A 288,358-nucleotide genomic window follows, 5' to 3' on the forward strand; every position below is an offset into this window, starting at 1 on the left:
CATCAAGCCTGCCTCACACTCATGATGGCCGGAGCATCCTGACTAGACACTTCCCACACATCCCATCACCTCAGCAGCCATGTAATCTCCTGGGAGAGGCCAAAAACCCCAGGGCCAATAAGGGAAAAACAAATCTGGAAAATTCCTCTCCGACCCCCTGAGGCCAGTCCAGGAGATCACATGGACCATGCGTACGCTAACTGTTAAACCACTTACCATTTATGTACTTTTGATGCTTAATGTTGCATCATTATAAATATAATCTGAAGTTTAGTCATTCAACTACTCCTACACTTCAGTAAGATACTGAGAGGTGCTGTCCTTTAAATTTGTCATTTATTGTAAGTGAAACATTCAGCGATAATATATGAGGGACTATGTAAAAACAAGTCTTTTTCTCAAGTTGGGAGATGAGTGTTTCGCAGTCCAATCTTTAACAATTAGCAATAATTGTTGTGATCTGGAATGCACTGCCTGAAAGGGTGGTGGAAGCAGATTCAATAGTAACTTTCAAAAGGGAATTGGATAAATACTTGAAAAGGAAAAATTTGCAGGGCTACAGGGAAAGATCAGGGGGAGTGGGGCTAATTGGATAGCTCTTTCAACAAGCTAGCACAGGCATGATGGGCCTGATCGCCTCATTCTGTGCTGTAAGATTCTGTGATTCTATGATTAGCAGTCAAGACGCAAATATTTGGATAGCAATCAATTATCGAAGGAGAAAGCCTCCGAAAGCTGTTGGACTATAACCTGGTATTGTGAGACTCCTTACAAAGATCGTGCATGACATTGTCAGTGACTATAATTGTGCTGCATTATTCCTCTTGGTCCTCTTGAACCAATCTGCAGCATTTACATAGAATGTACAGCACAGAAACAGGCCATTCAGCTCAACAGGTCTAAGCCGGTGTTTATGCTCCACATGAGCCTCCTCCCTCCCTACTTCATGTCACCCTATCAGCATAACCCTCCATTCCTTTCTCCCTCATGTGTTTATCTACCTTCCCCTTAAATGCATCTATACCATTCGCCTCAACCACTCCTTGTGGTAGCGAGTTCCACATTCTCACCACTCTCTGGGTAAAGAAGTTTCTTGTGAATTCCTTACTGGATTTATTAGTGACTATCTTATATTTATGGCCCCTCGTTTTGGTCTCCCCCACAAGTGGAAGCATCTTCTCTACGTCTACCCTATCAAACCCTTTTATTATCTTAAAGGCCTCTATCAGGTCACCCCTCAGTCTTCTCTTTTCTAGAAAAAAGAGCCCCAGCCTGTTCAATCTTTCCTGATAGTTATGACCTCTCAGTTTCCGGTATCATCCTAGTAAATCTTTTTTGCACCTTCTCCAGTTGCTTTATATGCTTTTTATAGTATGGAGACCAGAACTGTGCACAGTACACCAAGTGCGGTCATGCTAACATTCTCCAACCCCTTCTCCTTGTCATTCAGCCCTGTAGCGCATCTCTTGCGATTGCTTTTCTTCCTTTTCCTGTAATGTCACCTCCCCAGGCTCCCCAGAGCTACTTTTAATCTGTATGATTCCCCTCGGCCACATCATCTGGTTACAGTCAGATTGACTGAGTGGTGTCACCCTTGTCTCTGTGTCAGAAAGTTGTGGGAACATAGGAACAGGAGTGGGCCATTCAGCCCCTCCGAGCCTGTTCCACCATTCATTGAGATCAAAGCTCATCTGTGCCTCAACCCCATTTACCCACCTTAGCTCCGTCTCCCTTGATACACTTACCCAACAAAAATCTATTGACCTCAGTCTTCAAAACTCCAATTGTCCCCCAGCATCCACAGCCTTTTGGGGAGAGAGTTCCAGATTTCCATTCCCCTTTGTGTGAAGAAACCCCACTACTGGAATTTAGCATGTCATCTAAGCTGACACTTGACTGCAGCACTGAAAGAGGTGCTGCCCTTTGGATGAGATGCTCAACTGAGGCTCTGTCTACCTCTTCGGATGGATATTAAAGCTCCCATGGCACTATTTGAAGCAGGGAGTTCTCCTGGTGTCTTGACCAACATTCGTCCCTCAACCAAATCAGATTAGCTGGTCATTTATCTCATTTTCTGTTACTTGGGATCCTGCTGTGCACAAAATTGTCTGCCGTATTTGCCTACAAAACAACAATGACTACACTTCGTAAAGAAATTCTGGGCTGCGACTTACTTTGGGACATTCTGAGGATGGGTGAGATGTGATATAAATGCCAGTTCGGTCTTTAAAAGTTGTGTAGACTTCAGGTATTTTAACATCCTCAGTTTAAGTAGGGTAGCAAAAGAAACAGGGAGTCCTGGATTTTAAACGCACTATATATGTTTGACTGCTGACGGCATTAACTTTCTTCTCTTGATGGGAACAATCTCCAGAAGAGAAATGGCTGGGAACAGAGACACAGGGTCTGGTTTAATCCCCATCCATCGCGGCTAATGATACACTGCCAAGAGCTACCGGCCATAGATTAACAGCGTGGGGACGATAGACAGAATGTGGGAAAAGGTGAACAGGTTTGATTTATTATTTGCTCCTTCATTCTTAACTTTACTTTTCAGATTTACTCACCAGTACACAAGCTGTCGATTTCTTAACCTGCTTTTACTTTCACTATTCGTTTCCAACAATGTTGCCAGGACTGGAGAATTTTAGCTATGATGATAGATTGGATAGGCTGGGGTTGTTTCCCTTGGAACAGAGGGGGCTGAGGGGTGATTTTATTGAGGTGTACAAAATTATGAGGGGACTAGATAGAGTGAATAGGAAGGACCTATTTCCCTTAGCGGAGGGGTCAATAACCAGGGGGCATGGATTTAAAGTGATTGGTAGAAGGATTAGAACGGAAATGAGGAAATATTTTTCACCCAGATGGTGGTGGGGGTCTGGAACTCACTGCCTGAGAGGGTGGTAGAGGCAGAAACCCTCAACTCATTTAAAAAAATACCTGGATGTGCACCTGAAGAGCCGTGACCTGCAGGGCTACGGACCAAATGCGGGAAAGTGGGATTAGGCTGGGTGGCTCGTTTCTCAGCCGGCGTGGGCACGATGGGCCGAATGGCCTCCTTCTGTGCCGTGGATTTTCTATGATTCTATGAATTGCTGCGCTTATTTGCTTTCGAACACTCCACTGACAGTAATGGTCTTTCTTGTGACCACAGGTGCGTCTAAATTTACTCGCCTGGTGCTGAAAGAACGTTACCTGAGGTGAACTTAGTTACGTCATGTAGCCAGTTAGTCCTCTGTTCTTGAGACGCTGAACCTCAGTTATTGTAACTGTCGTGATTGTTATTTTGATATTATCTTTGCGTGCGCAGAGTTAGGAAAATAAATTATTGTGTGAGGTACAACCTTGTGTTGCCATTCATTTCTTCATCTCTGGCACGTCAAGAATTACATGGTTTTCAACGTGGACAGAATTGTGGTTTTATAGCACGTTATCATATCTCTGAGCACGTCAGACAAATTACTCCTGAAGTGCTATGACTGTTGGAATTCCCTCACCAAACCTCTCCGACTCTCTCTGCTCCTTCAAGACGCTCCTTAAAACCCATCTCTTTGACCAAGCATCTGGTCACTTGTCCTAATATCTCCTTATGTGGCTCGTTCTCAATTTTTTTTGCCTGACTACGCTCCTGTGAAGCGCCTTGGGACGTCTTGCTATGTTATAGGTGCTATATAAATGCAACTTGTTGTTGTCGTTATGCAGGCAAACGCAGCAGCCAACTTGCGCAAAGCGAAGCCCCACAAACAAACGTGCTGAGTTAATCTATTTTGAGAGTGTTTTTTTTGGGGGGGATTGAATACTGGCCCGGACACCTCTCTGCTCCTCTTCAAATAGTGGCCATGGGACTTATCTTTTACATCCACCTGGACTTGGAAAGAGCGAGCTGGCTTCAGCTTCATACAACCTGTAATACAGCCTCACATTCTTAGCAGCCGTGGGAGGGGGAGGTGGGGGGGGGGTGGAGGTGGTGGGGGTGGGGGGAATGGAAATTTGCCTGGGCCTATTTTCGAGCCGAGACCAAGAGGCCCGAGGCCGGCCTGAAATTGGGCCTCGGGCCTCATTCAGACTTTATGTGTGAGGTGCTGCCAAACGAGGAGCGCAGTGTCGGGCCAATATAAGGGACCTAACGCCTGCTTTAGGTGGCTGCCAGGAACGCCTGAAAAAAGGACCTGACCTGATTTTGGGCCGGACACTTTTCAGGTGTCCTTGGAGCACAGGACGTTGGTCCCCAAAACTGGGCCTCGTTGCGGCCGCTGTGCAGGCGTAGAGTGGGCATGGTGAGATCCAATTTCAACCCTTGGATCTTCTGCTGCTGCTGCATTGGGTCACATTTCATACTAGGGGAGGGAAAATTTCCCTCTGCCATGGAGATGTGCCGCCCTGACTCTGGGCAATTATCTGACCTCATTTAAATATAGGAAGTGAGCTCAGCATGTGGGTGACTCTGGAAAGGCTGACATACATTGCAGTGGATAGATCTGTCCATCCATCCCTCCCTCCATCCCTCCTTCCCTTCATCCAACCATCCCTCCATCCATCCCTCCCTCCAATCCTTCATCCATCCATCCCTCCCTCTATCCCTCCTTTGCTCCCTCCATCCGTCCCTCCATCCATCAGTACATCCCTCCATCCCGCCATCCATCCATTCATCCCTCCCTCCCTCCCTCCATCTATCCCTCCATCCCTCCCTCCATCCATCCTTCCATTCCTCCCTCCCTCCCTCCATCCGTCCCTCCCTCCATTCCTCCATCCCTCCATTCATCCCTCTATCCCTCCATCCGTCCCTCCCTCCATTCCTCCATCCCTCCATTCGTCCCTCTATCCCTCCATCCATCCCTCCCTCCATCCATGCCTCCCTCTATCCATCCATCCCTCCCTCCATCACTCCCATCCTCCATCCCACCCTCCATCACTCCTTCTATCCCTTCCTCCATCCATCCCTCCATCCCTCCCTCCATCCCACCTCCATCCCTCCATCCATCCCCATCCCTTCCTCCCTCCATTACACCCTCCATACCTTCCTCCATCATCCCTCCATCCCTCCCTCCCTCCATCTCTGCCTCCATCCATCCCTCCCTCCATTCCTCCCTTGCTCCATCCATCCCTCTATCCCTCCCTCCATCCATCCCTCCCTCCATCCATCCCTCCACCCTTCCCTCCATCCATCCCACCATCCCTCCCTCCATCCATCCATCCCTCCCTCCATCCATCCCTCCATCCCTTCCTCCATCCATCCCTCCATCCCTCCCTAACTCCATCCATCCTTCCATTCATCCCTCCCTCCCTCCCTCCATCCATCCCTCCATCCCTCCCTCCATCCCACTATCCCTCCCTCCATCGCTCCCTCCACTCCCCCAACCCTCCTTCCATATCTCCCTCCATCCTTCCATCCATCCCACCAACTCACCCTCCCTCCGTCCATCCCTCCATCCATCCATCCATCCCTCCATCCATCCATTCCTCCCTCCATCCATCCCTCTATCCCTCTCTCCTGGGGTGGCAGGACAGACGTATGAGGAGAGATTGGGTCGACTAGGCCTATATTCACTCGAGTTTAGAAGAATGAGAGGTGATCTCATCAAAACATATAAAATTCTAACAGGACTAGACAGACTAGATGCAGGGAGGATGTTCCTGATGGCTGGGGAGTCCAGAACCAGGGGTCACAGTCTCAGGATACAGGGTGTGCCATTTAGAACCGAGATGAGGAGAAATTTCTTCACTCAGGGTGGTGAACCTGTGGAATTCTCTACCACAGAAGGCAGTGGAGGCCAAGTCATTAAATATATTCAAGAAGGAAATAGATATATTTCTTAATGCTAAAGTGATCAAGGGATTTTGGGAAAAAGCAGTAACAGGGTACTGAGTTAGACGATCAGCCATGATCATTTTGAATGGCAGAGCAGGCCCGAAGGGCTGCAAAGCCTACTCTTGCTCCTATTTTCAACGTTTCTATATGTTTCTATATGTTTCCATCCATCCCTCCATCCCTCCCTCCATCCATTCCACCGTCCCGCTATCCCTTCCTCCATCCATCCATCCCTCCATCCATCCCTCCATTCCTCCCTCCGTCCATCCCTCCCTCTATCCTTCCATTCCTCCCTCCCTCCATTCCTCCCTCCATCCATCCCTCCCTCCATCCTTCCATTCCTCCTCCCTCCATTGATCCCTCCCTCCCTTTATCCCTCCCTTGATACATCCATCCCTCCCTCCATCCATCCCTCTATCCCTCCCTCCATCCATTCCTCCCATCCCTCTGTCCTTCCATCCCACCATCCCTCTATCCCTCCCTCCATTCATCCATCCCTCCCTCCATCCCTTCCACCCTCCCTCCATCTCTCCACCAATCCCTTCCTCCTTCTATCCCTCCATCTCTCCCTCCATACCTCCCTCCATCCATCTCTCCCTCTATCCCTTTCTCCATCCATTCCTCCCTCCATTTCTCCCTCTCTCCATTCCGCCCTCCATACATCCATCCATCCCTCTATCCCTCCCTCCATCCATTCCTCCCTCCATACATCCATCCCTCCCTCCATCCCTCCCTCCCTCCATCCATCTCTCCCTCCATCCATCGCTCCCTCCATCCCTCCATTCCTCTATCCCGCTATTCATCCCTCCATCCCTCCCTCCTTCCATTCCTCCCTTCATCCCTCTATCCCTCCTTCCATTCATCCATCCCTCCCTCCCTCCATCCCTCCCTCCATCTCTCGAACCGTCCCTTCCTCCTTCTATCCCTCCAACTCTCCCTCTATACTTTCCTCCATCCCTCCATCTGTCTCTCCCTCCATCCCTTCCTCCATCCATCCCTCCCTCCATTCTTCCCTCCCTCCATTCCTCCCTCCATCCGTCCATTCCCTCCCTCCATCCCCCCATCGATTCCTCCCTTCCTCCATCCCTCCATTCTTCTCTCCCGCTATTCATCCCTCCATCCATCCCTCCCTCCTTCCATCCCTCTATCTCTCCCTCCCTTCCTTTCTTTCTTTCTCCCATGTAACCAGATTCATCACAACTTGCCACAAAGTCTGGGTTCATAATCCAGCACTGTAACCATTATACGGCTGTACCCATTCTCTTCACCTGTGCACTGGGTGACTTCTTCAAATTAATATACCCAGGTACGACCCATTCAATGAGGCATCCTTGACCCATTTTGTAAAGGAACTGCACGTTCGGAGAGTAATACCACCATTTTGGCCGTCTCTTTAGCCATGTTTAACTGATTATGAGAGCACATTCCAAATGTCATTAGACAATAATATTTAGACCTCATGAGCCTCCAGCAGAAGGCAATAAAGTTAATCCCAATATTAAATGACTTCACGTCAATTCTTGCTTAATTCCCTTAAGAGCCAGATGTCTGACTTTGTCTGACGTGGTGTCCTACTGGTAAAGAATCGAGGAAGAATGGTAAGCCAAACAAAATAAAGTAAAAGTAATTACGGCATATCTGTATCTTAGAAAAGTCAACATCCTGCGAAGCATCTTACCAGAGAGTTGAGTTCCCAGCGACAAATCACTCGAGCTTTGCTTTTTTATTCTGTGATGCCACCATAACCTCTTGAGGTATCATTGCATTGTAACATATTTCCAGACTGGGGGGGGGGGGTGAATTTCCCCGGGGGGGAAGGGAACGAGGTTTCTCAAGCCTTGTCTGCGTAACTTCCGATGAAAATCTGTGGGGTCCCTGAAAAATAAACGGTGCAAATTCACCCTCCGCCTCCATGTAATTGTTTGTGTTCTCTTACTCTCTATATACTGCTATAGGCTCAGTCAGTCATACTCTCACTCTGAGTCACAAAGTTGTAGGTTCAAAGCCCACTTCAGAGACTTGAGACTAGGCTGACACCCCAGTGCAGTACTGAGGGAGTGCTGCACTATCGGAGGTGCCGTCTATTGGATGAGACGTTAAACCAAGACCCCGTCTGCCCTCTCAGACTTGCATTTATATAGCGCCTATTCAGGACGTCCCAAAGCACTATGCAGCCAATGAAGTATTTTTTTCTGAAGTGTAGTCACTGTTGTAGCAAATTTGCGCACAGCAAGCTCCCACAAACAGCAACGAGACAACGACCAGATAATCTGTTTTAGTAGTATTGGTTGAAGTATACATGATGGCCAGGACACCGGGGGGATCTCTCCTGCATTTCTTCGAAACAGTGCCGTGGGAACTTTTACGTCCACCTGAAAGGGCAGACGGGGCCTGGGTTTAACGTCTCATTCGAGAGACGGCGTCTCCGACAGTGCAGCACTCCCTCAGTACTGCATTGGAGTGTCAGTGGGAACCCTGGACGATTCATCACTTCTCTAACAACAATGGTAGCAAGCCCACCACCTCCCCAACTGGGGTCAGCTCACGTTCCTTCTTTCAAAGGAGTCCGTCGGCAAATTTCCCGTTGTGGAGTCTCACTCGACAGGAGCGAGGATCGGAGAATCAGGAGCGGAGAATCGAGAAGGGCACGAGTCGGTCGCCCTGACCTCCGTGCCCGGTTCTCAAACCCGCTCTCCCATTGAGCGGGGCAATGCGCTGGGAGAGGATTGTCTGAAAGTTTGGCCCTTTATGCAGCAAGGCCTCTTACTTTCAAAATGGTAGCTCCCGCCCTATCCGTCTTTGATTTTCCCTGTGTACAGGTTTCGCGAGAGAAATAAAAAAGGTTTTGCTGCCTCAGATAATTGACTTAAAAGTAAATGACAGCGAAAATGATGGAGCTGCCCGTCTCTGGCATGTTTTGATAGGAGCTGACTGTCAAAGCTCTGAGCTGCGTCGGGAAGGGGGTTGGTGCAGTGGGCGATAGCACTGAGGTGGCAGAAATGAAATGCCAAGCAACAAGGGTTGCAATTTCTTCATACAATTGTTCCCATGAAAAAAAATTGAATTCTATGATATTAGTAAACGTTTTTTTTAGGAATCCATAAATCAAGGCTCCTGCCCACTCATGAATTTTTACGGTTCTCACAGCAGGAAGCTGCTTGTTAGCTCCATGGCTGTCACAATCCCTTTTGAGTTGCTGAGAAGCTGTAGACGGTGATTCAGGAGAAGAAAAGGGAACCTCTGTGGCCTTGTGAGAAGGGGCGAGGTCAGTGCTGCGCCATTACGTCTAATTACATGGTTTACCTCATAGCTTAGTGTCGTAAATCACTTAGTCAAATCCATCTGGTTTGAAAGTACCTTCGTCCATTCAGATTAAAATATATAAAATGACGCCCAATTGGGCTCACTCGCTGGCTGTCCGATGTGCAACTGAACCAAAGAAAGAAGAACGAACTTGCATTTATATAGCGCCTTTCACGACCTCAGGACGTCCCAAAGCGCTTCACAGCCGATGAAGTACTTTCTTGCAGAGTAGTGAGTGTTGCAATGTAGAAGGATCGGAGAGTGCCACACATTCCATCCCTGGTCTCTGCTGCTTTAGCCGATCTCAGCCAGGGTTCCACGTTCCTCATCTCAATACAGTGACTGCCGCTGGGAAACGAGCAGGTGCGGCAGTCCGCCGAGGGGCAGAGCTGGGCTCAGCTGCGATGCCTCCTGTGGTTGAGTAGCCTGCTGCTGTCCACTGTCCAAGCTCTTCCCGTTGAGGTAGCTGAAGGGGCGAGGGGTGGGGGTGTGGGTGGGTGATCTGTACACAGAGCAAAGTGGATGCCACCTATTGCACCTTCCACCTTGGGAAAGCCAACAGCCCTCCAACGCTGCTGCCTTGCTGTGATGCCAAAGGCGGTGAATCCGCCAGCTCTCCTGTAAAGGGCGTCAGTGACCCGACAAATGCAGGCCCGTACTGCAGCCTGGCTGATATCGCAGACATGACCCGTGGCTGCCTGAAGTGAGCCTGTGCCATCAAAGTCGAGTGCAGTGGTCACCTTTACACCACAGAGAGAGCAGTACCGGCTGATAGCCACGGCTCAGTGGGTAGCACTCTTGCCTCTAAGCTAGACAGGTCGTTGGTTCAAGTCTCAGTCCAGAGGCCCGAACGCAGATTCTAGGCCGACACTCCCAGCGCAGTACTGAGGGAGTGCTGTACTGTCGGAGGTGCCGTCTTTTGGATGAGACATTAAACCGAGGCCCCGGTTTGCCCTCTCAGTTGGACGTAAAAGATCCAATGGCACTATTTCAAAGAAGAGCAGGTATCCTGGGCCAATATTTATCCCTCAACCAACATCACTAAAACAGATTATCTGGTCATTTATCTCATTTCTGTTTGTGGGATCTTGCTCTGCGCAAATTGGCTGCCGTGTTTCCTACATTACAACAGTCACTACACTTCAAAAGTACTTCATTGATTGTAAAGCGCTTTGGGACATCCTGAGATTGTGAAAGGTGCTATATAAATGCCAGTCTTTCTTTCTTTCTGTCTACAGGTCCTCGTGCACTAAGTGACAGAGCTGCCCTATGGCCTCTTTGATGAAGCACACTCTTATTTTATACATCTCCTAAGTAAGATCGTCCTATGAGCTGTGGTGCCTGTATACTCTACGGGGTGGGGGTATAATATCTGGTGGGCTACATCCTCCTTAAATGCTGCCTGACTTTCCTTTACTCCATCCTGTGCTTCTCCTCCTCCACCTCCTCTATGATTCTGGCCTACAGGAGCCCGTCCACAAGGAGTATCATACCAGCTCCTGAGAAGCCCGCACTGTGGATAGGGGGGGGACATGAGGGCCGGAAATCTGGCATGACAGTGAGAAGCAAGTGCATGCCTGTGTAGACAGACTGACAACAAAACATTTAAATCATTGCACAAAGTGTTGCCCAGGCTGCAGAAATCCCTAGTCAATTCTCCAGACCTTTCAGGCTCTGAAACACCTCATTTCCGCCTGGATCAGCTGATACAGGCAGCGGCCCTCACTCAGTTTCAAGAGCTACAAAAGTTGCTTCTTGCTTCTTTTACACACCCGCTGACAGGGACACGAATGCCGAGGAAATTCAGCCTCTGCTTTTCTCTCCTACTTTAAGATGCAGCTCTCCCGAATGCTTCGTGCTGAGCCACAACCAGTTAATTGTGACGAGGACAGGTAATCAGCTCTGCAATATGACATTTGCTTTTTAGCTTCAAAAGGTTAGAATAATTACTGATGGTGATGCATCTCCCTGGAGGACCCACAGCTCAATGTAAAATCTCAACCCTCCTTGGACAATTAAAGGATACTCAAAGGGTGCCTGATTCCATTTGCAAAGGTTTTTCAAACCGTATAAAGAAATACCCAGCAAACTACGGCATACTTAAGAAAAGACATACTTGCTCTCGAGGCAGTACAAAGAAGGTTCACTCGGCTAATCCCGGGGATGAGGGGGCGGACATATGAGGAGAGGTTGAGTAGATTGGGACTCTACTCATTGGAGTTCAGAAGAATGAGAGGCGATCTTATTGAAACATATAAGATTGTGAAGGGGCTTGATCGGGTGGATGCGGTAAGGATGTTCCCAAGGATGGGTGAAACTAGAACTAGGGGGCATAATCTTAGAATAAGGGGCTGCTCTTTCAAAACTGAGATGAGGAGAAACTTCTTCACTCAGAGGGTAGTAGGTCTGTGGAATTTGCTGCCCCAGGAAGCTGTGGAAGCTACATCATTAAATAAATTTAAAACAGAAATAGACAGTTTCCTAGAAGTAAAGGGAATTAGGGGTTACGGGGAGCGGGCAGGAAATTGGACATGAATTTAGATTTGAGGTTAGGATCAGATCAGCCATGATCTTATTGAATGGCGGAGCAGGCTCGAGGGGCCGACTGGCCTACTCCTGCTCCTATTTCTTATGTTCTTATGTTCTTAAGGTGATTAACAACAGCGTTAAGAATTGACTTCCATTATTGGAACACCAATGAATTGTGTCCAATTCTGGGCACCACACTTTAGAAAGGACATCAAGGCCTTAGAGAGGGTGCGAAGGAGATTTACTAGACTGGTACCCGGGATGAGGGGCTTCAGTTGTGTGGAGAGACTGGAGAAGCTGGGATTGTTCTCCTTAAAACAGAGAAGGTTAAGGGGAGATTTGATAGAAGTGTTCAAAATTCTGAGGGGTTTTGATAGAGTAGAGAGGCAGAAACTGTTTCCACTGGCAGGAGGATCGGTAACCAGAAGGCACAGATTTAAAATAAATGGCAAAAAAGCCAGAGCAGAGATGTGGAGAATGTTTTTTTTACTCAGTGAGTTGTAATGATCTGGAATGCACTGCCTGAAAGGGTGATGGAAGCAAATTCAATAGTAACTTTCAAAAGAGAATTGGATAAATATTTAAAAAGGAAAAATTTGCAGGGCTATGAGGAAAGAGTGGGGGAGTGGGACTAATTGGATAGTTCTTTCAGAGAGCCGGCACAGGCACGATGGGCCGAATGGCCTCCTGCTGTACAGTATGATTCTATGGTTCTAATTGTCATCATCCCACACTTTTTGTTGGTAGGAGTGGTGCAAGGTGATGCTTTAGATGATTTTTATTTATGACGTTTGCTGCCAAGAGAATGTCTTTCAGGTTTTAATTTTATTCCCCAATTTTCCTCCTTTAAATGTTTGATTGAAATAGAACTGAACTCACTAAATCGAGAAACCTGGGTGAAGGACTAAGGTCCATGGGGCACAGAGCAAGATTTTCACTGAGGGTGAAAACAGGAGATCTGGTGGGTTGGCCGGTAACTAGAGAAAATATATTTAAGCTAATCGACAAAAGAACCGGGGTGGGGGGAGATGAGGAGAATATTTTTTTTAATGCAGCGATTCTTTATGTTCATCTCTAGGGAGCAACTGGGGGGGTCAGTTGGGGTCAGGGGCAAGGGTAATAAATTAAATGGAACATTTTTCCCGGTATTCGATTGTGTTAGCGTGGATTTGTGTGTAATCAAGATTTATGATGTAAAAGCTACTGAAATCTGTATTTCAAAGGTATAAAAAAGCATGACAACCATTTTAAAGTTGAGAAGGTATATGCGTACATTGCGGAATGTCCAGTCTTCTCCCAAAGCTTTGTCCAATAAACTGCATGTTGAATCTTTAAGTCTGACTCCGAGTGGTGATTTTTCCCACAACAATTGGAAGAAGTTACGGTTCACCCATGACTTGACGTCTGACAACACTGAGGTTGTCACGGGAGCTGAAGCAGGTGTTGGAGAGGTGGAGCAAGGCATCGTCAACTTACGTATGGAACTGACCGCATGCCCGCGGATAATGTCAATGGGGACAACTTGCGAACGAGGAAAAGGAGGCGGAACAAAGGTGGAGCCTTGAGGCACTCTGATGGTGACCGTGCTGAGCGGGAGGAGATGGGCTGGTCAGATTGGGGCAAGTAAGAATGGAATGGTGTGAAGGAGGTGGGCCGTGGAGGGGAGGCGGTGGAGGAAAGTGGAGCGTTCGACCATGTCAAACACCACAGAGAGATCAAGGAGGGGAAGGAGGACTAAAGCACCAAAACTGCAGTCACAGAAGATGCTAATTGGTGACGTCGAACAGGGCAATCTCAGTGCTGAGGGCATGGCGGAAGCCAGATCGTAGGGACTCAGGCAGAGAATTACGGCAGAGGTGAGCATAAAGCTGGGAAGCAACAAAGCATTTCAGGGCCTTGTAGGGGAAAGCTGGTCAGTGGTAGAGTAGCATTTGGAGAGGGCAGAGCAGTCAACGGTGGGCTTTATTGAGGAGGCCATTTTGAAGGTCAAGGAGAAGGATGCCAGCACAAAGGGAACCATTAACGATGTCAGCACTCACTGGGGCAAGGAAAGGTGGCCGGGTGGTCAGGAGTTGGGTCTCAAGCAGGAGATGAGCTTGGTGGAGAGCAGGAGGTGGGGAGTGCGAAGCTACAGAACGATAAAGGGGCCAGGACTCGCGTTGAGCAGCGGGGCAAAGCTCGCCGCAGCTCCTGCGAATTAAATGAACAAATGTACTCACTGCGGGCTCTGTTATGTCGACTTGCTTGATTTTGAACTTATAAAAAATCGTGTGCTATCAATCCAGCCTCCGAGCAGCGGACGGTCATGCGCATGGGACAGTCTATGAGACCAGAAGACACGCCCACAAAATCTGTCAGGAAGAGAAGTCACGCCCACAAACAGGCGAGCAGACTTCATTCATTTAAAGTCAGTATTCTGAAAGTCATTGTAAATAAAAATTTTACTTTTTTTTAATAAAAAGCCAAAGAAATAATTTAATTAAATTAAAGAGACAGGAGGGAAAAGTAAAATTTTTTGAATTTTTTTTTAATGACCAAAAACTATTAAAATAAGGAGAAATATGAGAGAATATTATATAAGGAGAATATTAGACTGAGACTTTTTTACCTGGAGAGTAGGAGGTTAAGGGGTGATCTTATAGAAGTCTATAAAATAATGAGGGGCATAGATAAGGTAGATAGTCAAAATCTTTTCCCAAAGGTAGGGGAGTCTATAACGAGGGGGCATAGATTTAAGGTGAGAGGGGAGAGATACAAAAGGGTCCAGAGGGGCAATTTTTTCACTCAAAGGGTGGTGAGTGTCTGGAACGAGCTGCCAGAGGCAGTAGTAGAGGCGGGTACAATTTTGTCTTTTAAAAAGCATTTGGACAGTTACATGGGTAAGATGGGTATAGAGGGATATGGGCCAAGTGCAGGCAATTGGGACTAGCTTAGTGGTATAAACTGGGCGACATGGACATGTTGGGCCGAAGGGCCTGTTTCCATGTTGTAAACTTCTATGATTCTATGATTCCACATTTTTAAAGTTAATTTTTAATTGTTTGGAAGTCATTAAGACTATCCGTGCTGTTAAAACTTAGTTTAGACCTGTATTTTTAAGTGTACCTGTTTGGTGACGTAATTAGTTACTTTCCAGCTGGGCAGATAAGCAAGTTGGTGCTTTTTCAATCATTTCCCTGATTGCAGCGTGCGATGGCCCTTTAATTCGAAGCTGTCATATCGCCAGCGAACCACTAGGAGAAAACTCTGGATTTCCGCGTTTCACTGCGCGTGTGCGAACGCGGGAACTTGCTCCTTCAATACGCCACTAAAAACGGAGAGCGCTGATGAGCTCCTCTGTTATTTTTTGAGCGATTTCTGGCTCAAGAAGTTGGGGCTGGGGGTGAGGGGTCGTTCCAGTGAAGTTGGGAGCTGGGGAGGAGAAGATAGTGGTAGAGACATCCACGAGGTTAGCCTCAACCTGCGGGACGAAGAATCCGTACGCTCATCACAGTTGGGCAGAGGTGAGGAAGGAGGGGCCAGGGGAAGTAGCTCTTGACCTTCTAACAAAGTTTCGAGCTATTGGTTGCCCTGTAAACAAGCCTATTCTCACCAGACAACGATGGTTACCCGTAGAGAGCAAACACTATTTGTTGCTGGTCATGTTTGGTTTGTGGCCTCCCCCTTGGCATCTTTATTTGCACAGAGTTAAATGAGTTATGTCAATCCCAATGGTGTGCAGGAGTAATCTGATATGCCATCTGCATTCAAAGCAAACAAAATACCACAATTCCTTTACCGCTGATGTGTGCTCATAGCCGTCTGTTTACTGGAAGCCAATACCACGGGCTTTGCATTATTGTTTCCACCTTGCCTTATGCGACAAAATTACAAAGGCTCTTTTGTAAGTAATTCTGTTGACCTTCTAAGATGGGTGTAAACTCCAGTTACTCGTTGCGTGCGAAAGTTCAATTGCTAGTTCGATTTATCGCACTGTCACTCCAATTGGTGACCTTGTTGCCTTTTATGTGCAGCTCTGAAACCCTCCTCTTGAGCGCTCTAGTGATCCCCTTACCTTTCCAATTACCACCCTATTGCACCAGGACTGCCTAAAGGTATGAGAGCTGCTGTTAATTCTCAAATTATCCATCGTCTTCAGAGCTCAGGGCTCAATCCATGATCGGCCATGTGGTTTGTGGCATGGCCGCCCCACTGTGTTATGCTGTTCAGCACTTCTGGAATTCTGACTACTTTGGTGATTCATCTACCATCACCTTGGACACCAAAGCCTTTGGCAGCATCTGGGACTATTCACTTCCAAACAAGTCCCACTTCGGAGACTTGAGCACGTAATCCAGGCTGACACTTCAGTGCCGTACTGAGGGAGTGCTGCACTGTCGGTGGTGCCGTCTTTTTGGATGAGACGTTAAACCGAAGCCCTGTCTTCCCTTTCCGTTGGCGCTAGTCGAATAAGAGCAGGGGAGTTCTCCTGGGTGTTCTGGCCAACGTTTATCCTGCAACCAACATCACTAAAACAGAGTGGGCGCTAAATTGGGCCGTGTAGCGCCCATTGTTTTGGCGCTACACGGCCTCTCTGACATCCAAGATGGCGTCTTGGATGCGCATGCACGTTTCCAGCGTGACGTGCACTGGACGCCATTTTGGTATAGGAGTTAGCGCATGCGCAAATACCGAACGTCGGAAGCATGTAAAGGAGGGAGAAAATGCATGCAATCAGTGTGCAACGCTGATTTAAAGTGATAGGCACCATTTTGGGCCTTAACACTCAACTCAATGCACAGTCTTAACCCCGACCATCTGAATATGTCTTACAGTGCCTGAAGGACCCCCCACCAGCGCTATTTAAAGGAGCCATGCAGGTGTTGCCGGTTAGTTGCTGGATTATTGCTTCTGGCTGCTGGTGGAGTAGGAAGTGTTTTTTGAAGCTCCCTGTACTTACTGAGAATTCCTGGACTACATTTGAGAGTGGTTTGGCAGGTACCGCCTTTCGTTTCAGAAAGTTACAACCGTGGTTGAACAACATTCCTGCCAACCATGGGCGGTCTGCTAGGGCTCCCGCTGCGCATTGAGCACGACTGGGAGCATGCAGAGAGGCCACGTATAACAGGTCAAGCTGCGAGGAGGCGGAGGACGATGAGGCTCAGGGCACTGAGCAGGAGGCCCTACCCAATGAGGGCCTTCAGGGATCAATTCTCTTATCTCAATATGACTGAGGAGGAATGCATCCGATGCCTGAGGTTCACCAAGGAAGCCGTGACCAAGATCTGTCAACTGGTGCAGCCACAACTGCAGCCTCAGAGCAGGGCGAGGACAGCATTGCCTGTGGCTGTGAAGGTCACTGTGGTGCTGAATTTCTACGGCTCAGGATCATTTCAGGCCTCTGCTGGCGACATGCACAACATCTCGCACTATGCAGTGCACTGCTGCATAAGGGAGGTCACGGACGCACTGTACCAGATGAGGAACAGGTTCATCACCTTCCCTCGCCACAGAGACAATCAACAAGAGTTCGCTTGCATTGCTGGCTTCCCCATGGTGCAGGGTGCCATTGACTGCAAGCACATTGTCCTGCATGCCCCGCACATTAACTCAGCCATCTTCGTCAACCGAGGGGCTTCCACTCCCTGAACATGCAGCTGGTGTGTGACCACATGCATCGAATCATGGAGGTCGATGCCCGTTACCCTGGGAGCAGTGACGACGCCTTCGTCATGCAGCAGTCCAACATGCCAGTTATCTTTCACCCGGCTCAGCAAGTCAAAGGCTGGCTACTGGGCGACAAGGGGTATCCCCTCACGGCTCATGCCACCGGTCAGGAACCCACGCACATGTGCACAGCAGGCCTATAATGAGAGCCATGCTGCCAAACAACATCGTGGAGTACACCATAGGCCTCCTCAAACAACGCTTCTGCTGCCTGGACCGGTCTGGAGGAGCCCTGCAGTACTCCTCTGAGCGGGTGGGCAGATTCATGGTGGTCTGCTGCATGCTGCACAACCTCGCTATCATGAGGGACCAGCCTTTGCCACCAATGATTGGAGAAGATCCTGAGCCAGAGGTGGAGGAGGAGGAGGCTGAGGAGGAAGAGGAGGAGGAGGGGGTGGAACTGGAAGAGGAAGTGGAGGTAGACGCAAGGGTGCAACAGGGACCAAACGCCTTGTCTTCAAGGGCTCTGTGTGCTCGCCTGATCCGTGCCGGCTATCAATAATGTGAACCACATCCCCCAACTCACCAACAGTCCTACACTCCCCACCTTTCCGCTCCCACAAGACAATCAAATCGCCCTCCATCAGATTGCATATTGGTTTCCCTCTCGGCTCATTGCATAAATAAAAACCACCACCAAATGCAAAGTCGAAGTCTCATTTATCAATGAATAAATGAAAATATGCAAACATAACAGAACTATTCACCCCTGTGCATTCCCTTAGTGCCAGTTGTCCGTGTGCCTTTACCTATCCTAGTGCTCCTACGAGGTGCTTCCCCAGTGGCTGGAGCATGGGTGGTGGAAGGCTGCTGGCTTTCAATAGAGGAGCGTGCAGATGGCCTTGGAGGACGACCTCGAGCAGCTCTGGAGGGCCCGGCTTCAGACTGCACCATCTCAGCATGGGCTGCAGCAGTCTGGCCTGGCTGGCCGAGAGGCAACAACAGGGGCACTGGCGGAATGGCAGGGGTGAGAGCAGGAAGGCTGTCATCCTGAGAGAGGACAGCAGGTCTGACTGCCATGGTGTCACTGCCACTCTCCCGGGGCGGCGCCTCAGCAATCCTGGTGATCAGCTAGAGAACGGATTGCTGGAGCGCTGTGATGCCCTGGAAGACCCGTTCCACAGTGGTCACCAGACCCACGATAGCAGCAGCCTGAGCTTCCAAGGCAGCAGTCAGACCTTGGATGGCAGATGTTTGTGCTGTAATGGAAGCTGTGACATCAGTGATCAGACGCTGCATCATGGTGGGTTCCACAGGTGCTCTGATGGAGGTGACCACCCGTTCCATGTTGGAAAGGATGGGCTCCAAGCTCTGCGCAAAGCCCTGTGCCAAGTTGGAGCTGGACTCCTCCATGCCCCTTCTCATTGTGCGCAGGCTTTCTGGCAGGCTTTCCAGTGCCCCGAGCATTTGTTGGTGTACGCCCATCAGCCGTCTTCTGTAGCCTGGCCCATCGAAGTCCTCATCTGACTCCTCTGCAGCAGAACTAGTGAGCGACCTCGCCCTCCAGCGAGTTGGCACCTGTGATATCCGTTCCCTCCGCCCCGGCTCCTGCGCACTTGTGCTCGGTGTCTCACCACATGCAGATCCCTCCTCTAACCTAACCTCTAAAGGACGCGCAGTGTCGGTCTCTGAGCTGGTGGAAGCAAGTGTCAGATCGAGTGACGGTGTGGCTACAGTGTCCCCCTCCTCCTCCTCCTCCTCCACCTCCTCCTCGGACAGTGCCGCCACGTGTTCTTGGGTATCTGCAATGACAAAGGGAAACAGGTTGAGTTGTGGAGTGGGGAGAGGAGCAAATAAGAGGTGCGTGCTGGCAGCGTGTGCAGCACGTGAGTCAGAAAAGATTATAGGAGGAGGGAGATGTGGAAAAGGAGAAGGAGTATTAGATATGCAGAGACCCCCTTCATCGGGACCTCCAGCACGGCATATTGTAACGGCTGCAGTGATGGCCCACCCAATGATCCGAAGCACTGTCTCCACTGGAGGGGGGTGGGGGGGTGAGGATGTGTAAGTGTCCCCGTCCACCCTCAGGTCTCTCCTGCTGCTGGCTGTTATGCGCCACCTTCTCCTGCAAGACAGAGGACAGTGGGGGTGATTTTAGGAGGCAAATGCGGGTGCGTTGGGGGCGGGGCGTTCCGAAAATCGAGCAAATCCCGTTCGGGTTTGGAAGCCGGCTCCAAACCACCGACTTCCGAATCCAAACAGGATTTGCGCGATTGCGGGCGACCCGAAACCAAAAGTCCCGCTGGCAATTAAAGCCGGCGGGATGACAGTTAAAGAGCCAAATGAGGTAATTAAGGCGCTTTACCTGTGACAGAATAAGTGATTAGAGAGATTTTTAACTTAACTGGGCGACTTGCCCACTGCTTCTGATTCACACCAGACGTGAAGGGCCGGATCAGGGAGAAAGAAACTAAATAAATTAAATAAAAAAACATGCAATGAAGTGAAAACACTAAATGCACCTACCTTTGAAACCTGCTCTGATGTCCGATGTCTCCCGCCCCGATCTTCCCATGATGTCCCCCTCTTCACCCTTCTGATCTTCCCATGATGTCCCCCTCTTCACCCTCCCGATATCCCCCAATCTTCCCCTCTCCCCCAGATCTTTCCTGATCTCCCCCAGATCTTCCCCTGATCTCCCCCCAGATCTCCCCCCAATCTCCCCCCAATCTTCCCCTCTCTCCCCCCCCCCGATCTTCCCCTTTCCCCGCCGATCTTCCCCTTTCCACCCCAACCTTCCACTCTCCTCCCCCCGGTCTTGCAGTCCAGCGGCAGATAACGTCTGGCTCTCTCTCCTTCCCGGCCCCCCACCCCTCACATTGCAGCTTCTGATGGCAGTCAGCCTGTCAATCAGCCTAGCTGCCAGGCGTGAAACCCGGAGAGGACGTTAACCACTATCAGTCAATGTGCGATCGATTTGGAAACGGTAAGTTTGTTCATCGGGTTTGCCACGCGCCCAATCGCCCCCCCGCTGCCAACCCGCCTCCCTGCTAATATCGGGGCCAGTGTGTCAGTGAGTATCCTGCAAGGTGTGTGGGTGATGTCCCTGTTGTGGTCGAATAGGTGCCAGTTTGTGTGACCTGTGAGTGGATGGTTATGTGGCCTGTAAGTGTGGTACTATGTGCGGGTGAGATGCAGCATGCCGAGTGCAGCGTTGCGTGCGGATGGGCAGTGTTTGTTGGTGGGTGGGTGACGGGGAGTGTGATGCATGAAGCAGTGGTGCGGTCGGTTGGATGTGCCACTTGACACTTGTATTCACTCACCTTGACCACTCGTGTCAAATCATTGAACTTCTTTTGGCACTGCACCCACTTGCATGGTGCAATGCTCCTGGCGTTGACTTCCTGCGCCACAGCCTGCCAATGCCTGCAGAGCTACAGTCTGGAGGGTCTCTGGCCACCCTGCGGGTACATGTTGGCACTCCTTTCATCCACCCTTTCCACCAGGGCCTCCAGAGCATCATCAGAGAAGCGTGGAGCCCTCTCTCATGCCGGTCCTGCTATCCTCGTGGCCATCTTTCCCTTCTTCGAGTAAGCTGTGTACCTGCCATTTGAAATGCGCACCTGCAACTTTAAGAGGTGCAGGCTGCTGACGACGTGCGCTGTGCACGCCCCATTTCCAACGTCCTCATTCTTCGAGCAGCAACGCGGGCAGCGCTGGCTGCACGGAGACATCATGATAATTGGCAGGCAGCACAAAGTTCACGTGCTGCCTGCGTAGGGGCCATCGGGCGCGGGGTACGAGCGCATCATGTTACCCCCGCCCGAAAACGGCCCTTATCGAATTTTTCCCCCATTGTCTGGTCATTTATCACATTGCTGTTTGTGGGATCTACGGTGTGCAAATTGGCTGCTATATTTCCTACATTACAACACTGACTACACTTCAAAAAGTACTTCATTGACGGTAAAGCGCTTTGGGGCATCCTGTGGTCATGAAAGACGCTATATAAATCCAAATTCTTTCTTTCCTCCTCCCTCCTCCCTCATTGTTTTCAAATCGAGACTAGGCACTCTGTCGCCTACTTTAATTCTAAGTTCGAAGGCGCCTTTGACATATTCGCCCAATGGCTCCAAAGCCTTTCTGAATTTTATTTTTCAGCCAAGGGTACATTGCTGCAAACAGCAGAATTATTTTTAAGACACACAGAGGGCTGTCAGTTGGATTGATGTTTTCGAAGGAAACAATTAGCGAGATAATGCTGACATGGGAACTTTCAGGCTAGCGTCAGAAGCAAGTATTCACAATAGATTCATGACAAAGGGACAATGTTATTTCTGACGAGCCGAACACTTTCCCAAGCTGAACCTAAAAATTCCAATAATTCCAGTGGTAGCAAGTGCTGTCAACCTCCTTTTTGTAGCAAAAAACTGAGATTTACCAGTTCACTGCAGTACTCTTCCTCCTGTATCTTCCCCCAGATCGCAGAAGTACATTACCTTGCTAACCTTTCCCCTTTCAGAGACACTCTTCCCCTCTATCCTTCCCTTCAGTTCTGAGGTCCCCTTCTTCTATATTCTTCTCCAGTTCACCCAGGACTGTGAGTTTGATATGGCAGATAGGGAGGGACTTCAGTTTTGTGGAGAGGTTAGAAAAACCTGGACTTGTTCTCCTTCGAGCAGAGAAGGTCAAAGGGAGATTTGATAGAGGTGTTCAAAATCATGAAGGGTTTTGATAGAGTAAATAAGAACATAAGAAATAGGAGCAGGAGTAGGCCAATCGGCCCCTCGAGCCTGCTCCGCCATTCAATAAGATCATGGCTGATCTGAAAGGAGAATCTGTTTCCAGTGGCAGAAGGGTCGACAACCAGAGGACACAGATTTAAGGTGACTGGCAAAAGAACCAGAGGCGCGATGAGGAGACATTTTTTTAATGCATTGAGTTAATATGATCTGGAATGCACTGCCTGAAAGGGCGGTGGAAGCAGATTCAATCGTAACCTTCAAAAGGGAATTGGATAAATACTTGATGGGGAGAAAATTACAAGACTATGGGGAAAGAGCAGAGGAGTGGGACTAATTGGATATGGCGGGATTTATTGTAAGAAAACAGAGAGTAGGAACAAATGGGTCTTTTTCAGGGTGGCAGGCGGTGACTAGTGGGGGACCGCAGGGATCAGTGCTTGGGCCCCAGCTATTCACAATATATATCAATGATTTGGATGAGGGAACCAAATGTAATATTTCCAATTTTGCTGACGACACAAAACCAAGTGGGATTGTGAGTTGTGAGGAGGATGCAAAGAGGCTTCAAGGTGATTTAGACAAGTTGAGTGAGTGGGCAAATACATGGCAGATGCAGTATAATGTGAATAATTGTGAAGTTATCCACTTTGGAAGAAAAAACAGAAAGGCAGAGTATTATTTAAATGGTGATAGATTGGGAAATGTTGATGTTCAAAGGGACCTGGGTGTCCTTGTACACCAGTCACTGAAAGCAAACATGCAGCTGCAGCAAGCAGTTAGGAAGGCAAATGGTATGTTGGCCTTCATTGCAAGAGGATTTGAGTACAGGAGGAAGGATGTCTTACTGCAGTTATACAGGGCCTTGGTGAGACCACACCTGGAGTACTGTGTGCAGTTTTGGTCTCCTTACCTAAGAAAGGATATACTTGCCATAGAGGGAGTGCAGCGAAGGTTCACCAGACTGATTCCTGGGATGGCAGGACTGTCGTATGAGGAGAGATTGGGTCGACTCGGCCTGTATTCACTCGAGTTTAGAAGAATGAGAGGGGATCTCATTGAAACATATAAAATTCTGACAGGGCTAGACAGACTGGCTGGGGGGCGGGGGTCTAGAACGAAGGGCCACAGTCTTGGGATATGGGGTAGGACATTTAGGACTGAGATGAGGAGAAATTTCTTCACTCAGAGGGTGGTGAACTTGTGGAATTCCCTACCACAGAAGGCTGTGGAGGCCAAGTCACTGAATATATTTAAGAAGGTGACAGATAGATTTCTAGACACAGAAGGCATCAAGGAGTATGGGGAGAGAGCGGGAATATGGTATTGAGATAGAGGATCAGCCATGATCATATTGAATGGCGGAGCAGGCTCGAAGGGCCGAATGGCCTATTCCTGCTCCTATTTTCTATGTTTCTAAAAGAGTCTGGGGCTACATTTCAGACAAGATAGAATCATAGAATCATAGAAGTTTACAACATGGAAACAGGCCCTTCGGCCCAACATGTCCATGTCGCCCAGTTTATACCACTAAGCTAGTCCCAATTGCCTGCACTTGGCCCATATCCCTCTATACCCATCTTACCCATGTAACTGTCCAAATGCTTTTTAAAAGACAAAATTGTACCCGCCTCTACTACTGCCTCTGGCAGCTCGCTCCAGACACTCACCACCCTTTGAGTGAAAAAATTGCCCCTCTGGACCCTTTTGTATCTCTCCCCTCTCACCTTAAATCTATGCCCCCTCGTTATAGACTCCCCTACCTTTGGGAAAAGATTTTGACTATCTACCTTATCTATGCCCCTCATTATTTTATAGACTTCTATAAGATCACCCCTGAACCTCCTACTCTCCAGGGAAAAAAAGTCTCAGTCTATCCAACCAATGAGAAATGAATCCGGCTGCTCCGCAATCTACGCTAATTAAATCCATTTATCACCAGATTGCCGCGCTGTTTCTGTGGGACTGGGTGGATTGCTGTGACTGGACCGCACACTGCGTGTCCACATCGTGCAGACTCACAACACACAGCAGAGAATGTTAACGCCCCGTGGGGGTTACAGAACCACTCGGCATTGGCCCCCCCAGAGAGAGCATGATCTTTTGGAGATTCAAGTGGTGTTCAATTAACATTTGAGGGTTTCTTTTCTTTCCTGTCGTCACGCTGATATTAAGGAGTTATTCAGACTGTTTGTGAATTCATTGATAGAGCAGCTGTGTCGTATCGAGTCAAAAGGAATCAATGCACCATTGAATTCGAGGGAATAGTGTGCATTTTGGCTTGTGAATGAAGAAAGGTTTTTTTTTGCAGATTCTGTCAATTTAATAGCAAGGGAGGAAAATATATTTTTTCAGTAGTTCGATGTCATATTATCATTGTAGGAACAGCACAGAAGGAGGCCATTCGGTCCATTGTGCCTCTGCTGGCTCTTTGGAAGAGCTGTCCAATTAATCCCATTCCCCTGCTATGTCGACCTACTATTATAATGTATTGGGCCCAAAAATCCTTGGAGCCACTCCTGACCCTGTGGGAGTACTCAGGGGTCAGCTGATCAGCAAGAGTCTACACCAGTATGGGCTGCACCTTGGGGTGCCTGTGAGAGGAAGGGCGGTGGGATCTGAGGTGCCCGATGGCCGCTTAGCAGATGGAGTAGTGCTGGTGGTCTCCTTCCCCCACCCCCCACCCCGGCCATCTCTCCCCAAAGGTTCAGGCTCCCGAGTTGATCAGATCCCCTTCGTAAGAGCGGCCAATCTGAAAGTTTGTACGGGAGACTTTTCCAGTGTCCTTTACAGGCTGGGTCCCCGCCCTGGTGACCCGGGTGGGCCCCCCCGCCCCCGCCCCCATACTTCCTCTCCTACGCTGATCTACACGCCAGGATATTCCCGAACATCCGGATGATTGAGTACAATGGAGGTGGGAGTTGAGAGGATCCCCAGCATGGGAAAGCTCCCCCCACTTCCTGGCCGCTCCCTCCCCTGATTTGGTGCGGATGGAAGGCCCCATCGGAAACTGCCAGCCTATCTGAACTCGGGCATGAGCGGCTCCTGCCTAAATTTCTTCGCCCTATGCTACGCTCCCGTTCAACTGACATGGGAACAGGAGTAGGCCATTCAGCCCCTCGAGCTTGTTGCGTCATTTAATTACATAGTGGCTGATCTGTTTCTTTAACTCCATCTACTGCCTTGGTTCCATATCCCTTAATACCCTCGCCTAACGAAAATCTATTAATCCCAGTTTTGACATTTTCAATTGACCCCCAGCCTCAACAGTTTTTTGGGGGAGAGAGTTCCAGATTTCCACTCCCCTTTGTGTGAAGAAGTGCTTCCTGACATCACCCCTGAACGGCCCAGCTCTAATTTTAAGGTTATGCCCCCTTGTTCTGGACTCCTCCACCCCAGAGGAAATAGTTTCTCTCTATCTACCCTGTCATATCCTTTCATAGAATCATAGAAAGTTTCGGCACAGAAGGAGGCCATTTGGCCCATCGCGTCAATGCCGGCGAAATCGGGTTTCAATCATCTTAAACGTTTGGCCCATCGTGTCCGTGCCGGCAAATGCCGGTTTTTGATCGTCTTAAACACCTCAATTAGATCACCCCTTAATCTTCCATACTGAAGGGAATACAAACCTATCCCTGTAACCGGTCCTCATAATTTAACCCTTTAAGCCCTGCACCTCACACTAGGGAGTGGTTGAAATTCAGCGTTTTTATCTGATTGTCTCTGTACCCTCCTGAATGGTTTGACTCTGACTGGGATACGAACCCACAGGTAGTTTCAAACACGTGGCCTAGTGTTGATGAGCTATTCAACTGGGCCGGCATCACAGCCAAGCCTGAACTCCCTCCTCACCTGACATCTACTCCTGCGTGCTTTCAGCTGCGGTCGCTTGACCGCGATCAGGAGCAGGAACCTGGCTGATTTCCCAACCCCCCTCCCCCCCCACGCCCACCCCAGAGACACTGAGGCCAATTGGATAGGTACTTGAAAGGAAAAAAATTGCAGGGCTACGGGGATAGGGTGGGGGAGTGGGTCTAGCTGGATTGCTCTTGCATAGAGCTGGCACAGACTCGATGGGCCCAATGGCCTCCTTCCGTGCTGTAACCATTCTATGATTCCATGATTCTATGAATTGCAATGGATCAACTGCTGCAGAGGTTAGGGGATTGAAACTGGGATGCCCTGAAATCTATGGCTCGGTGCTACACAGGACAGTAGGGGAAGTTCAACTACTTTTTATAATTAAAATATAGAATCATAGAATCATACAGCACAGAAGGAGGCCATTCAGCCCATCGTGCCAGCTCTTTGAAAGAGCTATCCAATTAGTCCCACTCCCCCCGCTTTTTCCCCAGAGCCCTGCAAATGTTTCCGTTGAGTATTTATCCAATTCCCTTTTGAAAGTTACTATTGAATCTGCTTCCACCGCCCTTTCAGGCAGCGTATTCCCGATCATAACAACTCGCTGCGTTAAAAAAACTCCTCATCTCGCCCTTGGCTCTTTTGTCAATTACCTTAAATCTGTGTCCTCTGGTTACCGACTCTTCTGCCACTGGAAACACAACACTCAAGAAGCTCGACACCATTCAGGACAAAGCAGCCCGCTTGATTGGCACCCAATCCACCACCCTAAACATTCACTCCCTTCACCACCGGCGCACAGTGGCTGCAGTGTGTACCATCCACAGCAGCAACTTGCCAAGGCTTCTTCGACAGCACCTCCCAAATCCGCGACCTCTACCACCTAGAAGGACAAGGGCAGCAGGCGCATGGGAACAACACCACCTGCACGTTCCCCTCCAAGTCACACACCATCCCGACTTGGAAATATATCGCCGTTCCTTCATCGTCGCTGGGTCAAAATCCTGGAACTCCCTTCCTAACAGCACTGTGGGAGAACCTTCACCACATGGACTGCAGCGGTTCAAGAAGGCGGCTCACCACCACCTTCTCAAGGGCAATTAGGGATGGGCAATAAATGCTGGCCTTGCCAGCGACGCCCACATCCCATGAATGAATAAAAAAAAAACTCAATTAAAACACTTCAGAATTTTGGACACCTCTAGTAAATCTCCCCTTAACTTTCTCTGCTCTAAGGAGAACAACCCCAGCTTCTCCAGTCTCTCCACATAACTGAAGTCCCTCATCCTTGATACCATTCTAGTGAATCTTCTGTGCACCCTCTCCAAGGCCATGACATCCTTCCTAGAGTATGGTGTCCAGAATTGAACACAATACTCCAGCTGAGGCCTAACCAGTGTTTTATAAAGGTTTAGCATAACTTCCTTGCTTCTGTACTCTATGCCTCTATTAATAAAGCCCAGGATCCCAAATGCTTTTTTAACAGCTTTCTCAACTTGTCAAGCCACCTTCAAAGATTTTTTTATGTACACCCCCAGGTCTCTCTGTTCCTGCACCCCCTTTAAAATTGTACCATTTAGTTTATATTGCCTCTCCTCATTCTTCCTCCAAAAATCACTTCACGTTTCTGTATCTTCTGTATTTAAAACAAAAATATGTTGCACAATCTGTAACATTTATGGGCAGCCTGTGCAAAGTGTGTTGGGGTTCTGATAACCATGTGAGGAAGGTTAAGAATTCAATGTGACTCCTCTGCTGCCTGGATTCCTGATCTCAGCCATTCCATCATGGACAGACCCTGTTTGTCAGGAATTACATAAAATGTGCAGCACAGAAACAGGCCATTCAGCCCAACTGGTCCATGCTGGTGTTTATGCTCCACACAAGCCTCCTCCCTCCCTACTTCATCAAACCCTAACAGCATCTTGTATTCTTTTCTCCCTCATGAGTTTATCCAGCTTCCCCTTAACTGTGTCTATGCTAGTCACCTCAATTATTCCAGGTGGAGCATAAACACCAGCATGGACCAGTTGGGCCGAATGGCCCATTTCTGTGCTGTAAATTTTATGCAATTCTATGAAACCATCATTTATTTCTTGAGAATGAGCTAAGATGGGCCGATCGGTTTTCCTCATCCCTATTCATCTACGATTCTTTGATGAGAAAAGTAGAATTGATTGGAGTTCAACTATGCCAACGGGGTTTCAAGTCCATTAAAATTAATAGACGTAACATCCCATGGGTTATCTCCACGCCCGTATCCCACTATGCGCATGAAGGTCCTTGTCAGGGACACAAGTCGATGAAATCTTCTACCCTTATAACTGTAGATAGTGTCCTTGGACCAGACAGGGAATCATGCCTAGATGAGAAATTCAGTACCGCAGAGCAACAGAACTATTGAACGTCAACATTTGGTTGAGTTTTATGTTTGCCTGGACTCCAGTCCTTAAGTTAAGGCCTTTATTTCTTTTTATTGTTCCAATTTCTTTGTTCTGCTGCTTTCTCTTTGTCATCTTCATTCACAGTTTCTCTTTGATCTGATCTTCCCCTCTCCCCTTAACTTCTTTCTTCTGGCACTCTGTGTGCTGTTGCTTGTGTAAGAGCCCATGCAATTATTACCATTTCAGGGGGTTTCACTGTGACTTGGCGAGTAGATACTTTGTGCTGTGCTTCCATCTGTGATGGGTCAACATGAGATGCTCGAGAATAATCACTTTTCCTTTAGAAGCTTATCTACTGCAGCACATTCCCTCATATCTTTATAGAAAATGGGGTCATGTTTGATGTGTACTGTTTTGAGTTGAATAAGCAGTTCTGTTGTTTAGAATGCATTGCACAATCTGCTGTCTGTATGTAAGGTTCTCATGCAGTTGGTTTGATCTTTATGACAACTCATACCGAGGGGCGAAATCAAAAATCAAACACCTCCAAGGACTAATGGGGAACCATCTGACCTGCTGTTCTGACAGGTCAATAGGGGCATCAAAGTCCTAGCAGCCTGCTGGGAGAGAGAGGACATCCCGCCACCCTCCCCCACCCTGCAAGAATGAAACACTGATATTCATATTGTGCCTTATCACATCTTTCAGAAATGTCCCGAAGCACTTCACTGTTCACGGGTGATTCCCAGCTCGAAGGGAGTGCATTTTGGAAAGTTCATGATCTTCCATCAAGTGTCACAAGCCGCGCAGCCACAACCCTCTGGGGGCCGCACTCCCTGCGTCAGCCCATTGCCTGACAGTGATCGCCTGGCCGCAGAGCTACCCTACGATGGATTACTTTGCTGTGAGGTAGGCAACAGCAGCAACCATTTGGCTCACAGCAAGATCCCAGTAAGCAGTAAATGAGGCGAGTGACCGGCTAATGTTTGAGGGAGAACTCCCTACTTTTTCAGTAGTGGCACTGGGGGACCTTTAACATCCACCTGAATAGGGACCTTGGTTTAACACCTTATCAAAGCACTGAACCGTGGTAGTTCGGGGGGAGGAGTTTATGATCCATGAATTCAGTCTTAGATAGCCTACTGGGGAGAGTTTGACATGGTGCTATGTTGATGGTGATAGGCGTGCAGGCCAAGCAAGCCAAAATAGTGGCATTTCTTACTCATGATATATACCATGTTATTCTATTTGTTGTATAACACTCCAGAGACTTGAGCACAAAACCTAGGCTGACACTCCAGTGCAGTACTAAAGAAGTGCTGCACTGTCAGAGGCGCCGTTTTTCAATTGAGACACTAAACAAAAGACCCCATGCCCTCTCAAAAGCAATATTTTGAAGATTAGGGGTGTTCTCCCCAGTGTCCTGGCTAATATTTATCCCTCACCCAATATCCCTAATAAAAAAGCAGATTATCTGGTCACTATCACGCTGCTGTTTGTGGGATCTTGCTGTGCGCAAATTGGCTGCTGCGTTTCCTACATTACAACAGTGACTACACTCCAAAAGTACGTAATTGGCTGTGAAGCGCTTTGGGACGCCCTGAGGTCGTGAAAGGCGCTATATAAATGCAAGTCTTTCTTTCTTTATTTCTTTATAATGTGAGCATGATTCGATATGTAGTATATACTGAGAAACATCCAATTGCTACCTTTCTACAGTACCTGTTCCCTGTCAGATCAATCAGCAACCACCTACTATTTCCTTGTTATAAACCATATCATTTCTGCAAACAAAAATCCTCTTTTGTATGCAATGTCACCAGAGGCACTTACAAAAGGAGCTAGCTAATATCTGCAACTGGGCAAATCAGTGGCCGATGAAACTCAATTAAGAGAAAAGCACATTGGCAGGAAAAGTGGATGGCATCAGTATACCACGGATGGTGTAGAAATAATTAAAGGAGAAGCAGGCAGGATCGGTAGCCGTGATTTTGGCACTTAACATGTCAAATTATTCTGGGACAGCTCTACATGAAGAAAATAGAATGCTAAAATATATAGAAAGACACAGACTTGCATTTACATGGCGCCTTTTATGACCTCAGGATGTCCCAAAACGCTTCTCATTTTTGTACACGGCAGTCGATTTGCGCACAGCAAGATTCCACAAACAGCAACGTGATAAAGACCAGATAATCTGTTTTTCTTGGTGATGTTGGTTGAGGGATAAATATTGGCCAGGACACCGGGGAGAACTCCCCTGCTCTTCTTCGAATAGTGCCATGGGATCTCTTACGCCAAGATGAGAGGGCAGACGGGGCCTCAGTTTAACGTCCCGATCCGAAAGACGGCACCTCCGACAGTGCAGCACACCTTGAGTGCTGTGTTCAGTCTTGCTCACCGAGGCAGAAGAGAAACAGTCAAATCACGGGGGCAGTGCAAATATGAGCCACGCATTGATCCCTGGTGTCAAAGGGTTGAAAGGAGGAGAGTCTGGAGAAACTGGGGCTCTTTACCCTTGGAAGAAGGTGACAGAGGGAAGGGACCTTGTAGAAGTATACAAGTTATTAAATGATATATATAAACCTAAGGTATGCCTGGATACAAAAAGAAGGGGGTATGGGTTAGAATTGGTGCAAGGCAAGTTTAGGACAGGGGTGAGGAAGGGCGATCAACAACTGAAATGATCTCCCAGGAGGGTAATTGGGAATGAAAAGTGACCGTTAGATGACGTGGTGGGGGGAAATGTAGATCATTTATTCGCCGAAATGGGCCGAAAAGCCTTGTGAAAAAGATGTAGCAAGGATCCAGCACAATACCCGAATGTTTTGGGAGTATTTTGTTAACAATTTTGCGGAGATGGCTTCTATTAGTGGAAGGATATTGGACGCCCGTTCTTCCCTTCAGTATCTTCACTTCCGAGGATTAAATTGGATTTCTCCTTTCATGGCTAGGTTTTTATATGTATATGATGCCCAAATTGATTTGCTTCAGACTGCCAGATAACCTAGCCTGAAGATACGGATTATTGACTGACCTAAATAAGTCAAAAGTAGGACTAGAGTCCGGCTCAGAAATACAACTTAACTCTTACTGGCCAGAGACACCAAGGCCAAAGTGGACACAGAGATGTATTACTAATACTACCATATATGGCCAATGTCACTATAAGGTTAGATATCAGTGATTATAGTAAGGTAAGTTGATTCTTCACAAGCATCAACAGAGCCTAAATCATCACAAGTATAGCAGTAACTGCAGCTGTAAACTTTACAACATCTCAGCAATAGCTGGGTTCCTCTTATAACAGTGTCACAAAATGTTGTTTCACGGCCAAGGTTGCAGTACAACTTCAGAGAGTTTAGTTTCAAGGTCTCTATTCAGGGTTTTGCTGGTAGAGTGTCAGAACTGACGCAGTCTCTTGGTGACATGAGTAGAAAAGCATAAGAGCCTCCCCCTGGGTAGCAGGCCGGTGATAACATTTGGACAGTGCTGCTCATCTCGGGGGTGGTCTGGAGCCGCCTCAGAGATGTCTTGACAGAGAACTATAATGAACTCAAAAGCACTTGCTGACTTCTATTGCGCTCCATACTACTATTTAATTGTAGATAAATAAATATATTTGTTCTTTATGCTGAAAAGCCTCCAGTTCATGTGTGACGTGCACAACAACAACAACAACAACTCGCATTTATACAGTGCCTTTATCGTGGCAAAACGTCCCAAGGCGCTTCACAGCAGCGTTATCAGACAAAATTTGACACCGAGCCACACAGAGAGATATTGGGACAGGTTGGTCAAAGACGCAGGCTTTAAGGAGCTACCTAAAGGAGGAGAGAGAGGCGGAGAGGGAATTCAGGAGCTTAGGGCCCAGGCAGCTGAAGGCACGGCCGCCAATGGTGGAGCGATTAAAATTAAGCAAGAGGCAAGAATTGGAGGTGCGCAGAGATCTCGGAGGGTTGCAGGGCTTCGATAAAGTCCCGCACAGGAGACTGGTCAAGAAGGTACGAGCCCATGGAATCCAGGGTGCCTTGGCACTTTGGATACAAAACTGGCTTAGTGGCAGAAGGCAGAGGGTGATGGTCGAAGGTTGTTTTTGTGACTGGAAGCCTGTGGCCAGTGGGGTACCACAGGGATCGGTGCTGGGTCCCTTGCTGTTTGTGGTCTACATTAATGACTTGGATATGAATGTAAAAGGTATGATCAGTAAGTTCACTGATGATACAAAAATTGGTAGGGTGGTAAATAGCGAGGAGGATAGCCTCAGTCTGCAGGACGATATAGATGGGTTGGTCAGATGGGCGGAACAGTGGCAAATGGAATTTAACCCGCAAAAGTGCGAGGTGATGCACTTTGGAGGGACTAACAAGGCAAGGGAATACACAATGAATGGGAGGACCCTAGGCAAGACAGAGGGTCAGAGGGATCTTGGTGTGCAAGTTCACAGATCCCTGAAGGCGGCGGAACAGGTAGATAAGGTGGTAAAGAAGGCATATGGGATACTTGCCTTTATTAGCCGAGGCATAGAATATAAGAGCAAGGAGGTTATGATGGAGCTGTATAAAACACTGGTTAGGCCACAGCTGGAGTATTGTGTGCAGTTCTGGTCGCCACACTACAGGAAGGATGTGATCGCTTTGGAGAGGGTGCAGAGGAGATTCACCAGGATGTTACCAGGGCTGGAGCGCTTCAGCTATGAAGAGAGACTGGGAAGATTGGGTTTGTTTTCCTTGGAGCAGAGGAGGCTGAGGGGGGACATGATTGAGGTGTACAAAATTATGAGGGGCACAGATAGGATGGATACTAAGGAGCTTTTACCCTTCATTGAGGGTTCTATAACAAGGGGGCATAGATTCAAGGTAAAAGGCGGGAGGTTTAGAGGGGATTTGAGAAAGAACTTTTTCACCCAGAGGGTGGTTGGAGTCTGGAACTCACTGCCTGAGAGGGTTGTGGAGGCAGGAACCCTCACAACATTCAAGAAGCATTTGGATGAGCACTTGAAATGCCATAGCATACAAGGCTGCGGACCAAATGCTGGAATATGGGATTAGAGTAGACAGGGCTTCTTGGACGGTGCGGACACGATGGGCCGAAGGGCCTCTATCCGTGCTGTATAACTCTATGACTCTATGACTCTATGAGTGGGGGGTGCCAAGGATAAATTCTTAGTACCAGTTCGAACTGAGTGTGTGGGGCAGCACCAGGTTCCGTTTACTCCAGCGAGCAGACCACCGCAGGCAGGGTAATTATTCATCTCTTCAAGCCGGGATTATTAAAAAAGATAGAACTTTCCAGATGAGAGGGGGGGAATGTTGAAAGAGAAAATAGTTGTGCAAGAACCTGAAGTTACTGGCCGCTAAATTGGGCCGTGCAGCGCCCGTTGTTTCGGCGCTACACGGCCTCTCCGACATCCAAGATGGCGTCTTGGATGCGCACGCACGTTTCCTGCGTGATGTGCACCAAACGCCATCTTGGTATAGGAGTTAGAGCAGGTGCTAATAACGAACACTGGAATCATGTAAAGTAGGGAGAAAATGGCTTCAATCAGTGTGCAACGCTGATTTAAAGTGATAGACACCAATTTTGGGACTTAACGCTCAACTCAATGCATTGACTTAACCCCGACCATCTGAACGTGTCTTAGAGTGCCTGGAGGACACCACACCAGTGCTACTTAAAGGGCCATGATGTGGAGATGCCGGTGATGGACTGGGGTGGACAAATGTAAGGAATCTTACAACACCAGGTTTTAGTCCAACAGTTTTATTTGAAAATCACAAGCTTTCAGAGGCTTTCTCCTTCGTCACTCACCTGACGAAGGCGAAAGCCTCCGAAAGCTTGTGATTTTCAAATAAAACTGTTGGACTATAACCTGGTGTTGTAAGATTCCTTACATCCATTTAAAGGGACCATACAGGATTTACAGGTTAGTGACTGGATTATTGCTTCTGGCTGCCAAGGCATTTATAACTGTTTTTGGAGGTCTCCTATACTTGAATACTAGGACGCGGGGACATTGCCTAACATTTAGAACCAGGACGTGCAGGAGTGAAGTTAGGAAATGCTTCTACACGCAAAGGGTGGGAGATGTTTGGAACGCTCTTCTGTAGACAGCAGTTGATGCTAGCTCAATTGGAATGTTAAATCTGAGATTGATAGATTTCTGTGAACCAAGGGTATTGTGGGATATGGGGCTCAGGCGGGTATATGGAGTTAGGTCACAGGTCCACCATGATCTCATTGAATGGCGGAACAGGCTCGAGGGACTAAATGCCACGGTCACTTGCTACCTCTTGATATGCGTCACCTTCTCCTGCAAGAAAGTGGGATGTGTCTCTGGGTGATGTGCCTGTCATGGTTGAATAGCTGCCAGTGTGTGTGGCCTGTGAGTTGTGGGTGGGTGGCTTGCAACAGTGGTAATGTGTAAGGGTGAGAGGAAGCATCTGATTGGGAGAGTTGAGTACTGATGGAAAGAGTTTATTGGTATGTGGGTGATGGCGGGTGTAGTGTGTGGAGCAGTTGGTGGGAGACGCCACTTGACAGTTGACCTCACTCACCTTGACCACTCATGTCAAAGCATCGAACTTCTTCCTGCACTGCATCCATGTTCATGATGCTGTGCTCCTGGCATTGATTTCATCCCCCGCTGCCTCCCACTGCCTTTTGAGTATATGTCTGGAGGGCCTCTTGCCCCCCCCCACCGCCCACTGCGGATATAGGATGTCCCTCCTTCTGTCCACCTCTTGCACCAAGGTCTCTAGTGCATCAGCAGAGAACCTTGGTGCATGCACTCTCACAGGCCCGGTACAAACTCAGATCGGCAGATTGGTGAGGTCTGGCGTGCAGATTGGAGGATTTAGTAGTGCGCAACCTTTATTCAATGCTTTAACATAACTCATCAGTGTGTAAACATTGGGATGGGACCTGCATCTGTGTTTTACGTGTGCAATGTCTAATCTCCATTCAGACTCCGTGCAGACAGTAGACTGTTATTTTCAGCAAATAACAGGTACCAGCTACCTTTAAGAGATTTCTAAGAAACATCCTCCCTTTAAGAGATTGAGCTCCCACTGGTGGTGGAAAGTGCGAATTGCATTGATTCCATGTGCAAGGCCTGGAAAGGAACACTGATTGCAGGTAAGTCCTGGGGTGGGACGAAACTTGCGTCCTGCCTGCGCAGGGTCCATTGGGCGGGGGGTACTAGCGCATCACACTACCCGCGTCCAAAAGCGGCCCCTATCGAATTTATCCCCCATAATGCTTGGTATCACTGAAACATTATCTCTTGATGTCCTCAGCATGGGGCTCCGCCTTGTACTTAGGTTTCTCCAGTATGATTCTCCGACTTCCAGAGAGGAGGGACAAATTAGGACGGGGGAGGGCGGTGCGGGAGGGGAGCAGAGAGACATTTGCAGAGGAAATCAAATAAGAACATGGAACAGGTCTAGCGGAGATGTTACATTTATTTATCATAACTTTTCTTAGCCGTTATCTTCCTCTTCAATGATAGCTGTTTGAAATTCTCAGATGTAAAATCCCTCCATGGCCTCGCCACTCCCTATCTCTGTAACCTCCTCCAGCCCTACAACACTCCGAGATCTCTGAGTTCCTCCAACTCTGGCCTCATGGCCATCCCCCACTTCCTTCGCCCCACCAGTGGCGGCCGTGCCTTCAGCTGCCTAGTCCCTAAGCTCCGGAATTCCCTGTGGAAACCTATCCGCCTCTCCACCTCTCTCTCTCTTCCTTTAAGACCCTCCTTAAAACCTAACTCTGAAACCAAGCTTGTCCTGATAGCTCCTTAAGTGGCTCGGTGTCAAATTTTGTCTGAGGATGTTCCCGTGAAGCGCCTTGGGACGTTTTACGAGTTAAAGGCGTGATATAAATGCAAGCTGTTGTTGTTTAGCGTTGAATGTTACTGTCTGGGAGAGAGGGAAACGGAACACAGCTTGAATTCTTGCAGAACTAGTGACAGTTGTTACGACGCTCACACAATTTACGGTCCTTCTGTGCTCCAATGTGATCTTTTCGTTTCTTACACAAATCTGCACTTAAATGGTCTGTCTTAATGAGAATGTACAATTAGGAGCTTTGATTCATTAACTGTTTCTAAGTACAGTCAGGTGGAGTAGGCCTTGGTTCAGTGGTAGCATTCCCACCTCCGAGTTGGAAGGGTTCGAGGCCCAGTCCAGGCGAGAGTTCTGGTCTCTCAATACTGGGTTGACATCCAGCGGGGTATCGCCGTCTGATAGGAGTGGAGTGTCCCGCCCACCCATCCATCGTTCCCGTTGCATCTACAGTGAAACCTGTAAATTACGGACACCTTAGAGACCGGCATCAGCTGTCCTTTTGTTGCAGGTGTCCATATTTTCAAAATGGTCATTGTACGGTTTTCAGTAGAATGGGGAGCTCTTTTCCCAGCATCCATAGAGGCAGAGAAACCGCTCTATCCCTGGGATGGTTTCTCTGCCGCTATGGACGCTGGGTAAAGAGCTCCCCATTCCACAGCAGCTGTTTCGTTCACAAAACCCGCTGCCGCCTCGCGCTGACTTGCCTGTCCCGTGTTTTAAGTTGTGAAAGGGCTTGGTGCACCGAAGGCTGTCCGTAGTTCGTAATTTGTCAGAGTCCCTGGTTTCAGTGTGCATCTTGTATATTTGACCATGCAAGCTATTTGGGTCTCTCAATAAGTGTCCGCTTTTTGTAGGCACCCGTTTTTTTTTGGGAGTGTCCGTTTATACAGGTTTCACTGTAGTTTGTTCCACTGGTAGGGAGATGTGAGTCAGACGAATAACTTAGCAATGAAAAAAAAAGACTTCATTTACCGGAACCATCCAGAGGACGATCTGTTGGACGTAAAGCAGTGGAAGAAATGGGTTGCCCCATGTGCTGCTAAAAGGCAGTGAGATCGGTGCTCAAAATGACCCCTGAACCTAGCTTTGGTCTCCATTTTTGCCTTTGGGTGCCCCACGCCTCTTGTCAGTTTGATACATTCACTCTTTGAGTTTGAAAACTCCGAGTGAGTCACGAAGAAGTTCTGACATTTCACAGAACAGAAGTGTCTCCAGGAAAAAAACTGAGAACCAAATGAAGTTTCGTCCATCAAAATCCTTTCATCTGTCTGACTCATTTGGTTTTTTTGGAATCTCTTTGAGAGCGATTTGCTGCATCGACTTCAAGATGTAAAGGGCAAGATCAGTAACTCTGACAGATCACTCTGCCCAAAGAACTTCTCACAACAAAAATTAATTTCAAGCAATGTGGGCAAGGACCGAGTATTATTGTCACCGTCTCCCTGTCTGGACAATAGCAACTGAAACTAATGAGTGACCAAAATGTCACATTTAATCGAGAGACTATCTGACAATTGCAAACATACAAAATCAATTGATGAAGTTTACATTTTGATCAAGTGGAACATCAGAAAGTTTCATTTTAAAGATGTTACAAAATGGTTAGAGTAAAATTCCAAGCTTTAATGCAAGTACTTCTATCTACTTCTATTTAAAATACAGGTACCGCTAATTAATTCTATTTAATATGTAGGAACCTGTATCTACTTCTATATAATATACAGGTACCTCGATCTACTTCTATTTAATATGCAGGAACCTGTATCTATTTCAATTTAATATGCAGGTACCTCTATCTACATCTATTTAATATGCAGGTACCTCTATCTATTTCAATTTAATATGCAGGTACCTCTATCTACTTCTATTTAATATGCAGGTACCTCTATCTACTTCTATATAATATACAGGTACCTCTATCTACTTCTATTTAATATGCAGGTACCTCTATCTACTTCTATTTAATATGCAGGTACCTCTATCTACTTCTATATAATATGCAGGTACCTCTATCTACTTTATTTAATATGCAGGTACCTCTATCTACTTCTATATAATATACAGGTACCTCTATCTACTTCTATTTAATATGCAGGTACCTCTATCTACTTCTATTTAATATGCAGGTACCTCTATCTACTTCTATTTAATATGCAGGTACCTCTATCTACTTCTATTTAATATGCAGGTACCTCTATCTACTTCTATATAATATACAGGTACCTCTATCTACTTCTATATAATATACAGGTACCTCTATCTACTTCTATATAATACACAGGTACCTCTATCTACTTCTATATAATATACAGGTACCTCTATCTACTTCTATTTAATATGCAGGTACCTTTATCTACTTCTATTTAATATGCAGGTACCTCGATCTACTTCTATTTAATATACAGGTACCTCGATCTACTTCTATATAATATGCAGGTACCTCTATCTACTTCTATTTAATATGCAGGTACCTCTATCTACTTCTATTTAATATACAGGTACCTCGATCTACTTCTATTTAATATACAGGTACCTCTATCTACTTCTATATAATATACAGGTACCTTTATCTACTTCTATATAATATACAGGTACCTTTATCTACTTCTATATAATATACAGGTACCTCTATCTACTTCTATATAATATACAGGTACCTCTATCTACTTCTATATAATATACAGGTACCTTTATCTACTTCTATATAATATACAGGTACCTCGATCTACTTCTATTTAATATGCAGGTACCTCCATCTAGTTCTATTTAATATGCAGGTACCTCTATCTACTTCTATTTAATTTGCAGGTACCTCTATCTACTTCTATTTAATATGCAGGTACCTCTATCTACTTCTATATAATATGCAGGTACCTCCATCTAGTTCTATTTAATATGCAGGTACCTCCATCTACTTCTATTTAATATGCAGGTACCTCAATCTAGTTCTATTTAATATGCAGGTACCTCTATCTACTTCTATTTAATTTGCAGGTACCTCCATCTAGTTCTATTTAATATGCAGGTACCTCCATCTACTTCTATTTAATATGCAGGTACCTCCATCTAGTTCTATTTAATATGCAGGTACCTCTATCTACTTCTATTTAATTTGCAGGTACCTCTATCTACTTCTATATAATATGCAGGTACCTCTATCTACTTCTATATAATATGCAGGTACCTCCATCTAGTTCTATTTAATATGCAGGTACCTCCATCTAGTTCTATTTAATATGCAGGTACCTCCATCTAGTTCTATTTAATTTGCAGGTACCTCCATCTAGTTCTATTTAATTTGCAGGTACCTCCATCTAGTTCTATTTAATTTGCAGGTACCTCCATCTAGTTCTATTTAATTTGCAGGTACCTCCATCTAGTTCTATTTAATTTGCAGGTACCTCCATCTAGTTCTATTTAATTTGCAGGTACCTCCATCTAGTTCTATTTAATTTGCAGGTACCTCCATCTAGTTCTATTTAATTTGCAGGTACCTCCATCTAGTTCTATATAATATGCAGGTACCTCCATCTAGTTCTATTTAATTTGCAGGTACCTCCATCTAGTTCTATTTAATTTGCAGGTACCTCCATCTAGTTCTATTTAATTTGCAGGTACCTCCATCTAGTTCTATTTAATTTGCAGGTACCTCCATCTAGTTCTATTTAATTTGCAGGTACCTCCATCTAGTTCTATTTAATTTGCAGGTACCTCCATCTAGTTCTATTTAATTTGCAGGTACCTCCATCTAGTTCTATTTAATTTGCAGGTACCTCCATCTAGTTCTATTTAATTTGCAGGTACCTCCATCTAGTTCTATTTAATTTGCAGGTACCTCCATCTAGTTCTATTTAATATGCAGGTACCTCCATCTAGTTCTATTTAATTTGCAGGTACCTCCATCTAGTTCTATTTAATTTGCAGGTACCTCCATCTAGTTCTATTTAATATGCAGGTACCTCTATCTATTTCAATTTAATATGCAGGTACCCTGATCTACCTCAATTAAAAATGCAGGTACATGTATCCACTTCTATCTAATATGCAGGAACCTCTATCTACTTTTATTTAATATGAAGGTACCTCTATCTACTTCTATTTTTTTTATTCGTTCATGAGATGTGGGCGTCGCTGGCGAGGCCAGAATTTATTGCCCATCCCTAATTGCCCTTGAGAAGGTGGTGGTGAGCCGCCTTCTTGAACCGCTGCAGTCCGTGTGGTGACGGTTCTCCCACAGTGCTGTTAGGAAGGGAGTTCCAGGATTTTGACCCAGCGACGATGAAGGAACGGCGATATATTTCCAAGTCGGGATGGTGTGTGACTTGGAGGGAACTTGCAGGTGGTGTTGTTCCCATGTGCCTGCTGCTCTTGTCCTTCTAGATGGTAGAGGTCGCGGGTTTGGGAGGTGCTGTCGAAGAAGCCTTGGTGAGTTGCTGCAGTGCATCCTGTGGAAGGTACACACTGCAGCCACAGTGCGCCGGTGGTGAAGGGAGTGAATGTTTAGGGTGGTGGATGGGGTGCCAATCAAGCAGGCTGCTTTATCTTGGATGGTGTCGAGCTTCTTGAGTGTTGTTGGAGCTGCACTCATCCAGGCAAGTGGAGAGTATTCCATCACACTCCTGACTTGTAAACAATTTTACAACACCAAGTTATAGTCCAACGATTTTATTTTTAATCCCACAAGCTTTCGGGGGCTTTCCCCTTCCTCAGGCAGTGTGGAAAAGACAATTTCGAATCCTTTGCATTTTAAGATCACAGAACAATGCCTGGTGATTACTGCCTGTTGCCAAGGCAATCACAGTGAGCAGACAGAAAGGTGTCATCTAAAAGGCCACTGAATATACAACCCCCCAAAAAAAGAGAGAGAGAGATAAGGAAGACAGTCAATGACCCGTTATATTAAAAACAGATAACATTTGTTCGCTGGTGGGGTTACGTGTAGTGTGACATGAACCCAAGATCCCGGTTGAGGCCGTCCTCATGGGTGCGGAACTTGGCTATTAATTTCTGCTCGACGATTTTGCGTTGTCGTGTGTCTCGAAGGCCGCCTTGGAGTACGCTTACCCGAAGGTCGGTGGCTGAATGTCCATGACTGCTGAAGTGTTCCCCGACAGGGAGAGAACCCTCCTGTTTGGCGATTGTTGCGCGGTGTCCGTTCATCCGTTGTCGCAGCGTCTGCATGGTCTCGCCAATGTACCATGCTCTGGGGCATCCTTTCCTGCAACGTATGAGGTAGACAACGTTGGCCGAGTCACAGGAGTATGAACCGTGCACCTGGTGGGTGGTGTCCTCTCGTGTGATGGTGGTATCTGTGTCGATGATCTGGCATGTCTTGCAGAGGTTACCGTGGCAGGGTTGTGTGGTGTCGTGGACGCTGTTCTCTTGAAGGCTGGGTAATTTGCTGCGAATGATGGTTTGTTTGAGGTTGGGTGGCTGTTTAAAGGCGAGTAGTGGAGGTGTGGGGATGGCCATAGCGAGGTGTTCGTCATCATTGATGACATGTTGAAGGCTGCGGAGAACATGGCGTAGTTTCTCCGCTCCGGGGAAGTACTGGACGACGAAGGGTACTCTGTTGGTTGCGTCCCGTGTTAGTCTCCTGAGGAGGTCTACGCGATTTTTCGCTGTGGCCCGTCGGAACTGTCGATCGATGAGTCGAGCATCATATCCCGTTCTTACTAGGGCGTCTTTCAGCGTCTGTAGGTGTCCATCGCGTTCCTCCTCGTCTGAGCAGACCCTGTGTATTCGCAGGGCCTGTCCATAGGGGATGGCCTCTTTGACGTGGTTAGGGTGGAAGCTGGAAAAGTGGAGCATTGTGAGATTGTCCGTGGGCTTGCGGTAGAGTGAGGTGCTGAGGTGCCCGTCTTTGATGGAGATTCGTGTGTCCAAGAAAGAAACTGATTCTGAGGAGTAGTCCATGGTGAGCTTGATGGTGGGATGAAACTTGTTGATGTTATCGTGTAGTCTCTTCAGTGATTCTTCGCCGTGGGTCCATAGAAAGAAAATGTCGTAGATGTATCTGGTGTATAGAGTTGGTTGGAGGTCCTGTGCAGTGAAGAAGTCCTGCTCGAACTTGTGCATGAAAATGTTGGCGTATTGGGGTGCGAATTTGGTCCCCATGGCTGTTCCGTGTGTTTGGGTAAAGAACTGGTTATTGAAGGTGAAGACATTGTGATCCAGGATGAAGCGGTTGAGTTGTAGGATGGCGTCTGGAGATTGGCTGTTGTCACCCGAGCACAACGCAACGCCATCAAAGCTCTCAAGACCAACCGCAACATCGTCATCAAACCAGCGGACAAAGGAGGAGCCATCGTCATACAGAACAGAACGGACTACTGCAAAGAAGCATACCGACAACTGGACAACCAGGAACACTACAGACGGGTACCCGCAGACCCGACCAAAGAACACACCCATCAGCTCAACAAACTGATCAAGACCTTCGATCCAGACCTTCAAAACATCCTACGCACTCTCATCCCACGTACTCCCCGCATGGGAGACTTCTACTGCCTCCCAAAGATACACAAAGCCAACACACCCGGACGTCCTATCGTATCAGGCAATGGAACCCTGTGTGAGAACCTCTCTGGATACATCGAGGGCATCCTGAAACCGATCGTGCAGGGAACCCCCAGCTTCTGTCGCGACACTACAGACTTTCTACAAAAACTCAGTACCCACGGACCTGTTGAACCAGGAACACTTCTCACCACGATGGATGTCTCGGCACTATACACCAGTATCCCCCATGATGACGGCATCGCTGCGACAGCATCAATACTCAACACCAACAACAGCCAATCTCCAGACGCCATCCTACAACTCATCCGCTTCATCCTGGATCACAATGTCTTCACCTTCAATAACCAGTTCTTTACCCAAACACACGGAACAGCCATGGGGACCAAATTCGCACCCCAATACGCCAACATTTTCATGCACAAGTTCGAGCAGGACTTCTTCACTGCACAGGACCTCCAACCAACACTATACACCAGATACATCGACGACATTTTCTTTCTATGGACCCACGGTGAGGAATCACTAAAGAGACTACACGATAACATCAACAAGTTTCATCCCACCATCAAGCTCACCATGGACTACTCCTCAGAATCAGTTTCTTTCTTGGACACACGAATCTCCATCAAAGACGGGCACCTCAGCACCTCACTCTACCGCAAGCCCACGGACAATCTCACGATGCTCCACTTTTCCAGCTTCCACCCTAACCACGTCAAAGAGGCCATCCCCTATGGACAGGCCCTGCGAATACACAGGGTCTGCTCAGACGAGGAGGAACGCGATGGACACCTACAGACGCTGAAAGATGCCCTAGTAAGAACGGGATATGATGCTCGACTCATCGATCGACAGTTCCGACGGGCCACAGCGAAAAATCGCGTAGACCTCCTCAGGAGACTAACACGGGACGCAACCAACAGAGTACCCTTCGTCGTCCAGTACTTCCCCAGAGCGGAGAAACTACGCCATGTTCTCCGCAGCCTTCAACATGTCATCAATGATGACGAACACCTCGCTATGGCCATCCCCACACCTCCACTACTCGCCTTTAAACAGCCACCCAACCTCAAACAAACCATCATTCGCAGCAAATTACCCAGCCTTCAAGAGAACAGCGTCCACGACACCACACAACCCTGCCACGGTAACCTCTGCAAGACATGCCAGATCATCGACACAGATACCACCATCACACGAGAGGACACCACCCACCAGGTGCACGGTTCATACTCCTGTGACTCGGCCAACGTTGTCTACCTCATACGTTGCAGGAAAGGATGCCCCAGAGCATGGTACATTGGCGAGACCATGCAGACGCTGCGACAACGGATGAACGGACACCACGCAACAATCGCCAAACAGGAGGGTTCTCTCCCTGTCGGGGAACACTTCAGCAGTCATGGACATTCAGCCACCGACCTTCGGGTAAGCGTACTCAAAGGCGGCCTTCGAGACACACGACAATGCAAAATCGTCGAGCAGAAATTAATAGCCAAGTTCCGCACCCATGAGGACGGCCTCAACCGGGATCTTGGGTTCATGTCACACTACACGTAACCTCACCAGCGAACAAATGTTATCTGTTTTTAATATAACGGGTCATTGACTGTCTTCCTTATCTCTCTCTCTCTTTTTTTGGGGGGTTGTATATTCAGTGGCCTTTTAGATGACACCTCTCTGTCTGCTCACTGTGATTGCCTTGGCAACAGGCAGTAATCACCAGGCATTGTTCGGTGATTTTAAAATGCAAAGGATTCGAAATTGTCTTTTCCACACTGCCTGAGGAAGGGGAAAGCCCCCGAAAGCTTGTGGGATTAAAAATAAAATCGTTGGACTATAACTTGGTGTTGTAAAATTGTTTACAATTGTTAACCCCAGTCCATCACCGGCATCTCCACATCATGACTCCTGACTTGTGCCTTGTAGATGGTGGAAAGGCTTTGGGGAGACAGGAGGTGAGTCACTCGTCGTAGAATACCCAGCCTCTGACCTGCTCTCGTAGCCACGGTATTTATATGGATGGTCCAGTTAAGTTTCTGGTCAATGATGACTCCCAGGATGTTGATGGTGGGGGATTCGGCGATGGTAATGCCGTTGAATGTCAAGGGGAGGTGGTTAGACTCTCTCTTGTTGGAGATGGTCATTGCCTGGCACTTATCTGGCGCGAATGTTACTTGCCACTTGTCAGCCCAAGCCTGGATGTTGTCCAGGTCTTGCTGCATGTGGGCTCGGACTGCTTCATTATTTGAGGGGGTTGCGAATGGAACTGAACACTGTGCAATCATCAGCGAACATCCCCATTTCTGACCTTATGATGGAGGGGAGGTCATTGATGAAGCAGCTGAAGATGGTTGGGCCTCGGACACTGCCTTGAGGAACTCCTGCAGCAATGTCCTGGGGCTGAGATAATTGGCCTTCAACAACCACTACCATCTTCCTTTGCGCTTGGTATGACTCCAGCCACTAGAGAGTTTTTCCCCTGATTCCCATTGTCTTCAATTTTACTAGGGCTCCTTGGTGCCACACTCGGTCAAATGCTGCCTTGATGTCAAGGGCAGTCACTCTCACCTCACCTCTGGAATTCAGCTCTTTTGTCAATGTTTGGACCAAGGCTGTAATGAGGTCTGGAGCCGAGTGGTCCTGGCGGAACCCAAACTGAGCATCGGTGAGCAGGTTATTGGTGAGTAAGTGCCGCTTGATAGCACTGTCGACGACACCTTCCATCACTTTGTTGATGATTGAGAGTAGACTGATGGTAATTGGCCGGATTGGATTTGTCCTGCTTTTTGTGGACAGGACATACCTGGGCAATTTTCCACATTGTTGGGTAGATGCCAGTGTTGTAGCTGTACTGGAACAGCTTGGCTAGAGGCGCAGCTAGTTCTGGAGCACAAGTCTTCAGCACTACAGCTGGGATGTTGTCGGGGCCCATAGCCTTTGCTGTATCCAGTGCACTCAGCCGTTTCTTGATATCACGTGGAGTGAATCGAATTGGCTGAAGACTGGCTTCTGTGATGGTGGGGATATCGGGAGGAGGCCGAGATGGATCATCCACTCGGCACTTCTGGCTGAAGATGGTTGCAATCGCTTCAGCCTTGTCTTTTGCACTCATGTGCTGGACTCCGCCATCATTGAGGATGAGGATGTTTGCAGAGCCTCCTCCTCCCGTTAGTTGTTTAATTGTCCACCACCATGTGGCAGGACTGCAGAGCTTTGATCTGATCCGTTGGTTGTGGAATCGCTTAGTTTTGTCTATAGCATGTTGCTTCCGCTGTTTAGCACGAGGTTATGATGGAGCTGTATAAAACACTGGTTAGGCCACAGCTGGAGTACTGTGTGCAGTTCTGGTCGCCACACTACAGGAAGGATGTGATCGCTTTGGAGAGGGTGCAGAGGAGATTCACCAGGATGTTACCAGGGCTGGAGCGCTTCAGCTATGAAGAGAGACTGGGAAGATTGGGTTTGTTTTCCTTGGAGCAGAGGAGGCTGAGGGGGGACATGATTGAGGTGTACAAAATTATGAGGGGCACAGATAGGATGGATACTAAGGAGCTTTTTCCCTTCATTGAGGGTTCTATAACAAGGGGGCATAGATTCAAGGTAAAAGGCGGGAGGTTTAGAGGGGATTTGAGAAAGAACTTTTTCACCCAGAGGGTGGTTGGAGTCTGGAACTCACTGCCTGAAAGAGTTGTGGAGGCAGGAACCCTCACAACATTCAAGAAGCATTTGGATGAGCACTTGAAATGCCATAGCATACAAGGCTACGGACCAAATGCTGGAATATGGCATTAGATTAGACAGGGCTTGATGGCCGGCGCGGACACGATGGGCCGAAGGGCCTCTCTCCGTGCTGTATAACTCTTTGACTCTATGTATGTAGTCCTGAGTTGTTGCTTCGCCAGGTTGGCACCTCATTTTTAGGTATGCCTGGTGCTGCTCCTGGCATGCTCTTCTACACTCCTCGTTGAACCAGGGTTGATCTCCTGGCTTGTTGGTAATGGTAGAGTGAGGAATATGCCGGGCCATGAGGTTACAGATTGTGCTGGAATACAATTCTGCTGCTGCTGATGGCCCACAGCGCCTCTTGGATGCCCAGTTTTGAGCTGCTAGATCTGTTCTGAATCTATCCCATTTAGCACAGTGGTAGTGCCACACAACACGTTGGATGGTGTCCTCAGTGCGAAGACGAGACTTTGTCTCCATGAGGACTGTGCGGTGGTCACTCCTACCAATACTGTCATGGACAGATGCATTTGCGACAGGTAGATTGGTGAGGACGAGGTCAAGTAGGTTTTTCCCTCGTGTTGGTTCGCTCACCTCCTGCCGCAGACCCAGTCTGGCAGGTATGTCCTTCAGGACTCGGCCAGCTCGGTCAGTTTAATATGCAGGTACTTCTATCTACTTCTATTTAACATGCAGGAACCTGTATCTCCCTCAATTTAATATGCAGGTACCTCGATCTACTTCTATTTAAAATGCTGGTCCATGTATCCACTTCAATTTAATATGCAGGAACCTGTATCTACTTCTGTTTAATATGCAGGTACCTCTATCTACTTTATTTAATATGCAGGTACCTGTATCTACTTCTATATAATATACAGGTACCTCTATCTACTTCTATTTAATACACAGGTACCCCGATCTGCTTCTATTTAATATGCAGGTACTTCGATCTCGTGTTTTAAAGAAGAAGAACTTACATTCTGGGCACTGCACTTTAGAAAGGATGCCATAGCCTTAGAGAGGATGCAGAAGAGATTACTAGAATGGTACCAAGGATGAGGGACTTCAGTTGCATGGAGATTAAGGGGAGATTTGATAGAGGTGTCCAAAATCATGAACAATTTTGATAAAGTGAATGAGAAGGAACTGTTTCCAATGGCAGAAGGTTCGATAACTGAAGGACACAGTTTTTCGTGATTGGCGACATGAGGAAACATTTTTTTACACAGTGAGTTGTTATGATCTGGAATGCGCTGCCTGAAAGGGCGGTGGAAGCAGATTCAATTGTAACTTTCAAAAGAGAATTGGATAAATAATTGAAGGGAAAAAAATTACATGGTTGTGGGGAAAGAGCAGAGGAATGGGACCAATTTGATAGCTCTTTCAAAGAGGCACCTTGGGCCGAATGGCCCCCTCCTGTGCTGTACGTACTATGATGCTTTGATACATTGTATAACGCTTTTTACACCTTCAGGACATCCCAAAGCGCGCTTTATAGCCAATTAAGTACCTTTGAAGTGTAATCACTGTTGTAATGTAGGAAACGCAGCAGCTAATTGGCACACAGCAATAAGGTAATCTGTTTTTAGGTGTTGGTTGAGGGTAAATATTGGCCAGGACACCAGGGAGAATGCCCCTGCTCTTCTTCGAAATAGTGCTATGGGATTTTTTACCTCCACCTGAGGGAGCAGACGGGGGCCTCAGTTTAACATCTCATCCGAAAGACGGCTCCTCCAACAGGGTCGCATTTCACTGAAGTGTCTACCTGGATTTGGTGGTCCAGTCTCATGGAATGGGACGATGAACCTACGACCTTCTAACTTGGAGGCAACCATGCTACCACTGAGACACTTCTATTTAACATGGAGGGCGCTGCCATCTACCAATTATCCACTTCTAACCTGGCACTCATTCACTTTAATCGTCTCATCTACAGCAAAAGAGCAGTTTTCACTGGATATTTTCCATTAGCTGTTTTAAGGAGATTTGTCTCTCCCCACTTCCCACTTCCACCCCATCTGTCCTGAAGTCACTCGGGCCAACCTTTCCTTTGGGGCCTCCCAGTGGAGCTCTGCAGGTGCACTGTGCCTGCGAGCTTAATGTGCTGACTTTAAATGGGTTAGACACCAGCGTTATTGAAAAATTTAGGCTACTTTGTCAGAATTTTTTTCCTATTCATTCTCAGGATGTGTGTGTTGCTGGCAAAGCTGGCATTTATTGCCCTTGTGAAGGTGGTAGTGGGCCTTCTTCTTGAACTACTGCAGTCTGTGTGGTGAAGGACTATTGGCCAAGCAAGTCACTTGGTTGCATCAAGCAGCTAGCGGTTGAAGTAGAAGGTCCACCACCAGAAACGGGCTCCATAAGTTGTCTTTTCCTTTTTTTTGGAAATGGTTTTATCACTTCTAGGAAGTTCGTCCATTGGGGTAAATTGGCTGCTGTTCGAATACTTGGTTTAGCATTAAACCCTGCCTAACATTCGTCAGTTCCCTCTTATTGGGAGCTTTTTGGCAGTGTCAGTCGTGGCTCAGTGGGTAGCAGTTTTGCCTCTGAGTCAGAAGGTTCTGGGTTCAAGTCCCACTCCAGAGACCTGAGCACAAAATCTGGGCCGACGCTCTAGTACAGCACTGTCAGAGGTGTTGGATGAGATGTTAAAGCGAGGCCCCGTCTTCCCTTGCATGGTGGAGATAAAAGATCCCACAGCATTATTTTGAAGAAGAGCTTCTTGTCCAGAGGAGTTCTGGGCAATATTTATCCTTCAACCAACATCGCTAAAACAGGTCATTATCACATTGCTGTTTGTGGGACCTTGCTGTGCGCAAATTGGCTGCAGCGTTTCTTAAATTACAACAGTGACTGGCTGTACACGACTGGCTGTGAACGCTTTGGGATGTCCTACGGTCGTGAAAGGTGCTATATAAATGCAAGTTCTTGCTTTTTTTATTAGGCTGGATTAACAACCCAAATATGATACAAGCTGAAATCAAAGATAATTCAAAGGTTTCACTGGGGATCATCTAATCTGAAGAGATCCAACTCACGAGCCATGTCTTGTGTTGTCAGTCTGCTGCCAGATGCAATAGATCGGAAAATTGTTCGGGGGTGGGGTGTCAAAGTCCAAGTCTGTAAATGAACCAGTCTGATCTTCCTCCGCTGGGAATGCATTGATAGGAGTGTGGATATTTGGTCCCATTAACAGTGCGGGTTGTGTGGGGGCAGACGTCCATGATGCATAATTAAAGTGGACTCTGGATAGAAAGAGGCTTTCTCGCCTTGGATTTTCTTATGCTCTTATGATAAGACGGAGAACTTTTATTCCAAATATCTGCACCAAAAATGTACAGTTTTCAGAAGATTTAACGGGGGGAGAAAAGAATACCCCAGGGAACTGTGTCGAGATCTGGAACTCGGACTGGAGCACCAATTCCTGCCGAATTCCGCAGTAAAAGCTTTAAGGGCCGATTGTAACCCTGCCCGGCAGATGGAAACCGGGCAGGCGAGCGGTTAAAATGGCTGGTGCGACTTAGCCGCACCGATACTGCTGGGCAACGCGGTCCTCCTTTAAATATGCAAATCGAACGCCAATGACATCATCGGCGCCTGACTGCAATTTTAACCTGACGGCAAGAGGAGCCAGCCGCAGAAGAGGCCCGGGAGAGTAAGCGGATTTTATATCTTTTTTTAGTTTCCCCGCAGGCCAGAAGGAACAGGGGTGCTCCTTCTGGGCCCCACAAAGAAACCTTGGGCCTCCCCTGTCCCGGGCCTCCTCCCCCTTCCCCCTTTCCAAGAGGCCTCATCCCAACCACAACCCCTCCACTCCCAACCAATTTGCTGAGCGTCAAGGGGAACCGTTCCTTTGGGTCTCCCTGCTGGTGGCGATCTGCTGAAGCCCGAACTCCGGCTTGCTCCCACCAGCCAAACACCGCTTCTCGCTGGGTTTGGACAGGAGACTGACGCCGAACTGGACAGGGAGTTGAAATTTCCCCGGGCTTCACGTTTCGGAGGGCATTGACGGTTTAGCCGTCCAGCCTCGGCCCCCCCCCCACCGCCCTCACGATGCCCCCCCACCAACCAGGTGTTAAATTGGGCCCTTTAGTGTTTCCTATCCCCCCCCCCCACCGCCAACCATCGATGGTAAGTGCGCGGCCTAGTTTGGAACGGAGCCATTCTGAGCAGGAAAGTCCCTGCTCTGTCCGGAGATAGGTGTTCTCAGCTGAGATGGTGACGGAGGCACTGGAGTCGGCCTCAGCAACCAGGGCGAGAGAGCGGAAACATTAGCCTGTTCCTGATCAAAGTGCACTGACTCCAGGTGGGAAATGGACGTGTGAACATTGGGTGAGGACGGGAAAGGTCTTGGCTGTGAGGCCTACTCTGGAGAAGAGCCTGATGAAACTTATCGACCAGGTTCATACATGAAAAATAGTCACTTGCGTTGAGGCACTGGACGTCAGCAAGGTAGTGTAGTGGTTATGTTAGTAGACCAGTAATCCAGAGGCCTGAATTAATAATCCTAGTAGTGAATATGAGTTCAAATCTCACACTGTGGCAGGCTGAGAATTGGAATTCAACTTTTAAAAATCTGGAAAAAAAAAGTGCTGTTATCAGTGAAAGTAAACTGGTTCACTAACGTCCGTCATTGAAGGAAACCTGCCGTCTGTACCTGGACCAATATGTGACTCCAATCCCACACCAACATGATTGACTCTTTACCGCCCTCTGAAATGGCCAAACAAGCCACTCATTTGCATCAAACTGCTAACTGTTCAAGAAGAAGGCCCACTACCACCTTCTCAGGGCAACTAGGGATGGGCAGTAAATGCCGGCCTGGCCAGCAACGCCCACATCCCGAGAATGGAAAAAAAAAGGGAAAGCTGTAGCCCAGAAGGACACCAGGGTAGAAATTGGAAGGGAATATGTTAGTTACAGGAAACATCAATCCCGTATTCCTGGCAGGAGCGTTCCCTTAACTTCAATACAAAAGATAAATCTTCAGTCTTCCTCACTCACATGCACAAAGACAGCTCTTGTATCGTTGAGTGGAATCTGGAGGAGTCTTAATTCCAAATGCAGGTTTGAATTTTACCCTTTGGGCGTCGAGCCAAGCAGAGCCATGTGAACAGGGCGACAGGTTTGTAAAGCTTTGCCTAAGACACAAGATTGAAAGGTTTCCTAACCTTTGTCTTTGCCCTTCTCTTGTTTCTCATTCGGGCATCAGAAAACATTGTGCAACGATCCACGTTGTCGAATCACTTTACGTTTTCTGGTGTTATAAAAGGGAACAATGAATTTTAACGTTTTTGCACCAGACAGGACGTTTGACTGCCTCACCATAAAAGAAAGGACAGGCTGTCCGCCAACATATACTATAAGCCAACCGCCTCCCACACGCCTCCCACAGCTACCATGATTACACTTCCTCCCACCCTGCTTCCTGTAAGGACTCTATTCCATTCTCCCAGTTTATCCGTCTCCTTCACATCTGAAGATGCCACCTCCCACACCAGTGCTTCCGATGTGTCTTCCCTTTTCCTCAACCGAGGATTCCCCTCCTCTGAGGTTGACAGGGCCCTCGACCGTGTCCATCCCATTTCCCGCACTTCTGTCCTCACCCCTTCCCTTCCCTCCCAGAACCACGATAAGGGTCCCCCTTGTCCTCACCTTCCAACCCACCAGCCTCCACATTCAACGTATCATCCTCTGCCATTTCCAACACCTCCAGTGCGATGCCACCACCAAACACATCTTCACGTCCCCTCCCCTTTTAGCATTCCGAAGGGACCGTTCGCTCCGCGACACCCTGGTCCACTCTTTCATCACCCCCAACACCCACTCCCCTTCCCGCGGCACCTTCCTGTGCGAGCACAGGAGATGGTACACCTGCCCCTTTCACCTCCTCCCTTCCCACCGTCCAGGGCCCCAAACACTCCTTCCAGGTGAAACAGTGATTTACTTGTACTTCTTTCAATTTAGTACACTGTATTCACTGCTCACAGTGCGGTCTCCTCTACACTGGGGAGACCAAACGCAGGCTGGGTGATCGCTTTGCTGAACATCTCCGCTCTGTCCGCAAGTGTGACCCTGACCTGCCGATCACTTGCCATTTTAATTCCCCGTCCCACTCCCACTCTGACCTCTCTGTCCTCGGCCTCTTACACTGTTCCAATGAAGCTCAACGGAAGCTCGAGGAACAGCACCTCATCTTTCGATTAGGCACTTTACAACCTTCCGGACTCAACATTGATTTCAATAACTTCAGATCATAACCACTGCTCCCATTTTTTCAGACAACAAGTGCTGGTAATGGTTCTGATGTTGCCATTTGCAGCTCCTCTAGACCCATCTTGTTTCCCATTACCACCTTCCTTGCCTTGCACCATCATCCCTTTTGTCATTTAATCGCTCCTGTCCTCCAGCCTATCACAGACCTTCTCTTTTGTTCTTTCCTCTCCTTCCCTTTATTATCTGAATAGTGATAGATTGGGAAAAGGGGAGGTGCAACGAGACCTGGGTGTCCTGGTACACCAGTCGCTGAAAGCGAGCATTCAGGTGCAGCAAGCAGTTAGGAAGGCGAATGGTATGTTGGCCTTCATTGCAAGAGGATTTGAGTACAGGAGCAGGGATGTCTTACTGCAGTTATACAGGGCCTTGGTGAGACCACATCTGGAGTATTGTGTGCAGTTTTGGTCTCCTTATCTGAGGAAGGATGTCCTTGCCATGGAGGGAGTGCAACGAAGGTTTACCAGATTGATTTCTGGGATGATAGGACAGGCGTATGAGGAGAGATTGGGTCGAATAGGCCTATATTCACTAGAGTTTAGAAGAATGAGAGGTGATCTCATCAAAACATATAAAATTCTAACAGGACTAGACAGACTAGATGCAGGGAGGATGTTCCCGATGGCTGGGGAGTCCAGAACCAGGGGTCACAGTCTCAGGATACGGGGTATGCCATTTAGAAACGAGATGAGGAGAAATTTCTTCACTCAGAGGGTGGTGAACCTGTAGAATTCTCTCCCACAGAAGGTAGTGGAGGCCAAGTCATTAGATGTATTCAAGAAGGAGATAGATATATTTCTTAATGCTAAAGGGATCAAGGGATATGGGGAAAAAGCGGGAACAGGGTACTGAGTTAGACGATCAGCCATGATCATTTTGAATGGTGGAGCAGGCCCGACGGGCCGAATGGCCTACTCTTGCTCCTATTTTCTGTCTATGTTTCTATGTTTCCCCCCTTTCCCTGATTCCGTACTTGCTTATAAACTGTTAAATCTCCAACTTCTTCCCATTCTGATGAAAGGTCCTCGACCTGAAATGTTCACTCTGTTTCTCTCTCCACAGATGGAAGGTGTCGCCGACAGTGCTATCAAGCGGCACTTACTCACCAATAACCTGCTCACCGATGCTCAGTTTGGGTTCCGCCAGGAACGCTCGGCTCCAGACCTCATTACAGCCTTGGTCCAAACATGGACAAAAGAGCTGAATTCCAGAGGTGAGGTGAGAGTGACTGCCCTTGACATCAAGGCAGCATTTGACCGAGTGTGGCACCAAGGAGCCCTAGTAAAATTGAAGTCAATGGGAATCAGGGGGAAAACTCTTCTGTTTTTATTTCAGATTTCCAGCATTTGCAGTATTTTGCTTTTGCATTTATACAACACCTTTCATGACCTCAGGATGTCCCAAATTGCATTACAGCCAATGAAGTACTTCTGAACTACAGTCACTGTTGTAATGTAGGAAACGCGGCAGCCAATTTGCGCAAAGCAAGGTCCCACAAACAGCAGTGAGATAAATGACCAGATAATCTGTTTTTAGTGATGTTGGTTGAGGGGTAAATATTGGCCAGGTCACCAGGAAGAACTCCCCTGCTCTTCTTCTAAATAGTACCATGGGATCTTTAACGTCCACCAGAGAAGGCAGACGGGGGCTTGGTTTAACGGCTCATCTGAATGACGGCACCTCCGACAGTGCAGCACTCCCTCAGTACTGCACTGGAGTGTCAGCCTAGATTACGTGCTCAAGTCTCTGGAATGGGAATTGAACTGGCATCAACCAATAACATGGCTCATTAACCACAATAACTACATCAGTGAGTTCAAAAGACAAGGCTGAAGCGATTGCAACCATCTTCAGCCAGAAGTGCCAAGTGGATGATCCATCTCAGCCTCCTCTCAAGATCCCCACCATCACAGAAGCCAGTCTTCAGCCAATTCGATTCACTCCACGTGATATCAAGGAACGGCTGAGCGCACTGGATACAGCAAAGGCTGTGGGCCCCGACAACATCCCGGCTGTAGTGCTGAAGACTTGTGCTCCAGAACTAGCTGCGCCTCTAGCCAAACTGTTCCAGTACAGCTACAACACTGGCATCTACCCGACAATGTGGAAAATTGCCCAGGTATGTCCTGTCCACAAAAAGCAGGACAAATCCAATCCGGCCAATTACTGCCCTAACAGTCTACTCTCAATCATCAGCAAAGTGAAGGAAGGTGTCGTCGACAGTGCTATCAAGCGGCACTTACTCACCAATAACCTGCTCACCGATGCTCAGTTTGGGTTCCGCCAGGACCTCTCGGCTCCAGACCTCATTACAGCCTTGGTCCAAACATGGACAAAAGAGCTGAATTCCAGAGGTGAGGTGAGAGTGACTGCCCTTGACATCAAGGCAGCATTTGACCGAGTGTGGCACCAAGGAGCCCTAGTAAAATTGAAGTCAATGGGAATCAGGGGGAAAACTCTCCAGTGGCTGCAGTCATACCTAGCACAAAGGAAGATGGTAGTGATTGTTGAAGGCCAATCATCTCAGCCCCAGGACATTGCTGCAGGAGTTCCTCAGGGCAGTGTCGTAGGCCCAACCATCTTCAGCTGCTTCATCAATGACCTTCCCTCCATCATAAGGTCAGAAATGGGGATGTTCGCTGATGATTGCACAGTGTTCAGTTCCATTCGCAACCCCCTCAAATAATGAAGCAGTCCGTGCCCGCATGCAGCAAGACATGGACAACATCCAGGCTTGGGCTGACAAGTGGCAAGTAACATTCGCGCCAGACAAGTGCCAGGCAATGACCATCTCCAAAAAGAGAGAGTCTAACCACCTCCCCTTGACATTGAATGGTGTTACCATCATCGAATCCCCACCGTCAACATCCTGGGGGTCACCAATGACCAGAAACTTAACTGGACCATCCATATAAATACTGTGGCTACAAGAGCAGGTCAGAGGCTGGGTATTCTGCGGCGAGTGACTCACCTCCTGACTCCCCAAAGCCTTTCCACCATCTACAAGGCACAAGTCAGGAGTGTGATGGAATACTCTCCACTTGCCTGGATGAGTGCAGCTCCAACAACACTCAAGAAGCTCAACACCATCCAGGACAAAGCAGCCTGCTTGATTGGCACCCCATCCACCACCCTAAACATTCACTCCCTTCACCACCGGCGCACTGTGGCTGCAGTGTTTACCATGCACAGGATGCAATGCAGCAACTCGCCAAGGCTTCTTCGACAGCACCTCCCAAACCCGCGACCTCTACCACCTAGAAGGACAAGAGCAGCAGGCACATAGGAACGACACCACCTGCACGTTCCCCTCCAAGTCACGCACCATCCCAACTTGGAAATATATCGCCGTTCCTTCATCGCCGCTGGGTCAACATCCTGGAACTCCCTTCCTAACAGCACTGTGGGAGAACCGTCACCACACGGACTGCAGCGGTTCAAGGCGGCGGCTCACCACCACCTTCTCAAGGGCAATTAGGGATGGGCAATAAATGCAGGTTTCGCCAGCGACGTCCACATCCCATGAATGAATAAAAAAACAACAACTTGCATTTATATAGCACCTCTAAACGTCCCAAGGCGCATTAGCACACAAAATTTGACACTGAGCCACCTAAGGAGATATTAGGACACGTGTCCAAAAGCTTGATCAAAGAGTTAGGTTTTTAGGAGGAGAGAGAGGTAGAGAGGCGGAGAGGTTTAGGGAGGGAATTCCAGAGCTTGGGGACTAGGCAGCTGAAGGCAAGGCTGCCAATGGTGGAGCGATTAAAATTGGGGATGCGCAAGAGCAGGAGTGTAGAGACCTTGGAGGGTTGTCTTGCTGGAGGAGATTACAGAGATAGGGAGGGGGCGAGGCCATGGTGGGATTTGAACATGAGGGTGAGAATTTTAAATATGAGGCATGGCCGGACTGTGAGCCAATGAAGGTCAGCGAGGACAGGGGTGATGGGTGAATGAGACTTGGTGCAAGTTATGAACCTCTATCACTTGACAAGATGGGAACGGGAGGTCCCTGGTGAACAGTGGAAATGGATGGACAATCAAGAGCTCCCAAATTGCACTACCACATGAATGACGCAGCAATATGCTTGGGTGATGGGGGATCGGAGATAAGCACAACACAAATGAAAAAAAGAAACATCGTGTAGCTTTAATCTCCATCAGAAAACACAAAACAACAAAAGGAGCAGCATCTCGCACCAGGCTTTGTGCTGGCAAACCTCAGCCAGATAATCGAGGCGATGGACCATGTCCTGGATTTTCCGATCGGTGCTACTGTGACACTGGCGCTGACCTATTTAAAATAACAGCCATAATGCCCAGCCTTAACAAAGCAGAGATCCGAAAATCCAGGCTGAACTGTCACTGAAATCCTATTCCAACGGGCCCCAGATGCTGAGTCCCCAACCTTGGCTGTGCACTTGCATCTATTTCCTTTCCAAAGCGATTATCATCAGCCAAAACAGTTCCCTTCAGTCGCTAGTGTTTAGATGACAATGAAAGTTCCACTGGTGTAGGCTGTGGGGAAAACTAAATTAGCAGGTCTAATCTGCCATTGATAATTTGTACTGCAGTTGGGCATTGGGAACACTGGCAGGGTAAAAGTAATGATGGCCTTAGGCAAATGACTGTGGATAGCTGCATATTTCACAAATGTTCGTGGAGGTCTCCAAGGGGAAGAGACTGCAAATGAGAATGAGACATATGGAGACCCGCAGTCTGTCAAAATGCCGAATAGAATTTTCTTCAGCAAACTGATCAGGAGCTCACTGCTTCCACACACACACACACACACACACAGCCTGCCCTCCCTCCTCCCTCTCCTTCTCTTCTCCTCTCCCTGCCGCCCCCCCTTCCCTCACCACCCCTAATTGTGCCTCAGTGGGGCAGCACTCTCGCCTCTGAGTGTGAAGGCTGTGGGTTTAAGTCCCACTCCAGAGACTTGAGCTTAAAATCCAGGCTGACACTCCAGTGCAGTACTGAGGGAGTGCTGCACTGTCGGAGGTGCCGTCTTTAGGATGAGATGTTAAACCGAGGTCCTGTCTGCCCTCTCAGGTGAATGTAAAGGATCCCATTGCACTATTTGAAGTAGAGAGGGGCAGTTTCCCCTTCTCCCAATTCATTCACTCACAATTAGCGTGGATGTGGCTCTCAACAGAATTCATCACGGCAACTGTAGGACGTGTTTCCTCAAACAGCGGCATGATAATTGCTTCACAGGACAACCTTTCCATTCCAGCAGAATTTAATTTATCATTATCAAGGACAAGAGCAGCAGGTACATGGGAACAACACCACCTGCACGTTCCCCTCCAAGTCACACACCATCCCGACTTGGAAATATATCGCTGTTCCTTCATCGTCGCTGGGTCAAAATCCTGGAACTCCCTTCCTAACAGCACTGTGGGAGAACCTTCACCACACGGACTGCAGCGGTTCAAGAAGGCGGCTCACCACCACCTTCTCAAGGGCAATTAGGGATGGGCAATAAATGCAAGCCTCGCCAGTGACACCCACATCCCATGAATGAATAATAAAAAAAAATTATTTTTAATTTAACCTGTAATTCTGCATTCTGTTACGTATGGGGCCATGTTTGATGATTGGAGCTTGGCACTAGAATGCAGCTAAAAACTGAAGGGCAGACTTTTTTTTATTCGTTCATGGGATGTGGGCGTCACTGGCGAGGCTGGCATTTATTGCCCATCCCTAATTGCCCTTGAGAAGGTGGTGGTGAGCCGCCTTCTTGAACCACTGCAGTCTGTGTGGTGAAGGTTCTCCCACAGTGCTGTTAGGAAGGGAGTTCCAGGATTTTGACCCGGTGACGATGAAGGAACGGTGATATATTTCCGAGTCGGGATGGTGTGTGACTTGGAGGGGAACGTGCAGGTGGTGTTGTTCCCATGTACCTGCTGCCCTAGTCCTTCTAGGTGGTAGAGGTCGAGGGTTTGGGAGATGCTGTCGAAGAAGCCTTGGCGAGTTGCTGCAGTGCATCCTGTGGATGATACATACTGCAGCCATGGTGCGCCGGTGGTGAAGGGAGTGAATGTTTAGGGTGGTGGATGGGGTGCCAATCAAGCGGGTTGCTTTGTCCTGGATGGTGTCGAGCTTCTTGAGTGTTGTTGGAGCTGCACTCATCCAGGCAAGTGGTGAGTATTCCATCACACTCCTGACTTGCGCCTTGTAGATGGTGGAAAGGCTTTGGGGAGTCAGGATGTGAGTCACTCACTGCAGAATACCCAGCCTCTGACCTGCTCTTGTAGCCACAGTATTTATGTGGCTGGTCCAGTAAAGTTTCTGGTCAATGGTGACCCCCAGGATTTTGATGGTGCGGGATTCGGCGATGGTAATGCCGTTGAATGTCAAGGGGAGGTGGTTAGACTCTCTCTTGTTGGAGATGTTCATCGCCTGGCACTTGTCTGATGCAAATGTTACTTGCTACTTATCAGCCCAAGCCTGGATGTTGTACTGGTCTAGCTGCATGTGGGCACGGACTGCTTCATTATCTGAGGGGTTGCGAATGGAACTGAACACTGTGCAATCATCAGCGAACATCCCCATTTCTGACCTTGTGATGGAGGGAAGGTCATTGATGAAGCAGCTGAAGATGGTTGGGCCTCGGACACTGCCTTGAGGAACTCCTGCAGCAATATCCTGGTGCTGAGATGATTGGCCTCCAACAACCACTACCATCTTCCTTTGTGCTAGGTATGACTGCAGCCACTGGAGAGTTTTCCCCCTGATTTCCATTGACTTCAATTTTACTCGGGCTCCTTGGTGCCACACTCGGTCAAATGCTGTCTTGATGTCAAGGGCTGTCACTCTCACGTCGTCTCTGGAATTCAGCTCTTTTGTCCATGTTTGGACCAAGGCTGTAATGAGGTCTGGAGCCGAGTGGTTCTGGTGGAACCGAAACTGAGCATCGGTGAGCAGGTTATTGGTGAGTAAGTGCCGCTTGATAGCACTGACGATGACACCTTCCATCACTTTGCTGATGATTGAGAGTAGACTGATGGGGCGGTAATTAGCCTGATTGGGTTTGTCCTGCTTTTTGTGGACAGGACATACCTGGGCAATTTTCCACATTGTCGGGTAGATGCCAGTGTTGTAGCTGTACTGGAACAGTTGGCTAGAGGCACGGCTCGTTCTGGAGCACAAGTATTCAGTACTGCAGCCTGATATTGTCAGGGCCCATTGCCTTTGCTGTATCCAGTGCACTCAGCCGTTTCTTGATATCACGTGGAGTGAATCGAATTGGCTGAAGACTGGTTCTGTGATGGTGGGGATATCGGGAGGAGGCCGAGATGGATCATCCACTCGGCACTTCTGGCTGAAGATGGCTGCAAACGCTTCAGCCTTGTCTTTTGCTCTCACATGCTGGGCTCCACCATCATTGAGGATGGGGATGTTCACGGAGCCTCTTCCTCCCGTTGGTTGTTTAATTGTCCACCACCATTCACTATCAGACCCAGAGAGAGGGAGACAACAACAACAACTTGCATTTATATAGCGCCTTTAACATGGTAATACATCCCAAGGCCCTTCCCAGGAGCATAGTCAGACAAAAATTGACACTTAGCCAAAGGAGGAGATATTAGACAGGCGACCAATAGCAGTGAAAGAGATAGCTTTTAAGGAGCATCTTAAAGGAGGAGAGAGAGATGGAGAGGCGGAGAGGTTTAGGGAGGGAATTCAAGAGCTTAGGGCCGAGGCAGCTGAATACACCACCGCCAATGATGGAAAAGTGCCCCCTCCTTCCCATCGGCGGAATTTCGCACAGGACGGAAAGGGGGCTGAGACCTGGCGGAACCACTCACTCAGGTTAACGGTGACTTTACCTCGCCAGAGGCCAGGAATGTTTAGCTCATTGTTATCAGAGAGGGAAGAACGAAAGAACTTACACAGAACCTTATCACATCTCGGGAAATGAGCCCTCCTGAAGGTTATATCCACGTAGCCATTAATTTCTGAACATCTCCAGTACCTGCCACTAACAGATCTTGACATTCTGATCTTTGGATTTATCCATTAACGGATTAGCTGTGGTTGACTACAGCCCTTTGCAAAGCTTCAGGACCAGAAAATTGAAACCAGACAAACTGCCGAGTAAGAATTATAAGCACAAACAGGACTGTGCCGCCTAGACTTCGAGCAACTGATCGTCAAGGGCTCGGAGGGATGCAAAATCCTGAAACTCCCTTCCTAACAGCACTGTGGGAGAACCTTCACCACACGGACTGCAGCGGTTCAAGAAGGCGGCTCACCACCACCTTCTCAAGGGCAGTTAGGGATGGACAATAAATGCTGGCCTTGCCAGCGACGCCCCCATCCCATGAACGAATAAAAAAAAAACATGGACTGCAGGCCTCCTATGCGCGGCCATCTGAGGAGAAATGGGAAAAAGAAAAGGTAAAAGAAAAAAGAACTTGCATTTATATAGCGCCTGTCACAGCCTGAGCATGTCCCAGAGCGCTTTACAGCCAATGAAGTACTTTTGAAGCGTGGTCACTCGAGTAATGTCGGAAATGCAGCAGCCAAGTTGCGCACAGCAAGCTCCCGCAAACAGCAATGAGATAATGGCCAAATAATTTGTCTTCGTGATGTTGGTTGAGGGATAAATATTGGCCAGGATATCGGGGAGAACTCCTTTGCTCTTCTTTGAAATAGCACCGTCCACCTGAGAGGGCAGATTGGGCTTCGGTTTAACGTCTCATCTGAAAATCGGCACCTCTGATAGTGCAGCACTCCCCTAGTACGGCACTGAAGTGCGGGCCTGTATTTTGTGCTCAAATCTCTGAAGTGGGACTATGAACCTACAACCTTCTGACTCTGAGGCGAGAGTGCTAATACTGAGCCACGTTGAAACCTTGTAAGGAAAACAAGCTGGGTCACCTTGGTCACTTATGACTCTTCCCTGTTTACGATAATGCACCATTAGCAGTGATTTGTTCTGTCAGCGCTTACATTGAACATTGCTGATGAATAGTCAGCTGACACTTCATTACAAGGATTCCAAGTTTCAGAATTTTATTTGTCACCACCATTCCCGTCAGTGCAAGCTGGAATCACCTCAAATGGTCCCGGCTATTTACTTCCATTCCAAAATGTCATTCTAAATACTTCAAAAAAGAACCAGAGGGGAGATGAGGAGAAATACTTTTGCGTTGCCACAGTCTGGAACGCACTGGCTAAAAGGGTAGTGGAAGCAGATTCAGTAGTAACTTTCAAAAGGGAATTGGCTAAATACTTGAAAAGAAAAAAACTGCGGGGCTATGGGGAAAGAGTGGGGTGGGGGGGGGTGGAATTGGATTAATTGGATAGCTTTTTCAAAGAGCTGGCACAGGTACGATGGACCGAATGGCTGCCTTCTGTGCTGTAAGATTCTATGATTCTATCAAATGTTGTGCATGAAATAAATTAAGTTTGGCATTCATTTCTTCAAATTACATTCATCTTACATAGAATTACATAGAATTTTACAGCACTGAAACAGGCCATTTTGGCCCAACTGGCCTTTGCCAGTGTTTATGCTCCACACGAGTCTCCTCCCTCCCTTCTTCATCTAACCCTATCAGCATACCCTCCTATTCCTTCCTCCCTCATGCGTTTAGCTTCCCCTTAAAAGCATCTTCGACAGCACCTCCCAAATCCGCGACCTCTACTACCTAGAAGGACAAGAGCATCAGGCACATGGGAACACCACCACCTGCACGTTCCCCTCCAAGTCACACACCATCCCGACTTGGAAATATATCGCCGTTCCTTCATCGTCGCTGGGTCAAAATCCTGGAACTCCCTTCCTAACAGCACTGTGGGAGAACCGTCACCACACGGACTGCAGCGGTTCAAGAAGGCGGCTCACCACCACCTTCTCAAGGGCAATTAGGGATGGGCAATAAATGCCGGCCTCGCCAGCGACGCCCACATCCCATGAACGAATAAAAAAAAAATAATCTACGCTATTCACCTCAACTACTCCATGTGGTTTCAAGTTCCACATTCTCACCATCTTAGCTTCACAGAAAAGCCAAGTGCACGATCTCTCCTTTCTAAAATTGTCGACAAATTGTTACCAAAGTAATTTGTTCAACTAGGAAATCGGGGTGAAGAGCTTGAAGGGACCATCTCTCACCTCTTTCTGTCACGACAGCCCCTGCAATTGCTCTGTTGTTCAGGCGGACTCCTGCCGTAACTCTGGCGGGAGCACGGTTGAAACGGCCACAAGCTCCGCAGGGACACGGTGATGCCGGATTGAGTGTCGCTGTCCGGCTATCAATGCAAAAGTGCCGACACCAACCATCAAGGTTGCTGAATTCACCGTGTATTCGTCCATTCAGAAACGGAACAGCAGTTTTCACCAACATACGGTATATAAAAAGAATTCAGGTGCAGTATATCAGGTGCTACATGTCAGGGGCAGCAATGTGTTATTTACAACCTGAGAACTCTTTGTTCAGTTTAATTGCTTGTCTGTCTAAATGATCCCCTGCAAACGCTGTGTTAACTGATGTGCTAAGGCGGGCAGTTAAAGGTCTTGTCAGTGTCTTTTGTTCCACTGCCAATCATCAGTCTTGATTCTGAACAATGAGAACATTCGCTGGGCTAGGTTTTGATGTGGGAGGATAACAGTTTATTCATCTCTGGTATCAATTTAATTTTGCTTTAAAACCTATTGTTGTACAGCGCTGCTCGAGATGTCCTCAGGTATTTTCGACTTCACTGATTAATATTATTTTTGAGGTCATTTTTCTTTGGCACTAAGTTTACCAAACTAACAAGCTTAAAGTGATACTGGTGAGATTTAGAAACTACAGTACCACCTGCGTCTGTCATTAAGGAGCCCACATTACCCTTGGCTGCCCTTTTTTTCTCAGTATTACCTGTAAAAACTTTTAGTGTTATCCTTGATATCCCTTGCAAGTGTTTTCTTGTATTCCCTTTTTGTAGCTCTTACCGCTTTCTTTGTATCCCTTTGCTGTTCTTCATGTCTCTCCCGGTCCACGGGATCTCCACTATACTTTGTACTTGTGTAAACTCTCTCTTTTAGTTTTATACTATCTTTCACCTCTTTTGTTGACCAAGGCTGTCTAATTACATAAGTAGTGCTCTTGCCCTTGAGGGGTTTGCACAGGCCTTGTATTGTTCCAATTATTTCTTTGAACACCTCCCACTGTTCATCTGTAATTGTTATGATCTGAATAAACACTCGAATTGGTGTGGTAAAAACTAGCTGCTTTTATTTCTAGACCCTCTAGAATCTTGCGTCAAAGAATAACAAAGTAATAAAGAGAAGACATTGGAGTGTAATTGCTGCAATGTGCTTACTCCCATCAGGTGGTCATCTAGTGTTCAGTTAACAATATGCAAGTACCATACATTACACTAATGATTATTCACTCTGGAGAAAGGTGCCAATACTAAGGGCCAGGAGTTAACAATTAGCAAGTTAGAGGTGACAAGTGGTCACATTGAAGGGGTTAAAACTTGTAACAGGCAGATTTAATACCATTACCAGGAAGTTTTTCACACAAAGAGGAAACAACATGTAGAATAGACTCCCAGATGGAGAGCAGAAGTGAAAGGAAGATATACTTGCCTTGGTGGCGGTGCAACAAAGGTTCACTAGATTAATTCCTGGGATGAGAGGGTTGTCCTTTGAGGAGCGGTTGAATAGAATGGGCCTGGAATTTAGAAGAATGAGAGGTGATTTTATTGAAACATATAAGATTCTGAGGGGGCTTGACAGGGTAGATGCTGAGAGGTTGTTTCCCCTGGCTGGAGAGTCTAGAACTGGAGAGGGCGTAATCTCAGGATAAGGGGTCGGCCATTTAAGACTGAGATGAGGAGGAATATCTTCACTCAGAGGGTTGTGAATCTTTGGAATTCTCTACCCCAGAGGGCTGTGGATGATGAGTCGTTGAGTATATTCAAGGCTGAGATAGATAGATTTTTGGACTCTAAGAGAATCAGGGGATATGGGGGTCGGGCAGGAAAGTGGAGTTGAGGTCGAAGATCAGCCATGACCTGATTGAATGGTGGAGCAGGCTCGAGGGGCCGAATGGCCTACTCCTGCTCCTATTTCTTATGTTCTTAAAGCCATGCAGTCACGTAAATACCAGTTAGATACTGCAGTGTAAAGCCTTTAGGGTCATTCTGGATGGATGAGCTGAGATGGGGCCAAATGACCTTCCTCATCTGTAAATATCCTGCGAACTGCATCACCCAAAAGGTGAGAGAGAGAGATGTGAACTAAGTCACCAGGCAGTTATATGCATTTCTGGAACATAGGAACAGGAGTAGGCCATTCAGCCCCTCGTGCCTGCTCCGCCATTTGATAAGATCATGGCTGATCTGTGATCTAACTCCATATACCTGCCTTTGGCCCATATCCAGAGAGAAGGGGTTGGGTGATTATAGAGGAAGGTTGGGTGATTATAGAGGAAGGTTGGGTGATTATAGAGGAAGGTTGGGTGATTATAGAGGAAGGTTGGGTGATTATAGAGGAAGGTTGGGTGATTATAGAGGAAGGTTGGGTGATTATAGAGGAAGGTTGGGTGATTATAGAGGAAGGTTGGGTGATTATAGAGGAAGGTTGGGTGATTATAGAGGAAGGTTGGGTGATTATAGAGGAAGGTTGGGTGGATGGGCTTGGGCCCCATGAGAAGTCTTGTTGGTTCAGATGGCCTTTTTACCTGTTTCTAAAACGTTTTATCTTTCGACAAGTTCAGACGGTTTTCCATCCGACTTCCGTGATAGCTCAAAGGGCGAATGCATCATGTGATGTAGCCAAGATGCCGACTGGACATACGGGAAATCGGGAGAATTCCAGAGTGCCTCCATAAATGGTTCCATAGCACCATACTATTGGCGCCCTCCCTCTCATTCCGTGAGAATTCTGAAGAATCCTGCACCCTTTTGAGTGAGATAGTTTGGCCCCCTGGAGGGAGTGAACCATAATGACCAGGATATTCCCAGGTTGGGTCCCTGTGCTGCTTGAGTATGGACGATTAAGGGGTGATCTCATTGAGGTGTTTAAGATGATGAAATGATTTGATAAGGTAGATCGAGAGAAACTATTTCCTCTGGTGGGGGGAGTCCAGAACAAGGGGGCATAATCTTAAAATTAGAGCCAGGCCATTCAGGGGTGATGTCAGGAAGCACTTCTTCACACAAAGGGTAGTTTAAAACCTGTAACTCTTTCCCTCAAAAGGATGTGGATGCTGGGTCATAGAATCATTGAATCTTACAGCACAGAAGGAGGCCATTCGGCCCATCGTGCCTGTGCTGGCTCTTTGAAAGAACTTTCCAATTAGTCCCATTCCCCTGCTCTTTCCCCATAGCCATTCCAAAACTTAGATTGATAGATTTTTGTTAGGCAAAGTTATTAAGGGATATGGAACCAAGTTGGGTAAATGGAGTTAAGATACAGATCAGCCATGATCTAATTGAATGGTGGAACAGGCTCGAGGGGCTGAATGGCCTGCTTCTGTTCCTACGTTCCTCTAATTTCCTATGTTCCTCTGATCTCAGCTGGAGCAGTAGGACTGCTGCTGTTGGCTTCAGCGTTCCTGGTCTAGGGAAGAAGAAAAACCAGGCAGTTTTGTTGGCCAGTGATCCCTAACAGAACAATAGACCTGCGTTTCACAGGAATATCAAGGAAGCTCATTCACATTCTGTCACGCACCACCCGAAGGGAAAAAAGACACTTGATTGTATATAACTCATTATCATGTTGTTGAAAGTACTTAATCCAATGAATTGCTTTTGGAGTGCAGTGACTGCTGTTCTGTTAACAATTCCACCAGCCTGTCTGTACAAGTCATGCCCCACAAACAGCGGTGAGATGAATGAACAGCGAATCCGTTTTTTTTTTAACAGAATCATAGTCTCATACAGAACAGCAGGAGGCCATTTGGCCCATCATGCCTGTGCCAGCTCTCTGAAAGAGCTATCCAATTAGTCCCACTTGCCTTTTTTTTCCCCATAGCCCTGCAAATGTTTTCCTTTTTTAAGTGCACATCTAATTCCCTTTTGAAAGTGACTATTGAATCTGCTTTCACCGCCCTTTCAGACAGTGCATTCCAGATCATAACAACTCGCTGCGTAAAAAAATGTCTCCTCATCTCACCCCTGGCTTTTTTGCCAATTATTTTAAAACTGTGTCCTCTGATTACCGACCCTCCTGCCAGTAGAAACAATTTCTCCCTTTCCTTGGAATCGGAAGTACAATTTCAAAATTTGCAGACAACACCAATTTGGGGGGTGTGGTTAATACAAAGGAAGAATGCATCAAAATGCAAGAGGATATTAATAAACTTGCAGAATGGACATATAATTCGCAAATGAATTTCAAAATAGATAAGTGTGAGGTGATGCATTTTGGTAGGAAGAATAAGGGGGCCACATACTGCTTGGATATAAGAGTCTGAATGGGATAGAGGAGCAAAGGGACCTAGGGGTACAGATACACAAATCACTAAAAATAGCAACGCAGGTTACTAAGGCCATAAAAAAGGAAAACCAAGCACTGGGTTTCATTTCTAGAGGGATAGAATTGAAAAGTAGAGAAGTTACATTAAACTTGTATAGAACCTTGGTTAGACCACACTTACTGTGCACAGTTCTGGTCTCCCTATTATAGAAAGGATATAGAGGCATTGGAGAGGGTGCAAAAAAAGATTCACAAGGATGATACCAGAACTGAGAGGATATCCGTATCAGGAAAGGCTGAACAGGCTGGGGCTCTTTTTTCTAGCAAAGAGAAGGCTGAGGGGTGACCTGATAGAGGTCTTTAAGATAATGAAAGGGTTTGATAGGGTAGATGTGGAGAAAATGTTTCCACTTGCGGGCGAGTCCAAAACCAGAGGTCAAAAATATAAAATAGTTGCTAATAAATCCAGTAGGGAATTCAGGAGAATCTCCTTTACCCAGAGAGTCGTTAGAATGTGGAACTCGCTACCACAAGGAGTAGTTGAGGCAAATAGCATAAATGCATTTAAGGGGAACATAACATAAGAGCATACGAAATAGGAGCAGGAGTAGGCCATCCGGCCCCTCGAGCCTGCTCCACCATTCAACAAGATCATGGCTGATCTTCTACCTCAACGCCATTTTCCTGCACTATCCCCATATCCCTTGATGCCTTTAATATTTAGAAATCTATCGATCTCTGTTTTGAATGTACTCAATGACTGAGCCTCCACAGCCCTCTGGGGTAGAGAATTCCAAAGATTCACCACCCTCTGAGTGAAGAAATTTCTCCTCATCTCAGTTCTAAATGGCATACCCCTTATCCTGAGACTGTGACCCCTGGTTCTAGACACCCCAGCCAGGGGAAACATCCTCTCTGCATCTACCCTGTCGAGCCCTGTAAGAATTTTGTATGTTTCGATGAGATTACCTCTCATTCATCTAAACTCTAGAGAATGCAGGCCTAGTCTACTCAATCTCTCCTCACACAACAATCCCGCCATCCAGAAATCAGTCTGGTAAGCCTTTGTTGCACTCTCTCTATGGCAAGTATATCCTTTCTTAGGTAAGGAGACCAAAACTGCACACAATACTCCAGGTGCAGTATCACCAAGGCCCTGTATAACTGCAGTAAGACATCTTTACACCTGTACTCAAATCCTCTTGTAATAAATGTCAACATACTAATTGCCTTCGTAATTGCTTGCTGCACCTGCATGTTAGCTTTCAGTGACTCATGTACAAGGACATCCAGATCCCTTTGAACATCAACATTTCACAATCTCTCACCATTTAAAAAATACTCTGCATTTCTGTTTTTCCTACCAAAGTCGATAACTTCACATTTTTCCACATTATATTCCATCTGCCATGTTCTTGCCCGCTCACTTAGCCTGTCTATATCCCCTTGAAGCCTCTTTGCATCCTCCTCACAACTCACATTCCCACCTGGTTTTGTGTCATCTTGGGAATATTACATTTGGTCCCCTCATCCAAATCATTGATTTAGATTGTGAATAGCTGGGGCCCAAGCACTGATCCCTGCGGTACCCCACTGGTCATAGCCTGCCAACCTGAAAAAGACCCGTTTATTCCTACTCTCTGTTTTCTGCCTGTTAACCAATTCTCAATCCATGCCAGTATATTACCCCCAATTCCATGCGTTCTAACTTTGTTCACCAACCTCCTGTGTGGGACCTTATCGAACGCCTTCTGAAAATCCAAATACACCACATCCACTGGTTCCCCCTTATCTATTCTACCAGTTACATCCTCAAAGAACTCCAGTCGGTTTGTCAAACACGATTTCCCTTTCATAAATCCATGTTAACTCTGCCAAATCCTATTATTATTTTCTAAGTGCCCTGTTATCACATCCTTTATAATAGATTCTAGCATTTCCCTACTACTGATGTCAGGCTAACATGTCTGTAGTTCCCTATTTTCTCTCTCCCTCCTTTCTTAAATAGTGGGGTTACATTTGCCACCCTCCAATCTGCAGGAACCGTTCCAGAATCTATAGAATTTTGGAAGATGACATCCAATGCAGCCACGATCTCTATGGCCACCTCTTTCAAAACCCTGGGATGGAGATCATCAGGTCCTTGGGATTTATTGTCTTTCAGTCCCATTAATTTCTCAAGTAATATTTTTTTACTAATACTAATTTCTTTCAGGTCCTCGTTCTCGCCAGACTGTTGCTGAAGCTAGATAAACACACAAGGGAGAAAGGCGTAGAAGGGTATCCTGATAGGGTTAGATGAGGTAGGGAGGTAGGAGGCTCGTGTGGAGCATAAACACCAGCATAGACCAGTTGGGCCAAATGGCCTGTTTCTGTGCTGTAGTTTCAATGTAACTCAATGTACTCTATCAAAACCCCATATAATTTTGAGCACCTCTATTAAATCTCACCATAGCCTTCTTTGCTCTAGTCTCAGCTTCTCCAGTCTCTCGAGATAACTGAAACCCCTCATCCCTGATCCCTGTATCATTCTAGTGCAGATATTACACAGTGTGCTGAGAGTTCGGTAAGTGTGGGAGTTTGGGGAAGTGGGGGAAGGAGGTGCTGCTTTGCCTTGCTTTTCCAAACTTTTCCTGCAGAGCGGTAGTGGACCTGAGAGTAGAAGACTGAGATTGTGGAATAAAAGCAGCAGCAGACCTGCACCAAGAGACAACTACTGTGCGACATCACAGGGACTTAACTCCTGGACCTAAGATAAATAAGAAGCAAAAAGTAATCCAAGTGGGACGTCACCAAGGAAGAGGTAAGTGATTGGCTGGTGAGTATTTTCCTGCTGAATTTGTCTAAGGTTAGAGTTTGTGGATTCTAGGGTCTCTGTTGTGTAGTGGGGGACTGCTGTTCAGCAAGGGCCCTTGAGTATACCTTTTTAATTGAAGTGAAATTGGTGGGATTCATTTAATTTGAATTAATTAGTTAAAGGGTAAGTCATGTCAGGACAGCCCAGCCCCGTGTTATGCTCTTCCTGCTCTATGTGGGAAATCAGGGACCCTTCCGGTGTCCCTGACGACCATGTGTGCGGGAAATGCATCCAGCTGCAGCTACTGACAAACCGCATTGCGGCACTGGAGCTGCGGATGGATTCATTAAGGAGCATTCGCGATGCTGAAAACGTCGTGGATAGCACGTTTAGTGAGATGGTCACACCGCAGGTAAAGGTTTTACAGGCAGGAAGTAATTGGGTGACCACCAGGCAGAGTAAGAAGAGCAGGCAGGCAGTGCAGGGGTCCCCTGTGGCCGTCCCCCTCTCAAACAAATATACCGCTTTGGATATTGTTGAGGGGGATGACTTATCAGGGGAAGGCAGCAGCAGCCAACTTCCTGGCACCAGGGGTAGCTCTGCTGCACAGGCTGGGAGGAAAAAGAGTGGAAGAGCTATAGTGGTAGGGGATTCTATCGTAAGGGGAACAGACAGGCGTTTCTGTGGCCGTAAACGTGACTCCAGGATGGTTTGTTGCCTCCCTGGTGCCAGGGTCATGGATGACACTGAGCGGCTACAGGGCATTCTCAAGGGGGAGGGTGAGCAGGCAGAGGTCGTGGTCCACATTGGGACCAACGACATAGGTAGGAAGGGAGATGAGGTCCTGCATCAAGAATTTAGGGAGCTAGGTAGCAGATTAAAGAGCAGGACCTCAAAGGTTGTAATCTCTGGATTACTCCCAGTGCCACGGGCTAGTGAGTATAGAAATAGGAGGATAGAACAGATGAATGCGTGGCTAAAGAGTTGGTGCAGGAGGGAGGGTTTCAGTTTCCTGGATCACTGGGCCTGCTTCTGGGGAAGGTGGGACTTGTACAAGTCGGACGGGTTGCACCTGAACCAGAGCGGGACAAATATCCTTGCGGGGAGGTTTGCTAGCACTGTTGGGGGGGGTTTAAACTAACTTGGCAGGGGGATGGGATACAGAGTGGAGCTACAATAGGGGGTGATGTGCAGCCAAATATAGAGAAAAAAACAAGTCAGCTTGGAAGACAGGGCAAATATGTGAGGGCAAGGCTGGATGGCATCTATTTTAATGCAAGGAGTCTTGCGAATAAGGTGGATGAACTGAAGGTGTTGATAAACACATGGGAGTATGATATTGTTGCTGTCACAGAGACATGGTTGAGGGAGGGGCAAGACTGGCAGCTCAATATTCCGGGGTACAGAATCTTCAGGCGAGACAGAGGGGGAGGTATAAGAGGAGGGGGGGTCGCAATATTAATTAAAGAATCAATTACTGCCATAAGGAGGGATGATATATTAGCAGGTTCCTCAAATGAGGCCATATGGGTGGAGCTTAAAAACAAAAAGGGAGCAAGCACTTTGATGGGAGTGTACTATAGACCCCCAAACAGTCAGGGGGAGATAGAGGAACAGATATGTAGGCAAATCTCAGAAAATTGTGCAAATAATAGGGTAATAATAGTGGGGGATTTCAACTTCCCCAATATTAACTGGGATACTCGGAGTGTAAAAGGCTTAGAGGGTACAAAATTCTTAACGTGCATCCAGGAGAGCTTTTTGAGCCAGCATGTAGAAAGTCCTACAAGAGAGGGGGCGGTACTGGACCTAATTCTAGGGAATGTGGCCGGCCAAGTGGAAGAAGTGCTAGTAGGTGAGCACTTTGGTGACAGTGACCATAATTCGGTGAGATTTAAGGTGGTCATGGAAAAGGACAGGGAGGGGCCGGAAATAAAGGTTCTAAATTGGGGGAAGGCTGATTTTAATAGGATAAGGCAGGATCTGGCCAAAATGGACTGGGATCAGCTGCTTGTAGGAAAATCCGCATCGGAGCAATGGGAGTCTTTCAGAAGGGAGATTGAGACCATACAATGGCAACATGTTCCCGTAAAGGTCAAGGGTAGTTCCAAGAACTCCAGGGAACCTTGGATGTCAGGGGATATACGAGAATGGATTAGGAAAAAAAAGAGGGCTTTTGGCAGATACAAAAGGCTAAAGACGGAGGAAGCCCTAGAGGAGTACAAAAAGTGCAGGGGGATACTTAAAAAAGAAATTAGGAGATCAAGGAGGGGCCATGAAATAACACTGGCGAGCAAAATAAAGGAAAATCCTAAGATGTTTTATAAGTATATTAAGGGTAAGAGGATGACTAGGGAAAAAATAGGGCCCATTAGGGACAAAAATGGCAATCTGTGTGTGGAGCCGGCAGATGTAGGAGGGGTTCTAAATGAATTTTTTGCATCTGTTTTCACTATGGAGAAGGATGATGTAGACATAGAAATACGGCAGGGGGACTGTGATATACTCGAACATATTAACATCGAGCGGGAGGAGGTATTGGCGGTTTTAGCAGGCCTAAAAATGGATAAATCCCCAGGCCCGGACGAAATGTATCCCAGGCTACTGTGTGAGGCAAAGGAGGAGATTGCGGGGGCTCTGTCACATATATTCAGAACCTCTCTGGCCACAGGGGATGTGCCAGAGGACTGGAGAACCGCTAATGTAATACCATTATTCAAGAAGGGGAGTAGGGAAAAACCGGGGAACTACAGGCCAGTGAGCCTAACATCAGTGGTAGGAAAATTATTGGAAAAAATTCTGAAGGACAAAATTAGTCTCCACTTGGAGAAGCAAGGATTAATCAGGGATAGTCAACATGGCTTTGTCAAGGGAAGATCATGTCTGACTAATTTGATTGAATTTTTTGAGGGGGTGACTAGGCGTGTGGATGAGGGTAACGCAGTGGATGTGGTATACATGGATTTCAGTAAGGCCTTCGATAAAGTCCCCCACAGGAGACTGGTCAAGAAGGTACGAGCCCATGGAATCCAGGGTGCCTTGGCACTTTGGATACAAAACTGGCTTAGTGGCAGAAGGCAGAGGGTGATGGTCGAAGGTTGTTTTTGTGACTGGAAGCCTGTGGCCAGTGGGGTACCACAGGGATCGGTGCTGGGTCCCTTGCTGTTTGTGGTCTACATTAATGACTTGGATATGAATGTAAAAGGTATGATCAGTAAGTTCGCTGATGATACAAAGATTGGTAGGGTGGTAAATAGCGAGGAGGATAGCCTCAGTCTGCAGGACGATATAGATGGGTTGGTCAGATGGGCGGAACAGTGGCAAATGGAATTTAACCCGGAAAAATGCGAGGTGCTGCACTTTGGAGGGACTAACAAGGCAAGGGAATACACAATGAATGGGAGGACCCTAGGCAAGACAGAGGGTCAGAGGGATCTTGGTGTGCAAGTTCACAGATCCCTGAAGGCGGCGGAACAGGTAGATAAGGTGGTAAAGAAGGCATATGGGATACTTGCCTTTATTAGCCGAGGCATAGAATATAAGAGCAAGGAGGTTATGATGGAGCTGTATAAAACACTGGTTAGGCCACAGCTGGAGTACTGTGTGCAGTTCTGGTCGCCACACTACAGGAAGGATGTGATCGCTTTGGAGAGGGTGCAGAGGAGATTCACCAGGATGTTACCAGGGCTGGAGCGCTTCAGCTATGAAGAGAGACTGGGAAGATTGGGTTTTTTTTTCCTTGGAGCAGAGGAGGCTGAGGGGGGACATGATTGAGGTGTACAAAATTATGAGGGGCACAGATAGGATGGATACTAAGGAGCTTTTTCCCTTCGTTGAGGGTTCTATAACAAGGGGGCATAGATTCAAGGTAAAAGGCGGGAGGTTTAGAGGGGATTTGAGAAAGAACTTTTTCACCCAGAGGGTGGTTGGAGTCTGGAACTTACTGCCTGAAAGGGTTGTGGAGGCAGGAACCCTCACAACATTCAAGAAGCATTTGGATGAGCACTTGAAATGCCATAGCATACAAGGCTACGGACCAAATGCTGGAATATGGGATTAGAGTAGACAGGGCTGATGGCCGGCGCGGACACGATGGGCCGAAGGGCCTCTATCCGTGCTGTATAACTCTATGACTCTATGACTCTATCTCCACTGCACCCTCTCCAAGCCCTTAAAGTGTGGTGCTCAGAATTGGACACAATACTCCAGCTGAGGTCTAACCAGTGATTTTGTGATCTTGTTGGCTGGGACACCGGGAGAACTCTCTACTCTTCTTCAATTAAGCTTAAAATAGCCACAGATTCTACAAGAGGACACAGCCTCGAAAGTAGAAAAGTGAAGTGACTACACAGAGAACGGTGAATGTGTGGAATGGACACAAAGGGGGCTGATTGTATCAGCGAGTTCAAGAGAACGTTGGATAAGTCCCCAGAAGCAAACTTGATATAGATATTGTGGAACATGACATTTCCTAGACACTGATGGACTGCATTGGGCTTTTTCACGCTGTCAGTCTTGGTACGTTGGTAGTGCTCGTGTCTCTGAGTCATGAAGGTTGTGGGTTCATAGACCCACATCTAGAGACTTGTGCACATCGCCAGGCTAACACTCCAGAGCAGTATTGAGGGAGTGCTGCACTGTCAGTAGGTGCTGTCTTTCAGATGAGATGTTAAACCCAAGCCCTATCTGCCCTCTCAGGTGGATGTAAAAGATTCCATGGCACTATTTTGCAGAAGAGTTCTCCCTGGTGACCTGGCCAATGTTTATCCCTCAAACAACATTGCTAAAACTGATTATTTGGTCATTATCTCATTGCTGTTGGTGGGAATTTGCTGTGCGCAAATTGGCTGCCACGTTTCCTACATTACAACAGTCACCATACTTCAAAAATATTTAATTGGCTGTAAAGCGCTTTGGGATGTCCTGAGGTCATGAAAGGCGCTACATAAATGTAAGTTTTTTCTTTTCCTTTCTTTCCAAATCCTGTACCTTTCTATATTCCTCTGTTCAAATAGTGCCGTGGGATCTTTAATGTCGAGGCAGACAGCACCTTGACTGCTTGCTTTGACTGAAGGACAGCATCCGCAGTCGTAATGCACTAGAGTGTCAGCCGAGCTCAAAGGCCACAATTTTAATGGCTTGGAGGAGGTAGGGAGACTGCCAACTGAGCAAAGCTGACACATCGTTAAAAACTTGGGAGTTTGTAGAAAACGATGGCTGGCAGGAATCCAGTACACCAGTTCATGCTGTAAATTCTAAGGTTTTTAAAGGTACTTTTTTAATAAAACAAACACCGTTTCTGATATATTGATTTAGAAAGTTCTCTTATGTTCATCAAGCAAGAGGCATTTGTTTTTTTAAATTTCATTCTCGGGATACGGGCTTCGCTGGCGAGGCCGGCATTTATTGCCCATCCCCTGGTTGCCCTCGAGAAGGTGGTGGTGAGCCGCCTTCTTGAACCTCTGCAGTCCGTGTGGTGAAGGTTCTCCCACAGTGCTGTTAGGTAGGGAGTTCCAGGGTTTTGACCCAGCGACGATAAAGGAACGGCGATATATTTCCAAGTGTGTGACTTGGAGGGGAACTTGGAGGTGATGGTGTTGTTCCCATTCATCTGCTGTCCTTGTCCTTCTAGGTGGTAGAGGTCGCGGGTTTGGGAGGTGCTGTCAAAGAAGCCTTGGCGAGTTGCTGCAGTGCATCCTGTAGATGCTACACACTGCAGCCACTGTGCGCCGTTGGTGGAGGGAGTGAATGTTTAAGCTGGCGGATGGGCAAATGGATACTTTGCCATTTCAGGGACCCACTGTCAGTATCAAGCACTCCAAATCAGGTGCACCACAGTCAACTACAAAGTAAAGCCACACCCCGACAATTTTTTTCCAACAGGAAATTTGCAAAATCTACTTTGAGTTTTAAATGCCTGTTGAAGCTGTCTGATTTTCTCAATGACCATTTGGTTAACTCAAATTGCTTTATATTCCGTGAATGTCAGCAACTTTATTTACGTTGCTCCCCCACTCTGAGCTGTGACTATAGAAGAGACCCCTCTAGTAAAGAAAGAACTTTCATTTATATAGCGCCTTTCAGCTGTGGTTCAGTTTGTAGCACTCTCGTCTCTGAGTCAGAAGGTTGTAGGTTCATGTTCCAGAACTCCAAAAATTTGAGCACAAATTCCAGGCTGACACTCCCAGTGCAATTCTGAGGGAGTGCTGCACTGTCGGAGGTGCCGTCTTTTGGACGAGATGTTAAACTGAGGCTCTGTCTGCCCTCTCAGGTGGACGTAAAGTACGTCATTGACTGTAAAGTGCCATGGGACGTCCTAGACTCATAGAATCACAGAAGATTTACGGCACCGAAGGAGGCCATTCAGCCCATCGTGTCCGTGCTGGCTGAGAAACGAGCCACCCAGTCTAATCCCACTTTCCCGCATTTGGTCCGTAGCCCTGCAGGTCACGGCTCTTCAGGTGCACATCCAGGTTCTTTTTAAATGAGTTGAGGGTTTCTGCCTCTACCACCCTCTCAGGCAGTGAGTTCCAGACCCCCACCACCCTCTGGGTGAAAAACATTTCCTCATTTCCGCTCTAATCCTTCTACCAATCACTTTAAATCTATGCCCCCTGGTTATTGACCCCTCCGCTAAGGGAAATAGGTCCTTTCTATCCACTCTATCTAGGCCCCTCATAATTTCGTACACCTCAATCAAATCACCCCTCAGCCTCCTCTGTTTCAAGGAAAACAACCCCAGCCTATCCAATCTGTCATTATAGCTAAAATTCTCCAGTCCTGGCAACATCCTCGTAAATCTCCTCTGCACCCTCTCTAGTGCAATTACATCCTTCCTGTAATGTGGTGACCAGAACTGTGCGCAGTACTCAAGCTGTGGCCTAACTAGTGTTTTATACAATTCCAGCATAACATTCCTGCTTTTATATTCTATGCCTCGGCTAATAAAGGAAAGCATTCCATATGCCTTCTTAACCACCGTGTCTACCTGTCCTGCTACCTTCAGGGATCTGTGGACATTCACTCCAAGGTCCCTCATTTCCTCTACACCTCTCAGTATCCTCCCATTTATTGTGTACTCCCTTGCCTTGTTTGCTCTCTCCAAATGCATTACCTCATTCATCTCCGGATTGAACTCCATTTACCACTTTTCTGCCCATCTGACCAGTCCATTGATATAAGAACATAAGAACATAAGAAATTGGAGCAGGAGTAGGCCAATCGGCCCCTCGAGCCTGCTCCGCCATTCAATAAGATCATGGCTGATCTGATCCCAACCACAAATCTAAAGAACACAAGAAGTCGGAGCAGGACCCGGCCACATAGCCCCTGGGCCCTCTCCGCCACCCACAGGGCATTGACCGATCCGAACTCAGCTTCATGTCCAATTTCCTGCCCGCTCCCCATAACCCCTAATTCCCTTTACTTCTAGGAAACTGTCTATTTCTGTTTTAAATTTATCTAATGATGTAGCTTCCACAGCTTCCTGGGGCAGCAAATTCCACAGACCTACCACCCTCTGAGTGAAGAAGTTTCTCCTCATCTCAGTTTTGAAAGAGCAGCCCCTTATTCTAAGATTATGCCCCCTAGTTCTAGTTTCACCCATCTTTGGGAACATCCTTACTGCATCCACCCGATCAAGACCCTTCACAATCTTATATGTTTCAATAAGATCGCCTCTCATTCTTCTGAACTCCAATGAGTAGAGTCCCAATCTACTCAACCTCTCCTCATATGTCCGCCCCCTCATCCCCGGGATTAACCGAGTGAACCTTCTTTGTACTGCCTCGAGAGCAAGTATGTCTTTTCTTAAGTATGGAGACCAAAACTGTATGCAGTATTCCAGGTGCGGTCTCACCAATACCTTATATAACTGCAGCAATACCTCCCTGTTTTTATATTATATCCCCCTAGCAATAAAAGCCAACATTCCGTTGGCTTTCTTGATCACCTGCTGCACCTGCATACCAACTTTTTGATTTTCTTGCACTAGGACCCCCAGATCCCTTTGTACTGCAGTACTTTCCAGTCTCTCGCCATTAAGAAAATAACTTGCTCTCTGATTTTTCCTGCCAAAGTGCATAACCTCACATTTTCCAATATTATATTGCATCTGCCAAATCTCCGCCCACTCACCCAGCCTGTCTATATCCCCTTGTAGATTTTTTATGTCCTCCTCACTCTCTACTTTCCCTCCCATCTTTGTATCATCTGCAAATTTTGATATGTTGCACTCGGTCCCCTCCTCCAAATCGTTAATATAGATTGTAAAGAGTTGGGGACCCAGCACCGACCCCTGTGGAACACCACTGGTTACTGGTTGCCAGTCCGAAAATGAACCATTTATCCCAACTCTCTGCTTCCTGTTCGATAACCAATCCTCCACCCATGCCAGAATATTACCCCCAATCCCGTGATTTTTTATCTTAAGTAATAATCTTTTATGTGGCACCTTGTCGAATGCCTTCTGGAAGTCTAAATACACTACGTCCACTGGTTCCCCTTTATCCACCCTATACGTTATATCCTCGAAGAACTCAAGCAAATTTGTCAGACATGACTTCCCCTTCATAAAGCCATGCTGACTTTGTCCTATTAAATTATGCTTATCTAAATGTTCCGTTACTGTCTCCTTAATAATAGACTCCAAAATTTTACCCACCACAGATGTTAAGCTAACTGGCCTATAATTTCCAGCCTTCTGCCTACTACCCTTTTTAAATAACGGTGTTACATTAGCAGTTTTCCAATCTGCCGGGACCTCTCCTGAGTCCAGGGAATTTTGGAAAACTATCACCAAAGCATCCACAATCCCTACTGCCACTTCCCTCAAGACCCTAGGATGGAAGCCATCAGGACCAGGGGATTTATCCGCCTTGAGTCCCATTATTTTACTGAGTACCATCTCTTGAGTGATTTTAATCGTATTTAGCTCCTCCCCCCCGAGAGTCCCCTGTTTGTCCAGTGTTGGGATATTCTTAGTGTCCTCTACTGTAAAGACTGAAACAAAATATTTGTTCAGCATTTTTGCCATCTCCATGTTTCCCACCATTAATTTCCCGGTCTCATCCTCTAAGGGACCTATGTTTGCCTTAGCCACCCTTTTTCTTTTTATATAACTATAGAAACTCTTGCTATCTGTTTTTATATTTTTTGCTAATTTCTTCTCATAATCTAACTTCCCTTTCTTAATCAATCCTTTAGTTACTTTTTGCTGTCTTTTGAAGAATTCCCAATCTTCTATCCTCCCACTAAGTTTGGCTACCTTATATGTCCTTGTTTTTAGTCGGATACTATCCTTGATTTCTTTACTTAGCCACGGGTGGCTGTCATTTCTTTTACACCCTTTTTTCCTCAGTGGAATATATTTATTTTGAAAGTTGTAAAATAACTCCCTAAATGAACACCACTGCTCATGTACCGTCTTACCCTTTAATCTATTTTCCCAGTCCACTTTAATCAATTCCGCTCTCATACCATCATAGTCTCCTTTATTCAAGCTCAGTACGCTTGTTTGAGAATCAACCTTCTCACCGTCTAATTGGATATGGAATTCAACCATGTTGTGGTCGCTCGTTCCAAGGGGATCCTTAACTAGGACATTATTAATTAATCCTGACTCATTACACAGGACCAGGTCCAAGGTTGCCTGCCCCCTTGTAGGATCAGTTACATACTGCTCAAGAAATCCATCCCTGATGCACTCAATGAACTCGTCCTCAAGGCTGCTCTGCCCAATTTGATTTGTCCAGTTAATATGATAATTAAAATCCCCCATAATTATGGCTGTTCCCTTATTACATGCCCCGACTATCTCCTGATTAATACTTCTTCCAGCAGAGTTGCAACTATTAGGAGGCCTATATACTACGCCCACTAATGTTTTTTTTCCCTTATTATTCCTTATCTCCACCCAAACTGTTTCATTATCTTGATGCTTTGTCCCAATATCATTTCTCTGTATTACAGTGATTCCTTCCTTTATTAACATAGCCACCCCACCTCCCCTTGCTTCCTGCCTGTCCTTCCTGATTGTTAAATACACTGGCATATTTAATTCCCAGTCGTTGTCACCCTGCAGCCATGTTTCTGTAATGGCCACAAAATCATACCCATACGTAGTTATTTGTGCCGTTAACTCGTCCATTTTATTACGAATGCTACGTGCATTCAGATAAAGAACTTTCAAATCTGTTTTGTGACGCTTAGTTCCTGCTTTTTCCTTTTTTAACACTTTACCTATTACTCCATACCTTCTGTCCCTTCCTGTTACGCTTTCCTCTCTCTCCCTGCTCAGGTTCCCAACCCCCTGCCACTTTAGTTTAAACCCTCCCCAACAGCACTAGCAAACACTCCTCCTAGGACAGCAGTCCCGGCCCTGCCCAGGTGCAGACCGTCCGGTTTGTACTGGTCCCACCTCCCCCAGAACCGTTTCCAGTGTCCCAGGAATTTGAATCCCTCCCCCTTGCACCATTCCTCTAGCCACGTATTCATTTGAAATATCCTCCTATTTCTACTCTGACTAGCACGTGGCACTGGCAGCAATCCTGAGATTACTACCTTTGAGGTCCTATTTTTTAATTTACCTCCTAACTCCCTATATTCTGCTTTTAGGACCTCATCCCCTTTTTTACCTATATCGTTGGTGCCTATGTGCACCACGACAGCTGGCTGTTCGCCCTCCCCCTCCAAAATGTTCTGTAGCCGCTCCGAGACATCCTTGATCCTTGCACCAGGGAGGCAACACACCATCCTGGAGTCTCGGTTGCGGCCGCAGAAACGCCTGTCTATTCCCCTTACAATTGAGTCCCCTATCACTATAGCTCTTTCACTCTTTTTCCTCCCAGCCTGTGCAGCAGAGCTACCCGTGGTGCCAGGAAGTTGGCTGCTGCTGCCTTCCCCTGATAAGTCATCCCCCCCAACAGCATCCAAAGTGGCATATCTGTTTGAGAGGGGGATGGCCACAGGGGACCCCTGCACTACCTGCCTGCATCTCTTACTCTTCCTGGTGGTCACCCATTCACTTCCTGCCTGTATACCCTTTACCTGCGGTGTGACCAACTCGCTAAACGTGCTATCCACGAGTTTCTCTGCATCGCGGATGCTCCACAGTGAGTCCACCCGCAGCTCCAGCTCCGAGATACGATCGGTCAGTAGCTGCAGGTGGACACACTTCCCGCACACATGGTCGGCAGGGACACTGGTAGTGTCCATGACTTCCCACATCTTGCAGGAGGAGCATATCACGGGTGCGAGGTCTGCTGCCATGACTTGCCTTAGCTGAGTTACCCCTTTTAAATTACGTTGAAATTAGAAAATGTTAACTATACTAGGGACCTAGGTTCACTAAAAAAAAAACACTATCTGCTATAAAACCTGCAGATCTTCCCTTTCTTATTACTTTACTGACAGTAAAATGGTAGAAATACTCACCTGAACCTACTCACCAATCAGCTGCCTCCCCTGTGCTGCGTCACTTTCTGACTGGTGACGTCACCCCGAACTCTGCCGCTGGTCTCAGAGTCTCGCTCTCAGAGTAAGCTCTGGTCTCGCTCTCTCCGCGCTGTTTATATCCCCGCTCTGGTCTCGCTCTCTCCCGCCGCTCACCGACTGGACTCTCGCTCTCTCCGCGCTGTTTATATCTCCGCTCTGGTCTCGCTCTTTACCGCCGCTCACCGACTGGACTCTCGCTCTCTCCGCGCTGTTTATATCTCCGCTCTGGTCTCGCTCTCTCCGCGCTGTTTATATCCCCGCTCTGGTCTCGCTCTCTCCCGCCGCTCACCGCTCTCAGGTCCACTACCGCTCTGCAAGAAAAGCAAGGCAAAGCAGCACCTCCTTCCCCCACTTCACCAAACTCCCACACGTACCGAACTCTCAGCACACTGTGTAATATCCGCACACCGCATATCTTTCTGCAGTCTACAGCTTTCCTCCTCACTATCAACTACACGACCTATCTTTGTGTCATCCACAAATTTCTTAATCATGCCCCCTACGTTTAAGTCCAAATCGTTAATGTATACCACAAAAAGCAAAGGACCTGGTACCGAGCCCTGCGGCACCCCACTGGAAACAGCCTTCCAGTCGCAAAAACACCCGTCGACCATTACCCTTTGCTTCCTGCCATTGAGCCAATTTTGGATCCAATTTGCCACATTCCCTTGGATCCCATGGGCCTTTACTTTTTTGACCAATCTGCCATGTGGGACCTTGTCAAAAGCCTTGCTAAAATCCATGTAGACTACGTCAATTACGCTACCCTCATCGATCCTCCTTGTTACCTCCTCGAAAAATTCAATCAAGTTAGTCAGACACGACCTCCCCTTAACAAATCCGTGCTGACTGTCCTTGATTAGTCCGTGCCTTTCTAAGTGACAGTTTATCCTGTCCCTCAGAATTGATTCCAATAATTTACCCACCATCGAGGTTAGACTGACTGGCCTGTAATTACTCGGTCTATCCTTCGCTCCCTTTTTAAACAACGGTACAATGTTAGCAGTCCTCCAATCCTCCGGCACTACGCCTGTATCCAGTGAAGTTTGGAAAATAATTGTTAAAGCCTCCGCTGTTTCTTCCTTGGCTTCTTTTAACAGCCTGGGATACATTTCATCCGGCCCTGGTGATTTATCCACTTTCAAAGATGCTAATCCCCTTAATACTTCCCCTCTCACTATGTTTATCCCATCCAATATTTCACATTCCTCCTCCTTAACTTCAATCCCTGCATCATCCCTCTCCTTTGTGAAGACAGATGCAAAGTATTCATTAAGAACCATACCCACATCTTCTGCCTCCACACTTGGGTTACCTTTTTGGTCTCGAATAGGCCCTACTCTTTCCTTAGTTATCCTCTTGCTCTTAATGTATTTATAAAACATCTTAGGGTTTTCTTTGATTTTACCTGCTAATATTTTTTCATGCCCTCTCTTTGCTTTCCTAATTTCCTTTTTAACTTCACCCCTGCACTTTGTATACTCCTATAAGCTTTCCGTAGTATTGAGTTCCCGGCGTCTATCATAGGCTTTCTTTTTCTGCCTTATCTTACCCTGAATGCTTCTTGACATCCAGGGGGCTCTAGATTTGGCAGCCCCTTCTCTTTTTCTTTGTGGGGACATGTTTACTCTGAACCCCTTGAATCACCCCTTTGAATGTCTCCCACTGCTCTGACACTGATTTACCTTCAAGTAGCTGTTTCCAGTTTACTTCTGCTAAATCACTTCTCAGTTTAGTAAAATTGGCCTTTCCCCAATTGAAAACTTTAACTCCGGCTCTGTTTTTGTCCTGTCCCAATAATATTCTCATAGGTTCCCCCCTTCCCCCAACCACCTCAGAAAAGTCCACCATTTCAATCTCCCCCGACAACCATCATTGCACCCTTTCTGAGTGAAAAGCCATTTTAGCTGGACTCAAGTCCATTTCCTAGAGATGAAATGAAAATGTTGATGATTTGATAAAATTAGAGATGGACAAGAAAGGCTGAGAAGGTGAAAGGTGAAAGCGTATTTCCTTCCAGCAAAACCCACAGGTTTTTTTCTAACCCAAGCTTGGCCTAATCTAATCAATTGGTTTATCTTCTTTTCTCTTCTCGGCCCGGGCGATGTCTCGCGTTTTGAACCTTGACCTTGGTTGGATAGACTGAGACTTTTTTCCCTGGAGAGTAGGAGGTTTAGGGGTGATCTTATAGAAGTCTATAAAATAATGAGGGGCATAGATAAGGTAGATAGTTAAAATCTTTTCCCAAAGGTAGGGGAGTCTATAACGAGGGGACATAGATTTAAGGTGAGAGGGGAGAGATACAAAAGGGTCCAGAGGGGCAATTTTTTCACTCAAAGGGTGGTGAGTGTCTGGAACGAGCTGCCAGAGGCAGTAGTAGAGGCGGGTACAATTTTGTCTTTTAAAAAGCATTTGGACAGTTACATGGGTAAGATGGGTATAGAGGGATATGGGCCAAGTGCAGGCAATTGGGACTAGCTTAGTGGTATAAACAGGGCAACATGGACATGTTGGGCCGAAGGGCCTGTTTCCATGTTGTAAACTTCTATGATTCTATGACCTTTCACCTGTGCTTCTCAGTGCCCGCAAGAAAAAGGCAGGAGAAAGAACACAAAATAAAACCGAGCAACGTACAGATAAAGTTGCTGACATTCGCGAAAGTTAAACGGTCATTGAGAAAATCAGACGGCCTGAACAGGCATTTAAAACCCAAAGTAGATTTCGTAAATTTCCTGTTGGGAAAAATCAATTCAAGTAATCACGGGCCACAATCAACAGCACACAGCTGGAAACAGGAGCATTAATGCTAAAGATAAACAGCATGGCAGATAACTTGCAGCAAAGACACAGTTTACACAACCTTCAAGACTCAAGAGGTTATCTCTTCCCTGCTTATTTTCCTTTTCTGAGCAAATAACGCTATTGTTTTTTTAAAATCTGAGCCTCAAAACTGCCTGGCATAATATTGGGAGTCATGATGTGGAGATGCCGGTGATGGACTGGGGTTGACAATTGTAAACAATTTTACAACACCAAGTTATAGTCCAGCAATTTTATTTTAAATTCACAAGCTTTCGGAGGCTTCCTCCTTCCTCAGGTAAATGTTCAGGAGCTCCTCGAAGCCTACGCATTTATACATATAGAACAATACATGGTGTTTACAGAATGCCCCTGCAACTGCCCGTTGCCAAGGCAATCACCGTGTTCAGACAGAGAGGTGTCACCTGCAGAACCCCCGAATACACATTCAACAAAAAAACAAACAGGAAAAAAAACAGAGAGAGGCAGAAACATCCGGAAGGCAGAGAAAGCCAGCAAATGACCCATTATATTAAAAACAGATAACATTTGTTCGCTGGTGGGGTAACGTGTAGCGTGACATGAACCCAAGATCCCGGTTGAGACCGTCCTCATGGGTGCGGAACTTGGCTATCAATTTCTGCTCGACGATTTTGCGTTGTCGTGTTTCTCGAAGGCCGCCTTGGAGTACGCTTACCCGAAGGTCGGTGGATGAATGTCCATGACTGCTGAAGTGTTCCCCGACTGGGAGGGAACCCTCCTGTTTGGCGATTGTTGCGCGGTGTCCGTTCATCTGCGGTACAGCAACCGAAGAGGAAAGAGTCAAACTGGACTCCTCCGGAGGGTCGCTGCCCTCAGCTGGACATGTATGCTCAAGCTGTCAGGAAATGCGTCAATGCCAGATTCATCAGCCGCACTCAGAAGACAGTCCAGAATGTCACCCGAGCACAACGCAACGCCATCAACGCTCTCAAGACCAACCGCAACATCGTCATCAAACCAGCGGACAAAGGAGGAGCCATAGTCATACAGAACAGAACAGACTATTGCAAAGAAGCATACCGACAACTGGACAACCAGGAACACTACAGACGGTTACCCGCAGATCCGACCAAAGAACACACCCACCAGCTCAACAAACTGATCAAGACCTTCGATCCAGACCTTCAAAGCATCCTACGCACTCTCATCCCACGTACTCCCCGCGTGGGAGACTTCTACTGCCTCCCAAAGATACACAAAGCCAACACACCCGGACGTCCCATCGTATCAGGCAACGGAACCCTGTGTGAGAACCTCTCTGGATACATCGAGGGCATCCTGAAACCCATCGTACAGGGAACCCCCAGCTTCTGTCGCGACACTACAGACTTCCTACAAAAACTCAGTACCCACGGACCAGTTGAACCAGGAACACTTCTCACCACGATGGACGTCTCGGCACTATACACCAGTATCCCCCACGATGACGGCATCGCTGCGACAGCATCAATACTCAACACCAACAACAGCCAATCTCCGGAAGCCATCCTACAACTCATCCGCTTCATCCTGGATCACAATGTCTTCACCTTCGATAACCAGTTCTTTACCCAAACACACGGAACAGCCATGGGGACCAAATTCGCACCCCAATACGCCAACATTTTCATGCACAAGTTCGAGCAGGACTTCTTCACTGCACAAGACCTCCAACCAACACTATACACCAGATACATCGACGACATTTTCTTTCTATGGACCCACGGCAAGGAATCACTAAAGAGACTACACGATAACATCAACAAGTTCCATCCCACCATCAAGCTCACCATGGACTACTCCTCAGAATCAGTTTCTTTCTTGGACACACGAATCTCCATCAAAGACGGGCACCTCAGCACCTCACTCTACCGCAAGCCCACGGACAACCTCACGATGCTCCACTTTTCCAGCTTCCACCCTAACCACGTCAAAGAGGCCATCCCCTATGGACAGGCCCTGCGAATACACAGGGTCTGCTCAGACGAGGAGGAACGCGATGGACACCTACAGACGCTGAAAGACGCCCGAGTAAGAACGGGATATGACGCTCGACTCATCGATCGACAGTTCCGACGGGCCACAGCAAAAAATCGCATAGACCTCCTCAGGAGACTAACACGGGACGCAACCAACAGAGTACCCTTTGTCGTCCAGTACTTCCCCGGAGCGGAGAAACTACGCCATGTTCTCCGCAGCCTTCAACATGTCATCAATGAGGACAAACACCTCGCTATGGCCATCCCCACACCTCCACTACTCGCCTTTAAACAGCCACCCAACCTCAAACAGACCATCGTTCGCAGCAAATTACCCAGCTTTCAAGAGAACAGCGTCCACGACACCACACAACCCTGCCACGGTAACCTCTGCAAGACATGCCAGATCATCGACACAGATACCACCATCACACGAGAGGACACCACCCACCAGGTGCATGGTTCATACTCCTGTGACTCGGCCAACGTTGTCTACCTCATACGTTGCAGGAAAGGATGCCCCAGAGCATGGTACATTGGCGAGACCATGCAGACGCTGCGACAACGGATGAACGGACACCGCGCAACAATCGCCAAACAGGAGGGTTCCCTCCCAGTCGGGGAACACTTCAGCAGTCATGGACATTCATCCACCGACCTTCGGGTAAGCGTACTCCAAGGCGGCCTTCGAGACACACGACAACGCAAAATCGTCGAGCAGAAATTGATAGCCAAGTTCCGCACCCATGAGGACGGTCTCAACCGGGATCTTGGGTTCATGTCACGCTACACGTTACCCCACCAGCGAACAAATGTTATCTGTTTTTAATATAATGGGTCATTTGCTGGCTTTCTCTGCCTTCCGGATGTTTCTGCCTCTCTCTGTTTTTTTTCCTGTTTGTTTTTTTGTTGAATGTGTATTCGGGGGTTCTGCAGGTGACACCTCTCTGTCTGAACACGGTGATTGCCTTGGCAACGGGCAGTTGCAGGGGCATTCTGTAAACACCATGTATTGTTCTATATGTATAAATGCGTAGGCTTCGAGGAGCTCCTGAACATTTACCTGAGGAAGGAGGAAGCCTCCGAAAGCTTGTGAATTTAAAATAAAATTGCTGGACTATAACTTGGTGTTGTAAAATTGTTTACAATAATATTGGGACACAAACATTCAGTTCATTTGTATGGAATTCCTCTCATCACTATTTCAATAGAAGCATTTCAAAACATATGGGTTGCCACCTCTGTTAAACAGAGGAATTTGATGCAGGTGCGTTAAGCCCTGTATGCCAGCATAGTGCAATGTAATTTCAAGGCCGTAGACATACTACATAGGAACAGGAGAAGGCCGTTCAGCTCCTCGAGCCCATTCTGCCATTCAATTAGATTATGGTAGATCTGTACAACTCCATCTACCCGCCTTGGTCCCATAACCCGCTATACCCTTGCCTAACAAAAACCTATTAAAGTCAAATTTGTGGGCGTCCAACATTGTTGTAATAATTTGGTTCCAATATTGAGCAGAAGGTTGTAATGGCCCTTGTTCTCCAATCCTTGTAACAGTCAATAATTCACTGTCCTATTGTGTGGAGATGGTGGACTTCCTCTGTAATTCAACTCCCAGAATAACCCAGTAACCTATAATTCTGTCGCACTCTCACCTCTGAGTCAGAAGGTTGTGGGTTCAAGACTCACTCCAGAGACGTGAGCACATAATCTAGGCTGGCACTTCAGAGCAGCACTGAGGGAGTGCTGCACTGTCGTCCTTCGGATGAAACATTAAACCAAGGCCCTGTCTGCCCTCTCAGGTGGACGTAAAAGATCACACGGCCACTATTTGATGAAGAACAGGGAAGATCTCCCAGTGTCCTGGTCAACATTCATCTCTCAACCAACACCACCAAAAATAGATGAACTGATCATTTATCTCAATAATGGGACCTTGCTGGGTGTTATTCGGCTGCTGTGTTTGCCCGCATAAGAACAATAATTCAGTGGCTGTAAAGTGCTTCCAGGCATCCTGGGGTTGTGAACAGTTCTTTCCTCCTTTATAAGGCACTTCATCATAGCATGGTCTTCTGAAGTCCTAGGCCATATCTCGATATACTGCAACGATACATGAAGTGGGAACTGTCAATGTGACGTGAATGGAATCGGTAAGGTAGCCTCTCCCGTTGGGAATCCAGACAAGGATCTCAGTGGGCACGGAAGGACATTTTGTGCATTAATTTTAGTGCTCTCCCACTGGGCGAAAGTGGGAGTGTACGTTTGTGAAATCTACTCTCATATGTCTGTCGGTCTGCCTGTTGCATTTGGCACACAGTAGGCACCTCCCTGGCTATTCTCAGGTCCCCCTATTTGCATACTGCTGGTCGCCACCCAACGTGATTGGAGGAACGTGCTGGCAGTGCAGAGGTCGGGGGTGGGACTTCTGAATCAGGAGCATAAACTAGCAGGTGGAGCCTCTTAAAGAGGCACCTCGACTCCCTGTTCTTGAAAAGTGCTGCTTCCTGTATGTGAGATGAGCCAGGAAAGAAGAAAGAAAGAACTTGCATTCATATAGCGCCTTTCACGACCTCGGGACATCCCAAAGCACTATACAGCCATTTTGGAAGTGTAGTCACTGTTGTAATGTAGGAAACGCAGCAGCCAATTTGCACACAGGAAGGTCCCACAAACAGCAATGAGATAATGACCAGATTATCTGTTTTTTCTTTAGTGGTTTTAGAAAAAAAATCCCTCGTTTTTGGTTGAGGGATAAATGCTGGCCAGGACAGTGGGGAGAACTCTCCTGCTGTTCTTCGAATAGTGCCATGGAATCTTTTACCTCCACCTGAGGTCAGATGTCACGTGATCAGATGTCACGCGATCATGCATCGCATGGTCAGATGTCATGTGGTCAGAACATAGAAGTTACAACATGGAAACAGGCCCTTCGGCCCAACATGTCCATGTCGCCCAGTTTATACCACGAAGCTAGTCCCAATTGCCTGCACTTGGCCCATATCCCTCGATACCCATCTTCCCCATGTAACTGTCCAAATGCTTTTTAAAAGACAAAATTGTACCCGCCTCTACTACTGCCTCTGGCAGCTCGTTCCAGACACTCACCACCCTTTGAGTGAAAAAATTGCCCCTCTGGATCCTTTTGTATCTCTCCCCTCTCACCTTAAATCTGTGCCCCCTCGTTATAGACTCCCCTACCTTTGGGAAAAGATTTTGACTATCGACCTTATCTATGCCCCTCATTATTTTATAGACTTCTATAAGATCACCCCTTAACCTCCTACTCTCCAGGGAATAAAGTCCCAGTCTGTCTAACCTCTCCCTGTAAGTCAAACCATCAAGTCCCGGTAGCATCCTAGTAAATCTTTTCTGCACTCTTTCTAGTTTAATAATATCCTTTCTATAATAGGGTGACCAGAACTGTACACAGTACTCCAAGTGTGGCCTCACCAATGCCCTGTACAACTTCAACAAGACATCCCAACTCCTGCATTCAATGTTCTGACCAATGAAACCAAGCATGCTGAATGCCTTCTTCACCACCCTATCCACCTGTGACTCCACTTTCAAGGAGCTATGAATCTGTACTCCTAGATCTCTTTGTTCTATAACTCTCCCCAACGCCCTACCATTAACGGAGTAGGTCCTGGCCCGATTCGATCTACCAAAATGCATCACCTCACATTTATCTAAATTAAACTCCATCTGCCATTCATCGGCCCACTGGCCCAATTTATCAAGATCCCGTTGCAATCCTAGATAACCTTCTTCACTGTCCACAATGCCACCAATCTTGGTGTCATCTGCAAACTTACTAACCATGCCTCCTAAATTCTCATCCAAATCATTAATATAAATAACAAATAACAGCGGACCCAGCACCGATCCCTGAGGCACACCGCTGGACACAGGCATCCAGTTTGAAAAACAACCCTCGACAACCACCCTCTGTCTTCTGTCGTCAAGCCAATTTTGTATCCAATTGGCTACCTCACCTTGGATCCCATGAGATTTAACCTTATGTAACAACCTACCATGCGGTACCTTGTCAAATGCTTTGCTGAAGTCCATGTAGACCACGTCTACTGCACAGCCCTCATCTATCTTCTTGGTTACCCCTTCAAAAAACTCAATCAAATTCGTGAGACATGATTTTCCTCTCACAAAACCATGCTGACTGTTCCTAATTAGTCCCTGCCTCTCCAAATGCCTGTAGATTCTGTCCCTCAGAATACCCTCTAACAACTTACCCACTACAGATGTCAGGCTCACTGGTCTGTAGTTCCCAGGCTTTTCCCTGCCGCCCTTCTTAAACAAAGGCACAACATTTGCTACCCTCCAATCTTCAGGCACCTCACCTGTAGCGGTGGATGATTCAAATATCTCTGCTAGGGGACCCGCAATTTCCTCCCTAACCTCCCATAACGTCCTGGGATACATTTCATCAGGTCCCGGAGATTTATCTACCTTGATGCGCGTTAAGACTTCCAGCACCTCCCTCTCTGTAATATGTACACTCCTCAAGACATCACTATTTATTTCCCCAAGTTCCCTAACATCCATGCCTTTCTCAACCGTAAATACCGATGTGAAATATTCATTCAGGATCTCACCCATCTCTTGTGGTTCCGCACATAGATGACCTTGTTGATCATTAAGAGGCCCTACTCTCTCCCTAGTTACCCTTTTGCCCTTTATGTATTTGTAGAAGCTCTTTGGATTCACCTTTGCCTGATCTGCCAAAGCAATCTCATATCCCCTTTTTGCCCTCCTGATTTCTCTCTTAACTCTACTCCGGCAATCTCTATACTCTTCAAGGGATCCACTTGATCCCAGCTGCCTATGCATGTCATATGCCTCCTTCTTATTTTTGACTAGTGCCTCAATCTCCCGAGTCATCCAAGGTTCCCTACTTCTACCAGCCTTGCCCTTCACTTTATAAGGAATGTGCTTACCCTGAACCCTGGTTAACACACTTTTGAAAGCCTCCCACTTACCAGACGTCCCTTTGCCTGCCAACAGACTCTCCCAATCAACTTCTGAAAGTTCCTGTCTAATACCATCAAAATTGGCCTTTCCCCAATTTAGAATTTTAACTTTTAGGCCAGACCTATCCTTCTCCATAGCTATCTTAAAACTAATGGAATTATGATCACTTGTCCCAAAGTGATCCCTCACTAACACTTCTGTCACCTGCCCTTCCTTATTTCCCAAGAGGAGGTCAAGTTTTGCCCCCTCTCTAGTCGGGCCATCCACATACTGAATGAGAAATTCCTCCTGAATACACTCAACAAATTTCTCTCCATCCAAGCCCCTAATGCTATGGCTGTCCCAGTCAATGTTGGGAAAGTTAAAGTCCCCTACTATTACCACCCTATTTTTCTTGCAGCTGTCTGTAATCTCCTTACATATTTGCTCCTCAATTTCCCGTTGACTATTTGGGGGTCTGTAGTACAATCCTATCAAAGTGATCTCTCCCTTCTTATTTTTCAGTTCTACCCATATGGACTCAGTGGGCGAACCCTCGGATATATCCCCTCTCACTACTGCCGTGATGTTCTCCCTAATCAAGAACGCAACTCCCCCTCCTCTCTTACCTCCTGCTCTATCTTTCCTATAGCATCTGTACCCTGGAACATTGAGCTGCCAGTCCTGCCCCTCCCTTAGCCATGTTTCAGTAATAGCTAACATCATGTGATCAAATCTCCAGGAATGCCTCCAAACAGAGTTGGGAACCCTACTCCAGAGACATGAGCACATAACCCTCCTCTTTACTCCCCCTGAATAATCCAATTGGTCCATGCCGGTGTTTATGCTCCACGCGAGCCTCCACCCTTCCTACTTCTTCTAACTCTATCAACATATCCTTCTGTTCCTTTCTCCCTGATGTATTTATCTAGCTTCTCCTTAAATGCATCAATGCTATTCGCCTCAACTACTCCTTGTGGTAGCAAGTTCCACATTCTCACCAGTTTCTGGGTAAAGACTTTTCTCCTGAATTCCCTATTGGATTTATTAGTGATTATCTTATATTTATGGCCCCTAGTTCTGGTCTCCCCCACAAGTAGAAACATCTTCTCTACATATACCCTAGCAAAACCTTTCATAATCTTAAAGACTTCTATCAGGTCGCCCCTCAGTCTTCTCTTTTTTAGAGAAAAGAGCCCCAGCCTGCTCAATCTTTCCTGATAGGTATAACCTTTCAGTTCTGGTATCACCCTAGTAAATCTTCTTTGCACCCTCTCCAGTGCCTCTATATCCTTTTTATAATATGGAGACCAGAACTGTTCACAGTACTCCGAGTGTGGTCTAACCAAGGTCTATACTAGTTTAACATAACTTCTCTGTTTTCAATTCTATCCCTCTAGAAATGAACCCAGTGCTTGCTTTGCTTTTTATGGCCTTATTAACCTGCGTCACTACTTTTGGTGATTTGTGTATCTGTACCCCCAGATCCCTCAGCTCCTCTACCCCGTTTAGACTCTTATTTTTCAAGCAGTATGTGGCCTCCTTATTCTTCCTACCAAAATGTACCACCTCACACCTATCTATATTGAAATTCATTTGCTAATTACACACCCATTCTGCAAGTTTATTAATGTCTTCCTGTATTTTGTTGCAGTCCTCCTCAGTAGTAACTACACTCCCCAATTTGTGTTGTCCACAAATTTTTAAATTGTACTTCCGATTCCCGAGTCCAAATCGGTGATGTAAATGGTGAACGATAGTGTCCCAGCCCCAGTTAAAATTAAGTGGATGAAATGCCCACTCCGTCCCGATTTTAAAATGCTTGATTTTTCAGGCATATGAGGTCAGTCATGTTAGGTGAAGAAGCAGGATTTGATGTGGCAAAACAATTATTGCGAAGCATCCTTGCACTTCCTGGCACTGGCACCAGGTGGCTCTGCCAAGCCTGTCACTAACTCCGGTTCCCTAGTAAACCTACAGACATCCCATCCCTGTTCTCAGAAAGCCTAGCGATGTACTCAATCAAAGGTAATGACACTTCGACCCCTACTCCCCAACAGCCCTACTCCCACAAACACCTCAAATAGAAACTTTTGCGTCCCTTCTTAAAATCTCACATGTTGGATGTTCTCTCTCTCCCTCTCCCTCCGCCTCTCCCTTTACTATTCCACCCATCCACTCTTCCCATCCCCTTCCCCATCCTCCTTTTCTCTGTCTCTCCATCTCCTTCTCCCCTCTCCACTCTACCCATCACCTTCCCCATCCTCCCTTTCACTCCCTCTCCTTTCCTCTCTCCCTTCCTCCACCACTCTTACCTTCTCCTTCAGCACCTCCCTCTTCTCCCCTCCAATCTGCCTCCTATCTCTTCCCCTCTTCCGCATCCCCTCTTCCAATTATCCCCCCTTCCATTTAACCCTGCTTGATCCAAATATTGGAATTGGTTTTGACTCCTCATGTGCAATGCCACAGGAGATAGACTAGGTATCTTTAAAATCCCAGTCCTCGTCTGCAAATCCCTCCCTAGTCTTGCCCCATCCTATTTCTGCAACTTCCTCCATCCTTCTATCCACCTTTTAGCCTCAGGTCTTCTGACTTTTTGGCCTGTATTACTGACCTGGACTTGGGTATACAGGGTATAATTTCAAAGTTTGCAGATGACATGAAACTCGGAAATGTAGCAAACAATGTGGAGGATAGTGACAGACTTCAGGAGGACATGGACAGACTGGTGAAATGGGCAGACACATGCTTACACAGAGAAGTGTGAAGTGATACATTTTAGTAGGAAGAATGAGAACGGGCAATATAAACTAAATGATACAATTTTAAAGGTGCAGAAACAGAGAGACCTGGGGGTGCACATACACAAATCTTTGAAGGTGGCAGGACAAGTTGAGAAGGCTGTTAAAAAAGCATTTAGGATCCTGGGCTTTATTAATAGAGGCATAGAGTACAAAAACAAGGAAGTTATGCTAAACTTTTATAAAATACTGGTTAGGCCTCAGCTGGAGTATTGTGTTCAATTCTGGGCACCATACTTTAGGAAGGATGACAAGGCCTTAGAGAGGGTGCAGAAGAGACTAGAATGGTACCAGGGATGAGGGACTTCAGTTATGTGGAGAGATTGGGGAAGCTGGGATTGTTCTTCTTAGAAGAGAGAAGGTTAAGGGGAGATTTGATAGAGGTGTTCAAAATCATGAACAGTTTTGAGAGTAAATAAGGAGAAACTGTTTCCAGTGGCAGAAGGGTCGGTAACCAGAGGACACAGATTTAAGGTGATCGGCAAAAGAGCCAGAGGCGACATGAGGAAACATTTTTTACGTAGTGAGTTGTTATGATCTGGAATGCACTGCCTGAAAGGGCGGTGGAAGCAGATTCAATAGTAACTTTCAAAAGGGAATTGGATAAATACTTGAAGGGAAAAAATTTGCAGGGCTATGGGGAAAGAGCAGGGGAAAGGGACTAATTGGATAGCTCTTTCAAAGAGCCGACACAGGCATGATGGGTCGAATGGCCTCCTCCTGTGTTATACCTGCTATATTACAATGTGGCCTTTTGTGGACCCCCACTCCGTTTTCCCCACCATTGGTGACAGATCTTTAAGCCACCTCAGCTTCACTCACTGGAAGTTTCTCCCTAAACCCTTCTGTCTCTCCACTTGTCTTTCCCATCTTTTTGAGCAGGCTTTTGGTCACCCCTCCTAATCCTTCTCTCCATGGCTCCGTGTCCATTCTTTTGTCTATTTCCATTTGTTAAACACTTAGAAAGAATGGACTTGCATTTATACAGCGGCTTTCATGTCATGAAAGGGCATCCCAAAGTGCTTCACAGTCAGTCACTTACACCTGAAGTGCAGTCACTGTTGTTCTGTAAGCAAATGGGCCAGTCAATTTTCGCACAGCAAGTCCCCACAAACGACGATGAGATAAATGATCGGTAATCTATGTTTCACGGTGTTGGTTGAGGCACAGGACGTGTGTTAAGGTAAAGGTGCTATATAAATGCAAGTTGTCGTTGTATATGAGTCAGGTAGTTGGGCAAATGTAATCAACACTAATAAATGTGGAAAATAATGTGGGACATGGGGAGACTTTGAAAGGAAATTGGGACCAATAGTCATCCCATCATTCTCTGGGTCCAGGCAATGTGATGAAGCTAACGGAAAACTAACAGAATGCTGGGATATATATGGCCGGAAGGATATACTTGCTTTAGAGGCAGTGCAACAAAGGTTCATTGGATTGATTCCTGGGATGAGAGGGTTGTCTTATGAGGAGAGGTTGAGTAGAACGGGCCTATACTCTCTGGAGTTTAGAAGAATGAGAGGTGATCTCATTGAAACAAATACGATTCTGAGGGGGCTTGACAGGGTAGATGCTGAGAGGTTGTTTCCCCTGGCTGGAGAGTCTAGAACTAGGGGGCACAGTCTCAGGATAAGGGGTCGGCCATTTAAGACTGAGATGAGGAGGAATTTCTTCACTCAGAGGGTTGTGAATCTTTGGAATTCTCTACCCCAGAGGGCGGTGGATGCTGAGTCATTGAATATATTCAAGGCTGAGATCGATAGATTTTTGGACTCTAGGGGAATCAAGGGATATGGGGATTGGGTGGGAAAGTGGAGTTGAGGTCGAAGATCAGCCATGATCTTATTGAATGGCGGAGCAGGCTTTTAGGGGCCATATGGCCTACTCTTGCTCCTGTTTCTTATGTTTTTATGGAACAGTAGAATCCATATTTACATAAGTTATGCTAAGAAGGACGGGAAGTTGGAGGGAAGTATAGAGTTCCATTGTTTTGAATGTGTCCCCTTGTCCTAACTGTAGGTAACGGTTTGTGTGAGAAAGACAATCAAAAGAGGAAACAAACTAAAACTGTCTACAAATCTTTTACTTGCAGCATTAGGAGTCGGCAATGCTCTCATTTCAAGTGGCAAATTAAAATTACAGTAAGGACGCAAGAGGCATAGCTTTCTTATGATCGACAGACTCTTTGAGATTCCCACGCAGGGTGTCAGTACTGTTCACATTCGACAGCAGACCGACCTATGAAATATTCATCTTCAGAGATTTCTGTTACTTTAAACCGGGAATAATGCTCACTGCATCTTCTTTCGTTATCTGTGTAAATTGGGCAAGAATGCCTCTGGTCGCTGTATCTAGCAGCATTGAGAATGTCTTTGTGAAGACTTTCTCCGTCAGGGACTCTAGAGACTAATTTAGAACTGGTTTAGGACTTCACTCGGAAGACAAAGTGATTTACAACATCACTGCACATCGAGACCAGAGGTATACTTACCCCCAACATGCTGCGACTGCTTTACGCTATATCACGAGCAGATTTAATCTGAAATTATCCCCTACCTAGAAACAACTTGCATTTATACAGTGCCTCAGGATGTCCCAAAGCGCTTCACAGCCAATCAAGAATTTTTGAAGTGTAGTCACTGTTGTAACGGAGGGAAACACCGCATCCAATTTGCACACAGCAAGGTCCCAAAAACAGCCATGAGATAAATGACCAGAACATTTGCTTTTGGTGGTGTTGGCTGAGGGATAAATGCAGACCAGGAGCCCTGCTTTTCTTTGAAATAGTACCATGGGATCATTTACATTCACCTGAGAGGGCGGTTTAACCCCTCATCCAAAAGGCAGCACCTCCGACAGTACAGCACTCCCTCAGTACTGCACTGAAATGTCAGCCTAGATTTTGTGCTGAAGTCCCTGGAGTGGGATTTGAACCCACAACCTGGAGGGGAATTCCTCCCTCCCATCCATCTCTTCTCCTCCTCCCTACTGAATAATGGAAATTGGTGGGTAGTCAATAACTCTCAATCTTTGGCCTCATTATTATCTGGTACAATGGTACCCCAGACATGGGAATGAAGACAAGCACGATACAAATACCAAAAGAAATATTGGGGTAATTTAATCAATCTACACCACTGATGCAAAGTGGACTTTAAAATGACCCCATTATTCACTCAGATGAAGAGACGGAATAGAAAGGATCCGTGCAATGAGGCTATTTGTGGCATAGGGCTTTGTGGCACACAATCAGGATGGCAGATAAGAAGGGTACGGATAATGAAGGTGCCTCTGTCTTTTGTGTTATCAGCTGCTTGGTGTTTTTAACCTTAAAAACATAAAGCATTTGAAAGGCAAAAGTCCATTCAGCTCATCAAGCCATTTAAGTGTCAGCTGTGGCTCAGTGGGTAACGCTTTTGCTTCTGAATATCAGAAGGTTATGGGTTCAAATCCCACAGTACTGAGCGAGTGCTGCACTATCAGAGGTGCTGACCTTTGGATAAGATATTAAACTGAGGCCCTATCTCCCCTCTCAGGGGGATGTAAAAGATCCCATAGCACCATTTTGAAGAAGAGCAGGGGAGGTGTCCTGGCCAATATTTATCCCTCAACCAATATCATTAGAACAGATTATCTGGCCATTATCACATTATTGTTTGTGGGATCTTGCTGTGTGTAAATTGGCTGTCACGTTTCCCACATTACAACAGTGACTACACTTCAAAAGTATTTCATTTTTCTGTAAAACCCTTTGGGACATCCTGAGGTCGTGAAAGGCGCAAGTTCTTTCTTTTCTCTTTTCACATTAAACATAACTGACCATCATGTTGCACTGGGCTTTAGAATCATAGAATCTTACAGCACAGAAGGAGGCCCTTTGGCCCATCGTGCCTGTACTGGCTTTTTGAAAGAGCTGTCCAATTTAGTCCCACTCCCCAACTGTTTCCCCTTAACGCTGCAAATTAGTCCTCTTCAAGTAGATGTCCAATTGCCTTTTGAAATTTCCTATGGAATCTGATTCCACCATCCTTTCAGGTAGTGCGTTCCAGATCTTAACAGCCCTCTGTGTGAAATAAATTCTCCTCATTTCCCCTCTAGTTCTTTTACCAATTATTTTAAATCTATGACCTGCGGTTACTGACCCAGTTGCCAGAGGAAACAGTTTCTCTCCACTTGCTCCATCAAAACCCCTCATAATTTTGAATACCTCTATTAGGTGCCCCCTTAACCTTCTCTACTCTGAGAACAATCCCGGTTTCTCCAATCTCTTCACATAATTGAAGTCCCTCATCCCTGGTAACATCCTGGTAAATCTCCTCTTTACCCACTCCAAGGCCTTGACATCCTTCCTAAAGTGAGGTGCCCAGAATTGGACACAATACTCCAGCTGAGGCCTAACCAGTGATTTGTAAAGGTTTAGTATGACTTCCTTGTTTTTATATTCAATGCCCCTATTTACAAAGCCAAGTATCCCATACGCTTTCTTAACCACAATATCAACTTGCCCCGCCACCTTCAAAGATTTGTGAATATGCGCCCCCAGGTCCCTTTGCTCTTGCACCCCCCTCAAAATAGTATCATTTCAATTATACTGCTTCTACATGTTGTTCCTCCCAAAGTGCATCACTTCACACTTATCCGCATTAAATTGCATCTGCCATGTGTCTGCCCATTTCACCAGTCTGTCTATGTCCTCCTGAAGTCTGCTACTATCCTCCTCACTATTTACTACATTGCCAAGTTTCATCCGCAAAGTTCAAAATCATACTCCCTATACCCAAGTCCAGGTCATTTATATATAACAAGAAAAGTAATGGTCCTAATACCGATCCCTGGGGGACCCCACTGCATACTTCTCTCCAGTCAAAAAAACATCCTTTCACCACTACTCTCTGCCTCCTCTCCCTTAGCCAATTATGTACCCAAGTTACCACTGTCTCTTTAATACCATGTACTTCTATTTTCTGAGTAAGTCTGTTATGTGGTACTTCATCAAATGCCTTTTGAAAGTCCATATATACAACATCTACTGCACTACCTGCATCAACCCTCTCCGTTACTTCATCAAAGAACTCAATCGGGTTAGTCAGACACTATTTGCCTTTAACAAATCTGTGCTGGCTGTTCTTTATTAACCCATGCTTCTTTAAGTGAGAATTAATTTTGTCCTTAATGGTCTCTATTGCTTTCCCACCACTGATGTTAGTCTGGCGGCCTGTAGTTACCAGGTTTATCCCTCTCCCCTTTTTTTGAACAGGGTGTAACATTTGCAATCCTCCAGTCCCCTGGCACCACTCCCATATCCAAGGGGGATTGAAAGATTGTTGTCAGAGCTTCTGCTATCTCCACCCTTGCTTCCCTCAGCAACCGAGGATGTCTCCCATCTGGACATGTTAACTTTGAGTGATGCCAATGTATTTATCACCTCCTTTCTTCTATTTTCATCCTATCCAATATCTCTACTCCCTCCTCCTCTACTGCGACATTAACTTCATCCTCTTCTTTTGTGAAGACAGATGCAAAGTCCTCATTCAGTACCTCAGTCATGCCCTCTGCCTCCACAAGAAGATTTCCTTTTATGTCCCTAATCTTAGCTCACCATTCCTTTAATTATCCTTTTACTTTTTATATGTTTAGAAATGATTTTTGGGTTCCCTTTATGTTACCCGCTAATCTTTTCTCACATTCTCTCTTTGCCCTTATATCCTTTTTCAATATCCCCCTGCACTCTCTGTATTCTGCCTGGTTTTCGACTGTATTCTGTACCTGATATTTGTCATAAATCGCCTTTCTCTGTTTTACTTTAACGTCTACTTCGTTTGTCATCCAGGGAGCTCTAGCTTTGGATGCCCCATCTTTCCTCCTTATGGGAATATGCTTGGTTTGTACCCGAACTATCCCCACCTTGAAGTCCTGCCATTGCTCATTTTCTGTTTCCTTGGCCAATCTTTGTTTCCAGTCCATCTGTGCTAGATCCCTTCTCAAATCACTGAAATTGGCTCCCATCCAGTTGGATATTTTCACCGTTGATTTTTCTTTGTCCCTTTCCATAACTACTTTAAACCTAATTATATTATGATCACTATTACCCAAATGGTTTCCCACTGAAGTAGGGCAAGTCCCACTCTCGACTTGCCCTACTTCATTCCCCAGAACTAGATCCACCACGGCTTCCTTCCTCATTGGGCTAGAAACATACTGTTTAAGAAAGTTCTCCTGTGCACATTTTAGGAATTCTTCACCCTCCTTGCCAGTTACACTGTTTTTCCCCAACTCTATATACTCTTTTTATTCGTTCATGGGATGTGGCAAGGCCAGAATTTATTGCCCATCCCTAATTGCCCTTGAGAAGGTGGTGGTGAGCCGCCTTCTTGAACCGCTGCAGTCCGTGTGGTGAAGGTTCTCCCACAATGCTGTTAGGTAGGGAGTTCCAGGATTTCGACCCAGCGACGATGAAGGAACGGCGATATATTTCCAAGTTGGGACCTTGTGTGACTTGGAGGGGAACGTGCAGGTGGTGTTGTTCCCATGTGCCTGCTGCCATTGTCATTCTAGGTGGTAGAGATTGCAGGTTTGGGAGATGCTGTTGAAGAAGCCTTGGCGCGTTGCTGCAGTTCATCCTGTGGATGGTACGCACTGCAGCCACGGTGCGCCGATGGTGAAGGAAGTGAATGTTTAGGGTGGTGGATGGGGTGCCAATCAAACGGGCTGCTCAAGATAAAGAATCACTGGATTGGGGGTAATATTCTGGCATGGGTGGAGGATTGGTTATCTAACAGGAAGCAGAGAGTTGGGATAAATGGTTCATTCTCGGACTGGCAAACAGTAGCCAGTGGTATTCCGCAGGGGTCGGTGCTGGGTCCCCAACTCTTTACAATCTATATTAACGATTTGGAGGAGGGGACCGAGTGTAACATATCAAAGTTTGCAGATGATACAAAGATGGGAGGGAAAGTAGAGAGTGAGGACATAAAAAACCTACAAGGGGATATAGACAGGCTGGGTGAGTGGGCGGAGATTTGGCAGATGCAATACAATACTGGAAAATGTGAGGTTATGCACTTTGGCAGGAAAAATCAGAGAGCAAGTTATTATCTTAATGGCGAGAAACTGGAAAGTACTGCAGTACAAAGGGATCTGGGGGTCCTAGTGCAAGAAAATCAAAAAGTTAGTTTGCAGGTGCAGCAGGTGATCAAGAAGGCCAACGGAATGTTGACTTTTATTGCTAAGGGGATAGAATATAAAAACAGGGAGGTATTGCTGCAGTTATATAGGGTATTGGTGAGACCGCACCTGGAATACTGCATACAATTTTGGTCTCCATACTTAAGAAAAGACACACTTGCTCTCGAGGCAGTACAAAGAAGGTTCACTCGATTAATCCCAGGGATGAGGGGGCGGACATATGAGGAGAGGTTGAGTAGATTGGGACTCTACTCATTGGAGTTCAGAAGAATGAGAGGCGATCTTATTGAAACATATAAGATTGTGAAGGGGCTTGATCGGGTGGATGAGGTAAGGATGTTCCCAAGGATGGGTGAAACTAGAACTAGGGGGCATAATCTTAGAATAAGGGGCTGCTCTTTCAAAACTGAGATGAGTAGAAACTTCTTCACTCAGAGGGTAGTAGGTCTGTGGAATTTGCTGCCCCAGGAAGCTGTGGAAGCTACATCATTAAATAAATTTAAAACAGAAATAGACAGTTTCCTAGAAGTAAAGGGAATTAGGGATTACGGGGAGCGGGCAGGAAATTGGACATGAATTTAGATTTGAGTTTGGATCAGATCAGCCATGATCTTATTGAATGGCGGAGCAGGCTCGAGGGGCCGATTGGCCTACTCCTGCTCCTATTTCTTATGTTCTTATGTCCTGGATGGTGTCGAGCTTCTTGAGTGTTGTTGGAGCTGCACTCATCCAGGCAAGTGGAGAGTATTCCATCACACTCCTGACTTGTGCCTTGTAGACGGTGGAAAGGCTTTGGGGAGTCAGGAGGTGAGTCAGTTGCCGCAGAATACCCAGCCTCTGACCTGCTGTTGTTGCCACAGTATTTATGTGTCTGGTCCAGTTAAGTTTCTGGTCAATGGCGGCCCCCAGGATGTTGATGATGGGGGTTTCGGTGATGGTAATGCCGTTGAATGTCAAGGGGAGGTGGTTAGATTCTCTCTTGTTGGAGATGGTCATTGCCTGGCACTTGTCTGGCACGAATGTTACTTGTCACTTATCAGCCCAAGCCTGGATATTGTCCTGGGCTTGCTGCATGCGGGCACAGACTGCTTCGTTATTTGAGGGGTTGCGAATGGAACTGAACACTGTGCAATCATCAGTGAACATCCCCATTTCTGACCTTATGGTGGAGGGAAGGTCATTGATGAAGCAGCTAAAGATGGTTGGGCCTAGGACACTGCCCTGAGGAACTCCTGCAGCAATGTCCTGGGGCTGAGATGATTGACCTCCAAGAACCACTATCATCTTCCTTCTTGCTAGGTATGACTCCAGCCACTGGAGAGTTTTCCCCCTGATTCCCATTGACTTCAATTTTACTAGGGCTCCTTGGTGCCACACTCGGTCAAATGCTGCCTTGATGTCAAGGGCAGTCACTCTCACCTCACCTCACCTGAGGGTAATTGAAGTCCCCTACTGTTACTGCTCGATTATTTTTACATTTCCTCTATCTCCTTCTCACTATTTGGGGTCGATAGTAAACATCCAGCAATATAACAGCTCCTTAACTCTAACTAAATAGATTCAACCTTTGAACCCTCCAGAATATCGTCCCTCTGTAGAACTGTAATATTATCCTTGATCAATGCTGCGCCCCAACCCCACCCAACCTCCCTTCCCTTTGCTTTTTTCCTTTCTTTGATCATTAAAGAAAGCCTGCCGACTTGACATCCAGGCTTTCATCTCAGAACAGACACACTGCTCAATCCCATTAGGCTGTGCACAGGAAGCCAGAAATAGGAGCGAATGAGCCTCACAAAAGAAAGCTCCCAGAAAGTAGACACAACGAGCCTGCTGTATCCTCTCACAGTCAAGCCATTAGCGCTGGTCTCCAAGCTAACCAGCTTGAGTGTCCTTTATCTATCTTCTGTGTAGTTTAGTGAGTTGTTATGACCTGGAATGCACTGCCTGAAAGGGCGATGGAAGCAGTTTCAATGGTACCTTTCAAAAGGAAATTGGATAAATACTTGAAGGGGTGAAAGTTTGCAGGGCTATGGGGAAAGAGCAGGGGAATGGGACTAATTGGATAGGTCTTTCACAGAGCCGGCACAGGCATGATGGACTCCTTCTCTGCTGTACTGTCTAGCTATTGGCCCTCCATTCACCACAACATTTCTGCAGCTACCAATCTGCTCAATCACATCCTCACCTCCACCTCTGATGCCCTTGTCTCCATTAAAACTATTACTTTCTCTCACCCTGGTCGTTCCTCCTGGTACGGCCCTCATCTCCGCTCCCTTTAAGTCCAAGGGACGCAGACTTGAACATTTATGGTGGACAACTGGTTTAGCCATTCATCGCCAGATCTGGCTGGTCCACATAAAGAATGATCAGGTCCTGCTCTCCTCTGCCAAAACTGCTCACTAATCCAGGATCATCCTGGAATGCAAAGATAACCCCCAACTTTTCTTCACTACAAACCATCTTCTTAAACCCCACTCCCCTGCCTCCTGCACCATCACCTCCAAAAGCAAGTGCGAGGAACTCATGGACTCCTTTGTCACTAAGATTGAGACCACCCGTTCAGCTGCCTCTGCCGCTTCCCTCCTCTCCCCTAGCCCACCATGCCAAACTTCCCCTAAGGTTCCCCCCGCTCTAGCCCTGAACTCGCATCTTTCTCTAGTTTCTCTCCTATCTCCCCTCAAGCCCTCTCTGAGCTCATCTTGACCATGAGACCCATCTCCTGCTCCCTCGACCCTATTCTCACTAAACTGCTGACCACCAAACTTCCCTTCCTGACCCCCATGTTAGCTAATATTGTTAACGGTTCCCTCTCCTCAGATACTGTCCCCCTCCCCTTCAAATCTGTTGTCATCACCACCCTCCTTAAAAAACCCACCCTTGACCCCTCTGTCATTGCAAACTACCGCCCCATCTCCAACTTCCCTTTCCTCTCCAAAGTCCTTGAACGTGTTGTCGCCTCCCAAATTCGTGCCAATCTTTCCCGCAACTCCATTTTTGAATCCCTCCAATCAGGTTTCCGCACCTGCCACAGTAGTGAAACGGCCCTTACCAAAAGGGACAAATGACATCCTATGTGACTGTGGTAAACTATCCCTCCTCATCCTTCTCTACTTGTCTGCAGCCTTTGACACAGTTGACCACATCATCCTCCTCCTCAAACATCTCCCCTCCATCGTCCAGTTGGTTGGGACTGCAGTCACCTGATTCCATTCTTATCTATCCAGTTGTAGCCAGAGAATCACCTGCAATGGCTTCTCTTCCCACTCCCACACCAATATTTCTGGAGTACCCCCAAGGATCCAACACTGGCCCCCTCCTATTTCTCATCTACGTGCTGCCCCTCAACGACATCATCTGAAAACACGAAGTCAGGTTCCACATGTACGCTGACGACACCCAGCTCTACCTCACCACCACATCTCTCAACCCCTCCACTGTCTCTCATTTGTCACATTGCTTGTCTGCATGCAGTATTGGATGAGCAAAAATTTCCTCCAACTAAATATTGGGAAGACCGAGGCCATTGTCTTCAGTCCCCGCTGCAAACTCCATTCCATAGCCACCGACTCCATCCCTCTCCCTGGCCACTGTCTGAGGCTGAACCAGACCGTTCGCAACCTTGGCGTCCTATTTGACCCAGAGATGAGCTCCCGACCACATATCCGCTCCATCACCAAGACCGTCTACTTCCACCTCCGTAACATCGCCCGTCTCCGCCCCTGCCTCAGCTCATCTGCTGCTGAAACCCTCATCCATGTCCTTGTTACCTCTAGATTGGACTATTCCAATGTTCTCCTGGCCGGCCTCCCAACTTCCACCCTCCCAACTTCCACCTGAGTTCTTCCAAAACTCTGCTGCCCGTATCCTAAATCGCACTAAGTCCCGTTCACCCATCACCCCTGTGCTCGCTGACCTACATTGGCTCCCAGTACGGCAACGCCTCGATTTTAAAATTCTCATCCTTGTTTTCAAATCCCTCCATGTCCTCATCACTCCCTAGCTCTGTAACCTCCTCCAGCCCCACAACCCTCTGAGATCTCTGCGCTCCTCCAATTCTTGCCTCTTGCGCATCCCCGATTTTAATCACTCCACCATTGGTTGCTGTGCCTTCAGTTGCCTAGGCCCTAATCTCTGGAATTCCCTCCCTAAACCTGTTTGCCTCTTTCTCCTCGTTTAAGACACTCCTTAAAACAGCAAAGAGATAAGTGACTTCTCCCTAGTGTCTTGGCCAACATTTAGCCCTCAACCAACATCACTAAAAAAACAGATCATCTGGTCATTTATCTCATTGTGGGATCTTGCTGTGCGCAAATTGGCTGGTGTGTTTCCTGCATTACAACAGTGACTACACTTCAAAAAGGTACTTAATTGGCTGGAAAGAAAACAGATCAAACAGATCAGAGAGTTAAATGCGTGGCTCAAAGAGTGATGTGGGAGACAGGGGTTTCGATTCATGGGGCACTGACACCAGTACTGGGGAAAGAGAGAGCTGTTCCATTGGGACGGGCTCCACTTAAACCAGGCTGGGACCAGCATCCTGGCGAATCGAATAATTAGGGCTAGAGTTAGGGCTTTAAACTAAAAAAGTGTGGGGGTGGGGAGGGGTCAGGTGATGGTAAATTTAGAAATCTAATGAGAAAAGTCAAGGCAACAGAGCAGAGTGGTGATTTGGGTAAAGATAAGCAGAGTGTGGCAGGAAGGGACAGAGGGGGAAAAATTGGATAAGGGTCCAGTCTGGATGTGCTACCGCCCCACGCCCAATGGACCCTACGCAGGCAGCACTGAGAGGCTGCACGGAGAATGAGGAAGTTGGAAATGGGTCATGGACAGTGCACATCATCAGCTGCCTGCACTACTGAAAGGTGCAGGCACATTTCCAATGGCAGATACACTGCCAAGGAGGAGAAGGGAGAATGGCATCACGAGTAGCTGCACCAGCAACAGAGCAGGCACCAAGATTCTCCGACGATGCTCTGGAGGCCCTCGTGGAAGGTGTGGACCAGAGGAGGGCAGCCATGTACCCGCAGGGTGACCCGGAGACCGTCTAGACTACAGCTGGGTAGGCATTGGCAGGTCGTGGCACAGGAGGTGAATGCGAGGAGCATTGAACCACGCACGTGGGGGCAGTGCCGGAAGAAATTTAATGATTTGACACGAATGGTCAAGGTGAGTGAATGCAAGTGTCAAGTGGCACATCCAACCAACTGCACCAATAGTCCATGCACGACACCTCCCGTCACCCACCCACCAACAAACACTGCCATCCATGCGCAATGCTGCATCTCACCCGCACATAATACCACACTTGCAGGCCACACAACCACCACTCAAGTCACACAAACTGGCAGCTATTCGACCATGACAGGCACATCACCCACACACCTTGCAGAACACTCACTGACACACTGTCCTCTGTCTTGCAAGAGAAGGTGGCGTATAACACCTGCCAGCAGGAGGGACCTGAGGCTGGACGGGCACGTCTACACGTCCTCACCCACCTAGAGGAGACGGTGCTGCGGATCATTGGGCAGGCCGTCACTGCAGCCGTTACAACGTGCCGCTTATATTAACGATTTGGAGGAGGGGACCGAGTGTAACATATCAAAGTTTGCAGATGATACAAAGATGGGAGGGAAAGTAGAGAGTGAGGAAGACATAAAAAACCTACAAGGGGATATAGACAGGCTGGGTGAGTGGGCGGAGATTTGGCAGATGCAATACAATGTTGGAAAATGTGAGGTTATGCACTTTGGCAGGAAAAATCAGAGAGCAAGTTATTATCTTAATGGCGAGAAACTGGAAAGTACTGCAGTACAAAGGGATCTGGGGGTCCTAGTGCAAGAAAATCAAAAAGTTAGTTTGCAGGTGCAGCAGGTGATCAAGAAGGCCAACGGAATGTTGGCTTTTATTGCTAGGGGGATAGAATATAAAAACAGGGAGGTATTGCTGCAGTTACATAAGGTATTGGTGAGACCGCACCTGGAATACTGCATACAGTTTTGGTCTCCATACTTAAGAAAAGACATACTTGCTCTCGAGGCAGTACAAAGAAGGTTCACTCGGTTAATCCCGGGGATGAGGGGGTGGACATATGAGGAGAGGTTGAGTAGATTGGGACTCTACTCATTGGAGTTCAGAAGAATGAGAGGCGATCTTATTGAAACATATAAGATTGTGAAGGGGCTTGATCAGGTGGATGCGGTAAGGATGTTCCCAAGGATGGGTGAAACTAGAACTAGAGGGCTTAATATTAGAATAAGGGGCTGCTCTTTCAAAACTGAGATGAGGAGAAACTTCTTCACTCAGAGGGTAGTAGGTCTGTGGAATTTGCTGCCCCAGGAAGCTGTGGAAGCTACATCATTAAATAAATTTAAAACAGTTTCCTAGAAGTAAAGGGAATTAGGGGTTACGGGGAGCGGGCAGGAAATTGGACATGAATTTAGATTTGAGGTTAGGATCAGATCAGCCATGATCTTATTGAATGGCGGAGCAGGCTCGAGGGGCCGATTGGCCTACTCCTGCTCCTATTTCTTATGTTCTTATGTAGGTCCCGGTCAAGGAGGTCTCTGCATATCTAATGCTCCTTCTCCTTTTCCACATCTCCCTCCTCCCATAATCTTTTCTGACTCATGTGCTGCACACACTGCCAGCACGCACCTCTTACTTGCTCCTCTCCCCACTCCATAACTCAACCTGTTTTCCTCTGTCAACCCAAGAACATTTGGCGGCACCCAAGGAGGAGGAGGAGGAGGAGGACACTGTAGCCACACAGTCACTCGATCTGACACTTGCTTCCACCAGCTCAGAGACTGACACTGCACGTCCTTTAGAGGTTAGGTTAGAGGAGGGACCTGCATGTGGTGAGACACCGAGCACAAGTGCGCAGGAGCCAGGGCGGGGGGAATGGATACCACAGGAGCCAGCTCACCGGAGGGCGAGGTCACTCACCAGTTCTGCTGCAGAGGAGTCAGATGAGGATTTCGATGGGCCAGGTTACAGAAGACGGCTGATGGGCGTACACCACCAAATGCTTGGGGCACTGGAAAGCCTGCGCACAATGAGAAGGAGCATGGGGGAGTCCAGTTCCAACTTGGCGCAAGGCTTTGTGCAGAGCTTGGAGCCCATCCTTTCCAACATGGAACGGATGGTCACCTCCATCAGTGCAACTGTGGAACCCACCATGATGCAGCGTCTGATGACCGATGTCACAGCTTCCATTGCAGCACAAACATCTGCCACCCAAGATCTGACTGCTGCATTTGCTGCTCAGATTGCTACATTGGAAGCTCAGACTGCTACTATCGTGGCTCTGGTGACCACTGTGGAACGGGGCTTCCAGGGCGTCACAGCACTCCAGCAATCCGTTCTCCAGCCGATCACCAGGAGTGCTGAGGTGCCGCCCCGGGAGAGTGGCAGTGACGCCATGGCAGTCGGACCTGCTGTCCTCTCTCAGGACGACATCATTCCTGCTCCCACCCCCGCCACTCTGTCAGTGCCCCTGTTGTTGCCTGTCAGCCAGCCAGGCCAGACTGCTGCAGCCCATGCTGAGATGGTGCAGTCTGAAGCCGGGCCCTCCAGGCCCAGAGCTGCTCGAGGTCATCCTCCAAGGCCGTCTGGACGTTCCTCCATTGAAAGCCAGCAGCCTCCCACCACCCATGCTCCAGCCACTGGGGAAGCACCTCATAGGAGCACTAGGATAGGGAAAGGCACACGGACAACAGGCACTGAGGGAATGCACAGGGGTGAATAGTTCTGTTATGTTTGCATATTTTCATTTATTAATCCATAAATGAGAGTTTGATTTTTCATTTGGTGGTGGTTTTTATTCATACAATGTGCTGAGAGGGACACCAATGTGTAATCAGATGGAGGGCAATTTCATTGTCTTGTGGGAGGGGAAAGGTGGGGAATGTAGGACTATTGGTGAGTTGGGGGATGTAGTTCAAATTATTGATAGCACAGATCAGGCGAGCACACAGAGCCCTTGCAGACAAGGCATGTGGTTCCTGCTGCAACCTTGCATCTTCCTCCACCTCCTCTTCACCCCCTCCTCCTGCTACTCCTCAGCCTCTTCCTCCTCCTGCTCCTCCGCCTCTTCCTCCTCAGCCTCCTCTTCCACCTCTGGCTCAGGATCTTCTCCAATCATTGGTGGCAAAGGCTGGTCCCTTATGATGGCGAGGTTGTGCAGCATGCAGCAGACCACCATGAATCTGCCCACCCGCTCAGGGGAGGACTCCAGGGATCCTCTAGACCAGTCCAGGCAGCGGAAGCATTGTTTGAGGAGGCCTATGGTGTGCTCCACGATGTTGTGTGGCAGCATGGCTCTCATTATAGGCCTGCTGTGCACGTGTGCATGGGTTCCTGACTGGTGTCATGAGCCACGTCATGAGGGGATAGCCCTTGTCGCCCAGTAGCCAGCCTTTGACTTGCCGAGTCGGGTGAAAGATAGCTGGCACGTTGGACTGCCGCATGTCGAAGGCGTCGTCACTGCTCCTAGGGTAGCGGGCATCGACCTCCAAGATGTGATGCGTGTGGTCGCACACCAACTGCACATTGAGGGAGTGAAAGGCCTTACGGTTGACGAAGAGAGCCGAGTTGATGTGTGGGGCACGCAGGGCAATATGCGTGCAGTCCATGGCACCTTGCACCATGGGGAAGCCAGCAATGCGGGCGAACCCCCGTGCTCGCTCGTCCTGATTGTCTCTGTCAAGAGGGAAGGTGATGAACCTGTTTCTCATGTGGTACAGTGCATCTGTGACCTCCCTTATGCAGCAGTGCACTGCATACTGGGAGATAGAAACCATAGAACCATAGAAAAGATACAGCTCAGAAGGGGGCCATTCGGCCCATCGTGTCCGCGCCGGCTCGAAGAACAACCAAGTGCCCATTCTAAACCCACCTTCCAGCACCCAGTCCGTAGCCCTGCAGCTTACAGCACTTTAGGTGCAGGTCCAGGTACTTTTTAAAAGAGTTGAGGGTCCCTGCCTCTACCACCAATTCGGGCAGCGAATTCCATACACCCACCACCCTCTGGGTAAAAAAGTTTTTCCTCATGTCCCCTCTAATCCTTCCGCCAATCAGCTTAAATCTATGTCCTCTAGTTCTTGAACTCTCCACTAGGGGAAACAGGTACTTCCTGTCTACTCTATCTAGGCCCCTCATAATTTTGTACACCTCAATCAAGTCTCCCCTCAGCCTCCTCTGCTCCAAGGAAAAAAAACCCCAGCCTATCCAATCTCTCCTCATAGCTGCAATTTTCAAGCCCTGGCAACAATCTTGTAAATCTTCTCTGTACTCTCTCCAGAGCAATTATGTCCTTCCTGTAATGCGGTGACCAGAACTGCGCACAACACTCCAGCTGTGGCCTTACCAGCGTTTTATACAGTTCCATCATTACATCCCTGCTTTTGTATTCTATACCTCGGCTAATAATGGAGAGCATTCCGTATGCCTTCTTCACAACCTTATCTACCTGTACTGCCACCTTCAGGGACCTGTGCACATGCACTCCAAGGTCTCTCACTTCCTCTACCCCTCTCAATATATTCCCGTTTACTGCGTATTCCCTTTAACTGTTTGCCCTCCCTAAGCGCATTACCTCACACTTCTCCGGGTTGAACTCCATTTGCCACTTTTCCGCCCACTCCACGAACCCATTGATATCTTCTTGGAGTCTACAGCCATCCTCTTCACTATCAACTACATGGCCAATTTTTGAGTCATCTGCAATTTTGCCAATCATGCCCTCTACATTCAAGTTCAAATCATTAATATATACCACAAACAGCAAGGGACCCAACACTGAGCCCTGTGGCACACCACTGGAAACGGATTTCCATTCGCAAAGACATCCATCGACTTTTACCCTTTGTTTCCTGTTACTGAGCCAATTTTGGATCCAATTCGCCGCATTTCCCTGTATCCCATGGGCTTTTACCTTTCTGACCAGTCTGCCGTGTGAGACCTTGTCAAATGCCTTACTAAAATCCATGTAGACAACATCCACTGCACTACCCTCATCAATCCTCCTTGTCACTTACTCAAAAAATTCAATCAGATTTGTAAGGCACGACCTTCCCTGAACAAATCCATGCTGACTATCCCTGATTAAACTATGCCTTTCCAAGTGACAGTTTATCCTATCACTCAGTATTGATTCTAACAGTTTGCCCACCACCGAGGTAAGACTGACCGGCCTATAATTGTTTGGCCTTTCCCTCGTACCCTTTTTAAACAATGGTACTACGTTTGCAGTCTTCCAGTCCTCCGGTACCTTCCCTGTATCTGGTGAGGATTGGAAAATGATCCTCAGAGCATCCGCTATTTCACATGTCTCCAGCAGAGACCTGAAATACTCCTGAGCCTTAGAAATTCAGTACCACAGTGACCTTCACAGCCACAGGCAATGCTGTCCTCGCCCTGCTCTGAGGCTGCAGTTGTGGCCACACCAGTTGACAGATCTCAGTGACGGCTTCCTTGGTGAACCTCAGGCGTCGGATGCAATCCTCCTCGGTCATGTTGAGGTAAGAGAATTGATCCCTGAAGGCCGACATTGGATATGGCCTCCTGCTCAGTGCCCTGCGCCTCCTCATCCTCCACCTCCTCGCAGCTTGACCTGCTATGCGTGGCCTCTCTGCATGCTCCCAGTCATGCTCAATGCCCAATGGGAGCCCTAGCAGACCGCCCATTGTTGGCTGGAGTGTTGTTCCACCAGTGTTGTAACTTTCCGACCCGTAAGGCAATACCTGCCAAAGCACTCTCAAAAGTAGTGTGGGAACTCTCAAAAAGAATGGGGGGCTTTAAAAAACACTCCCTACTCCTCCAGCTGCCAGAAGCAATAATCCAGCAACTAACCTGCAACACCTGCATGGCTCCTTTAAATAACGCTGGTGGGGGGTCCTTCAGGCACTGTAAGGTCCAAAATTTTGTGTATCACTTTAAATCAGCGTTGCACACTGATTGCAGCCATTTTCTCCCTACTTTACATGCTTCCAGCGTTTGGGGTTAGCTCCTATACCAAGATGGCGTCTGGCGCACGTTACGCAAGAAACATGCACGCGCATCCAAGACGCCATCTTGGATGTCGGAGGGGCCGTGTAGCGCCGAAACAACGGGCGCTACACGGCCCAATTTAGCGCTCGGAGAGTTTACCAGTAATGGAGCATCAACAAATAAGGTCAAAGCAGGAAAAAATGGTAGAAAGTCAAAATTAAAGATTCTTTATCTGAATGCACTGAGCATTCGTAACAAGATAGATGGATTAGTTGCACAAATAGAGGTAAAGGGGTTTGATCTAATAGCCATTACTGAGACGTGGGGCTCGATTTTAAAAGGGTGGTGGGATGGCAGTGGGGCGGTGGGGGGGGGGGTCAATGGGCATGTGGCAAACCGAAAAAATAAAAACTTACCTTTCCCCACGCGAGGTAATTGATGCTCATTCATCTTGTCTCTGGGTTTCGCGCCTGATTGACAGGCTGACTGCCGATAGGAGCTGCAACGCCGAAGTCGGTGGGGGGATGGGGGGGCGGCGGAGAAAGAGAGAGAGAGAGGGAGACGTCACCTGGCTCTACAAGAGAGAGTGGGAGGGGGGGGGGGGGTGGGTACGTAGATCGGGGTGCGGGGAATAAAGTTCGGGGAGGGGGACATCGGCTATCGGAGCGGGGGTGGAGGGGGAGACCTTGGAGAGATACTGGAGAGGGAGACATTGGAGTGGGAGACATCGGAGGGTGGGGGGAGACGTCGGAGAGTGGGACATCGGGGGGGGGGGGGGGAGGCATCGGACATCGGAGCAGGGTAGGGGGAGACCTCAGAGAGACATCGGAGAGGGAGACATCAGAGAGGGTGACATCGGGGAAAGACATTGGAGAGAGAGACATGGGACATTGGAGCAGGGGGGTGCAAGTGACATTGTTTCAAAGGTAGGTTTATTTATTTTTTTAGGTTGTGAAATGTTATTTTATTTAATTTATTTACTTTATTTTTGCCTGATCCGACCCTTCACCCCGGTTTCACCGGGCGTGAACCAGAAGCCGTGTGAAAGCCGCCCAGGTAAGCTGAAAATCGTTTTAACTACCCAATATGTAAGAAATAAAGTAACTTAAGTAACTCAATGAAGTACATTTGTTTCTTAAATATCGTCACTTCCGGGTTCGGGAATGGCGGGTGCACCCAAATGCGTCTTTGTGAGACACGGAAGTCGACGGGTTGGAGTCGGGTTTGTTTCCCGCTCCTCATTTCCCCAATTTTCATAGCCCCCCCTGCCCCCAATGCACCCGCACTTCCAAATTAAATATGAGCCCATGGTTGTAAAGTGACCAAGATTGGGAATTAAATATTCCAGGGTACATGACGTTTAGGAAAGACAGGCAGAATGGGAAAGGAGGGGGTGTTGCCCTAATAATAAAGGATGACATAAGGACAGTGGTGAGAGAGGATCTTGGCTCAGAAGATCAGGAAGTAGAATCAGTATGGGTGGAAATAAGAAATAACAAGGGCCAGAAAACATTGGTGGGGGTAGTTTATAGGCCCCTAATAGTAGCTATACCGTTGGACATAACCATGAAATAATAGGAGCTTGTAACAAAGGTAATGCAGTAATCGTGGGGGACTTTAATCTTCATATAGACTGGGCAAATCAAATTGGCAAAGGTAGTTTGGAGAACGAGTTCACGGAATGTATTTGAGATGGTTTCCTAGAGCAATACTTCATTGAACCAACCAGGGAACAGGCTATTTTAGATCTTGTATTGTGTAATGAGACGGGGTTAATTAATAATCTCACAGTAAAAGATCCTTGGGGGAACAGCAATCATAATATGATGAATTTTACATTGAGTTTGAGAGTGACAAAATTAAGTCCAAAACTAGAGTCTTAAATTTAAATAAAGCCAATTACATTGGTATGAGGGGCGAGTTGTCAAAGGTAGATTGGGAAATTAAATTAAAGGGTTTGATGGTTGAAAAGCAATGGCAAACATTTCAAGAAATATTTCAATATTCTCAACAAGTATACATTCCATTGAGAAATAAAAACTCCACGGGAAAAGTGATCCACCTGTGGCTAACTAAAGAAGTTAAGGATAGTATTAGATTAAAAGAAGAGGCCTATAATGTTGCCAAGAAGAGTAATAAGCCTGAGGATTGGGAGAGTTTTAGAAACCAGCAAAGGATGGCCAAAAAATTGATCAAAAGGGAGAAAATAGAATAAGAAAGTAAACGAGCAAGAAATATAAAAACAGATTGTAAGAGCTTCTACAAGTATGCAAAAAGGAAGAGAGTAGCAAAAGTAAATGTTGGTCCCTTAGAGGCTGAGACAGAAGAAATTATAATGGGGAATCAGGAAATGGCAGATTCGTTAAACAAATATTTTGTGTCTGTCTTCACAGTAGAAGACACAAAAACCATACCAGAAATAGTGGGGAACTAAGGGGCTAATGAGAGTGAGGAACTTAAAGTAATTATTATCAGTAGAGAAAAAGTACTTGAGAAACTAATGGGACTAAAAGCCGATAAATCCCCTGGACCTGATGGCCTACATCCGAGGGTTCTAAAAGAGGTGGCTGCAGAGATAGTGGATGCATTGGTTATGATCTTCCAAAATGCCCTAGATTCTAGAATGGTCCCAGCAGTTTGGAAGGTAGCAAATATAGCATCACCATTCAAGGAAGGTGGGAAGAGAGAAAGCAGGGAACTACAGGCCAATTAGTTCCCTCTAAGCTGCGCGCGTGCATGGCTACTACAGCAGTCTGTTGTGGGCCGCGTACTTAGACATTCTGTCCACGCACCAAACCAGTGCTCTCGGCCCCTGTCCCACACTGAACAGTCCCCAGGCCCCCTCTCTCTCACACTGACCAGTCCCCAGGCCCCCCTCTCACACTGACCAGTGCCCGGACCCCAGGCCATTCTCCAGCTCTGCCTCCCCGGCCCTAGTGCTCCAGCCCCAGGCAGGCTGCTCTGCCTCTGGTGCTCGGGAGTGTCCGAGTGTCCGGAGGTCTGAGTGTCTGATCCTGCGGCTCCGGCCCCAGGTGTCACATTGTTTACCGTGTTGCTAGGAAATGCAGTCAGTGAGCAGCTGATTGGCTGAGCAGAAACCAGACCACGAAGCAAAATTGCATTTGCCAGTGGCCAATCACAGACCAGACCTATCCACCCAATCAGAGGCCAGGCATCTCCACCCAATCACAGACCAGGCACCTCCACCCAATCACAGATGAGGGGCCCATACATAGAGGCAGGTAAAACTAATGAGACTTGCAAGATGTACAATTGGAATGCAATAATTTTCTAAACCCTGCTGAGGATTCAATGGGGAAGGTGGGGGAGCGTTAATTAAACTGTTCCCTATCCCCAAATTCACACTGACTGACTTGACAGCTGTTTTGATTTCTGACTCAATTTAAAAATTCTGATTGCACGCAATTTATTTCTGTTTGAATCAGAGTCATTAAGCTGATTCAACAAAAAGCCGATTGGAATCATTCCCATCAGATAATTTTTTAATAAAATATAATGAGTCTGGTCTGCTCAATCCTAGTGCAATTTAAGAAATCCATTCCATAAATTATATAAATTTATCAGCCAATATAACATTAAATTGTTACAATTGTTATTTTGTACCTTTGTTCTGTTTGTTATTTACCCTGAATAATATTTTCTAAAAAGATGTTCTATTCAAAGCTGTGATTTTTTTTACAGTAGTGCACACAGCCTTTATATCAGTGCACAAACCCAAATTCATTCTGCACATGGCCAGAAAATAATCAGAGGGAACATTGCTGGAATCCATTATCAAGGAAGTGGTAACAAGGTACTTAGAAAATCATAATATGATTAGGCAGAATCAACATGATTTTATGAAAGGGAAATTGTGTTTGACAAATTTATTAGAGTTTTTTGAGGATGTAATTAGTAGGGTAGATAAAAGGGATGTAGTATATTTGGATTTTCAAAAGGCATTCGATAAGGTGCCACACAAAAGGTTGTTATGTAAGATAAGGGCTCATGGGGTTGGGGGTAATAGATAGAGGATTTGTTAATGCACAGAAAAGAGAGTAGGGATAAACGGGTCATTCTCAGGTCGGCAGGCTGTAACTAGTGGGGTGCCACAAGGATCAGTGCTTGGGCCTCAGCTATTTACAATCTATATTAATGACTTGGATGAAGGGACCGTGTGTAATGTATCCAAGTTTGCTGATGATACAAAGTTAGGTGGGAAAGTAAGCTGTGAGGAGGACACAAAGAATAGGCAGGTTAAGTGAGTGGACAAGAAGGTGTCAGATGGAGTATAATGTGGGGAAATGTGAGGTTATTCACTTTGGTAGGAAGAATAGAAAAACAGAATAATTTTAAATGGCGAGAAATTTTTAAACGTTTGTGCCCAGAGAGACTTGGGTGTCCTCGTACAAGAAATGTTAACATGCAAGTACAGCAATCATTAGGAAAGCAAATGGCATGTTGGCCTTTATTGCAAGGGGGTTGGAGTACAAGAGTAAGGAAGTCTTACTACAATTGTACAGGGCTTTGGTGAGACCTCACCTGGAGTACTGAGGACAGTTTTGGTCTCCTTATCTTGCCTTAGAGGCCATGCAACGAAGGTTCACTAGATTAATTCCTGGGATGAGAGGGTTGTCCTATGAGGAGAGATTGATTAGAATGGGCCTATACTCTCTGGAGTTTAGAAGAATGAGAGGTGATCTCATTGAAACATATATAAAATTCTGAGAGGGCTTGACAGGGTAGATGCTGCGAGGTTGTTTCCCCTGGCTGGAGAGTCTAGAACTAGGGGGCATAGTCTCAGGATAAGGGGTCGGCCATTTCAGACTGAGATGAGGAGGAATTTCTTCACTCAGAGGGTTGTGAATCTTTGGAATTTTCTACCCCAGAGGGCTGTGGATGCTGAGTCATTGAATATGTTCAAGGCTGAGATCGATAGGCTTTTGGACTCTAGGGGAATCAAGGGATATGGGGATCAGGCAGGAAAGTGGAGTTGAGGTTGAAGATCAGCCATGATCTTATTGAATGGCGGAGCAGGCTCGAGGGGCCGTATGGCCAACTCCTGCTCCTATTTCTTATGTTCTTAAAGCGCTTTGTGACATCCTGAGGTCATGAAAGGCACTGCAGAATGCAAGTTCTTTCCCTTTTTTATTTCAGTGGACAATAGAGGCTTCACTGCGCCTCTGACATTATCATTTCTATTCTGTACTTTTCCATTTAACAGTTCCCTCAAACTGCCTGTGACAGTTGCACTCAAATCTGACAGACGAGGCTGTCAAACAGGTGTACGCTTCAATTACAATTTTTCTTAACTGATTGCTTCAAACAAGAAAGATGTGTCACCTTGAAAATCAGAGGAAAATATTCAACGTGTCCAAACATTTCAGAAAGCGGAAATAAAAATCGTCAAGGCTTCCAACGTGTCCTGGGTGAAGTTTTTGTTTTTTGCAGAGTACCAGCTTTGCGTGATACAACATTTTTTGAATGCACCCCATGGTTGCATTGCCCTCTGAGTACCCTCGCCCAGCTCATGCACTAAAAATCCCAGAACGGCCAGGCCCGAGGCACACCCGATATTGGGCCTCATTTACACGGGACCAGCGAGCTGCAGACACCAGCTGGGCCTCCCCAGGCAGCTCGCCGGCGAAGAGCGTTTCAATTTCGGGCCGTTATGTCGCCAGCAGTGACCCTCAGGTAGGTCCTCCTGGGAGAGGAGGGCAGTGATCGGGAGGGAGGGAGACGACCGGGAGATGGCGGTGGGGGGGGAAGTGATCTGGAGGGAAGGGGACGACTGGGAGGGGGGGATGGGGGTAACCGGGAGATGGGGGGGGGGGAAGTGATCTGGAGGGAGGGGGATGACCGGGAAGGGGGGATGGGGGTGACTGGGAGATGGGGGGGAAGTGATTGGGAGGAAGGGAGTAGGGATGAACGGGAGAGAGGGGGAAAGCGATACGGAGGGAGGGAGAAGGGGGCGACTGGGAGAGAGGGGGAAACGACAGGGAGGGAGGGAGAAGGGGGCGACCGGGAGAGAAGGGGAAAGCGATAGGGAAGGAGGGAGAAGGGGGTGAACGGGAGAGAGGGGAAGACAATAAGGAGGGAGGGAGAAGGGGGTGAACGGGAGAGAGGGGAAACGATAGGGTGGGAGGGAGAAGGGGGTGAACAGGAGAGAGGGGGTAACGATAGGGTGGGAGGGAGAAGGGGGTGAACGGGAGAGAGGGGGAAACGATAGCGAGGGAGGGAGAAGGGGGTGAACGGGAGAGAGGGGGTAACGATAGGGTGGGAGGGAGAAGGGGGTGAACGGGAGAGAGGGGGTAACGATAGGGTGGGAGGGAGAAGGGGGTGAACAGGAGAGAGGGGAAACGATAGGGTGGGAGGGAGAAGGGGGTGAACAGGAGAGAGGGGGAAAGCGATAGGGTGGGAGGGAGAAGGGGGTGAACGGGAGAGAGGGGGTAACGATAGGGTGGGAGGGAGAAGGGGGTGAACGGGAGAGAGGGGGAAACGATAGGGTGGGAGGGAGAAGGGGGTGAACGGGAGAGAGGGGGTAACGATAGGGTGGGAGGGAGAAGGGGGTGAACGGGAGAGAGGGGGTAACGATAGGGTGGGAGGGAGAAGGGGGTGAACGGGAGAGAGGGGGTAACGATAGGGTGGGAGGGAGAAGGGGGTGAACGGGAGAGAGGGGGAAACGATAGCGAGGGAGGGAGAAGGGGGTGAACGGGAGAGAGGGGGTAACGATAGGGTGGGAGGGAGAAGGGGGTGAACGGGAGAGAGGGGGTAACGATAGGGTGGGAGGGAGAAGGGGGTGAACGGGAGAGAGGGGGAAACGATAGCGAGGGAGGGAGAAGGGGGTGAACGGGAGAGAGGGGGAAACGATAGCGAGGGAGGGAGAAGGGGGTGAACGGGAGAAAGGGGGAAAGAATAGGGAGGGAGAAGGGGGTGAACAGGAGAAAGGGGGAAACAATAGGGAGGGAGGGAGAAGGGGGTAACAGGAGAGAGGGGGAAATGACAGGGAGGGAGGGAGAAGGGGGCGACCGGGAGAGAGGGGATAACGACAGGGAGGGAGGGAGGAGGGGGTGAACAGGAGAGAGGGGGAAAGCGATAGGGAGGGAGGGAGAAGGGGGCGACCGGGAGAGAAGGAAAACGACAGGGAGGTGGGGGGTGGCAATCGGGAGGGAGTGGGACAACGGGAAGGAAGGAGACGACCGGGAGAGTTGGGAAGGTGTCGTGAGGGAAAGGGGTAACTGGGAGGGAGGGAGCCAATTAGGTGAGAAGGGGTGAGGCGATCGGGAGGGAAAGAGGCAACCGGGAGGGAGGGTGGGAGGCTGATCGGGAAAGAGGGAGGGGGCTGAGCCGGGGCCGGCAACGGCCTTTGGAACTGCAGTGGAGCTGGGAGAGGCACTCCCACTGCACATTCATTTCAGTACTTTTTTAAAAAACGTACTCTTTTGGTGGTGGCCTCCAGTGGCTTCTTTAAGGACCAGCTAGTTAGGCCGCACGTGGACCTGGTTTGCCTGATCGCAGCCTTTTTCCCCTGAAGTGCTTTAAAAAATTGCCATTTGTTCTAATATCCTCAGCAAGTCTAATTACATAGGCTTGCTTTGTTCTTTTGACAGTCTGTTGCTTATACTGATCCTTACAACCCTCTGTCACAGACAAATTATAACACTGAGTTTTCTTTCTGTTATCTCGAGTAGTTTTGTTATCTTACTTGTCATCCAAGCTGGCCTTCCTCACCCTACACTCTTTCTCCAGCTCCTAGTTACACATTAAGCAGTCACCCTCTCAGTTATGTTTTTAATCTTGTTCCATTCAGCCACCATTTCATCCTCTTCTCAGCCCTGCCCCACTCACTCTCCTCTAACCTATGTCTGCATTGTCTAAATTTCGCTCCTCCCAAACTCGTCACGATTATTCCCTCCCTTTTCCTTATCACTTGTGACCTGATGGTCACTATTCCTCAGCTGCTGCTCACCTTGACTCCTGCTAGAAGATCATTAGGCCAAGGCCTTGTCCACTTCCTTACAAGTTGAAGTTTGAAAGAACTCCTTACAACGTTCGGAAATTCCTGACTTGTCACTACTAGCAGATTTTTTTTATTCGTTCATGGGATGTGGGTGTCGCTGGCGAGGCCGGCATTTATTGCCCATTCCTAATTGCCCTTGAGAAGGTGGTGGTGAGCTGCCTTCTTGAACCGCTGCAGTCCATGTGGTGAAGGTTCTCCCACAGTGCTGTTAGGAAGGGAGTTCCAGGATTTTGACCCAGCGATGATGAAGGGACAGTGATATATTTCCAAGTCGGGATGGTGTGTGACTTGGAGGGGAACGTGCAGGTGGTGTTGTTCCCATGTGCCTGCTGCCCTTGTCCTTCTAGGTGGTAGAGGTCGCGGGTTTGGGAGGTGCTGTCGAAGAAGCCTTGGTGAGTTGCTGCAGCGCATCCTGTAGATGGTACACACTGCAGCCACAGTGCGCCGGTGGTGAAGGGAGTGAATGTTTAGGGTGGTGGATGGGGTGCCAATCAAGCGAGCTGCTTTGTCCTGGATGGTGTTGAGCTTCTTGGGTGTTGTTGGAGCTGCACTCATCCAGGCAAGTGGAGAGTATTCCATCACAGTCCTGACCTGTGCCTTGTAGATGGTGGAAAGGCTTTGGGAAGTCAGGAGGTGAGTCACTCGCCGCAGAATACCCAGCCTCTGACCTGCTCTTGTAGGATGGTCCAGTTAAGTTTCTGGTCAATGGTGACCCCCAGAGTGTGGACGTGTTGACGGTGGGGATTCGGTGATGGTATTGCCATTCAATGTCAAGGGGAGGTGGTTAGACTCTCTCTTGTAGGAGATGGTCATTGCCTGGCACTTGTCTGGTGCGAATGTTACTTGCCACTTATCAGCCGAAGCCTGGATGTTTTCCAGGTCTTGCTGCATGCGAGCACAGACTGCTTCATTATCTGAGGGGTTGTGAATGGAACTGAACACTGTGCAATCATCAGCGAACATCCCCATTTCTGACCTTATGATGGAGGGAAGGTCATTGATGAAGCAGCTAAAGATGGTTGGGCCTAGGACAATGCCCTGAGAAACTCCTGCAGCAATGTCCTGGGGCTGAGATGATTGGCCTTCAACAACCACTATCATCTTCCTTTGTGCTAGGTATGACTCCAGCCACTGGAGAGTTTTCCCCCTGATTCCCATTGACTTCAATTTTACTAGGGCTCCTTGGTGCCACACTCGGTCAAGTGCTGCCTTGATGTCAAGGGCAGTCACTCTCACCTCACCTCTGGAATTCAGCTCTTTTTTTGTCCATGTTTGGACCAAGGCTGTAATGAGGCCTGGAGCCGAGTGGTCCTGGCGGAACCCAAACTGAGCATCGGTGAGCAGGTTATTGGTGAGTAAGTGCCGCTTGATAGCACTGTCGATGACACCTTCCATCACTTTGCTGATGATTGAGAGTAGACTGATGGGCCGGTAATTGGATAACTGGTAACTAGCAGTACCCAATCCCATTTAATATGCGGGTAGTCAAAATCCCCCCTGTTATTAAGCCATCAAACTTTGTTGAATGCTCTCCTTACGTCATTATAAAATATCTGACCAATGTTTGCTGTTTGTTCTCGCAGTCTATTGCAGTCACTCCCATCTGTAGTACCTCCTTGCCTTCCTCATTTAACTGCATCCAGAGCGATTCAGTCCCTCCCCGATTCTTCGTGGATGTGAGACCCCCCCCCCTTGTGTTTTTCTTGGCTCAGTGTCATCACTGAGTCAGGAGGTTATGGCTTCAAGCCTGACTGAAGGACCTGAGTACGCAATCTAGGCCAGCGTTTCAGCGCAGTCCTGAAGGAACACGGTATTGGTGTTTCTTTTGGATGAGATGTTACACCAAAGCCCCGCCCACTTGGTCAGGTGGATATAAAAGATCCCATGACACCATTCGATGAAGACCAGGGAAGTTCTCTCCATGTTATGGTCAACATTTATCATGCAACCAACACCAGGTATGATAAGGAAATAAATTGGCCAATAGAGATATCTACGCCTATTAAAATGTTAATTTTCCTCTCACCAATTTTCTTCTTTCACCCCCTTTTCAGAAGGTGTAGGCTCCTTGCTGAAATAATGATATTGGCACTGGCTGAACTTCACGATGTAGTCCAGGGTGTGGGCGGGTGTGTGCCATTCATTGGCAAGACGAGGCAGTGCATGTTGGCAGGCTGTGTGGATGGTGGGGTGGGAGGCTAAGGGAGGAGGACTTCACTAACTGAACCTGATCCTGCCCTCACCCGTACAACCAAACTCCCAACAGGAGTGGGGGAGGCGTTGGATGGCAAGGACGTTGGGGCCAATTGGAGCATCGTTACCACAGCTGTGGTTGACATTCGCCAACACAGAACAAATTGGGAATTGAACTTGGATCAATTCGCTGAGCCTTCGGGAAGGACTTCGGGGGCAAACTTCCTTCAGGATCCACCTGCTCCACCGCCAAAACGTCGGCCGAAATCCAGTTCACACGGATACTCCGAAGTTACGCCAAAGTTACGATGGCTGAGTGGGAGAAGCCCAGAGGAAATTCCCTGCACTGGATATATTGGCCCTTTTTTTTCAGTACGATCAAGTTTTGCGACGCATTGGGCAGTCTCTTTTTTTTTGCGTTCACCGCAGTCCACTGTGGTTATGTCAAGACATTTGTCAGTGATAATTTATCTTGCAGGGCAATTACTGCACTGATTTGTGAACAATAACATTCTTGATGAATGTGTTGTGTTTCTGAACATGAGAGAAGTTAATACCGGGAAATTAAACACTTTCTCATCTCAGTGCGAGTAATGAACCTTCGCAGGTTCGGCACAGAACGACGTCAGATTACCACTTAAAACCAATTTACTTGTACACTTTGAAAAATGGCTTTGCAGCAAAACACATTAATTTCCCCAAATTGTATGACTAGGTCTGTAGCCAGTTTATCACAGTTACGTCCTGATTGAGCCTTGCATAGTGTTGGGAGTTTATCGACTTGTGAAGATATAATTGAATCCTTAAGGCATGGGGAATCATAATCCCCCATCGTTAATGCCTCTTTATGACAAATTGCCCCAATTTGTTTGCGATTTTCAAAGCTGTCAGCGTGGAATTGAGTCAACTACTGACCCAACATCGAATGGGGTCTGAGTTCCTGTTAAAACATACGGTGCTCCCAGATCAGACTCAGGCTTTCCCTCTGTTTTTTTGTTAATTTTTCTCTGTTTATCCCTTTGTTTCCAAAAGAAAGAAAAGAAGAAAGAACTTGCATTTATATAGAGCCTTCCATGACCTCAGGACATCCCTTAGTGCTTTACAGCCAATGAGATACTTTTAAAGTGTAGTCACTGATATATTGTAGGGAATGATATAATGATTGCACAGTGTTCAGTTCCATTCGCAACCCCTCAAGTAATGAAGCAGTCCGAGCCCGCATGCAGCAAGACCTGGACAACATCCAGGCTTGGGCTCATAAGTGGCAAGTAACATTCGCGCCAGATAAGTGCCAGGCAATGACCATCTCCAACAAGAGAGAGTCTAACCACCTCCCCTTGACATTCAATGGCATAACCATCGCCGAATCCCCCACCATCAACATCCTGGGGGTCACCATTGACCAGAAACTTAACTGGACCAGCCACATAAATACTGTGGCTACGAGAGCAGGTTAGAGGCTGGGTATTCTGTGGCGAGTGACTCACCTCCTGACTCCCCAAAGCCTTTCCACCATCTACAAGGCACAAGTCAGGAGTGTGATGGAATACTCTCCACTTGCTTGGATGAGTGCAGCTCCAACAACACTCAAGAAACTCGACACCATCCAAGATAAAGCAGCCCGCTTGATTGGCACCCCATCCACCACCCTAAACATTCACTCCCTTCACCACCGGCGCACAGTGGCTGCAGTGTGTACCATCCACAGGATGCACTGCAGCAACTCGCCAAGGCTTCTTCGACAGCATCTCCCAAACCCGCGACCTCTACCACCTAGAAGGACAAGAGCAGCAGGTACATGGGAACAACACCACCTGCACGTTCCCCTCCAAGTCACACACCATCCCGACTTGGAAATATATCGCCGTTCCTTCATCGTCGCTGGGTCAAAATCCTGGAACTCCCTTCCTAACAGCACTGTGGGAGAACCTTCACCACACGGACTGCAGTGGTTCAAGAAGGCGGCTCACCACCACCTTCTCAAGGGCAATTAGGGATGGGCAATGAATGCTGGCCTCGCCAGCGACGCCCACATCCCATGAACAAATAAAAAAAAAATGTGGCAGCCAATTTGCGCACAGCAAGGTCCCACAAACAGCAATGTGATAAATGACCAGATAATCTGTTTTTTAGTGATGTTGGTTGAGGGACAAATATTGGCCAGGACACCGGGGAGAACTCCCCTGCTCTTCCTTGAAATAGTGCCATGGGATCTTTTACATCCACCTGAGAGGGCAGACAGAGCCTCAGTTTAACGTCTTATGCGAAAGACGGCACCTCCATCAGTGCTGCACTCCCTCAGTATTGCACTGGAGTGTCAGCCTAGATTTTCGTGCTCAAGTCCCTGGAGTGGGACTTGAACTCACAATACACTGAGTACTGCACTACTGGAGGTGCTGTCTTTCGGGATGCGATGTGAAACCGAGGTCCTGTCTTCCATCTCAGATGGACATAATAGATCCAATGACACTATATCGAAGAAAAGCAGGGAGTTTCCTGGCCAATATTTATCCCTCAACCAACATCACTAGAAACAGATTATCTGGTCATTTATCTCAGTGCTGTTTGTGGGATCTTGCTGTGCGCAAATTGGCTGCCGCGTTTCCTGCATTACAACAGACCACACTTCAAAAGTACTTCATTGGCTGTAAAGTGCTTTGGGATGTCCTGAGGTTGTGAAAGGCGCAATATAAATGCGAATTCTTTCTTTCTTTATCCAGTATTTGATTGGACTGTTCCCCGTTGGTTGCAGTTCCCCCCAGTTTGATAGCCTCCAGCAAACTCGGAGAGGTTGGTACCTGTCTCCACTTCCAACAGAGGCGACCTCCGCACTGCTACCCGAGGCACCTCGCTGGTTTATAATTCTTGTAATTTACTTTGTGCACTTGAAGGTATCATAAACCACTCCAATTAACGAGCAGCAAAGGTATCAAAAAAACAGCTTGACTGCAAGTAATCCATCACACCATCAATTGAGGGAACGAGACAATTACAGCCACATTTGATTTGTTTATTGCGCCAACCATTTCAGACTCACGTCTGTGAGGCAATTGTCTGGAAGCGTTTAGTTTTGCCAGTAGCACATGAATCATTCATACTGGGAGTATTTTTAAGGCCCCTGCCTTTAATTTGCTTAATTAGAGTAGGAATTATATTAAAAGGCAGAATAACATGACAATGTTCTCACTGAGGTAATGTTTTTCACTATTATTGATGCTATTGGCGTAAATTGAAAGTAAACATTCACCAATGTGCTTTGGGTTCCAGGCTTTTTTTTAAAAAGCCCATTTAAGTGCCTATTTCCAAGAAATATAAATCATATTTGACTTTTTCCTAAGCTTAAATATTCATAATTTTGATCTACTTTACACTATATGGAGTCTGGATCTGGCCCAATTCATCATAATTCCATTGTATGAGTGAAATCTCTTTAGACCCTAACAAGACTGTTTATGCAGTGAATTTGCATTTTAATGCAGTCCAGTTTTTACTTCATTTGAAAACCAATATCGCACCACCAGATTTACTTTTAGTGTCGAATCCACCTGTACTCTGGAATTCTGACAATCCAACATTAATTGAATTACATTTATCCGCAAACCAGGTTTTAGATCTGTGCACATTTCATGGCAATCACTTTGGCCGGGAAATTCCTGCTCCAACTCCCGCAGCGTTGCTCCGTCGCACTCCCGGGAGCTGCTCCAACTTCCGTAGTGTTGCTCCGTCCCATTCCCAGGAGCTGCTCCAACTCCCACAGTGTAGCTCCGTCGCACTCCCGGGAGCTGCTCCAACTCCCGCAGTGTTGCTCTGTCGCACTCCCGGGAGCTGCTCCAACTCCCGTAGTGTTGCTCTGTTCCATTCCCAGGAGCGGCTCCAACTCCCGCAGTGTAGCTCCGTCGCACTCCCGGGAGCTGCTCCAACTCCCACAGCGTTGCTCCGTCGCACTCCCGGGAGCTGCTCCAACTTCCGTAGTGTTGCTCCGTCCCATTCCCAGGAGCTGCTCCAACTCCCACAGCGTTGCTCCGTCGCACTCCCGGGAGCTGCTCCAACTCCCGCAGTGTTGCTCCGTCGCACTCCCGGGAGCTGCTCCAACTCCCGCAGTGTTGCTCCGTCGCACTCCCGGGAGCTGCTCCAACTTCTGCAGCGTGGCTCTGTCGCACTCCCGGGAGCTGCTCCAACTCCCGCAGTGTAGCTCCGTCACACTCCCGGGAGCTGCTCCAACTCCTGCTGTGTTGCTCCGTTACACTCCCGGGAGCTGCTCCAACTCCCGCAGTGTAGCTCCGTCACACTCCCGGGAGCTGCTCCAACTCCTGCAGTGTAGCTCCGTCGCACTCCCGGGAGCTGCTCCAACTCCCGCAGTGTTGCTCCGTCGCACTCCCGGGAGCTGCTCCAACTCCTGCAGCGTAGCTCTGTCGCACTCCCGGGAGCTGCTCCAACTCCCGCAGTGTTGCTCCGTTACACTCCCGGGAGCTGCTCCAACTCCCGCAGTGTTGCTCCATCGCACTCCCGGGAGCTGCTCCAACTCCTGCAGCGTGGCTCTGTCGCACTCCCGGGAGCTGCTCCAACTCCTGCAGCGTTGCTCCGTCGCACTCCCGGGAGCTGCTCCAACTCCTGCAGCGTGGCTCTGTCGCACTCCCGGGAGCTGCTCCAACTCCCGCAGTGTTGCTCCGTTACACTCCCGGGAGCTGCTCCAACTCCCGCAGTGTTGCTCCGTTACACTCCCGGGAGCTGCTCCAACTCCCGCAGCGTTGCTCCGTCGCACCCCCGGGAGCTGCTCCAACTCCCGCAGCGTTGCTCCGTCGCACTCCCGGGAGCTGCTCCAAGTCCCGCAGCGTTGCTCCGTCGCACTCCCGGGAGCTGCTCCAACTCCTGCAGCGTTGCTCTGTCGCACTCCCGGCCTAATAACGCTGACGGAGCTCCGAGAAATTCCCCGGCCTTTGTCTGCTAGTTCGCGGCTCGCTTTATCGAGGGGGCGTATTAACGTGCCTGTGTCTTTTGCTCATCTATTTGGCTCTTTCAAACAAAACCTTGGAGGGCAGCTATGGATCAGCTCTAGCGTTTGCTTTATAGTGTTGCGTTTTTCTAAAACGACAATAATTTGCATTTATATGACACCTTTAACGGGAGAGTGCGACCACTGAGCCACGGCTAACACTATAAACAGAGCAGTTAGCTTGAATTAAAGATAGCACGGGCTTAATGGCATAAATAGCCTTCTTCTGTGCTGTAATTTCTATGATTCTATTTTAAAGGTAAATGCACAGTTCCTAATGCTTTTGAATCTCACTCAAGACCTGTGATGTCAGTATCATATTCAACAGGAAAATAATCATATTTTTAAAAAAAGATGAAAACACTACACAATTTGCTGCACATTTCCTTAGAAGCCGCATAAGGGAGTGCGGTGCTGAAGACTGGGATGGCTGCCAAAAAATTCCAGTAAATACCTTAAACTGTTGAAAGCAAACAAAAGATTATACATTATCAGAGCTGACATGAATGCCTCTGACTGACAGCTTGATGAAACGAGAGAAAGCAGTAAATTCATTTCCACTCGCCATTGAGTACACTCGGAGTTTGACTTAAATTTACTCCGCACTGAGTGGGAGTCCAAAGGATTGTGTTTCGCTGCCTCTTCCATCAATTAAAGGTGACTGCATACTTTGATAAAAAGGATTGTCACTATATTCAACATGAGGAATTGTTTAGACTTGCTCATTCAGTGCCATAACTATGGACTGATTTGAGCTAGCGATGGATTCATGAATTGATTTATTCCAGTGGTGCCATTAGCTCTTTCTCCGATTGGGATGAGACCGACCTGGGAAAATGGGTCAGGTTTGGGATGGATTCAGAGGGGACGGCCCCAACAGAACGCTGTCCCGAAGTGGAGAATCCCGGCAGTGCTAGCCAAGCTGTTCCAGTACAGCTACAACACTGGCATCTACCCGACAATGTGGAAAATTGCCCAGGTATGTCCTGTCCACAAAAAGCAGGACAAATCCAATCCGGCCAATTACCGCCCCCATCAGTCTACTCTCAATCATCAGCAAAGTGATGGAAGGTGTCGTCGACAGTGCTATCAAGCAGCATTTACTCACCAATAACCTGCTCACCGATGCTCAGTTTGGGTTCCGCCAGGACCACTCGGCTCCAGACCTCATTACAGCCTTGGTCCAAACATGGACAAAAGAGCTGAATTCCAGAGGTGAGGTGAGAGTGACTGCCCTTGACATCAAGGCAGCATTTGACCGAGTGTGGCACCAAGGAGCCCTAGTAAAATTGAAGTCAATGGGAATCAGGAGGAAAACTCTTCAGTGGCTGGAATCATACCTAGCCCAAAGGTAGATGGTAGTGGTTGTTGGAGGCCAATCATCTCAGCCCCAGGACATTGCTGCAGGAGTTCCTCAGGGCAGTGTCCTAGGCCCAACCATCTTCAGCTGCTTCATCAATGACCTTCCCTCCATCATAAGGTCAGAAATGGGGATGTTCGCTGATGATTGCACAGTGTTTAGTTCCATTCACAACCCCTCAGATAATGAAGCAGTCCGTGCCCGCATGCAGCAAGACCAGTACAACATCCAGGCTTGGGCTGATGAGTGGCAAGTAACATTCGCACCAGACAAGTGCCAGGCAATGACCATCTCCAACAAGAGAGAGTCTAACCACTTCCCCTTGACATTGAATGGCATTACCATCACCGAATCCCCCACCATCAACATCCTGGGGGTCACCATTGACCAGAAACTTAACTGGACCAGCCACATAAATACTGTGGCTACAAGAGCAAGTCAGAGGCTGAGTATTCTGCGGCGAGTGACTCACCTCCTGACTCCCCAAAACCTTTCCACCATCAACAAGGTACAAGTCAGGAGTGTGATGGAATACTCTCCACTTGCCTGGATGAGTGCAGCTCCAACAACACTCAAGAAGCTCGACACCATCCACGACAAAGCAGCCCGCTTGATTGGCACCCCATCCACCACCCTAAACATTCACTCCCTTCACCACCGGCGCACAGTGGTTGCAGTGTGTACCATCCACAGGATGCATTGCGGCAACTCGCCAAGGCTTCTTCGACAGCACCTCCCAAACCCGCGACCTCTACCACCTAGAAGGACAAGGGCAGCAGGCACATGGGAACAACACCACCTGCACGTTCCCCTCCAAGTCACACACCATCCTGACTTGGAAATATATCGCCGTTCTTTCATTGTCGCTGGGTCAAAATCCTGGAACTCCCTTCCTAACAGCACTGTGGGAGAACCTTCACCACACGGACTGCATCGGTTCAAGAAGGCGGCTCACCACCACCTTCTCGAGGGCAATTAGGGATGGGCAATAACTGCTGGCCTTGCCAGCGACGCCCACATCCTATGAACGAATAAAAAAAATTAGAGAAAAGTGCAGGAACAACAGGGCCCGTAATAATGGGTGACTATAATTGTTTCTTAATTCATTCTCATGATGTGGGCGTCGCTGGCGAGGCCGGCATTTATTGCCCATCCCTAGTTGCCCCTTGAGAAGGTGGTGGTGAGCCGCCTTCTTGAACCGCTGCAGTCCGTGTGGTGAAGGTTCTCCCACAGTACTGTTAGGCAGGGAGTTTGGGGATTTTGACCCAGCGACGATAAAGGAACGGCTGATATATGTCCAAGTCGGGATGGTGTGTGATTTGAATGGGAACTTGGAGGTTATGGTGTTCCCATGCACCTGCTGCCCTTGTCCTTCTAAATGGTGGAGGTGGTGGGTTTGGGAGGTTTTGCTGAAGAAGCCTTGGAGAGTTGCTGCAGTGCATCCTGTAGATGGTACACACTGCAGCCACGGTGGAGGGAGTGAATGTTTAAGCCAGTTGCTGGGGTGCCAATTAACGGAAGATAGACTGGGGTAAAAGTAATCTAAGTGGGGAGGGGAGGGGGGAGGATGGGGTTCCACAATGTGTCCAGGGTCAGCTTTCTAGAACAGTACGTCTTAAGTCCGACAAGGAAGGAAGCCACACTCAATTTAATTCTCGGAAATGAATGCAACAAGGAGGTAATGTGAGGGTAGGGGAATATCTAGGAAATAGCATCTTCATTAAGTCTGATATAAAAATTGAAAGGGATGAGGGAACAGTCACATGTGAAGGCAGTTGACTGGAAAAAGCAAATTTCGGAAAGATAAAAAGGGAACTTGGCAGATAAGCCTGTGACTGCGAGTACAATCCCAGCCTCAATCCTGTGACTAAGGGCATGTTTTGATGTGGAAGGTATAAGGAATGAATAGGCAAGCTCTGTACAATTGGATAGAGAAGAAGTGTCTGGCTTCTGAAATGATCCCATCAGAAACTAAAGATGGTTCATGTGTTCCTGTGAGCAATTTCTCAGCAATCCAAATTTGAGATTGATACCTCCTTCATATTGACGCCCACCTCATGTAAAGGTGAAGGTGGATTTGCATTTCCTCAGCTTCCATCAGCTCCAACAGGAATCATTGTAAGTTACAGAGTTATTGAAGGCAAGTACTGATTTTACGTTACAGTCAATGAAGGCCATCAAAAGGGAGACATTCCCTTTCAGCAGTTCCGAATCGACAAGTAACATCTACCGTTAAATCATCTTTCAACCCATGGTGGACTGAATGAATGAAAAAAACCTGACCAGCAATCAAATGCTGGTATATCTCATCCAATTAAATTGGGTAAAGCTCCATTGATTTCACCTCACGAAGCATCTGAGTTAAAAAAAAGACCTGCTTAGTCCTGTTGTAACAATATCGTAATCTTTGAATATCAGGAAGTGAGCACCAAGGTTCAAATCAGATTCAATTTGCTGATTGACTTTGTATCCTTATATATTCCATCCAGTCTAGTCAGAAATGTTAGTATGGTCCAGAATACTGGAGCCCACCCTTTTGGCCTCCTACCCTCTCTTGACCTTTATCAAGAAATCCTGGCATGATCGAGGCTATGTCAATGTCTCAACGCCCCTCACTCACTCTAATCTATCTCCTTCTGAACTTGCAGTACTCGATTCTTTCAGTCCAATCCCGACATCACTGCGAGATTAGAAAACATTTCTACACACAAAGGGTGGTAGAAGTTTGGAACTCTCTTCCGCAAACGGCAATTGATACGAGCTCAATTGCTAAATTTAAATCTGAGATCGATAGCTTTTTGGCAGTCAAAGGTATTAAGGGATATGGGCCAAAGGCAGGTATATGGAGTTAGATCACAGATCAGCCATGATCTTATCAAATGGCGGAGCAGGCACGAGGGGCTGAATGGCCTACTCCTGTTCCTATGTTCCTATCACTAGCCCACTGACAAAGTGGGTGTTGTACGACGGAAGGACTTCTATCTTGCTGAGGCTACAGGCCAGCTCTCTGACAACTCCTCCTATCTTCTCTCTACCGAGCGGAGGGAGCGTCCGATAAAAGGCGGGATTTCAGAGCGCTGAGAACAGCTGAGAGGAGCCGAGCCGAGCGGAGGGAGCGTCCGATAAAAGGTGGGATTTCAGAGCGCTGAGAACAGCTGAGAGGAGCCGAGCCGAGCGGAGGGAGCGTCCGATAAAAGGCGGGATTTCAGAGCGCTGAGAACAGCTGAGAGGAGCCGAGCCGAGCGGAGGGAGCGTCCGATAAAAGGCGGGATTTCAGAGCGCTGAGAACAGCTGAGAGGAGCCGAGCCGAGCGGAGGGAGCGTCCGATAAAAGACGGGATTTCAGAGCGCTGAGAGGAGCCGAGCGGAGCTGCGACCGAGTTCGAAGTGACGTCAGGAATCAGATCGGGACGCGACACAGGGGAGGCACCTGATTGGTGAGTAGGTTCAGGTGAGTATTTCTCCTTATCTACAGTAACTGAAGTAAAAGGAAAGGGAAGGTCTGCAGGTCTTATAGGAAGTAGCGTTTATTTTTTAGTGAATCAAGGTCCCTAGTGTCGTTAACATTCTCTAAATTGAGAACAATTTAAAGGAGTAAACTCCTTAAAGGGAGTGGTAAGTAGTTTTTCTTTCCTTTTTTTTTTCTCTTGACTTTGGAGTTGTTCTTAAGCTAATTTAAGGGTTAAGTCATGGCAGGAGATCCCAGCGCCGTGTCATGTTCCTCTTGTGGGATGTGGGAATTCAGGGCTCCTTCCTGTATCCCTGATTCCTTCACCTGCGGGAAGTGTGTCCAGCTGCAGCTATTGTTTGACCGCTTGACGGCTCTGGAGCTGCGGATGGACTCACTTTGGAGCATCCGCGATGCTGAGAAAGTCGTGGATAGCACTTTCAGTGAGTTGGTCACACCGCAGATAAAAATTACTGAGGGAGATAGTGAATGGGTGACCAACAGACAGAGGAAGAGTAGGAAGGCAGTGCAGGGGTCCCCTGCGGTCATCTCCCTCCAAAACAGGTATACCGTTTTGGATACTGTTGGCGGAGATGGCTCACCAGGGGAAGGTGGCAGTGGCCAGGTTCATGGCACCGTGGCTGGCTCTGCTGCACAGGAGGGCAGGAAAAAGAGTGGCAGAGCTATAGTGATAGGGGACTCGATTGTAAGGGGAATAGACAGGCGTTTCTGCGGACGCAACCGAGACTCCAGGATGGTATGTTGCCTCCCTGGTGCAAGGGTCAAGGATGTCTCGGAGCGGCTGCAGGACATTCTGGAGGGGGAGGGTGAACAGCCAGTTGTCGTGGTGCATATAGGCACCAACGATATAGGTAAAAAACAGGATGAGGTCCTACAAGCTGAATTTAGGGAGTTAGGAGTTAAACTAAAGAGTAGGACCTCAAAGGTAGTAATCTCAGGATTGCTACCAGTGCCACGGGCTAGTCAGAGTAGGAATGACAGGATAGCTAAGATGAATACGTGGCTTGAGAGATGGTGCAAGAGGGAGGGATTCAAATTCCTGGGCCATTGGAACCGGTTCTGGGGGAGGTGGGGCCAGTACAAATTGGACGGTCTGCATCTGGGCAGGACTGGAACCAATGTCCTAGGGGGAGTGTTTGCTAGTGCTGTTGGGGAGGGTTTAAACTAATGTGGCAGGGGGATGGGAACCGATGCAGGAAGTCAGTGGGAAATAAAGTGGTGACAGAAACAAAAGGCAGTAAGGGAGAGTGTACAGAACATGACCGGACAGATGGTCTGAGAAAGCAGGGCAAAGACCAAGGGAAGACTAGATTAAACTGCATTTATTTCAATGCAAGAAGTCTGATGGGCAAGGCAGATGAACTCAGGGCATGGATGGGTACATGGGACTGGGATGTTATAGCTATTACTGAAACATGGCTAAGGGAGGGGCAGGACTGGCAGCTCAATGTTCCAGGGTACAGATGCTATAGGAAAGATAGAGCAGGAGGTAAGAGAGGAGGGGGAGTTGCGTTCTTGATTAGGGAGAACATCACGGCAGTAGTGAGAGGGGATATATCCGAGGGTTCGCCCACTGAGTCCATATGGGTAGAACTGAAAAATAAGAAGGGAGAGATCACTTTGATAGGATTGTACTACAGACCCCCAAATAGTCAACGGGAAATTGAGGAGCAAATATGTAAGGAGATTACAGACAGCTGCAAGAAAAATAGGGTGGTAATAGTAGGGGACTTTAACTTTCCCAACATTGACTGGGACAGCCATAGCATTAGGGGCTTGGATGGAGAGAAATTTGTTGAGTGTATTCAGGAGGAATTTCTCATTCAGTATGTGGATGGCCCGACTAGAGAGTGGGCAAAACTTGACCTCCTCTTGGGAAATAAGGAAGGGCAGGTGACAGAAGTGTTAGTGAGGGATCACTTTGGGACCAGTGATCATAATTCCATTAGTTTTAAGATAGCTATGGAGAAGGATAGGTCTGGCCCAAAAGTTAAAATTCTAAATTGGGGAAAGGCCAATTTTGATGGTATTAGACAGGAACTTTCAGAAGTTGATTGGGAGAGTCTGTTGGCAGGCAAAGGGACGTCTGGTAAGTGGGAGGCTTTCAAAAGTGTGTTAACCAGGGTTCAGTGTAAGCACATTCCTTATAAAGTGAAGGGCAAGGCTGGTAGAAGTAGGGAACCTTGGATGACTCGGGAGATTGAGGCACTAGTCAAAAATAAGAAGGAGGCATATGACATGCATAGGCAGCTGGGATCAAGTGGATCCCTTGAAGAGTATAGAGATTGCCGGAGTAGAGTTAAGAGAGAAATCAGGAGGGCAAAAAGGGGATATGAGATTGCTTTGGCAGATCAGGCAAAGGTGAATCCAAAGAGCTTCTACAAATACATAAAGGGCAAAAGGGTAACAAGGGAGAGAGTAGGGCCTCTTAAGGATCAACAAGGTCATCTATGTGCGGAACCACAAGAGATGGGTGAGATCCTGAATGAATATTTCACATCGGTATTTACGGTTGAGAAAGGCATGGATGTTAGGGAACTTGGGGAAATAAATAGTGATGTCTTGAGGAGTGTACATATTACAGAGAGGGAGGTGCTGGAAGTCTTAACGCGCATCAAGGTAGATAAATCTCCGGGACCTGATGAAATGTATCCCAGGACGTTATGGGAGGTTAGGGAGGAAATTGCGGGTCCCCTAGCAGAGATATTTGAATCATCCACCGCTACAGGTGAGGTGCCTGAAGATTGGAGGGTAGCAAATGTTGTGCCTTTGTTTAAGAAGGGCGGCAGGGAAAAGCCTGGGAACTACAGACCAGTGAGCCTGACATCTGTAGTGGGTAAGTTGTTAGAGGGTATTCTGAGGGACAGAATCTACAGGCATTTGGAGAGGCAGGGACTAATTAGGAACAGTCAGCATGGTTTTGTGAGAGGAAAATCATGTCTCACGAATTTGATTGAGTTTTTTGAAGGGGTAACCAAGAAGATAGATGAGGGCTGTGCAGTAGACGTGGTCTACATGGACTTCAGCAAAGCATTTGACAAGGTACCGCATGGTAGGTTGTTACATAAGGTTAAATCTCATGGGATCCAAGGTGAGGTAGCCAATTGGATACAAAATTGGCTTGACGACAGAAGACAGAGGGTGGTTGTCGAGGGTTGTTTTTCAAACTGGATGCCTGTGTCCAGCGGTGTGCCTCAGGGATCGGTGCTGGGTCCGCTGTTATTTGTTATTTATATTAATGATTTGGATGAGAATTTAGGAGGCATGGTTAGTAAGTTTGCAGATGACACCAAGATTGGTGGCATTGTGGACAGTGAAGAAGGTTATCTAGGATTGCAACGGGATCTTGATAAATTGGGCCAGTGGGCCGATGAATGGCAGATGGAGTTTAATTTAGATAAATGTGAGGTGATGCATTTTGGTAGATCGAATCGGGCCAGGACCTACTCCGTTAATGGTAGGGCGTTGGGGAGAGTTATAGAACAAAGAGATCTAGGAGTACAGATTCATAGCTCCTTGAAAGTGGAGTCACAGGTGGATAGGGTGGTGAAGAAGGCATTCAGCATGCTTGGTTTCATTGGTCAGAACATTGAATGCAGGAGTTGGGATGTCTTGTTGAAGTTGTACAGGGCATTGGTGAGGCCACACTTGGAGTACTGTGTACAGTTCTGGTCACCCTATTATAGAAAGGATATTATTAAACTAGAAAGAGTGCAGAAAAGATTCACTAGGATGCTACCGGGACTTGATGGTTTGACTTACAGGGAGAGGTTAGACAGACTGGGACTTTATTCCCTGGAGAGTAGGAGGTTAAGGGGTGATCTTATAGAAGTCTATAAAATAATGAGGGGCATAGATAAGGTCGATAGTCAAAATCTTTTCCCAAAGGTAGGGGAGTCTATAACGAGGGGGCACAGATTTAAGGTGAGAGGGGAGAGATACAAAAGGATCCAGAGGGGCAATTTTTTCACTCAAAGGGTGGTGAGTGTCTGGAACGAGCTGCCAGAGGCAGTAGTAGAGGCGGGTACAATTTTGTCTTTTAAAAAGCATTTGGACAGTTACATGGGGAAGATGGGTATCGAGGGATATGGGCCAAGTGCAGGCAATTGGGACTAGCTTAGTGGTATAAACTGGGCGACATGGACATGTTGGGCCGAAGGGCCTGTTTCCATGTTGTAACTTCTATGATTCTATGATTCTATGATACCCGCCCCCTGTACCACAACCCCACTGCTGAACACTGAGCGGACATTTCCCAAACTGTTACCGACTTCTGGAGACTTTATCCCCACGGCCTCCAACCTCATCGTTACCCAATCCTGCTTTAACCTCATCCCCGAGAGATACACAAACAGGATCATCCTGTCCCAGTAGGCAGATAGTTTCAGTCCGCTCCTGTCCCACCAAACTTTCTCATTTGTTCCCTCCGCAGATGCTGACTAGCCTGATGAGTGTTTCTGGCATTTTCTGTTTCTGTTTCAGATTTCCAGCAGCTGCAACATTTTTTGTTGACAAAAATAACAATTCTGGGATTAGTACGATAGAGTAGAATTGGCACCAGAGATAGAACAATTCTACTGTAAAGCACAAAACAAATTGAATTGCGGCATATAAATTCGTTAACAACAACAAAAATTTGCATTTATATAGTGTCTTTAATGTAGTAAAACGTCCCAAGGCGCTTCACAGGAGCAATTATCATACAAAATTTGACACTGAGCAACATAAGGAGATATTAGGACGGGTGACCAAAAGCTTGGTCAAAGAGGTAGGTTTCAAGGAGGGTCTTAAAGGAGGAGAGAGAGGTAAAGAGGCGGAGAGGTTTAGGGAGGAAATTCCAGAGCTTAGAGCCTAGGCTGCTGAAGGCACGGCCGCCAATGGTGGAGCGATGAAAATCAGAGTTGTGCAAGAGGCCAGAATTGAAGAAGCGCAGAGATCTCGGAGAGTTGTAGGGCTGGAGGAGGTTAGAGAGATAGGGAGGGGCGAGGCCATGGAGGGATTTGAAAACAAGGATGAGAATTTTAAAATTGCGGCTTGCCGGACCGGGAGCCAATGTAGGTCAGCGAGCACAGGGGTGATGGGTGAACGGGAGTGATGGGTGGTGCGAGTTGGGATATGGGCAGTAGAGTTTTGGATGAGCTCAAGTATACAGAGGGTGCAAGGTGGGAGGCCGGCCAGGAGAGCATTGTAATAGTCGAGTCTAGAGGTAACAAAGGCATGGATGAGGGTTTCAGCAGCAGATGAGCTGAGGCAGGGGCGGAGATGCATGACATTACAGAAGTGGAAGTAGGCGGTCTTGGTGATGGAGAGATTAAGTCTGTATATCCCAGGGGAATAAATATAGGAAATTATAGTGATCAATGTTATTGTACGAATGTGTTTGTATCAAATTCCTCTCTTTGGTATTACCATAATGACATTAAAATTAAATAATAATTACAACAGTGATTCCCAGGCTAATAAGACTGGACAATTTTGTAGTCAGCTAAATTGCTCTAACATACCCATGACTGCTGAACTCTATTATATGCTTGACTGGGTTGACTGGTCCTGACAGATTCAACGAGGGAAATAAAGAGAAGGAGCAGGTTGTCATTTTCTGGCTATTTTTTTCTCTGCGGTTCAGTAAATCGAGGTTCCAGAGTGCTGTTGTTACAAGGTGAAGCTGGGCTTTGCAACACTTGAATTTTGTTAAAATCGATAGGACAAACCCCAGCGTTTTTAAGTCATTTACTTTCTGACACATTCAAATGGGAACTTCGCCAAATTGGAATGTGAAGCAAATTACTTTTCAATCTTAGCTTGTCAATAATGATTACATAGACTGTACAGCACAGAAACAGGCCATTCGACCCAACTGCTCTGTGCCGATGTTTATGCTCCACACGAGCCTCCTCACGCCCCTCTTCATCGAACTCTATTAGCATGATGTTCTATTCCTTTCACCCTCGTGTTTATCTAGCTTTCCCTTAAATGCATCTATGCTAGTTGCCTCAACCATTCCATGTGGTAGCGAGTTCCGTATTCTCACTACACTCTGAGTAAAGAAGTTTCTCCTGAATTCCCTATTGGACTCCCCCACAAGTGGAAACATCTTCTCTATGTCTATCCTATCAAACCCCTTCATAATTTTAAAGACCTCCATTCGGTCACCCCTCAGCCTTCTCTTTTCCAGAGAATGATGTCATTGCGCTGCATGGCAGGGGAGAAGAACAAAGATTTATTGAAAATAAATTTGGTTAAAAAGGCAAATGAAAGACTTTCTTTTACACAGCTCTCACAAATGGTCTAAAGTGATGAATTACTTTGAAATGCACCCACTGCTGTCGGGTAGGCAATAATAGCACCCATTTTGCACTTTGTGAGATCCACAAAACAGCAGTAAGATGAATGAATGACCAATTGTCCGCTCCCTTAGTGACCAACTTTGATGCTCTAATCCTTGTCCCCAACCTTTACTCTCTCCCATCCCGTTTGATCCCGCTGGCTTCAGCAGGGAGTTATAATCCTCTGTGGATGAGACATTAAACCGAGGCCGCGTCCGCCCTCTCAGGTGGACATAAAAGATCCCAAGACAGAGCTGGCTAAAGTTAACTGGGAACTTAGGTTAAGGGATAGGTCAGTAGAGATGCAGTGGCAGACATTTAATGAGATATTTCATAACACTCAGCAAAGATACATTCCAGTGAGAAAGAAAGACTCTAGGGGAAGGTCGTACCATCCGTGGTTAACTATGGAAGTTTAGGATAGTATCAAATTGAAAGAAAAAGCATACAATTCCGCAAAGATTAGTGGCAGGTCAGAAGTTTGGACAGAATATAAAAAGCAGCAAAGAATGACTAAAAGAATAATAAGGAGGGAGAAATTAGAGTACGAGAGAAAGCTAGCTAGAAATATAAAAACAGATAGTAAGAGTTTCTACAGGTATTTAAAAAGGAAAAGAGTAAGTAAAGTGAGCGTTGGTCCTCTAGAGAGAGAGTCTGGGGAATTAATAATGGAGAATAAGGAAATGGCGGATGAATTGAACAGATATTTTGCGTCCGTTTTCACTGTAGAGGATACAAATAACATGCCAGAAATAATTGTGAATTAAGAGGTGAAAGGGAGGGAGGAACTTAAAACATTTACAATCACCAGGGAAAGGGTTCTGAAAAAAATATTAGAACTAAAAGCTGACAAGTCCTCGGGTCCTGACGGACTTCATCCTCGGGTCTTAAAAGAAGTGGCTGCAGAGATAGTAGATGCATTGGTATTAATTTTCCAAAATTCCCTAGATTCTGGAAGGTTCCCATCAGATTGGAAAATAGCGAATGTAAGTCCTCTATTCAAGAAAGGAGGGAGACAGAAAGCAGGAAACCATAGGCCAGTTAGCTTAACATCTGTCATAGGGAAAATGCTAGAATTTATTATTAAGGAGTTTATAGCAGGGCACTTAGAAAATCAATGCAATCAGACAGAGCCAACACGGCTTTGTGAAAGGAAAATCATGTTTGACTAATTTATTAGAGTTCTTTGAGGAAGTAACAAACAACGTGGATAAAGGGGATCCTGTGGATGTGGTGTACTTGGGTTTCAAGAAGGCTTTTGACAAGGTGCCACATCAAAACAAGAGCTCATGGTGTCGGGAGTAACATATTAGCATGGATAAAGGATTGGTTAGCTAACAGGAAACTGAGAGTAGGTATCAATGGGTCATTTTCAGGTTGGCAAGATGTAACGAGTGGAGTGCCACGGGGATCAGTGCTGGGGCCTCAACTATTTACAATCGATATCAATGACTTGGATGAAGGGACTGAATGTATGGTTGCTAAATTTGCTGATGACACAAAGGTAGGTAGGAAAGTAAGTTGTGAAGAGGACATAAGGAGTCTGCAAAGGGATATAGAAGGTTAAGTGAGTGGGCAAAAATTTGGCAGATGGGGTATAATGTGGGAAAATGTGAACTTGTCCACTTTTTTTTATTCCTTCACGGGATGTGGGCGTCGCTGGCGAGGCCAGCATTTATTGCCTATCCCTAACTGCCCTTGAGAAGGTGGTGGTGAGCCGCCTTCTTGAACCTCTGCAGTGCGTGTGGTGAAGGTTCTCCCACAGTGCTGTTACGAAGGGAGTTCCCGGATTTTAACCCAGCGACAATGAAGGAACAGTGATATATTTCCAAGTCGGGATGGTGTGTGACTTGGAGGGGAGCGTGCAGGTGGTGTTGTTCCCATGTAGCTGCTGCTCTTGTCCTTCCAGGTGGTAGAGGTCGCGGGTTTGGGAGGTACTGTCGGAGAAGCCTTGGCGAGTTGCTGCAGTGCATCCTGTGGATGGTACACACTGCCGCCACTGTGCGCCGGTGGTGAAGGGAGTGAATGTTTAGGGTGGTGGATGGGGTGCCAATCAAGTGGGCTGCTTTGTCCTGGATGGTGTCGAGCTTCTTGAGTGTTGTTGGAGCTGCACTCATCCAGGCAAGTGGAGAGTATTCCATCACACTCTTAACTTATGCCTTGTAGATGGTGGAAAGGCTTTGGGGAGTCAGGAGGTGAGTCACTCGCCGCAGAATACCCAGCCTCTGACCTGCTCTTGTAGCCACAGTATTTATGTGGCTGGTCCAGTTAAGTTTCTGGTCAATGGTGACCCCCAGAATGTTGATGGTGGGGTATTCGGTGATGGTAAGGCTGTTGAATGTCAAGGGGAGGTGGTTAGACTTTCTCTTGTTGGAGATGGTCATTGCCTGGCACTTGTCTGGCACGAATGTTACTTGCCACTTATCAGCCCAAGCCTGGATGTTATACTGGTCTTGCTGCATGCAGGCATGGACTGCTTCATTATCTGAGGAGTTGAGAATGGAACTGAACACTGTGCAATCATCAGCGAACATCCCCATTTCTGACCTTATGATGGAGGGAAGGTCATTGATGAACCAGCTGAAGATGGTTCATCAATGACCATCTTCAGCCACTGGAGAGTTTTCCCCCTGATTCCCATTGACTTCAATTTGACTAGGGCTCCTTGGTGCCACACTCGGTCAAATGCTGCCTTGATCTCAAGGGCAGTTACTCTCACCTCACCTCTGGAATTCAGCTCTTTTGTCCATATTTGGACCAAGGCTGTCATGAGGTCTGAAGCTGAGTGGTCCTGGCGGAACCCAAACTGCTCATCGGTGAGCAGGTTATTGGTGAGTAAGTGCCGCTTGATAGCACTGTCGATGACACCTTCCATCACTTTGCTGATGATTGAGAGTAGACTGATGGGGCGGTAATTGGCCGGATTGGATTTGTCCTGCTTTTTTGTGGACAGGACATACCTGGCAATTTTCCACATTGTCGGGTAGATGCCAGTGTTGTAGCTGCACTGGAACAGTTTGGCTAGAGGCTTTAGCAGGAGGAATAGAAAAGCAGTATATTATTTAAATGGAGAGAGTTTGTGGAACTCTGAGGTACAGAGGGATCTGGGTGTCCTAGTACTTGAATCACAAAAAGTTCGTATGCAGGTACAGCAAGTGATTAGGAAGGCAAATGGCATGTTGTCATTTATTGCAAGGGGAATGGAATATAACAGTAGAGATGTTTTGCTACAGTTGTACAGGCCATTGGTGAGATCACATCTAGAATACCGTGTACAGTTTTGGTCTCCTTATTTAAGAAAGGACATAATTGCCTTGGAGGCAGTTCAGAGAAGGTTCGCTCGACTGATTCCTGGGATGAGGGGGTTATCTCATGAGGAAAGGTTGGACAAGTTGGGCCTGTATACATTGGAGTTTAGAAGACTGAGAGGTGAACTTACTGAAACATATAAAATCCTGAGGGGACTGGAAGGGGTAAATGCTGAGAGGATGTTTCCCCTTGTGGGAGTGACTAGAACTAGGGGCCACAGTTTGAAAATAAGGGGTCTCTCATTTAAGACGGAGATGAGGAGAATTTCTTTCTCTCAGAGGGTCGTGAGTCTGTGGAACTCCCTTTCCCAGAGAGCGGTGGAGGCAGGGTCATTGAATATTTTTAAGGCTGAGTTAGACAGATTCCTGATTAACAAGGGAGTCAAAGGTTATAGTCGGTAGACGGGAAAGTAGGGTTGAGGTCACAATCAGATCAGCCATGATCTTATCAAATGGCAGAGCAGTATCGAGGGGCCGAATGGCCTACTCCTGCTCTTAATTCGTATGTTCGTATGTTCAAAGAGCAGAGGAGTTCTCCCGGTATCTTGGACAACATTTATCCCTCACTCAACACCACTAAACAGGTACAGTAGTGTAGCGGTTATTGCTGGACTAGTAATCCAGAAGCCTGGATTAATAATCCAGAGAACGTGAGTTCCAATCCCACCATGGCAGTTTGAGAATTTTATTTTGAATTGGAAATAAAAAGCTGGTGTCTGTAAAAGTAACTGTGAAGCTTTTGTAAAAACCCAACTGGTTCACTAATGTCCGATAGGGAAAGAAACCTGTCATTCTTACCTGGTCTGGTCTATATGTGACTCCAGTCCCACACCAACCTTCTTGGGGCAATACATGCCAGCCTTGCCAGCGATGCCCACATCCCGAGAATGAATAATTTTTAAAAATTGATCATTTATCTTACTGCTGTTTGTGGGACCTTTTTTGACTGCCATATTTCCTTCCATTACAACAGTGATGACACTTCAAAAATATTTAATCAGCTGTGAAACTCTTTAGAACTTTGTCAGGTCGTGAAAAATGCTATATAAATGCAAATTCTTTCTTTTATCCATTCTTGGTGATGAAAAGAGACGTCAAGAATTGGCTTTACACCACCAGTTACTGAATTATTAGAAGAAGGAATAAAAAGCAAAAATAAACTAAAACCCAATAGCCGGGATTATCCTTGGACTGCCACAGTGCCTGCGAGGCGGGATAACATGGGAACATAAGAAATAGGAGCAGGAGTAGGCCATGTGGCCCCTTGAGCCTGTTATGCCATTCATTAAGATCATGGCTGATCTTCAACCTCAACTCCACTTTCCCCCTCGATCCCCATATCCCTTGATTCCCTTAGATTCCAGAAATCTGTTGATCGCAGTCTCGAGTATACTCAATGCCTGAGCATCCACAGGCCTATGGGGCAGAGAATTCCAAAGATTCACAACCAACGGCAACGCCATGTGGATCGTAGATCTTGTCAGGAGGTCTTCCCACAGAAGGCGACCGCTCTGCCCCTGCCTCCCTACTACACCTCAGCCTCCTAAGGCTTTTTGGTCATTCCCAGGTAGCTGTGGCTGGAACGGCAGACCCAGCGCAGTGCCATGGGACACCTGCTTGATTTCCCCCCTCCCTTTCCTACCAGTGTCCGCTAACTTAATGCAGAGCAGTGACATTTGTAGTCTGTGTGGCTCAATGCTACTTTGGGCATTCAATTTACCCACTAATCATTGGGTGAGCAATCACCGATATGTCCAACAGTGTTTTTAATCAAAGTAAATTGTATGGTCTTGCTTCAACAACCCAGGGTGCTATTTTTTCTGGTACTTTAAAACCACTCAAACTCATTAAAGTTCACTGTGTGAAACAGACCAAAAAGGCCAACTCTGTCTTGACGATAATTATAGATGACCTCAAAGCTCATTTAGAATTATGGTAAGAATATAGTTTTCTCTCTGTGCTTTGTCTATTGGTGCTGAAAGTGGGATGTGTTCGAATAAAGTCTGAAGTAAAGAAAGAACCTGTGTTTATACAGCACCTGATCATGTCCTCAGGACAACTCAAAGCACTTCGCAACCAATATCTTTTGAAGTGTTGCCACGGTTACCTAGACATGTATGGTAGTCATTTGTGTACAGAAGCAGCCTGGTGAATCATAGAACCATACAGCACAGAAGGAGGCCATTCCGCTCTTTGAAAGAGCTATCTAATTAGTCCCACTTCCCTGCCCTTTCCCCGTAGCTCTGCAAATTTTTCCTATTTAAGTATTTATCCAATTCCCTTTTAAAAGTTATTATTGAATCTGCTCCCACCACCCTTTCAGGCAGTGCATTCCAGATCATAACAACTCGCTAAGTAAAAATGTTTTGCCTCATCTCCCCCCTATTTCTTTTGTCAATTATTTTAAATGTGTCCTCTGGTTACTGACCCTCCTGCCAGTGGCAACAGTTTCTCCTTATCTACTCTTATCAAATTCCCTCATAATTTTGAACAGCTCTATTAAATCCCCCCTTAACCTTCTCTGCTCTGAGGAAAACAATTCACGTTCTCCAATCTCCCCACATAACTGAAGCCCCACATCCCTGGTACCATTCTCGTAAATCTCCACTGCACCCGCTCCAAGGCCTTGACATCCTTCCTAAAGTGTGGTGCCCAGAATTGGACGGAATACTCCAGCTGAGGCCCAACCAGTGATTTGTAATGGTTTAGCATAACCTGGTGAAGGTTAAGAGGGGAAAGTATCCCCCAATTACTGTTCACTTCCCTGTTTGGCCTTGTGTGCATCATTCAGGCTATTGATGCAGGATTGCTAGATGCTAAGTTCCAAGTCAATCCATTGGTATTTTGGTGTGAGCTAACGTATTTCACAGGCTACTTACTAATAACGGGAGAAGAACTGGCCTGGTAGGACTAGGGCCTGGAAACGGGTGCTTGCGATATTTGCCGGCAAATACTTAACACGTTTGCATGATATTCCTCTGCTTGTTGTTTTAACGCCTGTGTTAACCCAGTGGATGGAGGAATGCCATTCGAATGCACTGCTAGTATCACCAACTGTAACTTCACGGTTTATATGTCATTTATGTTTTTGGAAAAATTTCTGATCTTATTGCAAATAGTGACCAGAACAATTCTTCACCCATGAAGATTCTTACTCTAACGTGTTGATGGTCTCTGTAAATGAAACTCTTCCCCGGCCCCTTAAACTTCTGTCGTTTAAATCGAGTGCTGAGGCTCGGAGTGAAGTGGAGAAAGACTCCCTTCCTCTATGGAATCTCTGATCTCAGGTTGGGCCCTGACTCCTTGATTCAGGCAACGTCTGTGTTCAGAAAGTCCTCCAAGGGGCACTTGTATATTGGGTCCATCAGAACTCTTGTCAGTACAATTAGCCAGAACGCTCCATAACTGAAGGTAGGAACTAACTTGATTTTCTTCACTAGAGTAACTTGCAATCATTTTTATGATGACTTTATATCTTCAATGTGAGGGACATCAATACTTGGGAATGAAAGAAAAGAAAGAGCTTGCATTTATATGTCACTATATGGGTTGGCCCAAAAAAAATCTTGGTTGTCTCACAGGCCCTCCGGTTGTCGGAGCCAAGGCTGGCTCAATCCAGGCTGTAACTCGTGGGGTACCACAAGGATCGTCGCTGGGGCCTCAGCTATTTACAATCTATATTAAAGACTTAGATGAAGGGACCGAGTGTAATGTATCCAAGTTTGCTGACGATACAAAACTAGGTAGGAAAGTAAGCTGTGAGGAGGACACAAAGAGTCTGCAAAGGGAATAAGACAGGTTAAATGAGTGGGCAAGAAGGTGGCAGATGGAGTATAATGTGGGGAAATGTGAGGTTATTCACTTTAGTAGGAAGAGTAGAAAAACAGAATAATTTTAAATGGTGAGAAACTATTAAATGTTGGTGTCCAGAGAAACTTGGGTGCCCTGGTACAAGAAACACAAAAAGATAGCATGCAAGTACAGCCGGCAATTAGGAATGCAAATGGCATGTTGGCCTTTATTGCAAAGGGGGTTGGAGTACAAGAGTAAGGAAGTCTCACTACAATTGTACAGGGCTTTGGTGAGACCTCACCTGGAGTACTGTGTACAGTTTTGATCTCCTTTTCTAAGGAAAGATATACTTGCCTTAGAGGCGGTGCAACAAAGGTTCACTAGATTAATTCCTGGGATGACAGGGTTGTCCTATGAGGAGCGGTTGAGTAGAATCATAGAAAGGTTACAGCACGGAAGGAAGCCATTCGACCTGTGCCAGCTCAATGCAAGAAAAATCCAGCTAGTCCAACTCCCCTGACCTATCCTCTTCGCTCTGCAAATTTTTTTCTTTCAAGTACTTATCCAGTTGCCTTTTGAAATCCATGATTGGATCTGCCTCCTCAACCCCCTCAGGTAGTGCATTCCAGGTCCTAACCACTCGCTGTTTAAAAAAGTTTTTCTTCATAGCAACTTTGGTTCTTTTGCCAATCACCTTAAATCTATGTCCTCTGGTCCTTGACCCTTCCGGCGATGGGAACAGTTTCTCTCTATCTACTCTGTCTAGGCTTTTCATGATTTTGAATACCTCTATCAAATCTCCTCATAACCTTCTCTGTTCGAAGGAGAACAACCCCAGCTTCTCCAGTCTATCCACGTAACTAAAGTCCCTCATTCCTGGAATCATTCTAGTAAATCTTTTCTGCACCCTCTCTAAGGCCTTCACATCTTTCCTAAAGTGCGGTGCCCAGAACTGGACACAATACTCCAGTCGAACCAGTGTTTTATAAAGGTTCATCATGACTTCCATACTTTTGTACTCTATGCCTCTATTTATAAAGCCCAGGATCCTGTATGCTTTCTTAACCACTTTCTCAACCTGCCCTGCCACCTTCAATGATTTGTGCACATATACTCCCAGATCTCTCTGTTCCTGCATTCCCTTTTAGAGTTGTGCCCTCTGGTTTATATTGCCTCTCCTCATTATTCCTAGCGAAATGTTTCATTTCGCAATTTTCTGCGTTAAATTTCATCTGCCACGTGTCTGCCCATTCCACCAGCCTGTCTATATCCTCTTGAAGTTTATCACTATCCTCCTCACTGTTTACTACACTTCCAAGTTTTGTGTCATCTGCAAATTTTGAAATTGTGCCCTGTACACCCAAGTCCAAGTCATGACTATATATCAAGAAAAGCAGTGGTCCCAGCACCGACCCCTAGGGACCACCACTGTACATCTCTACTCTCTGTTTCCTGTCACTTAGCCAATTTCGTAACCATGCTGCCACTGCCCCCTTTATTCCATGGGCTTCAACTTTGATGAGCCTATTATGCGGCACTTTATCAAACACCTTTTGAAAGTCCAGATTTTGAAAGACCGTAGATACGGGGGTGGTGCCAGAGGACTGGAGAATTGCAAATGTTACACCCGTGTTCAAAAAAGGGTGTAATGATAAACCCAGCAACTATTGGCCAGTCAGTGGTGGGGAAACTTTTAGAAACGATAATCCGGGACAGAATTAACAGTTACTTGGACGAGGGTGGATTGATTAGGAATAGCCAGCATGGATTTGTTAAAGGCAAATCATGTTTAACTAACCTGATAGTGTTTTCATGAGGTAACAGAGAGGGTAGATGAGGGCAATGCAGTTGATGTGGTGTATATGGACTTTCAAAAGGCGTTTGATAAAGTGCTGCATGATAGGCTTATCATCAAGATTGCGGCGCATGGAATAAAGGGGGCAGCAGCAACATGGATACAGAATTGGCTAAGGGACAGGAAACAGAGAGTAATAGTGAACGGTTGTTTTTCGGACTGGAGGGAGGTGTACAGTGGTGATCCCAGGGGTCAGTGCTGGGACCACTGCTTTTCTTGATATATATTAATGACTTGGACTTGGGTGTACAGGGCACAATTTCAAAATTTGCAGATGACACAAAACTTGGAAGTGTAGTAAACAGTGAGGAGGATAGCGATAGACTTCGAGGATGGAGACAGGCTGGTGGCATGGGCTGACATGTGGCAGATGAAATTTAAAGCAGAAAAATGCGAGGTGATATATTTCGGTCGGAAGAACGAGGAGAGGCAATATAAACTAGAGGGCACAACTCTAAAAGGGGTGCAGGAATAGAGAGATCTGGGGGTATAGCGTTGAAGGTGGCAGGGCAGGTTGAGAAAGTGGTTAAGAAAGCATACAGGATCCTGGGCTTTATAAGTAGAGGCAGAGAGTACAAAAGTATGGAACTCATGATGAACCTTTATAAAACACTGGTTCAGCCACAACTGGAGTATTGTATCCAATTCTGGGCACCGCACTTTAGGAAAGATGTGAAGGCCTTAGGGAGGGTGCTGAAGAGATTTACTAGAATGATTCCAGGGAAGAGGGACTTTAGTTACGTGGAGAGACTGGAGAAGCTTGGGTTGTTCTCCTTGGAACAGAGATGGTTGCGAGGAGATTTGATAGAGGTATTCAAAATCATGAAGGGTCTAGACAGAGTAGATAGAGAGAAACTGTTCCTATAGGCAGAAGGGTCAAGGACCAGAGGACATAGATTTAAGGTGATTGGCAAAAGAACCAAAGGTGACATGAGAAAAAACTTTTTTACACAGCGAGTGGTTAGGATCTGGAATGCACTGCCCGAGGGAGTGCTGGAGGCAGATTCAATCATAGCCTTCAAAAGGGAACTGGATTAAGTACTTGAAAGGAAAAAATTTGCAGGGCTACGGGGAAAGGGCGGGGTAGTGGGCCAAGCTGCATTGCTCGTGCATAGAGCCGGTACAGATTTGATGGACCGAATAGCCTCCTTTCGAGATGTAACCTTTCTATGATTCTATATACACCACATCAACCGCATTGCCCTCATCTACCCTCTCTGTTACCTCATCAAAAAACTCTATCAGGTTAGTTAAACACGATTTGCCTTTAATAAATCTGTGCTGGCTTTCCCTAATCAATCCACACTTGTCCAAGTGACTGCTAATTCTGTCCCGGATTATCGTTTCTAAAAATTTCCCACCACCGAGGTTAAACTGATTGGCCTATAGTTGCTGGGTTTATCCTTACACCCTTTTTGAACAAGGGTGTAACATTTGCAATTCTCCAGTCCTCTGGCAACACTAGTAAAAATGTCCCAAGGCGCTTCACAGGAGCGATTATCAAACAAAATTTGACACCGAGCCACGTAAGGAGATATTAGGACAGGTGACCAAAAGCTTGGTCAAAGAGGTAGGTTTTAAGGAGCGACTTAAAGGAGGAAATAAATTTAAAACAGAAATAGACAGTTTCCTAGAAGTAAAGGGAATTAGGGGTTACGGGGAGCGGGCAGGAAATTGGACATGATTTTAGATTTGAGGTTAGGATCAGATCAGCCATGATCTTATTGAATGGCGGAGCAGGCTCGAGGGGCCGATTGGCCTACTCCTGCTCCTATTTCTTATGTTCTTGTTCTGAGAGAAGTGGAGAGGCGGAGAGGTTTAGGGAGGGAATTGCAGAGCTTAGGGCCTAGGCAGCTGATGGTGATGAAAATCCGGGATGCGCAAGAGGCCAGAATTGAAGGAGCGCAGAGATCTCGGAGGGTTGTAGAGCTGGAGGAGGTTACAGAGTTAGGGAGGGGGGAGGCCATGGAGGGATTTGAATACAAGGAGAATTTTAAAATTGACGTATCGGGAGCCAATGTTGGTCAGCGAGCACAGTGGTGAGGGGTAAACAGGAGCGAGTTAGGATATGGGCAGCAGAGTTTTGGATGAGCTCATGTTTACAGAGAGAGGAAGGTGGGAGGCCTTAACACAGTCGTTAAAGAGATGTTTCAGCTATGGTGAAGTAGCAAAGATAGAATTGTGCACTGAAAATAGTACACAGTGGGCAGTAAAGGGAAGGTTTGATGGATTCGCACTTCTAGAGCTGGGCATACTGGGAACTTACAGGATTTGCCATCCATTAAAACGGACGGATATAGCTTCACGTCACCATGAATCTCGAATTTGCAAATTGTGCCCTAAAATCCCAAAGTGAGGTGACCCTGACGGTACGAAGATCGGAGATGTGAGACACCCAGTGCAGCAGTGATTACGAAAGGAAAACCCCACAAAACTAAAACGCTGGAAACATTTAGCATCTCTGTCAACAACCGAACAGTGAACGACAGGTTAATGTTTCAGGTGCTGATCCTTCATTAAAAACTTTGCTTTTTTTCAGATGACGACTGGCCCAGAAATGACAGCGCAGAATTAGGGCCATTGAGGCCGTGACCTTCTGTGCACTTTCATCATTCAATAATTGCTTTCCGGTCACCTACCATCGGTTTAAACAATCCCAGGGACCGTGCGCACGTCTTACCGTCTACGATTTTGTAATTGGACTTGACACGGTCGAGGAGATCCAATTGAAATGGATATGACAGTAGGAGGGATCGAAGGGGAGGGGAGGCTCTTCAATTTAAATGCCTGACGCATCTGACAATGGAGCCAACACGTCAGACGGAGCGTTAGCTATCAGATTGATTGAACCCTTTCCTTTGTTGCTATACAACGCTATTTACTCTTGTTAAAAAACCAACACAACTTAGAAAGTGGCGTCGGTAAAACGTAGGAAAGCACAGGACCAGAAAAGACTCTGCATCTGTGGTTAGATTCAGTTTCAAAAAGAAAAAAAGAGAGAAAGAAAGAAAGATCTTGCATTTATATAGCGCCTTTCACGTCCTCAGGATGTCCCAGAGTGCTTTACAGCCAATGAAGTACTTTTGAAGTGTAGTCACTGTTATGGAAATACAGCAGTCAATTTGCGCACAGCAAGGCCTCAAAACAATAATGTGATAATGACCAGATCATCTGTTTTAGTGACTTTGGTTCAGGGATAAATATTGGCCAGGACACCAAGTAGAATTACCCTGCTCTCCTTTGAAATAGTGCCATGGGATCTTTTGCGTCCGACTGATAAAGCAGACGGGGCCTCGGTTTAACGTCTCATCCAAAAGACAGCACGGCCTCAGTACTGCACTGGGAGTGTCAGCCTAAATTTTGTGCTCAAGTCTCTGGAGCAGGACTTGAACCCACAACCTTCTGACTCACAGACTGCAACCAACTGAGTCACATCTGACGTCTGTTTGTCCAGGACACCAGGGAGAATTGCTCTGTTCTTCTTTGTAATAATGCCAATAATTATTCCAATGGATTTATTTTAAAAATTCAGTCCCAAAAAATTACATTTTTTTGTTGTCAGAGACAGTGATTATGCTGCAGTTCTTACAGACTTGTCCTGAATAATAAATAATTCAGCCTACTGCTGTTTGCCTATCTGCTGATACACACCTGCCTGTTTCTTATGACGTATCAGTTTCCTGTATCCGGCACTACAGTAAACACTTGAGAAAGACTAGAATAAAATTCTCCTCTCTGTACGTTCAGAGGGAAAAGTGATGCTGAGCGCTATTTTCTTTAAGATCGATCATGTGTTCGGATTAAAATGACCATAGAAACATAAAATCTTACAGCACGGAAGGAGGCCATTTGGCCCATCATGTCTGTGCCGGCTCCAGCTATCCAAGTAGTCCCACTCCCCCGCTCTTTCCCCATAGCCCTGCAAATTTTTTTCCTTTAAGTATATATTCAATTCCCTTTTGAAAGTTACTATTGAATCTGCTTCCACCGCCCGTTCAAGCAGTGCATTCCAGATCATAACAACGCACTGCGTAAAACATTTTTCTCCTCATCTCCCCTCTGGTTCTTTTGCCAATTATCTTAAACCTCTAGTTACCAACCCACCCGCCAGTGGAAACATCTTAACAAAGTCACTAACCTGTTTGTCTTAAAATACTTTACGTAGGAATTTCTTCCAAATCGGTTATCCAGTTAATGTTGTTAATTGTTAGTGTTGATACCTGATGGTCGGTCTACACATTGGTCAAAAACAGGTACTAAAAACCTCTGCCAACTGCTTATCAGTTTGGAATCTTGCTTGGACGTCAGTAATTTCCACTGGGGTTCTACCGGTTGTTCGCCGTAACCTGAGCCGAAACACTGGAGAAATGACCGCTTGCTCGTCTCTCTCTCCCCTCTTCTCTCCCCCAACTGCGTTCTCTGGGGTTTCCGGGGATCTTCCTCTGAATTTTAGGCGGGAGATCGGGTAAACCCTGCAGAAATTGCACCCTTCCCCCCTCCCCCACCGGGTCGCAGAGAAAGCTGCGATTGCCGCTGAGCAAGAATATTTAAGTACAAGAATTGGCCCTTTGGCCCAACCAGCCAGATGAGTTCAATCATATCTGCTTTCCCACCCCATCCCTCAATAGTAGAAATTGGGAATTCTCTCCCCCAAAAGGCTGTGGTTGTTGGGAGACTGAGATAGATAGATTTTCGTTGGGTAAGTGTATCGAGATTATGGAGCTATGGGGGGTAAATTGAGTTGAGGTACAGATCAGCCCATGATCTAATTGAATGGTGGAACAGGCTCGAGGGGCTGAATGGCCTCCTCCTGTTCCTATGTTGCTAATTACTTCTCCATAAAGGCCTCTAATTGCTTCTTGAGCCCATTCCTGTCTGCTCAAATGGCCATCCTTGGCAACCTTATTTATGCACTTGTACATGGGTTTTTAGTACACATGATCTATCATCAAGTAAATGCGATTATAGTAATTTTCAATGGTGTCTCGTGGAAGTGGTCTGGACTCTTTAATGATGAATAGAAGCTTTTTTCCTCATAGGATTAAGATGCCCTGCACGTTTACAATTTAGTTTCCATAAACTGAGATGTGGAGGTCCTCGGGCACTGTACGCCAGAAATAATAAAGCTGATAGTGAATAATAATTATACATTGAGGATTAGAAGCCAATGCTGACATATATTAGAATCATAGAATCATAGAAGTTTACAACATGGAAACAGGCCCTTCGGCCCAACATGTCCATGTCGCCCAGTTTATACCACTAAGCTAGTCCCAATTGCCTGCACTTGGCCCATATCCCTCTATACCCATCTTACCCATGTAACTGTCCAAATGCTTTTTAAAAGACAAAATTGTACCCGCCTCTACTACTGCCTCTGGCAGCTCGTTCCAGACACTCACTACCCTTTGAGTGAAAAAATTGCCCCTCTGGACCCTTTTGTATCTCTCCCCTCTCACCTTAAATCTATGCCCCCTCGTTATAGACTCCCCTACCTTTGGGAAAAGATTTTGACTATCTACCTTATCTATGCCCCTCATTATTTTATAGATTTCTATAAGATCACCCCTAAACCTCCTACTCTCCAGGGAAAAAAGTCTCAGTCTATCCAACCTCTCCCTATAAGTCAAACCATCAAGTCCCGGTAGCATCCTAGTAAATCTTTTCTGCACTCTTTCTAGTTTATTGCACAATTCATATTCCTGGTTGCTTGAAGCTACAATGTACCTTGCAGGAAGTCACTGGACGCTTTCCTGCTAAAGGGGAAAACTTTTTTTAAAAAAGAAAAAGAAAGACTTGCATATATGGAGCACTTTTCAAGGCCTCAGGACGTCCCAAAGCGTTTTACAGCCAACTAAATACTTTTGAAGTGTAGTCACTGTTGTAATGCAGGAAACCAATTTGCGCACAGCTAGATCCCACAAACAGCAATGTCTCAATGACCAGATCATCTGTTTCAGTGTTATTGGTTGAGGGATAAATATTGGCCAGGACACAAGGGAGAACTCCCCCTGCTCTTCTTTGAATAGTGCCATGGGATCTTTTACGTTCGCCTGAGAGGGTGGACGGGACCTCGGTTCAACGTCTCAGTCAAAAGACGGAACCTCCGACCGTGCAACACTCCCTCAATATTGCACTGGAAGTGTCAGCCTAGATTATGTGCTCACGTATCTGGAGTGGGGCTGGAACCCACGACCTTGTGACTCAGAGTTTTAGAAACTAAAGCATTCTGCCGCAACAAAAAAAAACCCCTCTTGTTTGCTGTCATTTCCTGCTGGAGTGAGATATTGTTGACTTTTGCTGTGATTGCATATACTGGTTTTGGTAATGCAACCAGCTGGCGTCTGCTGACTCAGACGTTAAGTAACGTTTGGTTACAGGTTGCCTCTCATCTGCAATAAAGTGATGACAAGGTGTGAGTCATTTTGTTCACGTAACAGATAAACAATTGTCACAAACTAGGTAATCAGTGGATTAGCCATTCAAGATATTCGGTTATCAATTCGAGGATTAGTGAATCTGAAAACCCCTGGGATATGAATTCCCATGGGTGAGGTAGGAGTAGTAACATTGATGACCTGTGGGTTCTGTCCCTTCGAGGTATGAATGAAATTCTTACTTTGAACTTGTTTTAGGGGTTTTATTTACAATCCAAGGTTGAATGTATTTAAATGTAAGTTGTTATTGAATGGAAAAGAAACATTTATTAAGGTTTAAAAACATTGCGGATGAATTTCTACAAGGTTCTCCCCATCCTCCATCGTAACTTTGATGGAAGAGCTATGGAAACCCCAGAGAAATGGCGTCATTCACTTCACCCTTTACTGGTGCCCTCAGTCGTTTCCATAGTTACTGGTGCCCTCATGCTTTTTTTCCCTTTTAGTGAAGTCCTCACCAATTGTTTTCCACTTTACTGCTGTCCGCACCAATTTCCCCTGAGTTGGTGCCCTCACCCACTCCTATTTTCCTGGTGCCATTACTCATATTTCCAATTTAATGGTGCCCTTATTCGTTCTCCACATTTACTGGACCCTCATCCTTTTTTGCCTCTTTTTTAATGGAGTCTTCACCCATTTCCCCCCCGTCCCCCTTTACTGTTGCCCACAGGCATTTCCTGTTTGCTGGTGTTTCACACATTTAAGCTTCTCTTTTCATCCCATCGCCCATTTTTCCCGTTTACTGGTGCCCTCACCTGCACACCTATTTACTGGTGCCCTCACACACTATGTCCATTTAGTGGTGCCCTCACACACTATGTCCATTTATGATGCCCTCACACACTATGTCCATTTATGATGCCCTCACACACTATGTCCATTTACTGGTGCCCTCACACACTATGTCCATTTACTGGTGCCCTCACACACTATGTCCATTTACTGGTGCCCTCACACACTATGTCCATTTACTGGTGCCCTCACACACTATGTCCATTTACTGATGCCCTCACACACTATGTCCATTTACTGGTGCCCTCACACACTATGTCCATTTACTGGAGCCCTCACACACTATGTCCATTTACTGGTGTCCTCACACACTATGTCCATTTATGATGCCCTCACACACTATGTCCATTTACTGGTGCCCTCACACACTATGTCCATTTACTGGTGTTCTCACACACTATGTCCATTTATGATGCCCTCACACACTATGTACATTTACTGGTGTCCTCACACACTATGTCCATTTATGATGCCCTCACACACTATGTCCATTTACTGGTGTCCTCACACACTATGTCCATTTATGATGCCCTCACACACTATGTCCATTTACTGGTGTCCTCACACACTATGTCCATTTATGATGCCCTCACACACTATGTCCATTTACTGGTGCCCTCACACACTATGTCCATTTACTGGTGCCCTCACACACTATGTCCATTTACTGATGCCCTCACACACTATGTCCATTTACTGGTGCCCTCACACACTATGTCCATTTACTGGTGCCCTCACACACTATGTCCATTTACTGGTGCCCTCACACACTATGTCCATTTACTGGTGCCCTCACACACTATGTCCATTTATGATGCCCTCACACACTATGTCCATTTATGATGCCCTCACACACTATGTCCATTTACTGGTGCCCTCACACACTATGTCCATTTACTGATGCCCTCACACACTATGTCAATTTATGATGCCCTCACACACTATGTCCATTTATGATGCCCTCACACACTATGTCCATTTACTGGTGTCCTCACACACTATGTCCATTTACTGGTGCCCTCACACACTATGTCCATTTACTGGTGCCCTCACACACTATGTCCATTTATGATGCCCTCACACACTATGTCCATTTACTGGTGTCCTCACACACTATGTCCATTTACTGGTGCCCTCACACACTATGTCCATTGACTGGTGCCCTCACACACTATGTCCATTTATGATGCCCTCACACACTATGTCCATTGACTGGTGCCCTCACACACTATGTCCATTTATGATGCCCTCACACACTATGTCCATTTATGATGCCCTCACACACTATGTCCATTTACTGGTGCCCTCACACACTATGTCCATTTATGATGCCCTCACACACTATGTCCATTTATGATGCCCTCACACACTATGTCCATTTACTGGTGTCCTCACACACTATGTCCATTTACTGGTACCCACAAACACTATGTCCATTTATGATGCCCTCACACACTATGTCCATTTATGATGCCCTCACACACTATGTCCATTTACTGGTGCCCTCACACACTATGTCCATTTACTGGTGCCCTCACACACTATGTCCATTTACTGATGCCCTCACACACTATGTCCATTTACAGGTGTCCTCACACACTATGTCCATTCACTGATGCCCTCACACACTATGTCCATTTACTGGTGTCCTCACACACTATGTCCATTTACTGATGCCCTCACACACTATGTCCATTTGCTGGTGCCCTCACACACTATGTCCATTTATGATGCCCTCACACACTATGTCCATTTACTGATGCCCTCACACACTACGTCCATTTACTGGTGCCCTCACACACTATGTCCATTTACTGGTGCCCTCAAACACTATGTCCATTTATGATGCCGTCACACACTATGTCCATTTACTGGTGTCCTCACACACTATGTCCATTTACTGGTGCCCTCACACACTATGTCCATTTACTGGTGTCCTCACACACAATGTCCATTTACTGGTGTCCTCACACACTATGTCCATTTACTGGTGTCCTCACACACTATGTCCATTTACTGGTGTCCTCACACACTATGTCCATTTACTGGTGCCCTCACACACTATGTCCATTTATGATGCCCTCACACACTATGTCCATTTATGATGCCCTCACACACTATGTCCATTTACTGGTGTCCTCACACACTATGTCCATTTACTGGTGCCCACAAACACTATGTCCATTTAAGATGCCCTCACACACTATGTCCATTTATGATGCCCTCACACACTATGTCCATTTACTGGTGCCCTCACACACTATGTCCATTTACTGATGCCCTCACACACTATGTCCATTTACAGGTGTCCTCACACACTATGTCCATTTACTGATGCCCTCACACACTATGTCCATTTACTGGTGTCCTCACACACTATGTCCATTTACTGATGCCCTCACACACTATGTCCATTTGCTGGTGCCCTCACACACTATGTCCATTTATGATGCCCTCACACACTATGTCCATTTACTGATGCCCTCACACACTATGTCCATTTACTGGTGCCCTCACACACTATGTCCATTTATGATGCCGTCACACACTATGTCCATTTACTGGTGTCCTCACACACTATGTCCATTTACTGGTGCCCTCACACACTATGTCCATTTACTGGTGTCCTCACACACTATGTCCATTTACTGGTGTCCTCACACACTATGTCCATTTACTGGTGTCCTCACACACTATGTCCATTTACTGGTGTCCTCACACACTATGTCCATTTACTGGTGTCCTCACACACTATGTCCATTCACTGATGCCCTCACACACTATGTCCATTTACTGGTGCCCTCACACACTATGTCCATTTACTGGTGCCCTCACACACTATGTCCATTTACTGGTGCCCTCACACACTATGTCCATTTACTGGTGCCCTCACAAACTATGTCCATTTACTGGTGTCCTCACACACTATGTCCATTAACTGGTGCCCTCACACACTATGTCCATTTACTGGTGCCCTCACACACTATGTCCATTTACTGGTGTCTTCACACACTATGTCCATTTACTGGTGTCCTCACACACGATGTCCATTTACTGGTGCCCTCACAGACTATGTCCATTTACTGGTGTCCTCACACACTATGTCCATTTACTGGTGTCCTCACACACTATGTCCATTTACTGATGCCCTCACACACTATGTCCATTTGCTGGTGCCCTCACACACTATGTCCATTTATGATGCCCTCACACACTATGTCCATTTACTGGTGCCCTCACACACTATGTCCATTTATGATGCCCTCACACACTATGTCCATTTACTGGTGCCCTCACACACTATGTCCATTTATGATGCCCTCACACACTATGTCCATTTACTGGTGCCCTCACACACTATGTCCATTTACTGATGTCCTCACACACTATGTCCATTTACTGGTGCCCTCACACACTATGTCCATTTACTGGTGTCCTCACACACGATGTCCATTTATGATGCCGTCACACACTATGTCCATTTACTGGTGTCCTCACACACTATGTCCATTTATGATGCCCTCACACACTATGTCCATTTACTGGTGCCCTCACACACTATGTCCATTTACTGATGCCCTCACACACTATGTCCATTTACTGGTGCCCTCACACACTATGTCCATTTACTGGTGCCCTCACACACTATGTCCATTTACTGGTGCCCTCACACACTATGTCCATTTACTGGTGCCCTCACACACTATGTCCATTTACTGGTGCCCTCACACACTATGTCCATTTACTGGTGCCCTCACACACTATGTCCATTTACTGGTGCCCTCACACACTATGTCCATTTGCTGGTGCCCTCACACACTATGTCCATTTGCTGGTGCCCTCACACACTCTGTCCATTTATGATGCCCTCACACACTATGTCCATTTATGATGCCCTCACACACTATGTCCATTTACTGGTGTCCTCACACACGATGTCCATTTACTGGTGCCCTCACAGACTATGTCCATTTACTGGTGTCCTCACACACTATGTCCATTTACTGGTGTCCTCACACACTATGTCCATTTACTGATGCCCTCACACACTATGTCCATTTGCTGGTGCCCTCACACACTATGTCCATTTATGATGCCCTCACACACTATGTCCATTTACTGGTGCCCTCACACACTATGTCCATTTATGATGCCCTCACACACTATGTCCATTTACTGGTGCCCTCACACACTATGTCCATTTATGATGCCCTCACACACTATGTCCATTTACTGGTGCCCTCACACACTATGTCCATTTACTGATGTCCTCACACACTATGTCCATTTACTGGTGCCCTCACACACTATGTCCATTTACTGGTGTCCTCACACACGATGTCCATTTATGATGCCGTCACACACTATGTCCATTTACTGGTGTCCTCACACACTATGTCCATTTATGATGCCCTCACACACTATGTCCATTTACTGGTGCCCTCACACACTATGTCCATTTACTGATGCCCTCACACACTATGTCCATTTACTGGTGCCCTCACACACTATGTCCATTTACTGGTGCCCTCACACACTATGTCCATTTATGATGCCCTCACACACTATGTCCATTTACTGGTGCCCTCACACACTATGTCCATTTACTGGTGCCCTCACACACTATGTCCATTTACTGGTGCCCTCACACACTATGTCCATTTACTGGTGCCCTCACACACTATGTCCATTTGCTGGTGCCCTCACACACTATGTCCATTTGCTGGTGCCCTCACACACTCTGTCCATTTATGATGCCCTCACACACTATGTCCATTTATGATGCCCTCACACACTATGTCCATTTACTGATGCCCTCACACACTATGTCCATTTATGATGCCCTCACACACTATGTCCATTTACTGGTGTCCTCACACACTATGTCCATTTACTGGTGTCCTCACACACTATGTCCATTTACTGGTGTCCTCACACACTATGTCCATTTACTGGTGCCCTCACACACTATGTCCATTTACTGGTGCCCTCACACACTATGTCCATTTATGATGCCCTCACACACTATGTCCATTTACTGGTGCCCTCACACACTATGTCCATTTACTGGTGCCCTCACACACTATGTCCATTTATGATGCCCTCACACACTATGTCCATTTACTGGTGCCCTCACACACGATGTCCATTTACTGGTGCCCTCACACACTATGTCCATTTATGATGCCGTCACACACTATGTCCATTTACTGGTGTCCTCACACACTATGTCCATTTACTGGTGCCCTCAAACACTATGTCCATTTATGATGCCGTCACACACTATGTCCATTTACTGGTGTCCTCACACACTATGTCCATTTACTGGTGTCCTCACACACTATGTCCATTTACTGGTGTCCTCACACACTATGTCCATTTACTGATGCCCTCACACACTATGTCCATTTACTGATGCCCTCACACACTATGTCCATTTGCTGGTGCCCTCACACACTATGTCCATTTACTGGTGCCCTCACATACTATGTCCATTTACTGGTGTCCTCACACACTATGTCCATTTACTGGTGCCCTCACATACTATGTCCATTTACTGGTGTCCTCACACACTATGTCCATTTACTGGTGCCCTCACACACTATGTCCATTTATGATGCCCTCACACACTATGTCCATTTGCTGGTGCCCTCACACACTATGTCCATTTATGATGCCGTCACACACTATGTCCATTTACTGGTGTCCTCACACACTATGTCCATTTACTGGTGCCCTCAAACACTATGTCCATTTATGATGCCGTCACACACTATGTCCATTTACTGGTGTCCTCACACACTATGTCCATTTACTGGTGTCCTCACACACTATGTCCATTTACTGGTGTCCTCACACACTATGTCCATTTACTGATGCCCTCACACACTATGTCCATTTGCTGGTGCCCTCACACACTATGTCCATTTACTGGTGCCCTCACATACTATGTCCATTTATGATGCCCTCACACACTATGTCCATTTACTGGTGCCCTCACACACTATGTCCATTTATGATGCCCTCACACACTATGTCCATTTCCTGGTGCCCTCACACACCATGTCCATTTACTGGTGCCCTCACACACTATGTCCATTTACTGGTGCCCTCACACACTATGTCCATTTACTGGTGCCCTCACACACTATGTCCATTTACTGGTGCCCTCACACACTATGTCCATTTATGATGCCCTCACACACTATGTCCATTTATGATGCCCTCACACACTATGTCCATTTATGATGCCCTCACACACTATGTCCATTTACTGGTGCCCTCACACACTATGTCCATTTACTGATGCCCTCACACACGATGTCCATTTATGATGCCCTCACACACTATGTCCATTTATGATGCCCTCACACACTATGTCCATTTCTGATGCCCTCACACACTATGTCCATTTACTGGTGCCCTCACACACTATGTCCATTTATGATGCCCTCACACACTATGTCCATTTACTGGTGCCCTCACACACTATGTCCATTTCTGATGCCCTCACACACTATGTCCATTTACTGGTGCCCGCACACACTATGTCCATTTATGATGCCCTCACACACTATGTCCATTTACTGGTGTCCTCACACACTATGTCCATTTATGATGCCCTCACACACTATGTCCATTTACTGGTGCCCTCACACACTATGTCCATTTACTGGAGTCCTCACACACTATGTCCATTTATGATGCCCTCACACACTATGTCCATTTACTGGTGCCCTCACACACTATGTCCATTTACTGGTGCCCTCACACACTATGTCCATTTGCTGGTGCCCTCACACACTATGTCCATTTATGATGCCCTCACACACTATGTCCATTTACTGGTGCCCTCACACACTATGTCCATTTACTGGTGCCCTCACACACTATGTCCATTTACTGGTGCCCTCACACACTATGTCCATTTACTGATGCCCTCACACACTATGTCCATTTACTGGTGCCCTCACACACTATGTCCATTTACTGGTGCCCTCACACACTATGTCCATTTACTGATGCCCTCACACACTATGTCCATTTACTGGTGCCCTCACACACTATGTCCATTTACTGGTGCCCTCACACACTATGTCCATTTACTGGTGCCCTCACACACTATGTCCATTTACTGATGCCCTCACACACTATGTCCATTTATGATGCCCTCACACACTATGTCCATTTACTGGTGCCCTCACACACTATGTCCATTTACTGATGCCCTCACACACGATGTCCATTTGCTGGTGCCCTCACACACTATGTCCATTTACTGATGCCCTCACACACTATGTCCATTTACTGGTGCCCTCACACACTATGTCCATTTACTGGTGTCCTCACACACTATGTCCATTTACTGGTGCCCTCACACACTATGTCCATTTACTGGTGCCCTCACACACTATGTCCATTTACTGGTGCCCTCACACACTATGTCCATTTACTGGTGTCCTCACACACTATGTCCATTAACTGGTGCCCTCACACACTATGTCCATTTACTGGTGCCCTCACACACTATGTCCATTTACTGGTGTCCTCACACACTATGTCCATTTACTGGTGTCCTCACACACGATGTCCATTTACTGGTGCCCTCACAGACGATGTCCATTTACTGGTGTCCTCACACACTATGTCCATTTACTGGTGTCCTCACACACTATGTCCATTTACTGATGCCCTCACACACTATGTCCATTTGCTGGTGCCCTCACACACTATGTCCATTTATGATGCCCTCACACACTATGTCCATTTACTGGTGCCCTCACACACTATGTCCATTTATGATGCCCTCACACACTATGTCCATTTACTGGTGCCCTCACACACTATGTCCATTTACTGGTGTCCTCTCACACTATGTCCATTTATGATGCCGTCACACACTATGTCCATTTACTGGTGTCCTCACACACGATGTCCATTTATGATGCCCTCACACACTATGTCCATTTACTGGTGCCCTCACACACTATGTCCATTTACTGATGCCCTCACACACTATGTCCATTTACTGGTGCCCTCACACACTATGTCCATTTACTGGTGTCCTCACACACTATGTCCATTTACTGGTGTCCTCACACACTATGTCCATTTACTGGTGTCCTCACACACTATGTCCATTTACTGATGCCCTCACACACTATGTCCATTTGCTGGTGCCCTCAAACACTATGTCCATTTACTGGTGCCCTCACATACTATGTCCATTTATGATGCCCTCACACACTATGTCCATTTACTGGTGCCCTCACACACTATGTCCATTTATGATGCCCTCACACACTATGTCCATTTCCTGGTGCCCTCACACACCATGTCCATTTACTGGTGCCCTCACACACTATGTCCATTTACTGGTGCCCTCACACACTATGTCCATTTACTGGTGCCCTCACACACTATGTCCATTTACTGGTGCCCTCACACACTATGTCCATTTATGATGCCCTCACACACTATGTCCATTTATGATGCCCTCACACACTATGTCCATTTACTGATGCCCTCACACACTATGTCCATTTATGATGCCCTCACACACTATGTCCATTTACTGGTGCCCTCACACACTATGTCCATTTACTGATGCCCTCACACACTATGTCCATTTATGATGCCCTCACACACTATGTCCATTTATGATGCCCTCACACACTATGTCCATTTCTGATGCCCTCACACACTATGTCCATTTACTGGTGCCCTCACACACTATGTCCATTTATGATGCCCTCACACACTATGTCCATTTACTGGTGCCCTCACACACTATGTCCATTTCTGATGCCCTCACACACTATGTCCATTTACTGGTGCCCGCACACACTATGTCCATTTACTGATGCCCTCACACACGATGTCCATTTGCTGGTGCCCTCACACACTATGTCCATTTACTGGAGTCCTCACACACTATGTCCATTTATGATGCCCTCACACACTATGTCCATTTACTGGTGCCCTCACACACTATGTCCATTTACTGGTGCCCTCACACACTATGTCCATTTGCTGGTGCCCTCACACACTATGTCCATTTATGATGCCCTCACACACTATGTCCATTTACTGGTGCCCTCACACACTATGTCCATTTACTGGTGCCCTCACACACTATGTCCATTTACTGGTGCCCTCACACACTATGTCCATTTACTGGTGCCCTCACACACTATGTCCATTTACTGGTGCCCTCACACACTATGTCCATTTACTGATGCCCTCACACACTATGTCCATTTACTGGTGCCCTCACACACTATGTCCATTTACTGGTGCCCTCACACACTATGTCCATTTACTGATGCCCTCACACACTATGTCCATTTACTGGTGCCCTCACACACTATGTCCATTTACTGATGCCCTCACACACGATGTCCATTTGCTGGTGCCCTCACACACTATGTCCATTTACTGATGCCCTCACACACTATGTCCATTTACTGGTGCCCTCACACACTATGTCCATTTACTGGTGTCCTCACACACTATGTCCATTTACTGGTGCCCTCACACACTATGTCCATTTACTGGTGCCCTCACACACTATGTCCATTTACTGGTGTCCTCACACACTATGTCCATTAACTGGTGCCCTCACACACTATGTCCATTTACTGGTGCCCTCACACACTATGTCCATTTACTGGTGTCCTCACACACTATGTCCATTTACTGGTGTCCTCACACACGATGTCCATTTACTGGTGCCCTCACACACTATGTCCATTTACTGGTGTCCTCACACACTATGTCCATTTACTGGTGTCCTCACACACTATGTCCATTTACTGATGCCCTCACACACTATGTCCATTTGCTGGTGCCCTCACACACTATGTCCATTTATGATGCCCTCACACACTATGTCCATTTACTGGTGCCCTCACACACTATGTCCATTTATGATGCCCTCACACACTATGTTCATTTACTGGTGCCCTCACACACTATGTCCATTTACTGGTGTCCTCTCACACTATGTCCATTTATGATGCCGTCACACACTATGTCCATTTACTGGTGTCCTCACACACGATGTCCATTTATGATGCCCTCACACACTATGTCCATTTACTGGTGCCCTCACACACTATGTCCATTTACTGATGCCCTCACACACTATGTCCATTTACTGGTGCCCTCACACACTATGTCCATTTACTGGTGCCCTCACACACTATGTCCATTTATGATGCCCTCACACACTATGTCCATTTACTGATGCCCTCACACACTATGTCCATTTACTGGTGCCCTCACACACTATGTCCATTTACTGGTGCCCTCACACACTATGTCCATTTACTGGTGCCCTCACACACTATGTCCATTTACTGATGCCCTCACACACTATGTCCATTTATGATGCCCTCACACACTATGTCCATTTATGATGCCCTCACACACTATGTCCATTTACTGGTGCCCTCACACACTATGTCCATTTATGATGCCCTCACACACTATGTCCATTTACTGGTGCCCTCACACACTATGTCCATTTCTGATGCCCTCACACACTATGTCCATTTACTGGTGCCCGCACACACTATGTCCATTTATGATGCCCTCACACACTATGTCCATTTACTGGTGTCCTCACACACTATGTCCATTTATGATGCCCTCACACACTATGTCCATTTAATGGTGCCCTCACACACTATGTCCATTTACTGGTGCCCTCACACACTATGTCCATTCACTGGAGTCCTCACACACTATGTCCATTTATGATGCCCTCACACACTATGTCCATTTACTGGTGCCCTCACACACTATGTCCATTTACTGGTGCCCTCACACACTATGTCCATTTGCTGGTGCCCTCACACACTATGTCCATTTATGATGCCCTCACACACTATGTCCATTTACTGGTGCCCTCACACACTATGTCCATTTACTGGTGCCCTCACACACTATGTCCATTTACTGATGCCCTCACACACTATGTCCATTTACTGGTGCCCTCACACACTATGTCCATTTACTGGTGCCCTCACACACTATGTCCATTTACTGGTGCCCTCACACACTATGTCCATTTACTGATGCCCTCACACACTATGTCCATTTACTGGTGCCCTCACACACTATGTCCATTTACTGATGCCCTCACACACGATGTCCATTTGCTGGTGCCCTCACACACTATGTCCATTTACTGATGCCCTCACACACTATGTCCATTTACTGGTGCCCTCACACACTATGTCCATTTACTGGTGTCCTCACACACTATGTCCATTTACTGGTGCCCTCACACACTATGTCCATTTACTGGTGCCCTCACACACTATGTCCATTTACTGGTGCCCTCACACACTATGTCCATTTACTGGTGTCCTCACACACTATGTCCATTAACTGGTGCCCTCACACACTATGTCCATTTACTGGTGCCCTCACACACTATGTCCATTTACTGGTGTCCTCACACACTATGTCCATTTACTGGTGTCCTCACACACGATGTCCATTTACTGGTGCCCTCACAGACTATGTCCATTTACTGGTGTCCTCACACACTATGTCCATTTACTGGTGTCCTCACACACTATGTCCATTTGCTGGTGCCCTCACACACTATGTCCATTTGCTGGTGCCCTCACACACTATGTCCATTTATGATGCCCTCACACACTATGTCCATTTACTGGTGCCCTCACACACTATGTCCATTTATGATGCCCTCACACACTATGTCCATTTACTGGTGCCCTCACACACTATGTCCATTTACTGGTGTCCTCTCACACTATGTCCATTTATGATGCCGTCACACACTATGTCCATTTACTGGTGTCCTCACACACGATGTCCATTTATGATGCCCTCACGCACTATGTCCATTTACTGGTGCCCTCACACACTATGTCCATTTACTGATGCCCTCACACACTATGTCCATTTACTGGTGCCCTCACACACTATGTCCATTTACTGGTGTCCTCACACACTATGTCCATTTACTGGTGTCCTCACACACTATGTCCATTTACTGGTGTCCTCACACACTATGTCCATTTACTGATGCCCTCACACACTATGTCCATTTACTGGTGCCCTCACATACTATGTCCATTTATGATGCCCTCACACACTATGTCCATTTACTGGTGCCCTCACACACTATGTCCATTTATGATGCCCTCACACACTATGTCCATTTCCTGGTGCCCTCACACACCATGTCCATTTACTGGTGCCCTCACACACTATGTCCATTTACTGGTGCCCTCACACACTATGTCCATTTACTGGTGCCCTCACACACTATGTCCATTTACTGGTGCCCTCACACACTATGTCCATTTATGATGCCCTCACACACTATGTCCATTTATGATGCCCTCACACACTATGTCCATTTACTGATGCCCTCACACACTATGTCCATTTATGATGCCCTCACACACTATGTCCATTTACTGGTGCCCTCACACACTATGTCCATTTACTGATGCCCTCACACACTATGTCCATTTATGATGCCCTCACACACTATGTCCATTTATGATGCCCTCACACACTATGTCCATTTCTGATGCCCTCACACACTATGTCCATTTACTGGTGCCCTCACACACTATGTCCATTTATGATGCCCTCACACACTATGTCCATTTACTGGTGCCCTCACACACTATGTCCATTTCTGATGCCCTCACACACTATGTCCATTTACTGGTGCCCGCACACACTATGTCCATTTATGATGCCCTCACACACTATGTCCATTTACTGGTGTCCTCACACACTATGTCCATTTATGATGCCCTCACACACTATGTCCATTTACTGGTGCCCTCACACACTATGTCCATTTACTGGTGCCCTCACACACTATGTCCATTTACTGGAGTCCTCACACACTATGTCCATTTATGATGCCCTCACACACTATGTCCATTTACTGGTGCCCTCACACACTATGTCCATTTACTGGTGCCCTCACACACTATGTCCATTTGCTGGTGCCCTCACACACTATGTCCATTTATGATGCCCTCACACACTATGTCCATTTACTGGTGCCCTCACACACTATATCCATTTACTGGTGCCCTCACACACTATGTCCATTTACTGATGCCCTCACACACTATGTCCATTTACTGGTGCCCTCACACACTATGTCCATTTACTGGTGCCCTCACACACTATGTCCATTTACTGGTGCCCTCACACACTATGTCCATTTACTGATGCCCTCACACACTATGTCCATTTACTGGTGCCCTCACACACTATGTCCATTTACTGGTGCCCTCACACACTATGTCCATTTACTGGTGCCCTCACACACTATGTCCATTTATGATGCCCTCACACACTATGTCCATTTACTGGTGCCCTCACACACTATGTCCATTTACTGATGCCCTCACACACGATGTCCATTTGCTGGTGCCCTCACACACTATGTCCATTTACTGATGCCCTCACACACTATGTCCATTTACTGGTGCCCTCACACACTATGTCCATTTACTGGTGTCCTCACACACTATGTCCATTTACTGGTGCCCTCACACACTATGTCCATTTACTGGTGCCCTCACACACTATGTCCATTTACTGGTGCCCTCACACACTATGTCCATTAACTGGTGCCCTCACACACTATGTCCATTTACTGGTGCCCTCACACACTATGTCCATTTACTGGTGTCCTCACACACTATGTCAATTTACTGGTGTCCTCACACACGATGTCCATTTACTGGTGCCCTCACAGACTATGTCCATTTACTGGTGTCCTCACACACTATGTCCATTTACTGGTGTCCTCACACACTATGTCCATTTACTGATGCCCTCACACACTATGTCCATTTGCTGGTGCCCTCACACACTATGTCCATTTATGATGCCCTCACACACTATGTCCATTTACTGGTGCCCTCACACACTATGTCCATTTATGATGCCCTCACACACTATGTCCATTTACTGGTGCCCTCACACACTATGTCCATTTACTGGTGTCCTCTCACACTATGTCCATTTATGATGCCGTCACACACTATGTCCATTTACTGGTGTCCTCACACACGATGTCCATTTATGATGCCCTCACACACTATGTCCATTTACTGGTGCCCTCACACACTATGTCCATTTACTGATGCCCTCACACACTATGTCCATTTACTGGTGCCCTCACACACTATGTCCATTTATGATGCCCTCACACACTATGTCCATTTACTGATGCCCTCACACACTATGTCCATTTACTGGTGCCCTCACACACTATGTCCATTTACTGGTGCCCTCACACACTATGTCCATTTACTGGTGCCCTCACACACTATGTCCATTTACTGGTGCCCTCACACACTATGTCCATTTACTGGTGCCCTCACACACTATGTCCATTTGCTGGTGCCCTCACACACTATGTCCATTTATGATGCCGTCACACACTATGTCCATTTACTGGTGTCCTCACACACTATGTCCATTTACTGGTGCCCTCAAACACTATGTCCATTTATGATGCCGTCACACACTATGTCCATTTACTGGTGTCCTCACACACTATGTCCATTTACTGGTGTCCTCACACACTATGTCCATTTACTGGTGTCCTCACACACTATGTCCATTTACTGATGCCCTCACACACTATGTCCATTTGCTGGTGCCCTCACACACTATGTCCATTTACTGGTGCCCTCACATACTATGTCCATTTACTGGTGTCCTCACACACTATGTCCATTTACTGGTGCCCTCACACACTATGTCCATTTACTGGTGCCCTCACACACTATGTCCATTTACTGGTGCCCTCACACACTATGTCCATTTACTGGTGCCCTCACACACTATGTCCATTTACTGGTGCCCTCACACACTATGTCCATTTACTGATGCCCTCACACACTATGTCCATTTATGATGCCCTCACATACTATGTCCATTTACTGGTGCCCTCACACACTATGTCCATTTACTGGTGTCCTCCGACACTATGTCCATTTACTGGTGTACTCACACACTATGTCCATTTACTGGTGTCCTCACACACTATGTCCATTTACTGGTGTCCTCACACACTATGTCCATTTACTGGTGCCCTCACACACTATGTCCATTTACTGGTGACCTCACACACTATGTCCATTTACTGGTGCCCTCACACACTATGTCCATTTACTGGTGCCCTCACACACTATGTCCATTTACTGGTGCCCTCACAGACTATGTCCATTTATGATGCCCTCACACACTATGTCCATTTACTGGTGCCCTCACACACTCTGTCCATTTACTGGTGCCCTCACACACTATGTCCATTTATGATGCCCTCACACACTATGTCCATTTACTGGTGCCCTCACACACTATGTCCATTCACTGGTGCCCTCACACACTATGTCCATTTATGATGCCGTCACACACTATGTCCATTTACTGGTGCCCTCACACACTATGTCCATTTATGATGCCCTCACACACTATGTCCATTTACTGGTGCCCTCACAGACGATGTCCATTTACTGGTGCCCTCACACACTATGTCCATTTACTGGTGTCCTCACACACTATGTCCATTTACTGGTGCCCTCACACACTATGTCCATTTACTGGTGCCCTCACACACTATGTCCATTTACTGGTGCCCTCACACACTACGTCCATTTCCTGGTGCCCTCACAGACTATGTCCATTTACTGGTGTCCTCACACACTATGTCCATTTATGATGCCCTCACACACTATGTCCATTTACTGGTGCCCTCAAACACCATGTCCATTTACTGGTGCCCTCACACACTATGTCCATTTACTGGTGCCCTCACACACTATGTCCATTTACTGGTGCCCTCACACACTATGTCCATTTATGATGCCCTCACACACTATGTCCATTTATGATGCCCTCACACACTATGTCCATTTATGATGCCCTCACACACTATGTCCATTTACTGGTGCCCTCACACACTATGTCCATTTACTGGTGCCCTCACACACTATGTCCATTTACTGATGCCCTCACACACTATGTCCATTTATGATGCCCTCACACACTATGTCCATTTATGATGCCCTCACATACTATGTCCATTTACTGGTGCCCTCACACACTATGTCCATTTACTGGTGTCCTCATACACTATGTCCATTTACTGGTGTACTCACACACTATGTCCATTTACTGGTGCCCTCACACACTATGTCCATTTACTGGTGCCCTCACACACTATGTCCATTTACTGGTGCCCTCACACACTATGTCCATTTACTGGTGCCCTCACACACTATGTCCATTTATGATGACCTCACACACTATGTCCATTTACTGGTGCCCTCACACACTATGTCCATTTACTGGTGCCCTCACACACTATGTCCATTTATGATGCCCTCACACACTATGTCCATTTACTGGTGCCCTCACACACTATGTCCATTTACTGGTGCCCTCACACACTATGTCCATTTATGATGCCGTCACACACTATGTCCATTTACTGGTGTCCTCACACACTATGTCCATTTACTGGTGCCCTCAAACACTATGTCCATTTATGATGCCGTCACACACTATGTCCATTTACTGGTGTCCTCACACACTATGTCCATTTACTGGTGTCCTCACACACTATGTCCATTTACTGGTGTCCTCACACACTATGTCCATTTACTGATGCCCACACACACTATGTCCATTTGCTGGTGCCCTCACACACTATGTCCATTTACTGGTGCCCTCACATACTATGTCCATTTACTGGTGTCCTCACACACTATGTCCATTTACTGGTGCCCTCACACACTATGTCCATTTACTGGTGCCCTCACATACTATGTCCATTTACTGGTGTCCTCACACACTATGTCCATTTACTGGTGTCCTCACACACTATGTCCATTTACTGGTGCCCTCACACACTATGTCCATTTACTGGTGCCCTCACATACTATGTCCATTTACTGGTGTCCTCACACACTATGTCCATTTACTGGTGCGCTCACACACTATGTCCATTTACTGGTGCCCTCACACACTATGTCCATTTACTGGTGCCCTCACATACTATGTCCATTTACTGGTGCCCTCACACACTATGTCCATTTACTGGTGTCCTCACACACTATGTCCATTTACTGGTGCCCTCACACACTATGTCCATTTATGATGCCCTCACACACTATGTCCATTTACTGGTGCCCTCACACACTATGTCCATTTACTGATGCCCTCACACACTATGTCCATTTATGATGCCCTCACACACTATGTCCATTTATGATGCCCTCACACACTATGTCCATTTATGATGCCCTCACACACTATGTCCATTTCTGATGCCCTCACACACTATGTCCATTTACTGGTGCCCTCACACACTATGTCCATTTATGATGCCCTCACACACTATGTCCATTTACTGGTGCCCTCACACACTATGTCCATTTCTGATGCCCTCACACACTATGTCCATTTAATGGTGCCCTCACACACTATGTCCATTTATGATGCCCTCACACACTATGTCCATTTACTGGTGTCCTCACACACTATGTCCATTTATGATGCCCTCACACACTATGTCCATTTACTGGTGCCCTCACACACTGTGTCCATTTACTGGTGCCCTCACACACTATGTCCATTTACTGGAGTCCTCACACACTATGTCCATTTATGATGCCCTCACACACTATGTCCATTTACTGGTGCCCTCACACACTATGTCCATTTACTGGTGCCCTCACACACTATGTCCATTTGCTGGTGCCCTCACACACTATGTCCATTTATGATGCCCTCACACACTATGTCCATTTACTGGTGCCCTCACACACTATGTCCATTTACTGGTGCCCTCACACACTATGTCCATTTACTGGTGCCCTCACACACTATGTCCATTTACTGATGCCCTCACACACTATGTCCATTTATGATGCCCTCACACACTATGTCCATTTACTGGTGCCCTCACACACTATGTCCATTTACTGGTGCCCTCACACACTATGTCCATTTACTGATGCCCTCACACACGATGTCCATTTGCTGGTGCCCTCACACACTATGTCCATTTATGATGCCCTCACACACTATGTCCATTCACTGATGCCTTCACACACTATGTCCATTTACTGGTGCCCTCACACACTATGTCCATTTACTGGTGCCCTCACACACTATGTCCATTTATGATGCCCTCACACACTATGTCCATTTACTGGTGCCCTCACACACTATGTCCATTTACTGGTGCCCTCACACACTATGTCCATTTACTGGTGCCCTCACACACTATGTCCATTTACTGGTGCCCTCACACACTATGTCCATTTATGATGCCCTCACACACTATGTCCATTTACTGGTGCCCTCACACACTATGTCCATTTACTGGTGCCCTCACACACTATGTCCATTTACTGGTGCCCTCACACACTATGTCCATTTACTGGTGCCCTCACACACTATGTCCATTTATGATGCCCTCACATACTATGTCCATTTACTGGTGCCCTCACACACTATGTCCATTTACTGGTGTCCTCATACACTATGTCCATTTACTGGTGTACTCACACACTATGTCCATTTACTGGTGTCCTCACACACTATGTCCATTTACTGGTGTCCTCACACACTATGTCCATTTACTGGTGCCCTCACACACTATGTCCATTTACTGGTGCCCTCACACACTATGTCCATTTACTGGTGCCCTCACACACTATGTCCATTTATGATGCCCTCACACACTATGTCCATTTACTGGTGCCCTCACACACTATGTCCATTTACTGGTGTCCTCACACACTATGTCCATTTACTGGAGTCCTCACACACTATGTCCATTTATGATGCCCTCACACACTATGTCCATTTACTGGTGCCCTCACACACTATGTCCATTTGCTGGTGCCCTCACACACTATGTCCATTTACTGGTGCCCTCACACACTATGTCCATTTACTGGTGCCCTCACACACTATGTCCATTTACTGGTGCCCTCACACACTATGTCCATTTACTGGTGCCCTCACACACTATGTCCATTTACTGGTGCCCTCACACACTATGTCCATTTGCTGGTGCCCTCACACACTATGTCCATTTACTGGTGCCCTCACACACTATGTCCATTTACTGGTGCCCTCACACACTATGTCCATTTACTGATGCCCTCACACACTATGTCCATTTATGATGCCCTCACACACTATGTCCATTTACTGGTGCCCTCACACACTATGTCCATTTACTGGTGCCCTCACACACTATGTCCATTTACTGATGCCCTCACACACGATGTCCATTTGCTGGTGCCCTCACACACTATGTCCATTTATGATGCCCTCACACACTATGTCCATTTACTGATGCCTTCACACACTATGTCCATTTACTGGTGCCCTCACACACTATGTCCATTTACTGGTGTCCTCACACACTATGTCCATTTATGATGCCCTCACACACTATGTCCATTTACTGGTGCCCTCACACACTATGTCCATTTACTGGTGCCCTCACACACTATGTCCATTTACTGGTGCCCTCACACACTATGTCCATTTACTGGTGCCCTCACACACTATGTCCATTTACTGGTGCCCTCACACACTATGTCCATTTACTGGTGCCCTCACACACTATGTCCATTTACTGGTGCCCTCACACACTATGTCCATTTATGATGCCCTCACATACTATGTCCATTTACTGGTGCCCTCACACACTATGTCCATTTACTGGTGTCCTCATACACTATGTCCATTTACTGGTGTACTCACACACTATGTCCATTTACTGGTGTCCTCACACACTATGTCCATTTACTGGTGTCCTCACACACTATGTCCATTTACTGGTGCCCTCACACACTATGTCCATTTACTGGTGCCCTCACACACTATGTCCATTTACTGGTGCCCTCACACACTATGTCCATTTACTGGTGCCCTCACAGACTATGTCCATTTATGATGCCCTCACACACCATGTCCATTTACTGGTGCCCTCACACACTATGTCCATTTACTGGTGCCCTCACACACTATGTCCATTTATGATGCCCTCACACACTATGTCCATTTACTGGTGCCCTCACACACTATGTCCATTCACTGGTGCTCTCACACACTATGTCCATTTACTGATGCCCTCACACACGATGTCCATTTGCTGGTGCCCTCACACACTATGTCCATTTATGATGCCCTCACACACTATGTCCATTTACTGATGCCTTCACACACTATGTCCATTTACTGGTGCCTTCACACACTATGTCCATTTACTGGTGTCCTCACACACTATGTCCATTTATGATGCCCTCACACACTATGTCCATTTACTGGTGCCCTCACACACTATGTCCATTTAATGGTGCCCTCACACACTATGTCCATTTACTGGTGCCCTCACACACTATGTCCATTTACTGGTGCCCTCACACACTATGTCCATTTACTGGTGCCCTCACACACTATGTCCATTTACTGGTGCCCTCACACACTATGTCCATTTACTGGTGCCCTCACACACTATGTCCATTTACTGGTGCCCTCACACACTATGTCCATTTACTGGTGCCCTCACACACTATGTCAATTTACTGATGCCCTCACATACTATGTCCATTTACTGGTGCCCTCACACACTATGTCCATTTACTGGTGTCCTCATACACTATGTCCATTTACTGGTGTACTCACACACTATGTCCATTTACTGGTGTCCTCACACACTATGTCCATTTACTGGTGTCCTCACACACTATGTCCATTTACTGGTGCCCTCACACACTATGTCCATTTACTGGTGCCCTCACAGACTATGTCCATTTATGATGCCCTCACACACCATGTCCATTTACTGGTGCCCTCACACACTATGTCCATTTACTGGTGCCCTCACACACTATGTCCATTTATGATGCCCTCACACACTATGTCCATTTACTGGTGCCCTCACACACTATGTCCATTCACTGGTGCCCTCACACACTATGTCCATTTATGATGCCGTCACACACTATGTCCATTTACTGGTGCCCTCACACACTATGTCCATTTATGATGCCCTCACACACTATGTCCATTTACTGGTGCCCTCACACACTATGTCCATTTACTGGTGCCCTCACAGACTATGTCCATTTACTGGTGCCCTCACACACTATGTCCATTTACTGGTGTCCTCACACACTATGTCCATTTACTGGTGCCCTCACACACTATGTCCATTTACTGGTGCCCTCACACACTATGTCCATTTACTGGTGCCCTCACATACTATGTCCATTTACTGGTGCCCTCACACACTATGTCCATTTACTGGTGCCCTCACATACTATGTCCATTTACTGGTGCCCTCACACACTATGTCCATTTACTGGTGTCCTCACACACTATGTCCATTTACTGGTGCCCTCACACACTATGTCCATTTATGATGCCCTCACACACTATGTCCATTTACTGGTGCCCTCACACACTATGTCCATTTACTGATGCCCTCACACACTATGTCCATTTATGATGCCCTCACACACTATGTCCATTTATGATGCCCTCACACACTATGTCCATTTATGATGCCCTCACACACTATGTCCATTTACTGGTGCCCTCACACACTATGTCCATTTATGATGCCCTCACACACTATGTCCATTTACTGGTGCCCTCACACACTATGTCCATTTCTGATGCCCTCACACACTATGTCCATTTAATGGTGCCCTCACACACTATGTCCATTTATGATGCCCTCACACACTATGTCCATTTACTGGTGTCCTCACACACTATGTCCATTTATGATGCCCTCACAAACTATGTCCATTTACTGGTGCCCTCACACACTATGTCCATTTACTGGTGCCCTCACACACTATGTCCATTTACTGGAGTCCTCACACACTATGTCCATTTATGATGCCCTCACACACTATGTCCATTTACTGGTGCCCTCACACACTATGTCCATTTACTGGTGCCCTCACACACTATGTCCATTTGCTGGTGCCCTCACACACTATGTCCATTTATGATGCCCTCACACACTATGTCCATTTACTGGTGCCCTCACACACTATGTCCATTTACTGGTGCCCTCACACACTATGTCCATTTACTGGTGCCCTCACACACTATGTCCATTTACTGGTGCCCTCACACACTATGTCCATTTACTGATGCCCTCACACACTATGTCCATTTATGATGCCCTCACACACTATGTCCATTTACTGGTGCCCTCACACACTATGTCCATTTACTGGTGCCCTCACACACTATGTCCATTTACTGATGCCCTCACACACGATGTCCATTTGCTGGTGCCCTCACACACTATGTCCATTTATGATGCCCTCACACACTATGTCCATTTACTGATGCCTTCACACACTATGTCCATTTACTGGTGCCCTCACACACTATGTCCATTTACTGGTGCCCTCACACACTATGTCCATTTACTGGTGCCCTCACACACTATGTCCATTTACTGGTGCCCTCACACACTATGTCCATTTACTGGTGCCCTCACACACTATGTCCATTTATGATGCCCTCACACACTATGTCCATTTACTGGTGCCCTCACACACTATGTCCATTTACTGGTGCCCTCACACACTATGTCCATTTACTGGTGCCCTCACACACTATGTCCATTTATGATGCCCTCACATACTATGTCCATTTACTGGTGCCCTCACACACTATGTCCATTTACTGGTGTACTCACACACTATGTCCATTTACTGGTGTCCTCACACACTATGTCCATTTACTGGTGTCCTCACACACTATGTCCATTTACTGGTGCCCTCACACACTGTGTCCATTTACTGGTGCCCTCACACACTATGTCCATTTACTGGTGCCCTCACACACTATGTCCATTTACTGGTGCCCTCACACACTATGTCCATTTATGATGCCCTCACACACTATGTCCATTTACTGGTGCCCTCACACACTATGTCCATTTACTGGTGCCCTCACACACTATGTCCATTTACTGGAGTCCTCACACACTATGTCCATTTATGATGCCCTCACACACTATGTCCATTTACTGGTGCCCTCACACACTATGTCCATTTGCTGGTGCCCTCACACACTATGTCCATTTACTGGTGCCCTCACACACTATGTCCATTTACTGGTGCCCTCACACACTATGTCCATTTACTGGTGCCCTCACACACTATGTCCATTTACTGGTGCCCTCACACACTATGTCCATTTGCTGGTGCCCTCACACACTATGTCCATTTACTGGTGCCCTCACACACTATGTCCATTTACTGGTGCCCTCACACACTATGTCCATTTACTGGTGCCCTCACACACTATGTCCATTTATGATGCCCTCACACACTATGTCCATTTACTGGTGCCCTCACACACTATGTCCATTTACTGGTGCCCTCACACACTATGTCCATTTACTGATGCCCTCACACACGATGTCCATTTGCTGGTGCCCTCACACACTATGTCCATTTATGATGCCCTCACACACTATGTCCATTTACTGATGCCTTCACACACTATGTCCATTTACTGGTGCCCTCACACACTATGTCCATTTACTGGTGTCCTCACACACTATGTCCATTTACTGGTGTCCTCACACACTATGTCCATTTACTGGTGCCCTCACACACTATGTCCATTTACTGGTGCCCTCACACACTATGTCCATTTACTGGTGCCCTCACACACTATGTCCATTTACTGGTGCCCTCACAGACTATGTCCATTTATGATGCCCTCACACACCATGTCCATTTACTGGTGCCCTCACACACTTTGTCCATTTACTGGTGCCCTCACACACTATGTCCATTTATGATGCCCTCACACACTATGTCCATTTACTGGTGCCCTCACACACTCTGTCCATTCACTGGTGCCCTCACACACTATGTCCATTTATGATGCCGTCACACACTATGTCCATTTACTGGTGCCCTCACACACTATGTCCATTTATGATGCCCTCACACACTATGTCCATTTACTGGTGCCCTCACACACTATGTCCATTTACTGGTGCCCTCACACACTATGTCCATTTACTGGTGCCCTCACACACTATGTCCATTTACTGGTGCCCTCACACACTATGTCCATTTATGATGCCCTCACACACTATGTCCATTTATGATGCCCTCACACACTATGTCCATTTACTGATGCCCTCACACACTATATCCATTTATGATGCCCTCACACACTATGTCCATTTACTGGTGCCCTCACACACTTTGTCCATTTACTGGTGTCCTCACACACTATGTCCATTTATGATGCCCTCACACACTATGTCCATTTATGATGCCCTCACACACTATGTCCATTTCTGATGCCCTCACACACTATGTCCATTTACTGGTGCCCTCACACACTATGTCCATTTATGATGCCCTCACACACTATGTCCATTTACTGGTGCCCTCACACACTATGTCCATTTCTGATGCCCTCACACACTATGTCCATTTAATGGTGCCCTCACACACTATGTCCATTTATGATGCCCTCACACACTATGTCCATTTACTGGTGTCCTCACACACTATGTCCATTTATGATGCCCTCACACACTATGTCCATTTACTGGTGCCCTCACACACTATGTCCATTTACTGGTGCCCTCACACACTATGTCCATTTACTGGAGTCCTCACACACTATGTCCATTTATGATGCCCTCACACACTATGTCCATTTACTGGTGCCCTCACACACTATGTCCATTTACTGGTGCCCTCACACACTATGTCCATTTGCTGGTGCCCTCACACACTATGTCCATTTACTGGTGCCCACACACACTATGTCCATTTACTGGTGCCCTCACACACTATGTCCATTTACTGGTGCCCTCACACACTATGTCCATTTACTGGTGCCCTCACACACTATGTCCATTTACTGGTGCCCTCACACACTATGTCCATTTACTGATGCCCTCACACACTATGTCCATTTACTGGTGCCCTCACACACTATGTCCATTTACTGGTGCCCTCACACACTATGTCCATTTACTGGTGCCCTCACACACTATGTCCATTTACTGGTGCCCTCACACACTATGTCCATTTATGATGCCCTCACACACTATGTCCATTTACTGGTGCCCTCACACACTATGTCCATTTACTGGTGCCCTCACACACTATGTCCATTTACTGATGCCCTCACACACGATGTCCATTTGCTGGTGCCCTCACACACTATGTCCATTTATGATGCCCTCACACACTATGTCCATTTACTGATGCCTTCACACACTATGTCCATTTACTGGTGCCCTCACACACTATGTCCATTTACTGGTGTCCTCACACACTATGTCCATTTATGATGCCCTCACACACTATGTCCATTTACTGGTGCCCTCACACACTATGTCCATTTACTGGTGCCCTCACACACTATGTCCATTTACTGGTGCCCTCACACACTATGTCCATTTACTGGTGCCCTCACACACTATGTCCATTTACTGGTGCCCTCACACACTATGTCCATTTACTGGTGCCCTCACACACTATGTCCATTTACTGGTGCCCTCACACACTATGTCCATTTACTGGTGCCCTCACACACTATGTCCATTTACTGATGCCCTCACACACTATGTCCATTTATGATGCCCTCACATACTATGTCCATTTACTGGTGCCCTCACACACTATGTCCATTTACTGGTGTCCTCATACACTATGTCCATTTACTGGTGTACTCACACACTATGTCCATTTACTGGTGTCCTCACACACTATGTCCATTTACTGGTGTCCTCACACACTATGTCCATTTACTGGTGCCCTCACACACTATGTCCATTTACTGGTGACCTCACACACTATGTCCATTTACTGGTGCCCTCACACACTATGTCAATTTACTGGTGCCCTCACACACTATGTCCATTTACTGGTGCCCTCACAGACTATGTCCATTTATGATGCCCTCACACACTATGTCCATTTACTGGTGCCCTCACACACTCTGTCCATTTACTGGTGCCCTCACACACTATGTCCATTTATGATGCCCTCACACACTATGTCCATTTACTGGTGCCCTCACACACTATGTCCATTCACTGGTGCCCTCACACACTATGTCCATTTATGATGCCGTCACACACTATGTCCATTTACTGGTGCCCTCACACACTATGTCCATTTATGATGCCCTCACACACTATGTCCATTTACTGGTGCCCTCACACACTATGTCCATTTACTGGTGCCCTCACAGACTATGTCCATTTACTGGTGCCCTCACACACTATGTCCATTTACTGGTGTCCTCACACACTATGTCCATTTACTGGTGCCCTCACACACTATGTCCATTTACTGGTGCCCTCACACACTATGTCCATTTACTGGTGCCCTCACACACTACGTCCATTTCCTGGTGCCCTCACAGACTATGTCCATTTACTGGTGTCCTCACACACTATGTCCATTTATGATGCCCTCACACACTATGTCCATTTACTGGTGCCCTCAAACACCATGTCCATTTACTGGTGCCCTCACACACTATGTCCATTTACTGGTGCCCTCACACACTATGTCCATTTACTGGTGCCCTCACACACTATGTCCATTTATGATGCCCTCACACACTATGTCCATTTATGATGCCCTCACACACTATGTCCATTTATGATGCCCTCACACACTATGTCCATTTACTGGTGCCCTCACACACTATGTCCATTTACTGGTGCCCTCACACACTATGTCCATTTACTGATGCCCTCACACACTATGTCCATTTATGATGCCCTCACACACTATGTCCATTTATGATGCCCTCACACACTATGTCCATTTATGATGCCCTCACATACTATGTCCATTTACTGGTGCCCTCACACACTATGTCCATTTACTGGTGTCCTCATACACTATGTCCATTTACTGGTGTACTCACACACTATGTCCATTTACTGGTGTCCTCACACACTATGTCCATTTACTGGTGTCCTCACACACTATGTCCATTTACTGGTGCCCTCACACACTATGTCCATTTACTGGTGCCCTCACACACTATGTCCATTTATGATGACCTCACACACTATGTCCATTTACTGGTGCCCTCACACACTATGTCCATTTACTGGTGCCCTCACACACTATGTCCATTTATGATGCCCTCACACACTATGTCCATTTACTGGTGCCCTCACACACTATGTCCATTTACTGGTGCCCTCACACACTATGTCCATTTATGATGCCGTCACACACTATGTCCATTTACTGGTGTCCTCACACACTATGTCCATTTACTGGTGCCCTCAAACACTATGTCCATTTATGATGCCGTCACACACTATGTCCATTTACTGGTGTCCTCACACACTATGTCCATTTACTGGTGTCCTCACACACTATGTCCATTTACTGGTGTCCTCACACACTATGTCCATTTACTGATGCCCTCACACACTATGTCCATTTGCTGGTGCCCTCACACACTATGTCCATTTACTGGTGCCCTCACATACTATGTCCATTTACTGGTGTCCTCACACACTATGTCCATTTACTGGTGCCCTCACACACTATGTCCATTTACTGGTGCCCTCACATACTATGTCCATTTACTGGTGTCCTCACACACTATGTCCATTTGCTGGTGCCCTCACACACTATGTCCATTTATGATGCCCTCACACACTATGTCCATTTACTGGTGCCCTCACACACTATGTCCATTTACTGGTGCCCTCACATACTATGTCCATTTACTGGTGCCCTCACACACTATGTCCATTTACTGGTGTCCTCACACACTATGTCCATTTACTGGTGCCCTCACACACTATGTCCATTTATGATGCCCTCACACACTATGTCCATTTACTGGTGCCCTCACACACTATGTCCATTTACTGGTGCCCTCACACACTATGTCCATTTACTGATGCCCTCACACACTATGTCCATTTATGATGCCCTCACACACTATGTCCATTTATGATGCCCTCACACACTATGTCCATTTATGATGCCCTCACACACTATGTCCATTTCTGATGCCCTCACACACTATGTCCATTTACTGGTGCCCTCACACACTATGTCCATTTACTGATGCCCTCACACACTATGTCCATTTAAGATGCCCTCACACACTATGTCCATTTATGATGCCCTCACACACTATGTCCATTTCTGATGCCCTCACACACTATGTCCATTTACTGGTGCCCTCACACACTATGTCCATTTATGATGCCCTCACACACTATGTCCATTTACTGGTGCCCTCACACACTATGTCCATTTCTGATGCCCTCACACACTATGTCCATTTAATGGTGCCCTCACACACTATGTCCATTTATGATGCCCTCACACACTGTGTCCATTTACTGGTGTCCTCACACACTATGTCCATTTATGATGCCCTCACACACTATGTCCATTTACTGGTGCCCTCACACACTATGTCCATTTACTGGTGCCCTCACACACTATGTCCATTTACTGGAGTCCTCACACACTATGTCCATTTATGATGCCCTCACACACTATGTCCATTTACTGGTGCCCTCACACACTATGTCCATTTACTGGTGCCCTCACACACTATGTCCATTTGCTGGTGCCCTCACACACTATGTCCATTTATGATGCCCTCACACACTATGTCCATTTACTGGTGCCCTCACACACTATGTCCATTTACTGGTGCCCTCACACACTATGTCCATTTACTGGTGCCCTCACACACTATGTCCATTTACTGGTGCCCTCACACACTATGTCCATTTGCTGGTGCCCTCACACACTATGTCCATTTATGATGCCCTCACACACTATGTCCATTTACTGGTGCCCTCACACACTATGTCCATTTACTGGTGCCCTCACACACTATGTCCATTTACTGATGCCCTCACACACTATGTCCATTTACTGGTGCCCTCACACACTATGTCCATTTGCTGGTGCCCTCACACACTATGTCCATTTACTGGTGCCCTCACACACTATGTCCATTTACTGGTGCCCTCACACACTATGTCCATTTACTGATGCCCTCACACACTATGTCCATTTACTGGTGCCCTCACACACTATGTCCATTTACTGGTGCCCTCACACACTATGTCCATTTACTGATGCCCTCACACACGATGTCCATTTGCTGGTGCCCTCACACACTATGTCCATTTATGATGCCCTCACACACTATGTCCATTTACTGATGCCTTCACACACTATGTCCATTTACTGGTGCCCTCACACACTATGTCCATTTACTGGTGTCCTCACACACTATGTCCATTTATGATGCCCTCACACACTATGTCCATTTACTGGTGCCCTCACACACTATGTCCATTTACTGGTGCCCTAACACACTATGTCCATTTACTGGTGCCCTCACACACTATGTCCATTTACTGGTGCCCTCACACACTATGTCCATTTATGATGCCCTCACACACTATGTCCATTTACTGGTGCCCTCACACACTATGTCCATTTACTGGTGCCCTCACACACTATGTCCATTTACTGGTGCCCTCACACACTATGTCCATTTACTGATGCCCTCACACACTATGTCCATTTATGATGCCCTCACATACTATGTCCATTTACTGGTGCCCTCACACACTATGTCCATTTACTGGTGTCCTCATACACTATGTCCATTTACTGGTGTACTCACACACTATGTCCATTTGCTGGTGTCCTCACACACTATGTCCATTTACTGGTGCCCTCACACACTATGTCCATTTACTGGTGCCCTCACACACTATGTCCATTTACTGGTGCCCTCACACACTATGTCCATTTACTGGTGCCCTCACACACTATGTCCATTTATGATGCCCTCACACACTATGTCCATTTACTGGTGCCCTCACACACTATGTCCATTTACTGGTGCCCTCACACACTATGTCCATTTACTGGAGTCCTCACACACTATGTCCATTTATGATGCCCTCACACACTATGTCCATTTACTGGTGCCCTCACACACTATGTCCATTTACTGGTGCCCTCACACACTATGTCCATTTGCTGGTGCCCTCACACACTATGTCCATTTATGATGCCCTCACACACTATGTCCATTTACTGGTGCCCTCACACACTATGTCCATTTACTGGTGCCCTCACACACTATGTCCATTTACTGGTGCCCTCACACACTATGTCCATTTACTGGTGCCCTCACACACTATGTCCATTTGCTGGTGCCCTCACACACGATGTCCATTTATGATGCCCTCACACACTATGTCCATTTACTGGTGCCCTCACACACTATGTCCATTTACTGGTGCCCTCACACACTATGTCCATTTACTGGTGCCCTCACACACTATGTCCATTTACTGGTGCCCTCACACACTATGTCCATTTACTGGTGCCCTCACACACTATGTCCATTTACTGATGCCCTCACACACTATGTCCATTTATGATGCCCTCACACACTATGTCCATTTACTGGTGCCCTCACACACTATGTCCATTTACTGGTGCCCTCACACACTATGTCCATTTACTGATGCCCTCACACACGATGTCCATTTGCTGGTGCCCTCACACACTATGTCCATTTATGATGCCCTCACACACTATGTCCATTTACTGATGCCTTCACACACTATGTCCATTTACTGGTGCCCTCACACACTATGTCCATTTACTGGTGTCCTCACACACTATGTCCATTTATGATGCCCTCACACACTATGTCCATTTACTGGTGCCCTCACACACTATGTCCATTTACTGGTGCCCTCACACACTATGTCCATTTACTGGTGCCCTCACACACTATGTCCATTTATGATGCCCTCACATACTATGTCCATTTACTGGTGCCCTCACACACTATGTCCATTTACTGGTGTCCTCATACACTATGTCCATTTACTGGTGTACTCACACACTATGTCCATTTGCTGGTGTCCTCACACACTATGTCCATTTACTGGTGCCCTCACACACTATGTCCATTTACTGGTGCCCTCACACACTATGTCCATTTACTGGTGCCCTCACACACTATGTCCATTTACTGGTGCCCTCACACACTATGTCCATTTATGATGCCCTCACACACTATGTCCATTTACTGGTGCCCTCACACACTATGTCCATTTACTGGTGCCCTCACACACTATGTCCATTTACTGGAGTCCTCACACACTATGTCCATTTATGATGCCCTCACACACTATGTCCATTTACTGGTGCCCTCACACACTATGTCCATTTACTGGTGCCCTCACACACTATGTCCATTTGCTGGTGCCCTCACACACTATGTCCATTTATGATGCCCTCACACACTATGTCCATTTACTGGTGCCCTCACACACTATGTCCATTTACTGGTGCCCTCACACACTATGTCCATTTACTGGTGCCCTCACACACTATGTCCATTTACTGGTGCCCTCACACACTATGTCCATTTGCTGGTGCCCTCACACACGATGTCCATTTATGATGCCCTCACACACTATGTCCATTTACTGGTGCCCTCACACACTATGTCCATTTACTGGTGCCCTCACACACTATGTCCATTTACTGGTGCCCTCACACACTATGTCCATTTACTGGTGCCCTCACACACTATGTCCATTTACTGGTGCCCTCACACACTATGTCCAGTTACTGATGCCCTCACACACTATGTCCATTTATGATGCCCTCACACACTATGTCCATTTACTGGTGCCCTCACACACTATGTCCATTTACTGGTGCCCTCACACACTATGTCCATTTACTGATGCCCTCACACACGATGTCCATTTGCTGGTGCCCTCACACACTATGTCCATTTATGATGCCCTCACACACTATGTCCATTTACTGATGCCTTCACACACTATGTCCATTTACTGGTGCCCTCACACACTATGTCCATTTACTGGTGTCCTCACACACTATGTCCATTTATGATGCCCTCACACACTATGTCCATTTACTGGTGCCCTCACACACTATGTCCATTTACTGGTGCCCTCACACACTATGTCCATTTACTGGTGCCCTCACACACTATGTCCATTTACTGGTGCCCTCACACACTATGTCCATTTACTGGTGCCCTCACACACTATGTCCATTTACTGGTGCCCTCACACACTATGTCCATTTACTGGTGCCCTCACACACTATGTCCATTTACTGATGCCCTCACACACTATGTCCATTTACTGGTGTCCTCATACACTATGTCCATTTACTGGTGTACTCACACACTATGTCCATTTACTGGTGTCCTCACACACTATGTCCATTTACTGGTGTCCTCACACACTATGTCCATTTACTGGTGCCCTCACACACTATGTCCATTTACTGGTGCCCTCACACACTATGTCCATTTACTGGTGCCCTCACAGACTATGTCCATTTATGATGCCCTCACACACCATGTCCATTTACTGGTGCCCTCACACACTATGTCCATTTACTGGTGCCCTCACACACTATGTCCATTTATGATGCCCTCACACACTATGTCCATTTACTGGTGCCCTCACACACTATGTCCATTCACTGGTGCCCTCACACACTATGTCCATTTATGATGCCGTCACACACTATGTCCATTTACTGGTGCCCTCACACACTATGTCCATTTATGATGCCCTCACACACTATGTCCATTTACTGGTGCCCTCACACACTATGTCCATTTACTGGTGCCCTCACAGACTATGTCCATTTACTGGTGCCCTCACACACTATGTCCATTTACTGGTGCCCTCACACACTATGTCCATTTACTGGTGCCCTCACACAGTATGTCCATTTACTGGTGCCCTCACACACTACGTCCATTTCCTGGTGCCCTCACAGACTATGTCCATTTACTGGTGTCCTCACACACTATGTCCATTTATGATGCCCTCACACACTATGTCCATTTACTGGTGCCCTCACACACCATGTCCATTTACTGGTGCCCTCACACACTATGTCCATTTACTGGTGCCCTCACACACTATGTCCATTTACTGGTGCCCTCACACACTATGTCCATTTATGATGCCCTCACACACTATGTCCATTTATGATGCCCTCACACACTATGTCCATTTACTGATGCCCTCACACACTATGTCCATTTATGATGCCCTCACACACTATGTCCATTTACTGGTGCCCTCACACACTATGTCCATTTACTGGTGTCCTCACACACTATGTCCATTTACTGATGCCCTCACACACTATGTCCATTTATGATGCCCTCACACACTATGTCCATTTATGATGCCCTCACACACTATGTCCATTTCTGATGCCCTCACACACTATGTCCATTTACTGGTGCCCTCACACACTATGTCCATTTATGATGCCCTCACACACTATGTCCATTTACTGGTGCCCTCACACACTATGTCCATTTCTGATGCCCTCACACACTATGTCCATTTAATGGTGCCCTCACACACTACGTCCATTTATGATGCCCTCACACACTATGTCCATTTACTGGTGCCCTCACACACTATGTCCATTTCTGATGCCCTCACACACTATGTCCATTTACTGGTGCCCTCACACACTACGTCCATTTATGATGCCCTCACACACTATGTCCATTTACTGGTGCCCTCACACACTATGTCCATTTCTGATGCCCTCACACACTATGTCCATTTATGATGCCCTCACACACTGTGTCCATTTACTGGTGTCCTCACACACTATGTCCATTTATGATGCCCTCACACACTATGTCCATTTACTGGTGCCCTCACACACTATGTCCATTTACTGGTGCCCTCACACACTATGTCCATTTACTGGTGCCCTCACACACTATGTCCATTTCTGGTGCCCTCACACACTATGTCCATTTACTGGTGCCCTCACACACTATGTCCATTTACTGGAGTCCTCACACACTATGTCCATTTATGATGCCCTCACACACTATGTCCATTTACTGGTGCCCTCACACACTATGTCCATTTACTGGTGCCCTCACACACTATGTCCATTTGCTGGTGCCCTCACACACTATGTCCATTTATGATGCCCTCACACACTATGTCCATTTACTGGTGCCCTCACACACTATGTCCATTTACTGGTGCCCTCACACACTATGTCCATTTACTGGTGCCCTCACACACTATGTCCATTTACTGATGCCCTCACACACTATGTCCATTTACTGGTGCCCTCACACACTATGTCCATTTGCTGGTGCCCTCACACACTATGTCCATTTACTGGTGCCCTCACACACTATGTCCATTTACTGGTGCCCTCACACACTATGTCCATTTACTGGTGCCCTCACACACTATGTCCATTTACTGGTGCCCTCACACACTATGTCCATTTACTGATGCCCTCACACACTATGTCCATTTACTGGTGCCCTCACACACTATGTCCATTTACTGATGTCCTCACACACGATGTCCATTTGCTGGTGCCCTCACACACTATGTCCATTTATGATGCCCTCACACACTATGTCCATTTACTGATGCCTTCACACACTATGTCCATTTACTGGTGCCCTCACACACTATGTCCATTTACTGGTGTCCTCACACACTATGTCCATTTATGATGCCCTCACACACTATGTCCATTTACTGGTGCCCTCACACACTATGTCCATTTACTGGTGCCCTCACACACTATGTCCATTTACTGGTGCCCTCACACACTTTGTCCATTTACTGGTGCCCTCACACACTATGTCCATTTACTGGTGCCCTCACACACTATGTCCATTTACTGGTGCCCTCACACACTATGTCCATTTACTGGTGCCCTCACACACTATGTCCATTTACTGGTGCCCTCACACACTATGTCCATTTACTGATGCCCTCACACACTATGTCCATTTATGATGCCCTCACATACTATGTCCATTTACTGGTGCCCTCACACACTATGTCCATTTACTGGTGTCCTCATACACTATGTCCATTTACTGGTGTCCTCACACACTATGTCCATTTACTGGTGTCCTCACACACTATGTCCATTTACTGGTGTCCTCACACACTATGTCCATTTACTGGTGCCCTCACACACTATGTACATTTACTGGTGCCCTCACACACTATGTCCATTTATGATGCCCTCACACACTATGTCCATTTACTGGTGCCCTCACACACTATGTCCATTTACTGGTGCCCTCACACACTATGTCCATTTACTGGAGTCCTCACACACTATGTCCATTTATGATGCCCTCACACACTATGTCCATTTACTGGTGCCCTCACACACTATGTCCATTTACTGGTGCCCTCACACACTATGTCCATTTGCTGGTGCCCTCACACACTATGTCCATTTATGATGCCCTCACACACTATGTCCATTTACTGGTGCCCTCACACACTATGTCCATTTACTGGTGCCCTCACACACTATGTCCATTTACTGGTGCCCTCACACACTATGTCCATTTACTGGTGCCCTCACACACTATGTCCAATTACTGGTGCCCTCACACACTATGTCCATTTACTGGTGCCCTCACACACTATGTCCATTTACTGGTGCCCTCACACACTATGTCCATTTACTGGTGCCCTCACACACTATGTCCAATTACTGGTGCCCTCACACACTATGTCCATTTGCTGGTGCCCTCACACACTATGTCCATTTATGATGCCCTCACACACTATGTCCATTTACTGGTGCCCTCACACACTATGTCCATTTACTGGTGCCCTCACACACTATGTCCATTTACTGGTGCCCTCACACACTATGTCCATTTACTGGTGCCCTCACACACTATGTCCATTTACTGGTGCCCTCACACACTATGTCCATTTACTGGTGCCCTCACACACGATGTCCATTTGCTGGTGCCCTCACACACTATGTCCATTTATGATGCCCTCACACACTATGTCCATTTACTGATGCCTTCACACACTATGTCCATTTACTGGTGCCCTCACACACTATGTCCATTTACTGGTGTCCTCACACACTATGTCCATTTATGATGCCCTCACACACTATGTCCATTTACTGGTGCCCTCACACACTATGTCCATTTACTGGTGCCCTCACACACTATGTCCATTTACTGGTGCCCTCACACACTATGTCCATTTACTGGTGCCCTCACACACTATGTCCATTTACTGGTGCCCTCACACACTATGTCCATTTACTGATGCCCTCACACACTATGTCCATTTATGATGCCCTCACATAGTATGTCCATTTACTGGTGCCCTCACACACTATGTCCATTTACTGGTGCCCTCACACACTATGTCCATTTACTGGTGCCCTCACAGACTATGTCCATTTATGATGCCCTCACACACCATGTCCATTTACTGGTGCCCTCACACACTATGTCCATTTACTGGTGCCCTCACACACTATGTCCATTTATGATGCCCTCACACACTATGTCCATTTACTGGTGCCCTCACACACTATGTCCATTCACTGGTGCCCTCACACACTATGTCCATTTATGATGCCGTCACACACTATGTCCATTTACTGGTGCCCTCACACACTATGTCCATTTATGATGCCCTCACACACTATGTCCATTTACTGGTGCCCTCACACACTATGTCCATTTACTGGTGCCCTCACAGACTATGTCCATTTACTGGTGCCCTCACACACTATGTCCATTTACTGGTGTCCTCACACACTATGTCCATTTACTGGTGCCCTCACACACTATGTCCATTTACTGGTGCCCTCACACACTATGTCCATTTACTGGTGCCCTCACACACTATGTCCATTTACTGGTGCCCTCACACACTACGTCCATTTCCTGGTGCCCTCACAGACTATGTCCATTTACTGGTGTCCTCACACACTATGTCCATTTATGATGCCCTCACACACTATGTCCATTTACTGGTGCCCTCACACACCATGTCCATTTACTGGTGCCCTCACACACTATGTCCATTTACTGGTGCCCTCACACACTATGTCCATTTACTGGTGCCCTCACACACTATGTCCATTTATGATGCCCTCACACACTATGTCCATTTATGATGCCCTCACACACTATGTCCATTTACTGATGCCCTCACACACTATGTCCATTTATGATGCCCTCACACACTATGTCCATTTACTGGTGCCCTCACACACTATGTCCATTTACTGGTGTCCTCACACACTATGTCCATTTACTGATGCCCTCACACACTATGTCCATTTATGATGCCCTCACACACTATGTCCATTTATGATGCCCTCACACACTATGTCCATTTACTGGTGCCCTCACACACTATGTCCATTTATGATGCCCTCACACACTATGTCCATTTACTGGTGCCCTCACACACTATGTCCATTTCTGATGCCCTCACACACTATGTCCATTTAATGGTGCCCTCAAACACTATGTCCATTTATGATGCCCTCACACACTATGTCCATTTACTGGTGTCCTCACACACTATGTCCATTTATGATGCCCTCACACACTATGTCCATTTACTGGTGCCCTCACACACTATGTCCATTTACTGGTGCCCTCACACACTATGTCCATTTACTGGAGTCCTCACACACTATGTCCATTTACTGGTGCCCTCACACACTATGTCCATTTACTGGTGCCCTCACACACTATGTCCATTTGCTGGTGCCCTCACACACTATGTCCATTTACTGGTGCCCTCACACACTATGTCCATTTACTGGTGCCCTCACACACTATGTCCATTTACTGGTGCCCTCACACACTATGTCCATTTGCTGGTGCCCTCACACAGTATGTCCATTTGCTGGTGCCCTCACACACTATGTCCATTTATGATGCCCTCACACACTATGTCCATTTACTGGTGCCCTCACACACAATGTCCATTTACTGGTGCCCTCACACACTATGTCCATTTACTGGTGCCCTCACACACTATGTCCATTTACTGGTGCCCTCACACACTATGTCCATTTACTGGTGCCCTCACACACTATGTCCATTTACTGGTGCCCTCACACACTATGTCCATTTACTGGTGCCCTCACACACTATGTCCATTTACTGGTGCCCTCACACACTATGTCCATTTATGATGCCCTCACACACTATGTCCATTTATGATGCCCTCACACACTATGTCCATTTACTGATGCCCTCACACACTATGTCCATTTATGATGCCCTCACACACTATGTCCATTTACTGGTGCCCTCACACACTATGTCCATTTACTGGTGTCCTCACACACTATGTCCATTTACTGATGCCCTCACACACTATGTCCATTTATGATGCCCTCACACACTATGTCCATTTATGATGCCCTCACACACTATGTCCATTTATGATGCCCTCACACACTATGTCCATTTCTGATGCCCTCACACACTATGTCCATTTACTGGTGCCCTCACACACTATGTCCATTTATGATGCCCTCACACACTATGTCCATTTACTGGTGCCCTCACACACTATGTCCATTTCTGATGCCCTCACACACTATGTCCATTTAATGGTGCCCTCACACACTATGTCCATTTATGATGCCCTCACACACTATGTCCATTTACTGGTGTCCTCACACACTATGTCCATTTATGATGCCCTCACACACTATGTCCATTTACTGGTGCCCTCACACACTATGTCCATTTACTGGTGCCCTCACACACTATGTCCATTTACTGGAGTCCTCACACACTATGTCCATTTATGATGCCCTCACACACTATGTCCATTTACTGGTGCCCTCACACACTATGTCCATTTACTGGTGCCCTCACACACTATGTCCATTTGCTGGTGCCCTCACACACTATGTCCATTTATGATGCCCTCACACACTATGTCCATTTACTGGTGCCCTCACACACTATGTCCATTTACTGGTGCCCTCACACACTATGTCCATTTACTGGTGCCCTCACACACTATGTCCATTTGCTGGTGCCCTCACACAGTATGTCCATTTGCTGGTGCCCTCACACACTATGTCCATTTATGATGCCCTCACACACTATGTCCATTTACTGGTGCCCTCACACACAATGTCCATTTACTGGTGCCCTCACACACTATGTCCATTTACTGGTGCCCTCACACACTATGTCCATTTACTGGTGCCCTCACACACTATGTCCATTTACTGGTGCCCTCACACACTATGTCCATTTATGATGCCCTCACACACTATGTCCATTTACTGGTGCCCTCACACACTATGTCCATTTACTGGTGCCCTCACACACTATGTCCATTTACTGATGCCCTCACACACGATGTCCATTTGCTGGTGCCCTCACACACTATGTCCATTTATGATGCCCTCACACACTATGTCCATTTACTGATGCCTTCACACACTATGTCCATTTACTGGTGCCCTCACACACTATGTCCATTTACTGGTGTCCTCACACACTATGTCCATTTACTGGTGCCCTCACACACTATGTCCATTTACTGGTGCCCTCACACACTATGTCCATTTACTGGTGCCCTCACACACTATGTCCATTTACTGGTGCCCTCACACACTATGTCCATTTATGATGCCCTCACACACTATGTCCATTTACTGGTGCCCTCACACACTATGTCCATTTACTGGTGCCCTCACACACTATGTCCATTTACTGGTGCCCTCACACACTATGTCCATTTACTGGTGTCCTCACACACTATGTCCATTTACTGGTGCCCTCACACACTATGTCCATTTACTGGTGCCCTCACACACTATGTCCATTTATGATGCCCTCACACACTATGTCCATTTACTGGTGCCCTCACACACTATGTCCATTTACTGGTGCCCTCACACACTATGTCCATTTACTGGTGTCCTCACACACTATGTCCATTTATGATGCCCTCACACACTATGTCCATTTACTGGTGCCCTCACACACTATGTCCATTTACTGATGTCCTCACACACTATGTCCATTTACTGGTGTCCTCACACACTATGTCCATTTATGATGCCCTCACAGACTATGTCCATTTACTGGTGCCCTCACACACTATGTCCATTTACTGGTGCCCTCACACACTATGTCCATTTACTGGTGCCCTCACACACTATGTCCATTTACTGATGCCCTCACACACTATGTCCATTTAATGGTGCCCTCACACACTATGACCATTTACTGGTGCCCTCACACACTATGTCCATTTGCTGGTGCCCTCACACACTATGTCCATTTACTGGTGCCCTCACACACTATGTCCATTTACTGGTGTCCTCACACACTATGTCCATTTACTGGTGTCCTCACACACTATGTCCATTTACTGGTGCCCTCACACACTATGTCCATTTACTGATGCCCTCACACACTATGTCCATTTACTGGTGCCCTCACACACTATGTCCATTTACTGATGCCCTCACGCACTATGTCCATTTATGATGCCCTCACACACTCTGTCCATTTACTGGTGCCCTCACACACTATGTCCATTTACTGGTGCCCTCACACACTATGTCCATTTACTGGTGCCCTCACACACTATGTCCATTTACTGATGCCCTCACACACTATGTCCATTTACTGGTGCCCTCACACACTATGTCCATTTACTGGTGCCCTCACACACTATGTCCATTTACTGATGCCCTCACACACTATGTCCATTTACTGATGCCCTCACACACTATGTCCATTTGCTGGTGCCCTCACACACTATGTCCATTTATTGGTGCCCTCACACACTCTGTCCATTTACTGGTGCCCTCACGCACTATGTCCATTTACTGGTGCCCTCACACACTATGTCCATTTACTGATGCCCTCACACACTATGTCCATTTACTGATGCCCTCACACACTATGTCCATTTACTGGTGCCCTCACACACTATGTCCATTTATGATGCCCTCACACACTATGTCCATTTACTGGTGCCCTCACACACTATGTCCATTTACCGATGCCCTCACACACTATGTCCATTTACTGGTGCCCTCACACACTATGTCCATTTACTGGTGCCCTCACACACTATGTCCATTTATGATGCCCTCACACACTATGTCCATTTACTGGTGCCCTCACACACTATGTCCATTTACTGGTGCCCTCACACACTATGTCCATTTACTGGTGCCCTCACACACTATGTCCATTTATGATGCCCTCACACACTATGTCCATTTACTGGTGCCCTCACACACTATGTCCATTTACTGGTGCCCTCACACACTATGTCCATTTACTGGTGCCCTCACACACTATGTCCATTTACTGGTGCCCTCACACACTATGTCCATTTATGATGCCCTCACGCACTATGTCCATTTACTGGTGCCCTCACACACTATGTCCATTTACTGATGCCCTCACACACTATGTCCATTTACTGGTGCCCTCACACACTATGTCCATTTATGATGCCCTCACACACTATGTCCATTTACTGGTGCCCTCACACACTATGTCCATTTACTGATGCCCTCACACACTATGTCCATTTACTGGTGCCCTCACACACTATGTCCATTTACTGGTGCCCTCACACACTATGTCCATTTACTGGTGCCCTCACACACTATGTCCATTTACTGGTGCCCTCACACACTATGTCCATTTACTGGTGCCCTCACACACTATGTCCATTTACTGGTGCCCTCACACACTATGTCCATTTACTGGTGCCCTCACACACTATGTCCATTTACTGGTGCCCTCACACAGTATGTCCATTTACTGGTGCCCTCACACACTATGTCCATTTATGATGCCCTCACACACTATGTCCATTTACTGGTGCCCTCACACACTATGTCCATTTACTGGTGCCCTCACACACTATGTCCATTTACTGGTGCCCTCACACACTATGTCCATTTACTGGTGCCCTCACACACTATGTCCATTTACTGGTGCCCTCACACACTATGTCCATTTATGATGCCCTCACACACTAATTCCATTTACTGGTGCCCTCACACAATATGTCCATTTATGATGCCCTCACACACTATGTCCATTTACTGGTGCCCTCACACACTATGTCCATTTACTGGTGCCCTCACACACTATGTCCATTTACTGGTGCCCTCACACACTATGTCCATTTACTGATGCCCTCACACACTATGTCCATTTACTGGTGCCCTCACACACTATGTCCATTTACTGGTGCCCTCACACACTATGTCCATTTACTGATGCCCTCACACACTATGTCCATTTACTGGTGCCCTCACACACTATGTCCATTTACTGGTGCCCTCACACACTATGTCCATTTACTGGTGCCCTCACAGACTATGTCCATTTACTGGTGCCCTCACAGACTATGTCCATTTACTGGTGCCCTCACACACTATGTCCATTTACTGGTGCCCTCACACACTATGTCCATTTACTGGTGCCCTCACACACTATGTCCATTTACTGGTGCCCTCACACACTATGTCCATTTACTGGTGCCCTCACACACTATGTCCATTTACTGGTGTCCTCACACACTATGTCCATTTACTGGTGCCCTCACACACTATGTCCATTTCCTGGTGCCCTCACACACTATGTCCATTTACTGGTGCCCTCACACACTATGTCCATTTCCTGGTGCCCTCACACACTATGTCCATTTACTGGTGCCCTCACACACTATGTCCATTTACTGGTGCCCTCACACACTATGTACATTTACTGGTGCCCTCACACACTATGTACATTTACTGGTGTCCTCACACACTACGTCCATTTACTGGTGCCCTCACACACTACGTCCATTTACTGGTGCCCTCACACACTATGTCCATTTACTGGTGCCCTCACACACTATGTCCATTTACTGGTGCCCTCACACACTATGTCCATTTACTGGTGCCCTCACACACTATGTCCATTTACTGGTGTCCTCACAGACTATGTCCATTTACTGGTGCCCTCACACACTATGTCCATTTACTGGTGCCCTCACACACTATGTCCATTTACTGGTGTCCTCACACACTATGTACATTTACTGGTGCCCTCACACACTATGTCCATTTACTGGTGCCCTCACACACTATGTCCATTTACTGGTGCCCTCACACACTATGTCCATTTACTGGTGCCCTCACACACTATGTCCATTTACTGGTGTCCTCACACACTATGTCCATTTACTGGTGCCCTCACACACTATGTCCATTTACTGGTGTCCTCACACACTACGTCCATTTACTGGTGCCCTCACACACTATGTCCATTTACTGGTGTCCTCACACACTATGTCCATTTACTGGTGCCCTCACACACTATGTCCATTTACTGGTGTCCTCACACACTATGTCCATTTACTGGTGCCCTCACACACTATGTCCATTTACTGGTGCCCTCACACACTATGTCCATTTACTGGTGTCCTCACACACTATGTCCATTTACTGGTGCCCTCACACACTATGTCCATTTACTGGTGCCCTCACACACTATGTCCATTTACTGGTGTCCTCACACACTATGTCCATTTACTGGTGCCCTCACACACTATGTCCATTTACTGGTGCCCTCACACACTATGTCCATTTATGATGCCCTCACACACTATGTCCATTTACTGGTGCCCTCACACACTATGTCCATTTCTGATGCCCTCACACACTATGTCCATTTAATGGTGCCCTCACACACTATGTCCATTTATGATGCCCTCACACACTATGTCCATTTACTGGTGTCCTCACACACTATGTCCATTTATGATGCCCTCACACACTATGTCCATTTACTGGTGCCCTCACACACTATGTCCATTTACTGGTGCCCTCACACACTATGTCCATTTACTGGAGTCCTCACACACTATGTCCATTTACTGGAGTCCTCACACACTATGTCCATTTATGATGCCCTCACACACTATGTCCATTTACTGGTGCCCTCACACACTATGTCCATTTGCTGGTGCCCTCACACACTATGTCCATTTATGATGCCCTCACACACTATGTCCATTTACTGGTGCCCTCACACACTATGTCCATTTACTGGTGCCCTCACACACTATGTCCATTTACTGGTGCCCTCACACACTATGTCCATTTGCTGGTGCCCTCACACAGTATGTCCATTTGCTGGTGCCCTCACATACTATGTCCATTTATGATGCCCTCACACACTATGTCCATTTACTGGTGCCCTCACACACAATGTCCATTTACGGGTGCCCTCACACACTATGTCCATTTACTGGTGCCCTCACACACTATGTCCATTTACTGGTGCCCTCACACACTATGTCCATTTACTGGTGCCCTCACACACTATGTCCATTTACTGGTGCCCTCACACACTATGTCCATTTACTGGTGTCCTCACACACTATGTCCATTTATGATGCCCTCACAGACTATGTCCATTTACTGGTGCCCTCACACACTATGTCCATTTACTGGTGCCCTCACACACTATGTCCATTTACTGGTGCCCTCACACACTATGTCCATTTACTGGTGCCCTCACACACTATGTCCATTTACTGGTGCCCTCACACACTCTGTCCATTTATGATGCCCTCACACACTATGTCCATTTACTGGTGCCCTCACACACTATGTCCATTTACTGGTGCCCTCACACACTATGTCCATTTACTGGTGCCCTCACACACTATGTCCATTTACTGGTGTCCTCACACACTATGTCCATTTACTGGTGCCCTCACACACTATGTCCATTTACTGGTGTCCTCACACACTATGTCCATTTACTGGTGCCCTCACACACTATGTCCATTTACTGGTGTCCTCACACACTATGTCCATTTATGATGCCCTCACACACTATGTCCATTTACTGGTGCCCTCACACACTATGTCCATTTACTGGTGCCCTCACACACTATGTCCATTTACTGGTGTCCTCACACACTATGTCCATTTATGATGCCCTCACACACTATGTCCATTTACTGGTGCCCTCACACACTATGTCCATTTACTGATGTCCTCACACACTATGTCCATTTACTGGTGTCCTCACACACTATGTCCATTTATGATGCCCTCACAGACTATGTCCATTTACTGGTGCCCTCACACACTATGTCCATTTACTGGTGCCCTCACACACTATGTCCATTTACTGGTGCCCTCACACACTATGTCCATTTACTGATGCCCTCACACACTATGTCCATTTAATGGTGCCCTCACACACTATGACCATTTACTGGTGCCCTCACACACTATGTCCATTTGCTGGTGCCCTCACACACTATGTCCATTTATGATGCCCTCACACACTATGTCCATTTACTGGTGCCCTCACACACTATGTCCATTTACTGGTGTCCTCACACACTATGTCCATTTACTGGTGCCCTCACACACTATGTCCATTTACTGATGCCCTCACACACTATGTCCATTTGCTGGTGCCCTCACACACTATGTCCATTTATTGGTGCCCTCACACACTATGTCCATTTACTGGTGCCCTCACGCACTATGTCCATTTATGATGCCCTCACACACTCTGTCCATTTACTGGTGCCCTCACACACTATGTCCCTTTACTGGTGCCCTCACACACTATGTCCATTTACTGGTGCCCTCACACACTATGTCCATTTACTGATGCCCTCACACACTATGTCCATTTGCTGGTGCCCTCACACACTATGTCCATTTACTGGTGCCCTCACACACTATGTCCATTTACTGATGCCCTCACACACTATGTCCATTTACTGATGCCCTCACACACTATGTCCATTTGCTGGTGCCCTCACACACTATGTCCATTTATTGGTGCCCTCACACACTCTGTCCATTTACTGGTGCCCTCACACACTATGTCCATTTACTGATGCCCTCACACACTATGTCCATTTACTGATGCCCTCACACACTATGTCCATTTACTGGTGCCCTCACACACTATGTCCATTTATGATGCCCTCACACACTATGTCCATTTACTGGTGCCCTCACACACTATGTCCATTTACTGATGCCCTCACACACTATGTCCATTTACTGGTGCCCTCACACACTATGTCCATTTACTGGTGCCCTCACACACTATGTCCATTTATGATGCCCTCACACACTATGTCCATTTACTGGTGCCCTCACACACTATGTCCATTTACTGGTGCCCTCACACACTATGTCCATTTACTGATGTCCTCACACACTATGTCCATTTATGATGCCCTCACACACTATGTCCATTTACTGGTGCCCTCACACACTATGTCCATTTACTGGTGCCCTCACACACTATGTCCATTTACTGATGCCCTCACACACTATGTCCATTTACTGGTGCCCTCACACACTATGTCCATTTACTGGTGCCCTCACACACTATGTCCATTTACTGATGCCCTCACACACTATGTCCATTTACTGGTGCCCTCACACACTATGTCCATTTACTGGTGCCCTCACACACTATGTCCATTTACTGGTGCCCTCACACACTATGTCCATTTACTGGTGCCCTCATACACTATGTCCATTTACTGGTGCCCTCACACACTATGTCCATTTACTGGTGCCCTCACAGACTATGTCCATTTACTGGTGCCCTCACAGACTATGTCCATTTACTGGTGCCCTCACACACTATGTCCATTTACTGGTGCCCTCACACACTATGTCCATTTACTGGTGCCCTCACACACTATGTCCATTTACTGGTGCCCTCACACACTATGTCCATTTACTGGTGCCCTCACACACTATGTCCATTGACTGGTGCCCTCACACACTATGTCCATTTACTGGTGCCCTCACACACTATGTCCATTTACTGGTGCCCTCACACACTATGTACATTTACTGGTGCCCTCACACACTATGTCCATTTCCTGGTGCCCTCACACACTATGTCCATTTACTGGTGCCCTCACACACTATGTCCATTTACTGGTGCCCTCACACACTATGTCCATTTACTGGTGCCCTCACACACTATGTCCATTTACTGGTGTCCTCACACACTATGTCCATTTACTGGTGCCCTCACACACTATGTCCATTTACTGGTGCCCTCACACACTATGTACATTTACTGGTGCCCTCACACACTATGTACATTTACTGGTGCCCTCACACACTACGTCCATTTACTGGTGCCCTCACACACTATGTCCATTTACTGGTGCCCTCACACACTATGTCCATTTACTGGTGCCCTCACACACTATGTCCATTTACTGGTGCCCTCACACACTATGTCAATTTACTGATGCCCTCACACACTATGTCCATTTACTGGTGCCCTCACACACTATGTCCATTTACTGGTGTCCTCACAGACTATGTCCATTTACTGGTGCCCTCACACACTATGTCCATTTACTGGTGCCCTCACACACTATGTCCATTTACTGGTGCCCTCACACACTATGTCCATTTACTGGTGCCCTCACACACTATGTCCATTTATGATGCCGTCACACACTATGTCCATTTACTGGTGCCCTCACACACTATGTCCATTTACTGGTGCCCTCACACACTATGTCCATTTACTGGTGTCCTCACACACTATGTCCATTTACTGGTGCCCTCACACACTATGTCCATTTACTGGTGTCCTCACACACTACGTCCATTTACTGGTGCCCTCACACACTATGTCCATTTACTGGTGTCCTCACACACTATGTCCATTTACTGGTGCCCTCACACACTATGTCCATTTACTGGTGCCCTCACACACTATGTCCATTTACTGGTGTCCTCACACACTATGTCCATTTACTGGTGCCCTCACACACTATGTCCATTTACTGGTGCCCTCACACACTATGTCCATTTACTGGTGCCCTCACACACTATGTCCATTTACTGGTGCCCTCACACACTATGTCCATTTACTGGTGCCCTCACACACTATGTCCATTTACTGGTGCCCTCACACACTATGTCCATTTACTGGTGTCCTCACACACTATGTCCATTTACTGGTGCCCTCACACACTATGTCCATTTACTGGTGTCCTCACACACTATGTCCATTTACTGGTGCCCTCACACACTACGTCCATTTACTGGTGCCCTCACACACTATGTCCATTTACTGGTGTCCTCACACACTATGTCCATTTACTGGTGCCCTCACACACGATGTCCATTTACTGGTGCCCTAACAGACTATGTCCATTTACTGGTGTCCTCACACACTATGTCCATTTACTGGTGCCCTCACACACTATGTCCATTTACTGGTGCCCTCACACACTATGTCCATTTACTGGTGCCCTCACACACTTCGTCCATTTACTGGTGCCCTCACACACTATGTCCATTTACCGGTGCCCTCACACACTACGTCCATTTACTGGTGCCCTCACACACTATGTCCATTTACAGGTGTCCTCACACACTACGTCCATTTACTGGTGTCCTCACACACTATGTCCATTTACTGGTGTCCTCACACACTATGTCCATTTACTGGTGCCCTCACACACTATGTCCATTTACTGGTGCCCTAACAGACTATGTCCATTTACTGGTGCCCTCACACACTACGTCCATTTACTGGTGCCCTCACACACTACGTCCATTTACTGGTGTCCTCACACACTATGTCCATTTACTGGTGTCCTCACACACTATGTCCATTTACTGGTGCCCTCACACACTACGTCCATTTACTGGTGCCCTCACACACTATGTCCATTTACTGGTGCCCTCACACACTATGTCCATTTACTGGTGCCCTCACACACTATGTCCATTTACTGGTGCCCTCACAGACTATGTCCATTTACTGGTGCCCTCACAGACTATGTCCATTTACTGGTGCCCTCACACACTATGTCCATTTACTGGTGCCCTCACAGACTATGTCCATTTACTGGTGCCCTCACACACTATGTCCATTTACTGGTGCCCTCACAGACTATGTCCATTTACTGGTGCCCTCACACACTATGTCCATTTACTGGTGTCCTCACACACTACGTCCATTTACTGGTGCCCTCACACACTATGTCCATTTACTGGTGCCCTCACAGACTATGTCCATTTACTGGTGTCCTCACACACTACGTCCATTTACTGGTGCCCTCACACACTACGTCCATTTACTGATGCCCTAACAGACTATGTCCATTTACTGGTGCCCTCACACACTCTGTCCATTTACTGATGCCCTCACACACTATGTCCATTTACTGGTGCCCTCACACACTATGTCCATTTACTGGTGCCCTCACACACTATGTCCATTTACTGGTGCCCTCACACACTATGTCCATTTACTGGTGCCCTCACACACTATGTCCATTTATGATGCCCTAACAGACTATGTCCATTTACTGGTGTCCTCACACACTATGTCCATTTACTGGTGCCCTCACACACTATGTCCATTTACTGGTGTCCTCACACACTACGTCCATTTATGATGCCCTCACACACTACGTCCATTTACTGATGCCCTAACAGACTATGTCCATTTACTGGTGCCCTCACACACTCTGTCCATTTACTGATGCCCTCACACACTATGTCCATTTACTGGTGCCCTCACACACTATGTCCATTTACTGGTGCCCTCACACACTATGTCCATTTACTGGTGCCCTCACACACTACGTCCATTTACTGGTGCCCTCACACACTATGTCCATTTACTGGTGTCCTCACACACTATGTCCATTTACTGGTGCCCTCACACACTATGTCCATTTACTGGTGTCCTCACACACTATGTCCATTTACTGGTGTCCTCACACACTATGTCCATTTACTGGTGCCCTCACACACTATGTCCATTTACTGGTGCCCTCACACACTATGTCCATTTACTGGTGTCCTCACACACTATGTCCATTTACTGGTGCCCTCACACACTATGTCCATTTACTGGTGTCCTCACACACTATGTCCATTTACTGGTGCCCTCACACACTATGTCCATTTACTGGTGCCCTCACACACTATGTCCATTTACTGGTGTCCTCACACACTATGTCCATTTATGATGCCCTCACACACTATGTCCATTTACTGGTGCCCTCACACACTATGTCCATTTACTGGTGCCCTCACACACTATGTCCATTTACTGGTGCCCTCACACACTATGTCCATTTACTGGTGCCCTCACACACTATGTCCATTTACTGGTGCCCTCACACACTATGTCCATTTACTGGTGCCCTCACAGACTATGTCCATTTACTGGTGCCCTCACACACTATGTCCATTTACTGGTGCCCTCACACACTACGTCCATTTACTGGTGCCCTCACACACTATGTCCATTTATGATGCCCTAACAGACTATGTCCATTTACTGGTGTCCTCACACACTATGTCCATTTACTGGTGTCCTCACACACTATGTCCATTTACTGGTGTCCTCACACACTATGTCCATTTACTGGTGCCCTCACACACTATGTCCATTTACTGGTGCCCTCACACACTATGTCCATTTACTGGTGTCCTCACACACTATGTCCATTTACTGGTGTCCTCACACACTATGTCCATTTACTGGTGCCCTCACACACTATGTCCATTTACTGGTGCCCTCACACACTATGTCCATTTACTGGTGCCCTCACACACTATGTCCATTTACTGGTGCCCTCACACACTATGTCCATTTACTGGTGCCCTCACACACTACGTCCATTTACTGGTGTCCTCACACACTATGTCCATTTACTGGTGCCCTCACACACTATGTCCATTTACTGGTGCCCTCACACACTGCGTCCATTTACTGGTGCCCTCACACACTATGTCCATTTACTGGTGTCCTCACACACTATGTCCATTTACTGGTGCCCTCACACACTATGTCCATTTACTGGTGCCCTCACACACTATGTCCATTTACTGGTGCCCTCACACACTATGTCCATTTACTGGTGCCCTCACAGACTATGTCCATTTACTGGTGCCCTCACAGACTATGTCCATTTACTGGTGCCCTCACACACTATGTCCATTTACTGGTGCCCTCACACACTATGTCCATTTACTGGTGCCCTCACACACTATGTCCATTTACTGATGTCCTCACACACTATGTCCATTTACTGGTGCCCTCACACACTATGTCCATTTACTGGTGCCCTCACACACTATGTCCATTTACTGGTGCCCTCACACACTATGTCCATTTACTGGTGCCCTCACACACTATGTCTATTTACTGATGTCCTCACACACTATGTCCATTTACTGGTGCCCTCACACACTATGTCCATTTACTGATGCCCTCACACACTATGTCCATTTACTGGTGCCCTCACACACTATGTCCATTTACTGGTGCCCTCACACACTATGTCCATTTACTGGTGCCCTCACACACTATGTCCATTTACTGGTGCCCTCACACACTATGTCCATTTACTGATGCCCTCACACACTACGTCCATTTACTGGTGCCCTCACACACTATGTTCATTTACTGGTGCCCTCACAGACTATGTCCATTTACTGTTGCCCTCACAGACTATGTCCATTTACTGGTGCCCTCACACACTATGTCCATTTACTGGTGCCCTCACACACTATGTCCATTTACTGGTGCCCTCACACACTATGTCCATTTACTGATGTCCTCACACACTATGTCCATTTACTGGTGCCCTCACACACGATGTCCATTTAGTGGTGCCCTCACACACTATGTCCATTTACTGGTGCCCTCACACACTACGTCCATTTACTGGTGTCCTCACACACTATGTCCATTTACTGGTGTCCTCACACACTATATCCATTTACTGGTGCCCTCACACACTACGTCCATTTACTGGTGCCCTCACACACTATGTCCATTTACTGGTGCCCTCACACACTATGTCCATTTACTGGTGCCCTCACACACTATGTCCATTTACTGGTGCCCTCACAGACTATGTCCATTTCCTGGTGCCCTCACAGACTATGTCCATTTACTGGTGCCCTCACACACTATGTCCATTTACTGGTGCCCTCACAGACTATGTCCATTTACTGGTGCCCTCACACACTATGTCCATTTACTGGTGCCCTCACAGACTATGTCCATTTACTGGTGCCCTCACACACTATGTCCATTTACTGGTGTCCTCACACACTACGTCCATTTACTGGTGCCCTCACACACTATGTCCATTTACTGGTGCCCTCACAGACTATGTCCATTTACTGGTGCCCTCACACACTATGTCCATTTACTGGTGTCCTCACACACTACGTCCATTTACTGGTGCCCTCACACACTACGTCCATTTACTGATGCCCTAACAGACTATGTCCATTTACTGGTGCCCTCACACACTCTGTCCATTTACTGATGCCCTCACACACTATGTCCATTTACTGGTGCCCTCACACACTATGTCCATTTACTGGTGCCCTCACACACTATGTCCATTTACTGGTGCCCTCACACACTACGTCCATTTACTGGTGCCCTCACACACTATGTCCATTTATGATGCCCTAACAGACTATGTCCATTTACTGGTGTCCTCACACACTATGTCCATTTACTGGTGCCCTCACACACTATGTCCATTTACTGGTGTCCTCACACACTACGTCCATTTATGATGCCCTCACACACTCCGTCCATTTACTGATGCCCTAACAGACTATGTCCATTTACTGGTGCCCTCACACACTCTGTCCATTTACTGATGCCCTCACACACTATGTCCATTTACTGGTGCCCTCACACACTATGTCCATTTACTGGTGCCCTCACACACTATGTCCATTTACTGGTGCCCTCACACACTACGTCCATTTACTGGTGCCCTCACACACTATGTCCATTTATGATGCCCTAACAGACTATGTCCATTTACTGGTGTCCTCACACACTATGTCCATTTACTGGTGCCCTCACACACTATGTCCATTTACTGGTGTCCTCACACACTATGTCCATTTACTGGTGCCCTCACACACTATGTCCATTTACTGGTGCCCTCACACACTATGTCCATTTACTGGTGTCCTCACACACTATGTCCATTTACTGGTGCCCTCACACACTATGTCCATTTACTGGTGCCCTCACACACTATGTCCATTTACTGGTGCCCTCACACACTATGTCCATTTACTGGTGCCCTCACACACTATGTCCATTTACTGGTGCCCTCACACACTATGTCCATTTACTGGTGCCCTCACACACTATGTCCATTTACTGGTGTCCTCACACACTATGTCCATTTACTGGTGCCCTCACACACTATGTCCATTTACTGGTGTCCTCACACACTATGTCCATTTACTGGTGCCCTCACACACTACGTCCATTTACTGGTGCCCTCACACACTATGTCCATTTACTGGTGTCCTCACACACTATGTCCATTTACTGGTGCCCTCACACACTATGTCCATTTACTGGTGCCCTAACAGACTACGTCCATTTACTGGTGTCCTCACACACTATGTCCATTTACTGGTGCCCTCACACACTATGTCCATTTACTGGTGCCCTCACACACTATGTCCATTTACTGGTGCCCTCACACACTTCGTCCATTTACTGGTGCCCTCACACACTATGTCCATTTACCGGTGCCCTCACACACTACGTCCATTTACTGGTGCCCTCACACACTATGTCCATTTACAGGTGTCCTCACACACTACGTCCATTTACTGGTGTCCTCACACACTATGTCCATTTACTGGTGTCCTCACACACTATGTCCATTTACTGGTGCCCTCACACACTATGTCCATTTACTGGTGCCCTAACAGACTATGTCCATTTACTGGTGCCCTCACACACTACGTCCATTTACTGGTGCCCTCACACACTACGTCCATTTACTGGTGTCCTCACACACTATGTCCATTTACTGGTGTCCTCACACACTATGTCCATTTACTGGTGCCCTCACACACTACGTCCATTTACTGGTGCCCTCACACACTATGTCCATTTACTGGTGTCCTCACACACTATGTCCATTTACTGGTGTCCTCACACACTATGTCCATTTACTGGTGCCCTCACACACTACGTCCATTTACTGGTGCCCTCACACACTATGTCCATTTACTGGTGCCCTCACACACTATGTCCATTTACTGGTGCCCTCACACACTATGTCCATTTACTGGTGCCCTCACAGACTATGTCCATTTCCTGGTGCCCTCACAGACTATGTCCATTTACTGGTGCCCTCACACACTATGTCCATTTACTGGTGCCCTCACAGACTATGTCCATTTACTGGTGCCCTCACACACTATGTCCATTTACTGGTGCCCTCACAGACTATGTCCATTTACTGGTGCCCTCACACACTATGTCCATTTACTGGTGTCCTCACACACTACGTCCATTTACTGGTGCCCTCACACACTATGTCCATTTACTGGTGCCCTCACAGACTATGTCCATTTACTGGTGCCCTCACACACTATGTCCATTTACTGGTGTCCTCACACACTACGTCCATTTACTGGTGCCCTCACACACTACGTCCATTTACTGATGCCCTAACAGACTATGTCCATTTACTGGTGCCCTCACACACTCTGTCCATTTACTGATGCCCTCACACACTATGTCCATTTACTGGTGCCCTCACACACTATGTCCATTTACTGGTGCCCTCACACACTATGTCCATTTACTGGTGCCCTCACACACTACGTCCATTTACTGGTGCCCTCACACACTATGTCCATTTATGATGCCCTAACAGACTATGTCCATTTACTGGTGTCCTCACACACTATGTCCATTTACTGGTGCCCTCACACACTATGTCCATTTACTGGTGTCCTCACACACTACGTCCATTTATGATGCCCTCACACACTACGTCCATTTACTGATGCCCTAACAGACTATGTCCATTTACTGGTGCCCTCACACACTCTGTCCATTTACTGATGCCCTCACACACTATGTCCATTTACTGGTGCCCTCACACACTATGTCCATTTACTGGTGCCCTCACACACTATGTCCATTTACTGGTGCCCTCACACACTACGTCCATTTACTGGTGCCCTCACACACTATGTCCATTTATGATGCCCTAACAGACTATGTCCATTTACTGGTGTCCTCACACACTATGTCCATTTACTGGTGCCCTCACACACTATGTCCATTTACTGGTGTCCTCACACACTATGTCCATTTACTGGTGTCCTCACACACTATGTCCATTTACTGGTGCCCTCACACACTATGTCCATTTACTGGTGCCCTCACACACTATGTCCATTTACTGGTGTCCTCACACACTATGTCCATTTACTGGTGCCCTCACACACTATGTCCATTTACTGGTGTCCTCACACACTATGTCCATTTACTGGTGCCCTCACACACTATGTCCATTTACTGGTGCCCTCACACACTATGTCCATTTACTGGTGTCCTCACACACTATGTCCATTTATGATGCCCTCACACACTATGTCCATTTACTGGTGCCCTCACACACTATGTCCATTTACTGGTGCCCTCACACACTATGTCCATTTACTGGTGCCCTCACACACTATGTCCATTTACTGGTGCCCTCACACACTATGTCCATTTACTGGTGCCCTCACACACTATGTCCATTTACTGGTGCCCTCACAGACTATGTCCATTTACTGGTGCCCTCACACACTATGTCCATTTGCTGGTGCCCTCACACACTACGTCCATTTACTGGTGCCCTCACACACTATGTCCATTTATGATGCCCTAACAGACTATGTCCATTTACTGGTGTCCTCACACACTATGTCCATTTACTGGTGCCCTCACACACTATGTCCATTTACTGGTGTCCTCACACACTATGTCCATTTACTGGTGTCCTCACACACTATGTCCATTTACTGGTGCCCTCACACACTATGTCCATTTACTGGTGCCCTCACACACTATGTCCATTTACTGGTGTCCTCACACACTATGTCCATTTACTGGTGCCCTCACACACTATGTCCATTTACTGGTGCCCTCACACACTATGTCCATTTACTGGTGCCCTCACACACTATGTCCATTTACTGGTGCCCTCACACACTATGTCCATTTACTGGTGCCCTCACACACTACGTCCATTTACTGGTGTCCTCACACACTATGTCCATTTACTGGTGCCCTCACACACTATGTCCATTTACTGGTGCCCTCACACACTGCGTCCATTTACTGGTGCCCTCACACACTATGTCCATTTACTGGTGTCCTCACACACTATGTCCATTTACTGGTGCCCTCACACACTATGTCCATTTACTGGTGCCCTCACACACTATGTCCATTTACTGGTGCCCTCACACACTATGTCCATTTACTGGTGCCCTCACACACTATGTCCATTTACTGGTGCCCTCACAGACTATGTCCATTTACTGGTGCCCTCACAGACTATGTCCATTTACTGGTGCCCTCACACACTATGTCCATTTACTGGTGCCCTCACACACTATGTCCATTTACTGGTGCCCTCACACACTATGTCCATTTACTGGTGCCCTCACACACTATGTCCATTTACTGATGTCCTCACACACTATGTCCATTTACTGGTGCCCTCACACACTATGTCCATTTACTGGTGCCCTCACACACTATGTCCATTTACTGGTGCCCTCACACACTATGTCCATTTACTGGTGCCCTCACACACTATGTCTATTTACTGATGTCCTCACACACTATGTCCATTTACTGGTGCCCTCACACACTATGTCCATTTACTGATGCCCTCACACACTATGTCCATTTACTGGTGCCCTCACACACTATGTCCATTTACTGGTGCCCTCACACACTATGTCCATTTACTGGTGCCCTCACACACTATGTCCATTTACTGGTGCCCTCACACACTATGTCCATTTACTGATGCCCTCACACACTACGTCCATTTACTGGTGCCCTCACACACTATGTTCATTTACTGGTGCCCTCACAGACTATGTCCATTTACTGTTGCCCTCACAGACTATGTCCATTTACTGGTGCCCTCACACACTATGTCCATTTACTGGTGCCCTCACACACTATGTCCATTTACTGGTGCCCTCACACACTATGTCCATTTACTGATGTCCTCACACACTATGTCCATTTACTGGTGCCCTCACACACTATGTCCATTTAGTGGTGCCCTCACACACTATGTCCATTTACTGGTGCCCTCACACACTATGTCCATTTACTGGTGCCCTCACACACTATGTCCATTTACTGGTGCCCTCACACACTATGTCCATTTACTGATGTCCTCACACACTATGTCCATTTACTGGTGCCCTCACACACTATGTCCATTTACTGATGCCCTCACACACTATGTCCATTTACTGGTGCCCTCACACACTATGTCCATTTACTGGTGCCCTCACACACTATGTCCATTTACTGGTGCCCTCACACACTATGTCCATTTACTGGTGCCCTCTCACACTATGTCCATTTACTGATGCCCTCACACACTACGTCCATTTACTGGTGCCCTCACACACTATGTTCATTTACTGGTGCCCTCACACACTATGTCCATTTACTGGTGCCCTCACACACTATGTCCATTTACTGGTGCCCTCACACACTACGTCCATTTACTGGTGTCCTCACACACTACGTCCATTTACTGGTGCCCTCACACACTATGTTCATTTACTGGTGCCCTCACACACTATGTCCATTTACTGGTGCCCTCACACACTATGTTCATTTACTGGTGCCCTCACATACTACCCTCATTCACTGGTGTCCTCGGCTCTTTTCCCCCTTCTATTGATGTTTTCCTGGGGTTCCAGCGGCATTTCCGCCAAATTTATGGACTGGCGGGACAATCCCTTTGGAAATCCAGCCCCATTATATATAAAGCTGCATTCCGCTGTTCAGCCTCTGCTTACAAAAACTCCAACTTGCACTCTCTCCTAAGGCAGTCTGCCTGAAGCTGGTTACCTGACCGAACCATTGTCAGATACTCAATGTTAAATGTTGAATGTCTCCAACTTACAAACTTAAATTGATTATGAAACATTGTTACTCACTGCTGTAATGGAACTTCATAAACACGAATACGACAGCATTGCACTATAGTTCCATGAACACCGTCTGTTCTCCAGTACGTGGACCAAGTGGCCACTCTCCATGTGCAAGTCTAGGTACAATCACAAAGCTACTTGACTACGAGGCACCACAGCCAAACCTGATCCTCTTCTCGCCCGACGTCCATTCACTATACTTTCCATCTAATATTTCTGGATAGAAATCAAGAGCAGGTCACCTGGATAATTTTGAAAAACAAAGGACAAATTTCAAAAGCTTTATTGAGGTAAAATTTACATCGAGTGTTTTCTTTTTTAAAAGTAGAACCATGGAGGCTGTGTGTTTGCGTTTGTGGACAGTGTTTTGATTACACACCAGTTTGAACTTTGGTTTGTGCTCCATCAAACAGAGAGAGAACGAGAGAGAGTACATAATCTGGGCTGGCACTCCACTTCAGTACTGAGGGAGCGCTAGACTATCGGAGGTGCTGTCTTTCGGATGAGATGTTAAACTGAGGCCCCGTCTGTCCTCGCAAATGGATGTAAAATATCTATGACACTATTTGAAAAGCAGGGGAGTTCTCCCCGGTGTTCAGGACAATATTTACCCCTCAACCAACATCACTAAAACAGATGATTTATACTCATTGCTGTGTGCAAATTGGCTGCTGTATTTACCTATATTGTAACAGTGACTACACTTCATTGGCTATGACGCGCTTCGGGACATCGTGACGTCGTGAAAGGTGCTATAAAGGTTCTTGATTTAAGGTTACTTCATTTAAAAAAAACACCAGTTGAAGCCAACTAATTATCTCCACCAGATAGGAAGGATTCGTGCTAATTACATAGACTTATGAGTCAGAGATTTAATTTCCAGCATCCTATGAGAGAGGCAGAGAGGAAAAAAAGGCAGAGAGTGTTTTTTTCCTCATTCTAATTTGATTGCCTTTTATTTAAGTTGAATTTTGAAAGCAAACAATTCTTTTTCAGGGAAAAAGATTATAAGGAGAGGAGAGAAAGTTAAGGGTAAGGGAGCCTTTGACTTCTTAACACCCATCCTATGGCGGGGGAGGCGGGGGGCAGAGTGGATAAAGGGTTAAGGGTGAAGTGAATGACTGTGGAGCAAAGGGAGAGCGGAGGGTACAGGGTTGAGTGGGTTGTTGAGGGTAGAGATAGTGAAGGGGTGATAGGAAGAGGAAGGCATAGTGGGAAGGTGAAGGTGTTAGGGATTTAATGAGAGCAAGAGGTGAGGAATTGGGGGGAGGGGATAGGAAGGGAGCCACTGACTGCCACATATTCCCCTCAATTCCTACCCCAAATGTGACCTTCCCGATCACATCATCAACCCCCTCCCACCTAAAAGAAAAACAGAAAGAAAAGGAGAAAAAAATAGAGACAGGAAAAGAAAAGACAGAGAGAGAAACAAAAAAGGACAGAGGGAGAAGCAGAAAAGAAGATCAAGAGAGAGGTGGAGAAGAGGAAAGAAAGGCAGAGAGAGTTTTTCTTTTCCTCATTCTAATTTGATGGCCTTTTATTTAAGATGAATTCATCTCATTGAAACATACAAAATTCTTACAGGGCTCGACAGGGTAGATGCAGGGAGGATGTTTCCCCTGGCTGGGAAGACTAGAACCAGGGGTCACAGTCTCAGAATAAGGGATAGGATGGAAGGTCAAGAGAGATCGTGGATGGAAGGTCGGGATGGGGTCGGCCATTTAGGACTGAGATGAGGAGAAATTTCTTCACTCAGAAGGTGGTGAATCTTTGGAATTCTCTACCCCAGAGGGCTGTGGAGGCTCAGTCGTTGAGTATATTCAAAACAGAGATCGATAGATTTCTAGATATTAAAGGCATCAAGGGATATGGGGATAGTGCAGGAAAATGGCATTGAGGTAGAAGATCAGCCATGATCTTGTTGAATGGCGGAGCAGGCTCGAGGGGCCGGATGGCCGACTCCTGCTCCTATTTCTTATGTTCTTAAGAGGAGAGAGACAAAGAAAATCAGCAGTATGAAGACATCGGAGACAGGTAAGGGAGTGACCATATCCTTCAACACACTGGGCCTGATTTTAGCAGGCCTGCGGGTTTCCGGCGGGTTGGGTTTCGGGTGCGTGGCCTCCGCGCCCGGTGAAATTAGTGGGTTGCCCGCGCGATCGTAGCAGGCAATCCACTAATTGGATCCACTTACCTGCTCCTCCGAGGTCCGCGCTGTTGGTCTGCGCGTCGGGCGGGCTGCGCATGCGCAGTACGATCTGTCAGCTGGAGGCTCTCTAGTTAAAGGGGCAGTCCTCCACTGACAGATGCTGCAACCAATGGAACAAATTACAGCATGGAGCAGCCCAGGGGGAAGGCTGCTCCCAGTTTAATGATGCCTCACCCCAGGTATCATCAGATGGGGTGAGGAGGAGGGGGAGGACAGAGATCTTCCACCCGGCGGGCGGGAGGAAGCGGCCTGCCTCTGCCACCAAGAAGGCCTGGCTCGAGGTGGCAGAGGGGGTCACCTGCGCCACCAACATATCGCCCACCTGCATACAGTGCAGGAGGCGCTCCAATGACCGCAGTAGGTCAGCCACAGTGAGAACACGTAGTCTTTCCCCTACACTCCGTCTGCCACAACACTGCCCCCACCCCACATCTCCTTCGGCACCGCCAACACTACTCTGTCACATCACCCCTCATACCCACTCAAACCCCATTCTCATCTTACCTGCACCTACTCACCTCGCCAGTACTCATCCCGCCACTACCACGCAACCCAATCCTCATACAATCTCAAGGCTCTATCCCATACTCACCCTCTCATGCATCTCCCTCACGGCCAGCCTCACTCAACCTGCCACCACCTGTGCTGCAGCCACAGGGCATGCATCGCATATGTGCAGTAGGCAGCGTAAGGCAAACGTGTCGTGAGCATGAAGGGGGTGCACAAGGGTGTCTGAGGGTTTGCCATGGGTGTTACCTATATTGAATTTCGGAGCAACAAACATCACACATTATATTGGCACCACCACTGCCATGTCTCCGCGAATCCTGTCTGTTTTGTGCAATAATGCCCGCTCCTGGGTATCACTATGAGGACCCACCACTGATGCCACCCATTGTGTTACTGCAGAGTAGGTGCAGGTGTATTTGCAGGGCTCTTCCGCGCAGACGACTGAGAGACATTGGCGGTGTACCCGGCTGCACCCTGGAAGGATGCGGAGGAGAAGTTGTGGAGGGCAGTGGTGACTTTGGCAGCGACAGGTAAGCAGATGGTGCTCGGGCCAGCCAGGAGCAGCTCGGCATGAAAGAGGCTACAGATGTCCACGACTACATGTCGAGTGAATCTGCGTCTCCGTGTGCACTGCTGCTCGGAGAGGTCCGGGGAGCTGAGCCTCGGTCTGTGGACCCTGTGGCGAGGGTAGTGCCCTCTGCGACGCGTCTCTCTCTGCGGTAGCCCTCCCTCCTGCTGTACAGGTGGATGTGTCACAGCACTCTGTTGTGGAGCTCCACGTGTCAGAGGTGGACGGCGTGGATGGCGAGGCTGGTGATGCTGTTCGCCCTCCGAGGGGGTCATGACTGCAGCTACGGCGGCCCCCATCCGCAATATGTACATCTGAGGGGGTCCGCAAGGTAGGCACATCTCTCCGGACCCCGGGGTGAGTGTGCAGGTTGGTGACATTGACCGTCCGGAGAGGGGTGGTGGAGGCCAAACTTTGTCCCAAGTGACAGAGCGGCCTCCTGCAATGGGTGAGGGTCTCCCCCCACTACCTGTCAAATGGACCTTTGCAGCTGCCACAGGCTGACGGCTGCAACACGTCCAGTTCAACTAGGACTGTTTCCCCCAGTGTGTGAAACAGTCCCATGTTTCCCCAAAATCACACACAGTCCCTTAATCAGGTCAGTTAATGACCTGAACAAGCAAAATAAATAACCTCAAGTGGCATCCCGCTGGCTTTAATTGCCTGCGGGATTCCCACCAGCGGGGGCCACGCACGCACCCCCACACGTCATCGGGGAACCCGGAAGTGGGCGGGATCGTGGCGCGATCCGGTCACGTGACTGGATATCGGGATTTTCGGGGCCCCCCCGCTGGAAACCCACAGGAAACCCAACAGTAAAATCGAGCCCACTGTGTACAATGCCATGGGAGGTTGAGTAGAGTAACTGTATATGTAACATAAATAATCTTTTGAGATGTGTCCATGAACTTAAGGAATCATACTTTTTCACAATTAAATTTGTGTCGTACTTTTTTAAAAAAAAAGAAAGCCAATACTTTTTGTTTCCAATCTACATTAAAACTTTCTGATGGTGGACCTCATAATGCCATCAAGAGCAATTAGCTCCAGCATGTCCCTATTTATAGCAATTAGATGGCATGGCCTTAAAGGGACAGTCCAACTAACAGACAGTTCCACCTTAGCAGCAGAATAATACATTGTGCATTACAAATAATGCTCCTGTTATTATAAAACAACGGATCATCCACTTACAGTGAGCAATCCCATGGGAGATCCACTTAAACATTTCAAAATTGCGTCTGTCCCCATTATCTGTTTCTAGTGATCTGATTTCTCGCTCCTAACCAGGGACCAATCAAATTCCAGAAACTGGATGGTCCTTACAAAATGGGGTAGAGAATAAGACGACCGAGTGTCACCATTTTTGAAACTGTGCCGTAGGAATTTCTAGACGAGAAAAGACCAAGGTCTATCTAGTTCACCTTCTACCATCCTGGTAGTCGCACGATAATGGGAGTTCATAGCAATCAATCTCTATCAATTAATCTACAACAGATCCAGACATAACACGAGGAAAATCTCCAGTGGTGGAGAGCTACGTCCACCTGTTCCTCCCAAGCATGTTACACTTACCACATGCCATGTCTCAAATTACTTTTATACTGTATCCCAGTAGCATTGAGCGGAGTGCCCCGTAGATTGGTACTGGAGCCCCTACTGTTTCGAACTTAAATCAATAACTTGGATTCAGAAACACATCGGTCAAATTCGCCGTGGATGGGGCACAGTTGAGTCAGCAATTCAATGACAACACATGCACCGAACTGACTGTTTCTTTCCGGCCGCTTCATATTGTCATTGAAGGTAAATAGAAATCGCAAAAGACTGAAGAGTTGGATTTCTGCCTGTCTGATGGTGCACCATCCATTCTATAAAGGATGGGGAGAAGGAGTAGTTTTGTTGTAATCTCAATACATGGAGCAATAAACCCCTGTACAATGAGCAGTGCTACGCACAGCATCTGGTAAATCTGTGAACGCAGTGCGGTCGTGTTAGTGTCGGAGGAGGAATTGTTAAATTCCAGCTATCTTCTTACAGCTACGTGCTGGTTTTCCAGTGTTTTGTGGGGCCCACGAGCAGCGCATTGTCAATCGTACAAGTTTCTATTTATCCTCGAGCTTTTTTTTTTTAAGCAACCACTGCTGGCATCTTGGAGAAACGATTCCTTTTCAGTGCTTTCATCTCTGAACGAAGGCTGAAATTCTTTGCCAGCAGACCTGTTCCCGTGCTTTTCAGCGCACTTACAAATGAGTGTTCAGAGCGTATAATCCTACAAAGGAGGTGGCATAAGCGAAATGACTAACCTCGGTATTAATAATATATAAACGTACAAGGTCATTCCACTGAAGAAAAGCCATGAGTGGTGGAAATCGAAAATAAAACCGAAAAAATGGTCTGCGAGCTTTGGAAAAGACAAAAGGAGAAAAGGTTAATGTTTTGAGACTGGATTTTTATCAATTTGTCTTCCTGGTGTGGACTTTAATTTTAATGGGGGGAACATCTGGTTTCATCGGTGGAAAACTCTGCTCGCTGCCACACCTGTATTCCCTGGCATATGTCACGAGAATCGGTCTTGGCTCAATGGGTAGTGCTCTCGCCTCTGGGTCAGAATGTCATGGGTACAAGCCACACTCCAGAGACTTGAGCGCATAATGAAGGCTGACACTCCCAGTGCGGCACTGAGGGAGCGCTGCACGGTCGGAAGTGCCATCTTTCAGGTGAGATGTCTGGGTCAAGATCCCGAAACTCCTTGCCTGAACAGCATTGGGGGGGGGGGGGGGGGGGGGGGGGGGGGGGGGCGCCTTCATCACACGGGCTGCAGCGGTTCAAGAAGAAAGCCCACCACCACCTTCTCAAGGGCAACTCGGCATGGACAACAAATGCTGGCCTTGCCAGCGATGCCACATCCTTAGAATGATTTTCTTAAAATGGGGCCCTGTCTTCACCCTCAGGTGGATGTAAAAGATCCAATGGCACTCCAAGGAGAGCAGCAGAGTTCTCCTGATGTCAACTGCCATCACTAAAGTGCAACATCTGGTTACTCATCTCATTTGTGGCTGCCATATTTACCGATATAACAGCAGATATAAAGTGCTTTGGGATGGCCCGAGGAGTGAAAATCGCTATAGCAATGCAACTTCTTTCTTTCTTTCCTGGGTTCAGTTGTAGACCCTGACGAGGTAACCCTGAAATAAACTTCAGGTCTACTCCAGATATTCTCTCAGGTTCAGGATCGTTGGCTTCTCCTACAAGCGGACTCCCTCCCAATCCACCATGATCAAGGGTTTACTTTAACTGCCCGATATCCAGCCATATGAAAGCGTGACTCAAGACTGTGACAATTCAAGCTCAGGTCAAGACATGAACTGGATGCTTTAATCTTGCAACCACAAGAGTTCCTTTACACTTCTGAGAGGCAGAACACTGGGAAGCTGAGGCCAATGGAAAAAAAAATCATGCAATTGGTTTATTTTGCAGATTACACATGACCGATGGATTTTAAAAATCCTGCGACACTATTTGTAGGGAGTTCTTCCAGCGTGCTGACTGACAGTCCTTCCTCAATCTAAACAAGATTAACTGGCTATTCATATCAACATAGAAACAGGATGAGGCCATTCAGCCCCTCACGCCTGTTCTGCCATTCAACTGGATCATGGCTGATCTGTATCTCAACTCTATTTATCAGTCTTTGCTTTATATCTCTCGATACCCTTACCTAACAAATCTCTACCAATCTCAGTCTCAAATTTCAATTGACTCAACATCCACAGCCTTCCTGATTTCACACTTAAACAGCCTGGCTCTAATGTTAAGATTATGCCCCCTTGTTCTGGATTCCCCTACCAGAGGAAATAGTTTCTTTGTATCTACCCTATCAAATCCCTTTCTCATTGTAAAGACCTCAATTAAATCGCCCCTCAATCTGCAAAACTCAAAGGAATACAAACCAAGTTTATGCAACCGAGCATAGTGGTTATGTTACTGGGCTAGCAATCCAGAGGCCTGGACTAAAATCCAGAGTCATGAGTTCAAATCCCGCCACGGCAGCTGGCGAATTTAAATTCAATTAATTAATTAAATTCAATTAATTAAATAAAAATCTGGAATTAAAATACTAGTATCAGTAATGATGGCCATGAAACTACCGGATTGTCGTAAAAACCCATCTGGTTCACTAATGTCCTTTAAGGAAGGAAGCCTGCCGCCCTTACCCGGTCTGGCCTAAATGTGACTCCAGACCCACAGCAATGTGGTTGATTTCTTAATTGCCCTCTGAAATGGCCTAGCAAGCCACTCAGTTGTAAAATTTCGCTACGAAAAGTCATAATAAGAATAAAACCGGACGGACCACCCGGCATCGGACCACTAGGCACCGGACACGACAACGGCAAAACACCAAGCCCAGTCGACCCTGCAAGGTCCTCCTTACTAACATCTGGGGACTTGTGCCAAAATTGGGAGAGCTGTCCCACAGACTAGTCAAGCAACAGCCTGACATAGCCATACTCACAGAATCATACCTTTCAGCCAACGTCCCAGACTCTTCCATCACCATCCCTGGGTATGTCCTGTCCCACCGGCAGGACAGACCCACCAGAGGTGGCGGTACAGTGATATACAGTCAGGAGGGAGTGGCCCTGGGAGTCCTCAACATTGACTCTGGACCCCATGAAATCTCATGGCATCAGGTCAAACATGGGCAAGGAAACCTCCTGCTGATTACCACCTACCGTCCTCCCTCAGCTGATGAATCAGTCCTCCTCCATGTTGAACACCACTTGGATGAAGCACTGAGGGTAGCAAGGGCACAAAATGTACTCTGGGTGGGGGACTTCAATGTCCATCACCAAGAGTGGCTCGGTAGCACCACTACTGACCGAGCTGGCCGAGTCCTGAAGGACATAGCTGCTAGACTGGGCCTGCGGCAGGTGGTGAGCGAACCAACACAAGGGAAAAACTTACTTGACCTCGTCCTCACCAATCTACCTGTCGCAAATGCATCTGTCCATGACAGTATGGGTAGGAGTGACCACCGCACAGTCCTCGTGGAGATGAAATCCCGTCTTTGTACTGAGGACACCATCCAACGTGTTGTGTGGCACTACCACCGTGCTAAATGGGATAGATTCAGAATGGATCTAGCAGCTCAAAACTGGGCATCCATGAGGCGCTGTGGGCCATCAGCAGCAGCAGAATTGTATTCCAGCACAATCTGTAACCTCATGGCCCGGCATATTCCTCACTCTACCATTACCAACAAGCCAGGGGATCAACCCTGGTTCAATGAGGAGTGTAGAAGAGCATGCCAGGAGCAGCACCAGGCGTACCTAAAAATGAGGTGCCAACCTGGTGAAGCTACAACTCAGGACTACATGCATGCTAAACAGCGGAAGCAACATGCTATAGACAGAGCTAAGCGATTCCACAACCAACGGATCAGATCAAAGCTCTGCAGTCCTGCCACATCCAGTCGTGAATGGTGGTGGACAATTAAACAACTAACGGGAGGAGGAGGCTCTGCAAACATCCCCATTCTCAATGATGGCGGAGTCCAGCACGTGAGTGCAAAAGACAAGGCTGAAGCGTTTGCAACCATCTTCAGCCAGAAGTGCCGAGTGGATAATCCATCTCAGCCTCCTCCCGATATCCCCACCATCACGGAAGCCAGTCTTCGGCCAATTCGATTCACTCCACGTGATATCAAGAAACGGCTGAGTGCACTGGATACAGCAAAGGTTATGGGCCCCGACAACATCCCAGCTGTAGTGCTGAAAACTTGTGCTCCAGAACTAGCTGCGCCTCTAGCCAAGCTGTTCCAGTACAGCTACAACACTGGCATCCACCCGACAATGTGGAAAATTGCCCAGGTATGTCCTGTCCACAAAAAGCAGGACAAATCCAATCCGGCCAATTACCGCCCCATCAGTCTACTCTCAATCATCAGCAAAGTGATGGAAGGTGTCGTCGACAGTGCTATCAAGCGGCACTTACTCACCAATAACCTGCTCACTGATGCTCAGTTTGGGTTCCGCCAGGACCACTCGGCTCCAGACCTCATTACAGCCTTGGTCCAAACATGGACAAAAGAGCTGAATTCCAGAGGTGAGGTGAGAGTGACTGCCCTTGACATCAAGGCAGCATTTGACCGAGTGTGGCACCAAGGAGCCCTAGTAAAATTGAAGTCAATGGGAATCAGGGGAAAAACTCTCCAGTGACTGGAGTCATACCTAGCACAAAGGAAGATGGTAGTGGTTGTTGGAGGCCAATCATCTCAGCCCCAGGGCATTGCTGCAGGAGTTCCTCAGGGCAGTGTCCTAGGCCCAACCATCTTCAGCTGCTTCATCAATGACCTTCCCTCCATCATAAGGTCAGAAATGGGGATGTTCGCTGATGACTGCACAGTGTTCAGTTCCATTCGCAACCCCTCAGATAATGAAGCAGTCCGAGCCTGCATGCAGCAAGACCTGGACAACATCCAGGCTTGGGCTCATAAGTGGCAAGTAACATTCGCGCCAGATAAGTGCCAGGCAATGACCATCTCCAACAAGAGAGAGTCTAACCACCTCCCCTTGACATTCAACGGCATTACCATCGCCGAATCCCCCACCATCAACATCCTGGGGGTCACCATTGACCAGAAACTTAACTGGACCAGCCATATAAATACCGTGGCTACGAGAGCAGGTCAGAGGCTGGGTATTCTGCGGCGAGTGACTCACGTCCTGACTCCCCAAAGCCTTTCCACCATCTACAAGGCACAAGTCAGGAGTGTGATGGAATACTCTCCACTTGCCTGGATGAGTGCAGCTCCAACAACACTCAAGAAGCTCGACACCATCCAAGATAAAGCAGCCCGCTTGATTGGCACCCCATCCACCACCCTAAACATTCACTCCCTTCACCACCGGCGCACAGTGGCTGCAGTGTGCACCATCCACAGGATGCACTGCAGCAACTCGCCAAGGCTTCTTCGACAGCACCTCCCAAACCCGCGACCTCTACCACCTAGAAGGACAAGGGCAGCAGGCGCATGGGAACAACACCACCTGCACGTTCCCCTCCAAGTCACACACCATCCCGACTTGGAAATATATCGCCGTTCCTTCATCGTCGCTGGTTCAAAATCCTGGAACTCCCTACATAACAGCACTGTGGGAGAACCTTCACCACACGGACTGCAGCGGTTCAAGAAGGCGGCTCACCACCACCTTCTCAAGGGCAATTAGGGATGGGCAATAAATGCCGGCCTTGCCAGCGACGCCCACATCCCGTGAACGAATAAAAAAAAAACCTGTCCTCGTAGTTTAACCCTTTAAGCACCGTATTTCATTCTGGTGAATCTACGCTGTGCCCCCTCCAAGGCCAATACATCCTTCCTGAGATTCGGTGCCTAAAGCTGAACACAGTACTCCAGATGGGGTCTGACCAAAGCTCTATATAACTGATGTAAACAATTTTACAACACCAAGTTATAGTCCAGCAATTTTATTTTAAATTCACAAGCTTTCGGAGACTTCCTCCTTCCTCAGGTAAATGTTCAGGATCCTGAACATTTACCTGAGGAAGGAGGAAGTCTCCGAAAGCTTGTGAATTTAAAATAAAATTGCTGGACTATAACTTGGTGTTGTAAAATTGTTTACAATTGTCAACCCCAGTCCATCACCGGCATCTCCACATCATGACTATATAACTGAAGCATCACTTCTTCATTTTTGTATTCCAACCCCCTTGAAATTAAGGCCAACGTGCCATTAGCCTTTTTGATTACTTTCTGTACCTGTGCATTAGCTTTTAGTGAATTGTGCACATGGACACCTAAATCTCCCTGCTCCTCCTTAGATCCTAGTCTCTCACCATTAAGAAAATATTCCGATTTGTCTTTCTCGAATCTAAAATGGATGACCCCACATTGAACTCCATTTGCCAGAGTTTTACTGTGTCTCCGAACATCATCTGGAAACTTGGGTCTCGAACTCTATGGGGGGAAAAAATTGAATAGGGGCCGTTTTGGGGCGTAGATAGCGCGATGTGCTATTACCTGCGTCCAATGGCCCCTGCGCAGGCAGGACGCAAGTTTCAGCCCACCCCAGGACTTACCTGCAATCCACGTTCCTTTCCAGACCTTGCACATGGAATCAATGCAATTCGCACTTTCCACCACCAGAGGGAGCTCAATCTCTTAAAGGGAGGATGTTTCTTAGAAATCTCTTAAAGGTAGCTGGTACCTGTTATTTGCTGAAAATAACAGTCTACTGTCTGCACGGAGTCTTAACGGAGATCAGACATCGCGCACGTAAAACACAGATGCAGGTTCCATCCCTATGTTTACACATTGATGAGTTATGTTAAAACATTGAAAAAAAGGTTGCGCACTACTAAATCCCACATCCTCCAATCTGCACACCAGACCTCACCAATCTGCTGATCTGAGTTTGTACCAGGCCTGAGAGAGTGCATGCACCAAGGTTCTCTGCTGATGCACTAGAGACCTTGGTGCAAGAGGTGGACAGAAGGAGAGACATCCTATATCTGCAGGGGGGGGGGGAGGTGGGCAAGAGGCCCTCCTGACATGTATCCAAGAAGCAGTGGGGACAAAGTCAATGCCAGGCGCACAGCATCATGAACATGGATGCAGTGCAGGAAGAAGTTCGATGCTTTGACATGAGTGGTCAAGGTGAGTGAGGTCAACTGTCAAGTGGTGTCTCCTACCAACTGCTCCACACACTACACCCCCCATCACCCACATACCAATAAACTCACTCTTTCCATCAGTACTCAACTCTTCCAACTAGATGCTTCCTCTCACCCTTACACATTACCACTGTTTCAAGCTGCCCACCCACAACTTACAGGCCACACATATTGGCAGCTATTCAACCATGACAAGCACATCACCCAGACACACGTCCCGCTTTCTTGCAGGAGAAGGTGGCGCATATGAAGAGGCAGCAAGTGGCCGTGGCATTTAGCCCCTCGAGCCTGTTCCGCCATTCAATGAGATCATGGTGGACCTGTGACCTAACTCCATATACCCAACCTAGCCCCATATCCCTTAATAACCCTGGTTCACAGAAATCTATCAATCTCAGATTTAACTTTCACAAGTGAGCTAGCATCAACTGCCGTCTGCAGAAGAGAGTTCCAAACGTCTCCTGCCCTTTGCGTGTAGAAGCATTTTCTAACTTGATTCCTGCACGTCCTGGCTCTAAATGTTAGGCTATGTCCCCATGTCCTAGTATTGAAGTCTAGGAAACCTCCAAAAACAGTTACAAATGCCTCGGCAGCCAGAAGCAATAATCCAGCCACTAACCTGTAAATGCTGCATGGTCCCTTTAAATAGCACTGGGCGGGTCCTCTAGGCACTCTAAGACACGTTCAGATGGTCGGGGTTAAGGCTGTGCGTTGAGTTGAGCGTTAGACACCATTTTGGGACTTATCACTTTAAATCAGCGTTGCACACTGATTGACGCCATTTTCTCCCTACTTTACATGATTCCAGCGTTCGTTAACTGCGCCTGCACTAACTCCTATACCAAGATGGCGTCCGGCACACGTCACGCTGGAAACGTGTGAGCACATCCAAGACGCCATCTTGGATGTCGGAGAGGCCGTGTAGCGCCGAAACACACTGTTCCTTCATCCAAATCATTGATATATATATACATGGTGAAAAGCTGAGGCCCCAGTACAGATTCCTGGGGAACACCAATTGTCACATCCCGCCAATCAGGGAACCTTTTCTTTATCCCATTACTTGTGAGGTTTTAATGTGCTGTTGTGTTCGCCTAGATAACAGTGACATATGTGAAGCAATTGGGGACATTTCTGGGAAAGTGTAGATAGGGACAAACTGTTCCCACTGGAAGGAGGGTCGGTAACCAGAGGACACAGATTTAAGATAATTGGCAAAAGAGCCAAGGGGTGAGATGAGGAGAATTTTTTTTTTAATGCTGCGAGTTGCTATGATCTGGAATGCACTGCTTGAAAGGACGATGGAAGCAGATTCAACAGTAAATTTCAAAAATGAATTTGATAAATACTTGAAAAGGAAATAAATCGCAGAGCTATGGGGAAAGTGCAGGGGATGTGGGTCTAATTGGATAGCTCTTTCAAAGAGCCGGCACAGGCACGATGGGTCGAATGGCCTCCTTCTGTGCTGTATGCTTCTATGATTATAAGGTGCTGTGTAGATGCAAATCTTAACTGGGCATCAACCTATGCCATACGTTTAAAAAAAAAAATCACATTTTTGAAAATGCGATTCCTTCATCGTTCGTGCCTGTATCCTGAGAAATGAATCTCTTAAAAATTGGCTGTGTCAATAAATGTTTTTTATTGAAACAAACGCGCCTTCATTTCCAACCAGCAAAGCACACGGATGTCAAAGTGACACCGCACTGCACTGTTCTCCTGCAGACGCACCAGAGACAGGCCTGCCTGTCAGTAAGCAAATGGGTTCATCAAATATCGATAATGCATACACTAAATAATATATTTTTAAAAATTGGAGAAATGAGTCAAAGTCAGCAATTTCACCTCAGGGTTCAGATTAGATTCCTAAACAGCTTGAGCATTGGTCTGTTGATTTATAACCTCATCTGAATCTGGAGTTTAGAAGAATAAGAGGTGATCTCATTGAAACGTATAATATTCTGAGAGGGTTTGACAGGGTAGACGCTGAGAGGCTGTTTCCCCGGCTGGAGAGTCGAGAACTAGGGGACAAAGTTTCAAGATAAGGGGGTCGGTCATTTAAGACCGAGATGAGGAAAAATTTCTTCACTCAGAGGGTTGTGAATCTTTGGAATTCTCTAGCCCAGGGGGCTGTGGATGTTCAGTCGTTGAGTATATTCAAGACTGAGATTGATAGATTTTTAGACACTAAGGGATATGGGGATAGGGCGGGAAAGTGGTGTTGAGGTTGAAAATCAGCCATGATCTGATTGAATGGCGGAGCAGGCTCGAGGGGCCGTATGTCCTGATCCTGCTCCTATTTTTTGTGTTCTTAAGAACCGCAGAGGAGAATTACAGAGACTGTCAAGAGCTTCTCTGAACTGGGAGTTTCTGTGCGGGTCCTGTCTGAGTCTTCCTCAGCTTTTGCTGTTGCTGATACCAACTGTGCCCTATGACCGTCTTAAGGCATAAAATGATCTACTCTGCAGCCTCTGGAACCCAGTTCTTCCAGATTCGTTCTGTCAAAGCTCCATCAGCCTTTTCTCTAATATTGTCTCTATCTCTCACAATAATATGCTTTTGTATTCCATAAATGTAGGAGTGCACAGGCCCTGAAGAGACTTTTAAAAAATTTTTTAAAAATTTTTATTCGTTCACGGGATGTGGGCGTCGCTGGCAAGGCCGGCATTTATTGCCCATCCCTAATTGCCCTTGAGAAGGTGGTGGTGAGCCGCCTTCTTGAACCGCTGCAGTCCGTGTGGTGAAGGTTCTCCCACAGTGCTGTTAGGAAGGGAGTTCCAGGATTTTGACCCAGCGACAATGAAGGAACGGCGATATATTTCCAAGTCGGGATGGTGTGTGACTTGGAGGGGAACGTGCAGGTGGTGTTGTTCCCATGCGCCTGCTGCCCTTGTCCTTCTAGGTGGTAGAGGTCGCGGGTTTGGGAGGTGCTGTCGAAGAAGCCTTGGCGAGTTGCTGCAGTGCATCCTGTGGATGGTGCACACTGCAGCCACAGTGCGCCGGTGGTGAAGGGAGTGAATGTTTAGGGTGGTGGAGGGGGTGCCAATCAAGCGGGCTGCTTTATCTTGGATGGTGACGAGCTTCTTGAGTGTTGTTGGAGCTGCACTCATCCAGGCAAGTGGAGAGTATTCCATCACACTCCTGACTTGTGCCTTGTAGATGGTGGAAAGGCTTTGGGGAGTCAGGAGGTGAGTCACTCGCCGCAGAATACCCAGCCTCTGACCTGCTCTCGTAGCCACAGTATTTATATGGCTGGTCCAGTTAAGTTTCTGGTCAATGGTGACCCCCAGGATGTTGATGGTGGGGGATTCGGCGATGGTAATGCCGTTGAATGTCAAGGGGAGGTGGTTAGACTCTCTCTTGTTGGAGATGGTCATTGCCTGGCACTTATCTGGCGCGAATGTTACTTGCCACTTATCAGCCCAAGCCTGGATGTTGTCCAGGTCTTGCTGCATGCGGGCTCGGACTGCTTCATTATCTGAGGGGTTGCGAATGGAACTGAACACTGTGCAGTCATCAGCGAACATCCCCATTTCTGACCTTATGATGGAGGGAAGGTCATTAATGAAGCAGCTGAAGATGGTTGGGCCTATGACACTGCCCTGAGGAACTCCTGCAGCAATGCCCTGGGGCTGAGATGATTGGCCTCCAACAACCACTACCATCTTCCTTTGTGCTAGGTATGACTCCAGCCACTGGAGAGTTTTCCCCCTGTTTCCCATTGACTTCAATTTTACTAGGGCTCCTTGGTGCCACACTCGGTCAAATGCTGCCTTGATGTCAAGGGCAGTCACTCTCACCTCACCTCTGGAATTCAGCTCTTTTGTCCATGTTTGGACCAAGGCTGTAATGAGGTCTGGAGCCGAGTGGTCCTGGCGGAACCCAAACTGAGCATCGGTGAGCAGGTTATTGGTGAGTAAGTGCCGCTTGATAGCACTGTCGACGACACCTTCCATCACTTTGCTGATGATTGAGAGTAGACTGATGGGGCGGTAATTGGCCGGATTGGATTTGTCCTGCTTTTTGTGGACAGGACATACCTGGGCAATTTTCCACATTGTCGGGTGGATGCCAGTGTTGTAGCTGTACTGGAACAGCTTGGCTAGAGGCGCAGCTAGTTCTGGAGCACAAGTCTTCAGCACTACAGCTGGGATGTTGTCGGGGCCCATAACCTTTGCTGTATCCAGTGCACTCAGCCGTTTCTTGATATCACGTGGAGTGAATCGAATTGGCCGAAGACTGGCTTCCGTGATGGTGGGGATATCGGGAGGAGGCTGAGATGGATTATCCACTCGGCACTTCTGGCTGAAGATGGTTGCAAACGCTTCAGCCTTGTCTTTTGCACTCACGTGCTGGACTCCGCCATCATTGAGAATGGGGATGTTTGCAGAGCCTCCTCCTCCCGTTAGTTGTTTAATTGTCCACCACCATTCACGACTGGATGTGGCAGGACTGCAGAGCTTTGATCTGATCCGTTGGTTGTGGAATCGCTTAGCTCTGTCTATAGCATGTTGCTTCCGCTGTTTAGCATGCATGCAGTCCTGAGTTGTAGCTTCACCAGGTTGGCACCTCATTTTTAGGTACGCCTGGTGCTGCTCCTGGCATGCTCTTCTACACTCCTCATTGAACCAGGGTTGATCCCCTGGCTTGTTGGTAATGGTAGAGTGAGGAATATGCTGGGCCATGAGGTTACAGATTGTGCTGGAATACAATTCTGCTGCTGCTGATGGCCAGCGCCTCATGGATGCCCAGTTTTGAGCTGCTTGATCTGTTCTGAATCTATCCCATTTAGCACGGTGGTAGTGCCACACAACACGTTGGATGGTGTCCTCAGTGCGAAGACGGGATTTCATCTCCACGAGGACTGTGCGGTGGTCACTCCTACCAATACTGTCATGGACAGATGCATTTGCGACAGGTAGATTGGTGAGGACGAGGTCAAGTAAGTTTTTCCCTCGTGTTGGTTCGCTCACCACCTGCCGCAGGCCCAGTCTAGCACCAATGTCCTTCAGGACTCGGCCAGCTCGGTCAGTGGTGGTGCTACCGAGCCACTCTTGGTGATGGACATTGAAGTCCCCCACCCAGAGTACATTTTGTGCCCTTGCTGCCCTCAGTGCTTCCTGCAAGTGGTGTTCAACATGGAGGAGGACTGATTCATCCGCAGGAGGTTTCCTTGCCCATGTTTGACCTGATGCCATGAGATTTCATGGGGTCCAGAGTCAATGTTGAGGACTCCCAGGGCCACTCCCTCCTGACTGTATATCACTGTACCACCACCTCTGGTGGGTCTGTCCTGCCGGTGGGACAGGACATACCCAGGGATGGTGATGGAAGAGTCTGGGACGTTGGCTGAAAGATATGATTCTGTGAGTATGGCTATGTCAGGCTGTTGCTTGACTAGTCCGTGGGACAGCTCTCCCAATTTTGGCACAAGTCCCCAGATGTTAGTAAGGAGGACCTTGCAGGGTCGACTGGGCTTGGTGTTTTGCCGTTGTCGTGTCCGGTGCCTCGTGGTCCGATGCCGGGTGGTCCGTCCGGTTTTATTCTTATTATGACTTTTCGTAGCGAGATTTTACAACTGAGTGGCTTGCTCGGCCATTTCAGAGGGCAATTAAGAATCAACCACATTGCTGTGGGTCTGGAGTCACATATAGGCCAGACCGGGTAAGGGTGGCAGGTTTCCTTCCCTTAAGGACATTAGTGAACCAGATGGGTTTTTACGACAATCCGGTAGTTTCATGGCCATCATTACTGATACTAGTATTTTAATTCCAGATTTTTATTTAATTAATTGAATTTAATTAATTGAATTCAAATTCGCCAGCTGCCGTGGCGGGATTTGAACTCATGACTCTGGATTTTAGTCTCGGCCTCTGGATTACTAGCCCAGTAACATAACCACTATGCTACCGTACCATGAGGTCCATCTGGCTGCCAATAGAGTTAAAAACATAAATCACATACTATAGAAAGAAAAAGAAGGAACTCATTTTTTGAAACAAATTCATTCTTGGGATGTGGGTGTCACTGGCGAGGCCGGCATTTATTGCCCATTCCTAATTGCCCTTGAGAAGGTGGTGATGAGCCGCCTTCTTGAACCGCTGCAGTCTGTGTGGTGAAGGTTCTCCCACAGTGCTGTTAGGTAGGGAGTTCCAGGATTTTGACCCAGCGACGATGAAGGAACGGCAATATATTTCCAAGTGGGGATAGTGTGGGGCTTTGAGGGGACATTGGAGGTGATGGTTTTTCCCATGTATCTGCTGCCCTTGTCCTTCTAGGTGGTAGAGGTGTAAGCTTTTGGAGATTCTGCCAAAGAAGCTTTGGCGAGTTGCTGCAGTGCATCCTGTGGATAGTACACACTGCAGCCATGGTGCGCCGGTGGTGGAGGGAGTAGATGTTTAAGATGGTGAATGGGGTTCCAATCAAGCAGACAGTCCCAGAGTGCTTCACAGACAATGAATTACTTATCGAAGTACAGTTACTGTGGCTTCCCCTAAACTCCTGGCAGGAGCCTGCAGAGTCCCCTGGAAAACATTCAAACATGGTGAACCAGGGGTATAAAAAGATACAAGTAGAACGGAGTTGTTCGGGTGCTGATCTTGATCCTACAGTTGTAGGTTAGACATCACTGCAGTAAAGGGGCTACTTTTCAGTGGCCAAGACTGAGGTACATTGTTGGGGCAGGGTGGAGGGGCATTTGCCTGGCATCGATCTGTGCTATGCACCAACGACTTGCTATTTATCTAGCGCCTTTAATGTAGCAAAAGGTCCTAAGCCGATTCGCAGGAGCATTTTCTGACAAAAAAATTGACACCGAGCCAAAGAAGGAGGTATTAGGACAGGTGACCAAACACTTGGTCTAAGAGTTGGTTTTAAGGAGCGTCTTAAAGGAGGAGAGAGGAGGAGAGGCGAAGTGGTTAGGGAGGGAATTCCAGAGCTTAAGGCCTAGACGGCTGAAGGCATGGCTGCCAATGGTGGGGAATTGGGGGGGGGGGGGGTGGGGGGAGTATGTACAAGAGGCCAGAATCGGAGGAATGTAGAGTAGCTGAGCTGGGAGTGCCTGATGCTGACAGCGGCTGACACCCCTTACCTTGATGAGCGCAAAATTCGTAAAGAGTATCCTTCGATTCTCGTGCATACTCGAAAGCTCCAACATACATATTTATGTACACATCAGCCAACAATTCAGCAGTAAATCGTTGCCCTGAACATTTCAGTTAGTCTGTTCTGAAATCTAATCTTCTACTGCCGCACCGTGTGCACAATTCACAGGCCCGAGCACCAGAAGATTAATATTAAATGAGAGACCGGTGAAGCAAATATGCAAGTAAACATTACAGTCAAGGAGTATTTCATTTCCCAGCCCTATCTCATCATTAGCTGGTTTGGCTTTGAGCTAAATTGCACCTTTCTAAAAAATTAATCGCCATACAAAAATTCCAGGCAACAAAAAAATTCAACATTTCAACAAGTACGTTACATGCATTTTTAAAAAAAAGTCTGGACCTTGCATTAAAAATGCTTTTGGGGGGAATGGGTGAATAATATTTTAGCCTGATTCACGGGCAGTTCCATTGCTGGATTTTCCATTCCAGCTTAATATTCACATAGGTGGATCTCAGACATTTAAATAAGTCAATAATTCCTGTAGAAATGAGAGGCAGGATCCCACTGTGCACTCAACTCACCAATCTACAGTGACTAAGGAGAAGATGGAAAGAAAGAACATGCATTTATATAGCGCCTTTCATGACCTTGGCATTGCCCAAAGCGCTCTGTAGCCCAATGAAGTACTTTTGAAGTGTAGTCACTGTTGTAATGTAGGAAATGCAGCAGCCAGTTTGTGCACAGCAAGATCCCGCAAACAGCAATATGATAATGACCAGATAAGCTGTTTTTAGTGATGTTGGTTGAGGGATAAAAATTGATCAGGACACCGGGGAGAACTTCCCTGCTCTTCTTCAAAATAATGCAATGGGATCATTTACGTCCACCTGAGAGGGCAGTCGGGGCCTCAGTTTAACGTCTCGCCTGAAAGGAGAAGCTCTACGCGTAAAGGAGAGATTTTCTTTTTCCTTAATAGCTTTTTGCTGCTTTTTAATGTTTAACGTTGTTTTTCTGTTCCATTTCTGTTTTTTTTTTCGTTTTGTTTCTTTCCTCAAGATTTTTGCGCATCAGAACGAACTTGTGTTCTTGTGGAAACAGAAACATGAGAATATTGCTTGCTGCCCCACTGTAGTTAGAGCATTCACAAGAATCCAGCAGAACAGGAAAATAAGAAGAGTGGACTTGAAAAGGTTGATTCCAACTCGAGGAGCAAAAGGGGATTTAGTGCATGTTACAGAATCGCAGGCCAGTTGTCCGCATGATCTAAAGTTAATGTTAGGGGTTGCTCTGATGCGTCACAGAGTTGCATTATTTCATGGCTGAGATGGGGCAAGATGAAAGTATGCATGCCAAGGAGATCAGCAGTCACCAGAGCCAATGTGACCCATGCCCACCATTATGCCACCAACCATATCTGCAGACCCTGGTATGTCTACCTGACTATTACTGAGAATGTTGATGCTACAAGCTACAGGTCAATACTAAGCCAGTTGCGTTAGGAAAATATGCCATAATCCAACGTAGACACAGCCCTGACTGCGACAGGCAAGGTTGCAATTAACCACAGCTCTTCCGTCTCTGCCTCCTTCTGGGCCAATGATAGGGATCATCTGAAGTACAAATCAATGTGTTGACAAAGGTGATTAATCCATGGCCCATCAATTTCATTTCCTTTCCCGCTTAATAAATCCTAATGAAGCCGCTAATAAGTCACTAATAAATCCAAATAGGGAATTCAGGAGAAGCTTCTTTACTCAGAGTGGTTAGAAGTGGAACTCGCTACCACAAGGAGCAGTTGAGGCGACTAGCATAGATACATTTAGGGGGAAACTAGATAAACACATGAGGGAGAAAGGAATAGAAGGATATGCTGATAGGGTTAGATGAAGAGGAGTGGGAGGAAGTTCATGTGGAGCATAAATGCCGGCATAGACCAGTTGGGCCGAATGGCCTGTTTCTGTGCTGTAAATTCTATGTAATTAATAGTAACAAGAGCATGATGCAGATGTCCAATATAATGGCACTGCTGTATTTCCCAAAGTCGAGAGGTCATTAGTGGCAGCCATGTTGCCAATTCTTTTTCATTTGTTTGCCCACTGAAGGTGGGTGTTGCTGACAAACCCAGACCTATTGACCATCCCTAGCTGCCCTGAGAAGCTGGTGGTGAGCCGCCTTCTTCAACAACTGCAGTACTTGTCCTGATGACGCATGTGGGGTTAGTGAGGCGATTCCGGAAATTTGACCCAGTGACAATGAAGGAACTGCAATATATGTCAGGATGATGTTGTTGACTGGAGGTTACCGGTTATGGTTATTGGCTTAGTACAAAGAGGAGAAGTGTCAATTCTCTCTTAGCTCTCAATCTGCTTTATTCACGTCGTTAGATCATATACATATAGCTTATACGTCTGGTTAGATACAGACATGCAGTTTGCACCAGGTTATACAGTTTTATACCCAAACTAGGATCTAAACGCACACCCACTTGGTTTCTCTGACACTCCCTGAGCGGTCACAGAATATAAAGGATAATACCCGAAAAGGAGAGGTGACGCTGGCCAGGCGTTCCGTTCTCTCTCTTGCTCGACGTCGTCTCTACGTCCCTGACGTAGGTTCTTCCACTTCCGCAATGGTTGGTCTCCGGAGTCTTCGCTCTGGCTCCACGCCCCAGATTCTTCATTCTTATTCCGAATCTTATCTCTTCAAGCTGTGCTGTCTCTCTTTCCCTTTGGTTTAGGCTTGCTTGCCTAGCCTGTGTCTTCTCCTCATTGGCTCTGTCCCAAGGACTTAGGTAGCATTACCTCATTACTCCTTTTCTAAATAAGGACTTGTGTCTTATCACATCTCCTTTGTCTTTTACAAAACTTAGCTGATTCAAACCGGTTCCAGCCAGCTCAGGCCAGCGACTGAACTCAGGTTACTTCAGTTCAAAAGTTGCTTTTGCCTGTGTGTCAGCAGCTGGGAATCTCAGGTTACTGCAGCCCCTGGCCAACAAAGTGCAACTTGGAGGGACCTTGGAGGTGACAGTGTTCCCGTGATATTGCTGCTCTTGTCCTTAGTGGTAGAGTCGTGATGGTGGGAGCTTGGTGAGTTGTGCGATAAAAGAAAAAGACTTGCGTTTTTACAGCGCCTTTCAAGACCACAGGACGTCCCAAAGTGCTGTTCAGCCAATGAAGTACTTTTGAAGTGTAGTCACTGTAGTAATGTAGGAAACGCGGCAGCCCATTTGCGCACAGCAAGATCCCACAAATAGCAATGAAATAAATGATCAGGTAATCAGATGGTCTCCTGGCTCATTGGCCTTTCAAATCAGCAACAAGAACTATAAAAATGCCAAATACCTTTTCACAAAGACAGTGGGTAATTTTAGCCTCAACACCCACCCCCGGGTGGGAACCAGGCAGGTTCGGATCGGCCGCCTGCTTTACACCCCGCCCGATTTTACCCTCCATTGAAGTAAACGGAGAGTAAAATCAGGCGGGGTATACGACGGGTTAAAATTATGCCGACTTGCAGCAGGTTTTCCTTTTATTGCGTTTGGCCATATCGGGTCACTGAGCCCAGCACATAGAGGACAATTATGCGTGGGGGACCAAGTGAGGAGAGCAGAGCCCACCTGATTATCTGTCCGTTTAAATTAATGGTGGGAAAATCATCTGGGCTCTGTGCCCAGGCAATCGAACGTGTCCAGGTGCAGGAACAGGGCACTCTCTTCCAGTATGACTTATTCGAGGACAAAGCAGCCCATCCACCACCTTAAACATTCTCTCCCTCCACCAACCACGCACCGTGGCTGCAGTGTGTACCATCCACAGGATGCACTGCAGCAACTCGCCAAGGCTTCTTCGACAGCACGTTCCAGACCTGCCACCTCTATCACTAGAAGGACAAGGTCCGCAGGTACATGGGAACAACACCACCTGCACGTTCCCTTCCAAGCCACTCACCATCCCGACTTGGAAATATATCGTCGTTCCTTCATCGTCGCTGGGTCAAAATCTTGGAACTCCCTTCCTAACAGCACTGTGGGAGAACAGTCACCACACGGACTGCAGCGGTTCAAGAAGGCGGCTCACCACCACCTTCTCAAGGGCAATTAGGGATGGGCAATAGTCACTTTTGAAATGTAGGAAACGCGGCAGCCAATTTGCACCTTGCCAGCGATGCCCACATCCCATGAATGAATAAAAAATGTTTTAAAAAAATTAACGATCTCCCAATAAGGCCGCCAAACAAGACTAAGGAGGAAGAAAAGAAAGTCTTAATGCCTTACGATATCTCCCAACAGAGACATCTCCGTGCACCTCACACACAATGAACAGCTTTCCAATATGACCCACCCCTTAAGTAAACCTTAAATTAACCTTTTAGTTGTGACACCGTCATTAATGATGGCTCCTGCTACATAAGAACATAAGAAATAGGAGCAGGAGTAGGCCAATCGGCCCCTCGAGCCTGCTCCGCCATTCAATAAGATCATGGCTGATCTGATCCTAACCTCAAATCTAAATTCATGTCCAATTTCCTGCCCGCTCCCTGTAACCCCTAATTCCCTTTACTTCTAGGAAACTGTCTATTTCTGTTTTAAATTTATTTAATGATGTAGCTTCCACAGCTTCCTGGGGCAGCAAATTCCACAGACCTACTACCCTCTGAGTGAAGAAGTTTCTCCTCATCTCAGTTTTGAAAGAGCAGCCCCTTATTCTAAGATTATGCCCCCTAGTTCTAGTTTCACCCATCCTTGGGAACATCCTTACCGCATCCACCCGATCAAGCCCCTTCACAATCTTATATGTTTCAATAAGATCGCCTCTCATTCTTCTGAACTCCAATGAGTAGAGTCCCAATCTACTCAACCTCTCCTCATATGTCCACCCCCTCATCCCTGGGATTAACCGAGTGAACCTTCTTTGTACTGCCTCGAGAGCAAGTATGTCTTTTCTTAAGTATGGAGACCAAAACTGTATGCAGTATTCCAGGTGCAGTCTCACCAATACCTTATATAACTGCAGCAATACCTCCCTGTTTTTATATTTTATCCCCCTAGCAATAAAAGCCAACATTCCGTTGGCCTTCTTGATCACCTGCTGCACCTGCATACTAACGTTTAGATTTTCTTGCACTAGGACCCCCAGATCCCTTTGTACTGCAGTACTTTCCAGTTTCTTGCCATTAAGATAATAACTTGCTGTCTGATTTTTCCTGCCAAAGTGCATAACCTCACATTTTCCAATATTGTATTGCATCTGCCAAATCTCCGCCCACTCACCCAGCCTGTCTATATCCCCTTGTAGGTTTTTTATGTCCTCCTCATTCTCTACTTTCCCTCCCATCTTTGTATCATCGGCAATCTTTGATATGTTACACTCGGTCCCCTCCTCTAAATCGTTAATATAGATTGTAAAGAGTTGGGGACCCAGCACCGACCCCTGCGGAACACCACTGGCTACTGGTTGTCAGTCCGAGAATGAACCATTTATCCCAACTCTCTGCTTCCTGTTAGATAACCAATCCTCCACCCATGCCAGAATATTACCCCCAATCCAGTGATTCTTTATCGTGAGCAATAATCTTTTTTTTGGCACCTTGTCAAATGCCTTCTGGAAGTCTAAATACACTACGTCCACTGGTTCCCCTTTATCCACCCTGTACCTTATGTCCTCAAAGAACTCAAGCAAATTTGTCAGACATGACTTCCCCTTCATTAAGCCATGCTGACTTTGTCCTATTAAATTATGTTTATCCAAATGTTCCGCTACTGTCTCCTTAATAATAGACTCCAAAATTTTACCCACCACAGATGTTAGGCTAACTGGTCTATAATTTCCAGCCTTCTGCCTACTACCCTTTTTAAATAAGGGTGTTACATTAGCAGTTTTCCAATCTGCCGGGACCTTTGCCGAGTCCAGAGAATTTTGGAAAATTATTACCAAAGCATCCACAATCCCTACTGCCACTTCCCTCAAGACCCTAGGATGTAAGACATCAGGTCCAGGGGATTTATCCACCTTGAGTCCCATTATTTTACTGAGTACCAATTCCTTAGTGATTTTAATCGTATTTAGCTCCTCCCCCCCCCCCCCCCCCGAGAGTCCCCTGTTTGTCCACTGTTGGGATATTCTTCGTGTCCTCTAACGTAAAGACTGAAACAAAATATTTGTTCAGCATTTTTGCCATCTCCGTGTTTCCCACCATTAATTTCCCGGTCTCATCCTCGAAGGGACCTACGTTTGCCTTAGCCACCCTTTTTCTTTTTATATAACTGTAGAAACTCTTGCTATCTGTTTTTATATTTTTTGCTAATTTATTTTCATAATCTATCTTCCCTTTCTTAATCAATCCTTTAGTTACTTTTTGCTGTCTTTTGAAGACTTCCCAATCTTCTATCCTCCCACTAAGTTTGCTCTCTGCTACTGCATTCCTCACAGGAAGTGATGTTTATGATGACACGTCTTCCCTTGCCTTTGGATGCTTTATCTTGTTGGCAGTGAAGAGGTTAACTAGTGACAACGCTGAGATGTTAGGCTGCAGTAAAATTCCAATTGGCAGGCCTTTGTATGGTCGTCCATTTATTCGTTCACCGAAGAACTCAGTCTGAAGAAAGGCAACAGAAAATGTTCAATATTGCATATAAAGTGATATTTCTATTACCCACTGCTGCCTCGAGGAGACATGCAGCAGAGGAATGAGCGTGTTATTGTATATTGTAAAATCAGGGACATTGTGTGGCGGGATAACCGTTTCCAGAGTACCTTATTTAATGTCAGCTGAGGCTCAGTGGGCCGCACTCTCACCTCTGAGTCAGAAGATCGTGGGTTCAAGCCTCACTCCAGAGACTTGAGTACATAATCTCGACTGACACTCCAGTGGAGTACTGAGGGAGTGCAGCACTGTCAGAGGTGACGTCTTTCGGATGAGATGTTAAACCGAGGCCTTATCTGTCCTCTCGGGTGGGTGTAAAAGATCCCACAACACTATTTCAAAGAAGAGCAGGGGAGTTCTCCCCGGTGTCCTGGCTGATATTTATCCCACAACTAACATCACTAAAAAAAAGAACAGATTATCCGGTCATTATCACGTTGCTGTTTGTGGGAGCTTGCTGTACGCAAATTGGCTGTTGCGTTTCCCTACATTACAACAGTGACTACACTTCGAAAGTAGCTCATCAATTCCAATCCATGCAACAGACCAGGTACAATTTGGACTGTCCGACTGCCACATGTATTTAATTTGGAAAGAGATATGAGCAACTACAGTGCAAAAAGATAAAACAGTGAAAGAGCTCCCTGAGCCTGAATCGAATCTGTAGAGTATCAGTCTGACATTACGGCCGACATCATTCAACCCAGAGCAGGGGCAGCAACATCACGGTCACAAATTTCATAGATCTTTGGTTAGATATGTTTATCTCCTCCTTTAATCCCGTTCACAGCCTCCTCTGTGAATGAGCTAACAAATGTAAGGAATCTTACAACACCAGGTTATAGTCCAACAAATTTATTTTAAAATCACAAGCTTTCGGAGATTATCTCCTTCGTCAGATGATTGAATGAAAAGGTTCTCAAATCGCATATCTTATACGATGTTGGGACAGCATCACACCAATCAAAAGGTGTCGTTGTTATTCAAACAGGCCAGTCACGGAGAACAGCACGTCCCAGTACACTCGATATACATTGTGTCTTTTACACAGGCAGGCAGAAAGAAACTTAAAATGGCAGAGAGAGAGAGAGAGAGAATTTTAAAAAACATATAAATTTTTTCCCCCTTTTTGCTGGTGGGGTTACGTGTAGCGTGACATGAACTAACAGACACAGGGATTAACTGCTTTTTGATGGGAGTTAAAGAGGGATAAAGGTCTGCTCGTTTCAAGTTTATAACCATAGCCCCCTGTTCTCGGATATCAATCTAAGTTAAATAGCTTGTTCACATCTAGATTAATCCAGCCTCATCACTTTAAAATTCTTCGATCTTCTTTCTAATTCTTTTTTCCAATAACAAGGACTTTAATTGCTAGTTTAGACCTCAACCCCCAGAATCAAACTTCTCAGTCTTCTGTGCATGCCCTCCAATATCAGCCTTTTGAAAGGATAGTGTTTTAGGGGCATACGATTTGTGGCCTCATTAATGAGTTATACAGTGTGACATCAACCTGTTTTGATTTGAACTCAAATGCTTTTGAGACCCAATCCAGTACTTGATTAACGTTTTGACGGCAGTTTTGCGCTCCCATTGAACACTTCGAGATCAGGCCCTTTTTTTTGCTTTAGTTTTCCATTTTTTGCCGAGGGACACAAAATGCAAAGGGAAGGGTGGTTCTGCGATCTGGTGCTCCGAGGACCAGCACTCTGAGAGAGTGCACCTCCGGGAATTCATGGGTTGCACCAGCAATTTTACAAGATGCACTCCCTGCCATGTTGCTCCCCACAGGGAGCGCCGGACTGAAGGATCACCCAAGTGTAATTATGTCAGTTTAATGAAAATGTTGCAATGTCAGTTATTCCACTTGGTGGAGTCAACTTTACTCATATGTAACCCTAGGCACTGCCTGCAACAAAGAAGGTAAGTAACTTACCTGAATGTAAGCACTTCTGCTCCTCCCAATCCCCGATCCTCCCCTGCCCGATCAGCAGCAGACCTCAGAGGCGGGTAGGTCCAGGGTCAGGGGTCGGGGGTCGGGGGTCGAGGCAACGCAGGGCAGGGGATTGGGTGGGGGGGGGTGGTGAGACAATGTAGGGCTGGGGGTTGAGGGACGAGGCAACTCAGGACTGGGGGTCGGGAATCGGGGGGACGAGGCAAGGCAGGGTTGGGGGCCATGGACCAGGTGGGCGAAGCAACTCGGGGATCGGGGGGCAGGGGGCGAGGCAATGCAGGGCTCAGGGCCATGGATAGGGAGGGGGCGAGGAAACTCGGGGATCGGGGGTCCGAGGAATGGGGGTCTGGGAATCTTGGGTCCTGGAATTGCAGGGGGCTGATCGGGGGGCTGGGAGCGGCGATGATTGGGAGGGGGAGGAACGGGGGTCCGCAGGGGTGGTGGGAGCCGATCAAGGGATCGGAGGCAGGGGGGTTCGATCAGGGGTTTGGAGAGATGGCGGGGGTGGGGGGATCGGTCGGGGGTTGGGAGCAGAGGTGAAGGGGCCGATCGGGGGTTGGGGTTAGCGATGATCGGGAGGGGGATGACCAGGGGTCGGGACAGGAGGCCGGGGTGGCGGGGGGGTGTCATTCGGGGGTTGGGAGTGGTGAGGATCGGGAGGGAAAGGATTGGGGTTCAGGAGGAGCAGGAGTGCTAACATTCAGGTATATCTGACGAAAGGTCTTCGAACTGAAACATCAACTCTGATCCTTTCTCCACAGATGCTGCCTGAATTGCTAAGTATCTCCACCGTTTTCTGTTTTTATATTACTTACCTTCGTGGTTGCAGGAGTTTCCGAGGGGTTGATTTCCCAGAGTGCAGCACGTGACGGTGCTGGCTGCCTCAGGACAAACCAATTTTGGAGCAGGGTCCTCAAACAGGCCATAGGCCCCTTATTTGCATGTGCAGAGTGATTAACGCCTATTTCAGGCATGGATAAAGGACACCTTTTGTTTGTCCTTGCCCAGTATAGTGGGTGGCACACTTCCAGCTGGAAGTGGGCGCGTGCTTCGTGCCCGCCATTTTGGGGACTTAGTAGGCTGCTTAGCGCCTGAAAAACGGGTGCAACACGGCCCAACTTCTGGAAAAAGATAACTGGACATGCACAAGTAGGGCTTTACAGTTGTAATTGCATAACCTAAACGTGGAATTTTTGTGATATCACACGTAATACGCAATTCATTCGCAAAATACCTCAACCTGTTCCATAATTTCTATCTCCATATGTGGTAGAAATGTACATTACCATGAATCTATGCCCAAAGCCATGTACCCACTATAACTTTGCCCATGGGACAAATGTAAAACATAGAGAAATTTTTCTCCCAAAGTCTATGGTTTCTCTAGGTCTAAATTTTGTAATTCTGTCCTGGTTTGAGATCAAGATGAATTATGAGACTCCTCTGAATAGAACCTTTCTTGTGTATCGCCGTCCTCCTTTTGCCCCACTTTGTCGACCGTGCCATCAGCTGCTTGATCTCTCACTCTGAAATTCCCTACCCAAACTCCACCACCTCCCCACCTTCCTCTCTTCCTTTTAAGATTTTCCTCAAAATCTGACTCCTAGCCTGTCCTAGCAGCACTGTTGGAGGTGCCACCTTTAAGATGAGACGTTAAACTGAGGCCTTGTCTGCCCTCTCGGGTGGATGTAAAAGATCACATGGCACTGTTTCAAAGAAGAGCAGGGGAGTTCTCCCTGGTTTATCCCTCAACCAACACCACTAAAACAAATTATCTGGTCATTATCACATTGCTGTTTGTGGGAGCTTGCTGTGCGTGAATTGGCTGCCGTGTTTCCTTCTTTACAGCAGTGAATACATTTCAAAAGTACTTCATTGGCTGTAAAGTGCTTTGGGACATCCTGAGGCTGTGTAAATGCAAGTCTTTCTTTCTTTTGCATTGCGTTAGATGGTGACCCAGGTCAGTCTGCATGTGGTGAAACACCCAACACCACTGAGCAGCAGCAGGTGGAAGGGACAGCCCAGGAGAGAGAGAGAGAGAGAGAGAGAGAGTTTGCCGGAGAGCGAGGTCCTCTCCCAGCTCTGCTGAGGAGGACAGAGATGAAGATTTCAGGAGTCCAGCCATGGATAGTAAACTGCTGGCCTCACAGCAGCAGTTATTCCAGGTACTTTGAAATTCTTCACCCCAAAAAGCTGTGGAGGCTGAGTCATTGAATACATTCAAGGCTGAGTTAGACAAACTTTTGATCAGCAAGAGAGTCAAAGGACGTGGGGAAAGGGTGGGAAAGTGGAGTTGAGGCAAAAATCAGATCAGCCATGATCTCACTAAATGGAGTAGCAGGCTCGAGGGGCCGAATGGCCTACTCCTGCTCCTATCTCTTATGGTCTCATGGTACTGGAAGGTCTGCCAATAGCTGAAAGTATGGAGGAGTCCACTTCGAACCTGTGTGGTGTCATCTCCCATGGCATTAGTCCGTAGTAAGCTCCGGGGGGTGTGGCCACCTTCTGGGGCACTACAGCCGTCCCCTCACAAGGAGAGTCAGTGTCACCAGCCTTCGCAGCTTCGGTGGGAGTTCAGACGGCTGCCATGCAGGCTCAGGCTTCAACTTTGGAATGACAGACGTTCACCCTGGACAGATTGGTGGACCGAATAGATAATGGTATTGTAGGAGCCACTCATCTTCTAGGAGGATAAGAACAAGAGTAGGCCATTTAGCCCCTTGAGCCTATTCCGCCATTCAATGAGATCATAGCTGACCTGTGACCTAACTCCGTATGCCCGCCTTAGCCCCATATCCCTTAATACATTTGGTTAACAAAAATCTGTCAATCTCAGATTTAAAATTACTCATTGAGCTAGTATCAACTGCAATTTGCAGAAGAGAGTTCCAAACTTCTTCCACCCTTTGCGTGTTGAAGTGTTTCCTAACTTCACTCCTGAAAGTCCTGGCTCTAATTTTTAGGCTATGTCCCCCAGTCCTAGAATCCCCAACCAGCGGAAATAGTTTGCTCTCTATCTACCCTATCAGTTCACCTTAATATCTTGAAAACTTCAATCAGATCACCTCTGAATCTTCTAAATTCCCTAACCCTAACCCTAAATTCCAGGGAATATAACCCTAGTTTGCGTAATCTCTCCTTGTAATTTAACCTTTGGAGTCCAGGTATCATTCAGGATGGTAGAAGTTTGGAACTCTCTTCTGCCGTCTGCTCTCCCGCAGATCAGTGGAAGTGATAAGCCCCAGCCCCAAGGGAGTGCCAGCGGGGAGCGATGGGAGCGTTACGCATTGTCCTCATCAGGATGGCAGCACGTCGGCTCCTTCGCCACCTGCTCAACCAATACCCGCCATGGCACCGGCAAGTCAGCTGGGCCAGACTGCACCCCGGAAAAAATGTGCAGGGCCATGGGGTTAGGGCGTGGGAGTTGGACGAGCTGGATTGCTCTTGCATAGAGCCGGGCCGGACTCGATGGGCCGAATGGCCTCCTTCCGTGCTGTAACCTTTCTATGATTCTATGATCACTTGAGTGAGAAATGAATGGAAGGCAATCATTATGTTTGCCGTCAGATTAATCGCGTTTATCAGGTTTGGCAACTCCGCACCAGACGATTCCAGTGAGCGGAGACTGGAACTCCAGCTCTGAATTCTGGGTTGATATCCAGCGGGATACTCGTGTCTGGTGGGTGTGGGTAGCCCCCAACTCTCATCGCATGGCCTGTGGGAGCCCATAAAACCCGCTTGCCGCAAAAGACCAATCACCCTATGGGCTGGTGATGGCCATGGAGGGAGCGTTCACGTCAAGGCCTGTCAGGCTGTACATCAGCCTGTGAATCCTTCCACTGCTTCACCCTATTCTCTGAGGGAAGAGGGTGGTGATACAAAAACAACAACATCACATTTAGCACACTGGTCTGCAGTGCGGTTTAATAGCAGTTCCTGATTCTCTATTGCCAGTATGTGATTGATGCAGAAGTTGTCTGAATGGTTTGAATGTTCTTTAATGCAGGATGAAGGGAGCGGTGAAGGATGGAAACACAGCAGAAGGGCTCTGTGTAAGTTATCAGTGCAGGGGAATGAGCAGGTCAGCGGAATCGCTGAGCAATTCACCGCATCTCTTGCTGCAAGGTGTTGAGATGGCCGTCCTCCTCCTCCTCCTCCTCCTCCTCCTTCTGCTGCTCACTTACCTTCCCCCTGGTTTTCTTCATCGTTCCCACCGGTCCCTGGTTGCGGCCTCCTGCCGCCCGAATTCCTGATAGTGGATCTGGCCGGGTGCCGGGCGAGACTCTGGGAAAATTGATGTGAATGAATCCCAAGTTGGGCCGGGCCTCCACGTCCCAGGGGCCCCCCTCCCCAGGTACACCTCCCGCTTTGGGGCTCACGCACACCATACCCACACCCCTACCCCCATTAAAATCGTGGGCCTTAACTTCTTGTGTATTCTTAAGAGAGTTCATTTAAAGGATCCAATCCCTCTGTGCATTCCATCTATCTCAGGGTAAATGTCATGCACCCAGTTGATTTTGCCCGTGGGATAAACATATCACAAAATGGTTCAGTCATCTTAAACAGGTGATTAGAATAGTGTCCGTGGTAGAGCAAATTGTGCACAGTCAATGGAAGAAAGTGAGCCAAATAGCTTTTCCTTGTTCAATAATTTCTTGTATGCAAAAGTTTAAGAGTTTTGGTTTATGCCTTTCTTTGTTGCTGGAGAACAGATAAATAGATTGGTTGGTGGATTTTGTCAGTCGGTGACATCAATGAGTGCCGTCCATTAGCGTTTTGTCACTTTAAGGCCCTCAAACCCAGAGCAATTGGTCCCAGTGCCATTAATCCTTTCTGGTTTATCTTTGAAGGCAGAATGTAAACTCACTAGGGAGCCAATTTGAGAGCTTCCTGAAGTCCAGACTCACTATGTAAGTGCCCGAATCAGATGACATCTTATCAAAAGAAACAAAAACTCTGGTGCTTCAGAAGGTGGAATAAATGAATCACGTTGAATTTTTGCACTCCAAAATAATTTGCTTCTTCGCCATGGCTCTGGCATCATAATAGGACTGTCGTGTTTTAGGGTCAATATCTACTGCCGTGTTTACTCTCTGCACAGTGCAGGCAGTGTGCAGTCCCGCTATTTGTGAGATCTGTCACTAATTATCCCACACCTGCTGTGACCTCCCATTCACTTCCTGTACGAACACAAACTGGGAGCCCAGCTTTCTCAGACAGATGCAAAATATTGATCGCCATTAAAAGCATTAGGGAATTGTTTGAAACAATTAAGTGCCCAATCTTGCTTGTGAAGCGAAAGCAGTAGGATTGAATTACCGTTATAGGCCTACGTGGGATTGGTGAAAGGGTTATCATAACTTGAAACCGAATCAATGCAGCAATAATGCTTAATAACCCATGAGAAGAGAGCTGTTTGTTTTAATGAGACATCCTGCAGCATCTTGTGATGAAATGAGTTGCTTGACTGAGTTCTAAATGTGCATTAAGATGTTGGTAAATGCGCACAGATAAATTATGTATTTCGTATCACTGCAGGCCTTGGGGAACGAGGAGGCCGCAGAATGGCAAAGCACAACATGGGAATAATAGTTACCAAGGTCAGATATCGCTAACAGATTTTTATTGGGGGAGGGGGCAAGACATAAGTGAGACATTGTGTGTGTTATAACTGTTACGGTGAGGTAGCCAAAAATCAAATGATGTTTCTCTTTCCTTAACGACAGTGGGCCCTCAGTAAAAACAGACGGAACCATTTTGTGCTGTTCTACTGAGATACCTCGGTGAAGGGCTGAGACTGGTACTACTGGGCAAAGCCAAAGGAAAGAATGAATTAAAGTAGGAGCAGGTGAGACACCATTGAAAATGTAACGGAGGAAGTGAGGTAAATCAAGAAATAGCAAGTAACATTGTGACATCTAATGACCAAAGAGCTTCTTATCTCCACGTTCCTACAGACTGAGACAGTATGTGGGTCCTATTAAAAGACCATACAAAACAATCCAGAATTTGCTGCTTGATGCATGTTAGCCAGACAGTGATGGCATTGTGGCCCTGAGCTACCAACTTGAATCTTGAAATTGCTTCTCGCGCACTGCGCATTCAATTGAAATACCTAAATTGCTATTGATTTCACTGTCGGCTTGCGATCCCAAGTGACTTGTTCACACAAAATGCTATTTGCTGGCTTATATTTTTTAAATTGACACTGATTAACAGCCCTCGGTGAAGTCTTGGTTCAACAGCAATTAAGAAACGAAACGTTTGAGCATCTTATCCTCGCTGGGTCAGTGGGTGCAAACCACAGTGAACTGGAAGAATTCAGAGCGGTCCCAAATCAGCACTACCCAGCGAGGGACAGCGATTCTCTTTGGACAATAACAATCACAACAACTTGCATTCACAACTTGCTTCACAAGAGCGATTATCAGACAAAATCTGACACGCTTGAGCACAAAGGTTGGGAAAGACAGAGAGTGAACCTCTAACGGAGTGAAGCACGAACAGAAGGAGGACTTTGAGCTGGGAATTTGGTGAGTGTGGGAATTAGGTGCAGAGGGGGAAGGAGGTGCTCAGTGATTTAAACCAAGGAACTATAGACTAAGACTGAGCGGAGTGTAGAGGGAGCTGGGCGAGGAATCAAATTCAGAAAAAGTCCAAAATTGACGTCACGAGACAAGGAGGAGCGCTGAAGGTAAGTCAGTAAGTAGTTAGTTCATTGGTTAGATGTTTTAGTGGTTGGTGAGTGTTTTTTAGTGGTTAGTGTTTTAATGTCAGATAAACAGTGCAATGCCTTAAAGCTAAACAAAGAGTTTAAATAACTGTTAGTTAACATGGCAGGACAGCTGGGGCCTGACACATGCACATCCTCTGCCATGTGGGAACTCCAGAACACTTTGTGTGTCCTGGAAAACCACATGTGCAGGAAGTGCCACCAACTGCTCGAGTTCGAGCTCAGAGTTTCTGAGCTTGAGGCACGGCTGGTGTCACTACAGTGCATACGGCAAGCTGAGAGTTCTCTGGAAAGCACGTTTCAGGAGGTGGTCACCCCATGGCCACGGAGTGTTCAGGCGGTGAGTGTGTGGGTGACCACCAAACAGACTAGGTGGAACAGGCAGCCAGTGCAGGAGTCCCCTGGGACCGTGGCACTCACAAACTGGTATTCAGTGCTGAATATCAGTGAGGGTGTGGACACCTGGGGGGAGTGCAGTCAGGAGCAAATCCATGGCACCGTGGGAGACTTGGCTGCACGGGCTTGGGGGGGGGGGCAACAGAAATGCAGTTGTTATAGGGGATTCGATAGTCAAGGGGATAGACAGGCATTTCTGTAGCCGCCGATGTGAGTCCCACATGATGTGTTGCCTCTTTGGTTCCAGGGAAAAGGACATCACTCAGCTCCAGTTTGGGTTCCGCCAGGACCACTCGGCTCCAGACCTCATTACAGCCTTGGTCCAAACATGGACAAAAGAGCTGAATTCCAGAGGTGAGGTGAGAGTGACTGCCCTTGACATCAAGGCAGCATTTGACCGAGTGTGGCACCAAGGAGCCCTAGTAAAATTGAAGTCAATGGGAATCAGGGGAAAAACTCTCCAGTGGCTGGAGTCATACCAAGCACAAAGGAAGATGGTAGTGGTTGTTGGAGGCCAATCATCTCAGCCCCAGGACATCGCTGCAGGAGTTCCTCAGGGCAGTGTCCGAGGCCCAACCATCTTCAGCTGCTTCATCAATGACCTTCCCTCCATCATAAGGTCAGAAATGGGGATGTTCGCTGATGACTGCACAGTGTTCAGTTCCATTCGCAACCCCTCAGATAATGAAGCAGTCCGAGCCCGCATGCAGCAAGACCTGGACAACATCCAGGCTTGGGCTCATAAGTGGCAAGTAACATTCGTGCCAGATAAGTGCCAGGCAATGACCATCTCCAACAAGGCAGCTCACCACCACCTTCTCGAGGGCAATTAGGGATGGGCAATAAATGCTGGCCTCGCCAGCGACGCCCACATCCCGTGAACGAATAAAAAAAAAACTGAGAGGGTGCAGGACATTTTGAGGGAGTAAGGGGAACAGCCAGAAGTTGTGGTCCATGTGGGAACCAATGACATAGGAAGGAAAAGGGTCGAAGTCCAGCAGTCAGAGTTGCAGGAAATAAGGAGGAAGTTAAAAAGCAGGACCTCAAAGGTAGTAATCTCCGGATTACTCCCAGTTCCACGTGCTGGTGAGTAAAGGAATAGTAGGGTAAGACAGGTTAATGCATGGCTGGAGCAATGGTGAAGGAGGGAGGGCTTCAGATTCCTGGGGTATTGGGACCAGTTCTGGGGCAGGAGGGATCTGTTCAAGATGGACGGATTGCACCTCGACAGATCTGGGACCAATGTCCTCGCGGAGAGGTTAACTAGGGCTGTGGGGGAACATTTAAACTAATTTGGCAGGGGGATGGGCTCCATGGTGAAACATTAGAGAGGAGAAACAAAGGGCACAGAAGACTGGGAGGGACAATTAGCACTAGAGTAAAGAATAGTTCAGAAATAGGAGGGATCAGACGGGGCAAATGTGAGGCAGTCTAAGGTGAGATTGGAGTGCATGTGCATAAATGCACGTGACGAGGTAAACAAGATTGGTGAGCTGCAGGCTCAAGTTGCCATATGGGACTATGATATAGCAGCAATAACCCAGATCTGGATCAAAGAAGGGGAGGATTGGGTAATTTTTTTTTTTCGTTCATGGGATGTGGGCGTCGCTGGCGAGGCCGGCATTTATTGCCCATCCCTAATTGCCCTTGAGAAGGTGGTGGTGAGCCGCCTTCTTGAACCGCTGCAGTCCGTGTAGTGACGGTTCCCCCACAGTGCTGTTAGGTAGGGAGTTCCAGGATTTTGACCCAGTGACGCTGAAGGAACGACGATATATTTCCAAGTCGGGAAGGTATGTCACTTGGACGGGAATGTGCAGGTGGTGGTGTTCCCATGTGCCTGCTGCCCTTGTCCTTCTAGGTGGTAGAGGTCACAGGTTTGGGAGGTGCTGTTGAAGAAGCCTTGGCGAGTTGCTGCAGTGCACCCTGTGGATGGTACACACTGCAGCCACTGTGCGCCGGTGGTGAAGGAAGTGAATGTTTAGGGTGGTGGATAGGGTGCCAATCAAGCGGGCTGCTTTGTCCTGGATGATGTCGAGTTTCTTGAGTGTTGTTGGAGCTGCACTCATCCAGGCAAGTGGAGAGTATTCCATCACATTCCTGACTTGTGCCTTGTAGATGGTGGAAAGGCTTTGGGGAGCCAGGAGGTGAGTCACTCGCCGCAGAACACCCAGCCTCTGACCTGCTTTTGTAGCCACAGTATTTATATGGCTGGTCCAGTTAAGTTTCTGGTCAATGGTGTCCCCCAGGATGTTGATGGTGGGGGATTCGGCAATGATAATGCCGTTGAATGTCAAGGGGAGGTGGTTAGACTCTCTCTTGTTGGAGGTGGTCATTGCCTGGCACTTGTCTGGCGCGAATGTTACTTGCCACTTATCAGCCCAAGCCTGGATGTTGTCCAGGTCTTGCTGCATGCGGGCACGGACTGCTTCATTATCTGAGGGGCTGCGAATGGAACTGAACACTTAATATTCCTGGATACAAGATATTCAAGAAAGATAGGGAAGGGAAGAAACGAGGGTGTGTCAGTATTGATCAAAGAAACTATTGTAGCACTGGAACAGGATGATGTGGTTGAGGAGTCAAAAAAAGAATCTATTTGGTTAGAATTAATGAACAGGGGAGCTATTACCCTATTGGGTAAATACTATAGGCCACCGAGATAGAGGAGCAAATCTGCAGGCAAATTACAGAAAGATGCAAAAACTACGCAGTAATGATAACAGGGGACTTCAATGATCACAATATAGACTGGGACAATAACAGTGTAAAAGGCAAAGAGGGGGAGGAATTCCTGAAATGTTATCAAGAGAACTTTCTGGAACAATGAGCACGATTTTAACATTGAAAAATGGGTGGGTTGGGGGCGGGCGACCAATCCACTCTCAGGAGGCGGGTTGGTCACTAAAACCTTTCCTGGAGGCTGCGGGCCTCCATTTTTACAGATTTTGCAATTTCAACCCCCGGGGGCCAGGATTCCCGGGCCTTGTCCTTCACGCCACCTGAGAGGAGGCGAGACGGCCCGCAACTGCGGGTAAGCGCCTTTCTGGCACAGCTTGTGGGCCTGGAGGAGCAGGAGCGCTTCCCCCAAGCCCAACAAGCTTACCTGCAATAACCCCCCCAACAATCGTGGACCTCCCCTCCCCTATCTCCAACCTCCCCCTCACAATGATCGCAGACCCCCACGTCGACCCCCAATCCCCCCAATGATCGCAGACCCCCGTGATGGCCCCTTGACTGATCCGATCCCTCCCCCCATGATTGACAACCCCCTCCCCCGTGCCCACCCATGCACCCCCATGCCCACCCATGCCCCCCATGCCCCCCCAATCCATATAATCAAAGACTTAGCTGAAGACTTACCTGAACACGTGCTCTCCCGTCCGACTGAGGTCAACCTGTCAATCAGGTCGGCCAGTTGATGGCAAACCGACAAAAAAAAAGACGTCCTTACATCAAAATCGTAAGGACGTCCAGGAAACCCGTACTTACAATCCGTCCGCAATTTGACCTGCCCTGCCCCCTTCCTGCCTCAGGGACAAAATCATGCCCAGTGTGCTTCCAGCCCAACCAGGAAGGAAACAGTGCTGGATCTAGTTCTGAGGAATGAAGTGGGGCAGGTGGTGCATGTTTCAGTGGGGGAGCATTTGGGAAACAGTGATCATAATATCATTAGATTTAGAAGAATTAAGGAAAAGGACAAGGAACAATGAAGTGTGAAAATATTTAGCTGCAGGAGAACAAATTACAATGAGTTAAAAAGGGATCTTGCCCAGGTGATTTGGAACCAAAAATTGGCAGGCAAAACAGTAATTGAACAATGGGAGGCCTTCAAGGAGGAGTTGGTTCTGGTACAGAATAGACACATCCCTACAAGGGGGATAGGGAAGGGCATCCAAAGCTAGAGCTCCCTGGATGACTGAAGATATAGAGATTAAAATGGAACAGGAATAGGAGGCTTATGACCAGTGGAAGGTTCATAATACAGTAGAGAACCAGGCTGAATACAGAAAGTACAGAGGAGATCTACAAAAGGGAATAAGAGGGGCAAAGAGAGAGTATGAGAATAGGTTAGCAGCTAACATAAAAAGGGAACCCAAATGTCTTTTACGAACATGTAAATAGTAAAAGGGTCGTCAAAGGAAGCGTGGGACCGATTAGGGACAAACATGGAGATCTTCTTGTGGAGGCAGAGGGCATGGCTGAGTCATTAAATGAATACTTTGCATCTGTCTTCACTAGAGAAGCCATTGTAGCAGTAAAGGAGGAGGTAGTAGTGATATTGGATAGGATAAAAATAGATAAAGAGGAGGTATTTAAAAGATTGGCAGTGCTCAAAGTAGAAAAGTCACCCGGTCTGGATGGGATACATCCTAAGTTACTGAGGGAAGTAAGGGTGGAAATTGCGGAGGATCTGGCCACAATCTTCCAATCCTCCTTAGATATGGAGGATTGTTCAAAAAAAGGGAGAGGAATAAACCCAGCAATTAAAGGCCTGTCAGCCTAACGTTGGTGGTGGGGAAACTTCTAGAGACAATAATCCTGGACAAAATAAATTGGCACTTGGAAAAGTATGGGCTAATAAATGAAAGTCAGCACGGATTTGTTAAAGGAAAATCGTGTTTGACTAACTTGATTGAGTTCTTTGATGAAGTAACGGAGAGGGTTGATGAGGGTAGTGTGGTTGATGTTTTGTATAGGGATTTTCAAAAGGCATTTGATAGACTTGTTAGCAAAATTAAAGCCCATGGGATTAAAGGGACAGTGGCAGTGTGGATACAAAATTGGCTAAGGGACAGAAAGCAGAGAGTAGTGGTGAACGGTTGTTTTTCAGACTGGAGGGAAGTATACAGTGGTGTTCCCCAGGGGTCAGTATTAGGACCACTGCTCTTTTTGATATATATTAATGACCTGGACTTGGGTATAGAGGGCATAATTTCAAAGTTTGTAGATGACACGAAACTCTGAAATGTAGTAAAAAATGTGGAAGATAGTAACAGACTTCAGGAGGACAGAGACAGACTGGTGAAATGAGCAGACACATGGCAGATGAAATTTAACGCAGAGAAGTGTGAAGTGATGAATTTTGGTAGGAAGAATGAGGAGAGGCAATATAAACTAAATGGTACAATTTTAAAGGGGGTGCAGGAACAGAGAGACCTGGGGGTGCACATACACAAATCTATGAAGGTGGCAGGAAAATTGAGAAGGCTGCCAAAAATGCATATGGGATCCTGGGCTTTATTAATAGAGGCAGAGAGTACAAAGGTGAGGAAGTTATGCTAAACCTTTATAAAACACTGGTTAGGCCACAGCTGGAGTATTGTGTTCAATTCTAGGCACCTCACTTTAGGAAGGATGTCAAGGCCTTAGAGAGGATGCAGAAGAGATTTACTAGAATGGTACCAGGGATGAGGGACTTCAGTTATGTGGAGAGACTGGAGAAGCTGGGGTTGTTCTCCTTCGAACAGAGGAGTTTAAGGGGAGATTTGATAAAGGTGTTCAAAATCATGAACAGTTTTGATAGAGTAAATAAGGAGAAACTGTTTCCAGCGGCAGAAGGGTCGGTAACCAGAGAACACAGATTTAAGGTGATCGGCAAAAGAGCCAGAGGCGACATGAGGAAACATTTTTTTATGCAGTGAGTTGTTATGATCTGGAATGCACTGCCTGAAAGGACGGTGGAAGCAGATTCAATAGTAACTTTCAAAAGGGAATTGGATAAATACTTGAAGGGAAAAAAAATTACAGGACAATGGGGAAAGAGCAGGGGAATGGGACGAATTGGACAGCTCTTTCAAAGAGCTGGCACAGGCATGATGGGCCAAATGGTCTCCTCTTGTGCTGTACCTACTATGATACTATGATAAGAACATAAGAAATAGGAGCAGGAGTAGGCCATACTGCCCCTCGAGCCTGGTCTGCCATTTAATAAGATCATGGTTGATCATCTACCTCAACTCTACTTTCCCACCGTATCCCCATATCCCTTGATTCCCTTATTCACGATGGGCTGAATGGCCTCCTCCTGTCCTGTACCTACGATGATACGAGGTGGTATTAGTACAGGTGACCAAAGGCTTGGTCAAAGAGAGAGGTTTTAAGGAGTGCCTTAATGGAGGAGAGGCGGAGAGGCACAGAGGTTTAGGGAGGGAATTCCAGTGGACGGTGTCTAGACGGCTGGAGGCACAGCCGAGAATGGCGGGGCGAAGGAAATCGGTGATGCGCAAGAGGCCAGAATTGGAGGAACGCAGAGATCTGGGAGGGTCATGGGGCAGGAGGAGGTTACAGAGATAGAGGAGAGTAGAGACCACCGAAGGATTTGAAAACCAGGATGAGAATTTTAAATCTGAGGCATTGCTGGACCGGGAGCCAGTAAGGCAACAAGGCAATATCAAACTTTTTTTCGGACTAGTAAATGGGTCCACGTTTCAGGAGCAACAGCATTGCAGTTAGATACAAGATCTGCTCTGCAACTAAGCCCTCTGGTGCACCTGACTTGATATTAGCACCGAGTCAAAGAGAAATTGGAACAAATGTTTCCTACCTCAGCACTCCCATTCATCACTTTGACAAGACTGAAGCTTGAGAGACGCCAGACTCAACAAGATATATGTAACAGGGTTGTTTTCTTAAAGGTGCGTGAAATTCAATAAGTTTTAGAAGTATAGCAATATTCTCACGGGCCTCCCCTTCAGTATATGGCTGACAAGTACATCCTGTGACAAAGTTTTAGCAGTTGTGTTGGGGGCAAAGGTTCAGTGGAAGAACATCACATTCCCATGGCCAAACCTTGGAAATACAGTCCCCACCACTTACACACTCCCCACTTATCACAGGCAGCCACCTATAGAGGGCAAATGGAGCTAACTATTTGCTGTAAGGGACAAAGGGTTTTGCTACAAACTGGTGAATCTCCCAAGGCATTGACTAAATTGGGCCGTGTTAGCGCCCGTTGTTTCGGCGCGACACGGTCTCTCCAAAATCCAAGATGGCGTCTTGGATGCGCACGCACGTTTCCTGCGTGACGTGCGCCAGACGCCATCTTGGTATAGCAGTTTGCGCAGGCGCAGATAACGAACGCTGGAATCATGTAAAGTAGGGAGAAAATGGCTTCAATCAGTGTGCAACACTGATTTAAGGTGATAGACGCCATTTTGGGACTTAACGCTCAACTCAACGCTCAGTCTTAACCCCGACCATCTGAACGTGTCTTAGAGTGCCTGAAGGACCCCCCCACTGGCGCTATTTAAAGGGACCATGCAGGATTTACAGGTTAGTGGCTGGATTATTGCCTCTGGCTGCCGAGACATTTGCAACTGTTTTTGGAGGTCACCTAGACTTGAATACTAGGACGCGGGGACATAGCCTAACATTTAGAGCCAGGACGTGCAGGAGTGAAGTTAGGAAATGCTTCTACACACAAAGGGTGGGAGACGTTTGGAACGCTCTTCTACAGATGGCAGTTGATGCTAGCTCACTTGTGAATGTTAAATCTGAGATTGAGAGATTTCTGTGAACCAAGGGTATTATGAGATATGGGACTAAGGCGGGTATATGGAGTTAGGTCACAGGTCCACCATGATCTCACTGAATGGTGGAACAGGCTTGAGGGGTTAAATGCCACGGCCACTTGCTGCCTCTTGATATGCGCCAACTTCTCCTGTGAGAAAGCGAGGCATGTGCTGGGTGACGTGCCTGTCATGGTTGAATAGCTGCCAGTGTGTGTGGCCTGTGAGTTGTGGGTGGGCGGCTTGAAACAGTGATAATGTGTAAGGGCGGGAGGAAGCATCTGATTGGAAGAGTTGAGTACTGATGGAAAGAGTTTATTGGTATGTGGGTGATGGGGGTGTAGTGTGTGGAGCAGTTGGTGGGAGACACCACTTGACAGTTGACCTCACTCACCTTGACCACTCATGTCAAAGCATCGAACTTCTTCCTGCACTGCATCCATGTTCATGATGCTGTGAGCCTGGCATTGGCTTCATCCCCCGCTGCCTCCCGAGTATATGTCTGGAGGGCCTCTTGCCCCCCCCTCCCCACCCCGCAGATACAGGATGTCCCTTCTTCTGTCCACCTCGTGCAACAAGGTCTCTAGTGCTTCAGCAGAGAACCTTGGTGCATGCACTCTCTCAGGCCTGGTACCAACTCAGATCAGCAGATTGGTGAGGTCTGGTGTGCAGATTGGAGGATGTGGGATTTAGTAGTGCGCAACCTTTACTCAATGTTTTAACATAACTCATCAATGTGTAAACATAGGGATGGGACCTGCATCTGTGTTTTACATGTGCGATGTCTGATGTCTGTTCAGACTCCATGCAGACAGTAGACAGTTACTTTCAGCAAATAACAGGTATCAGTTACCTTTAAGAGATTTCTAAGAAACATCTGTCCCTTTAAGAGATGGGGCTCCCTCTGGTGGTGGAAAGTGCGAATTGCATTGATTCCACGTGCAAGGTCTGGAAAGGAAGGCTGATTGCAGGTAAGTGCTCCCCTGGGACCAAACTTGCATCTTGCCTGCCCAGGGTCAGTCGGGCACGGGAACATCGCCCAGAATGGACCCTTAACCAATTTTTCCCCCAAGGAATTAATTTTGAAGTGTAGCCACTGTTGTAATGTCGGAAAACAGGGAAGCCAATTTGTGCACAGCAAGATCTCACAAACAGCAATGAGATAATGACCAGATAAGTCTGTTTCTAGGGATGTTGGTTGAGGGATAAATGTTGGCCAGGACACTGCGGAGAACTCCCCTGCTCTTCTTCGAATAGTCCCACGGGATCTTTTAAATCCACCTGAGAGGGCAGACGGGGCCTTGGTTTAACGGTTCATCTGAAAGACGGCAGCTCTGACAGTGCAGCACCCCCTCAGTACTGCACTAGGAGTGAAGCCTAGGTTATACGCTCATGTCTCTGGAGTGGGACTTGAATCCATGGCCTTCATGAATCTGTGGCGAGCGCGCTATCCGCTGAGCCAAGTGTGACGCCAAATGTTTACGGCCTGTTTCGAACCGGGGACCTTTCTCGTGTTAGGTGGACATGATGATCACTACACCATTGAAACCTGACTGGAGTGCATAAATGTAGACGTGATATTAAAAATCTGTCATAAAAGAATTCAGAAAATGGGAAAATCCAACACCAGGCTGTCACTGTCAGGGCCTCCATTTAGTAGGTGGTGCTTTGGCTGCTCTTCTGTCTACCTCCCAGCAGCTTTGTACCCGAATCTCCTCTGTCCTGCTGCACCTTCTCCCTTTGACGTTTGTATAACTTCCCATTTCCTCATCAATCTCAGTCACCGACCTCGACTATAAATTGATAAGCAGCAACCCAGTCACTGCTGTGCGACTGATACAACTGAACTGCCTCTGTTATTCATAACATTAGTTAACCCTATCCACTAATTATTGGCGCACTCAATGTTTTAAGTTTAGGCATTGCTAATTGGGTCTTGAGAGTTAAGGGACGGTTGTTAGTACCTGCCTTATGACCTGATTTCTTTGATGATTCAGCGAGAAAGGGTTAATTTATTCACGCAGCACCTTATGTGTATCCTGACTGGAGTTCCAGTCTGAACTGGCTGATGTAAGACAGTTCGTGAGCTAAATGGAAGCATCAAAAAAGATTCACAGGGATGATTCTAAAACTGAGAGGTTTATAACTATCAGGAAAGGCTGAACAATCTGAGGCTCTTTTCTCTCGAAAAGGGAAGACTGAGGGGTGACCCAAGAGAAGTCTTTAAAATTTTGAAGCGGTTTGATAGGGTAGACGTAGAGAAGATGTTTCCACTTGTGGGGGAGTCCAAAACTAGGGGCCATAAATATAAGATAGTCGCTAATTAATCCAATAGGGAATTCAGGAGAAACTTCTTTATCCAGAGAGTGGTGAGAATGTGGAACTCGCTACCACAAGGAGTAGTTGAGGCGACTAGCATAGGTGCGTTTAAGGGGAAGCTAGATAAACACACGAGGGAGAAAGGAATAGAAGGATATGCTGATAGGGTTAGATGAAGTAAGGTGGGAGGAGGCTCGTGTAGAGGATAAACACCAGCATAGACCAGTTGGGCCCAGTAGCCTGTTTGTGTGCTGTAAAATTCGATGTAAGTCTATGTAATGTAGTATAGAGAGTGGGCAGCATATAGATCAGAACCTTCCAGCCTTCCTTGCAAAACCCCAGATTTCTTCAGTTTCCTCACTGATTCCAAACTTCTCCTGGAGAGAAACACATCCCACATCTTTGTCGTCCTTCTCAGAGACGTTATTTCTCCCATCTGTTTCATCGACATCTGCTTATCAGCTCTTGCTGTGAAGAGTTCCGCCTGAATCTAAATCAGAGCCCTCATCTAATGGCCTTCCCCGGGTCCTGCTCTGTGCACTATTGCTCTCCCACCTCCTCCTGCCTCTAAGTCCCTTTAACCACTTTTATATTTTCTTGGAACAATATATCCCTTCAGCCTCTTATCCTGTCTGATCCTGCTCTCCAGTCGTCCTTTCCCTATGTCCCCAAACCTAACCTCATCCCCTGCTCATGGCAACTGTCCCACACGTGTGGTCGCATAGTGGTTAGAGGTCTGATTAATATTCTGGAGTCATGCGTTCAAATCTCACCACAGTAGCTGGGGAATTTAAATTCAATTAATTAAATAAAAATCTGGAATAAAAAAATACTAGTATCAGTAACAGTGGCCACGAAACTACCAGATTGTCATAAAAACCCATCTGGTTCACTAATGCCCTTTAGGGAAGGAAACCTGCTGTCCTTACCCGGTCTGGCCTATATGTGACTCCAGACCCACAGCAATGTGGTTGACTCTGAATTGCCCTCTGAAATGGCCTAGTAAGCCACTCAGTTGTTCAAGAAGGCACCACCTTCTCAAGGGCAATTAGGGAGAGGCAATAAATGCTGGCCTCGCCAGCGATGCCCACATCCCATGAACAAATTAAAAAAAAACAGCTCAGTCCCTGGAGGTTAAGCTTACTTATCTTCCTCTTTATTTCCCTTTCATCTTCCACTAGCCTAGCCCCAATGTGCCCACTCCATCCCACCCTCCAGAACATTTGCTCCTTTGAAAACAAGGCTTTCATCATCTGCAACCTCATTGCAGACAAATCAGTTGATGTCCTGGTACTGACGGAAACATAGGTTAATGTTTCCTTCTCCGTCACTGAAGGCTCCTCGCTCAGTCATACGTTTCAACTGCGTGCCCCGCCGAAACTGCAGAGGTGGTGTGACTCTCACCAAGAAACCCCATTTCGGGCTTTCCCCCAATTCTTCAGGGACCTTCTCATCATTTGAGCATTGTTACAAATTTAGCTCAGCCCGAGATATCTTATTGGTTCAATGGTGTCAGTCACTCCTGTAAATGGCCTGAGTGACTTTTATGGAAGTTGACTCATACTGCCCTGTGTCTACTTGTGAGATAGTGTGACCTGGGAATAGAACAATAGCATCCCCCGTCCTCTGGGCTGGGTAATTGTGCCTTCCGCACATGTCGTTCATCAGTTCCCCCCCCACCAAAGTGGAATAAGTTACCATTAGATCAGCTGAAGCTTTGTTCAGATTTTTAACTGCATTAATTCATAATAAGGTGAATGTATAGAGCAACATCTGAATCACTTAGAATCATAGAATCATAGAAGTTTACAACATGGAAACAGGCCCTTCGGCCCAACATGTCCATGTCGCCCAGTTTATACCACTAAGCTAGTCCCAATTGCCTGCACTTGGCCCATATCCCTCTATACCCATCTTACCCATGTAACTGTCCAAATGCTTTTTAAAAGACAAAATTGCACCCGCCTCTACTACTGCCTCTGGCAGCTCGTTCCAGACACTCACCACCCTTTGAGTGAAAAAATTGCCCCTCTGGACCCTTTTGTATCTCTCCCCTCTCACCTTAAATCTATGCCCCCTCGTTATAGACTCCCCTACCTTTGGGAAAAGATTTTGACTATCTACCTTATCTATGCCCCTCATTATTTTATAGACTTCTATAAGATCACCCCTAAACCTCCTACTCTCCAGGGAAAAAGGTCTCAGTCTATCCAACCTCTCCCTATAAGTCAAACCATCAAGTCCCGGTAGCATCCTAGTAAATCTTTTCTGCACTCTTTCTAGTTTAATAATATCCTTTCTATAATAGGGTGACCAGAACTGTACACAGTATTCCAAGTGTGGCCTTACTAATGTCTTGCACAACTTCAACAAGACATCCCAACTCCTGTATTCAATGTTCTGACCAATGAAACCAAGCATGCTGAATGCCTTCTTCACCACCCTATCCACCTGTGACTCCACTTTCAAGGAGCTATGAACCTGTACTCCTAGATCTCTTTGTTCTATAACTCTCCCCAACTCCCTACCATTAACGGAGTAGGTCCTGGCCCGATTCGATCTACCAAAATGCATCACCTCACATTTATCTAAATTAAACTCCATCTGCCATTCATTGGCCCACTGGCCCAATTTATCAAGACCCCTTTGCAATCCTAGATAACCTTCTTCACTGTCCACAATGCCACCAATCTTGGTGTCATCTGCAAACTTACTAACCATGCCTCCTAAATTCTCATCCAAATCATTAATATAAATAACAAATAACAGCGGACCCAGCACCGATCCCTGAGGCACACCGCTGGTCACAGGCCTCCAGTTTGAAAAACAACCCTCTGTCTTCTGCCCTCAATCCAATTTTGTATCCAATTGGCTACTTCACCTTGGATCCCGTGAGATTTAACCTTATGTAACAACCTACCATGCGGTACCTTGTCAAAGGCTTTGCTAAAGTCCATGTAGATCACGTCTACTGCACAGCCCTCATCTATCTTCTTGGTTACCCCTTCAAAAAACTCAATCAAATTCGTGAGACATGATTTTCCTCTCACAAAACCATGCTGACTGTTCCTAATCAGTCCCTGCCTCTCCAAATGCCTGTAGATCCTGTCTCTCAGAATACCCTCTAACAACTTACCCACTACAGATGTCAGGCTCACCGGTCTGTAGTTCCCAGGCTTTTCCCTGCCGCCCTTCTTAAACAAAGGCACAACATTTGCTACCCTCCAATCTTCAGGCACCTCACCTGTAGCGGTGGATGATTCAAATATCTCTGCTAGGGGACCCGCAATTTCCTCCCTAACCTCCCATAACGTCCTGGGATACATTTCATCAGGTCCCGGAGATTTATCTACCTTGATGCGCGTTAAGACTTCCAGCACCTCCCTCTCTGTAATATGTACACTCCTCAAGACATCACTATTTATTTCCCCAAGTTCCCTAACATCCATGCCTTTCTGAACCCTAACACTTAGATGGGTAGATGCTGAGAGGTTGTTTCCCCTGACTGGAAAGTCTAGAACTAGGGGGCATAGTCTCAGGCTAATGTGTCGACCATTCAAGACTGAAATGAGGAGGAATTTCTTCACTCAGAGGGTTGTGAATCTTTGGAATTCTCTACCCCAGAGGGCTGTGGATGCCCAGTCGTTGAGTATATTCAAGACTGAGATCGATAGATTTTTGGACTCTAGGGGAATCAAGGATATGGGGATAGGGCGGGAAAGTGGAGTTGAGTTTGAAGATCAGCCATGATCTGATTGAATGGCGGAGCAGGCTCGAGGGGCCGTATGGCCGACTCCTGCTCCTATTTCTTAGGTTCAGAATTGAGAACATAAGAATCTGTCAACTACCTTTTCTCACCCTAATGCTCATTAACACCATTCATGGCTGCCTAGGTGACTAAGCACAGTCCTTCCTTTCAAAACCACCATCATCACTGCCCCCTTTCCAAATACCCACCATTGATCTGCCTGCCTCTCCAACCATTGCCCAATCTCTGCCCGCTCCTTCTTCTCTTGGGTCACTTTCTAGCTGCGTGCTCAACTCTCTCACAACTTCAGTTCAACTCCTTTTAATCCTGTTTCCATCCTGCTCACAGTACTGAGGCTGTCCTGGTTAAAGTCACCAACGATATCCTTTGTGACTGTGGCACTTTATCCCTCCTTGATCGCCAACATTCAACGTGATCCATCACACGTTCACATTCTCTTCCACTGTCTCTTCACCTCAGTCAGCCTACTCTTGTGTGGTTCCATTCTTATCTGTCCCAAAGCAGCCAGCCCATCTCCAGCAATGGTGTCTCTGCCTGCAACTGCATGATCACCCTAAGCATCCATCCCACCGCCCCCTCTCCTTCCTCATCCACATACTACCCTTGGTGACCGAGACAGCTTCAGCATACGTGCTGCCAACTCCCAGCTCTACGCATCCATTTCCCTCGACCCCTGTGTCACGTCCGTCAGCCGTCTCCATTCTATTCTTTGGAACTCCATCCCTAAACCCTCCTTACCTTCCTCGCTACCTTCTCAAAATACATCACTTCAGTCACCTCTCCTAACCCTCCCACGAAGATTTGGAATGTATTACAGACAGGATAGCAAGGCTTCTTCGACAGCACCTCCCGAACCCGCGACCTCTACCACCTAGAAGGACAAGGGCAGCAGGCACATGGGAACAACACCACCTGCACGTTCCCCTCCGAGTCACACACCATCCCGGCTTGGAAATATATCGCCGTTCCTTCATCGCCGCTGGGTCAAAATCCTGGAACTCTCTTCCTAACAGCACTGTGGGAGAACCTTCACCACACGGACTGCAGCGGTTCAAGAAGGCGGCTCACCACCACCTTCTCAAGGGCAATTAGGGATGGGCAATAAATGCCGGCCTTGCCAGCGATGCCAACGTCCCATGAACGAATAAAAAAAAACTTTGGGAGGGGGAAGCAGAGATTTGCCTCTACGCGTGGTAAGAAAGGATGTGTTTGTGATGTTGCTGTGCAAAGCATACAGAGGAAATCTTCCCTCCAAACATACAATAACACATGGGCGACTGATAAAACAAGTAGAAAATCAAAGCACAAATCTGTATTCATGGCTACTGTGTTTTGGAAACCATTTAATTTTGATCCTAAGCTTGATATTTCAGTAAGGATCACTGTGTGTCAAAACAATTCCAACCCCCTTTTCAGATCAATGACCCCCGCCTTGCACCTTTTGAAAGAAAGTTCGAACAATTCATGTTGGGGCAGAGGTTTCGATGGAAGGAGACAACACAATTTCAAATTTCACAATCAATTAGTGATTTTCACAAAGTGTTCTGCCCCCTCTGGCTTTAAAAGAAACGGAGATTTCAGCCGATGAAAGAAAGAGGGAAAGAGGGAGAGAAGGTGAGATGGAAAGAAAGACAGACTTGCGTTTATATGGAGCCTTTCACAACCTCAGGACGTTCCCAAAGCCCTTCACAGCGAATGAGGTACATCTGAAATGTAGTCACTGTTGTAATAATGGGCCAGAATTTGCTGTAGCAGGGCATCTAACGGCATCCGCCATTAGTTAGACTTGCCCCTGCACCCTTCAGCTCTAGAAATGTTTGCCCATAAAGTTGCTGAAAGTGCGAGCTGATAACGGGGCAGTGAGTGAAACAGGGCATCTGGGACCTGAGTGAACAGGGCAAGCAACTGGGTATCTCCTTAATCAATGAGATTTAAGGATTAGGAAATAAACAACAACAACAATTATTTGCATTTATATAGCGCCATTAACATAGTAAAATGTCCCAAGGCGCTTCACAGGAGTGATTATCAAACAAAATTTGACACCGAGCCACATAAGGAGATATTAGGACAGGTGACCAAAAGCTTGGTCAAAGAGGTGGGTTTTAAGGAGGAGAGAGAGGTGGAGAGGCAGAGAGTTTTAGGGAGGGAATTCCAGAGCTTAGGGCCTAGGCAGCTGAAGGCACGGCCGCCAATGGTGGAGCGATTAAAATGGGGGATATGCGAGAGGCCAGGATCGGAGGAGCGCAGAGATCTCGGAGGGTTGTAGGGCTGGAGGAGGTTACAGAGATAGGGAGGGGCGAGGCCATGGAGGGATTTGAACATGGGGGTGAGAATTTTAAAGTCGAGGAGTTACCTGAGTGGGAGCCAATGTAGGTCAGCGAGCACAGAAAGAACTGAAAGGGAGGGTGAATTAAAGGGAGTGAATTCATTGTCAAATCAGCTACATAAAGAGAGGGAAAGAAAGATTGGATTAAGAGAGAGAGAAAAATGAGACAGAAAGGAAAAGAAAGAAAAATATATTTAAAATTTGACATTTTTAAAATCTCCCTGAAAAGTTCAAAACCTGAAGGAATGAGGCTCCACACTTGTAACAGTTAATTTTCAGTGCCAGAGAGGTTGATTGGCAGTAATTAACACTTACCACGTTTGTAATTACTAACCCTGAATATCAGCGGCGGGTTTAGTTCGTATTGACCGCGCAAACACAGCAACTTCACGACATTCAGTGTGTGTCAATGGTGAGGCAGGCAGCGAGATGCCGTTTTCACAAAGCTAACGGTGGAACGGTGCAACCCGGACAGCAACTTTCGGACATTCGCATTTAACCCCGCATCTGTCCCTCGGCCCGAAGTTGCTGTACCATTTAAGCATAAATAACAGCAAGCACCATTAGTCTCACCGTTTATTTTGACAGCAGATTCTGGCCCATAGGCAATGCGGCAGCCAATTTGTGCACAGCAAGATCCCACAAATATAATAATGACCAGAGAATCTCTTTTAGTGATGTTGGTTGAGGGATAAATATTGGCCAGGACACCGGGGAGAACTCCCCTGCTTGTCTTTGAAATAGTGCCGTGGGATCTTTTACCTCCACCTGAGAGGGCAGACGGGGCCTCGGTTTAACGTCTCATCCGAAAGACGGCACCTCCGACAGTGCAGCACTCCCTCAGTACTGCACTGGAATGTCAGCCTAGATTTTGTGTTCAAGTCTCTGGAGTGGGACGTGAATCGGACTCAGGGGCGAATGAACTACCAACTGAGCCATGACTGCCACAAAGCGGGTTTTAATAACTAGTGACAAATAGATTTGTACTTAGCAGCTATTAGATGGGTTGCAAGTATTTTGAATTTTTCAATAGCTGCTTTTGAAATGCTTTCTATCAGCATAATAATCTATCTATTGAACTGGTCAGATACTGGTTCCACCATTGGTTTTCCTGTATACCTTGTTTTAACATCAATGGATGCAAGAGGTATACCCACTGTCAGTAAGTTGTTTGGGCCTCAGCTGGAGTAGTGTGTCCAATTCTGGGCGCCACACTTTAGGAAGGATGTCAAGGCCTTAGAGAGGGTGCAGAAGAGGTTTACGGGAATGGTACCAGGTTTAAAGGACTTCAGTTATGTGGAGAGACTGGAGAAGCTGGGATTGTTCTCCTTACAGCAGAGAAAGTTAAGGGGAGATTTAATAGAGGTGTTCAAGATTATGAGGGGTTATAATGGAGTAAATAAGGAGAAACTGTTTCCAGTGGCAGAAGGGTCGGTAACCAGAGGACGCAGATTTAAGGTGATTGCCAAAAGAAACAGAGGCGACATGAGGAATCATTTTTTTACGCAGCTAGTTGTTGTGATCTGGAATTCACTGCCTGAAAGGGCGGTGGGAGCAGATTCAATAGTAACTTTCAAAAGGGACTTGGATAAATACTGGAAGGGAAAAATTTGCCATTCACCTCACGGGCCTGGGTTCAAATCCAGTTGAGAGTGACGCATGAAACTCAGCTCTTGTTCGCTAGAAGACGCTGTATGAAACTACTTTGTGCAGGGTCAAACCATTTCCCAATGCACGTGAGCAAAAGCTCGTCTTCATTTGTCGGTCTCACTCAGAGAGGCCATAGGATAGCTAGCATGCAAAATGGAACTGTCACGGTGATGCAATGGAGACAGATGCTCCTTTGAGATTGGGGCTGAGGAAAACTATTGGGACGGAGTAGCAGGAGGTTTACGTTCACATCAAACCATAATATTTATGACCCGGGAGTGCCTGATGCTGACGCTGGGTGATGATCATTACTATTTTCTGGGAGGGTTTGTGTTTCAGCTGTTCCTCTCGTGCTCAACATCAGAGCCCATTCCAGTAAGGCCTTGCTTCAATGCTGAAGTAATGGGGGAAGAATATTAGCGGACATAATTTGGACAACCTCATTTCTTCTGGAGCCACTAAGAGAAGGGCATGGGATAATAGGCAAATAACTTCATGTATTGTCATTGTTAAGGGATGCTTGCTCAGATCCAGGACTATTAATACAATTAATGAAGGGTTGCACCTGTTTTATTATTTCTGTGTTCGAGGGGGATTCTGTAAATTCCTGTAATCTGCTGTACTGCCTTTGCTACTGCTCCATAAACCTGCTGCATAGTTTACAGTCTAAACCATGGTCTTGATGTATGGAAACAGTCCCAGTTTTCTATAAAATCCCACCCCTCCTCACATAATCCCTTAATCAGGTCAGTTAATGACCTGAACAAGCAAGATAAATACTCTCAAGTGGCACCCCGCCGGCTTTAATTGCCTGCGGGATTCCCACCAGCGGGGGCTGCGCGTGCACGCCGGCGCGTCAGTGGGGAACCCGGAAGTGGGCGGGTTGGAGCCGGGCTCCGGTCCCGCTCCGGGATTCTCCGATTTTCGGAGCCTCCCGCCAGGAACGCACCCGATAGCGGGTGCTAAAATGATGCCCATGTCCGCCCTCTCAGGTGGAGGTAAAAGATCCCATGGCACTATTCGAAGAAGAGCAGGGGAGTTCTTCCCGGTGTCCTGGTCGATATTTATCCCTCAACCAACATCACTAAAAACAAATGATCTGGTCATTTATCTAATTGCTGTATGTGGGAACGTGCTGCATGTAAACTGGCTACATAACAGTGGTGGCAGTTCGAAAGTAATCCCTTGACGGTGAAGACCTTCGGGGTGTCTGAAGATGTGGAAGGTGCTTTGTAAATGTTTTACAGGAGGCACTAGATGGGTGGGACTGGATCAGCAGGCAATTGAACAATTCAAATGACGTTAATAGTCATGAGAACCAACCTTGAATTGTTCGTTAAGTCATTTGATTCCCACGATGGAATTTATTACTGCTTATAATCTCCCACCACCAACCTGTGGGCTTTGTATATTTTATATAACTTCGATGTGAAACATAACAGAGTAAATTTAACCTAAGATATGGGAAGGGTGTTTTTTCATCACCTGCTAGATTTTGACACACACCTTACAGATCACCATGAGATTTTATGACACAGGCATCATTGAATAGTGTGTGATCTGGAATGGTGAATTATAGAGCAATTGATCAAATGCCATATAATTTAAACCAGTCCTGTTCATAATGTTAAAACCTCCTTTCCATTTTCATAGAATCATACAATCATAGAAGGTACAGCACAGAAGGAGGCCATTTGGCCCATCATGCCGGTGCCGGCTCTTACATAGAATTACATTACATAGAATGTACAGCACAGAAACAGGCCATTCAGCCCAACAGGTCTATGCTGGTATTTATGCTCCACATGAGCCTCCTCCCTCCCTACTTCATCTAAACCTATCAGCATATCATAGAATCATACAGAATTTAGAAAATTTACGGCACAGAAAGAGGCCATTCAGCCCATCGTGTCCGTGCTAGCCGAAAATGAGATATCCTTCTATTCATTTCTCCCTCACGTGATTATCTAACTTCTCCTTAAATGCATCTATGCTGGTCATCTCAATGCCTCCTTGTGGTAGCGAGTTCCATGTTCTCACCACTCTCTGGGTAAAGAAGTTTCTCTTGAATTCCCTATTGGATTTATTAGTGACTGTCTTATATTTATGGCTTCTAGTTTTGGACTCCCCCCACAATTGGAAATATCTTCTCTATGTCTACCCTATCAAACCCTTTCATAATCTTAAAGACTTCTATCAGGTCACCCTCAGTCTTCTCTTTTCTAGAGAAAAGAGCCCCAGCCTGTTCAATCTTTCCTGCTAGGTATAACATCTCAGTTCTGGTATCATCCTAGTAAATCTTTTTTTGCACCTTCTCCAGTGCCTCTATATCCTTTTTATAATATGGAGACCAGAACTGTTCACAGTACTCCAAGTGTGGTCTAACCAAGGTTCTATCATGTTCTGCTGCCTTCAAAGATTTGTGTACGTATACCCCCAGGTCTCTCTGTTCCTGCACCCCCTTTAGAATTGTGCCATTTAGTTTATATTGCCGCTCCTCATTCTTCCTACTAAAATGAATCACTTCACATTTCTCTGCGTTAAAATTTCATCTGCCATGTGTCTGCCCATTTCACCAGTCTGTCTATGTCCTCCTGAAGTCTGTTACTATCCTCCACATTCTTTACTGCATTTCAGAGTTTCATGTCATCTGTAAACTTTGAAATTATACCCTCTATACCCAAGTCCAGGTCATTAACATATATAGCAGAAAGAGCAGTGGTCCTAATACTGACCCCTGGGGAACACCACTGTATACTTCCCTCCAGTCTGAAAAACAGCTGTTCACCACTACTCTCTGCTTTCTGTCCCTTAGCCAATTTTGTATCCATGCTGCCACTGCCCCTTTAATCTCATGGGCTTTAATTTTGCTAACAAGTCTGTTATGTGGTACTTTATCAAACACCTTTTGAAAGTCCATATACACAACATCAACCACACTACCCTCATCAACCCTCTCCGTTACTTCATCAAAGAATTTTTCTTTCTGTTTCTTACTCTCTCGACGACTTATTTAATTGCTTTTATTGAACGTACCTGACCTGAGGTACTTGTCTCTATATCAAGTGTAAAGGACAGCCCATAATGCACGTATATGAACTGCACTGTGTGGGGCTATGTGGGATAATCCCTGAAAATGGGCGCAGGGATCACAGTACATGATTAACCCACATCCGGTCATTGCGTTGCAGGCAGCACGTTACAGTGCTACCTGCACTGGTCATTGGCTGAACACATCAGCAGAGGGCCCGATATCGGGAGTGGCTAGCGCTACTTAAAGGCAGCCTGCACCTCTTAAAGGGGAGGTGCGTTGTGGCTGCAAGAAGTGGTGGGAGTCGTTTGAAAACTGATTCAGTGCTGTCATCCTTTGAGGAATGGCTGAACATGTGAGAGAGCGTGCACCAAAGATTTTCTGATAATGCACTGGAGGCCTTGGTGTAAGAGGTGGAGAGAAGGAGGGACATCCTGAATGGATGAGGGATTATCCATTACTCAAAGCAGTTCAAGTACTGAGTGAGGTTGGACATTTTCAGTGCCATTAATTTGCAAAAAGCAGCAATGCCATTAAGAGCCTTTGAATGAGGCACAAGCTCTGTGGCAGGAAAAAGAGAACACATTTGTTGTAATAATGTTGGATACTTTGCTAATTGGTTATCTCAGATGTGAAAGAGTGAAGGAGGCACCTGGTACATCTCAAAAGAATCCGAGACTTCAATGCATATTTTTACTCAGCTGATTAATTAAGCTCAGAAATGGCAAAAATAAATTTGGCATCTCAGCCGAGGGAGAGCGGGCGCTTGTTCCGGTCTCCATGGAAACCAGCCTCTCAATCAAGTTCCTTGATTCTGGGTAAAAACGGGTTGGCTTCAGGCAGATGGCTGTTTCAGCATGGTACAAATTTCACTAACTCTTCCCATTTTGCCCCTCTGTTTTCACCGCTGCTTGCACCCTAAAAATCATGTTCGATTCAGTCAGATTACCTTTAAGGTGATAAAACGGGACGTTAAGGTCCATCACCTCAAATACGCCAATAAAAAAAAAACGCACCTGGCTTGTGTTCTGCAAAAACCCCGCCATACGCCTTTAACACCTGCCCCCAGCCCACCCTGCCCGATTTAACAACAACTTGCATTTATATAGCGCCTTTAATGTAGTAAAATGTCAGAAGGCGCTTCACAGGAGCGATTATCAGATAAACTTTGACACCACCACCAACAACAACAACAACAATTTGCATTTATATAGCGCCTGTAACCTAATAAAATGTCCCAAGGCGCTTCACAGGAGCTATTAACAAACAAAATTTGACACCGAGCCACTTAAGGAGATATTAGGACAGTTCATGGTCAATGGGGTAGGTTTGAAGGAGCGTCTTAAAGGAGGAGAGAGGCGGAGAGGTTGAGGGAGGGAATTCCTGAGCTTAGGGCCTGGGCATCTGAAGGCACGGCGTCCAATGGTGGAGCGATTAAAATCGGGGATGCACTAGGGATGCCAGAACTGGAGGAGTGCAGAGATTTCGGAGGGGTGTAGGGATGGAGGCTAAATAACCAATGCTTACCACTGTGCCTGCCCTTAGTGCAAGGGCTCTCAGTAGTGAAGTTGCTCTCCCAGTTGCCTTTCTCTGACTCTGGCTATGCATGACCTTTTCCTTTGCAGGGAGAGAACAATGTAAGATGAAAGTCAGTATTTTTTTAAAAATTCATTCTCGGGATGTGGGCGTGACTGGCAAGGCCGGCATTTATTGCCCGTCCCTGGTTGCCCTGAGAAGGAGGTGGTGGTGAGATTTTCCTTCTGAACTGCTAGTAGCAGTTTGGCACAACTGAGGGGCTTGGTAGGCCACCTCAGAGGGCAGTTAAGAGTCAACCACGTTGGTGTGGGACTGGAGTCACATATAGGCCAGACCGGGTAAGGACGGCAGGTTTCCTTCCCTGAGGGACATTAGTGAACCGGTTGGGTTTATTACGACAATTTGATAGCTTCATGATCACTTTTACGGATACTCGGATTTTTATTTCCAGATCTTTTAAACTTAAAAGATTTAATACCCTCGCCTGACAAAAATCTACCAATCTCAGTTTTGAAATTTTCATTGATCCCCGGCCTCGACAGCTTTTGTGGGGGGTGGGGAGCGAGAGAGAGTTCCAGATTTCCACTACCCTCTGTGTGAAGAAGTGCTTCCTGACATCACCTCCTGTACGGCCCGGCTCTAATTTTACAATCTCAATTTAGGGAGACTAACAAGATGGACATGGCATTAGAAGACGAGATCAAAAAGGATATCAAGACATTTAAGATAGGCAGGAGTGAGATAATTACTAAGCCAGACAATCTTAGAGAGGATAAAACCTCTAAGGACATTAATGAACCAATTGGGTTTTTACCACAATCCGACAGCTTCATGGTCAGTTTTACTGATTTTTTTTCTTTCAAAACTGAATTCAAATTCCCAAGGTGGGATTTGAACTCACGGTTCACACTGAATTACTCTTCCAGTAACATAATCTCTACACTACCGTACACTCGAAGCAGTAGCCCTTGAGTGCATAGATGCTTTTTATATAGAATTATAACATGGAAACAGGCCATTCGGCCCAACCAGTCCGTGTTGGTATTTCATACAATCATAAAGCACAGAAGGAGGCCATTCAGCCCATCGTGCCTGTGCCGGCTCCACGTGAGCAGTAGTCCGAATACCACGATGCCCGTTGTGTTTCCAACTCCTTTTATTCCCCTTTCCTTCAACCACGCACATATTTGAGTCCTTCTTAAGTGTTGACGTGGTTTCTGTTTTAATCACTAACTCTGGTGCATTCCATAGATTCATGACTCTCTGTGTGAAAAACCCTTAATACCCTCGCCGAACAAAAATCTGTCAATCTCAGTTTTGAAATTTTCAACTGACCCCCAGCAAGGACAGCGTTTTTTCCTTGGGGCGGGGGGAGAGAGTTTCACATTTCCACTCCCCTTTGTGTGAATCGTAGAATCATAGAATCAGAAAATTTACGGCACAGAAGGAGGCCGTTCAGCCCATCGTGTCCGTGCTGGCTGATAAACGAGCCACTCAGCCGAATCCCACTTTCCCGCACTTGGTCCGTAGCCCTGCAGGTCACGGCTCTTCAGGTGCACATCCAGGTATTTTTCAAATGAGTTGAGGGTTTCTGCCTCTACCATCCTCTCAGGCAGTGAGTTCCAGACCCCCACCATCCTCTGGGTGAAAAATTTTTTCCTTATATCTGCTCTAATCCTTCTACCAATCACTTTAAATCTATGCCCCCTGGTTATTGACCCCTCCGCTAAGGGAAATAGGTCCTTACTATCCACTCTATCCAGGCCCCTCATAATTTCGTACACCTCAATGAAATCACCCCTCAGCCTCCTCTGTTCCAAGGAAAACAACCCCAGCCTGTCCAATCTGTCATCATAGCTAAAATTCTCCAGTCCTGGCAACATCCTCGTAAATCTCCTCTGCACCCTCTCCAGTGCAATTACATCCTTCCTGTAATATGGTGACCAGAACTGTGCACAGTACTCAGGCTGTGGCCTAACTAGTGTTTTATACAGTTCCAGCATAACATCCCTGCTTTTATATTCTATGCCTCGGCTAATAAAGGAAAGCATTCCATATGCCTTCTTAACCACATTATCTACCTGTCCTGCTACCTTCAGGGATCTGTGGACATTCACTCCAAGGTCCCTCATTTCCTCTACGCCTCTCAGTATCCTCCCATTTATTGTGTATTCCCTTGCCTTGTTTGCTCTCCCCAAATGCATTACCTCACACTTCTCTGGATTGAACTCCATTTGCCACTTTTCTGCCCATCTGACCAGTCCATTGATATCTTCCTGCTGTCTACAGCTTTCCTCCTCACTATCAACTACACGACCTATCTTTGTGTCATCCACAAATTTCTTAATCATGCCCCCTACGTTTAAGTCCAAATCGTTAATGTATACCACAAAAAGCAAAGGACCTGGTACCGAGCCCTGCACCACCCCATGGGAAACAGCCTTCCAGTCACAAAAACACCCATCGACCATTACCCTTTGCTTCCTGCCACTGAGCCAATTTTGGATCCAATTTGCCACATTCCCTTGGATCCCATGGGCCTTTACTTTTTTGACCAATCTGCCATGTGGGACCTTGTCAAAAGCCTTGCTAAAATCCATGCAGACTACATCAATTGCGCTACCCTCATCAATCCTCCTAGTCACCTCCTCGAAAAATTCAATCAAGTTAGTCAGACACAACCTCCCCTTAACAAATCCGTGCTGACTGTCCTTGATTAATCTGTGCCTTTCTAAGTGACAGTTTATCCTGTCCCTCAGAATTAATTTCATTCATTTGCCCACCACCGAGGTTAGGCTGACTGGCCTGTAATTACTGGTCGATCCTTTTCTCCCTTTTTAAACAACAGTACAACGTTATGTGTCCTCCAATCCTCCAGCACTACGCCTGTATCCAGTGAAGTTTGGAAAATGATTGTTAAAGCCTCCACTATTTCCTCCCTGGCTTCTTTTAACAGTCTGAGATATATTTCATCCGGCCCTGGTGATTTATCCACTTTCAAAGATGCTAATCCCCTTAATACTTCCTCTCTCACTATGTTTATCCCATCCAATATTTCACACTTCTCTTAACTTCAATCTCTGCATCATCCCTCTCCTTTGTGAAGACAGATGCAAAGTATTCATTAAGAACCATACCCACATCTTCTGCCTCCACACATAGGTTACCTTTTTGGTCTCTAATAGGCCCTACTCTTTCCTTAGTTATCCTCTTGCTCTTAATGTATTTATAAAACATCTTAGGGTTTTCTTTGATTTTACCTGCTAATATTTTTTCATGCCCTCTCTTTGCTTTCCTAATTTCCTTTTTAACTTCACCCCTGCACTTTGTATACTCCTCTAGGCTTTCCCTAGTATTGAGTTCCCGGTACTTATCTTAGGCTTTCTTTTTCTGCCTTATCTTACCCTGAATGCTTCTTGACATCCAGGGGGCTCTAGATTTGGCAGCCCCTTCTCTTTTTCTTTGTGGGGACATGTTTACTCTGAACCCCTTGAATCACCCCTTTGAATGTCTCTCACTGCTCTGACACTAATTTACCTTCAAGTAGCTGTTTCCAGTTTATTTTTGCTAAATCACTTCTCAGTTTAGTAAAATTGGCCTTTCCCCGATTGAAAACTTTAACTCTTGCTCTGTCTTTGTCCTTTTCCATAACTATGCTAAAACTGTATTATGATCACTACCACCAAAATGCTCTCCCACTGATACTCCTTCCACCTGCCCCTCTTCATTTCCTAGAACTAAATCCAGAACTGCCCCCCCCTCTTGTTGGGCTTGCTATATACTGGCTAAAAAAGTTCTCCTATATGCAATTTAAGAATTGTGCACCCTCTATACCATTCACACTGTTTGTATCCCAGTTAATATTCGGGTAGTTGAAATCCCCTACTATTACTGCCCTATTGTTTTTGCACTTCTCAGAAATTTGCCTATATATTTGCTCCTCTATCTCCCTCTGACTGTTTGGGGGTCTATAGTTCACTCCCAGTAGTGTGACTGCCCCTTTTTTGTATTTTAGCTCAATCCATACGGCCTCATTTGATGATCCTTCTAAAATATCATCCCTCCTCACAACTGTAATTGTTTCCTTAACCAAAATTGCCACCTCCCCCTCATCTTTTATCCCCTCTCTATCTTGTCTGAAAACCCTGTAACCAGGAACATTGAGCTGCCATTCCTGCCCCTCTTTAAGCCATGTTTCTGCAATAGCTAAGATATCGTACTGCCACGTGTCTCTCTGTGAAGAAATGCTTCCTGACATCTGACCCCTGAACGGCCTAGCTCTAATTTTACAAATCTTTCTTCTTATTGGTAATTCTTCATACCAGGCCAGCATCCTGATAAATATGTGCTGTTCCCTGTCTATTGCCTCACTGTCCTTCCTATAGTGTGGAGCCCAAAACTGCACACTGTAATCCAACTGTGGTGTTACTGAGGTTTTAGATAGATTCACCATTATCTTTCGACTTTTATATTCTATACCTCTTTCCATAAAACCCAGTACTCCTTTAGCTTTTTTTACTTGTATTTGCTGATATTATCTACTTGAGCTGCTGTTTTTAATGTCTTGTGAACTTGAATCCTTCAATTCGTCTGCTCTTCCACATCTCCCAACTTTCCCCCATTCAAAGCGTAGGTTTTTTTACACAAAATATACCACCTCACATTTACCGATGTTGAACTCCATCTGCCACTTTTTTTGCCTATTCCACTACCTTTTCAATATCCCTTTGCAGCTTCCCTTGGCGCTCAGAATCATTTACTACGCCTCCTCTTTTAGGATCGTCTGCAAATTTGGACACCACTCCCTCTGGCCCCATATCCAAATTATTGAGGAACACGGTGAACAGAAGTGGTCCCAGGACTGAACCCCGTGGGACATGGCTACCCATTTCCAATCATTCTGAGAAATTGCCCTTGACTCCTGCTCTCTGTTCACACCCTTCTAAAAGTGAGAGAGGACAGGAAAGAAAGAGAAAAAAGAAGGGAAGAATGTGAGAGAAAGAGAACTGAAAAGAAAGAAGAATAGAGAAAGTAAGAGCAAGAAAGTTTAGAAAAATATGTAAGATTGTCCAGAAAAAGTTAACCCAGAATATTATAGTAAATTGAACTGTGGGGGTAGAGCAAGGGGACACAGGTCCAAACTCGGGAAGAGTGCTTTTAGAGCTGATATCAGGCTCTTCACACAAAGTGTGATAAACATGTGGAATAAGTTTCTCCGATAGAGCAGTGGAGGCAAAACCCTTGGAATCGTTTAAGAAACAGTTGGACTCCACAGTGGGATGGGGTAGGGGGGAAGGGGTTGTTAAGGTCTCTCTGGATGGGTGAATCAAGATGGCTGAATGGACTTCCGCATTCTGTCGTGATCTTGTCGGCTTTGTGGTCAGCAGGTACGTCGGCATCTGAAAAGAGAAAGGGTCAGTGTTCTCGGTAGGACCCTTGAGTTCTGATGAAAGAGATCACCTGAAACGTTCACCTGCTTTTTCTCTTTCAGAGGCTGACAGATCTAGGAGCATAGGAACATTAGCACCAGGAGGAGGCCATTCAGCCCCTCGAGCCTGTTCCGCCATTCTATTAGATCGTGGCTGGTTTGTACCTCAACGCCTTAGCTCCATATCCCTTGATACCCTTACCTAACAAAAATCTATCCGTCTCAGTCTTGAAGGCTCCAACTGCACCCCCAGCATCCACCGCCTTTTGGGGAAGAGTGTTCCATATTTCCACTACCCTTTATGTGAAAAAGTGCCTCCTGATTTCTCTCCTGGACGTCCTGGCTCTAATTTTAAGATTATGTCTCCTTGTTCTGGATTCCCCCACCAGAGGGAATAGTTTCTTCTTATCTACCCCGTCAAATCCTCCTAACATTTTAATCACCTTGAGCAGATCGCCCCTCAATCTTCTAAACTCGAGAGAATGCAAGCCTAGTTTATGCAACCTGTCCTCGTAATTTAACCTGTTGACCCCCGGTGTCATTCTGGTGAATCTGCGCTGCACCCCATCCATGGCCAATATCTCCTTCCTGAGGTGCGGTGCCCAGAACTGAACGCAGTATTACAGATGGGGTCTGATCAAGGCTCTGTACAACTGAAGCATGACTTCCTCCCTTTTGTATTCCAATCCCCTTGAAATGAAAGCCAACATTCCCTTAGCCTTTTTGATTTATTTCTGTACCTTTGCGCTAGTTTTTAGTGATTTGTGTACATAAGAACATAAGAAATAGGAGCAGGAGTAGGCCAATCGGCCCCTCGAGCCTGCTCCGCCATTCAATAAGATCATGGCTGATCTGATCCTAACCTCAAATCTAAATTCATGTCCAATTTCCTGCCCGCTCCCCGTAACCCCTAATTCCCTTGTACTTCCAGGAAACTGTCTATTTCTGTTTTAAATTTATTTAATGATGTAGCTTCCACAGCTTCCTGGGGCAGCAAATTCCACAGACCTGCTACCCTCTGAGTGAAGAAGTTTCTCCTCATCTCAGTTTTGAAAGAGCAGCCCCTTATTCTAAGATTATGCCCCCTCGTTCTAGTTTCACCCATCCTTGGGAACATCCTTACCGCATCCACCCGATCAAGCCCCTTCACAATCTTATATGTTTCAATAAGATCGCCTCTCATTCTTCTGAACTCCAACGAGTAGAGTCCCAATCTACTCAACCTCTCCTCATATGTCCGCCCCCTCATCCCCGGGATTAACCGAGTGAACCTTCTTTGTACTGCCTCGAGAGCAAGTATGTCTTTTCTTAAGTATGGTGTAGCTGGACACCCAAATCCCTTTGCTCCTCCACAGTTCCTAGTTTCTGCTGCACCCTTGCCGTTTTCCTTTTCCCTTTCTATTTACCTTCCTCTCACTCACTTTATCGATTTACTTCGCTCCCCTTCATGTCAAATAGTGGGACCAAATAACAGACGAGCAGCAGAAAGTGGGCAGGATTTGCCATTGCACTGTGTGCGTTGGAAATCGTCCATTCCACATTGCTGAGGTTTCCAGCTCACCCTACTGCCGAGAAGCAAGAACAGCCTCTCCGCTTTCCCCCCTTTCGGTGCTTTTAAAAGGAGCTAGAATTTCTGCGGGAGTTCTCTCCCGATCCCCCGCAGTAACTTCTGGCTTCTTCGTGAGGACCACGTGAGCGGGGGCGGTGGGGGGGGCGGGGGGGGGACACAAAGCCTGACAAGAAATCGGGAAAGGCAGCGTGAGTGAGATTCGGAAAAGCTTTGTGGCATCCCTGGGATCTTTGTTTGAAGCCTTTGCCTGTTCTACACATTCCTCACAAAAAGTAACTCGTCACCGGTTCAATTGGGCCAAGTAGGGTCGCCAACTCTGGTTGGACGTCTTCCTGGAGGCTTCATCACATGACCTCCCGCCTCCAACAGCCCTGAATAGTCAGCCAGCCTTTTTTTTCCCCATATCCAATATTTCTATACTCAATAAACCAAAGTCTTCAAAGAAAATGAAACCGTTTCACCCTGGTGCCCATCCCCCTGAAAAAAGGCCGGAATTTGTTTAAAGCCCCTGTGATTTTTCTCCAGAATTTCTTACTGCAGTGTCCTGGAGATTAACCTTCAATTCCTGGAGACTCCAGGGCCAATCCTGGAGGGTTGGCAACCGTAGGGCCGAATGGCCTGTTTCTGTGCTGTGAATTCCACGTAATATGTAATTCGAAAGCATCCGATATGCGTGAAAACAACTCCCCCCGCCCCCCCGCTCCAAGAGCCACCTTAAAAGCCGCTCGTATCAGCGAAACTCAAACATTCACGCATTCACACAAGCAAATTCTGAGGGGGGGCTTAGCAAGAAGAGCCAGAAGCAGAGAGCGTGGTGAATTCCATCAGCACACAGTGTTCCTTGTGCACAGGACGTGGGAAACGCTGAATGTGTCCACGGTCGGTGTGTGTGAACAGGGTCCTAGACAATGACGGGAGCCCTTGAAACAATATATCAGCAGGGAAGGGAGGCAATCGGCAGGCAAAGATAAAAATATTATTCTCCGTTCAAACGACCAGGGGTGGTAAAAAAATAGAACTTGCATTTCTATAGCCCCTTTCACCACTTCAGGACGTCCCAAAACGCTCCACGGCCAATGAAGTACTTTTTAAAGTACAGTTACTGTCGTAATGTAGGGAAACGCGGCAGCCAATTTACACACAGCAAGATCCCACAAACAGCAGTGAGATAATGTCCAGAGAATCTGTTTTCGCGATGTTGTTTGAGTCGTACTAGTGCTGTTGGGGACGGTTTAAACTAATTTGGCAGAGGGATGGGCACCAGGGTGAAATGTTAGAGAGGAGAAACAAGATGCACAGAGGACTGGGAGGGACAAGTAGCACTAGAGTAAAGGATAGTTCAGCAATAGGAGGGATCAGGCGGGGCAAATCGAGGCAGTCTAAGATGAGTTTAGAGTGCATGTGTGTAAATGCACGTAATGTGGTAAATAGGGTTGGTGAACTGCAGGCACAAGTCGCCATACGGGACCATGATATAGTGGCAATAACAGAGACCCGGCTCAAAGAAGGGGAGGATTGGGAACGTAATATTCCTGGATACAAGGTATTCAGGAACGATTGGGAAGGAGAGAAAGGAGGGGGGACAGTATTGATTAAAGAAACTATTGTAGCACTGGAAAGGGATGATGTAGTTGAGGGGACAAAGACAGAATCTATTTGGTTAGAATTAAGGAACAATAGATGAGCTATTACCCTACTGGGTGTACACTCTAGGCCACCAAATAGTGGGAAGGAGATAGAGGAGAACATTTGCAGGCAAATTACAGAAAGGTGCAAGGACTATAGAGTAGTGATAATGGGGGGCTTCAGTTATCCCAATATAGACTGGGACAGTAATAGTGTAAAGGACAAAGAGGGGGAGTAATTCCTGAAATGTGTACAAGAGAACTTTCTGGAACAATGTGTTTCCAGCCCAACAAGGAAGGAAACAGTGCTGGATCTAGTTCTGAGGACTGAAGTGGGGCAGGTGGAGCATGTTTCAGTGGGGGAGCATTTGGGAAACAGTGATCATAATATCATTGGTTCAGAATAGTTATGGAAAAGGACAAGGAACAATCAAATGTGAAAATACTTAACTGGAGGAGGACAAATTTCAGTGAGTTCAAAAGGTGGATTGGAATCAAAAATTGGTAGGCAAAACAGTAATGGAACAATGGGAGGCCATTCGAAACAATAATCTGGGACAAAGTTAATTGTCATTTGGAAAATTATGGGCTAATAAGTGAAAGTCAGTACGGATTTGTTGAAGGAAAATCGTGTTTGACTAACTTAATTGAGTTCTTTGATGAAGTAACGGAGAGGGTTGATGAGGGTAGTGCGGTTGATGTTGTGTATATGGACTTTTAAAAGGCGTTTGATAAAGTACCACATAATAGACTTGTTAGCAGAATTAAAGCCCATGGGATTAAAGGGACAGTGGCAGTGTGGATACAAAATTGGCTAAGGGACAGAAAGCAGAGAGTAGTGGTGAACGGTTGTTTTTCAGACTGGAGGGAAGTATACAGTGGTGTTCCCCAGGGGTCAGTATTAGGACCACTGCTCTTTTTGATATATATTAATGACCTGGACTTGGCTATACAGGGAATAATTTCAAAGTTTGCAGATGACACAAAACTCTGAAATGTAGTAAACAATGTGGAGGATAATAACAGACTTCAGAAGGACAGAGACAGACTGGTGAAATGGGCAGACACATGGCAAATGTAATTTAATGCAGAGAAGTGTGAAGTGATACATTTTGGTAGGAAGAATGAAGAGAGGCAATATAAACTAAATGGTATAATTTTGAAGGGGTTGCAGGGACAGAGAGACCTGGGGGTGCACATACACAAATCTTTGAAGGTGGCAGGACAAGTTGAGAAGGCTGTTAAAAAAGCATGTGGGATCCTGGGCTTTATTAATAGAGGCATAGAGTACAAAAGCGAGGAAATTATGCTAAACCTTTATAAAACACTGGATCGACCACAACTGGAGTATTGTGTCCAATTCTGGGCACCACACTTTAGGAAGGATGTCAAAGTCTTAGAGAGGGTGCAGAAGAGATTTACTAGAATGGTACCAGGGATGAGGGACTTCAGTTATGTGGAGAGACTGGAGAAGCTGGGGTTGTTCCCCTTAGAACAGAGAAGGTTAAGGGGCGATTTGATAGAGGTGTTCGAAATCATGAACGGTTTTGACAGAGTAAATAAGGAGAAACTGTTTCCAGTGGCAGAAGGGTCGGTAACCAGAGGACACAGATTTAAGGTGATCGGCAAAAAAGCCAGAGGCGACATGAGGAAACATTTTTTTACACAGCGAATTGTAATGATCTGGAATGCACTGCCTGAAAGGTCGGTGGAAGCAGATTCAATAGTAACTTTCAAAAGGGAATTGGATAAATACTTGACATAAAAATATTTACAGGGACCTGGACTAATCGGATAGCTCTTTCAAAGAGCCAGCACAGGCATGATGGGCCAAATGGCCTCCTCGTGCTCTGTACCTACTATGATAAGTATTGGCCAGAATACTAAACACCGCTGCTCTTCTTCAGAATAGTGCCCTGGGATCTTTTATTTCTTCCTGAGAGGGGAGGCAGGGGCCACAGTTTAACATCTCACCCAAAAGACAGCACCTCTGACAGTGTAGCACTCCCTCAGTACTGTACTGGAGTAACTGGCCACATATTGTACTGAAGTCTCTAGAGCAGGACTTGAACCCATCACCCTCTGATTCAAAGGCAAAGAGTGCTACCCACTGACCCATGCCTGACAATGGCAAGATCACAGGTGCATGGAGAGAATCCGATAGATTTTCATCACACAGTAGATTGGCAGAATTAGCAGAATACCAAACATAGAATTAAGGCATTTTTCTGAACTAAACTGAGTGCTTTTACGGTCGGTGCGATTGTTCTCAGTATAGAGATGTCCACAGGAGGGCGCCGTCTGCTGCAAATGTGTTCACGGCTCAGTATAGAATAAAAACAGACAGTGCTGGAAACATTCAGCAGGTCAGGCAGCACCTGCGGAGAGAGACACAGAGTCAACATTTCAGGTCGATGACCCTTCGTCAGAACTGGAAGAAGTTAGAGTTTTAACAGTTTTTAAGCAAGTACAGTGCCAAGGAGAGGTGGATGTGGAGGGGGGAAGAGGGGAGGAAAGAACTTAAGGGAAGGTCTCTGATAGGAGTGGAGGGCAGGAGTGATTAAATGAGAGAAGAGATGATGGTGCAAGGTAAGGAGGGGTGGTAATGGGACAAGGTGAGAAACAAAAGATGGGTCTAGAGGAGCTGTAAATGGAAACAGCAGAACCATTGCCAGCACCTGCTGTCCGAAAAAATGGGAGCAGTGGTTATAATCTAAAGTTATTGAAATCAATGTTGAGTCCGGAAGGTTGTAAAGTGCCTAATCGAAAGATGAGGTGCTGTTCCTCGAGCTTCCGTTGAGCTTCATTGGAACAGTGTAAGAGGCCGAGGACAGAGAGGTCAGAGTGGGAGTGGGACGGGGAATTAAAATGGCAAGTGACCGGCAGGTCAGGGTCACACTTGCAGACAGAGCGGAGATGTTCAGCAAAGCGATCACCCAATCTGCGTTTGGTCTCCCCAGTGTAGAGGAGACTGCATTGTGAGCAGCGAATACAGTGTATTAAATTGAAAGAGGTACAAGTAAATCACTGTTTCACCTGGAAGGAGTGTTTGGGGTCCTCGACGGTGGGAAGGGAGGAGGTGAAAGGGCAGGTGTTGCATCTCCTGCACTCGCACGGGAAGGTGCCGCGGGAAGGGGAGTGAGTGTTGGGGGTGATGGAAGAGTGGACCAGGGTGTCGCGGAGCGAACGGTCCCTTCGGAATGCTGAAAGGGGAGGGGACGTGAAGATGTGTTTGGTGGTGGCATCGCACTGGAGGTGGTGGAAATGGCGGAGGATGATACGTTGAATGATCTCACATAAGAATATGATGTTGTGGTGATAGCGGAGACCTGGCTCAAAAAAGGGCAGGATTGGGTACTAAATATTCCTGGATACAAGGTGTTCAGGAAGGATAGGGAAGGAAAGAAAGGAGGGGGGATGGCAGCATTGATTAAGGAGAATATTGCAGTGTTGGAGAGAGAGAATGTCCTGGAGGGGTCAAGGACAGAATCTAGTTGGTTAGAGTTAAGAAACAATAGAGGTGCCATTACACTACTGGGGGTATTCTATAGGCCACCAACTAGTGGGAAGGATATAGAGGAACAAATTTGCAGGGAAATTACAGAGGAGATGGTTCGGGTACAGTCCAGGTACATTCCCATGAGGGGAAAGGTAGGGCAACTAAAGCCAGAGCTCCCTGGATGACAAAAGAGATAGTGAGTAAGATGAAGCAGAAAAATGGGGCGTATGACAGATGTCAGGTTGATAACACAAGTGAGAACCAGGCAGAATATAGAAAGTTCAGAGGGGAAGTGAAAAAGGAAATAAGAGGGGCAAAGAGAGAGTCTGGGAATAGACTGGCAGCCAACATAAAAGGGAATCCAAAGGTTTTCTATAGGCATATAAATAGTATGCTATAGGCTAAAAATTGATAAAGGTTGGCTTTACTTAAAGTAGATAAGTCACCTGGTCCCGATGGGATTCATCCTCGGTTGCTGAGGGAAGTAAGGGTGGAAATTGCAGAGGTACTGGCCATAATCTACCAATCCTCCTTAGATACGGGGGTGGTATCAGAGGACTGGAGAATTGCAAATGTTACACCCTTGTTCAAAAAAGGGTGTAAGGATAAACTCAGCAACTACAGGCCAATCAGTTTAACCTCGGTGGTGGGGAAACTTCTAGAAACAATAATCAGGGACAAACTTTACAGTCACTTGGACAGTGTGGATTAATAAAGGAAAGCCAGCACGGATTTGTTAAAGGCAAATTGTGTTTAACTAACTTGATTGAGTTTTTTGATGAGGTAACAGAGAGGGTCGATGAGGGCAATGCAATTGATGTGGTGTATATGGACTTTCAAAAGGCTTTTGATAAAGTGCCGCATAATAGGCTTGTCAGCCGATGGAACAAAAGGGGCAGTGGCAGCATGGATGCGAAATTGGCTAAGTGACAGGAAACAGAGAGTAGTGGTGAACGGTTGTTTTTCGGGCTGGAGGGAGGTGTACAGTGGTGATCCCCAGGGGTCGGTGCTGGGACCACTGCTTTTCTTGATATATATTAATGACTTGGACTTGGGTGTACAGGGCATAGTTTCAAAATTTGCAGATAACACAAAACTTGGAAGTATAGTGAACAGTGAGGAGGATAGTGATAGACTTCAAGAGGACATAGGGTGGAATGGGCGGACACATGGCAGATGAAATTTAACGCAGAGAAGTGTGAAGTGATACATTTTGGCAGGAAGAATGAGGAGAGGCAATATAAACTAAATGGTACAATTCTAAAATGGGTGCAGGAACAGAGAGATCTGGGGGTATATGTGCGCAAATCTTTGAAGGTGGCAGGGCAGGTTGAGAAAGTGGTTAAAAAAGCCTACGGGATCCTGGGCTTTATAAATAGAGGCATAGAGTACAAAAGCAAGGAAGTTATGTTGAACCTTTATAAAACACTGGTTTGGCCACAGCTGGAGTATTGTGTCCAATTCTGGGCACCGCACTTTAGGAAGGATGTGAAGGCCTTAGAGAGGGTGCAGAAAAGATTTACTAGAATGGTTCCAGGAATGAGGGACTTTAGTTGTGTGGATAGCTGGGTTTGTTCTCCTTAGAGCAGAGAGGGTTAAGAGGAGATTTGATAGAACTGTTCAAAATCATGACTGGTTTAGATAAAGTGAATAAAGAGAAACTGTTCCCATTGGCGGCAGGGCCAAGAACTGGAGGACACAGATTTAAGGTGATTGGCAAAAGAACCAAAGGCGACATAAGGAAAACCATTTTTATTCAGTGAGTTGTTATGATCTGGAATGCACCGCCTGAAAGAGTGGTGGAAGCAGATTCAATCATAGCTTTCAAAAGGGAATTGGATAAATACTTGAAGGGAATAAATTTGTAGGGCTACGGGGGAATGGGACTAACTGGATTGCTCTTACAATGGGCCACCTTCTGTGCTGTAACCATTCTATGATTCTTTGATTCTTTGAATGTAGAGGGTGGTGGGGTGGAAGGTGAGGATAAGGGAGACCCTATCGTGGTTCTGGGAGGGAGGGGAAGGGGTGAGGGCAGAATTGCGGGAAATGGGATGGAGTCAGTCGAGGGCCCCATCAACTACTGTGCAGGGGAATCCTTGGTTGAGGAAAAAGGAAGACATATCAGAAGCACTTGTTTGGGAGGTGGCATCTTCAGAACAGAGGCGACGGAGAGGGAGAAACTGGGAGAATGGAGTAAGAGATCGCCACAGGAGACGGTCTGTTCTCAGTATAGAGACCTCCACAGGAGACCACCTGTTCTCAGTATAGAGACCTCCACAGGAGACCACCTGTTCTCAGTATAGAGACCTCCACAGGAGACCACCTGTTCTCAGTATAGAGACCTCCACAGGAGACCACCTGTTCTCAGTATAGAGACCTCCACAGGAGACCACCTGTTCTCAGTATAGAGACCTCCACAGGAGACCACCTGTTCTCAGTATAGAGACCTCCACAGGAGACCACCTGTTCTCAGTATAGAGACCTCCACAGGAGACCACCTGTTCTCAGTATAGAGATCTCCACAGGAGACCACCTGTTCTCAGTATAGTGACCTCCACAGGACACTGTCTGTCCTCAGTATAGAGACCTCCACAGGAGACCACCTGTCCTCAGTATAGAGACCTCCACAGGACACTGTCTGTCCTCAGTATAGAGACCACCACAGGAGACCACCTGTTCTCAGTATAGAGACCTCCACAGGAGACGGTCTGTTCTCCGTATAGAGACCTCCACAGGAGACGGTCTGTTCTCCGTATAGAGACCTCCACAGGAGACCACCTGTTCTCAGTATAGAGACCTCCACAGGAGACCACCTGTTCTCAGTATAGAGACCTCCACAGGAGACCACCTGTTCTCAGTATAGAGACCTCCACAGGACACTGTCTGTTCTCAGTATAGAGACCTCCACAGGAGACCACCTGTTCTCAGTATAGAGACCTCCACAGGAGACCACCTGTTCTCAGTATAGAGACCTCCACAGGAGACCACCTGTTCTCAGTATAGAGACCTCCACAGGAGGCCACCTGTTCTCAGTATAGAGACCTCCACAGGAGGCCACCTGTTCTCAGTATAGAGACCTCCACAGGAGACGGTCTGTTCTCAGTATAGAGACCTCCACAGGAGACTGTCTGTTCTCAGTATAGAGATCCCCACAGGAGACCACCTGTTCTCCGTATAGTGACCTCCACAGGACACTGTCTGTCCTCAGTATAGAGACCTCCACAGGAGACCACCTGTTCTCAGTATAGAGACCTCCACAGGAGACCACCTGTTCTCAGTATAGAGACCTCCACAGGAGACCACCTGTTCTCAGTATAGAGACCTCCACAGGAGACCACCTGTTCTCAGTATAGAGACCTCCACAGGAGACCACCTGTTCTCAGTATAGAGACCTCCACAGGAGACCACCTGTTCTCAGTATAGAGACCTCCACAGGAGACCACCTGTTCTCAGTATAGAGACCTCCACAGGAGACCACCTGTTCTCAGTATAGAGACCTCCACAGGAGACCACCTGTTCTCAGTATAGAGACCTCCACAGGAGACCACCTGTTCTCAGTATAGAGACCTCCACTGGAGACCACCTGTTCTCCGTATAGTGACCTCCACAGGAGACGGTCTGTTCTCAGTAGAGAGACCTCCACAGGAGACGGTCTGTTCTCCGTATAGAGACCTCCACAGGAGACCACCTGTTCTCCGTATAGAGACCTCCACAGGAGACCACCTGTTCTCAGTATAGAGACCTCCACAGGACACTGTCTGTTCTCAGTATAGAGACCTCCACAGGAGACCACCTGTTCTCAGTATAGAGACCTCCACAGGAGACCACCTGTTCTCAGTATAGAGATCCCCACAGGAGACCACCTGTTCTCCGTATAGTGACCTCCACAGGACACTGTCTGTCCTCAGTATAGAGACCTCCACAGGAGACCACCTGTTCTCAGTATAGAGACCTCCACAGGAGACCACCTGTTCTCAGTATAGAGACCTCCACAGGAGACCACCTGTTCTCAGTATAGAGACCTCCACAGGAGACCACCTGTTCTCAGTATAGAGACCTCCACAGGAGACCACCTGTTCTCAGTATAGAGACCTCCACAGGAGACCACCTGTTCTCAGTATAGAGACCTCCACAGGAGACCACCTGTTCTCAGTATAGAGACCTAGACAGGAGACCACCTGTTCTCAGTATAGAGAGCTCCACTGGAGACCACCTGTTCTCCGTATAGTGACCTCCACAGGAGACGGTCTGTTCTCAGTAGAGAGACCTCCACAGGAGACGGCCTGTTCTCAGTATAGAGACCTCCACAGGAGACGGCCTGTTCTCAGTATAGAGACCTCCACAGGAGACGGTCTGTTCTCAGTATAGAGACCTCCACAGGAGACGGCCTGTTCTCAGTATAGAGACCTCCACAGGAGACCACCTGTTCTCCGTATGGTGATCTCCACACGAGACGGTCTGTTCTCAGTGTGGAGATCTCCACAGGAGACGGTCTGTTCTCAGTGTGGAGATCTTCACGGGACACTGTCTGTTCTCAGTGTGGAGATCTTCACAGGACACTGTCTGTTCTCAGTGTGGAGATCTTCACAGGACACTGTCTGTTCTCAGTGTGGAGATCTTCACAGGAGACGGTCTGTTCTCAGTGTGGAGATCTTCACAGGAGACGGTCTGTTCTCAGTGTGGAGATCTTCACAGGACACTGTCTGTTCTCAGTGTGGAGATCTTCACAGGACACTGTCTGTTCTCAGTGTGGAGATCTTCACAGGAGACGGTCTGTTCTCAGTGTGGAGATCTTCACAGGAGACGGTCTGTTCTCAGTGTGGAGATCTCCACAGGACACTGTCTGTTCTCAGTGTGGAGATCTTCACAGGAGACGGTCTGTTCTCAGTGTGGAGATCTCCACAGGAGACGGTCTGTTCTCAGTGTGGAGATCTTCACAGGAGACGGTCTGTTCTCAGTGTGGAGATCTTCACAGGAGACGGTCTGTTCTCAGTGTGGAGATCTTCACAGGACACTGTCTGTTCTCAGTGTGGAGATCTTCACAGGAGACGGTCTGTTCTCAGTGTGGAGATCTTCACAGGACACTGTCTGTTCTCAGTGTGGAGATCTTCACAGGAGACGGTCTGTTCTCAGTGTGGAGATCTTCACAGGACACTGTCTCTTCTCAGTGTGGAGATCTTCACAGGACACTGTCTGTTCTCAGTGTGGAGATCTTCACAGGAGACGGTCTGTTCTCAGTGTGGAGATCTTCACAGGACACTGTCTGTTCTCAGTGTGGAGATCTTCACAGGAGACGGTCTGTTCGCAGTGTGGAGATCTTCACAGGAGACGGTCTGTTCTCAGTGTGGAGATCTTCACAGGACACTGTCTGTTCTCAGTTTGGAGATCTTCACAGGAGACGGTCTGTTCTCAGTGTGGAGATCTTCACAGGAGACGGTCTGTTCTCAGTGTGGAGATCTCAACAGGACATTGTCTGTTCTCAGTGTGGAGATCTCCACAGGAGACGGTCTGTTCTCAGTGTGGAGATCTTCACAGGAGACGGTCTGTTCTCAGTGTGGAGATCTCCGCAGGAGACTGTCTGTTCTCAGTGTGGAGATCTTCACAGGACACTGTCTGTTCTCAGTGTGGAGATCTCCACAGGAGACTGTCTGCTCTCAGTGTGGAGATCTTCACAGGAGACGGTCTGTTCTCAGTGTGGAGATCTTCACAGGACACTGTCTGTTCTCAGTGTGGAGATCTTCACAGGAGACGGTCTGTTCTCAGTGTGGAGATCTTCACAGGAGACGGTCTGTTCTCAGTGTGGAGATCTTCACAGGACACTGTCTGTTCTCAGTGTGGAGATCTTCACAGGACACTGTCTGTTCTCAGTGTGGAGATCTTCACAGGAGACGGTCTGTTCTCAGTGTGGAGATCTTCACAGGAGACGGTCTGTTCTCAGTGTGGAGATCTTCACAGGAGACGGTCTGTTCTCAGTGTGGAGATCTCCACAGGAGACTGTCTGTTCTCAATGTGGAGATCTTCACAGGAGACGGTCTGTTCTCAGTGTGGAGATCTTCACAGGACACTGTCTGTTCTCAGTGTGGAGATCTCCACAGGAGACGGTCTGTTCTCAGTGTGGAGATCTTCACAGGACACTGTCTGTTCTCAGTGTGGAGATCTCCACAGGAGACGGTCTGTTCTCAGTGTGGAGATCTTCACAGGAGACGGTCTGTTCTCAGTGTGGAGATCTTCACAGGAGACGGTCTGTTCTCAGTGTGGAGATCTTCACAGGAGACGGTCTGTTCTCAGTGTGGAGATCTTCACAGGACACTGTCTGTTCTCAGTGTGGAGATCTCCACAGGACACTGTCTGTTCTCAGTGTGGAGATCTCCACAGGAGACGGTCTGTTCTCAGTGTGGAGATCTTCACAGGAGACGGTCTGTTCTCAGTGTGGAGATCTTCACAGGAGACGGTCTGTTCTCAGTGTGGAGATCTTCACAGGACACTGTCTGTTCTCAGTGTGGAGATCTTCACAGGAGACGGTCTGTTCTCAGTGTGGAGATCTTCACAGGAGACGGTC

The sequence above is a fragment of the Heptranchias perlo genome, chromosome 2, assembly GCF_035084215.1.
Source record: "Heptranchias perlo isolate sHepPer1 chromosome 2, sHepPer1.hap1, whole genome shotgun sequence".
NCBI classification, from domain to species: Eukaryota; Metazoa; Chordata; class Chondrichthyes; order Hexanchiformes; family Hexanchidae; genus Heptranchias; species Heptranchias perlo.